This window comes from Macrosteles quadrilineatus, unplaced genomic scaffold (assembly GCF_028750875.1).
Source record: "Macrosteles quadrilineatus isolate MER2022 unplaced genomic scaffold, UCM_ALF_1.0 Scaffold_4__1_contigs__length_99947679, whole genome shotgun sequence".
Classification (NCBI taxonomy): Eukaryota; Metazoa; Arthropoda; class Insecta; order Hemiptera; family Cicadellidae; genus Macrosteles; species Macrosteles quadrilineatus.
In genome coordinates, this window is record NW_026542597.1 from 82,811,098 (window position 1) to 83,065,042 (window position 253,945).

The 253,945-nt window shown below is 35.0% G+C and overlaps 7 protein-coding genes and 1 non-coding gene across 15 annotated transcripts; 6 read left to right on the plus strand and 2 right to left on the minus strand.

Annotated features, from left to right (window-relative positions):
* Window positions 1-9,858: 9,858 nt before the first annotated feature.
* LOC128991453 (uncharacterized) lies at window positions 9,859-144,038 on the plus strand. Of its 8 annotated transcripts, XM_054414350.1 has the most exons (15): window positions 9,859-10,149; window positions 52,468-53,978; window positions 119,319-119,419; window positions 121,123-121,252; window positions 122,936-123,039; window positions 123,566-123,746; window positions 124,133-124,376; window positions 125,178-125,234; window positions 127,269-127,440; window positions 133,004-133,130; window positions 133,956-134,120; window positions 134,867-134,884; window positions 136,168-136,250; window positions 137,639-137,667; window positions 140,781-140,896. In XM_054414350.1, the coding sequence occupies exons 2-14, from the start codon at window positions 52,515-52,517 to the stop codon at window positions 137,658-137,660; spliced, it is 2,868 nt and encodes a 955-aa protein (XP_054270325.1). In that variant the 5' UTR covers window positions 9,859-10,149; window positions 52,468-52,514; the 3' UTR covers window positions 137,661-137,667; window positions 140,781-140,896. The 8 variants fall into 8 exon arrangements, with proteins under 8 accessions (XP_054270325.1, XP_054270318.1, XP_054270326.1 ...); XM_054414343.1 differs by lacking the exon at window positions 137,639-137,667 and having other exon boundaries at window positions 140,781-144,038; XM_054414351.1 differs by lacking the exon at window positions 134,867-134,884 and having other exon boundaries at window positions 140,781-140,894.
* Window positions 144,039-147,120: 3,082 nt separating this feature from the next.
* Window positions 147,121-178,125, plus strand: LOC128992354 (40S ribosomal protein S8). Its single transcript, XM_054415893.1, has 6 exons — window positions 147,121-147,177; window positions 150,020-150,126; window positions 150,779-150,878; window positions 151,499-151,674; window positions 175,441-175,570; window positions 177,949-178,125. The coding sequence occupies exons 1-6, from the start codon at window positions 147,174-147,176 to the stop codon at window positions 178,056-178,058; spliced, it is 627 nt and encodes a 208-aa protein (XP_054271868.1). The 5' UTR covers window positions 147,121-147,173; the 3' UTR covers window positions 178,059-178,125.
* Window positions 178,126-188,425: 10,300 nt separating this feature from the next.
* Trnas-aga (transfer RNA serine (anticodon AGA)) lies at window positions 188,426-188,507 on the plus strand. The gene has a single exon. It is a non-coding gene; the product is annotated as a tRNA-Ser (tRNA).
* A 1,699-nt stretch (window positions 188,508-190,206) lies between these two features.
* Window positions 190,207-190,590, plus strand: LOC128993089 (putative uncharacterized protein DDB_G0294196). Its single transcript, XM_054416845.1, has one exon. The coding sequence runs from the start codon at window positions 190,207-190,209 to the stop codon at window positions 190,588-190,590; it is 384 nt and encodes a 127-aa protein (XP_054272820.1).
* Window positions 190,591-196,740: 6,150 nt separating this feature from the next.
* LOC128993090 (hornerin-like) lies at window positions 196,741-215,973 on the minus strand. The gene is made up of 3 exons (XM_054416846.1): window positions 215,876-215,973; window positions 197,418-200,082; window positions 196,741-197,273 (listed from the first exon to the last, which is right to left on the minus strand). The coding sequence occupies exons 1-3, from the start codon at window positions 215,909-215,911 to the stop codon at window positions 196,741-196,743; spliced, it is 3,234 nt and encodes a 1,077-aa protein (XP_054272821.1). The 5' UTR covers window positions 215,912-215,973.
* Window positions 215,974-226,761: 10,788 nt separating this feature from the next.
* Window positions 226,762-228,843, plus strand: LOC128993091 (uncharacterized). Its single transcript, XM_054416847.1, has 2 exons — window positions 226,762-226,806; window positions 227,746-228,843. The coding sequence occupies exons 1-2, from the start codon at window positions 226,762-226,764 to the stop codon at window positions 228,841-228,843; spliced, it is 1,143 nt and encodes a 380-aa protein (XP_054272822.1).
* Window positions 228,844-243,912: 15,069 nt separating this feature from the next.
* On the minus strand, window positions 243,913-245,833 carry LOC128993092 (cuticle protein 16.5-like). The gene is made up of 2 exons (XM_054416849.1): window positions 245,745-245,833; window positions 243,913-244,884 (listed from the first exon to the last, which is right to left on the minus strand). The coding sequence occupies exons 1-2, from the start codon at window positions 245,784-245,786 to the stop codon at window positions 243,913-243,915; spliced, it is 1,014 nt and encodes a 337-aa protein (XP_054272824.1). The 5' UTR covers window positions 245,787-245,833.
* A 4,102-nt stretch (window positions 245,834-249,935) lies between these two features.
* On the plus strand, window positions 249,936-252,167 carry LOC128993411 (uncharacterized). Its single transcript, XM_054417301.1, has 2 exons — window positions 249,936-250,018; window positions 251,265-252,167. The coding sequence occupies exons 1-2, from the start codon at window positions 249,971-249,973 to the stop codon at window positions 252,087-252,089; spliced, it is 873 nt and encodes a 290-aa protein (XP_054273276.1). The 5' UTR covers window positions 249,936-249,970; the 3' UTR covers window positions 252,090-252,167.
* Window positions 252,168-253,945: the final 1,778 nt, after the last annotated feature.

Sequence of the window (253,945 nt, forward strand, 5' to 3'; positions counted from 1 at the left end):
CCATGGATATGGGGTCCAGAGCAGGCGAAGGCATTTGATGAAATAAAACTCATTTTGACTAACTCTCCTTGCCTAGCCATTTACGATGTAAATCGGGAAACAATTATCTCCTGTGATGCCTCGCTTCAAGGACTAGGATCAACTCTTTCTCAAGTTCAAGATGATGGTTCTATACGACCAGTATCATTTGCATCCCAAAGCCTTCTTCCTTCTGAAAAAAACTATGCAAACATCGAAAGGGAGGCTACAGCTGTTGCTTGGGCATGTGAAAAGTTTCAAGAATTTATTATTGGCAAGGGAATAACAATACAAACAGATCACAAACCACTACTTCAAATTTTGAAATCCAAACATCTTGATGAATTGTCTCCAAGAATTCAAAGAATTCGATTGCGTCTCATGAGATATGATTTTTCAATTACTTATATTCCTGGAAAGCAGCTTCTAGTTCCTGATGCTCTTTCAAGAGCACCTCTCCCATTTTCAGGTACTGATGACCGTGAGTTAGAAGAAGAAACTCAAGCGTTTGTTCAAATGGTTTTGTCGTCCATCGATATAAACGACTGCATAGTTGCTAAAGTATTGGAGGAACAAAATAAAGATCCGACTTTACGTGAACTGAAAAAAATAATCATCCAAAGTTGGCCTTCTAAGACATCATTACGAGATGACCTAAAACCGTATAATTCAGTTAAGGATGAGCTAAGTATTGATAATGAGATGATACTACGAGGTTCAAGACTTGTAATTCCGCCAGCTCTGCAGTCTTGGGCACTTCAAAGAGTACATGAAGGTCATTTTGGAATCACCAAGTGTCGTTTATGTGCAAAAGAGTCAGTCTGGTGGCCAGGAATTTCTTCAGCCATTGAAAGTATGGTGAAATCATGCCCTACTTGTATTAAACATTCAAGGAACAGTCATGAACCATTGCTTCCCACACAATTCCCTGACAGGCCATGGAAAACACTTGCGATGGATTTGTTCAAACTTGAAGGTGTTTGGTTCTTGACTGTGACAGATTATTACTCCAGATATTTTGAGATAGCTGAATTAGAGTCATTAACATCCTGAGAAGTATTAATGAGATGCAAAGCCTTTTTCTGTCGACACGGCATTCCAGAAGAAATTAGGTCTGACTGTGGGTCTCAATTTCAAGTCCTTGAACATTCAGATTTCAAGACATTTTCCAAAGTTTATGGCTTCAAGCATATAACAAGTAGCCCAAAATTTTCCCAAAGCAATGGAGAGGCTGAAGCGGCAGTGAAAATCGCCAAAATGATTCTAAAGAAAAATGTGGAAAACCCTTATTTAGCGCTTCTAGCCTATCGAACGACACCCCTCTGGAATGGGTTCAGTCCCTCTCAGCTTCTTATGAACAGGCGATTACGGAGCACATTGCCTCAGACAGGACATTTGCTTTGTGGAAAACCAGATCTAAAGGATCTTAAAGGGAGAGAAGAAACATATCGTGAGAAGTACAAACACAACTATGATAGAAGGCACAAAGTGCAAACTCTCAATCCTCTTCATATAGGAGACCCAGTTTGGATTGTGGACCTTAGAAGACATGGCAAAATTGTGAAAATCCTGGACAGCCCTCGTTCATATATTGTTGAAACTGATAAGAGGAATGTGAGAAGAAATCGATTCCACCTCAAACTTGCCCCTTATTTAAGAGAGGAAAACAGTGAACAAAATTTGTCAGAATACACATCAAACAGAACCATACAACCGTCCAAAGAGAAATATACACAAACCAAGCTGGTTGAAGAACTTTCAAACTTAAAAGGGAGGATGTTGTGAGAACAGTTTATTTCATAACACCTGTTAATTTCTATTAATTATTATCATATGTTTATTTGTTATTCTATGTTTGCAAAAAAAAGGTAAATAAAGTGAGTTGAGTTTGAGTTATGACATAAAACAGTGCATTCGCTTAATTCTTAGTAAAATAGTACAGTTACAATTAACCAACCCTTAAGCACAATAAAACAAATGTGGGATCAGGGGTTTTTAAAGAGGGTTTTTAAAGGTGTTTTTTAATGCAGCTCCTTGAGATAACCGGAATCCAGGGTTTATGAAAGCACAAAGATAATAACAAAACACTATTATTCAGGCTTGTAAATTTATCTTACTTATATAAATACTAGACATACTGAACTCAATTTCTCTATAAGAAACTATTTCTTGATCAGCCACATGGCTTGGTATTTTATTTTAAAGTTGGTTGTGTAATACTGCTGTACGTGTAATGTTTTTGTAGTATTTCAAATTAATTTATTTTTATTAATAAAATGTTGTATATTTAAATTTGTTGAGTCTGAATTGATGCAGCAATTTCAGTTAGTGCGCTGAAGGTACACACAAGAATACTAAAATTCTAGTCTGATGCATCAAATCTACAGGGTGATTACTGGGAAACGCATGTTTTTGACATTCGTAGTACATAAGAAATATCGTTCGGCGACGGCCAGAAGTTGTTGCGCTGTGTAGGGGGAAGTGTGCAGTTTCAATTTTTGCCAAGATGTGGGACCTTGAGCATCGTATGTTTGTCATGCGACGATGTAACGCAAATGGTGAATCAGTCACTCAGACTCAGCGAGACTTTCATACACATTTTAACATTGCACGGCATGGTGCTACCCCTGATCGTAACACGATTTTGCGTTGGATACATAACTTAAAACTCAATTAGATCTCTGCTTAAGAGAAAACCTCCTGGACTGGCAAGGACAGTTAGTACCCCTGAGACAGTTGAAAGAGTGCGCCTTGCAACAGCTGAGTCCTAGCCGCGACGGCAGAGCAGTGACAGTGAATCCACAACGGTACCTAGACATGTTGGAAGAACATTTCTTGCCGGAACTGCGCCATCAACGTGTCGAGATACGTAATGACGTATGGTTCCAACAAGATGGGGCAACAGTCCATACAGTTCGCATTAGAATGGAATTCCTTCGGCGAACATTACCTAAAAAAGTTATCCCACGTTTTGGGGGTGTCACTTGGCCGAGCGCTCACCAGGTCTTAAAATTCCAGATTTCTTTCTATGGGGATTTTTAAAATCTAGAGTTTACATAAACAAACCAAAAACAATACAGGAACTTAAAGAAGCTATTCGCCAGGAAATCAACGCCATTCCTAGAGATATGTTAGCAAATTCCGTAGAAAGTTTTAAGGAACGCCTTCAACGCTGTATCAAAGCAGAAGGCGACCCGTAAAATTATCAATGTTCTCTAACCACCACGTTAGAAATATTGCAAGTAGTTTTATTCTGAAATTGCATATTGTGTGCACTGTTTTTCCACTCATAAATGCATTTTTTGCTATGAATTACCTGAGTACTCGTTATTTGAAAAACATGCGTTTCTCGGTAATCACCCTGTATATCTATAAAAGAGGAACTACGTATGTATGTATGTATGTGTGTATATATGTATATACGTTATGGACTCCAAAACCGCTCGACAGATTATAATGAAACTTTCAGGCATTATTACGCATCTTTCAAGGATGGTTTGTGTGAAGTTTGGTGCAGATCCATCAAAAGGGCTCCGCCCCAGAGGGTTTTAAGTTGGCCAATGTCAGACTTTTTGAACTACAATGTTTACAAATAAATATATGACAGCTGTTACCAGGCAACTGCTTTGTAGGTTTGAATAATCACAACATGCTGTATTAGTTATGATTTGAAATAGTGCCACAATGATTCCACAGAATGCAGCACAGAAAACTATTTTGCTTTTGGATAAGTAAAATATATTTAACCCCAATCGCAGCACACCTGTGCACTCAACCACATTTAAATTCTCCAATGTAAAACATTGTATAAATTAAAAACATATGTAAACATAAAAACCATTATCAAAGTATTATAAACAATAAAAGGGATGGCAAAGACTTGTCAGATGTTCTTGCGGTAATGCAATTAGACAAACGTGGGATTAATTTGGAGATCAGGATTTGCCCAACCTTCCAAACCGCTGATACAATAAGGAAAAATATTTTCCGGAGCCCAAAAAAATACTGGAAAAAGGGATACAATTCTAATTTGTGAGAAGAAAGTCTGCATTATTTGGATGTGGCTGGAGTTTTTAATAGGAAAAATAAATGTAAAAATTGTTGCCTTTTTCAGTCTGCAGCCATCACTGTGGGGAAAACCATACTGTCAAAAACAAATGGAAAACAGATGAAACAGTGAAGGGAAAGAATGGGAAGGTTCAAAGATATAAATTTCACTATTATAACCTGCATCACATTTGCAAGAAACGGTAAGGAACATGATTCTTGGGAATTAAGAAACCTAGCTTCAATTTAAAATATGTGTGTAGTTTGAAATTGTTAAAATAATCATAGTGATTGAGAAGACATATATATCAGGTGCTCGATTTGCTGCGGAACAGCGTTCCGTTACCTCTCTTTCGGAAAGATAAAAATATTGGCATATATAGGTACTAATCCACATTGAATAGGTTACAGTTCCGGAACCTCATTTTTTACAAATCAAGCACTGAATATATTGTGTATGTATTTTGTAGCATATTTTGGAATAGTGTTCTAGTTTTTAGCATGAGTGTAGTATGTGACTCTCTTTTTCCAAGAATACTTTTTTTATCCTATACAGTATGTTAGTCAGATATTGGATAATGTTGAGCGCTTACACACTGCAAAATTTATGGCAACACCAATGGTTTTTTAGACAGCTACAAAATATGTTTTAAAGCTAACATTCTTTACTAGAAAGATTTTTTTCTTATGGCCCCAGTACACTCACGCCAAGACAAGGCGAGCGGGTGCGAGTGCAAGAGTGTACTCGGTGCGCTTGGCTTCTCCCGCCCTGACTCGGGTCGCCTCGCTTCGCCTAGTTTCAGGCTTGCCTGCGCTCCGTCTGGAGTAGTGTTTACACGAGTTGAAGGACTCGAGACTGCACGAGTGCCGTGCCCATAATGGGCTTCCATTTTGACTGTGAGACAAAGCGAGATTGTACATGGTTACCTCGCATGTGATCTATGCCGAGCTCTTGCCCGAATTACTCGGCGAGCACCTAGGCAAGAGTGTACTGGTAGCATCAGACTTCTAGAAAAAAATAAAGGTTTTCCCCATATAAATTCAAGACTGAGCCCTTAAGAACAGAGATTATTTTTAAACAAACAAAGAAAAATAGGGGATCTATACTTAACTACATTTTGACACTGTTTAGTTAAATTTTTTCCTATCACATTTAAAATGTGGTATATAAATTTGTAAAACTTACCTTTAATTTGTGATGAAGTTTACACTAAAATTTTAGGGTTTAAAAAACAATGAATGGGGCAACACTTAACTTTTATTTCACAAGCATCTTTACTATAACCTTACAAACAAAAAAGAGTCAATTTGATATAAACATTTAGTCAATCTAATAGAAAACTACTTTGCTATTAACAATCAAACCGAACAAAAGATTCAACAACAAATGAAACAACTTGAAATTATTTACTAGGCCAAATAAGCGCCGTCTGACCCAAAGGTCAATTGTAATCTGTTTGGTTTTTTTAATTTTAATTGTTTTTCTATGAAATCGCTGACAACGTCAACATTTCTACTAAACTTTTTCATGATTGTGAGACATAAAAATTTTAATTAATGGGTTTCCATAGAATTCTAAACATTCTAACTTGGCTGAGTAAGAATTGTTTGTCAGATATACTTACTTAAATATGGTGAAGTCTATAAGTGAGCCGGACAGTACTTTATGCAATAACTAGATTAGCCGAGTAGTTAAGATATATTTTCGCTTAACGAAGATTTTATCACAATCCTGGGAAGTATAAAAATTTTGAAGTTTTGGTTTTGACGCAGATGCTATTATTTTTTGTTGAGTCAACAAATCTTTTCTATAAGAATTAAATTTGTTGAGTCTGAATTGATGCAGCAATTTCAGTCAGTGCGCTGAAGGTACACACAAGAATACTAAAATTCTAGTCTGATGCATCAAATCTATATCTATAAAAGAGGAACTACGTATGTATGTATGTATGTGTGTATATATGTATAAACGTTATGGACTCCAAAACCGCTCGACAGATTGTAATGAAACTTTCAGGCATTATTACGCATCTTTCAAGGATGGTTTGTGTGAAGTTTGGTGCAGATCCATCATAAGGGCTCCGCCCCAGAGGGTTTTAAGTTGGCCAATATCAGACTTTTTGAACTACAATGTTTACAAATAAATATATGACAGCTGTTACCAGGCAACTGCTTTGTAGGTTTGAATAATCACAACATGCTGTATTAGTTATGATTTGAAATAGTGCCACAATGATTCCACAGAATGCAGCACAGAAAACTATTTTGCTTTTGGATAAGTAAAATATATTAAACCCCAATCGCAGCACACCTGTGCACTCAACAAGGTTTAAATTCTCCAATGTAAAACATTGTATAAATTAAAAACATATGTAAACATAAAAACCATTATCAAAGTATTATAAACAATAAAAGGGATGGCAAAGACTTGTCAGATGTTCTTGCGGTAATGCAATTAGACAAACGTGGGATTAATTTGGAGATCAGGATTTGCCCAACCTTCCAAACCACTGATACAATAAGGAAAAATATTTTCCGGAGCCCAAAAAAATACTGGAAAAAGGGATACAATTCTAATTTGTGAGAAGAAAGTCTGCATTATTTGGATGTGACTGGAGTTTTTAATAGGAAAAATAAATGTAAAAATTGTTGCCTTTTTCAGTCTGCAGCCATCACTGTGGGGAAAACCATACTGTCAAAAACAAGAATTGAATTAAAGCCGTTTCACCTGAAATTTATAGAAGAAAACGGATTTAAAAATAGTCAAACGAATGAACAGTGAAGGGGGAAACAGAAAACAGAGTGAAGAGGTAGAATGGAAACCAGATGAACAGTGAAGGGATAGAATAGGAAACAAATGAATAGTGAAGAGGTAGAATGGGAAGCAGACGAACAGTGGAGGGGTGGAATGGGAAACAGATGAAACAGTGAAGGGGTATATTGGGAGACAAAAGAACAATGAAGGGGTAGAATGGGAAACAGATGAACATTGAAGGGGTAGAACGGGAAACAGAGGAAACGGTGAAGGGGTAGAATGGGAAACAAATGAAACAGTGAAGGGGTGGAATGGGAAACAGATAAAACAGTGAAGGGGTATATTGGGAGACGGATGAACAGTGAAGGGGTAGAATGGGAAACAGATGAACAGTGAAGGAGAAGAATGGGAAACTGATGAACAGTGAAGGGGTAAAATGGAAAACAGATGAAACTGTGAAGGGGTAGAATGGGAGACAGATGAACAGTGAAAGGGTAGAATGGGAAACAGATGAAACAGCGTAGGGGTAGAATGGGAAACAGATGAAACAGTGAAGGGGTAGAATGGGAAACAGATGAAACAGTGAAGGGGTGGAATGGGAAACAAATGAAACAGTGAAGGGGTGGAATGGGAAACAGATAAAACAGTGAAGGGGTATATTGGGAGACGGATGAACAGTGAAGGGGTAGAATGGGAAACAGATGAACAGTGAAGGAGAAGAATGGGAAACTGATGAACAGTGAAGGGGTAGAATGGGAAACAGATGAAACAGCGTAGGGGTAGAATGGGAAACAGATGAAACAGTGAAGGGGTAGAACGGGAAACAGAGGAAACGGTGAAGGGGTAGAATGGGAAACAAATGAAACAGTGAAGGGGTGGAATGGGAAACAGATAAAACAGTGAAGGGGTATATTGGGAGACGGATGAACAGTGAAGGGGTAGAATGGGAAACAGATGAACAGTGAAGGAGAAGAATGGGAAACTGATGAACAGTGAAGGGGTAGAATGGGAAACAGATGAAACAGCGTAGGGGTAGAATGGGAAACAGATGAACAGTGAAAGGGTAGAATGGGAAACAGATGAAACAGCGTAGGGGTAGAATGGGAAACAGATGAAACAGTGAAGGGGTAGAATGGAAAACAGATGAACAGTGAATAAGGGGTAGAATGGGAAACTGATGAAACATCAAGGGGTAGAATGGGAAACTGATGAAACATCAAGGGGTAGAATGGGAGACAGATGAACAGTGAAAGGGTAGAATGGGAAACAGGATGAAAAGTGAAGGGGTAGAATGAGAAACAGATGAACGGTGAAGGGGTAGAATGAGAAACAGATGAACAGTGAAGAGTGAAGGGGTAGAATGGGAAACAGATGAACAGTGAAGAGTGAAGGGGTAGAATGGGAAACAGATGAAACATCAAGGGGTAGAATGGGAAGCAGATGAACAGTGAAGGGGTATAATGGGAAACAAATGAATAAAGGAGGGGTAGAATGGGAAGCAGATGAACATTAAAGGGATAGAATGAGAGACTGATGAACAGTGAAGGGGTAGAATGGGAAACAAATGAACAGTGGAGTGGTAGAATGGGAAGCAAATGAACAGTGAAGGGGTGGAGACCAGGAAGCAGATGAATTACAGTGCATGTGTAGAATGGGAAGCAAATGAACAGTGAAGGGGTGGAGACCAGGAAGCAGATGAATTACAGTGCATGTGTAGAATGGGAAACAAATGAACAGTGGAGTGGTAGAATGGGAAGCAAATGAACAGTGAAGGGGTAGAACGGGAAGCAGAAGAACAGTGCATGTGTAGAATGGGAAACAGATTAACAGTGAATTAAGGGGTAGAAGGGATAAGTAGTGATAAAACTGATAACTTGCTCCAGATGATTCTCTGGGCCTGCTTAGTTTCCATTACCAATATAGTTGTATCACCAAAAGATTCACTACCGGTAACAAGAGAAGTTTTTTTAGATTAATTTAAGATAATTATCTAAAGTTAAAGAATAAGGGGTTTTTTGCTAGCTTCTCTGATTTCAGAATCAGGGAGGGACAGGCACCGGTCCCTAACCTTTTTATATGGTGTCTTGGGGGGGGGGGGGGGGGGTTATGGAATTTAAAAAATGTCACTTAGATCATGATTTTACTTTGTACAGAAAAGTTATTTGCCCGTAAGTCAATTAAGCTATTATGTGTCAAACTTTCTGCCTGGTACAAAAGCCCTTGCTTACCATGGTGGAAGGAAAAACACTTGCTTACCTGATCATTTACCTTGTTGTGAGAGACTTCTGCCTCCCAGAGATGCCCCTATTTGCAGCACAAGCTGTACCGCTGCACAAGGTAGGGCGAGTTAAATGCTTATTAATTTATAACATTTTATTTGTTCCTACATTTTTTTAAATTATTTATTAAGAATTGTTTTTTTTTTACTTCGTTCACAACGATTGTTTGGTATGACAAAGAGATATTTGAAAAGCATTATTTAATTGCTTAGGTAGGTACGGTATAATACGTTTAAAGACCTTTATTCTTTTTTAACACCGAGATTATTGGTACCAACCAGTACCAACTAAGGTTTGACATAAAAAAAATGTATATTTCAGTTTACTTCAATTAGATACCATAACTTTGTTTGGTTATAGGTTATTACTTAAGTTACTGTATTAGGAAACAATTTACAAAGCAATATTTCCCCCCAACAACAGGTATCCCAAACTTTGAAAGATTTAAAAATGTTGCCAAATCCTAAAGGAGTAACGCTAAGCCAAAATAAAATCGTTTTTAATTAATCTGATATTTGATCATCTTTGCCTGGTTTTTTTTAGTGATACCATCGATGTATAAATACATTGATGAGGGATACAAACTCAAATTGCTATTTAGAGTGAATACTGACTGACTTCAACAATGCTAAATGGAGTAAAAGGAAGACAGGCATCATGACATACTGTCAAGCATGCGCGTGTGCGTAGGCCCGCGCCAAAGGTTGAGTTTGCAACAGCCAATAACATCCAAGCTTTTCCCCTACTCCAGCTGATACTTCTACCGAACCGAGATCACTTGTGTGGTGTTTGTGTACGGATTCTTTGCTTATTTTATCATGGAAAATTAGTGGTTTAGTCTGTGTCGAAGTGAAATTCATATTCATTTACTCTCTTTTTTAGTGTAAATAAAGTTTATGGTTTAGTTTAAACAAGTGCTCGCGCCCTACCAATATTTAAAATCTAAGAAATAGTGCTTAACCTATACTACATTATATCGATTTGTGTTGTGATCAAGTTCACCTTCTGCTTGTCTTCTTGGCGAAATTTTAAGGAATTACAACTAGCTAGGTAAGTGTTAGATGTGAAATGGGCGATTTTTATGCTCATTCAATCTAGAATTTTACGTTCAGTAGTAAGCTATTTAGCCTTAGGCCTATATTGCTGCTGAATATACTCAAGTCATTTAATCTCGAAAGGGTAGGATTAGCCTGTGGTAGGCCTACGTAGACGTAACTTATTATCCTAAAAACAATATTTTTGTGATTGAAAAATTTGTTTTAAAGCCATATAGCTTAATATGTTTGTTCAAGAATTATGACTATTTAACTTCTTAAGACCTATAAATATTTTAGGTCTTTGAGACAAGTTTGGTTAGGATTGCATTCAAAGGCCTAACATCAAAATTTATCATGTAACCGTCACGTAACTAATTTAAACCCCTACATTTATGATAAAACAAATGTTTAAAAGTTCTTACTTGTAATAGGCTACATCCCATAAAGTTTGGGCTTAGTATAAGTTACTGGTAGGCTATAAGATAGCCTAAAGAGAGGATTAGGCTAACCTCTCTTTAGGCTATAGGATAGCCTAAAGTAAGATTAGGCTAACCTACCGATCCGACAGGGACACCTATACCTGCTACAGTTAAGTTAATAGAAGAAAAACAACAAGGCTAGCCAGCATAAAATACACTGTCTAATACTCGGCATTAGTCTTAACTTAACTTACATCACATAAAAATTGGTGAAGAAGAATTAAGCCTGATACATTTTGAATCACACTCAAAATAAGTTATGTGTACGATCGTTTTTAATCAGGTGTGGGATTAGTAGATAAATACTTGATCTTACCACCAGCCTCGCAGGCACTTGCCCCTTTCAATATTACCCTAAAGCTTTATTAAAACCGAACAGGTTTTGGTACTATCGATGATTGTTACTTAATCCAGTTTGTTTAAACTTAACTTAAAAGTAAGTAGCAAGTTGAACTGGAAGTTAGTAGTTAAACTAACTATTGTGGTGCTGAATGTTACCTATTGAACTAGTCTATAACCTTAAATTTGTGGAAGATTGTATTTTATTTACTTTTAAAAGATTTATTTTTGAAACAGTCTTGTAGATAAAATACAATTTTCTAGGCTAACTTAGTTGACCTTCACATTTCGGGCTAGAACATGTTCTGTTAATCAAACACTTCAAAGAATGCCTGGGCTACATAACTTACTTGCAAAAGGTTAAAGTCATCAGCCAGGTTGAATTATTAAAAAAATAATTAAATTCTTAACAATCAACTCTATTACCTGACAGTGTTTGTAACGGTGGGGAAAAGTAAGAATATGCTGATGAACTCAATTTCAAATGTTTTTTGTTGAATTTCCCATTGAGAATAAGCTGTTACCGTAAACGTACTTAAGTACCATGGTAAGACCTGGGCCCGGGAGAATTGGTCCCGATTATAGGCCTAAATGATATACATTTAAATACTTTTTTACTTTTACTTTTTATCTGATAATTTTACAACAAAACAGCGATTATGTCAATTTGAAAAAAGCCTTGGAGTGAGATTGGCGGCCGATTCACACACACACTCTAACCACAAACCCACTGATTTTGAGTACTGTAAGTTAGCTACACAACTTACCACCTTGCATTGCACATCACTTACCGTATCTTATCTTACTTCCGTGGCCAATGAAACCAAAAGGACTGGCCTCCCATTCTCTTCTTTCCCCTGCCTCTTCTAATGTAGGCCTAGTGTAATGTAGATCCCCAGTCTGGAGATTATCTTCATTAGTTTTGAATGACGCAAAGCACTGGTTTAATGTAAATGGGTTTAACATGAACTCAGACAAAACACAGTCAATTGTTTTTAGGCTAGGTGCAATTCCCGACAATGAGAAACCAATGTCTGTAAGTGTCAACCTTTTAGGAATAGATCTAGATTGTGGTTTAACTTGGGAGGATCACATAAAAAGTGTCAGTCGTAAGTTGTCCAGAGTATTGTTTCTGATTAGGAGGCTAAGAGATTTTGTACCTACCACCGCAGTATGTAAGATGTGCCTATTTTGCATTTTTTCATAGCCATTTGCTGTATGGAATATTGCTGTGGGGAAATTCAACTCATATTAATAGTGTATTAAAGATTCAGAAGAAGGCAATTAGGCTTTTAACTAACTCTAGGCGGCACGCACATTGTAAACCTCTTTTTAGGTCAAAACAAATCCTTACAGTTGTAAATCTGTACATAGCCTACTTGAATGTGTAATGTTTGTAACGAGCAACCCAAATCTGTTTGCACAAAGAGGTGTTTTTCATACTCATCAGACAAGAGGCAGGATGGCACTTGATAGGCCCTATACTAGATTAGCAACTGTTTCTGCAGTGTATCTATTAAAATTGTAAACGCCCTTCCTAACACCTGGCTAGGCCTATCAAGCAAACAAATCAAACACAAGTTGTTAGAATAGCTTATGGACCATCCCTGTTATGACTTGAATGAGTTTTTTGTAGAAAGTGCCAACATGATATTCTAGTCATTATATTTATTCTGACTGTCATTATATTTATTTAGTATTAATCTTATAACTCTATGCATGTTTTTCTCTATCTATTTAACTGTACAGCTATTTATTTATTGTAGCGTCTGTGATATGATAGCCTTTCTATTTTGTATGCTAAAATGTGACTGTGATAATGTATCGCTATTGTTTTATATATGTGTCTCTGACGAGGTCTATTGTAATCAATGATTATTTAATGACCAATAAATTACTTGATTACTTGATTGTCGCTGCCAAGATGAATTAAAACATTAAAACATTGTTATTTTGCTATTCTTTCCTCAAAAATCAAACAGTAAAATAATTTGCATAAGAAGCTTTCCTTTGAAGACTCGGGAAAAGAGCCTCGATTTGTATACAGCAATGGTTATAGTATCATACTTATTCCCTAGGCTATAATCAATGACAAAATCACAGTACCGTAAATAAACTAACCCGATAGTTCCATAGAATATTTTCATATTCAACCAGCTGTTAGTTAAAACAAATTAATGGCCTAATTACACTTTTAAAACAAACTTAAAATTTTAAAGACTGCTCTTAAAATAGATTAGAACATCTGGTATTTTACTATTATATTATACTAGCTGAACCCGGCAGACGTTGTCTTGCCTTTGACTATTTATAATTAAAGTACCGTAACGTTTAATTGTCTTATTGTTACCTATATATGAAGTGCTTATAACTAAATTAAAATACGTACGACAACTAATGAAACATATATAGTACAAAGGATAACCGATTCTTTATTATTGCTCTTATATTAATGCTAGGTTATGCTAGCTTAATTATTAATGGTTATTTTCATTCATGGTTATTAATGACAGTATTTTCAAGATGATTTCTCGTTCGCATGGCTCAATCACGTTCTGGTTGAAGTTCGTTCGCTACGCTCACTCACCTTTAGGTTGGAGCTCGTTCGCTACGCTCACTCACCTTTAGGTTGGAGCTCGTTCGCTGCGCTCACTTGCCTTCAGGTTAGCTCGTTCGCTACGCTCACTTGCCTTCAGGTTAGCTCGTTCACTACGCTAACTCGCCTCCAGGTTGAAGTTCGTTCGCTATGCTCACTCACCTTTTGGTTGCAAATTAGCTGTTGTCATAAATGTAAAAGAAATAATAGTGCTGCACCCTGTTGGTAATCCTTGTAACTTTAATGCTATTGAACATCATAGAACAGAACCAACTTGTTTAATTGAAACAGCTGTTAAGATTCATTAATTCCATTTCTCATAAGGTTAACATGGGAAACTCCAGAGCCACTGGGGCGGAGCCGATTGGACGGATCACGAAATTGATGGTGTATAAACCTATTCCATGAAATTCTACACGTATGTACCAAGTTTCGTGGCAATCGGTTCAGCGGTGTCTGAGTTTATCACTGCCAAATATATGTATATATACAAACATCCTCTTTTATACTTATAGATTTAAATAATCTGTCATCGCCATACCGAATAAATCAAATCAATGATTATATCATCAGGCCTACACATTGTAGGCCTATAAATAAGTCATTCCCTACATAACTTATGTCATTTCATTTTTATCCAAATGCTGAATTTGTGTCATAAACGCTGAATGTTTACAGCTGTTACGTTAAGCATGAAATTATTCCAATGCTAGTCTAGAATGTTAGCGTCGGCTGCTAGACTTTGTAAAAATTAAAACTTAATTTTTAGAAAACTGAAACCCTAAACTCACATTCCCTCACCTAAGTGCTTATTTTAACCCTAATATTGAGCAAAGGATAAGTGTAGAATAGAGTGTTAATGCCTAGAGGAGTAGGTAGTTGGACTGCTGGCACAGTGTATAATATTGGCAAAGCAGAGCTACTGACATTATAGTAACCTTTTGGCAAGAATCAATACAAATACCTCCTCATGAATACCACCCAAGTACCGTAGAGAAACTTTATGAAGAACTGCAAGAAAGGTTGAACAATAACTTACTCAAACTCAATATTATGGTTTAAGTTTCAGTTTAATTATTTGTAATACACATTGCAGCCAATATGTTCAGGTACCTAGTAGTACCGGTATTCAAATTTGTTACTGTAATTTTAGTGGTTAACCATTGTTATCAAAGTTGAGTCACCAACTTTTTAACTTGAACAAGAGGACCCATGCTGCTCTGCAGCGTTAAAAAAATAATTATTTGAGTAATCCTAGTATCTTGGGCTTAACAGAATTCAAATGATCAATAGCCTAGCTCAAAAAAGCCTAGGCCTATAATTTACAGATGACTTTGAGTCTAAAACATATAAAAAATATGAACAATACTGGAGCTATTATTTTTAATCATAGAAAAACCTTATGAAAATTAATTTTTATGTTGGTTATTCACCTTGCGTTTGCTTGAAACTCGTCCGATTTGAATAACTAATAGCTTAAATGAAAGCCGGTATTTCACTGAAGGTTCTTAGACCAAAATTAATAGGATTATATAATTATAACTGGCAAAATACATCTGAAATTGAAGTAAGAATTTGAAAATGAATAAAATTATGTTTTAAAGTGGAGTAATACAGTACCGGTAGGTAAATATATGCTGATGCTTGATGGCAAATCTGTGTGTGCATACCTTCAATTTGAGACCTCAATCATGAAAATAGGTTGGGTAGAAGTGCCAAACAAACTCGGAAAAGAGAAACCTAGTATAACTCCCATAAGAAATACATGGGGAGCAAATTTTGTTTACGTACAAGCCGAGTGGGATTATAGATAAATATATGCCGATGCTTGATGGCAAATCTGTGCACGAATACCTTCAATTTGAGACCTCAATCATGAAAATCAGATGATGAAAATGATTGTCGGAAGCAGAGCTAAACAAACTTGGAAATTAAAACCAAATTTTCTTAATATATAAGATAGGTACCGGTCCGGTAGTGTGTTTAAAACAATCTCTTTTTAAAATTTAGTTAAAAAAACAAGCTCTATCAAAAGTTGATTTCTAACTATGCCTACCCCATGTTTGAGAACATAGCACAATAAATTGGGACTATTTATATTTTTATGGTAATCACTACCACCTCTAGGTATTTTAGGTTGAAATGTTGTAGGCCAGTAGTTATCTGCAAATCTTTTTTGGAGTTAGGTTATTTTAGGTTGTATTAGATTAGGTAGGTAAGAACAGAGCCACTTAACGTTTAATAAAAATGTTAATTATTACTATTTAGCATATTGGAGACAAAATTAAAAAAAAATATCATTATTTGTAAAGTTTTTTTTCTCTAGTGGGACAATCTGTTTTCTGTACCCCAGGCGTCATGTTACATTTTTGTTGGGAATAAGGTTTATTGCGGACTAGGCTGGGCTGGTGTAGGCCTGGGTATTTATTTTGGCTTGGTGTGGCGGCAGAAGAGGCTATTTTAGCCCAAGTGAACCAGGAAATGAATCAAACAGCAAATCTCTAACTTTCTAACTTGGTTAGCAAGGGTAGTTTTACGTGTTAAGATAAAATGTGAAGTTATTAATTTAGGACCCAATATTCTCAGTCGCCTATTTTGTTACTAGTTCTTGAATTAGACATATTCCCACCATTAAACTTGAACTAGCATATGCCTTACTAAATTTATGCTTTTGAGGATGCGCTCAGCTAAAAAAATTAATTTTAGATACAGTAAGTAACTTTTTTTAGGTACTAACTTTTTTACACTCCACCTTCACATCCTAGGACGCAACGCTCTAACACAAAATCATTTTACAAATCTATTCAGGTTAGGCCTAGAGTTTGGCTTTCACTCGGATGAAATCAATTTTTGATAGGTGTGATTTTAACCCGTGACCTCGCTAACCGAATCCCCGCTCTATCACTAGAATAGTTCAATCCCTATATAAATTAACATTAGAAGTGTAAAAGTTTGTATGGACAGGTGTATGATTACATCTGAATGGTTTCCAAGAACAAAATTTGATTAAATAAATGGAACAAGAGGTGTTTGTTTTTAAGTGATAATTAAAACTAAATCTTAAATGTTAATATAATATCATAACCTATGTAAAATTGTTCTCTGAAATGTTACAATCTCAATTACCCTATTACAGACATAGCTAATTTAATTTAATCTAAAATAAAAATTATCTCAGGCACTGCAAATTTAAATATTTTTACAAAGGAAACTATCTCGGATACTGGTAATTTATTGCTACAGAGGCAATGATCTCATACACTGCTAGGTAATTTGGAAACCATCGCAGACCCTGTTAATTCAATGGAATCTTTAAAGAAAATGATCTCAGACGATAATTTATTTCTAACTTACAGAATAAATTATCACAGCCGCTGCTAATTTAATGTAACTTTAAAAGGAAATGCATAGACAATACTAATTTAATGTAAATAATCATAGACGCTGCTAATTTAATGTAACCTTTAAAGGAAATTATTGCACAGACTGCTAATTTAATGGAAATAACCACAGACACTGTTAATTTAATGGCATCTCAAGAGAAAAATACCCTATCTAATGTAATTTTCAAAGGAAAGTATTGCAGACAGGATTTAATGGGAACTATTGCAGAAACTGCTAATGCAATGGAATTTACAAAGAAAATTATCACAGACACATTTTAATGGAATCTACAGATAAAGTTACTGTACCGCAAACACTACTAATTTAATGGTACTGTATCTACAGAGGATATTATCACAGACACTACTAATTTAATTGTATCTACAGAGGATATTACCGCAGACACTACTAATTTAATGGTATCCACAGAGGATACTATCACAGACACTGCTAATTTAATGGTATCTACAGAGGATATTATCATAGACTATACTAATTTAATGGTATCTACAGAGGATATTATCACAGACTATACTAATTTAATGGTATCTACAGAGGATATTATCATAGACACTACTAATTTAACGGTATTTGCAGAGGATATTATCACAGACACTACTAATTTTATGGTATCTACAGAGTATATCATCACAGACGCTACTAATTTATTGGTATCTACAGAGTATATCATCACAGACGCTACTAATTTATTGGTATCTACAGAGTATATCATCACAGACGCTACTAATTTAATGGTATCTACAGAGTATATCATCACAGACACTACTAATTTAATGGTATCTACAGAGGATGTTATCACAGACAATACTAATTTAATGGTATCTACAGAGGATATTATCACAGACGCTACTAATTTAATGGTATCTACAGAGGATATTATCACAGACGCTACTAATTTAATGGTATCTACAGAGGATATTATCACAGATGCTACTAATTTAACGGTATCTACAGAGAATATTATCACAGACTCTACTAATTTAATGGTATCTACAGAGGATATTATCACAGACACTACTAATTTAACGTATCCACAGAGGTAATTATCACCGACTCTGCTATAATTTGATGAAATCTCCTAAAGGAAGTTTGCTTTAGCTCAGGTTTACTGTTGAAGGTGGCGTGAACGTGAGGGTTTCAGCAGCTAAATGCCCCTGGACACGCCATAAGAGGGGGGGGATTTAATTTATAACTGTCTAAATGATGATTGATCGTCATGTCTGTTACTACATCATGTCATGCCATCGTGCAAGGTGTGATTCAGTAGTGACTATTGTGGATTTAACATTTAAATGTATCCCTTCAAAGTAGCTTTGGATTTGAAAGTTTCGAGAAATAATTGTGAACGAGGATATCTTAATTACTACATTTCATTTACCTCTGTGCTATTTTGTCTTTAAAATATCAGACAGCATAGTTCGTTAAAACCATAGATGAAACATACTCCATTTAATACTTAGGTTCCAATAATGGAAGCATTTTAAAGACATAAGCAAGGCCTTCCCTGAAAAACTGTTTCCAACTCAAACACAGTTACGGGCTTTAAAAGAGAACACGAAAAGTAATTATTACCGTAGTTCCATATATTATGAAGTCAATGACGCAACAAAACAAATTGATGATGCCGTTGTATGCTAAAATGCAGTAGGTAATTAAATGTACACAAGTTAAACTAAATATTTTCAAAGTGTTATAAAATTAGTCCTGAACTATTCTGTTAAGCTACATAAATTGATCCAACCGCCGATGAAAAAGTACAACATGAAAAATAACGTGAATTATTGAGGTGTTTTTCACTGAGTAAATAATCTTATCCTATACAGGTCAGCAAGGAGGCTATTGCGTTTGTGAATTCTTAATCTTTATTCCTCCACAAGTTCTACATCAATTAGACCAAGAGCTATAGACGTGGGTTTCGTATTTGTTCGCCTCTGCTGTCTACGTGGTGGATGCCTGAATTTTAAATGATTCACAATCTTTGCCAAATCAACCTGCGAGATTTAGACCTATTTTCTAATGCTAATACTTCAAAATTGACATTGGGATGAGAAGTCTTTGCCTTCTTGTGTTGATTAGTTTATGCTTTAGCCATGCACCCGAAAATCTTTAACTGTTGTGCTTTTTACTGTTTGAAAATAATTGCAACTTTTGTAAAAGATTGGGACTACCAGTAAGGTGTTTTGATCCGTAGTAGTCAAGACTTAACAAGAGGAGTTGACTCTAGAAAAGGAAGAATTCAACTTCACGCCCTGGTTAATTGGTCATTCAGCAACATAGTTGAACTGGTTAACCGTCCGTGAAACTCCTTGGTTGTAAAATGTGTCCAATCTGGACATAGAATACTAGGCTGCTAACGTAGTTTCCCACGATGCTTCATCTTTCATTTACTTTTCGGCTCTTCCATCATGATGAATGGATGAAAGGTGATAAACGTTGTTCTCTTACGAATGCGTGTCAAATACAGTTCAGTGTATATAAGGTATTTTCTTGTGTTTTATGAAGAAGTTGAGGCACAGTTCAAGGTTGTCAAATTCCCTCTAAAAATTAAGTTTTAATGTTGAAAATCTCCACCAGAGTAATGCTGGTTGAAGTCGTACCTCGTGTAGGATTCACGAGTATCAAAGTGACTAAAGAATCTATTAGTACTATTTATACCGACTTAATTTTGTAGTTTATGAAAGCAAGTGTTCTTAAAACCGATTATGCCACAAATTGTCGTCCCTTGTATGGATTTTTCTCTCTGACGAAGCTCGGAAGTTATGGAGTCCTTTAGCCTACAAGTTTACATGTTGTTCACGCTTAGTATCCTCCTTTGTGTCGAAGTTTAAGTTCGTGTTGAGTTTCCTTTGAAGTAGTTAGTGTGAAGTAGTCCAAGTAGTGTCTCTACAGCGATGATGAAGTTTGTTGTTCATGTCCAGTTATCTCTGTAGCTAAGTGTCACGTTATCGTTCATGCAGCTTCTTTAAGTTGATGATTGCAGGAACATGAATATTGCCATGGTCGACGAAGTTTAATGTTCATGTTCAGTTTCCTATGTAGTCATGAAGTGTGAAGTTGTCATCCATGTTGAGACCCCAAGTTGATGCCGAAGTTTTTTGTTATTGTTCAGTCTTCTCTGTAGTCATGAAGTGTCAGGTTGTCGTCCATGTTGAGTCATTAAATTGATGACGAAGTTTTTTGTTAATGTTCAGTCTTCTCTGTAGTCATGAAGTGTCAAGTTATCGTTGCTGTAGATTGTAAAGTCTCCAAGTTGATTATGAAGTTTGTTGTTCATGTTCAGTCTTCTCTGTAGACATGAAGTGTCAAGTAATCGCCCATGTAGATGGTAAAGTCTCCAAGTAGATTATGAAGTTAGTTGTTCATGTTCGGTCTTCTCTGTAGTCATGAAGTGTGAAGTTATCGTCCATGTAGATGGTAAAGTCCCCAAGTTGATTACGAAGTTTTTTGTAAATGTTCAGTCTTCTCTGTAGTCATGAAGTGTCAAGTTATCGTTGTTGTAGATTGTAAAGTCCCCAAGTTGATTATGAAGTTTGTTGTTCATGTTCAGTCTTCTCTGTAGCCATGAAGTGTGAAGTTATCGTCCATGTAGATGGTAAATTCCCCAAGTTGATTACGAAGTTTTTTGTTAATGTTCAGTCTTCTCTGTAGTCATGAAGTGTCAAGTTATCGTTGCTGTAGATTGTAAAGTCTCCAAGTTGATTATGAAGTTTGTTGTTCATGTTCAGTCTTCTCTGTAGACATGAAGTGTCAAGTAATCGCCCATGTAGATGGTAAAGTCTCCAAGTAGATTATGAAGTTAGTTGTTCATGTTCGGTCTTCTCTGTAGTCATGAAGTGTGAAGTTATCGTCCATGTAGATGGTTAAGTCCCCAAGTTGATTATGAAGTTTTTTGTTCATGTTCAGTCTTCTAGTCATGAAGTGTGAAATTATCGTCTATGTAGATGGTAAAGTCCCCAAGTTGATTACGAAGTTTGTTGGTCATGTTCAGTTTTCTCTGTAGGGATGAATTGTCAAGATATCGTGTAATATCGTCTTTGTAGTAATTCAACGTCAATATATTATACAGAAAGGTATAAAGAAGAAGTGTTTATATTTTAAGGGCTTCCTTGAAGTGTGAAGTTTTCGTCCATGTAGAGTCTCGCAGAGTTCGCCTTCATAAAGAGTTGTATGAGTTCATGAAGTTTCTATAACTTGAGCGTGTTCAGAGTAGAATGCTCGGTGACAACCACTAACTCCGTGAACATTCCTGAAGGTTGACGTTTTGCCCTTCCCTGTATGAGAACATCAACGGTTGTGTATTTTAGTTTAGCTTCGGTTTACGCGTTCAACTTTCTTGACAAGGGAAATCTAACTAGAAAATGTGTTCTAACATGTACGATATTGGATAGAAATATTTTTCTTTTGTAAGGATTAAGTATTTCAGAACGAGAATTTAAATGTATAGCAAAAATGATCTGAACAAACATTTAAATTGCCGGTAGTTCTTCATAGCTGCGTTCTACAAAAATTGAAAAAGTAGTTGAATAGGTACAAAATATGAAATAGTTTTTTTTTTAGCTTTAACATAACTTGGATTAGACTGTTATTTAGGTCAAAGCTTTAATTTCGTGTAATCAAACGTTGAGATTTTGTGTTTTTAAAACGGCATGATCAAATTGAAAGTCAAGCCTTGCATTCAACGTAAAACAAATTTGATGATAAACGGGATATAAAACGTGATAAAACAAGATAAAGAAAATCGTTGGGTAAGTTTCAAACGATCTTACACATTTACTTACTCATTCTAAACTAAAACTAATGATTCTATTTTTTTTCGACGCCTTAAGAAACCTCGGGGTGACTTTGAACGTAATTATTACACTATCATTTTCAATATTAATTGAGATGGGAACGACACGTAGGTAGGCCCTTAACTCAAATACTTGTGAATGACAAGGTGTAGAATGGAATTGTAATGATCGTTGTAGCTTTTAAACTTAAATAACAGCTGTTTCTAGCCAGAATCATTCAAAAGCCCAACGATGATAAAGGATAGCTTGGTCCAGTTTCGAACCATTCAAAAGCTACTTATGGATTTATGGAAGACTTACAAGTTTTAACATCACGTAAAAATTCCTAGAAAATATACGGTCTTATGCAATGCTAGGGTCCGTACTGGTAGAGTTTGTACTTGCAAATCGACCGAAACCTTACCCGCGCGAAGTCGCTTTCCCCGGCGCCAATCAGATGTTTTTGTTCCCGCGTTTTCTCCGGCTTCATGCCTCATCAAAACCTGCTTTTGGCCGATGCTGTCGTTTCGACAAGACGGGTGGAAAAATAATCTTGGTCGTGTGATTGCGCCAAATAGTTCCTTAGTTGCGCCAAGCCCAAGCCAGCTAGGTAGGGGTGATTTGCCGGGAGAAGGAATATCCTTGTTTTCGTGTCATAAACTAACCTAACTTACCTAACCTAACCTACTCAATTATACAGTCAAAGAGGGCCGCTACTTGGCGCAGTAACGTATCGGGTGGCTCCCTTGGAGTAGTTGGCGCAATTCAGGAATACCCGACTACCTGACTCAGGTCAGCGCAATTGATGTCCGCCCAAAATTTTGGTTCTGTAAATTCTTACCGAAATGAACTGGTTCTACTCAACTTGGGAATACAGATTTGCCGAATAATGTATATCGGAGTGTTGGGGATACGGTAGTCAGTAAAGCCATGCTAGTAAACATAGTATGTAATAATTCTATGACCGCAAGGCAAGGTGTTGTGTCGGGTTATGCAAGACGTCCGTAATAGGATTATCGCATTAGCAAAGTGCAGTACTGTAACAGTAGACCTGCTACGCCATTCACTACGTCACTCGCTACGCCACCTGTGTAGTGGCGTAATGGCCTTGACCGGTACGTTGTAGTATACGCCACACTGCTGCATTGATTCTGAATGATGACGTAGGGTTTAAATTCTGGTATGTTTCCTCGTAGAAATACTGTAAAATTTACCTTCAATATCGTCCAGGTGCAAAAATTTGTTGACCGAAATTGAACCTTACAGACATTCCAACCCATTACTAATGTTGTCGCCATTTTAAATATCAAAATGGATGTAGTTTACGTGAGCCACCGACAGATAGCGCTGATGTAAATTACTGATTTATGCGGGGGTTTCAAGCAAGTCAGACTGACAGAACTATTGCAATATCATACCCCATAAACTATCGATAACAAAGAACAAGGACGAAAATATAATTGTATACACTAGTTCTGACTTTAAAAATTGGTGACAGCTAGTCCATAGATGGGATGTCTACTTTAGTTTCCCATAGTCAATTCTATTCCTACTGATGCTTGTTTATTTAACTGTATTAATGCGGTTAAGATTGTTAATTGCTTATTTGGTTTAATGTTTTTTGACCCTTTTTAATACAAACAAGTTTCTCTTGGTATTCTTGATTTATGATGCTAGCAATAAGTTACCGATTCAATCTTTAAAACTCCAAAAAATGTAAACATATGTTTTATTACAATTGTTGTTGAATTGGTTTGATTACTGTGAAGATTTATCTGTGTTTTGGGTGATTTTAACACTTTCCATACCAGCTGTCACACTCTAGTGAGGAGGCTTTGTGAGTCCTGGTAGTGAATGTGTTAATTAATTAACCGCTATTGCATAATACAGTGCTATGAATGTGGTTTTTACATAATGTAGCCTAATGTATAGTTATGCTTAGTTTTAGTTTCATAATGTTTGTGTATATTTGATTTGTAGGCTATGTAATACGTAATCTGGATGGTAGAAATATGTGGAATTAAAAACTTAGGGTAATTTGGTAAATTTGTTAATCACTTGAAAACTGGAGGAGTAACCTTACCTCCCGAAACTTAGTGAAGTCAAGACACTTAGCGTAGGTTAATTCCATTAAAAAATGGTAACAAGCTACATTATCTCAGGGAATTCTGTTAAATCGTAAATACCCCCGCCGCAGCAAACCTGCAGACTAAGCGAATTTCCATTTGACTGATTGGATTTATACTGAAATGTCTACTTAAAAATATAACATTTATTCTTGATTTAAATAGAATTAGTTTAACAAGTACTTAGGTTTGCTGCATCAGGGAGGGTAAAACTGTTTTTTTTTTTTTGTAAATGTGAATAGTTAGTAAGAAATGAAAACATTTTCCAAATTTGATCAAAATATTTCACAAACAAGCAAACTACAACAGTTTACTTATTCTCCATAAGAATAACATGGGAATTTTAAATTTACAATTTTTTTGAATTTTCTCCGTAACCATTAGTCGCATAATATCGCTTCAATATACTAAATTATTTGTTTTTTTAAGCTCTACAAAATGGTTTGGAAAGAAATTGCTAAATTTTATGTTTTTTGGGTCAAAAATGGGAAAAACCTATTTTTACCCCATAAAACCCCCCGTAAACCCCCGTTCCCATGGTCCGATCATGCTGGATCGCGAACTCGTTCGAATAAACGTACGTTTACACGTTTGTACCAAATTTCATCAAAATCGGACCATTTTTGCTCGAGTTATCGTGCAGACGGACACACACATATATATATATATATAAATATATATATATATATATGAATTTGAACGGATGGTGTTTTTGGCCTCTAGGGACCTCAAAACGAAAAAAAAAATCGGTCCCGCGTCCAGGTCTTACCATGAGTACTACGGTAATAGCTTATTCCCTATATGGGAAATTCGCTAAAAACACCTTAGTATGTTACTGACTGAAATTCGATTACATTAAACTCGTTAATATACTTTATTGTTGTTTAAAATAATGTACGAAGCTAGACAATATTATACACATTTTGTTTCGTGCAGAGCACGCAGAATGTCTTGAACCCATTGCGACATTTTACTCATTATTTTAATGCGTGTCATTATAATAAATCAACATGAGATTGTCCAACAACAAGAGTTTGTTGCGTAATCATTATGTTTTACATCTAGTAAGAGTTAAAAAGGTAGGTTTTGTTCCATTGGGTAGGATAAACATTACAATAAATATTCTAAAAGGTTAGTTTAGTTAGGTAAATAGTCAATTGACAATTTATCGATAATTTCTTCGCCTGTTTGAAAGATCGTCGACTATAAATGGATTTCGACCTACATGTGCAATTCATGCAGTGTATTCAGTAATGATTGTATAACCTTATTTAACTTTCATTCATACCCATCCCTATACAAATCCTTTAAGTTAAAAATTTTATGACATTCTGTCTATTATTGAAATTTTTTTGAAAGGTTATAATTTCTCACAATGAGACACTTGCTTTAAACATATACTAACTAAGACTTGGTACAAAGTCGAAACTTATTACGTAGTATCAAATTATATTTATGAAGAAAAAAACATAAGTGGGTCGAGCGTCAGGCCTTGTGGGACACCGCAATAGATGAGTTTTCTTTTCTGTCATCTCCGGGTCTGTGTAGAAAATCCTATTAGTGGAGTTCTGCCTAACCCTAACTAAATAATGACATGTTTAACTCGTACGGACCACGGTGTAAGAGATGCATCTTCAATCCCCGAAATATCCACAAAGATGTATACCACTTTCCCTTAAAATAGTTAATGTCCTCAATTGCAAAATATTGCAGTTGAAACAAAAAAATAGATTCACCTGTCGTACATGTAGAATATGTTTAAGAAATGCAGATAATTCCCTTTGAAACTCCCCCTTCAGTTACTTGGAATAATCATTTCTTTCGGAATCGCCAAAATAACTAGTTTGAGGTTAGTTTTAAACTGTTTGGTTTCAACCACCCACGAATGTCAATGACCAGGGATCATCTGACAGGTGGTGTTATCTGTTTTGACCATCCGTGGTTTAAAACTGGTCTAAACATGACACCTTCCACTAGATTAACTGTTTGTCTCTTCCTCGACCGCAGCTTCTGCTCGCCAAAATATATCGAAACAAGGTCATCCTGCAAGGAGAGCGTGGTCTTTTTGCAAACAGTTTTTCATAAAACCCCAAGCTACAATTTACTATGTCAAAACTGTTTTTTTATTGTCTGTGTCAGTGGTAATTTTTATAAGGTAACTCAGAAACGCTCTTGGTGAAAGCGACCCAAACCCCTTATGTTGGGGATTGGACGCGTCCCTTCGCATTGAAATATTTTATCAAACTAATCTACATATTTTTATGTAGGCTTTGCTTAGGAACATACGATGGTGTGTACTTATAAATCTGCTTTTTTTACTCGTCTGACCAAAATTTTGTTTGTTGAGCCAGATCGTGATGCCACAATTACTTGATTTTTATCGATTAATTTTTTTGATTAGTCAGTTCGTCCTGTGTTTATGTTAATTTCTTTTCTCCCCTAGGTTAATACATTTATTGGTATTTTATTGAAACGCAAGGACATTTTTCGAAAAACAAATAATGTATAGGTGGTCTGAATTGGTCGATTATTTTGTTTAGGATATGACTAGAAACATTATGTCGCTCATTGGACGATAAGTTCAAACAACTTAAAACCTCGTCCTGTTGTATCCAAAGACATTTTATACAACACAAAGTACTGTCATATTTTTTCTCTATTTCGAATATTTTCTTACTGTTTCAAATATACACATAGTTTACAAACTTTATTAAGGATAATAATTTATAGTCCTATTAAATTTTACACTCTGACGTCAAAGATACCTAAAGTTGATTTAGCTTTGTTTCAATTTCCAGATGTGTTTAATCAGTCTGTTATTTCAACACGTAGACAATGTAGAAGACGATACTCTTTGTAGACACTTACTAGACAGTCTTTGTAGTTGTATAACAGGTGTATAAGGGTGGTGGGGGGAGGTGAGCTTAAAAGCAGACGACACACGGCAGCACACGTGTCCGTGAAGTCTACAAAGTTTACATAAACACTTATACTTCAAATTTTTTACCAGATTCCAGTTCATCATATGATTTTATGTCTATATGATACATAAAATCTTGAAACTGTTTGTATTGATTTAAGATTGAGATAATTCGCCAAAAAAATGTGATCGTTGGTGATAATTGAAATTGTTTTGCTTTTAGTTCTAGTCAACTCAAGTTTACATTGGGAATATTAAATCATTGTGAAACATGAATTATTTTCTGGTATATCTATATTTCATCTGAACCTTTTGAATGATTTCCAAGCTAATTGTGAAAGTTGTTGTCCATTTCCTGAAGGTACTCCTTGGAATTCATTTATTAAAAGTCATTTGTACAGTCCGATTGTGTGTTAATAAATTACGATTGCAAAAAGATTAGTTCCCGCCTACATCATTGGGAGACCCACGCACTCTACGTTGTTGGAGGCGAGTATTAATGACGATTTTGAATGCGGAAAGTTTAAGATCTTTTGCGAGTGATATTTATTTTCGCATATTAATGCTCACGATAAATAATTATCGACTATATGGGATTCCATCTTATTTAAGTACACTTCGCACCGCTTATCATACTATAGTCCCATTCAGTGAACATTTCGTTTAGGTTATCTCACTGTTAGCCCCATGTGATGTACATTTCACACAGGTTATCTCTCTTTACCCCATGCGAATTACATTTCGCACAGCTTATCATTCTCTAGCCCTTTGTCATGTACATTTCGCGCAGGTTATCACTCTCTAGCCCTATGTGATGTACATTTCGCTCAGGTTATCACTATCTAGCCTCATGTGATGTACATTTCGCACAGGTTATCACTCTCTAGCCCCATGTGATGAACATTTCGCACAGGTTATCATTCTCTAGCCCCATGTGATGTACATTTCGCACAGGTTATCACTCTCTAGCCCCATGTGATGTACATTTCGCACAGGTTATCACTCTCTAGCCCCATGTGATGTACATTTCGCACAGGTTATCACTCTTTAGCCCCATGTGATGTACATTTCGCACAGGTTATCACTCTCTAGCCCCATGTGATGTACGTTTCGCACAGGTTATCACTCTGTAGCCTCATGTGATGTACATTTCACACAGGTTATCCCTCTCTAGCTCCAAGTGATGTACATTTCGCACAGGTTATCACTCTCTAGCCCCATGTGATGTACGTTTCGCACAGGTTATCACTCTGTAGCCTCATGTAATGTACATTTCGCACAGGTTATCACTCTCTAGCCCCATGTGATGTACATTTCGCACAGGTTATCACTCTCTAGCCTCATGTGATGTACATTTCGCACAGGTTATCACTCTCTAGCCCTTTGTCATGTACATTTCGCGCAGGTTATCACTCTCTAGCCCCATGTGATGTACATTTCGCACAGGTTATCACTCTCTAGCTCCAAGTGATGTACATTTCGCACAGGTTATCACTCCCAAGGTACTCCCGACGCTGCACGCCGTCGCGGCGAGTCTCGGCGCTTCCCAGATATATTTAGCACTCGGTTGCTAGCATAGCCCTCTTTGGACTTGCCCGTCGCCATTTCTGCTCAACTTCTGTTTGTTATTGCGTGTTTCTCGTGACCCGCGTGTTATTTTTTTCCATTTGGACAGCTGTTTTTTCTCCCCACTGCTGTTGGAAAAAAGGTACGTCTTCGTGTTTTGTTTGCTGTTGGTTGCATTCCTTTTGCCTGGGCCGTTTATCTTAATAGTTGCAAAGGTCACACACCTTTTTTTAGATGTAGAGAGAACATTTTTGTTTTTAATTCTTTATAGCTGTACACGTGGTCGTAGACTTTTAGTTTTGTTTTACTTGACTGCCCTACTCTTCTCTAATGTTTTGGGTTTTTATTATTATTTGACGACGTGTTCAGCTGTTAAACAATTCGTAAAATTAGGCTTCAAAGACATTTATGTCAGTTTTGACAAGAATTAATAGATTGGCCTCTCAAAACATCTTGTATAAGCAATTTGAAGTTTTTTGTTACATTTCAACTGTTCATAACGCTTTTTCTGTTTTTTTTTTTCAGATAAAATTTAAGAAAATCAAGCATTGTTGTGCTTTAATGTAAGCACTTGGTTTCAGACTCCCTTGTACCTTTTATTATAATATGTTTTAGTTTTGGCGATGTTCCAAAGCTGTACTTGTCCCCTGTTCACCTTTTACAACTGTTGTTGGAAATAGCTTGTTCACCTCTTCAGCGAATTTGAAACTGAAATAAATAAATAAAGAGAGTGAATGTTAAATAAGTGTACACAATAAGAAACTCTGTGTTATCTAAGGTCGAATTTAACACATTAGATGTCTAGATAGGATACTTAAGGAAAGGTATAAATGCATCTTGCTGAGAGAAGTGATTGTTTAATTATTTCAAAGTTTTTCTGGGCGTAATATTTCCTCAAACTTTAATCTTTCGTTCGTGAATGCGTTGTGGACAATATTTATCCTAAAGAGAGTCTTGATAAAAACATTTACAAACTTAAATATTAATTTTGGAATGTGTTTGACTAACATTATATTTAGAATTTGATAACCGTAATATTATGTTTGACTTGATGAAGTTAACTTAGAAAGCTTTTATAAACACTGTCTTGATGTTTCGATAATTAATTGTTACCGTTAAACTTTTTTTGATAAACGTAAATATTTGAATGTTTTAACTAAAATAACTTTATGAAGGCTTTCACAAACGAAACGTTTGATTAATAATTTTAAAGAGTTTCAAACCAAACAGATATTATGGTTTTAAGTGCATTTTCCAGAATAAATTTACAGAAAACAAACAATAAACATAGATGCCGAGAATTAAACAGAGTAAATACCGTTTAGAAAATAATTAAGCGTACACTACAGTTTTAATACATCAAAATATCATGTGTTGCTAGGTAGTTTAATATTCGCCAGTATTCACACTCATCCAACTTAGTAGAAACATTGCAGAAACTTCAGTAGCGTCGATCAAAGTTCATGAATGCATAATTAGACCTGATAACTTTAAACTTTAAATCGCTATCGGTTGACCTTTAAATGCATGCAACGATTTCCCTGAATTATATTGGTTTATGAAGTTGGAAATGATGGATTTAATTGTTATATTTAACATTGTGTAGAGTGTTGATCACTAAACTACATAATTTTAGTTTTTTATATACAAATTACTGAAAAGTAGTTTTTCTTAATGTGATTGTAGCCCACTGCTTAAAACTCCTGATTTATTCTGTGTCTGAAAAATTGTATTTGAAATACAATAATTATCATTCATTGTTTGAAATTCGCATCCACAAGAAGAAAATGTGACATGCCTAAAAATATTAGAATTCGAAGAATTACAACTTCGTTCAAAGATTTTGAGCATTTTAGCCTAATCACCTACCGACTCTATTTAGTAAATAATATGGTATATTTAATCATAATTATAATTCGATACAGAACTAAACAAAACCTGATCGTCTATTTTTCTATAAACTAGTGTAAATATTTTGTACGTATTAGAAATCGATCCTATTAAAAAATCAAGCATCAACATTAAAATTCTAAAGGTATTTTTCGAGCTCTTGCAATAAGTAACCCGTGGCTTCAAACCGTTTAATTAAACCGCTAAGTTAACTGTCTCTTTAAGTCAACAGCGTTGCCAAACTGTGAAAAGAAATTGCACAAGTGTTAATCAGACCTTTTAAACAGTAATGCAGTGTTTTATATCTAGCCCTAGTTTGGATTTTTTGTCTTATCGCTTTGAAGGTGTCGAGCTCCTACTAATATCATTAACCACTTAGGCTGTCAGCGTAAGGTGTTAATTTTCAAAATTGTAATCCAACCTAGTGATTAAATGGTTGAAACTTTCCTCGAGGATTGCCCCAGGCCGCCAGGTGGTTGAGGATATTGATTATAATAATTTGTACAAGTTTCACTTTTTACGGTTTCAGTAGTTGTTGAGATTGGTGTTATGCGTATTCTCTCTTTTGAATTTAGTTTGGAGAGTTGAACATTGCAATACTTTTTGGGATTGAAAAAAATATAAATATTCAGTTCAATTATCGTCATTTTATCAGTTGTTATACAACAAGATTTCTCTGGTTAAAATTAGTTAAATTTTAACCGTGTGAACTTTTTCATGAAAGTATTATAAAATTAAATCTAACAGTAATAAATTGTATTGTTATGGATTTCGATGTGAAATTTATCTCAAAGAAACCTTAAAAGGGGTACATTTGCCTTTAAAATAAAATAATTTATTTTACACACTGATCTAAATGAAGATTTAATTTAGCTATCGTTCAAAAAAATTACTTCGAAATTTTATTGAATAGTAACACTAAAATAATATACTTACTGCCAAAATGAATACCATTTTTATATTATGATTATGATTGTGTATTCATTTTGTATTTTATTTTATTTTGTATGTTTTCCTTCCACAATTTTTTAATGTACGACCGATTGCTTACACGACTCACAATAAATTGAGCGTATCGTTGCATTTGTTGACGATTGTCAAACAAAACACAATAGTATAGCTTACTCGGCCAATATGCAGTAGTTGCGTACATTACTAGTGAATCACCGGCTTTTGGCACATTTCCACCCCTTCCACCGCCAGCCAGTGGCTAGAGACCGGCTAATATTGGCTAGCCTCTGGGATATTATTCATTTAGCCAATAACCTCGTTACGGTCTGTTCTATATTTATTTCTAGGAATAGTCAACATGTGAAGTAATTTTTCCTACTACTTGACAAAGTAGGCGTCCTTACTTGATTGATTTTTTTTTTACTGCTTGATTTTTTGCTCGCAAATAAGCCAGCTGAATTTTCTTACTTTTGCCGCACTAATTTTACATTGCCGCACTCCAGTATTCCAACCAAACAAGACAAAACAGTGTGCTTTTATTGAACACTAAATCAGCTGTTTACATTGTTGAAAAGTTCTTCATATGTTCAAATTTATGTTTTTTTTTGTGCTGGTTGTGATCAAAATATTGTAATTTTTTAATTTGTTTAAAATAAGTTTTCCTACAGTTACCTAACAATGTACATGTTCTCTCACTGATTTGAGAAAGCAAAGTGTCCAATTCGCTCATCAGTGAGACAATGTTAACATTGTCTCACTCTAATTACTTTGTCTCACTCCATATTTGCAACGTGAAAGGCACGAAATAGTGAGCGAGTAACATGCAGGCAACGTCGTATGCGCGCAAAATACGTTGGCAGCACTGGCTGTAAATCAGCTGGTCAGCTGTTGTACTGTTGTATTTGTCACTTCACATTAAATGTTATATTAAAAGTTCACTTCTGTGTAAAAATAGGTTATGTTTCTTCACCAATTTATTTGTTTTATGGCAACTGTAGGAAAAGTATAATGTGCAACTCGAGTTCAAAGTACAATTGCCTCACTCGAGAAACCATTTCTCACTCGCCTACGGCTCGTGAGTAAGGATTTCTCTCGAGTGAGTCAATTGCTCACTTTTCTCACTAGTTGCACAAATAACTATTACATGCACTACTTTTATTCACTGGTTTAGCTAATTATTTTTATTAATTGAGTTAGCCTGTAATGATTGCCGCGAAAATACAATTTTCACTATTACCGACGTATACATTTATTTTTTGTATGCTATCTTCGTTAAAAACATGTTAATCTAACATGTTAAATGCTTAATTATGCTTGTTAAATGAAAATCATCTCTTTATACAGAGCACAGTGTTCATCAATTCTCTAATTTCTTATATTGCTTACTTTTCATCTATGATTAAAATTATCGTATGACCTATCGTGAAGGGGAATCTTTGATATGGAGACAGTTCTCATACCTATCATATTGAAACTGTGGCGTAGTGGGCTCTGAACCACTGGGACACTTCTTTTGCATACAGTAGTTAAGTACTCTTAAGTACAGTAGTTGTTTACTGATCAAGCGATTGTGGGATAAGTAATCAGATACTGTGATAAGTTAGATGTAATGGCACACCAAGTAAACAAACTAACTATTTGACTTCAAGTAAAAATTTTAAGAATTGTACACGTGTAACTCCATTTTTGAAAACACACTCGATACCTGACCAAACTTTCTTGCTATTATCGAGATGCATTGGGACACTTTATCACATACAGTAGCTGAGAACAAGCGATTGGTGGGATAAGTAATCAGATACTGTGAATAAGTTAGATGCAATGGCACACCAAGTAAACTAACTTTTTGACTCCAAGTAAAAATTGTAAGAATTGTACACGTGTAACTCCATTTTTGAAAACACGCTCGTCGAGCAAAACAATTACCGAACTTTCGTGCAATTACCCAGATGTATTCTTCTAAATCATTTCTCTGTGATGGGTTTTCCAACATGCTGTGACGTCAGGAGCGACAGCCCGTGCAAATTGTCTTGTTTGTCTTTGAATGAAACAAATTACTGTGCACAGGTGTTGCAATGTCAGCTGTCGATGTTTACCTAGAACTTACTAGAACCAGCTGGATTTTGGAGAGTTAAAATGTTATTTTTTGTTTTTTTTTGTCTGTTGGAAGATTGGTGGAAGATTTGTTTAAATTAGTGTAAGTTCAAAGTTTTTTTGTTGCGTATTTATTGTGTTTTTCATATACGAAAATGTGTTCATTATGAAAGTTTGAACTTATTTTCTTTTTTAAGTAGCCTAACTTATTTTAGTGTATTTGCCGTTTAATGTTATGTTGGATTTGCGTTGTATTCAAATTGGTTACGTAATGCTTTTGTCTTCACTTACTAAAATCGTGATACAGAAAGTCTCAGAATCTACACACAGATTTTAAACGAATTAATGAATCAAAAGACACCTGTTTAGTTTTATACATTTTGCAAACACATTTTGGCGCTTTTAGTGCTCCTGTATTACGAAATAGTTAAATTTAATCAAGTATCTTGTCTATTTAACAAAAAACCAGGCAAAACTCCGATTAAGTGGTTACTCTTCGAATATCCTGAAGAGTTCGTTTCAATTTTAAACTAAGAGGCAATGCACTAATGTAGGATTTTGCATTAAGTTGTAAGCTGTAGATTAAGTACAACTATCTACGAAACGAAAACAAATAATATTGGGGAATAAAGTCATACTAATCAAACCCGTCTAAAAATCCAGGGATTCCTAAAATACTTCGACTCGACAAACTTTTCCATTTGATATAATGATAATAATCCGATTCGAAATCTTGTTTTCCTGTTCCATATCTTGTACCGGAAATCCTAAATTCAGTGCAATCTTAAAAATAAGAATTTCAATTTTAACGCGCGCCTTTGTGAATATTTTAACATCGTTAAAGACAATTTCTCTGGATTGACAAACTGTAAGAACGTAGTTCATAACTTTGTTGTCGTCCGCAGTCGCTTTAGTAGATCACCATACTAGTGTCAGTCTTGTCAGGTGTGTACTTTCTTCAGAGGTTAAAGGTGAAGGCAGTGCTGGGCAGCGATTTGGAAAGCGTTTTCGGACGGAAAGTTGATTTCAGTTCATAGCTACACATTTTTTATCTTAAGTTTAGAAGTTTTGGAATTTAATTGAATACCCACGTTTTTGTTCCATTTTCTACATCGAGCTAGATCTACCTACAGTTATCTTGGGTTCCATAAATTTTAGGAAATAAGTTGATAACAGGGTTTTAGAATGGAAGTTTATCACTAGTATAGATTGTAAATACACCATCTTTACCGGTGCATAATAACTTGGATTTACTACAGATGAAGCAATAATCCATAATTATACTTACTCAGTAACTAGTAAATGATGGAAAATTCAATTGGTGGTTTCGGGATTGACATTTGCATAGGTACCTAATTCTAAATTAATATTTTTTTAAGTATCACCTTCACATCCTAGGACGCTAGGTTTTAGTCCGGAACTGTTTTACACATTACTGCAGGCTAGTCCTAGAGGGTTGTGGCATTATCACATAGATAATATCCAACACAAAATCCATTGATGATTGGCGGGATTTGAACCCGGAACCTTGGACTCGCTCCCCAAATCTTAAATCAGTAAGTTCTAGTATGAAATCGGTTGTTTGGAGTCATAAATTGCCTGTAACTGCGTGGAAATCATTCAACCAGTGTGAAGAGAACCGGGAATGGCCAGCTTGATTCGACAATAAAGGCGAACAATAATAGGAGTGGCGTAGGAATGAATAATGTAACAAAGATGATCGCAACATCCTAGCATCCTAGACCTACATTGAGGATTGGGACGGTGACCATTCGACTATTGACCCTGCAACAAATTACCTGGCGTTTCGGAATAGGATTACAAATTACCTTACGTTGAGAGAGTGAGTGGACGAGATTGTGGTTTGGTCTATGATCCATTAGGGCGATGGGACTTGGTTTTCTGCTCTATTCCACACAATCGTTTTGCCGGGTTTGATTGCGTAATGGCTAGTGTTCAATAGATTTAGATTTTGCCGAAGCAAATTTCCTAATATGATTTACATTATGGTGCGATGAAATGTCAATGATGTTAGCGAATTTCATAGGAATATTTTCTAATTATGATTCGAAATGTATAAAGTAGTTATAACTAGCTAAAGGTTTATTGAGTTAGCACGATAACTCGAGCAAAAATGATCCGATTTTGATTAAATTTGGTATAAACGTGTAAACTTACATGTATTCGAACGAGTTCGCAAACCAGCATGATCGGACTATAGGAACTAAGGGTTTATGGGGTAAAAACGGGGTTTTCTCATGTTTAACCCAACAAACATAAATTTAGATATTTCTTTCCGAACCATTTTGTAGAGGTTTGAAAACAAATAATTTAGTATATTGAAGCGTTATTGTGTGCATGATGGTTACGGAGAAAATTCAAAAGAAATTGTAAATTTAAAGTTCCAATGTTATTCTAATGGAGGATAAATAAACTGTTGTAGTTAGCTTGTTTATGAACATATTTTGATCAAATTTGGAAAATTAACATAAAATTAACACTTTTACCCTATCTGTTTCAGCAAACCTAAGTACTAGTTAAACTAATTCTTTTTAAATAGGGAATAAATGTGATATTTTTAAAGGAGACATTTTAGTGTAAATCCAATCAGGCGAATGGAAATTCGCTCTGCCTCCAGGTTTGCTGCGGCGGGGGTATTTATATTTAATGTCTTGTAAATTTTTGCAGTATATCGATAAGTGTAGAAATGTGTTTTATAAGATAAGCTTTATATGAGAAAGAAAATCCGGTATCACAATATTTTGTGATATGATTAAAAAACAAATCTAAATACTTATAACTGTTCAAGAAACTGTTTTTCGATATACCCTGTATACCACGAACACTTGAACAGACACGGCATGGATAATAAACATAAATTATGTTACTGGCCCAGTAAACATTTTTTCACATGGAACTGTGTTAAGGTTCGGGCCACTTACGTCATTTGTTCATGTTTATGATCCATACGTTCTGTTCTAATATTCGTCATGTATACTATTATTCTTGTAATACTACAATTTCATCACATTTAAATCAACTTGGTCAACATTTTCTTTTATTTCTGAACCCAAAATACACACAACATTTTCCAGCCCTAGGCCTACAAAATGTGAAAACACGATCTACTTCGGGTATAAATTGTTACAAAAAGGCGAGTTGTCCAAACAAAAGTAATTGCGGAGCCAAGATAAAGGTAATGTCTGCCCAGCACGCGATCCACATTACTTCGCATTACTGAATATTACTTTTATCTTCTGGTTTCTACTTTATGTTAAGCATGTAATATACAATTGTTATACTGTTGTTTGTGTGATGAGTTATTTGAATAATTTTGTTTGTTCGAGTTGCAATTTAGGCTAATCGTTTATGGTTGCTACCTTTGACTTGTCATTAAAGTAGACATGTCTATACAATTCTGTCTAGACACTATACAGACTCAGATTTGGCAAGTTTTCAAGTATTGATTATCAAATCAAATCAAATCAAATCAGTTTTATTTCCACAATATATAAAACATATACAATTTTTCTAAAAATAAAATACAAATATATGTAGTCTTGAAGCGTTATAGAGTAAAATGATTACGTAATTAATTCTAGTAAAATTAAATTTATAAAGTTATAATAATAAAAACTTAAATACTAGTTATATAGTCCATGGTTTTAGTAATTTATCTAAAAAGGCTATACCATTGTCTTTGGATAGTTAAGTAAACCTTCAAATAAATCATATCACTTGTTGCTATATTTTTACTCAGGCATTGTATGTCTACTATAATTGACTATGGACTAAGGGACCAATTTAGCGAAGATTTTACCGGAAGATAATATAATTCAATGCCCTTCTCATTGAGTGTTCTACTTTTTTAATTGAAATTGAAATTTAATTTTCTATTTTAGTTTTTTACACTTCGATTATAGATATTATATCTATTTACTCTGTGCTGCGATGATTTAAAGAGCCATTAAACATGGTTAAAGATGTAGATGAAAGTCTACACAGCGTTTCGCTTTCCAGTGTGGTACGATTCAGAAGTAGTGTGTAAGAAACTGCGACACACTCTGTGAGTGAGCTGGTTTTTTTGGTAAACCTCGGGGCTTCGGAGCCCGAAGTCCCGGGTTCAAATCCCGCCAAAAGCTTTTATAGCGCCCTAGGATGTGAAACTGAGAAACACTGGCTGCATGACCACCCAAAAGATAACTCTGTAATATTTACTTAGGAACAAATTACAGGGGAGGGAAATTACTTATCATGCCCAAGAAAATTAATTTAACAGTAACGTCATTAAACTTTTGATGGGCTACTATTTTGGATAGAGAAGAGATAGCGAACTCTGGTTTCACCATTCTTTAAGTTTTTGTAAACACTTCAAACTACTTCAAAACTTTTTGGGGGACACTAAACAATTTCAAAATCATAAAATTAAACTTCCTGCAAGAATTGCACGACCACCAAAAGGATATCTATGTATATGTTCTTAGAAAAACATTAGGGGGGAGGGTCTTGACTTTTTATTCACCCTGTATAGGTTTTGACCCTAGTGTTATGATTCCTTTAGCCTTTCTCCTAAATTCTGCTTGTATCACCTACACTGAATGTTAAATGTCTCCCTACTGTAACCTATACAACTATTGTGTGTGAATATAAAGGAGGCACGGAAATGGCTTCATTCAACCAAATCACTTTGTCACTTCATTGTTATTTTATGCTATTTTGTTGCTTGGTAAAAATTGCTATTCTCCAATTTATATTTAATTTTTTAATTGTGCAGTGAGCTTCCATTAGCTTCCGTTGGATTCACGTTTTATTTATACTAAAATGGAATGTTGCATTGTTGTGTGAATACAAACTTAAAGTACTACTTTTAGAATATGTATATCCGAAAGTTCAGAAAACTACACTATTTTTGCACGAAAACCGCGAATTAAAGGATTTATCTGTATATAGTGGTTGCACTAATAATAGTAAATTTACACTTTTTCCAGGAAGCTTCAACTCCTGTTCATTAAATTAAAACATAATGCATGTTTTGGATTTACTCAGAATATTGACCACAATATATTCTAGGACTACTTTTAGAGATACAAGTTCAACATCTTAATTGTTTCACCTTTTCCATAAAATTGAAAAAATTCGTAGTTTTTCTCACATTAACGATCAAAAGAGCTGCCCCACAATTCGCTGAAATAAGCAGTACTTCATAGCTGCATACCAAACCCTGCCCTACATAATGCTAAATACATTCGGTTGTATTGCCTAAACAAACAACCATCGTGCTTATCCGTCATCCACAAAGCACGTATATAATCGTCATCGACCCGACCTAACCATAACCTTGCCATGGCCTAATATCACTATGACACGGACGTATAAACTAGGACCAAGTTGAAGGACGAGCTTTGTTCCGTCTGCGACCATCGATACAAATATCGATTGTCAGATAGAAGATGAGATACGGCAGGTCTTGCACGTATAAACTAGGGTAAAGTTGAAGGACAAGTTTTGTTCCGTCTGCGACCATCGATACCAATATCGATTGTCATATTGATAATGAGATACGATAGGTCTTGCACGTATAAACTAGGGTAAAGTTGAAGGACAAGTTTTGTTCCGTCTGCGACCATCGATACAAATATCGATTGTCAGATCGAAGATGGGATACGATAGGTCTTGCTCGTATAAACTAGGGTAAAGTTGAAGGAAAAGTTTTGTTTCGTCTGCGACCATCGTTACAAATATCGATTGTCAGATCGAAGATAAGATACGAATGGTCTTGCACGTATAAACTCAGGTAAAGTTGAAGGACAAGTTTTGTTTCGTCTGTGACAATTTCTCGATACAAATATCGTTTGTCAGATCGAAGATGAGATACAATAGGTCTTGCACGTATAAACTCGAGTAAAGTTGAAGGACAAGTTTTGTTCCGTCTGCGACCATCGATACAAATATCGATTGTCAGATCGAAGGAGGTGAGATACGATGTCTTGCACGTGACATGCTTACTGTCACATAAATATTGGAGTTTGGTTTTCCTCTTCCGCGTTCCAAGATACTAAAATGGATATTTTATGCAGCGCAGTTTTATATTTTTGGCTCCAAATAAGGGTTGGATAGTTAAAATGAGGAATATTTTTTTACCTCTGAAGAGGTATACAATTTTGTGTTTATTAAGTGCCATTGAGTAACACCTTATACATCTAGGCTATAACGCTTATCAAGGAAGCACGCTGGTCTAGTGGTAAAGCACGGGACTTTGTTCTTTGATTTTCTAGGTTCGAATCCCTCCAGTCACCAATGGATTGTATCTAAGTGATAATGTCGACTCTCTAGATCTAGCCTGAAGTGATGTGAAAAATAAGTTCCCAGCTAGATTATAGCTTTTAAAAATGTGAAGATGGGAGTAAAAGAAATAGAAAAGTAACACCTTATAGATGTGTTGTCCTTATGAATCAGCTAAAGACAATTTCAGATTAATTCCGTCTGGTCAACAGTATGTAAGAACGATTTGTTGTTTACCCTTTGCTTTTTGTCACTTAATCATTTAATATAAACAATAACTCGTTCTCTGGATCCAAAGTACTCCAAATAAAAGAGAAATAAGTCGACACCATTAAAGTTACTAACATGAAACACATGTAAAACATGTTAGATATTTCACAATACGATGAGCACGTTTGCACTTTTCGATGTCAATTTTAGTAGGCATGATCTGTGGATGCGATACTCCCTGTTGTGGATTTACGGGATTTACGTCCGCACTAGCGAGTACTACGACTATCCGCAGTACTATCCCGATAATTAGACCAATTCGTAAATTACAAGGCAAAAGAGGTTCAGATTCCACTATAAACTGTTGGTCCCTTAGTTGCCATTGGCTGTATGGGCTAATCAACAATCCTTTCTAAGTGAAATGTCGTCCTTAGTAACAAGACTACAAGATCGCACCACTCATCATACACTCTCCATTTATACTTGACTTTAAATACCTACCTATGTTCGCCAATTCAGTTAAAAAGTTTTAAGTATCCAAAAGTCAATAAGTAATTAAACTTAACATCAAACATTCCTAAGTAGACTATATGTTACTTATGTGAGTGTGATTCACGTTTTCTCTATCGCAACTCTCCCTATGTCTCCGAGTATCTTCCCCCTCCGCCCTAGAGGGGTGCACAATGAAGATTGAAGGGCTGCTCGGACCCCAACCCCTAAACTTCTCAGCTGCTCTACTTTTCATCCCCGTCACCATTGTTTTCACATTCTACAGCTTTGTTTACCAGTTCTTGACATGCCGACAACTCGAGACTTTGAACATTTTTACGGTGAATTTGTAGCAATAGATGTAATTTTTTACGGTAGTTTGATGTCATATACAAGAATCGGGTTGAAAAAATGTTGTGCTTAGTTTTTTGTGCTTATTTTGACTCTATTTTAATTTATAAAGGGATTCTGCACATCTACAGAAAAAACTTTCATTTTGTATCAACAGCGTGTAATTTGGTCCAGTAGTATGGTCAGCCTAGCTGTCATAAGGTTTGCAAAAGTTTTTCAGTACATAAGACGAGACCTCGTCCCGTGGTCGAAAAGTCGACCAAAAGTATGTATTGTGCAAAGTTCTCTATTTTCACCACACGCTGTAAATAAAACATGTGATTAGAATTTCTTACATTTGTTTTGATTTTCCGTTTATATTTTGGTTGTTATTTCGTCACCAACATGGCAACCCATAAGGTCCATGTTAATTTTGTAAATTTTAAAATTCATTTTTTGCTCTTATCTTTGAGCCTATTTTAATTTATAAAGGGATTCTGCACATCTACAGAAAAAAACTTTCATTTGTTATCAACAGCGTGTAATTTGGTCCAGTAGTATGGTCAGGCTAGCTGTCATAAGTTTTGCAAAAGTTTTTTTTAGTATAAGATTTATTTTTGAATTTGCCTTGAAAGTGTAATTTCAAATTTTCATTTTACATCGCATGATATTTTTTTAACGTTGTGATAGCTTTTGTTGACGGACATAGCATCAATATAACACTAGAATGGTGTAGCAAACTTATGAAAATGGCCTAAGACAACGTTCCTTATTTGTCAATCATCTGAAATTACATGGATTGCGTGTGTTGTGATAATGGTTTTTGGTTTTGAGATTGAGTTTGTATATGCATTTGAGTGAATTCTGCTGTTTTCCTGGCTCCAAAGGCTACAAATACAGATCTTACCAAAGCACACATTTGTATTAGAAAACGAATGGGTAGTATTCTTCTGATGTTGCAGAGTTCAATCCTTGAGCGGTTTCCTTTCCACTATTTATCTTCCATAACGTAGCTGTAGTTACATACACCACACCTGACAAATGTTTGTGTTGTTTAACACCTTGATACCATTAAAGTATTATATTGTCTGTGTTGATACTGTCTCTTTATTACTTTCATACAATTATTTTGAAAACACAGTTGGTTAAAACGTAATCATTACTTTTTCGTCGACTGCCTCAAAAACAGCCGTTTTTAATACATGCGTTCCGGGTCTTAAGTAGCCCTTAAAAAGCCTTTTTAGTAACTAGGGAGTACATTTCAGCTGTTATTAACTTCGATTGTAAGCAGTTGCATTTATCGAAAATTGTGTATCGCTCAATTTAATCGGATAGAGGTATTGTTGCATTCTTGTCAATAGTACGACATATCAATCAATAGTATAACGTACACTGACTCGGTTATAATAGATGAAATGATTGAAAACTGCTATTTATTTATTAAATATTTTTAAATGAGTCTGAAGGGGTTTTGAGAGGTTATCTTAGCTTGAAAATTATTGTTGTTTTCTAACTTGTTATCCTGCAATAGGACAAAAAATATAGTCTAACACTCGAGAAAAAAGTGTATTTTCAACACTTGTTCATTATCCTGAAAGTTGAGCTCGGCTCGAAAAAGCCATTTTACATCCTAATGATGAAATATACTATTTGAACACTGATAAATCTAAAACATGTTATAACTGAGCACATTTCCACAAGGAGCAATTTTCACTGTGGGCGACATAGTATGTGCAAGTTTATGAACGGAGCAACACTTTATATGAACATGTATATTACGTAGAACAAAAGCAGCAGCTGTTCCTTTGCCAGCTAGGTAGCGATTGTCTTGAGGAAGGCAAGGTGTAGTCGTGGGTGTACCCGACCTTGGCTGGTAGGAAGGGCGTGTTGTCAGCAATTTTCTGCTCTTCTGCTGCAGGAGGGGGCAAGTCTACCACACCCTCTGCCATTCATAATCTTACCAGGCCTGGGGCCATGTAATAAGGTGGTAGCGATAGAGTATTGTTTTTGCGACTAGGAGGACAGGCTAAAAGTGGGAATTCGTTTGGAACTTCGTGAAATAAGAATTGGTGATGCTATGTTTTGTAGATTAGTTTGTACATAGATGAAGTAATATAATATTATATAATAATATAATATAATATTATATTATAATAATATAATATTATAATATAATATTATAATATAATATAATTATATTACTTCATCTATGGTTTGTATGTGGATAATGGTTTTGTTAATTTTAAAGGTTGGAAACTACAACAAGTAAATAAAAATACATATAATAACACTTGAAACATTTATGTACACTTATATCGATAAGACGGCATGCATATACCAACGATTTGTATAGGACACTCCAATCATCATCAGACCCTTGACGAAATATATTGGAATCCAGTTGGAAACTAAAACACTTGCCCTTGATCATTGATAATTTATTGGCTAGATGATTTCGGTTTAGGAATATTGAGTAAAATAGATACACAGATCACATTACTACTTGTTACACTCGTATTATACATCGATGGTTACACTTAATTTCCAATCATATTTAGCTCAGCTTAAAATACCCTAGAAAAATTAAAATACAATGCTAGACATAGTAGAAACGCGAAATAGTCAACTTTGAGCTGTGTTGTATATCTAAAAGTTTATCAAACCTCATTTTTATTAAATGGGACCAAAATTGATGATACAAAACAGGTGTAGGTTTACATGTAGTCTTGTCGAAAACTAATCACATTCTCATATAAAATTAACCAAATACTTAAAGAAAACTTAATTATCAGTATCATTGATTTTAGCGAATTTCCCTATAGGGAAGTAGCTATTACCGTAGGTCTCATGGTAAGACCTAAGCCCGGGACCGATTTACTTTTTCATTTTGATGTCCCCAGAGGCCAAAAACACCATTCGTTCAAATTTTTATATATCTATATATATCTATATATATATATATATATATGTCCATCCGCACGATAACTTGAGTAATTTTTGTCCGATTTTGATAAAATTTGGTTTGAAGGTGTAAGGCGGGATAAACTTGAATGAGTTCGCGAACCAGCATGATCGGACTATAGGAACGGGGGTTTATGGGGGGTTTTATGGGGTAAAAATAGGTTTTTCCCATTTTCGACCCTAAAAACACAAAATTTCACAATTTATTTTTAAACCATTTTATAGAGCTTAAAAAAACAAATAATTTAGTATATTGAAGCGTTATTATGCGCCTAATCGTTACGGAGAAAATTCAAAAAAATTGTAATTTTAAAATTCCCATGTTATTCTTATGGAGAATAAGTCTACTGTTGTAGTTTGCTTGTTTATGAACATATTTTGATCGATTTTGGAAAATACTTTTATTTCTTACTAAACTATTATCATTTTATAAAAAAATCTTTTTTACCATCTCTGTTGCAGCAAACCTAAGTACTCGTTAAACTAATTCTATTTAAATAGGAAATAAATGTGCTATTTTTATGGAGGCATTTTAGTGTAAATCCAATCAGGTTAATGGAAATTCGCTTAGTCTGCAGGTTTGCTGCGGCGGGGGTATTTATAACGAGCGTCGATCCCTACTACTTCACCTCATGCTGTATCCATCTGGACCCTGTACAACATGGTTAGTGTTTCGGCTTGTAATAAATTGCTAAACATAATTCCGCAAGTAACATTTTCACTTTAACATTTCCAACCACTAATCCGTCTTATAATTTACAGCCAGCTACTGGTTCTACCGCACCTTACCGTGGTACTTTTCCCGCCAAAGATTAACTTTTGACCACACCGAGGTCGTAGTAGGACAGTTCTGAGGTGACAGGAGAAAATCGCTTGTTGTTATTTATGTTTTGCTCACTTTCCTTGCTCTTTCGGTTCATCAGCTGTAAACGCGTTAACTATGCTTTCCCCTTCTGTTTTGGTCCACTTTTTAGGCCTAATTGACAAATTTCCTCGTTGAAGCTGTCTTGCCAACAGCACCATGTAGAAATTGTTTGAATGTGCACATTGTGCAATGTTTTAGATACTGAAGAAAACACGCAATCTTTATGTGACTCTTTAGGTTATGTCTTACATTTCAATAATTAAAGCCATTTTTATAACTTTGAGTCTACACAACCGCCGCAATGCCCTGATAGTGCTATCAAGTTTCGTATCGTTTCGTGTTCTGTTTAATGTTAAACTTCGATGTTTTGACGTGTTGCAAACTCTGATGATGTTGCATTGTAACGAAACATATCATCTTTAATTTATTGAAGTACATAATTTGTACTACTGACCTGTAAGCCATAGCCTAAAAGTCATATGTACGTAGTTCAGGGTATCAGTATGAATATTATTGATCTTTATGGACCAAGGACCAATTTAATCACCACAAAGTAGTTGATGCAATTGTATAAGACTTTTTGAATCTTAGTCTTTTCTACTATTGTAATCATCGCATGAACCAGTTATTCAATTTTCATGCTTTATTTTACAAGCTTAAAATACTCAGTTTGGTTTTGTTGAATAATTGTCATACTCGATAAAAATTAGTGATTGATACCAGCACAATTTGTAGTTGGGTCAATTAAACCAAAATAAAATTTTATTCTAAGACAATATTGATGTGTTAGTAGACTAGAATATGTGGGGTATGTATTAATAGTCGAAACTAACCTACTTTTTCAACAAAGCTTAGTCCATTGTAAACCCTAGGCCCAGAAACACTGTATTTTTCTATTAAAAAATTGTACGAATAATTATTTGATTAAATGTGTCAGTTTTAGTGAATGATAACTATTCGAATTACTGTGATATTTAGTTCGTATAATGGCCTTACAACAGTAATTAGACAAATATTAACGTAACATCTACTTCTGCAGCATCAATATTTATTATATTGTTTAAAACTTCCGCTTGAACAGCAGGATTATATTTACCTGTTTAACATTGGAACATCAACTGTAGGGGAACGCAGATTTTATTTCATGAGCATTATTTCCCCTTCCAGAATCCCCTAACAACTTCCCTTATCAATTTCCTACTGATTTTCACCAGTTCGAAGATTAAGGTTAAGGTTTCCTTGAAACCGTCCAGTGTTGAAAGTTGAAATGTAACGAAATTATTTAAAAATAAAATAGAAAATATAATCCAACAAGATATATCTGGATTATGGCTTCAATTCATAACAATTTATATTTCACGGTTTGTTTTTAATATTTATGAACTTATTGAAAGAAGAGGGTCTTAAAGTTCTAAAGAGGACTTATGAGTTGAGATAGGGTTCTAAGCCCTCGGAGACATAATCTGTTTGAACGTTTATGTCGTTTTAATTAAAGTGTCTCTAACTTAAACTATTCTATTATGTTCCTTCGTGATTATGTCAATACTCTCATCAAATCGGAGGATATTTTATAAATGTTGTAATTTTAAGCTTTTTACCAAGGTTCTTAGAGATACTCGCTTATTGTTATTGTGAAACGGGTTTATAAAAATAAAATAAGTAGACAACAAGTATTTTTTGTTTTCCTGGGGATTGGGATAATCGGCAATGCACAAAATAGCCAGGGTTTCAATGAGTTACTTCCAATGTGGCTTTGTTAAGGTATATATTTAACACATACATTTATGTTCATATTGTACACTTGCAACTTACACTGCTAGTGTTGTGCAGTGACGTAGTAAAACAGCTGATTCCCCGGAGAATGTTTATGTAAACTCAACACATGTCGAGTGGTCATCAGAATTACACCACTGACGTTGTTTAGAACAGCTGTTCGAACTACGACACAGCTTACTCTTCATTATACAGTGTTGGTGTAGTTTTGTTTTATTGCTAAAAATGTATTAAAACATCTTTTTAAATTTGTATGAATAGTTTTGAAAACATCGTGTGACATACGCTTAATATTTTTGCAAAAGTTTAATCGTGTTTTATATTGTATTCAAAGATTTGTGCTATGACGTGATAATGTTAAAAAAAACTCATGATGGTAATATCTGTACCCTGCATACATTTAACTAACAGATCGTCTTGAATAAATAGCCTATATAGGCAAAACTGTGAGCCCCTATAAAAAAATTGCAAACTATCAGTTTTTTTCTAAATAAGTATTTTTGGCGAAAATGTCATGAAAGTTTTCTTCATGAGTCACTCTCTACATTGAAAACTTTTAAACTGGTTGGTACGTCCCCTAATTAGTAACTAAATCTTGTAATACTTTTAAAATTTAATGTAGCCTAAATTTGTAAAATTTGAGCAAACCGTTAAACTGGGGTCAGTTCTTTGACATATTGGTATTTAAATAATTATTGCGTACATTTTATTTTTCTTAATGATTGAATCACATATTTCACTAGTTAAAAGGGTCATAAATTCAACTCAATCCCAACCGCCCAGTTAAAATTACTTGAGGAAAAGTAAGCTTTAGTTATGTTAAAAATTACATTATTCATTTACAGCTCAGAGTGAAATGATATCAAGTTTTACTCGTTTCTCGTTACTGGTCCTAACGAAGCCCTAACGTTTCCCCCTTTCCCCACCTTTCCCCACTTTTCCTCCCCGTTCTCATCACTGAAGATTAGAGCTGAGCTAAATAAATACTGACAACTCAAGGTACTAGGACGTTTTCTTTCAATACTTTTTACCTAAGAGTGATGGGAATCTGATGGTGCTCTGTCGACTCAGTAGAGTTAATATACTATAGTGTTTCCGTCTATGGGGCTTTCTTTCCGTATCATTATTTAAATGGAACTGTCAAAAACGTCCGAACCAGATTGTGCGGTTATGAGTTCGTAATATTCGGGACAGTGATGTCATTTGTTTATGATCCATACAGTTGTGTTTCTTAATGTACGAGATAATTGCATGGTGTATGTAACTACTTTCCACGCCGGTTGTCTGTTCAGTTTGTATATGCATTACTTTTTCCATAACTTTTCTCTCCCAATGACGTCTTCAGATCAGCTGACCGACACCTCAGTCACTGGACAATGCCAATTGTTCGTGTTCTACCGTACCTCTGTCCCAGTGACGTCATCAAATCAGCTGACCGACACCTCTGTCATCTGACTATACCACTTATTCGTGTATCACAGTACCTCTGTCCCAATGACGTCATCAGATCAGCTGACCGACACCTCAGTCACCTGACAATGCCACATGTTCGTGGATCACAGTACCTCAGTCCCAGTGACGTCATCAGATCAGCTGACCGACACCTCATTCACCTGACAAAGCCACTTGTTCGCGGATCGCAATATCTCAGTCTTAATGACGTCATTATATCAGCTGGCCGACACCTCAGTCACCTGACAATGCCACACGTTCGCGGATCGCAATATCTCAGTTGTCACCTCACGTAGTTGGACCTCGGCCAGTCCCTGACCTTTACAATCACTGATCGACTGATCGATATTTTTAATCACCCCCCCTAATCCCCTACTTTGTCCCCCTTCATCAAGAACGGTAGATTGGCTAGCGGCGTTATTGGAGAAATGACTCATTACATTTCTGTCGCCCTGTTGCTGTGTAGTGTGTTAACTAAAAATTGTTTCGGATTTTAAACGTATTTTTTTATTTTTAGCCATGATTAATGATGGTTACGGTTTGCTAGAAATAGAAAATGCAATTCATTTTCCAATACGATATTTGAGGTAGAATATTTTCAGTGTATGGCTTTTTTTCTGTTTATTTTATTATATTTTTTTGGAGATACTTCTAGTAAATTCAAACCTCTACAGCGGAAAATAGTACATTAAGGTTGAGCTGGTCTAGTGGTAGAGCGCGGGACTTCGGTCCCCGAGGTGCCGGGTCCAAATCCCGCCAATCTCCAATAGATTTTAAATCAGTGATAATGCCAGAACCGCAACATCTAGCCTGAAGTAATGTGAAAAACAATAGTAAGGGGATTTATCTGAAGTTAAAACACGTCTTGATGATTTTGTTGCAAATCTTAGGATTTTAAGCACATTATAAAGTCATGACTCTTTTGCATGGATATTTGTATCCTATTAGATTGTGTTAATTCATCTAAGTTCCAACTAAGAACAACGCGGTACATTTCACTTGCATGGCCATAATAGAAGCTGTAGAAGACCAAACCATCGAAACCTGTTTAGCATGATGTTAATTTTCAAGACGAATTAAATAATGGAGGCTAGCAGAGTTGTAAACCTCTACTAAGTTAAGAAACTGTAGGTTAGGTGGCCTCCATTTAATACTCAAGTACCTTATTTTTACTGCTGTAAAATTCTAGTTTGTAATAATGGGTCCGGAATTCTGGGAATTTTAAAGAAAAATCCATCGTCATTGCCGATGTCAGCGCAATTGCAGATGATTATATCTTGACTACACAGTAATTAGTTATGTTCAGTTGTCACGTACAGTACCAGTAGCGACTGACGTATGTAGATTTGCGTATGGCTCAAGAGTCGTAACATATAGTCCAGGAGCTGAGGGGGTTTGAGCATGCATGAAAGTAGTACGCATTGTTATTGCTGATTATTGTAATATGGACTGTGGTGATCAAAATTACGTATGTCGCCTATTTCAAAAGTGGTCGATAAGGTGGGGGGAGGGGGCAAACATGGCGGTTTGCGCTATGCGTTAACACGCTGATAGTTCGAAAACGGTAAAAGATAGAACATCGGTTAAAACGTCGTTGGAATTCTTAAAATGTGAACAACAATAATGGTTATTGGGTCCGAGGTCGTATCTCTATAAATAAACAAGTTATTGTATAAAATATGTAAAAATGGACTTTTCGTGTAGTTTTTTAACCGAAAGTAGAATTAATTTGTGAGTGTCGCAAAGAAGTAATATCAAATATCTTTGCTGATACTTGTAATATGGCAGGGGTGCCCACAAGGGGGGGCTGTGACGCAGACTGCGTCATTGAAATTCTTGGGGGGGGGCTCAAAAAATTCAAATGGGGGGGGGGCTAATTGCAACAGTGTTCAACGTGACGACAATCCAAAATATATTACGAAGTCGCCAGATAGAAAGTGGATTAATTAATGACAATAGTTATATTATTGAATTCAATCAGTTAAAATAGGATTTCAGGATTCGTGTAGGAAGTTATTATTTAAGATTAGCAAGACGTGAGATCTAAGAGGGAGGGCACGGAATGGCTCAACTGCTGTGATAGATAAAAGATAACGCGTGGTACAGACATGTCCAACTACACGCGACTTGCACAGAAAGCTTTGTTGACATAAAGCTCATTAAAATGCAATCAAGTAGCATAGGCTACAATACTTTACACTATTGTGTAGATACTCGATTACCTGAGTTAATAGGGAGAGGGGGGGTAATGAAAAATACGGTTAATCCAATATATTATAAAAACATATGACAAACTCATTAAAACGCTGTAAACAGCCATTAACGTCACGATTATCATTTTTATAAACAAAATTCAATATTGCACAACCATTATTATTGTGCAATAACATTATTATTGTAAATTTCAAATCATTTATCTTGGTTCAGTTGTACAAACGGCAACGTTTAAAATTATAGCCAACTCAAACTCAACTAATCACTAGCCAAACATTGCATTGCTATAAATAACGTAAATATTAAAGGAACCTTTAGAAAGTGTTATAAGGTACTGCTCATGATAGACAGATAGGCTACCGATAGGTGCTGTATCACAGCATAGGAATTGATAGATAAGTAATAAAAAAGTGTAAAATTATATTTAGAGATAATTAAAACACTCTTAAAAAAGAATGTAACGAGAACAATCTTGTTATTCTTTTTCTTTGTTCTTTAATAGGTTTCTCTTCAATTCATACACAAATTCAACAAGTCGCCATATTTAGGCCTACTCATTGGCCAATCACAGCCTTACTAAAGTTACCATGGTTACTAATCACTCAATCACAGTTTACTAAGCATTATATCGTCATCATTCCCCAGCTGTTGTATCTGACATCTGTTGTAACATAGCGCACAGCAGACAGAAGTGTAAAAGGGAGCAGACGATTGTTGGCGCAAGCGTTGTTTCCATTTCATTTTCATCAAAGGACCTGTGATGTTTCTAAAGGGAGGGAGAGGGGATCGTTATAACGAGAAAAGACGCTGACAATTCGTTAAGCAGAGGTTACGAACGCTATATGGATACCTATTCTGGCAATAAAAAATTCCTTAAATTGTGGTGACTTATAAAACTCTAATTTTATTTATATAGAAAGATAAGTTTTCCAGTCCTGTACAACACTGATTCACGGTCTTTTCCCTGTAATCAAAATTCAAGTACAACCTGATACACACCGAATCTCCGGTTCCCGACCTGGATGATGGCTCTAGTTATTTAATTTAATTTACAGTTACATATTAGTACCCGTGATAAATCAAACCCGTTACGTAAGCCAAATCACACACGGTTATTAATCTCACTTGGTTTTGGATTTGCTTACAAACGTGATCGTAAATGGTTACAAACGTGATCGGAAATGGTTAGGGCCTACACAGTATTTGTCAACAACATTTATGTAAACATATCAGTGACAGCTAGGAAAAGAAATCTTTATCAAAACAGATTATTAGTATTTCAAAAATTAATGACGTATGTGGTAAACATGGAGAAAATAAACTAGAAAAATCACACAAAATTGTGTACTTGATCGTCCGTTATTTTATTTCCAAAATAGTGTGGCCATATTTTAATGGCTATAAGGACTCTCTCGCCAATCCTGTGGATACAATTAAACAATTATAATCATAATCGGTACTCTAGTTTTCTTTAGAGTAGGCTGCATAAAATGCCTTCTGGGCCATGACAGACGGACATAAATTGAGATAAGACATGTTTCAACTTCTTCAATGTATAAAACATAAATAACCCAAAATATGTATAATTCTGAGCAATGTACAGACAAACCTATAACTTTATTCATATCTTCATATAGATTCACTGGGTTTGAATTTTAAATATCTAAAGAAATTATAAAACTTCTTTTATAGTTTTAAAAATAGTACTGGGCGGGGAATAATGTTTCTCATTTGTTGTGTACATCATTTATGGTGGGGGGGGGGGGCTGTTGCTCAATGGGGGGGGGGGTGCGTCATGAGTCTAGGGGGGGATGGGCACCCCTGAATATGGACTGTGGTGATAAAAAATACGCATTTCGCCTACTTTTCAGGTGGTCGAGAACTTGGGGGGAGGGGGGCAAAGATGGCGGAACGCGCTATGCATCGAGACGACTGTAGCTCGAGAACGGTACGAGATAGGACATCGGTTAAAACGTAGTTTTAATCCAAAAAATATTACCAATAGAAAAGGTCATTGGGTAAAAAGTTGTATCTTAACTAATAAAAAAGTTATAACAATAATAAGTTTAACAAAATCTACATCGTACAGCTATTTTTTTCGAAAATCTTATGGACTAATAATTCATAAAATAGATAATGTATCAAATAAACCGTTGGTCAGGCGACGCTAGGATTGGCGCAAATTTAACCTGCGAGTAACTAGCGAAGTGTAATTAAATATGAAGAGATGGTAAGTTTGCAATGCTTGTAAATACGCGGCCGCTATTGAATTTGAACATGTTTACACTTTTTTGCTCTAATCATGGTGAAATTGTCACATATTGAAGCCCCATTAGCTTGTGTAAACCCGAGAAAATCGTACACGTTGCGAGTTTATAGCATAATATAATAGTATACATAAAAAGACCGCTACTAAATTGTCTTTAGCTGAATGTTAGGATGATAAATCTGTAAAGAGTGTAATCGATGATGATGTTAATAGTGACATCTTAATCCAGGCTTATATTTAGTCGTAATTACATTTACCAATGACAACTTGTATTGTTCGCTCTAATCTATACTGTTTCTTATCATAATCCAGTTAAGTAGTGTGTGCTAATGTGTGTCTGTGGTGTTGCAGATAGTGCCCGGAGTGAGGTGCCTCATCAGTGTGTCCCATCATGTAATATGCGCTCCGTGGCACGTGGTGGCGAGCCGTCGTATCTGCAGGTCGGAGCGTCCGTCACCCGTTACCAGTCTTGCACCGTCGACCCCAGACCCTCCAGAGTCGTCCACTGTCCAGACCTGAACGCCTGTCTTGTCAACGAGGGGCGAGACAGCGAGCCGGTCCACTGCAATGCCGTCCACTACGGCTACGCGATCCCGGTGAACGTGGTGCCGTCGCAGCAACACCCGGACCTCGCCGAGCTAGTGCTGGACGCCGACAGAGGATTGGCGCCGGAGACCGTGTCGTACCTGCTGCAGCACCACCCGCAGCTGCGGGAGTCCGCGATGACTACGACGGCCAACAACCGCCGGGGGACCGCCCTGGCGGAGCCTGAAGAAGACATCGCGGCGATCGCGAAACAAATCAGTGACCACGCTGAAGCTATCTACCAAACGTGGAAGGCTAGAGGGTTAGCGCCCACGGAGATTCTCAATTGTCACACAAATTCGACAGCGGCTGACAAGTTCGGGTCGGCGCTGACGCCCAAGAAGGAGAAAAGTCCTACTTCTCCGGTCGTAGATTTGTTGTCCACTCCGTCGTCTTTGAATACGAATAATTTAGAGCAGTTGGTGAACAATTTCGTGGTAGAAGACAAAGCTAGGATTGCGCGTCAAAAGACGAACACTTCGAAAGCTATTCCGTCCTCTATTCAGTTCGCTCTGCAGAAGTTTGAAAAGAAAGCTGCTGAACCGAGTGTAAAGGTTGGTGTGAAACAGACAAATCAGAGGCAAAGCGATCCTTTGAGGAATTACAGTAACACAACTCCGAGGCCTTTTCAACCCAAGCCTTCCAACATATCGCCGTACATCATGGATACGATAGAGACTACCTTTCCGGACGAGACGGACAAGAGCAAGACCGAAGAAGGCGGGTCCGGCATGACCACGTGGCCTTTGAAAAACAAAACTGTCGGTGACACCATCAAGAAACTGGGTGGCAATTTGGAAAAGACTGAATCGGGAACAGAGTATTTAGACGAAGTCGCGAAAGAGGAAGAGAGGCTGATAAACGCGTTGAAAACTGGAATCATCATCGCCGAAGATCCTAACAGCAAGAGGGCGAAGAAAGGATTGAAGTATGGCAGAGCTGAAGAAAAGGCGGAAATCAAAGAGATCTTGAACAAAGTGAATGTGCAGAGCAAGGTGGAGGCGTTTAGCAAAGCAGAGCAGCAAAATGTTGTGGTTCGTAGATCTCCCGCGGTACGAACTCCTGGAGGGTCCGTTCCTCATCCGGAGTTGAGGACTCGGTCCGCGCCCAACACCGTGGCTAACCCGGTAAGACCGTTCCTCACCCGCGGCTCCGTGGCTGAGAGAGTACTCATCTTCGAGAAATGTCCAACGGAACTCATCATGGAGAAGAGAGGCAAGAACAACTCGGTCAACTCATGGAGGAACACATCTGTAGACGTCCAGGCTAAAGCACAGGTCAGTCGAGTGATTATTTTGTATCTTTGTTTGATAGTTTTTGTGTTTAAATAGTTGTTGAGTGTATGCAGGACTTTTTAGTGTCTTTAAACACAAGATTTTCCCCAGGCTGATGAATTAAAAAGGTTAAATAACTTGTCGCCTTTTGCGCTTTTGATCCAAGTTTCGTCCTGACTGAATACGCATTTCGGTTCTTCGTCCACCATTATCTTGCTCTTTCCTGAAGAGGTGTGTCAAAAGCTAAAAAATAGTATACACGTAAAACACTAACCGACGTTTTAGCATTTCTACCATTGAGATTTTATGTGACTTCCTACTTGTTTATTTGTTTTGTTCTCCTTAACATACAATTCTTTGGTAAATTTTTGCGCACAATCGTTGATATACCTCTTCTATCCAAGACGACTCGTGCCACTTGATTATGTATGACCCCAACAGCGCACAACCTAGAACGGAACATGAACTCCTAAGGTCACAATAGGCAATTTAAACGTATATTCGTCAAATAACTGGTCCTAAACACCATAAAAATAAAAGATGCATCCTCATTAAGTCACATTTTCTTCTATTTGGATTTCTAACGTGTCCAATGCCTATTGCACGACAATATTGAAAATCACAACTCTCATCAGCTAAAGCTTTTTATCACTGGGCGGGGACATGCTAATTTTCAACACCCATATCTTTCAAAGTGATCTTTGAAGTTCTGAACCGTGTAGCAATCCAATGACAATGTCTTCTCAAAATGTTTGTATTGTCGAGGTGTCGTTATCAGCTGAATAAAAATCTATTTGCCAATCGGAAGTCGTAGGCGAAAATTTGAATAACCCATTCCTGAATGGCCAAGAGGATATTTTGTTTACATTACGTTCAAGGGCGCGCTGCCGATGACTTGCCTCTGTTGCTCTATTGTGAGGCTTTATGGCACATTCTATGCTGATTCAAGTGCAATTCTGATAGCATAATCGGCAACGGTTGTTACATTATGTTGAAATACGATATGACACCTTTAGAAACGCGTTGTAGACCTACGCCACATGGTATTTGAAATGCAAACTTGAGACTTGGAACATACTTTGCGCATGAATATTATTGTTGGGTTCACTGTATTTTTTGTTGAATTTCTACAGCACGATCTTTTAAATTCACGCCTATTTTAGAACATTTTGTACAAAACAGAACAGTGTTGTACCTACTAAAACGATAACAATAGGCCTACCAATAAGCTATAAAAATTTATGAAAGATTGGTTTTGTGGTTTGTCTATAGTAAAATTTTCAAGTTCAGTGTTTTTCCTAAAAATCTGCACTTTTTATGATTTTTCAATTATAAAATGTTTTCTGGACTACAGAATTTGTCTGTCATCACGTAAAATGTATTTAAACTAGCTTATATTTAATTTTTGTTTAAAAAAAATCACATTATTCACCTCAGAGATATTTAAGCTCAAACTGGAATATAAAAATGTATTTCCTCGACAGTAGGGTTTTATTTAGTTTATTAGACGTTTAATTAGGATCCATTGCTGTTTTACCCAGAAAAAACTTTTATTTGCAGTAAGCAATCATGCATATTGTTCAATCACACACACAATTAATAAAAATATTTCCCAACGAAACGTATATCACTATAGGCTATCAACAAGGTATGGGAATACCAAAGATGCAAGGTCGAAACGATTTTGTTTTATTTATTGCATAGTGTTTGGAACACAAATCTCGTTTAGAGCATGCATTCAGTGGATTGCCAATCCATGTATTCCAATCTTGTTAATAATGTACGCTTTGATATTTCAAGACTTGGTTGCTTGCCGACGTTTTAACTGGGTCACACTTCACATCGTAGATTGTAAATAGCTCAAATCGGGGTTCAATCAAATTTATCAAATCAAAATAGCAACATTTCGAAAAAATAATACAAACACAGACATATACAGACAGAAAAATACTAAATACAATCAAACAAATATTCTTTTTTAGTTATGAACCAAATTGAAAGTCACCTAGGAAATACTACTCCTGCGCTTGGCAATAATTTACCACCTATTCAATTCCTTTACACGTACAAAAAGTTTCTAAAATCCACAATTTTCCTGCATTACAATAAAATGTGTGAGATGAAAAATTAAAAACAAGTTGGGAGACGTTTTGATGGATTACCTTTACATGAGAAGTATTTTTGTTTACCTTTGTTTGTTTAATTAGTGATGCAATATGACGAAAATATAGTTCACCACACGAGCAAAAAGTGTCTTTTACTCGCTTATTTTTGACCTAGGCACCGTCTCGAGCGTAAAACTTGAAACCGAGTCGAAAAGAGTCACTTTACGCCCAAGTGTTGAAATATACTATTTGTTACCGTCGTCCAGAGAATTAATATATTCAAAAGCAAACTGTAATGTTTTATTGTGGCTGATAAATACAAGGTTGTTGCATTTCACCATTAAGTGCCTGTTAAATTAATTAAAATTCTTAACTACAGTACATGTTTCGAAGAATAGTTAAGTCCACAATCAATTTGCATATTTCTTTTACAAGTGAATTTCACAAAAAAATTTCTACAGTAAAAATGTATACAGTAGCTTATTAACGGACAGGGTTTATAGATGGTTTTATTTATAGAGTAATGTTTGTTGTGATAATCTATACTGTATCACTGACCAATGGTCAGCCTTGTCTGTAATGGGACAGTTAGTTACTAGTGCTGGTGCTGGTACCCTCATGGTTAACCGCTACACCACCGCTAAGCCTCTCAATAATTAGACTGACGAAGCATTAAAAGTATAGTATATGCAGGGATACTTTAACAGAACCGGTGTGGATCATAAACAATAGTATATATCATCACTAGGGCCTAAAGTGACTCTTTTTGGCCCGATGTCAAGTTTTACGATCGAGGCGAAGCCGAGGTTTGCCCGTGTGGTGAACTATATTTTTCGTCATATTGTATAATTCATTAACAAACAAAGTTAGAAAACGAAATATTTTTTTTGTAAAGATAGGCTAACCTCTCAAAATGACTTCAAGCTTGTTTTCAATTATGCTAATACAAATAAGCAGCTGTTTGGTAAGTGATTCAATCATTTCGTCTATTACGAATGTGTTACAGTACATTATATACCATCGATATTTCGTGCAATCGACAACAATAGGCTAACAATGGCCATTACCTACTAAATTGATCGATACGACTGCTACATTCGAAATTTACAACTGTTTACAACAGCTGATTTTTACTCCCTATAAAAAGTATAAGTCGAGAATAATCGTTTAAATTTTTGGAAAAGTACTTTTAACTGGTTTTACCCATATTCGTCGAATGCCAGTTTTATATCCCACAAACATGTTTAAAAGAATTAAAATAACAGATGTAGCAAAAAAGCATCAACAATATCTCTAAAATTATTTAGAAAATCTCCACCACACGAGCATACAGTCTGTTGACCCAGAAAGACAGGTAAAACGTCCAGGTAAACTATTCATGCAGTAGCGACGGTGCAAAGGCCGCGGAATGAGATATAAATCTGCGTCAAGTCAAAGGCTTTCAAAATAATCAGCTCATTAGACCTGAGCTCGTTACTGGTCACTCCAAAGAGGCGGAGTCAGCCACCTCGCCATCTCACTATGTTGATTAATAGTTGCAATCATCGTTGGTTCCGCATAGATCCTTAGACAAGAACGAATACTATAAAATATGCCCTCCCACCATTTTGAAATATCTGCACTTATACCATGTTATTTTAAAAGATGTTGAAATGGCGTTCGTTTTTCGACCATACACAGGCCATTTTCAGGTTTAACGTGTACCTAGGTTTGCTGTTACAGTGTAGGTAGTTAAATGTGTTTTTAGTCAAATATTAAAAAATTCTGCCGGCAGCGTGTTCCTTGACTGAAGTGAGGTTATCCCACTGTTTTACAAAACCATGGTTTTTATCCCTAAACTCAGAAGATTATTTCTGTCAATTGTAATGTGTGTCGTGTTCGTGTTAAATGTCAACATTTCTACGAAACCCATCGGGTGGATTTTAGAATAAACATTTGGTCTACCTAAACTTCCGACTGAATATGAACCTACGGGTTCGAAATTAATATCGGACAACCATAATAAGGATTGCTAAGGTAAGAATTTACTATTTATTTGATTATATAAGCAATCCAGAGGCTGAAATGATAGAAATATTAAACGATGAAAGATTACCAAATTTGATCAAAGTACATCCACAAACAAGCAAACTACAACATTTTACCCACTATCCATATAAATAACATAGTAATTTATATGGTAAACATTTAATTTTACGGGTTTTTGTTTTCTCCGGAACTATCCGACGTTTAATTATGCTTTAAATGTGGTAAATTATTTAATTGTAGGTTCTACGAGATGGATTTCAAAGAATTCGCAAAATCCTATGTTTTGGTTAAATAGGTTTTACCTCATTAAAAATCTCTCCCATCTCATACTGGTTCGCAAACTCGTTGGAATAAAAAAAGGTTTATACGGTTGTACAAATATGTCATCAAGGTCTTTATGAATTCGAACATATATTCTGTATAACCTCTCAACACCAAAATGGTGAGTAAATCGGTCCCGGGTAGGTCTGCATGAGACCTACGGTTATAGCTTATTTAAATGGGAAATCCGTTTGACAATCCTATACCGATTTCAACGATAACGATTGCCAACCTATCTACATTATGACCTCGGTTGTTTACCTGTGCTATAGTCCAGTGATAGCAGGCAATCATGTATAATTTTCTCCTGGAATGTTTCTCGACCTTCCCTGTGTCTCCCTGCTTTTGAACTCCTTGACACAGAAACAGATCTGCGACTGTGACAGATACCACGATGTACGACGTGTCAATGGTCGTTTGAACCGATGTTTTATCGCATTGCTTTCATCTCGCAAGTGTGTTGGGCAGTATTTTATTCTTTAGAACTATTCGACTTAAAATTCCTTGTAGCAACATGTATAGTTTTCACACCAACAAACCAAACCTAACTAAAAAATTCCAAATAAACTGAGACAGGCTGTCTAAATATTTTAATTATTACAATGTTAGTTACTAAGAAATTATGTTTATTATTTTAAATCTATAATATCGGGAAGAAAATTGTGTTTCCGTACTCTGCGAGAGAAAGTGGAATTTGCTAACTCTGAAAATTAGCTAACCCGGTCGGGTAGCGGAACTGGCTAACCGTCCTGCTTTGGAAATTGTTTGGATAATGCACTGGATATAAGCTTAATCTATTAGCTGACTTCAATTTATTATCAGTTTTCAATTTATTGAGATAAGGTGCGAGTTAATTGTTGAGATAATTGCCACCTACGTGCGTTTTTTAACCCAAACATGAGTGAAGGATGAGTGTAGAATGTTGTGAGATGATCTGTGTGGCTTTGTTCCTGACCAAGATCAGCTTACTGATGTCAGAGAAAATTTGGAAACGAACAACCGATTGTATAAAAATCGGCCCCTGAACTCTAATTAAGAGTGATGGAAAGTTATTAGGTAATTTTCCTTTATCTTTCCTCTTTTTCCTTTATTTACAACCAGTATCTCTGTGTGATAATTTGACCAGTATTTTAATGTGTAAAACGGTTACGACCTAAAGCATAGTGTCTTAGAATGTGAAGTTGGAGAATTGAATGATAGTTTAAGGAATTTAATAGTATTTTCAGAGCAAAAATAACTGTAACTTCGGTTATGTTCAAACCTAATAGTTCTTAAACAATATATATATTTTTTACCAGCTTTGACTATGGACTACCCTTGAAAAATACATTACAACCCTTATGTTAAATTTGCGGTCAGCAACAAAAAAAAAACTTAGGGGGAAAAATCGCCGATAGAGTGTGCGTTTTTGTACATGCATTTTTATACAAATATTTAAAGGAAAATTTATCAACGTAACTACTGCCTAATCTAAGAGAGGATCATTTAACTATATATACGAGTAAAAAATGAATGTAAACTATGTCTACTTTTGGGGAAGCGAGCTGGTCTAGTGGTTAGAGCGCGGGACTCCGGTTTCTGGGGTCCTATATTCAAACCCCGCCAAATCACCTATGGATTTTATCTAAGTGATATAGCCGTAACCCTTAAGTCTGGCCTATAGTAATGTGAAAAACAATCCCGGGCTCGTGCCTAGCGTCCTAGGACAAAAAAATATGTCTACTTTTGTATCCAAGTCTATGCTACCAGTAGATCGCAAGCAAGTCTATAACCACTATACACAACTTATGTTCAATTATGTGTAATTAGTCTTTTAACTGCATTCCTTGAAATGTCAGCCACGGACATTTCAGAGGGAATTTTTACTCGAGATTTCTCTCAGTGTTTACCCATCTGTACAAACATACGCGTAACTTTACTCGACCAGTGCAACATTCTTTACTGTCTACTGTGGAACGTTCTCAAAGTAAAATGTCACGTTTTGAGTTTCTTTGCTGTCGAGTATGTTTTTTCTATATTTATAATTAAAATTTCCCAAGAGTAAAACTAACGTAAGAGATGAATAATGGAACCAGGAATATAATGTTCGTGATAAAATAAAATTAAATGTTTACTTGATTGAACATAAAACATACCCACCTTCTGTGAATGGAGAAAATTAGTTGTTTCTCAAGTCTTTTTAAAAATTTACGAGTGAAAATACATGAATGGTTATCAGCGTTGTAATTGTGTGAGTTTTGTGTTTTTATTGAAAAAGCAACAAATTATTAAATGAGCAACGTATTTTTACTTTAATTTATTTACGAGAACATGTTAAATGATGTTCCACTTAAATATTAGTTGGCACTAAATGTGTGCTAATGTGTTGTTTGTGTTAAAATTTTGTGTTCTGTGGTAACAAAAGTTTGATGAATTGGGAGTTTTTAACGCTTAAAATCGGTTCCCAACATTTTGACCGATGGCGTTTTCGTCTATCAGGTAGCATTCGTGATTTAATGTTATTCCCACCATCTGCAGATTAACTGTAGGGCTGCACTTTAGTTTACGTCCTACACTCATTCGAATGAATATGTCGATCGATATATCGATTATTTCATTCGATACATCAAATTTATTGAATAATATATACATCGATATTTTTCTGTCGAATGAGTGTAGGACGTAAACTTAAGTGCCGCCAACTGTAGACCATGTGAGCCAAGAATAAAAATAAAGATAATGTTTTAGATCGAAGATTATCTCTTTAAATGTTATTTCCTCTGTTGGTTTATGATAGTGGTTAACGCAAGAATTGTGTTCTGGTTGACAATAAGTTGTGTTCCCATTTGGGCTGTGTTCAAAAGTTGTAATAGAGATAAAACATTTTGTTACGTCAGCCAAGACAATTCAATCACAGTTCTCGTTAAAATTATTTATACTCGTAGTCGAGCCTGCCTGGGTAAAGGTTACTACAGTGGAACCTTGATAAGAAGACCCTCGATAACAAGTAGCCCTTGATAACAAATGTTATTTTAAAATCCTCTTAAAATTATTCCACCCCTAATCACATGTTATTACAAACATCGATAAGAAGTCAATCTTGATAGCAAGTCTTATTTTACAATCCCCATGAGAGTCTTGTTATCAAGGTTCTGCTAATGTTCCCAACAAAAAGATAACTGCTTCTCAATGGAATCAATTTTTAAGATTGTAATCTTTATTTGAATTACAGATGCAGTACTTGTAATGTATGTAGCTGTTTCTAATATTGTACAATTACATTCTGCAAAGTTCTCGTTTTACTCCTCCCGACAAAAAATAGTTAAATGATTTTTTCGAATACCCAACTCATAACTAAGTGAAGTTTATTATCAACCACTAAATAACAACCAAATGAGATAATAACTAGTAAAGATAGTAACTAATAGATTTGTTATCAGTGTGCCATTGTTCATTCCTTTCCTTGCAGCTAGCAGGTTGTGTCAGCAATTATGAATATTTGACGATAACATTAGGAGAAATTCCCGTTTTACTTCCTGTGTAAGAAGTTGCATAGTTTTTCGGGTAATAAAATGTAGTTACCTTTCAGTGTAATTTACGTACCAATAAATTTAATTATCAATTTTCGTTCCTCACTTATCCAATTGAATGTCATGTTAGCAGTTTTCAATGTTTTATGATAACGGTAATAAAAATTCGCACTTTAAGCCTTGTGTGTAAAAACACATAATTTACATAGCCTATATACAATTATTTCTCAAAAAGACTATCTATCTATATATTAATAGGCAAGCATGTTTCTTTAAAACCTTTTTTCTCAGCTCGTGTGCATCGCAGGGAAAATCTACACATACTGATGGAAAGATATTTTCCTGTAGATGTGCAGAATGCTTTTAAAAATTAAAATAGGCTAACAAATAAGAACAAAAAATGAATTTGAAAACTTCAAAAAATTAAAATGGACCATATGGGTTGCCATGATGGTGACGAAATAACAACAAAATGTAAACAGAAAATCAAAACAAATGGAAGAAATTCCAATCACATGTTTTTTACTTTCTCCCCCTATACCATAGTATATGGAGAAAGTATTGTTTTCGTCAAAATTTTCGAGTTTGAGTTTTGAGTGGATATATTCGTTTTGGGTCCCCCTGGACCCAAAAAAGTGGTTTTCGAAGTGATGTCTGTGTGTGTGTGTGTGTGTGTGTGTGTCTGTGTGTCTGTGTGTCTGGATGTGTACAGAGCTAGAGACTACACCTGTGGTCCGATTTCAATGAAATTTGGTATGTAGGTTCTAATCCATGGTATCTCCAGGCGTTTTTTTCATTTTTTTGAAATTTTGATTTTTAATGGGGATTTTCCCATAAAAACCCATAAAATACCGGAAAAATCGGATTTTCTCAAAAATGGCCCGAACGATTTTGATAAAAATTTAGTATGTTGTAGCCCTTTAAATTCTGAACAAAATGGTACAAATCCCATTTCTGTAAAAATTATGGTTCAAAAGTTATGGTAAATTATGTTATTTTCCCATAAAAATCCCATAAAATAACGAAAAATAGGATTTTAGACAAAAAAAAAACCGTTTTTATTTAACATAGTATGTTATGATCCTTACAATTTTGATAGTTTTTCTCATTTCTTAGAAATTTTTATTTTTAATGGGTATTTTCCCATAAAGCCCCATAAAATGACGGAAAAAAATGATTTTCCCAAAAATGGCCTGAACGATTTCGATAAAAATTTAGTATGTTATAGTCCTTTATATTCTGAACAAAATGGTACAAATCCCATCTCTGTAAAAATTACGGTTCAAAAGTTATTATAAATTATGTTATTTCCCCATAAAAACCCCATAAAATAACGGAAAATCATATTTTCCCAATATTGGCTCGAACGATTTTGATAAAAATTTAGTATGTTATAGTCCTTTAAATTCTGAAGAAAATCTTACAAATCCCATTTCCGTATATTTACTCTCATCGCTTACACATGATAAAGGTTGTTGACAAACTTATGGGAGAAAGTATGTGTCAGAATGCTGATACCGTTTATTTTACAGTGTGGGGAGAAAGTAGAGAAGTCTGTACATTAATTATCTTTGGTCGATTTTCGACCACAGGACGACCACTAGTATTTATCAATGTGTGATTCAAATCATATGTTTTGTTTGTTTATACATATTTTAAAAACAAACTTATAATTATTACAGTCCACTGCTACTTTCAATAAACATGTACTAGATATTTTCTATCTTTTATTTTACAATTCAAATCAATTTCACTTTACATTTTGGTCAAAACGAGCCGGATTTTAATCCAGTATGATTCATTACAGTTTTTATTATATTCAGTAAAGTATTTTTTTTCATTTTTCAATCAACAAACTGACAAAATTACAGAGCTTGCAACTAGCACTTTTCCAAGACAAAATGGACGCATTAATAAAGAAAAGAAGCACAATCAAGGCACAATTAACAAGATTTGAACATTTCTTGGAAAATTCCATTGATTCTCCCGGATTTTTTAACGAACTATGCGTCAGGCTTCCCAAGGCAGATACACTTCTTGACAAATTCGACCTCATCCAACAGGAGATCGAACTGGAGGATGACGAGGATGCCCAACAGGTAGAAAGGGAAACCTTTGAATCGGCATACTACAAAATAATAGGTAAGGCCAAATCATTCACTACGAACAATCAGAATACTTCAATTCAAATGAAAACTTCAGACAAGGTTTCAGGGCCTAAACTAAACCTACCGGTATTAAATCTACCATCATTTGATGGATCTTTTGACGATTGGTTTCCGTTTTCTGATATGTTTTCGGTGATGATCCATAACAATGAATCTCTAACAGACGTTGAAAAATTGCACTACCTTAAATCTTGTTTGAAAAAGGAAGCTTTTGACGTAATTTCATCTTTGGAGTTAACTTCCACTAACTATGCAGTAGCTTGGAACCTCATTCAAGAGAGGTATAACAACAAAACATTAATAGTTCAAAAACATGTTCATTCTCTGTTCAATCTACCAAAGTTAGAAAAAGAATCTGTCCAATCTTTAAAAGAGCTGATCAACAGTTCCAACAAGCACATTCGTGCATTGAATGCACTTGGAGAACCCACTGACAAATGGGATACTCTACTTATTCATTTGATTTCTTCCAAATTTGATCCTGTCACATTCAGGAATTGGCAAGATAATCTTAAGCCTAATAGCTTTCCAACAATGCAAGACCTAAATGATTTCTTAAATCATAGGTTTCATATACTTGACTCAATTCATTACAATAACAGTAAGCCTTTAGTTGCTCCACTGCCTAAACATAATGATGTTAACTTTGTCAAACACAAACCTACTTCTGCTTCTGGGTTTCAAAACAAGTCATGGTCATCACGACAGCCATGCTTGTCATCTTCAGAACCTAAATGTGAACTGTGCCAGTCCTCACATTTTTTATTTCAATGTGAACAATTTCACAACCTAGCAATACCTGATAGAATAAACAAGGTAAGAAGCTTAAATTTGTGTAACAACTGTCTGAAATTTCACAAAACTAATCAGTGTAAAAGTAAGAGTGTTTGCAAATCTTGTGGAAAAAGACACAACACTTTACTTTGCCTTAAGTCAGTATCAATTCCTAAAGACAGTTGTGGTAAGAACAGTCAACCACACTCAGATAACAAACAGTTATTCACTGGGGATAATAAACAGGTTATTTCTGTAGGTGCATCAGCCAATGATCAATCCTCTAGCAGACCAACTCAGACTATCCTTTCTACAGCTATTGTTGATGTCATCAGTCCTAGAGGTAAGATTGTTTCATGTAAGGCATTACTTGATTGTGGATCACAATCAAACTTCATTTCAGAATCACTCTGTAAGCGATTACAAGTAAACAAAAGACAGGCTTCAGTATCAATAACAGGCATAAATTGTAATACAACTTCTGTCAACCATGTCGTAAATGTTACAGTCAATTCTAGAAATTCAGAATTCACTACACAAATGGACTTTCTAATTCTTCCCAAACTTACAGAAAAGTTACCAGGGAGTGTTTTATTCAATCATTCAACTCAGATTCCCCCTGATGTCGCTCTTGCAGATCCTTATTATTATAACCCATCAAAAATAGACATGATCCTAGGGGCTCAAGCGTTTTGGGACGTTCTTGGTGACAAAACAATACAGTTATCAGTCAATGGTCCATCTCTTAGGGAAACTAAATTAGGATTGTTAGTCACAGGGAATGTAGAAGTAAGAAAACACGTTTCTGACGACAATCATACATACTTTGTATCATCTCTAGACTTGTTAAACAGTAATATTCAACGTTTCTGGGAATTAGAAGATTATCAATCTCAATCCACTTTAACTGGGGAGGATCTTCTTTGTGAAGAACATTATGAATCTACAACCATGCGCGACACAAGCGGTAGATACGTCGTAAAGATTCCTTTAAAGGATACTGTTTCCGATCTAGGTGATAACAAACAAATCGCTTTCAAACGGTTTGCTACTCTTGAAAACAGACTTGCCAAAAAACTTTAAATTGTACAATGACTACAGGGATTTTATGAGTGAATATGAAAGACTAGGTCACATGCAATGTATTGGGGAACTCGTTTCAGCTAGCATGCCTCATAAAAGTTCATCACAATCTCATTTTATTCCACACCATGCTGTTATTAAGGAATCATCTACCACAACAAAATTACGTGTTGTTTTTTACGCTTCTGCTAAATCTTCAACTGGTCTTTCACTTAATGATGTTTCAATGAATGGCCCCAGAGTACAAGATGAACTATTTTCTATTATTTCCCGATTCAGAATGCATACGTCTTCACAGCTGACATTGAGAAAATGTATCGTCAGATACAAATCGATCCCTCTCAACACAGCCTTCAATCCATTTTGTGGAGATCACACACTTCTGAACCAATTAAGGTCTTTCAACTAAAGACAGTCACTTATGGAACCAAAAGCGCTCCATATCTAGCAACCCGAACACTCCAACAACTTGCACTAGATGAAGTTTCAAATTTTCCAATCGCGTGCAAAACATTGCACAATGATTTCTATGTCGATGATGTTCTAAGTGGAGCACATACAATCGAATCAGCACTACGTCTTCAAAGTGATCTTATAGAACTGCTATCCAAGGGTGGTTTTAATTTAAGAAAGTGGTCATCAAATCATGTTGACTTACTAAAGAACGTTCCTGAATCAGATATTGAAGCTCATCCTGAACACAATTTAGACATAAACAACTCAATAGTCAAAACACTGGGTCTAATGTGGGATACCGCTCATGATGTATTCAAATATTCACTATCACAAGATACTCAAACACAAAACATTACAAAACGTCAAGTTCTGTCGGAAATAGCCAAGATATTTGATCCTTTGGGATTAATTGGACCTGTCATTCTCTTAGCTAAACTTATAATGCAACAACTGTGGAAGGAAAACTTAGATTGGAATGACAAACTTCCCTCGCATTTGAATAATCGATGGCTTGAGTTTCATGCATCATTAACTAATTTGAACAAACTATCAATAAACAGATATGTATTGTCATCCAATGAACCTGCAACTGTAGAACTTCATGGATTTTGTGATGGATCCATGGCTGCTTATGGAGCTTGTGTTTATCTTAGGTGTCAAGATGTAAAAGGAGAAACAAATGTGACGTTAATTTCATCAAAGTCTCGTGTTGCTCCATTGAAGGTGACTTCAATTCCAAGATTGGAGCTTTGTGGCGCTTTGCTATTAAGTCAATTAGCCCAAGTTCTCATCAAAGCATTGAACATTGATACTAATAATGTTTATTATTATTCTGACTCTACTGTTGTTCTTTCTTGGATCAATTCTCCATCATCTCATTACAGTATATTTGTTGCAAACAGAATCTCAACAATTCAATCCCTAACAAACATAAGAAATTGGAATCATGTTGTTGGCACTGAAAATCCTGCAGACCTAATATCTCGTGGCTATTTGGTTCAACCCCTCTTATCGTCATCTCTCTGGTGGAATGGACCACAATGGTTATCTGGAGAACATCAATTTTGGAAGGAAGGCTCAAACTTTCGACTTGATACAAGTGTCAACTCACTTTTAGAATTGCGTAAGGCAAATACTGTAACAGCCGTCTCTTTAAATGTTCATGGTCGTGATATATTTAGCAAGTATTCATCATTGCAGAAACTTGTACGAGTTGTAGCATATTGTCTAAGGTTTTATAAAAATACAAAATCCAAAGATTGTCTCACAGGTTCCCTTACATGTTCAGAAATAAATGATTCGAGACTTTCTCTTATAAAACTAGCTCAATCTCAATCATTCTCCCATGAACTGAAAACATTGAAGGAAAACAATTCTGTTGATAAATCAAGCAAACTCTTACAGCTAAATCCTTTTCTTGATGACCAAGGGCTGATCAGAGTAGGTGGTCGACTGAAACATTCAACTTTAAGTGTTGATAATAAACATCCAATTATTCTTGATCACAAACATAGGCTAACACGGTTAATTGCAGAAGATCTACATGTTCAAATACTACATGCAGGACCACAACTTTTATTGAGTTCCCTTCGAGAAACTTATTGGCCATTAAATGGCAGAAGTTTAGTCAGAAGTGTGGTTCACAAATGCCTGAAATGCTTCAAGACTAAACCTAAGGCTACCAATCAACTAATGGGACAACTACCTCAAAACAGAGTTCAACCTTCAAGACCATTCTCCCATTGTGGATTAGATTATTTTGGACCTGTATATATACATGCAAGCAACAACAAAAGGACTAAGGTTACAAAAGCATACGTTTCTCTGTTTGTGTGTTTCACTACAAAGGCCATTCACCTTGAACTAGTTGAGGATTTAACGACAAATTCGTTCCTTGCTGCCTTAAGGCGGTTTGTATCTCGCAGAGGGAAACCATACAAAATTTACTCGGATAATGCTAAAACATTTGTTGGTGCGGACAAGGAACTACAAGAGTTGAAACATTTGTGGTGTTCAGATGATCACAACAGCCAAGTCCTGTCAACTTTACCTACACAAGGGATCACTTGGAGTTTCATCCCCCCTCATTCACCAAATTTCGGAGGGCTATGGGAAGCTGGAGTGCGGTTAGTGAAATACCACCTTAAGCGAGTAGTTCAAAATACAAAATTAACTTTCAATGAAATGTACACTTTATTAGTACAAATAGAAGCTTGTGTCAATTCACGCCCTTTAACACCTTTATCTAGCGATCCAAATGATCTTACTCCCTTAACACCTGCTCATTTCCTAATTGGAACTTCTTTCACCAGTGTTCCGGAACCTAATCTTAAAGATCTGAAATTAAATAGACTTTCTCGATGGCAACATGTTCAACAACTCTCGCAGCATTTTTGGAACCGCTGGTGCAAGGAATATCTGAACCAACTGCAGAAAATGTCAAGGTGGAATACATCAAGACCTAATATAAAAATTGATGATATAATGCTTATTCAAGACGACAATTTACCACCTTGTACTTGGAAAATTGGGCGAGTGATCGCAGTGCATCCAGGAAAAGACAATTTTGTGCGAGTTGCTACATTACAAACAAAGGATGGACTGATAAAAAGATCTATTTCAAAACTGTGCCCTTTACCAGGTAAAGAAATGGATTGAAATAACAAAATTTCATATTTCAAGGGGCCAGAATGTGTAAAAACACATAATTTACATAGCCTATATACAATTATTTCTCAAAAAGACTATATTTATCAATGTGTGATTCAAATCATATGTTTTGTTTGTTTATACATATTTTAAAAACAAACTTATAATTATTACAGTCCACTGCTACTTTCAATAAACATGTACTAGATATTTTCTATCTTTTATTTTACAATTCAAATCAATTTCACTTTACACCTTGAATAAAAAGTTGCCCTCTACACGATTTTCCGAAGACCAACATATGGATAACTGCAAGTATAGTTTATATACAATAGATTTATTATCAGTGTACACGCTTTATTACAAGGTTACCTGTAGATTATATGTTTACCCTACGGCACGCAAAGAAATTTCCCGGATCTATAGATATGTTTACATCGCGTTTTCCTTGGTCGTTCATCTTTTACAATGTTTGGGAGTGAAGTTCACCGTCTCACGCCCACACATACGCCTGTTCTACGTGTGTGTGTGTTTTTACACGCTGCCCACTATCACACGCACACACTATCGTAATGACCTTGGACCACATACTACGTACTACTATTTATAGTATTCACAAATCCCGGCGTGTTAAATGCCGGATTTAGTTACTCAGCTGTTTCCGTTGTGGAAATTAGGGGACTCAAAGCATATTCTTATTACGATAGGTTCTTGATAGGAGTTTAATATGTAAACCTGACTAAATAAACAGCTGATATAACACCGCAGTAGAAGTTCGGCTTGTTATCTTCTATGCACAACTGAAAATAGACATATTTTGTTAAATTGGAAGTTTGTTTGATTTGTGTTTCGTCCTGGGGATATGTTTGGGTGCGTAGTCGACTAAATGCTATCCCTTTCGATAAAATTTACTGATCGCGATCTTCGGTCATCACCCAAGAAGACAAAATATTGGTAGTTTTATTTTTAAGTAATAATCAACAAAAAATAGTTAAATAAAGAAAATCTGCTGATTTATCTCCCTTATGTAAAAGAGACTGTGCTTAATCGATGGTTATAAGGAGTTCATTTTCCTTCATAAATGTATCATTTCTGTTTAAATACCAGTGCAAGACAATTTAAAAATACCTTTAAAAGTTGAGTTTCAACCCATCTTCTTGAATCTTTAATCCATGGCTTTTGTCATCATATATCAGCAAAACTCTCCAGAAATGAATGCTATATAAAATCATGTAGTTTTCAAAGACAGATTTTAGACAATACAGTCATTGTTAAATAGAGCATTCGATTTATTTCAACAGGTTTACTAATTATATCGAATTAATAAGTCACTCAATCGACTTCGCCGTTCCCTCCGATGATTTGGAAGCAGTATTAATGGTGTTCAAAAGTAATAATTCCTAGTTTAAGTTCCTGAAGGTTAATTTCACACTAATTATGACTTGTCGCTAGTTTCACCCAATGGTAATTTCTCTATAATGCTTCGGTAGCTTTGATACACTTATTGAGTCATTAGATTACTGTCCAAGATAAGACTAGACCTTAATTAACTGGAATGTTTCCAGGAACGCGGTGCAGAATGTTATCATCTGGTGACAGCTTTATCTGTTATCATTGATAAGAAACACCGCAGTGTGTGTCCGGTGAATGCACTTCCGGTATTCGTAGAAATCTATTTGGATCGTTGCGTTATTTGATTCTCCGAAATTGTGTCAAAGACTAGGTCCTAGTTGGGACACTTTTGACAGCCGATATTCTGTTGAATCCGAATACTCTTATACGAGCTATATCTGTTTGTAAAATGCATCTCTAAATCCAGTACCCTAGCCTAAAAGCTAAACTTTTAGAAAAAAATATTTAAAACGTGTACAAATTTATCATTAAATTTAAAACCACATGTCACACTTACCCCGGAAATTTTCAATGGCTGGGGAAAGTGTGACACCGACACCCGGGGCAAGTGTGATCTGATGTGATCTGATGTAATCTGTGTGATCTGATGCAAGTTTTTACAAATTTCCGCAGATTTGTACGTCTTTATTTCATTTATAATTATCTAAAAAAGTAAGAATGATAGGGACTTAAATCAAAATGTTCATGAAAGAGCACTAACTGGGTATTTATCACAATTGCCCCGGGCATTTACCATTAAAAGAGATACAGGATTTTATAGAGGCCGCTATCACACTTGCCCCGACCCCATGGGGCAAGTGTGACAGCTGGCAGGCATTTTTTGTAAGTAAAAAAAAAAATAGTGAAAGCATAAGTTTATGACATTGGTTTTTTTTACCAATAAAGATATTTCCAAAGTTTAAGTGTTAAAAAGTTCAAGTTTCTAGCTTTAGAAATAACCGAGAAAAAAAAATTAAAGATGAACTTTATGATTTTTAGGTCACACTTACCCACTTCACCCTACGTAATTGTCTTTGCAACTACTACAAATTTATGAAACACTTTTGTTTGACAATGGATCTGTCCGTAGTGTATGGAATTTTTGTTACAATCAACCAAAGTACGAGTATAGTTTAGAGATTCACGGTTTCGTTCATAGGCAATGTTCACGTGCCGCTATGATAAAATGTGCTAGGCAAATATTTACGAGAACTAGGTAAACGACCTATTTCAACCATATTCTGTAGTGTAAATTTGTATTGTGAAAGTTGTTTCTCAAATCACCATGTGATTTATTACGTTACCCATTCTATTTTCTTTTTTTTAGTTATTAAAATATTTATTAAATTATTTTTTTTATCATGTTATTTAGAAATTGTTTGCTGATTTCCATAACGATTGGTAAGAAGAAACGTTTTGACTGTTTCTTTTACTGACCGTGATGAAAAATTTGCCTTAATAAATTATTGAATAGCATAAACTCACGCTCCCCAAAAATGTACTTACAAATAATACAAAACAAAGAATCGGGTTAGGGTGTTATATTTGATAAACACACGATACAACTATTACTAGACTTAATATTTTTCATAGTAAAAAATGTCATCAAAATGTAACAATTATGGTAAAAACTCATTGTTGTTCATCAACAATATTATTTTGTAAGTGAGTACAATATGAGATTTTAGTTTGTTGTTGAAAACTACACTTTTTCATCCGCCCAATTAGTAAACCTTTTATTGAGGAAAATGCTTCATATCTAAATTATTTAACTTTTTGGCACTATTAATTATTAGCATCAAACAATTTTGACTTTAAGAAGTTGTTTCCTCCTTGATTAAATAATTTTTCTCGAATTTCTCTCAGATTCCATGATTGTAGAGGCAACCCTTCCATTTTCAAGGAATGAATTGCTTCGACCCTATATTACATTCGAATGAATCTCATTTTGTATTTTTGATGCTTTTGGAAGAATTCGCATAATTTAAAATCCCGTGTGTTTAGTAGAGCTGTGTTAACCACTTAACTGATGGGTTGGCGTATCTAGTAAAGAAAAACTGAGTTGAAACAAAACATATTAATGGCAGTTGGTAAAAGCTTGTTGATATTGAACTTTTTATCCTTGTACTACGTTCGGTAAGTTACAAAATCATAAAATTGTTAAAATGTAAAATTAAATGTAATATATTCAATTTAATCATTTACAGTATAACATTTTGCTTGGTTTAAGTAGGCAGTAATATGGTGAAGTATTCAACCAACAGTAGTAAGTAGTAAGAGGGCCCTTCTACGTGCTTCTACCCACAGAATAGCATAGCATCGAACTTCTCCGCTTCACTCGCGCCCACTCATTGCCACATTGGCAGCGGCCGAAGTCTTACAAGAAGTGCTCTATTAAATTCCTGGCTCCCGTACAAATATGTTTTTCATTCATTCCATATAATTTAGACAGATATCTAAGAAGTGCCTGGTGCTATAAGGTGTGCAGTGCTAATCGTGTATGAATTTAGTATAGCTTTATACTTTATTTGGATTAGGATATCCAGGATACAGAAGTAAGATTTTAGGCACGGTTCAAATCCCGCCAAACAAAAGTTGCGTTTATGTTATAAGTCTCTAAGTAGACCTATCTATAAATACCCCCGCTTCAGCAAACCTGCCGACTAAGCGAATTTCCATTTGTCTGAATTGATTTTCAATGTATATTTAATTAACATTAGATTTTATGAGTACCTAGGCTTGCTGCTACAGAAAGGGTAAAAAAGTGTGTTTTTTGTAAAATATTAATAACTTAGTTTGAAATAAATAAATTTACCAAGTTTTATCAAAATATTTTTATAAACAAGCAAACTACAACATTTTACAATATTCTCCATAAGAATATCATGTTACTCAAAATAACTTTAAATAACATAATATGAACTTTAAATTTACATTTTTTTCTTATCTCCTTTACTAATAACCATACAAAATACTTTGACATACTAAATTATTCGGTTTTTTCAGTTCTTTAAGGTCTGAAGAGAAATAGGGAAATTTTGTGTTTGGAGGGTCAAAAATTAGAAAAACTATTTTTACCCCATAAACCCCCCCCCCTCCGTAAAACCTTGTTCCCATGGTCCGATCGTTCTGTTCCTGGACTCATTCAAGTTTATCCCACCTTACGCCTTCAAACCAAATTTCATCTAAATCGGAGGAAAATTACTCAAGTTGCGATAACGGATACTAATCTGATACTAACCTAAACATTTGAACGAATGGTGTTTTTGGCCTCTGGGGACATCAAAATGAAAAAGTAAAGCGGTCCCGGGCCTAGGTCTTACCGTGCCACCTACGGTAATAGCTATTCCGTACAGGGAAAGTTGCTAAAAGGAACCTAAGTTTACCGTGAGATGCAAATAGAATGTAATATGCTCACAATGATTGGAGGAGGTTAAAGTGTTTATAATGTAGTACTGTACTGAGTTTTGGAATTACTGATCACTTCGTGTCTGTAAATTAAATAAAACTTCATGGAAGACAGTAAACATATTAAAACTTCTGTCCTCATTAGCATAAATTTTTAATTTTTATGTGTATGCTATTTTGAGGTAAAAACCTAGTAAAGCATTGATAAACATCAATCCAAAGCAATGTCACAAATACAAATAAACTGAACCGCAACGTAATTATTTTCAAATTCCTCCAGACAAAATTTGGATTTATTGTCCTGTCAAGGTTTGGCGAAGTTTAATTTGACGTTCGAAAATAATGCGGTAACAAAACTGATTGTGAATTGTATTCAATGGTTTTAATTGAATTGGTTAATAGTTGAATTTTACTTATCGTGGATTCATATATTAGTTTGAAGTGTGTAATCGTCATTTCTCTTTTAAATTGTGATATCATTGATAAGACTGTAGTTTCAAAATCTATCGGAATAAACTTGTTTTTTACTCGTGATATTTCTAAACATGGTGGATATTTTTGGAATATTCGTGCAAGTGTTTAAGAATTTGACGATTTTTTTGTTAGACGGTCACGTTTCTGATGCAGCTTGGTTATAAGTATCTTCACAACGTCTTATCCACATAGGGCTTCCTTCACTTCAGAGAATGTGAGGTGAATACTCTCTATAACCTTTGTCCATTTTAATAACTGCTACCCAAAAAATACCTCCGTTTTAAACAGTGTTTCTACTATTCAACTGTCTTTTTTTATGGGGTTTGTTTGGGTTTATAACAACAGACTATGAAAAGAGGTTGCCCCGTCTCAACTTTTGTTATTTGCGTCACTGTCTTACGATTTTACGGAGAGCCTTACACACTTCGTTGTTTTTAAAATCATTAAAAAATCTAACGTAATGTAACCTTTTTGAACATGCTGAGTTACTGGACAATAACTGACTGTATCATATTTTAATGATTGTGAAAAAAAGTAACAATAATCAGAAGACTGTTTAAGCGAATGACGAATATAGACGGGCCGATTTTCTTTTTCATTTTGATGTCCCTAGATGCCAAAATCACTATTTGGTCAAAAAATATTTATAGAGAGAGAGGGAGTTATATATGTGTCCGTGAACGCGATAGCTTAAATAATTTTTGTCTGATTTTGATGAAATTTGGTTTGAAGGTGTAAGGCGGGATAAACTTAAATGAGACCGCGAACCAGCATGATCGAACCATGGTAACAGGATTGTATGGGGTAAAAATTGGGTTTTCCCATTTTTAACCCTAAAACATAACATTTCTCAATTTCTTTCGAAACCGTTTTGTAAATCTTATAAAACAAATAATTTAGTATATTGCAGTGTTTTTGTACAATTATTGTTTACGTAGAAAATTTTAAAAAATTTAAATTTAAGAATCCCATTTTATTTTTATTGAGAATAATTAAAATGTTGTAGTTTGCTCTTTTATGGATATATTTTGATCAAACTTGGCAAATTTATTTATTTTACACTAAGCTATTATATTTTACTAAAAAAACACGTCTTTTACCCTCCCTGTAGCAGCAAACTTAGGTACTCATTTGGCAATTGGAAATTCGCTTAGTCTACAGGTTTGCTGCGGCGGGGGTATTTTATATTAAAGTCTCTCTGTTGACCATTCGACCACGGCGGCATCGGCACCGCTAGGTTTTACATATAGATTCTGCAGCCTCTATTTATACAGCGGCCCCGTGTGCGTATTTTGGACTCGGACCTTAGCAACACGTGTCACCCCGCACGTGAGTGTTACCAACGTGACAAAACAATAATACCCTGCAAATATACCTTAAATAATAATAACCCTTAAACCAAAAATACCCTAAATAAACTCGGACCTTAAAAACACGTGTCAACCCGCACGTGAGTGTGGCTACCAAAATTGAATTGGTGGCTACCAATTTGACAAAACAATAATACCCTTAAAATATTTACCATTTATTACTAATCGGGGAGAGAGTTAGTATATGGTAGAGTGCGGGATATCGGTCCACGAAGTCCGGGTTTGAATTCCGCCAATCGCCAACGGGTTTTTTAAGTGATAATGTCCGATCCTTAATGGCTAACCTGGAAAATGTGTTAAACGGTTCTGGGCTAGAACTTAGTGTGGTAGAATTCGATGAAGATAGGTAAGAAAATTCTATAAATAAAATATACTAATCGGATACTATACGATGACGTGCAAAAAAGGTTAGAAAACCTAACCTTAACCTAAGATCTAAAATTCTGCAAACTACAGACTTCTCTGAAGCTTGTTTGAATTAGTTAGTCATCGTGGTTTCCCCCCGCTTTTCTTTGACTTTTTATAAAATTTCAAAATATTTTTAATCATGTTGTTGTTGAAAATAAAGAATATTTACCATAATTTAATCCACCCTAACGTAAATCTGCATGTAAAGGAGAAAATAAACCTGAATAGCCTAATTGAGGTATAACAATTTTTTCTACCCTTTAGATCGAATGGCTTTTGACTGTAGATTCGTAAAATATGAATACCGTATAAAGGAATAACATTGCCTAAGCTATAGCTCCTTCAGGAAGATGGTCGCTCCAAGGCTCCAACCGCAGATTTCACTATCCTATAGTGGTGCTTGAGGTTAGATGAAAGTATTTTTCTCAGTAGATTACGAACTCTAAGTAATGTAAATTCATTATGGCCGCCAGAAATAAAATTAAAAACTTTGTATTTTGTTAGTTTGCAAATACTATTCTGCACTTGTACTGTACTAAGTATCCGTTTTGACCCGACTTAATTTGGCCTCCTCCGGGAGATTCTTCAAGTCTTATACATTTTTCAGTACTAAAAAATCATCATGTGTTTTATGGTTTTTCATACACTTGTTAGTTAAACACCCTAGTTAAGGTATTAATTTTGAACCGAGTCAATTTGTAACGGAGTTTGTTCGATAAAATTATTTTGATTTATGTATTCTTTACGAAAAAATTCTAGTTTTTCAGCTCTGTATGCTTTGGTTATATACTCTGAACTAATTATATTTTTATTCACATAAACTAAAGTACCCTGCCCTACATGAGTGTACTCGTAAACCTAACCGACCTACACAGATGAAAGACACCGCGCGTAATCGTTTACAGTGTTTACATTTACGCGTCTACGCGGTCGTACACTGCAGATCAGCTGTTACACAAGTGTACCAACCTCGTCTGTCAAGCAAAAGTCATAGTATCACGGATGGGCCTTGAATACCTGTTCTGATATAACCAGACTAATTTGACAAATACCTTCGCATTATGAAAAATTTCTTCCAACACTAGACGATATCATTCACATAGACTAAGCAACACTAGTAGACTTCTCATCCCATTGTAAATTTTGAAGCTCGCTTTTCGTGTTTAGTTTATGTACGTCCACAATGATCGCTAGTGTAGACGAAATTTTGTTTATATCATGTTAGGGTTATTTCATGATTTCTGCTTTGCAGTGTGGTTATATGTATAACTAGGAGACCATCCTACACTTATACGGTACGGTAAATGTAGACAAACAATGTTAAAAATAGTTGTTTAGCCTCCGGATTACTGTATTATACTTAAGATGTTTTACAATACCTGCATATAGTAATCCTTTGTTGCTGATTTAGGCAACTAGTTTCGGTTGTTTTGAACCATCTTCAGGCCTCAAGGTGCCAAGTGATCACTTCATTCGAACTTCATTAGTCTAGACTTTACCTCAGCCCGGTCACGATCGATTGTCAATGTCCCTTAGTGTTTTTCGTGTTTTTTATAATGTGTGTCCGTTCCGTGTATCGTGTTTTGTATAGGTTTTATTTATTGAACTCTGTTAACGACCTTCGAATGAAGTGATCACTTGACACCTTGAGGCCTGAAGATGGTTCAAAACAAGAACCGAAACTAGTTGCCTAAATCAGCAACAAAGGATTACTATATGCAGGTATTGTAAACCATTTTAAAAACAATGTTACAATTAATATACATTTTGAGCAGAAGACTGTGTCCAATTTAGCCTGATGTGAACGGTAGTGTATGTGTTTGAAATTAATAGGCTAACATTGTTTATGTGTTTAGCTCCTTGTTAACGATTACACTTACAGTATACGCGTAAATATATTGGATATAGTTGGAAGATGTATTTCGTCTTTTGTGTATAACAACGCTTATAAGTGTATAATGTTAATCAAGAAATGGTCTTTATATCTATTAGTGTTAAATTAGTCTTGTATTTTTAGTTTTATGAGTACATATGGACGTTATTAACAAATTGTTTGAAAAGTGTGTTTACTTAAATTGTTTTTCAAACTCAAATCAGGTTATCGCACGTTTTTCTTAAGTCTTGCAGGATAACGCATTAATAGAAATGTCTTCACATAATATTTGGCCTACTTTTTTTCTAATAAAACTACTTGTTAACCATATCTCATCGTAAGATGTTAGAAAAGTGGAGATCGCATTTTGGAATTGTCCTAAAATAAAAGATGAATTAATCACCGTATGCCTACTTGGCTTACCAGACATAATCTACGACGGCATACTTCAAATACTGTATCAAGTACACTGAACTTAAATGCCTCCGAAGTCACTGTAATTTATGAATCTATTCTCTACTAAGGTTATTCTAGATCACTCACATGTAGACCAATCGAGTTGTAAGCAATGAATCAGTGTACAAATCAATAACACTTTCATACATCAATCTCCTTCACTGCATATTGATCGACTATTGAATACGGTACACACTGTTTAGCGCACACTGACAGATGACTCCTTGTACTGTATTGTGTGTTTAAATGAGATCGTATCTAAAGAATTTTGTAAAAAAAATCATATAATTTTCAATTTTGAATAATATTTTGTTTCTATACAACTTTTTAACACTGATGGATAACATCGTAAAAATAAAATAATGGATTTTTAAATATTTAAATTATATAAAGTTTTATTTTATTTGTTGGTACGAAGTTAAAATTAAAAAAAAAGCCTGAACAGTGAAAATACTACTCAAAATGATATTGAATTGATATGATATTGTCAATTGTTCTAAATGAGCTTTACTGAAAACAGTTTTTTTATTTGTTAGAATTCTTTGTTTGATGAACGCAGTTTTTCCATAGTTAGTAGATGGATGGAACGCGTGAGGTTAATACTTGGGACTACACTAAACTAATTTGTAAAACAATTTTGTATGTTGAATGATTTTAGCTTTTTTGGACTGGTCGAGTGCGTTAATTTCTTGGTAATTTCCAAAATACTATAAAATAAATCTAATCAAAATATCATCAATTTGGCAAAAAAATATTTAAGGTAAATAATACTAGTTTTAACTTGTAATAAACTAACCCCATTCTAATATTTTATTTTAATATTGGAAAAATTTTATCTTTTACGAAAAAATCCGTATGTACTTTGTTGAGTGTGTGAATGTTTTTTTTAATTCCCACTATAAATACAGGGTTTTCACAAAATAATGGTGGCGTTTAGTTTTGAAATAAAAACAAAACCAGAGAAGTTACAAACAACTATTTACCTGGTTGAATTTCTGACATGAAAAAGATTTTATACATGGCTGATAAGGTTCAACATGACAACTATTTCTTCCTGTGCGGACGTCCAGACGATTATCTATTTCAGCCCACACGTGCAACATGTCTCTTGTTACAATGGAGACTGCATCTCTGGTTCATTCTAGTAGATGGGCTAATTCGAGATCTTTTAGAATAAACTATGTTTTTGTCATCCTAAATGCCCGTTAAACTAAAGTCACTGGCTTTAGTTTACTTAATTACACACTTAGCCTTTTCTTGGCGGAAAACTTGCTTATAAAAAAATTACAACTTGAAAAGAAATTTGAAAAAATTTCAATTTTTACGAAATAAATTCGAGAACGTACGAGGGATACAGGCCAATCGAATGGTGTACTGTTTTGCTTAAAACCTGCAACAAAGCTATGAAGTAATAAATGATTATTTCCACGAGAAGAGCATTCGACCTAATTCCGTCAGCGATGGCGACTGAAGCGCCCTTGTGAGGTGCTTGTCACCACTTCATGGTCCCACTTTATATTTTGTATGTCAAACAGTTTTCAAACTATTGTATCCTTCATTAGTGGGTCTTGAATCATAACTATGCAACAAGTATTGAGTGGAAAAAGTAAACTGTTACGTTTTGAAACTATCACGGTTAATAATTGAAAAACAGGAGCATGACCTAAGTAACAAACGTTACAATAGCTGTTAACTCTGACAAATTGGCACAGGATGGAGTTATAAATTTACAACCAAAACAAATAAGTTTTCATTTCGTAAAATGTATTTTGCACTGCTAAACCAACTCCATAGGGCTTCGCCCGATTATTGTACGTGTAAGTCCAAAGTTCCAAAGTAGTGTTTTTGGAAAATATTTATTGGGCTTTGTTGAAAAAACGTCTAAACGTTTTTACTAGCACTCTATTAGCGTTACTATGTGTACATTACGAAACAGCTATCAAATTTATTCAGACATCATTGAGATTGTGGTAAAAGTAAAATAAATAATTTTTGATTCTATAATTACTTTCGAGGCAATTTTTTCATACATCGGATTGAAGAACTCAATCACCATTTTTCTTCGTTATCGCATCCTTTTGTAGTTCAGGTAAAATACAATGCAGTGAGAAATAACTAATTTTATCCGTAAATTGGCTCGTTAACATAAAAAAATACATAACAACTCACGTTTATTAAACATTTTTCCTATGAAGCGATTAAAATATTATTTCTAAGTCAAATATTATTAATTCGTGACATTTCGTCTTAGAGTCATTGGTTTGTGTCAAGGTATGCAGTTGTAGATGTTCATCTAGATTGACACACTGTTGGCATTATGCCACTGCCATGGTACACTCTGGCATTGTGGCAATGTAAACTTTAAATGTTCCGTACAGAGTGCACCCATACTCATACAACGTTCAGCTTACGATTGAGTATGGATGGAAATAGATTATATGGTATCTATTTCTTAAATTTTGCTATTTTATTTTTGAATATTTTGAAACCTGAAACGATTTTAAGGTGTTTTGCAGGTCTAACTGTAGAAGTGGGGTTTGTTTTTTCGCACCGATGTGAATTTTTAGATTTGTACCCATTGACATTTTATTACTTCAACTGTGATTGTTAATTTTTACAATAATTTTTTTTTACAATAATTGTTGTATCTTTAGTAGTGACAATGAAAGTACACCTTAATTGTATGTGTATGTCAAAAAAGTAATTAGCTAGCCTTTTATTTTTTTGTACTTCCGTGAATATGTATCCGTTTAATTGTGATTCCATCTCCTAATGAAGGAATCCTAATTTTAATAAATAATAAGGTTACTGGTAGTTTATGAAGTTTGAAGTAAAAATGTAATTTTGAGGTTATTCAATTATCATTTTGTCATTTTATCAGTGGGCATCTCTGTTAAAGTTAGATTGAGTACAACAATCAACACTAATTAAATTTACTAAGAGAGGATTTTTCTTATTCTCTAATAAAATACACAATTTATATTGCTACATTTCTTAATTTACTTTAAATACTACTTGGCATAGTTTAATGTAATAAGTTGTGTTAACTTACAAGCAGAAAGTATTGGTGTTTGTTGGCATCGGTAGAATTGCAATCTTGACCTGATACAAGTCGAACAAATATGTTCCATTGATCTATTGTTCTTTGTTTGTTTTGTTTCCGTGAAATGTGCTCTAACATGATTGGATTTCAAAATTCATATCGTCCAAGGGTTGTATTTAGATTGTATATTTCGTCGATGGAAATTAAGATTTGGCAATACTTAAAATCGTAAATTTATTCTTTTTTTATTTAACCAAATTGTACAATTTATACGTTTGCGCCTGAACGCTGAAATAAGTTTATATTTTATTTAATTATTTTTAAATGACTTATGAACTATTTTATCTATATTCAAACTCCTGTTTCTCCATAAGTATTGTAACAAATGCGGTAAAGCACACTGAATTAAAACTTACCCTAGCATAACAGTACCACAGTAGCAGTAGGTAACCATTTTGGAAGCTTTATTAAGGTGAAAAATGTTGGATATTACGTTTTAAAAATCATTTGAGGAAAAATATAATTGATCAGACGAGCAAAATTTGTTTTACAGACCTTCATTTACAAACTTTGGCTTCACCTGTCGTTAAACTCGGACTTTATTGACGGCTTTATTGACTTTAAATTTTAATTGTCGAAATTTCGATGAACGAGGATTTGTTTTAGCGAAACATACAAATAACACACACTATCATAAACACAAACAACCACGATTACTAGAAAAATACCGGTATGGATCATAAACATAAACAAATGACGTTGTTGGCCCGAATCCTTTACTAAAAGCATTGAGCATATGTTTTGGCAGTTCCATTTAAGCAATGTTAAATAATGTTATTTTCGGGCCAAAAACGTCACTTGTTTATGTTTATGATCCATACCGGTATTTTTCTAGTAATCGTGCAAACAACTCAATGACGATGTACTGTACTATTTTAAGCGGATATTTTATTTTCAAAATCAGCTATTTGGAATCCCGGAAAATGCACAGCTAATAGGTAAAGCTGATTCTTTTTTGTCCAGAAATTAAAAGAACTAATTTTAGCTTCAAAATTTTCTTGTGAAAACAACTGTTCTTGCTGTGGTATCCTTTGTATTAATAGGCAAGCATGTTTCTTGAACCCCTTTTTTTCAGCCCGTGTGCATCGCAGGTAATTCGCATGTAGATGTTCAGAATCCCTTTATAAATTAAAATAGGCTAAAACATAATCAAAAATTAAAGTTATAAATTACAAAAGAAATAACATGGGCCTTATGGGTTGCCATGCTGGTTTATACATCGATGGCTGGTAACGAAATAATAACGAAATATAAACAGAAAATTCAAACAAATGGAAGAAATTACAATCAAATGTTTTATTTACAGCGTAGGGGGAAATGAAGAAGTCTATCTATTAAATATTTTTGGTCGAGTTTTCGACCACTGGACGACCTCTAGTTTAATTTTAAAAGCCTAACCTGAGAACTTAGAAATCCAATTGGGACAGAGTTCTTGGTCAATATCGAAGCGGGAATAGTTCTAAGACATGCATTGGTAGTTTTATTATTGTAAAATAAGCCTAGTCGGTTCAGTTTGTTTTACGTGGTTGAGTGACACACACACACAATCATCATCAGTTTTTTTTTTTTAATTAATATAGTATAGGTATAGATTACTTCAGTTTCCACTGATGGGACGAAGCTATCTAGGGTCAGTGTCCCGTGTGACCGTAGAGCGTAGTTGTCGCCTAACTTTTTACACCTCTACAACAACATCTAAATCAACATTCTTGGTGTTTTGTAGGCTATCCTCGGTGGTGCTACAGCATGATCTAGCATAATAAACTTTGTCTACCATCCATCCATTCATACTGGTCACAGTTGATAACCATTTTACTACATGCATCATTGACATAAAACTTGAATTAAGAAAGTAAATAAATTTATTGTCTATGCGTGAACTACACATGAATTACGTTCATGGAATAGTAGTTACTTACAATTTATTATTTATATGTTTTGTTATATATGTTTGTGTTTATTCGGTGTTCTTTGTTATTTTTGTTTCTGTGATTGCGTTTTTGTACACAATTGGCTGATCACATGTGAAACATATTGGGTTTTTGCTTTGGAGGAATGCAATTGTGGTTTGATAGAAGTCGAGCAAATATGGTCCAATTGCAATATTGTCCGTTGTTTCGGAAATTGTGATTGTGCATGATGTTGTGGTCCATAATTTTCTTTCATTGTATAAAAAATTAGTTATATTATCGATTGAGCTTAGACTACTTTTTTTACACTTTGAGAATTGCTTGGAGCAAAATTGAAATTATATTTAATTAAATATTATTTACTACTACTGTATAATAACATAATTGGGTATAATTGCAAAATTATTTTTTTTTGCCTTGTGTTTTTAGGCATTGTTTAGGCTTTATCGGAAACTTTTAATATTTAACTGTGTTTTAATTATTTTAACCAATGTTAAATAAGAAAATCGTATCTATTAACTTACAAAATGTATCAAAAAATCACAGAGTACAACAAATTAAAAACGTAGATTTGATGAATTTACTTATCGAAGTTAAAATATTGTCGACAGTTAAGTAATTGAACAAAAGATTTAAAATATGAGAATTATTAAATAATATAGTTTTACTTACACTGTGTAAATATAAATGTTAACTATCGACAAAAAATTAGACTCAATAATAACTTCTTGTGAAAATATAAAAAATTGGTTTTAATTAAAGTAAAGTGTTTACGCAGCCATTTATGTACAAGTAAAGCATCGAAACAGTAACAATACATCTACTATTGTGAATTTCAGTACGTTTTCCCTCCTAAATTACACAGTTGCTATGAATTCTTGAACCTTTCGTTTACTGTAACGCATCTGAAGGTTTACGGTCGCTGCGGTGGCTATAAAACTGCATCAAGGTGTAATGGCCCCCTCGAGCCCCCTAGCGTCCCCCTAGCGCCCCCTGCTGTCTAGTGCATTTAGGGGGCCCCAACCTCCAATGACTACTGCATCAAACTGTGTGGTAATCGTACAGTAATTGCTTACTAATCACTCTAGATTGGTCTGGTCGTTGTCTTCTAGCTCGTTAAGATAATGAGTTGTAACGACTTTATTTTTTATGTTTCTTTTTAAATCGGGCGTTGTTTTCATTTCTAAGCAATTCTTGTGTTTTTAGGTGGTGTGATCGGAACGGATCAAAATATTTTTCCATTTTGTATGATAGAGTTGTGTATCTCAAGAACCAAATGTTTGGTTTAAATAACAGAGGTTAAGGTCACAAATTGCAGTTAAACAATGCATAATTTTAGTGTTCGTATCCTCTTCAAAACGATAAACCAACTGAAATTTTAAATATAAATACCCCCGTCGCAGCAAACCTGCATACTAAGCGAATTTCCATTTACCCAGCTTGATTTCTACTAAAATATTCCCTATAAATTTTCAGATTTATTTCCTATTTAAATAACATTAATTTTAGTGAGTAGTTAGGTTTGCTGCTACGGGGAAGATGTTGAGGTGTGTTTTTTCAATTGAAATATTGATAGCTTAGTATGAAATAAACCAAATTGCCAAATTTGATTAAAATATATCCATAAACAAGCAAACTAGAACAGTTTATTTATTCTCCATAAGAATAACATGGGAATTTTAAATTTACAATTTTTTTAATTTTCTCCGTAGTCAATGAACAATCTAAAACACTTCAATATACTAAATTATTTGTTTTTTTAAGCTCTTCAAAATGGTCTAGAGAGAAATTTATAAATTTAAAGTTTTTAGGGTCAAAAATGAGAAAACCCCATTTTTACCCCATAAAACCCCCCATAAACCCCTGATCCCATGGTCCGATTATGCTGGTTCGCGAACTTGTTCGAATAAATGTAGGTTTACACGTTTGTACCAAATTTCATCAAAATCAGATCAATTTTGCTCGAGTTATCGCGCTAACGGACACATATATAAATATATATATATATATATAAATAAATATATATATAAATAAATATATATATATATATATATGAATTTGAACGGATGGTGTTTTTGGCCTCTGGGGACCTCAAAACGAAAAAGTAAATCGGTCCCGGGTCTAGGTCTTACCATGAGACCTACGGTAATAGTTTATTCCCTATATGGGAAATTCGCTAAAATTATTTATTGCTCAATATACATAGTTGTTGTAAACAATCTTAATAGCAGTTGAAACACAATTCTGAATACTTTATAGTATTTCTACAAATATGCCTACTTACCTAAACACAATTTTTTTTTACCTTAAACTGTTTACAAAACATGAAAATAGCATATGACGAAACATAGAACAATTAAGCCTTTAAGGTTATAAACCTGTGCGGGATCTATGTTTAGACTTGTTTAACTTGGTTAAGGGGGCATATTACTACTGTAATTAATTTATTACATGTATTTTTACCGTATTTACGGGCTAGTCTTGTCTCAAAGGCCTGTTAGAAACGTCTTGGTAATTTTTGGTGTTAAATAATTAAATATGAAAACTGTATGTGATTTCAATAATTTGCTACTTTTCTATTATGACGGCCTTACCAAATTGCTATTGCATTCGTTCGGTCAGTTGAGGTAAATTTAGCATAGTCATATAAAATGCACACTTATCAATTTCCTCTATCCATACATTTCGTATGATTTAAAAATCTTATTATATCTAGCCTTACTAAACGCATGCAATAAAGTTATTCGGGATGATATAGTTAAAATTGCCAATAATTTGGTCCTATTATGACAAATTCGTCCCGCCAAAAATACTCGCCATAAAAGGCGGGTATCGTAGTGACGTAGACTGCAGTGCCATCTGCCCACGCGGTCTAGAACTGCTGAACTGCTGTTATTAGTTAACATAATCGCCGCCAGGTACCGTTACCTCCGTCCTCCCACCTACGTCACTGCCTCACTTCTTTACAGGTGGAGGGATCTTTAAACTTTAAATGGACTTTCTTGGCATTTACATTATTTATTGAGTGATTAGTTTTAAACCCTATTATATTTCATTTGAATATTGAGAAACTACATGTAAGTCATGTTATTTGTCTGATTTACTTATAATTAGGTTGTATCAATTAAAATTAAGATTATTGCCAAATGAAACTTTTATTCCTATCATATAAAAACAAAAACCATATTCTAATTTTGTATTTATTTTGCAGGTGAGCGCTAGTTCATCGATTGGATACAGTTTTCACACATTGTTTTGGCAAGTATACGTAGGAAAAGGAGTCGATATTTATGCCACCAGTGTGATGCATTTTTTGCGTGTTTAGTGCCACCAGTGTGGTGTTTAGATTTGTTTATTTAAAAACTGTAGAAAAAACTCAAGGGATAGATACATCATTGATCGAAGAATATAAAATTTGCACAAAAATTCTATTAATTTCAAGACCATTGGAATTAGAATAATCTGTACAGTTCATGTGTCCTTATTGCGACTTTACATTCACCTTTAAATACGGATCCAGGTCGGTAATGATGTTGCGCTAAATTCAATCAAGCGGACTTATCTTAATATAAATTGTTAAACATATTAATCGTTTAGTAATTAAATTTGTCTTACAATTATAGTACTTTATACTCATGAAATTATGAATTTACAGGGTGCATGGGTGATACTGTTATATACATTTATCGCTCTAACTTGATGTAAGCATTTCTTTTACCGTAGTACGGAAATACTTTATTCTATTATATTTAGGGGCATTTTCGACATTACTATATTAAAGTCCCCGGTTCAAAAAAGACGGGTGTATTAACCAACATTTTAGGGAAGAATGGAAGTGTGATTTCTAGTAGCGTACTCATGCGGTTAATAAGACTTTTCATTAAGAGCCAGCGATTGAGATTAGCTGGGTACAAATTTGGAACATCAAAAGACTAACGGAATCCAAACGGATTAATCATTGTTATCAATTTTTTTCCAACATCACTATTGCGTGTAGTTTATATAAGTCGCATGTTTCATCTCCGTTGTCCGCATATGCACTTGTGTCTCACGCGACAACTTCCGCGTGTCTCTGTGACAAAGAGTCGACTCCTCGACTGTGACAGACGCAACTCGCGACGTCCTTGACGGAAATACACGGTCCACAGCGGCCGCTGATCTCTCTACCAACATGTACATCATATGTGAGGAGCATCGTGTACAGTGACACCTCGATAACGAGTTACCCTCGGCAACAAGGGTCATTTTCAAATCCCCTTGAATTTGACCCCTAATCATATGCTATGCCCCGATAAGAAGCCAGGCTTGATAACAATGGGACGGGTGGCGTCGTCCTGTAATCGAGCAACTAGGAGATTACGAATTGTGGATATTTATAGGCATGCACTGTGGATGCGATACTCCCTGGTGTGGATTAACGTCCGCACGAGTGAGTACTACGACAATCCGCAGTACTATCCTGAAAATTAGACCAATTCGTATATACCAAGGCAAAAATGTGGTTCGGATTCCACTTTAAACTGTAGGTCCCTTAGTTGCCATTAGCTGTATGGGCTATTAATTAACAGCTGTGTCTAAGGAATAAGTTAGTCACTAACAAGACTACAAGATCGCGCCACTCCTCCTACACTCATCTCCATTCATACTTGGCTTAAAATACTTTCATACTTGACCTACTTTGTATGGTCGCCATTTCATTGAAAAGTATTTTTTTAAATGCTCAGACTGGACGAGTGAAGGAAATGAGCAAAGATTTTGGCTAACAACGAATCTTGTTTGCATAGAAGGAGAGAATGTTAACTAAATCATTGACATTATAGTTTTGGAACGAATTGAAATGTTTAGGACACAGTGGAGGGCAAAATCCAGGAATTTGGGAGTTGATGTTTAAACTTGAAAATGGAGGTAACATAACTGTTTAAAGTTTTTTTTTTTTTGGGGGGGGGGGGGTTCACATATTCAAAAAATTCCATCAATGACAGATTTAAAGGATTTTGTTATAGCCCTACTTAAATACGGAGATAATTTAAACCTGTTGTCAAGCACTTACCTGCCAAGAAAAAAGTCTGTAGAAATTGATCTAACAAAGTGAGGATTCTTTCTGGTGTTCTTATTTTATCAATTTATTGACTACTTTACTAAGTTGCGTGATGTTAGTTTAGTATACCCATGACCACACAAATTAGCCCAGAATCTTAAACTCTTTATTAGTTTATCAGTTAGTTTTAGCACAGCTCTAGCTCTTGCCAATCCAATGTCATGAAAAAACATCTTGAAAACAAGCGAAATGTGTGTGAATGTACCTTTAAGCTTTTAAGCAAAAATCTAATGGGTCCTAAATTTCGATCAATATTTTTATGGCGTTAAATACCATGCGTAGTTGTCTTAACATTTACATTTTGAAGTAATTTCAATATTTAATATGTTTTAATACTATAATTTTGTAAAATAAAATCTATATAAAAACCGTTAGATTATCTACTATAGATACTGCGGGAAAAGCATATAGTTTGTATAATTATTACATTCAAAATGGTCTGTGAATCAATTTGATTTTATTTTTGTAGAATGACGCAAATTAATGTACCATGATACATATCGCCATTACATTGACCTTTGAAGTAACTCTACTCATAATATATGAGATTTTATGATCCAACCACTTTGGAATTCCTGGACAGCTGCGTCTTTTGGCAGTCACCACTTCGACCCGACCTTGAGTAATTTTGATTCTGCGTAAATTGTGTGTTATTTCAAATTCCTTGGTTTTTAGAAATGGTTATTTTTGTGCTAAATAATGTTATTTGCCATAGGTAGTAAGTTGTTTTTTTATTTATACATGTTTGTAAAGGGAAACTTACGGGAATCAGACTTCCAATTTGAGTGCGCTATTGTAAAATGCTGTTTTTTACGTACCAGCTTTTTAATGATGCAAAATTGAAAGTGAAACTTTTGTAAATGACTGGATGGAATCCACTTCAATGTAAAGAAAGGAGAATAACAGCTCACTTGAGAGTTTCATTGAACTATTCTCATTGAGTAAAAATATCACAACTTTGACATATAATGGGATGTATTCTTCAATACCCATATTCAATAGTCAATGGTAAGCTAAAGACTAATACCCTCGCCGCAGCAAACCTGTAGACTAAGTGAATTTCCATTTACCTGGCTGGATTTCTACTAAATATTCCCTAAAAAATTGTCAGATTCATTTGCTATTCAATTAACATTAATTTTAGTGAGTACTTAGGTTTGCTGCTACAGGGAAGATATTGAGATGTGTTCTTTTATTGCAATGTCGATAGCTTAGTTTTAAACAAACAAATTTCCAAATTTGGTTTAAATATATCCATAAACAAGCAAACTACAAGAGTTTATTGATTCTCCATAAGAATAACATGGGAATTTTAAATTCAATTTATTTTTATTATCTCCGTAACCGTTGGGCACACAACAGTGCTTGAATATGGAAAATAATTTTTTTTAAGCTCTACAAAATGGTTTGGAGAGAAATGAAAAAATTTGGTGTTTTTTTAGGGTCAAAATAAACCCCCCCCCCCCCCGTTCCCATAGTTCGATTATGCTGGTTCGCGAACTCGTTCGAATAAATGTAGGTTTGAACGGATGTTGTTTTTGGCCTCTGGTGATCTTAAAACGAGAAAGTAAATCGGTCCCGGGTCTAGGTCTTACAATGAGACCTGCGGTAATAGCTTAGTATATGGAAAATTCGCTAAAAATCAGCTAGGGGTTTTTTTTGTTGCCACTATTACACCCGGGACAGTAGTTTGTGCATCAGGAAGTAAATAGACTATGTAACTTCCAAGTAGAGTTTCACCAAATACTCTAGTCGGAGTGGAACCGCCGCTAACATACTAAAATTGTGCTCGAAATCGAACGTCGTGCGTTCAGTTATATTTCAAGTTGGCATTTCTCGTGTAGGAATGGAGGAGTTTCGTGACTCGCCCCAATGTTTGTGATTATGGAAGCTTTGGTGTTTATTTACAGCACGTTTATTGGCGAGCCTAATTGCCTTTGAAGATCTTGGGCACGCCCTCAATTTGAACCGACGTTCGGAGATGAAATAAAAAGCAAATTTTATGTCAACTTTTCGTATATGTTCTTTTTATTTAGTTTTATAAATAAAGAACGTAGTTTTCTCGTAAGTTAGTTTAATGAAGAGCCTAAGACTTATAGTTAATATTGAAGATTCCGCTTAGATTTGACGATATTTTAGGGATGCAGTGTTTCCCAGACGGTTACTGAGTCGATTAAAATTGTCTGTTATAATATTATGTGTGCGTCAGTTTCTAAGATGAACACCATTAGTACTTTGGTACCTATGGTACCTTGGTACATTGGTATACCTTTGTCGTTATACAGGACGCTTCATGAATGTTTTGCATATAACCATCATTTGGGTTCTGAAGTAGACAGGGCTATCTATAACAAACTGAATTTTTTTATTAATTAGAACATCGTTAAACGGGTTTTCCTACTAATATTATATTTCCTCTTATATTTTCCAATACTTTGATATTGACACTTACATACAATCTGCTAAATCCTCGTTTGGACTTAAAAGTGGGGTTTTCCCTAAAAGAATCAGACTGGGTAGCTGAGTGGTTACAGTACTCGCCTCGCCTATCAATCAAAAAGGTTGTCAGATCGATTCTTTATAAAAGTCAGTAGCCTTTTGGTGGTTCAAAACTGGACTCAGCTATCCCTGATCGCTAGGCTTAAAATAAAAGATCCTGACTGATGAAACCGCTAAACTTAGTCAGTAACAAAGCTACACAGATCATCTCACTCTTTTCTACACTCATGCTTCACTTATATTTGGGTTAAAATACGCACCTAGGTGGCGTCCCCATCTCAATTGATAATCTATATATTAATTTGAAACTGTTTTTCTTTGTCATAGTTAAATTGAGAGAACGGCTGGGCGTAGAAACTCGGTAGAGGTGTCTAAAGAAAGGTCTTGGTCTGTAGATGAGCCATCAAAAGAGAAACGTGGTAAATTCCCTTGGGGCTCTGCCCCAGTGGCCTTTGAATTCCCATCCCATGTTATTCTTATGGAGGAAAAACTGGGTTTTTGTCCCAGCTAATTTGAGAGAACGGCTGGGCGTAGAAACTTGGTAGGGGTCTCTAAAGAAAGGTCTTGGTCTATAGATGAGCCATCAAAAGAGGAACGAGGTAAATTCCCTTGGGGCTCTGTCCCAGAAGCCTTTAAAGTTGCCTCTTCAAATTTGTTTACCATATGCATAATTCTACACTACTTTTTAATGAAACAGCTGTTAATATTTAAATTGTGATTTATTGAATTTTTCAAAATGAAGTACAGTATTTGCAATGGGTTTTTCTGATTTTAAAATCGATTTTCTTCTGCATCGTGTCATGTTTTGCAATATAATGTTCTATTACCAAATCAGTGGAAAATCCTAATATCACAGTAACTCTTAAAATGATTTCTTATGGAGTTAACTTATATCTATTGTATGGCTTGGTTTCTGCCTTTTTTTACCACTTCTTGGAGATTGTACGTAGGTGATATTCTTTGGCGTATTGCATCTGTAGACGAAACTTGGGTTGGTGAAATTATTACAATGGAAAAAAGCGAGAAATCCTGGACAATTTAATATAGGCTAAAAATAAAACTGGATTAACAATATGCTACATTTCTTGAGCAATCATTGAAATAACCGATTTGCAAACAATGGAAACATAGAAAAAGTCATAGAAAACAAACAAGTAGAAGAAAAGAAATAATGTTTTTTTTTTCATTTATAATTGTTATTATGGACAACCTAATGCGGCTATGAGAGGGAAAAATGTGTAGAAACACTAAAAAACAAGATCAGCTTTTTGAGAAAAGATAAGATATTTACAAAAGATTTTGATTATATCTAACTGTTGTGTAGATCGTGAGTATTTCCATAATCTTCGTGAGTCGCCTGTAATGCTTCGCAATTGCTCGAATTCGAGCAACAGGTACACTAGTCTATATATTAATAGGCAAGCATGTTTCTTTAAAACATTTTTATCAGCTCGTGTGCATCGCAGGGGAAATCTACCCATACTGTTGGAAAGATATTTGCCTGTAGATGTGCAGAATCCCTTCATAAATAAAAATAGGTTCAAAAATAAGCACAACAATGAATTGCCATGATGCTGACGAAATAACAACGCCATATAAACAGAAAATAAATAAAAAAATAGAAGAAATTTCAATCACATGTTTTATTTACAGCATAGGGTGAAAGTAGAGAAGTCTGTACATTGCATATTTCTGGTCGATTTTTCGACCACTGGACGAACTCTAATGATTATAATTTCCAAAAAACATTCGTTGACTCAACTCTACAACTGAGCATCCATTGTATCCAAAACCACTACTTTTACATGGGAATGGAATGTGTTATTACTTCATCGCAAATAACGTACTCTATGGCCTTCCTTATGAGACAAAGCAGATGTAGATTGACAGACATTGCCTTACAGTTCAGTTACAGTATTTCTATACACACAGTAGTCTTGCAGTTGTAGTGGTAGCCCTTGGAAGTCCATCTATGGCCCGCTATGCACCGGGCATTCTTGTGTTTTGTTTTTTCACACTATTTATTACAGTCGCCACTTGAGACTGGGTAATTTGATTAGTTGATAGCTGAAAAGGGGTCGAGACGATTAATTGTATTTTTTGTGTGTTGTTTAAATGCTAAGGTTATGTACTTGAGTGTACAAAAAGTGACAGAGTATTTGTTATTGTTTTTTTAGATTTTTCTAGGTGTTCACAGTTTTTCACTTAAGATTATTTTGTTATTTGTATTATTTTTCTATTGTTGTTTTATTTTGTCACACGCCGGTGTCAACATCGTTGAACAAGTTTGATTTTGTTAGATTGTCGAACGAAAAATTGAGAGTGATTTTGTTTTGAACAATCTTCGCCTAATAGTAGCTTACTTATGAATTTGTCGGTTTTCCATTAATCAGTGTGTATGATTAACTATTCATAGAGAATTCAAACACTCTTTAAACAAGTCTAAAACTAATCAAATAAAGAATATACCAGGTTTAAGTTTATCAACCATCCTTTGAAAATTATTTGTATAGCGAGCCGCAGGCGAGTGTGAAAAGTTTCTGGAGTGCAGCAATGGCACTTTACACTCGCGTTACACATTACATTTTTCTATAGTTACTATAAATCATTCTTATAGCACGCAAAGAAGCTAATTGCTGCATTTACTTACTTTTGCCGCACTCATTTTCTTTTTCCGCACTAATTTTTTTGCCGCACTCCAGTATTTACACCAAACAACACAAAACACTTTGCTTTTATTAGGCACGTAATACGTGTACGCTATATATTTTCATGTTTTTAGTTATCTGCATTATTTACTTGAAATAAAGAAAATCACGCCCAACATAACATTAGTAACTTTTGTTTGTTACTGTACACATTATGACACCAGTTACAGTAACGTATTTGGTCGCTAAGTAGCTCACATATATCTGTACATCACGTCATATTTGGAAATTTTTATGTTTATCACATGATAAAGTGAGAGACAATAAATTCAGTGTTTATTCTGTTATAATTTGTAGAAGCGCCGTGACAACTGGAGCGGCAAAACAGAGGCAGATGTGTGTTGAAGGTGCTCAGTCATTTGTACAGGCGCCGATGTACTGGACTGTACAACACCATCTATAATAATAGAGTAGATATTATAAAGACATAGGGTTGTGTATTTTAGTGTATGGTAAACAATGGACGGAATCCGGGGCCGTTCAAGGATGTCCAAATTAAATAGTAAGGGGACATTTGCATTCCCAACACTAATGGAGTTTTGGTCAAGTTGATTTGTCAAGTTTTTAAAGCCTTAACGCCACAAAAGTGTCATAATGTAAAAAATTAAATCAAGGAGTATCATAAAGTCTGTGTCTCCTGGATTAAAATCTGTTCTAAAAAAACCTATATTGAGTAATTCAAATTAATAATCTTATGATAAAAAATAAAAAAAAATATATATATATAGAAAAGTGTAGTCCTTGACGCAGAAAAAGATTCAAGGTCATTCCAGGAATTGTGTATGTTTTAAGAAAATGTTTAGCATGTTTGTTCTTGACCTATTAAAACTGTCCGATTCTTTTGCACGTCATTAAAATTATACAGTCTGTAGTACTGAACTTTATGCAACTGATACATTGTTGTGATGTACTTTGCGATCATCGGTGTTTATTTCCGGGGAGTATTACATCAATGATAACGAAACTTTTTAAGTTGCCTACTATTTTTTGGCATGCTTGCAAAACTTCTTGACGGTCTTGGACAAAATCCAAGGGGGAAAAAATTTAATGGACCCCTGAAAATGTTCACAAAAATATTTTTATAAATTCTATTTTTGTAATTAAGTGATTCTTCCGCGTTTAGTAGCGACCGTAGCTACCACCGTCGATAGTGCAAGTTTCTCTTGACTCGAAAGTGAAGTTCCGAATGTTCTGATTCGCCTCATGAAATTTAAATTGTCCAGCAATGGAATCAGCAAACCAAAACACTCAGGTTTTCTATCATTGGGAGCTACTGTCTGTGAAATGTCAGCGATTTACAGTTCTGTCATTTACATAAATATTTTCTCTGCAGTAATTTTGTCACGGGTACTTCTTCCTTCGTTCGATTCTTTTATTGTTAATCAAGCCGTTATTCTATAGTACATGCCTTAGCAGTGTGTATTTAGCACTCTAGCCTATCATTGTGTAAGTTATTTAGTAAATTGTCAATTTTGGAATACTTAAATCTGTACATTCTTGAACTAGTTTTGAAATTATGATTCGTTGAAAATTCTATTGCACTCAGTTGAGTAAAAAAAAAAAAAAAAACATGTCATACATTTAGCAGAATATGTAAGGTTTCAGTAATTTTTACGATTACAACTAAAATGTTAATAGTATTTTAAGTACTCTGTGGTTCACTGCAAATCCATAGAGTGTAATGATATTAAGGTCCTTACTTCTATGTGGATATCATAGATGGATTAGGTTACTGACCGGAAATTTTGAGAATACATAGTTGAGGCATATCGATTGATATTATTTCATAGCGTTTTTCTGTTGCATCAGATTTTAATATTTGGAGTAATGATGAGAAAAAAATACTGCAGTATACTTGTAATTATGTCCATTATAAAGTAATATGGAACAAAATTGATTGCAAATTCATTTGAAGTAGTTGAAAGGAAGTGTAGAACAAATTTGTTGAGTCGAACGCTTATTTCGTAGGATGAATAGTGAAAAATATGTATCTTAAGTTGAATAGTCTGCCAAACTATAGGCCTACACAGGAAACTATATGTGCATTTACGTTAAATCTATATGACTTATGAAATAAATCAAAATCAGATCCTTTCAGGTCAAGTTACGATTCCAACAATCTACGGAATGAACTGAGGTTTAATTTAGTGTGGGGATCTTTTACACAAAACTGAGGTGTGTTAGGTTGAGGTAGCGATGAGTGTAGGAGAGGTTTAGACTTGAGCCGTGGGTAGATCATCGCTGGCCTTGGATACTTGTATGCATCGACATATAAAACTAACTACTAACTACTAACTAAGTTTTATATGTCGATGCTTGTATGCTGCACCGCCAATAGGCGCCGGCTATCACACGCATCGGTTACTGTATTCCTCCCACACCTACCATTTGCGTACGAATAGCACTCGTAAGGTTGGTGAAATGTTACTTCATAAGTTGTACTCTTGTTAACGAGTTAACAAGTTGTATTTGGTTAAAATGTGGTCCAGGAACTTAATTTTGTTTACAATTTGTATAACGTGTGTTCGTGAAAGATTTTTTATTCCATTAGCCTTGCTTATAAACATACTGGAATTAACTAAAAAATTACTGGAAATTTACAGGAGGTTTACCCATTGTTGGTTTACCTATGTAGAGGTTTTTAGAACCATATCGTATGGTTTTTCATGCTTTTTACAGGTTTTATAGGTTATGGAAGGGGATGGTATAAATATAGGTATTTTATTATTCCATCTTATGGCATCGTCTTTGTTAGGTATTATTGATATCACAATGACTCCAATGATAGCACCTAGATCCAAAATTTGATCTGAGATCGAAGCAGAATCCTTCAGTTTTGAAAATATATAACGTGAAATCTTTACCTAAACTACTGCAACAGATTCTTTATGTTTTAATATCCGTTAAAGCGTAATGCATATGTTATTTTTGTTCTCTGAAGACTTAAAAATATTTCAGGAAGATTAAATGTAACCTATTGTGAAACTGAAGTGGACAAAGTTTAGCTATTTTCAACACTATCCAATAGGCAATCTTGATCACAATCTAAACACAGTCCATATGATTGATACTTGTCAAACCGTTCTTTTGTCCTCGTCATACGAGTTGAACAGCTGATAAATGACGTCACTGTCATCTGTTTTCAGCTGTGCCACTGTCTTTAGCCAGAACTGGTTTGTTTGTAAACACTGAAGCGTGGGTTGTCTTGCATTTGTGACGTGTCGCTGATTTGGTTGCCACCGTGGTTGGACCAACCGGTTATGGTTGTGGTTGTGGTTGTGGTTGATTGTGTCCGTGGGAGGTAAAAGGTTCGAGTTGGAGTTTTGCTTTGGAGAATTCAGAGTCTAGTAGCAAATTAATAAACATTTTCATAATATTATTGCTAGGAGTCATCTGATCCACCATGTGCCTTCTTATTCTTATTTGTAATTTCCAATGAGTTATAAATCATTCCAGTAGAAATTGCACACTCTATGGACTTTGCAAATACAATTTATACACTTATGAGTAGGTCAAGTATTTTTTTATGTCGTAGTCTCCACTGTCGTAATCATAGAATGACGGCTACATTTTGATGGAAGACTTCCATGGTCAAAAGCTAATCTTGGTCTTCGGGGAGATGACGAAGTCGAACTGGTGAAGATAGTGGAAAAACAATTTACTTGGATTTTTGTTTTCCCCGAAGGTGGATCGCTGCAACGCATCCGTAACGTTTGAAATCTTCACCAATTATACGACGCAGTCATCTCCCCGAAGACCATAGAAACATTATACATTCGTTTTGTTTTCATTGAAAAGTCCATGATTTATTTCCAAGTCACCCCCAATCCTCATCGTAGCCCCTGGGTATATTACCCAGGTATGGTCTATTATTATCCTCTATATCCACAAGTTTACCGATCAGCGTAAATATTTTGAAGTCTTACTCATACCCTTGTGTATTTGATTTGATACCAAATCAGGTTGCTGTGGCCTATGAATAGTTTGTATAGCTGGAACCCATTCTTCAATCTGTAGATGAACTGCTTTCCTACATCCTTGTACAATATAAATTGCTCTCAGAGGAAGTATTTTTAGGGTATTGTCAGGGTAAGACTTGTTATCAAAGTAAACTTCTTATCGAGGGCTGCAGTAACATGTGATAAGTAGTCAAATAAATTCAAGAGAATTTGAAAATGACACTTGTCGAGGGTGACTTATTATCGAGGTTCCACTGTATAATTAATTGTTGTTTAGTTGATAGATACGTGTTGTACAGTGTTTGAAGGTTCACAGGTACCGTAGACACCTCAACAGTGACAGTGTTTGTTGCTTCATTCACTTCTCGCCCACCATCAGCCTTGCGTCGCCCTCCACGCAACGGTTATGATGTTGTTGAGTAACAAACACCGACTAAACATCAGCAACGTTGCCACTTCGCCACCAGAATGTTTAAACCAACCTTTTGTAGAGCTGTGTAGCCTAGTGTTGTGAGAGAAAATTGGTCAAATTCAGAAATTACACTATTTCTATATTCTCTCTCCTTCGCCCATGCTAACTGTCCTAGAGCAAAGCTTGGACTTCAGATGTAGTTTCGTTGATACACGACGCACAGTGCTGTCTGTAGTTATACACGGGATGAATGGCACTCGAAACCCATTTCCAGAATTTCCAATGAACAAGGTTCTAAAGTGTCGATATTTAATTTTCGTGATTTAGATCTTTCATCTAAAATTACTTGCAAGTCCTCTTTATCAATAATATTTCTAATAAACCACAAACTGATTGTTCGATGAGGTTTTCAATAGTAGATATTTTTTTGTGTTAATGAAAAACTAGTGTCCAATATTCCAAGTGTAGCCCAAGAATAGTCCTAAGTATCGGATTTCCTAATAGTTTTCACGGTGGATTAACACGAAACAGGAGAATCGGTTGGGCCTTGAACGGTGATTAGCATCCGAAACAGTGACTTCCTGTTGGTTGTACGGGCTGTAGTTTGTACTCTGTAGTTTTAACCAGTGTACTGTATACAGATATTCTCCGATATTTGAGGCGTAGCCATACATCGTGGTTTCTCGTGTTAATTTATTTAATTTTACATGCCATTCAACGGGATTGTCGAGCAAATCATTGGTTGACAAAGTATTTTATCTATTTAATTTAACAGTTATCACTGATCTGCTCTGTTGTATGAGTTAAGGTTCAATTTGTGCGACAAGTCACTTGGTCGTCGCGCCAGTTGACCGTTGGGTTGTCGACCAAGTGACTTGTCGCCCAAAGTATACCCTTCGACTCATGCAATAGAGCAGGTCGGTGTGAAACCATTAATTTCAAAGATCAGTTTCCAATTGGATTGACAACCAAGTAGCTTGTTGTACAAATTGGACCCTTCCACTCATTCAACAGACCAGTTTAGTGTTGAACGGTTCATTTTATAGATCAGTTCGTCAAATACCTTGACGAACCAGTAACTTGTGAAAAAAATGTTCTTTCGACTCATAACAACAAAGCAGTTAAGCGTTAAACCGTTCGTTATAAAGATTAGCTATTAAATTAACTTAAACAAGTAACTTGTCGTAACATTGCCACTCGACTCTTACAACTGAGCAGTTCAGCATTGAGCCGCTCAATTAGGACTCCTATCCCTATGTCAAGTTGTGTTCATCCATATGCACTATTTGTAAGTGACCTGTTGAGCTTTCAGTTCATCATTGAACCGTTCATTTTATTGTTTGTAGGTAACTTGTTGGCTTGTAGCTCTCAGTTCAGTATCGAACAGTTCATTTTACAGATCAGTTCAGTTTATGATCGGCTTAATCCGATCAGGAAGCACTCCTATCTCAAGTAAAGTTTACCATTGGCACTGTGCGGTGTTTGTAAGTGACTTGTTGATTTATAGCTCTCAGTTCATCGTTGAACGGTTCATTTTACAGATCAGTTCAGTTTATGATCTGCTTAATCCGATCAGGAAGCACTCCTATCTCAAGTAAAGTTCACCATTGGCACTGTGCGGTGTTTGTAAGTGACTTGTTGACTTGTAGCTCTCAGTTCATCGTTGAATCGTTCATTTTTCTGATCAGTTCAGTCTTCAAATCGGCTTACCTCGATTAGGAGGCACAATATCAAGTTGAATTCAGCTCTAGGCAATATTTGTACGTGACTTGTTGACTTATCCATACAAGGTGGGTGGTAATTTAACAAGACCAATCATAGGTAATCACCTACTTACTTGCGAGAACCAACGAAGGTGGGGCTGCTGGAATGCCCATTGGGATAAGCCCGTCGATTTGCATAAAAATCGCCTTGCCGCATTGCTAGCGTTCTATAGCTGGAGCTGTAAATTATTCGTATATTTATAGATTCTTTCAACACAGTAGAGTGCATGGTGTAAATGCAAGTAAAAGCTTTTCCGATTGATAAATTGGTGCCAGTTATCGTTAGAATTTCAAGGATATTTCTGGTGAGAAATAATCGCTAATTGAACTATGCAAAGTGATTATTTTATCTGTGTTATGCGTATACTTAACGCTATAAATTCGATTAGAAGCTTAATTAAATAACTCATACATTTTCCTGCCATCAAAGATTGTTTCTTCAAATTCTAATTTTGAATATGCAAACTCCAATTAATGCACTTTTAAATTGTAAACACAGTTGTGCATTTCTCTAACTCGTTGACATTGTCACTGAATTTTAACCTATAAAATTATAAATGTCTCGACAACAAAACAACTAGAAAATATACATGCTATGTTTTTAAAATTACTTGTATATCAAAAATGTAGATTTATACAACGCTGACCAACCAGAATGAGTATTTTAAGACATGAGTGTCGAATGGATAAGATGTCAGCTTTGTTACTGATTAAGATTTGCTAGTTCTTAGTCATGCATGACCATATAAAAGCCCAATGGTCTAGGAGAGCTGTGTCCAGTTTCGAATCGTCAAAATAAAGTTAGTCTTTTTTTTATCGAACGGGCAATCCTGAATACTTAAGGCGCACTAGACTATACCATAGGTGGGTAGCGGAAAGATGTGCTCCTATCGATGTAGGTATAGTCTATGCTTACATCGATAGGAGCACATCTTTCAGCTACCCACCTATTTCTTCGATCTCTAACAAGCAATGCTACGCTTATCCTCTTATCTCATACCAATATACACCATTGATTGTCTTACAACTTGAAGATTTCCTACGTGGGCTCATCTATGTTACCCGTTCTAACCCAAATGTTTTATCGGCATTGACCAATCTATAATTTTAGTGTTATCTCCAGCATCAATATGTTTAATCGTTTACGTGACAAATAACTAATAGAACTTGCCAAATACACGTTTCGCGTTCAATAATTTCTCTTCGCCAAAACCCAGAGAGCGCAGCAAAACCGCACAAATCCTTCTTTCTACGGCTATTCAGCCGCAATTAACCACATGTACATTGTACAGCTAAGCAAGCCACCTGTTTGACCTGTAGTTGCGCCATAGACACAGCACATGTGACCTTCATTGTCCATTACCGATTACCAGCTGACTACCACTATCAGCTGTTCTGTGACGTCATGAGGTGTGCCAGTGCCTCCGCGATCACCGTTGCTAGTCGCTCAGTCAGTCGCCGGAGCTTGTGGTCGCCCAGTTGTGTCGGTTCTTGTTTGAAGTGGTTCGGTTTTGTGTTTGTGTGTTTGTGATCTCGCTGAACGCCACGGGTTTGCCTTGTTGGATTAAAGAGTTGGTTTAGATTTATGTTTAAGTTTGGTTATTATTATTATTTTTTGGGGAGTGTAGAATTTAAAACACGTTTTGATAACGTGGTCTATACATTGTTTCTGGGATATTTTGGAAATCAGGTTTGGGCAAAGATTTAATTTTAGTTATTTTCAGCTTTGTTACTGTTTTTCTACGGTAATTACAGCTTTTACCTTTTTTGTTGGGGAATGGTACAAACCCTGGTCTTATTACTATCTTAAGGTGATCTTTTGTTGAAATGCATCATTTGGTGATAAATTACATTGATACGATACAAATTATGAAAAACTTTTAATCATTTTATGCGTCATAGTATAGATTCTGAAAACAATATTTTGATCATGCGCTTCTATGGTGCATCATGCAAGCGTAGGCATACATGACTTAAATGTTTGTTGCCAGTCACATTAACAGACTTACGTCTTGTTTTTGTCCTAGATTATTAGTTGGCAAGGGTAAGTAGGCTATTTCAAATACTTTTTTGAGTGTCAATGATAACAAACCATGTATAAGACGGCTCTCCCAAAAATGAACCAATAATTTCAACATAGCACGTATAAGTAAGTATTCAATTAACTGTTGTTATCACAGTATTTTCAAAGCCCTATCTAAAAAAAATGTCTTGAAAATTATGAGTTACTAATGGCTAAAACAGTCCATTCAATACTTATCGCCCAATTAGTTAGTGTATACTTGTTCTTATCAGGAGATAGTTTCAAACCTCTTCTACCTGTCTGTATACGTTTCTTTTATATTTTCCAAATGCACTTTCGAATCTATCCTTCCTGTATATGCTTCTTTTTGGTTTTGGAAATGCCCAATCGAGATATCAATAAAATAATGTTTGAACCATTGTTGAACCAATTATTTAACCACGAAGTCATAACAACAACCCCCAAGCAGTATGAAAAAATAACTTAATAATGAAGAACTATCATTATTCGTGATGAAGTCTTTGAACATGAAAATGCAACCAATTAAGACCCTTTGTTTGGAACTTCATCACATCGAAATTGTATCGTAAAATGACAAGGATCAACAATCAACAAAGAAAGAGTAACGAGCAATAAACAAAACAGTCGTGCGATCGCTACAAGACTTTCAGAACGATTTTGAAAATTGGCACAATTGGCGCTTCGTGGTCAAAAGTGAAACTGATTTTAGTTTTCGATCACTTTCCATCGCCGTGATTGTGTTGTCGTGATGGAGTGGTAGTGATGGCTATGGAGGAGCGTGGTGGTCCATCCATATGTCCATCATACATCTCAGCCATCGTCCATCATGAGGACATCTGCATAAGTGATCTCATACATTCCATTCCGTCTGGCCGTCAGACTGTGAAGATAGCAATTATAAGGAATTGTAGTCCAAGGATGTACAAGATTACAAGGGAATGTTGATATGGTAGAGGTTTGGATTGGTTCTTTGGTGGAATTTGGTGTGAATTGTGTTTACTTTTTTGCTCGGTTTTCAGTTGGTTTTGGGGAATGGACGTTTTGAAAATCAATATTTTTTAAGCTTCTTTGAGCTGTCAAGTTGACTCTATTCAACAATTTTGATATAAAATTTGATTATAACATAGATTGATTTAGTAGTAGGCTATCTTCATTGCTGAAGTTTTTCTTCGTGCAGTCTAAGTTGTTTCATATTTCGAAAGTCCATGGGTTTACACATGGTTACGTTACTAAAGCTAATCTATCTTTTGGTTTTGTAAGGAATTCGCGATATTTCATTTTTGACACCAATTTACACACTAGGTTTTTTAGCTAAATTGGATTCGCCTGAGTAAAAATACCATGGAGTCATACAAACGTGAGCACCAAAATATTTAACACGAAACTATTTTACTTAATATTACAACTCATCTTTGAAAGAATGTTTTACCGAATGTCAATGCTAATATCTTGTACCTTATGGTCAAAGATATTGTCATAGGCTACAGTATATCTTGTAGCTCACTAGGTATTCTTTGCTTATGTCAAGGTTGAAATCTTATCGGTTTCGTTTTCATAATTAATAGTTCCACGTGATTATAACAGATGTAATTAATTACATACCGATATGCAACTGAGAGCAATTCAATCACGACTTCCGGTCTCAATTACAGCACCACTCTCGGATTATAAAACATTTCATAACCTCACATAACAGTGGTATTCAGTTTCATTCCTGTCTTTAACTAGAGTATAACAATTATAGCCTACTTTCAGTAGTGCTAATTAGAGATCCGCTAGCCAGTGTTGAGTTTCCAAGTTTAACGAAATGTGCAGACAAGTCTATAAAACTGGTGGAATCCAGTTCAGTTCAACCTTGGAGGTTGTGGACCTGTCCCTTGCTTCATCTGGAGTTCTTGCTTCTAGCGTGTCCTTAAATCCTTATAAAATAAGTTTCCCAGTTTGTTCTTTGAGGGTCTTTTTAATTCGTGTGGAAATGAGGCAATTTTGGCTTTGACATGATGGAAATTATTTTAATCTTTTGTCTTAGTAATTTTGCTTTCTATCCCCCATGCATGTATGGAGAAAGTGTAGTTTTCGTCGATAGGCCTATGTTCGACCAAATTTAGGTATTCATTCAGTACTAATCTATGGCATCTCTTGGAGCATTTTTCTTTTTTTGCAGTTTTGTATTTTAATGGGAATTTCCTATAAAACCACGAAAATAACAACATTTTTTTTTTTTTAATTGGAAAAATTACGAACGATTTTGATTAAAATTTAGTATTTTATGCCTTTAAACTTTAAACTGTACAATCCCCAATACCATAAAAATTACGGTTCAGCGGTTAATTTTTTTGTGATTTTACCCATGAAATGCCATGGCTACTCCCACAGCATCCCATGGGTTCTGAGAAACTATGAGTCAGTTTGCTGATGCTGTTAATTTTTAATACGAAATCGTATTTATTTGTTTGTATTAAAACACAATGCTATATTGCTGCACTTGGCATATACACATGAAATGCAAAGGTAATGCAATAGGAAAATCCTTTATTATAAAAGAAGTATGGGTTGCACATGCACACTCTTGAGCGAGTACTGAAGTTGGTTGTTCCACAAATTACTGTATTACTAAAATTGTATTTTGTATGTTAAACGTATTGAATCACAGAAAACGTACTACTATCGTGATTGAATGCAAATGTTCACACGGTATGACATCCATCTTAAATTGAACAGTGCTAGTCTTCTATACAGTACTCGTATTGCAAGTGTTTATTCATCTAAATTTATTTTTACCAAGGGATCATAGCAGTCAGTTTTTACAAATACCAATAATTTTCTCCTCCAAATAAATTTTCAGATTTCAACATTTTCCCCAAATAAATGTATAGTGTTTACTCACTTTCATATCTCTGGAACTTATGTCCAAGCCCAATAGTAAAATACATATTTGTCCACACACTAGAAAGAAAACTTGGATTGAATGCAATTCGAAACATTTACCGATAAAGGAATTCCCACAGATAATTTTCCACATCAGACAACCAATAAGATAAGCAATACTTATTGTAGGTAGGTAATCAAATGCTTATGAAATATTAAGTTCATGAAACTTAGGATTATAGAAGAGCAACATTTCCATAAGTTGATTCTTGTTTACCAAGTGTTCAGTCTTGACCTAGTCCTTGAGCGGTTATAATCGATGCCCTAATAGAAGGGATTGTTTTAGACAATGTTTGCTTAATCAATGCTCGTCATGGCCTGAAATAACACCGATATCATATCACGAAAGATAATCCCTATTGCTGCCAACACTTCAGATTTGGTGTTAGATTTGAACAAAGGTGTTTTTCCAGCAAAGACTATACTGTCGAAATAACGTGACGTTTTATTTTAATGTTCTCGTAGAAAAACTTTGATTGCAATAATATACTAACGAAAAAAGTATTGTGAACAACATTATGGTAAAAAAACATACGAGTCTACTGTAGAGTCTAAAGTATAGAATTATTTATACTCCCGCAGTGCCCTTTATTACCCTTCAAAGTTTGATTCAATTTGACATTTTTATCGTATGGTTTTAATTTTTATCTTCTCAATGACTGAAAGTTTCATTACAATCTGTCGAGCGGTTTTTGAGTCCATAGGGTATATACATACATGCTTCCTCTTTTATAGATATAGATTTCGTAGACATTTATACAGGCTATAAATTTAAGCAAACATGAATTACTCTAGTAGGTTTCAAATTTGTTGTTTTACCATAGCTTACACCATAGTTGGATGAACTAGCTATAATTACTTAGTTCTCATTTAAAATCTATAGTCCACTTCTAACATAAAATAACTACACTTAAAACTCAATCAATCGTTTATCATTGACGTTGTATTGTAAAGACTTAAAGTCTGTGTCCCGAGTTTGGTTTTTTGGGTGTGACGGTATCAACGAAATGTTTCTTCAAACTTCAAATTTCTGATCTTATCTGCTCTTTTTTCGACAAATCTTTTCGTTTTATCCTTGGTAAAATCTCTGTTATTGAATCAAGTTTTGTAAATATTTTTTGCCTTAAACCCTTTTATTTGTCACGTGACTTAATTATGTGTGTTTTTCTTGTCCCACGATTCAGCCGATTATGCGAATGCGTGACAGTGTGCCGGTGTACTCTGACCTTGAGTCCCATGATAATACATGTTAACAAGTCCCAGGACTACCAACTAGGCTTGTCTGCTCCGTCTATCCGTCTATTTCGGAATATCCGGACCACAAAACGCGTTATTCGTTTTGTGGACCAGATTGGATCTGGCTGAGTTTAGACACGTTGACAGTTTGAGTAAAAATATATCTGTAGGATTTCTCCCCTTTGCTCCTGTTGGGTTTACGTATCCGGTACTAAAAAGACGTAATATTATCGTCCGAAAACGTTAATAACTTTTGAAATAAACATAATGCATTTTTAATTTTAGTCTGTTACGAATCAAGTAAACTATTGGGTGAGGAAACACGAGTTGATGCTGTCTTTTACGGTTTTCTTTTTGATTTCCCCAATAAATGTTTAAAAATTAATCCATAAAAAAAATAGATGGAGTCTGAAGGGTTGTACACCGAAGTTTACAAGCGGTGTAGTTTACCTATTTGTTAGATTCGACTGGATTTATTTGATCACAATGGGAGATATATTCTCCCACACGGGACAGCGGCAGAGTCTGGAGTCGCCCCCACAGGCCTAATTGATGATTGGCCTTTGACGCGACAATTGGCCAACAGACCCAGCCCGGTCCTGTGTTGGTGGATGCTGCGTTTCGCACATCTATAAATAACAACACACTCATACGTTAGCACACATGGTGCGTGAGAAATTGTGGAGATGAGATCATTATTGGACGCAAAGATAGCAGAGTGGATGGATGGATAATTTCTGGAAGTTCTTGCTGTTTTTTGTTGGAGAGATTTCCTATATTGGTTCTTCAATCAAATTTGTTGAACGTTTTAGTTTTTGTATCTGCTTCAAGATATATTTCTATCATAAAATTCGTTCTTGTGTTCATTTGCAGTTTGGGCCAGACTAGGTCCTTATACAGGGTGATTACTGGGAAACGCATGTTTTTGACTTGCGTAGTATACAAGGAATATCGTTCGGCGACAGCCAAAAGTTGTTGCGCTGTGGGGGGGGGGGGGGGGGAGAGTGCAGTTTCAATTATTGCCGAGATGTGGAACCTTGAGCATTGTACGTTTGTCATGCGACAATATTACGCAAATGGTGAATCTCTCACTCAGACTCAGCGAGATTTTCGTGCACATTTTAACATTGCACGGCATGGTGCTATCCCTGATCGTCACGATATTGGGTTGGATACATAATGTTAACACAACTGGATCTTTGATTAAGAAGAAACCTCCTGGACCGGTAAGGACAGTCACCCCTGAGACAGTTGAAAGAGTGCGCCTTGCAACAGTTCAGAGTCCGAGCCGGTCAATTCAAAAGCGGGCATCTGCTCTTGGACTTCGCCCATCCATTGTGAGAAAGATTTTGGTCAAAGATCTTAAATTTCATTCTTTCAAGCTGGCAGTATGTCATCAATTGAGTCAAGCAGATAAGAGGCAACGTGTAAATTTTTGTAACAATGAGTGAAGTTTTAGATGAAAACGACAAAGCAGCTATCCTTATGAGTGATGAAGCGCATTTTCACTTGGAAAGAGCAGTCAACAATCAGATTTTACGATTTTGGTGTGCAAAAAATCCTCAAAAACGTAACTGAGAGACCTCTTCATAGATTAGGTGTGACTGTGGTATGCGGTTAGTGAAAAGGGATCATTGGTCCTTATTTTTTTTAAGACAACGATGGCGGAGCAGTGAGAGTAAATGCACAACAGGACCTAGAAATGTTGGAAGAATATTTCTTGCCAGAACTGCGCTGACAATGTGTAGAGATGTGTAATGTATGGTTCCAACGAGATGGGGCAACAACCCATGCGGCTCGCATTAGTATGGAATTCCTTCGGCGAACATTCCCTACAAGAGTTATCTTGCATTTTGGTGATGTCACTTGGCCTTCTCGCTCACCGGATCTTACAATTCCAGATTTCTTTCTATGGGGATTTTTGAAATCTAGAGTTTACATAAACAAACCACAAACAATTCAGGAACTTAAAGAAACTATTTGCCAGGAAATTAGCGCTATTCCTAGACATATGTTAGCAAAACCCGTAGCAAGTTTTTAGGAACGCCTTCAACACTATAAACAAGCAGAAGGCGACCTTAGAGTTGTAATGTTTAAATGCTAAATTTTAAGTAATTTTATTCTGAAATTGCCTATTGTGTACACTGTTTTTCCACTCATAAATATATTTTTTGCTCTGAATCTCCCGAGTACTCGTTATTTGAAAAACATTTGTTTCTCGGTAATCACCCTGTATTTGTCATCCATTCTCCTACAATTGCAAGCAATACAACGAATTCTATGGTCCTCGTTGTTTGGCCATAAAACTGAAATTGTCTAATCTTACCCACGTCTCTTTGTTTGGATGTTCTTTGCTGACACAGGTTTTTCAATCTGTTTTAGTTTTTGGTCAAAACTTGTTTTTATGTTTCTTACTTTCATATTTACCTCATCAGTTGTCTTCTCTTGGATCTTGTCGTAATGTCTTGGATCTTGATGAGACTTGCAGCTCATCAAATCATCATATCATCATGTATCATCTTTGGGACATGATGATGTCTCATACACTATGAGACAGAGCAGTCACAACCACTTGAATCAAAAATAGTTTTAGGTCGATACACACTGAATATATTATTTTAACTTTGAAACCCCTGATCAAAGTTTTGAAGACTGATGTTGCAGAGTTGAACAATAGCAAGTGTGCATCACTTTGGCTGGCTATGTTCCAACTTCGAGGGTCAAATGTTGCAACAGCTGCTCAGGTTGAAGGAACTGCAGCTTCTAGGCTATAAATTTCGGTGAAGGCTATCAGGGGAGACCGAACATGGTTACAAAATTAGTTCTGGATATAGGTTTCGATTTATTGCCTACAGTCGTGGACTTTCTTTATTTTTGTGGAGGATTCACGGGGATTTGGGCGTTGGCTAATCGTGAAGAGGCTGAAAAAAGTTGATTGGACTATATTAATTAATGTTTTGGATGTTGTTTTAATTTTGTGGAGTTGCGAAATTGGAAAACTTGTTCTCGCTTCGCCTAAAAAAAAAAAAAACAACAAACGCTAATGTGTTTAAGACCAATTCAACTTTTCTTTATATTTTAGCGTGGGCCAATCTCTGCTTCCCTCTTCCTTGAAAAGATCAAAATAGTTCTACGGAAATTACCTCCTAATCCCTACGGTCTTGCTATGACGTATTCTCCATGGACAATTAGCTTCTCTCTGTGTTTTAGACAAATACAACATTTATTTATATTTTAGCGAGGGCCAATCTCTCCTTCCCTCTTCCTAGAAAAGATCAAAATAGTTCTACGGAAATTACCTCCTAATCACTACGGTCTTGCTATGACGTATTCTCCATGGACAATTAGCTTCTCTCTGTGTTTTAGACAAATACAACATTTATTTATATTTTAGCAAGGTCCAATCTCTCCTTCCCCTTCCTTGAAAAGATCAAAATAGTTCTACGGAAATTCCCTCCTAAACACTACGGTCTTGCAATACGGTTTGCAATACGGTATGACGTATTCTCCATGGACAATTAGCTTCTCTTTAGATAGATGAAGGAGTAGACTACTCTTTAATCTGTGCAAGATGGTATGAAAAGAATTAAATTAGGTATAATAATGTTAACGTGAAATCCCATCGTTTCACGCTGTTGAAATTCAAGACTGGAACATTTCTTCGAAAAATCTAGACGTTTCTTTTCCTCTTCAGTTCATCTTATCTTCTACACCAAAATACTATCCTTCCTGTAAGTTCTCAAGGAGGGATATGTCCGATGGTGATAAATAGTCAACGAGAAGTGTTTCTAAAGTTTATAGAAATTGAAAGGGCCTGAAGACGTTCTGTATCATTTTCCCAAATTACACAGTTCCACTTCCACCCCTGCTTGTTTTGTTGAGGAATCCAAACACCCCTGCGTGTACTTTTGTAGATACCAACACAACCGTTGCACACCACAGACTGTTGTCCTCTGCCATCACAGTTTCCCTGTGGCCCACACATTGTCAAAGCTCGCGGTGAGTTGGCGGCGCCATAGCCCACATCCTTCCTCACACATGTTTTGATAGTTCAAGGCTCTTTGTGAAAATTGGCCTGAGTATTTGCCTAAGTGGTTGTCAGTGTTGCAGTCGTTTTGTGGATAAACCGTACTTGTGGAAGTTTTGAAGTGCTACACGATTTGGCTATTGGATTTTTTCTAGAGAGAACTCCTCTGGTTTATTCATCATGTTGAGAAGTAGTCTATTGATTATTGATTATTGATTGATTGATTATAAAAACGAAAAAATCTTTAAGGAGTCCACGGAGTACAAAATAAATGATTCAAATATACTTGGATTCGAAGAGCGTTTAGGATAGAATATAGTTCATCACGAAGATTTGGATTTTCCCCAATAACTTTCAGTATGGCGACAATAGTGTTGTTTTGTTACATATATTGTTTTTGCCCTGTCCCAAAAATCTTTCTATTGAAATCGTGCTTTTTGTCATATCTATCCTCAGCGTATTTCGATATGCAAATTTTCAATCCTGTAAAACATAATTGCAAACTTCTGTAGACATTAATTTTACTCATCACTTTCGATGCGTAGGTAAGTAATCCATCAAAACGAAGTAAATCGTAAATGTTTGTAGAATTCAACAGAATGAAGGTTTGAATGCATCAAATACACTTGAATTTGAAATCAGAAGATGCATGCTACCCAAGATAGGCTCGAGGTTAAAATAAATCGTCCATATTTTAATCACTCGTCAGGCTACTAGAGGATGTAGTAGGTGAACGCTCCCAGCGATGAGTCCATGATAGGCTGATGATGTACATTAATATGCACAGAGACTGCATCCATCTACGAGCACGAGCCCGCGGTTAATAACCTCCATAGCCCAGACATTAGCCAGCGTGCAGCGAACTTCCGCATCTGTTGTGGAACTTCCAGACCACACTTGTGTTTGATTAACACTGATGATGGATGGCTTTTGGAAGTGCATTCGATCAAAAGTGCTGTGGATTTATCGCACTGGCTGACTCTTGATGAAGAGATGGGTGGATGTTTCTGTGGAGATGGTGTTTTGAAATTCGTTGATGGTTCCAAGTTATTTTTTGATGTGATGAAGTCTGCAGTGTGTGTTTAGTTAAAATCGTGGACAATAATCATTTTTTGAGAGAAATTTGTAGTTTAGGAATTGGACAAAATTGTCGATTTTCGAAGAGTATCTTGCCTTACATTTCGTTGCTAATGGGGTATGCGTAACTTAATTGAAGCATAGTACCAATTATTTCTGAGACTTCAGACCCCAATTGTTTTGCAAGCCTACGTCAACTTTGGCGGAAACAACTATAGTATACCAAATTATTCATCCGTACTACATAAACCTTTACTATTATCTCAAAGAAGTGTTCTAAGACTCTGAATTGAACTCTTGGTAACCATCAAACGCCATAGATGTGATTCAGTTTCAGTGTTTAAGATCCAATCAATTTATTCACAACAAAAATGTTTTCAAAGCAATCTTGAGCAACAAGTTCAAAGCAAACCTCGAAACCAAATTGCCCGCAGACAAAACAAGTTGATTCCATCTGTCAGAGTTGAACAACTACAAAACAACGCTGGAAACACTTCGTCGTAAAGATCGGCCGCAACAACGTCCGCGATCATAACTCACGCGGGTGTAAAGAATTGGCCGAGTGCCAAAATACTTTGTAAACACTGTTTGGACAAGCCTGAGTGATGTAGACACGCGTGTTCGTGCTGGAGAAGAGTTCTCCAGTCTGGAGCCTCCAGAAATAGACGCAACTGGAGCTGGAACTCTTTCCACTGCGTTTGATTTATCTTCTTCCTATATCTATCAGAGCCTCTTGCGTTCTTGGGAATGTTATATTTCAGTGACAAAGAATGGATGTATAGTTGTTTAAACTTCTTGTAACGATCCTATTTTGAAGTCTGCATGTTTGTTTTGATAACGCACGAGTTTGGTGATCTATTCAGGTGTGTGTCAATTAATAGAGTATGATGTTTAAAGTAAGGTAATTTGAAAGTTCAAGTGAATTTAAAATGTACGGTCTGGCATATTACTACATATTTCGTTTACGGGAAGTTCCGATATTGATTTACGTACTGAAAATGGGTATTCTTACGATTCAACAGCATAAAAGAAATTGTACTGTCTACATTTTATGTGGTAGAGCGCTGGACTTAGGTCCCCTAGATCCTGGGTTCAAATCCCGCCCTACACTAAAGGATTTTATCTAAGCGGTAATGACACAACCTTCTATGCTTAGCTCGAAGTTTGGTGTGAAACAGTTGGTGTGAAACCAGAGGAACGAAAATCCCCTCAAAATCAATAAGATTAATGCAGCTAAGTTTCCACAAATTCACACAGACAAACGTTTTCCACCAGTCTTAGCTAACCCTATTACTTCCTTCACCCAACTTTCCATCAAAATTGTCCAACGTAAAACGTTAAATAACAATTAAGTTGTCAAGTTGCTGATTGAATTAGCTTTGTCCGTTGGTCACGCCTTGTAAAAGCTACCGACTCCAGCGGTTGAGACTGGTTCTGGCGAGAATGTGTGCCAGGGAGTGGTTGTCGACATTCGGTAGTCTGTGTCCAGTAGCCCCGCCTACACTGTGGTTCGTCGTCCTCGGTCACCCCAAGGGTCAAGGGTCATATCTAGTGACCTCCCGGGGGCTTCTGGACATCCACACCTGATTTTCACCCATCCTGCTATGCGCTTTAAAAAGCAATCGCAGAATCCATAAGGAAGACGATTGACTTTTGGATTCCGAAGTTAATTCCATTTTTTCAAGTCCTTTTTTTACTAAAAAAGAAAATTGTTGAATAAGCCACTCACAGAATGCACTAGTGTCTAATTTGTTTTTAGCGAATTTCCCATGTAGGGAATAAGCTATTACCGTAGTACTCATGGTAAGACCTGGACCCGGGACCGATTTTTTTTTCGTTTTGAGGTCCCTAGAGGCCAAAAACACCATCCGTTTAAATTCATATATATATATATATATATATATATATCCGTTAGCGCGATAACTCGAGCAAAAATGATCCGATTTTGATGAAATTTGGTAGAAACGTGTAAACCTACGTTTATTCGAACGAGTTCGCGAACCAGCATGATCGGACCATGGGAACGGGGGTTTATGGGGGCTTTTATGGGGTAAAAATGGGTTTTTCCAATTTTTGACCCAAAAAACATAAAATTTTGCAATTTCTTTCCAAACTATTTTGTAGAGCTTAAAAAACAAATAATTTAGTATATTGAAGCGTTATAATGCGCCTAATGGTTACGGAGAAAATTCCAAAAAATTTTTAATTTAAAATTCCCATGTTATTCTTATGGAGAATAAGTAAACTGTTGTGGTTTGCTTGTTTATTAACATTTTTTGTCCAAATTTGGAAAATGTTTTTATTTTTCGTAGTAACTATTAACATTTTACATAAAAAAACACTTTTACCCTCCCTGTTGCAGCAAACCTAAGTATGTGTTAAACTGATTATATTTAAATAGGGAATGAATATGATATTTTTAAGGAGATATTTTAGTGTAAATCCAATCAGGCAAATGGAAATTCGCTTAGTCTGCAGGTTTGCTGCGGCGGGGGTATTATTATGTTACTGAGGTATTTTATGTGAAAAAGATATAATAGTCTGCAATACGTCTTCCTGGTTGATGCTTACATGTTACTATAGGTCTTTTTATCATTTTGATAAGATAAATGTTGCGTATTCCACAGAAACCAGTAGTTAACAGAGCAATCTGTCGATGGCTAACTTCTAATTTGATTTTCAAACTGACGACAACTTTAACATGGGAATGGTATGTCTAGAATCATGATGCTAGAATCTTTCATTTGTGATTCCATGTTAGAATTTTCATGTGTTGGTTAAGAAATTGGTAAACATTGAACGTGTGTGATCTTCCTCGCAATTCTAAACTTCCCTCTTACGCCAACATCCGTTTATGTACAATCTGCATACCTTAGTCAGTCATCAGGTGTTTACAAGTGGTTTCGTCTGCATGCTCGTCACGATCTCTGTGATGGGTTACAGACAGTACTTACTCGTGTAAGTGGTCGTGGTAGTGGTTGACAAGATTGTAGGAAAACTGTCGTGCAAATGGAATATTGCACGTTGAATTCTCTAAATTGCTTCGTTCGTGTTGCCAACTTACCAGTTAAAATTTATAGTAAGTGGATGTGGAAGTAATGATCGAAATTTTACTATTTGTGTTCAAAAGGTTTTTGGGGTTTCTTGAATAAGATGGACAATACCCCTTGTTTATGGGTTGTTGTTCACGTTTGCTGCTACTGATGTACTGATGTGCTTCATCTGATTTTATTCTACTTGTTTGTTTGGCTTCTAGAGACGAATCCTTCTTGTTCGAGAATCTATTGTAGATTATCACATAAGAACTTCTCAGTTTTCCTACAATTCATCATGTCTTTCCAGGGCCTTCTCCGCCATCCTGACCATTTAGCAGTCACCAAAATCCTGCCGAAGAGTAAGGTTGTTGACTTGGTAGTACGTTTTGGTCTTCTCCTTGCTTCACCAACCCAAGAGTGAAATGCTTCACACACTTGTTGTGAACGGGTGACTTTTCTTGGAGTTATGTATAAACGAACAGTACCATAGCCTTGCATTATTTTTCGGAGTAGAGGTCGTGCATTTTGGTGCGTTTTTAAAGAGCTATGTCCTCCTAATTAAACTCAATGTAAACGTCTACATATAATTATTTCGGAGCACTGTCTTTTATAAACTATTTTCGGAGCTGTGGCTTTTGGAGTTATGCCTGTCGAAACCGCTGGTAATTAATTACACCACATGTTTAAGTTAGCGGCCAGTGTTGTGGCATTACCTCCATATACTGAATGTAAATATCTAAATATTTTCGGACCAATGCTTTTCGGAGTTTTTACCGACGGAGTCGCCGGTCACGAAACCAGATGGTTCAGCCAGTCAGGGTCGTGGCCTTGCGTCCCCATATTCGCATAAAAATACTGTATCTAAATATTTTCGGACGAAAGCTTTTCGGAGTTATGCCCGACGGAGTCGCCGGTCACTACACCAGATGGCTCAGTCAGTGGCCGGTGTCGTGGCCTTGCCTCACCATATACGCCTGACACTAGTAGTGTGTCAAGGCGAAGACTGTCACTTCTTAGTGCGTACACAACAATCACACACATGTCCACTGACGAGTGATACCGATATAGGTAAATAGATATGTGGTTGATCTAGTCTTTAGAGCAGGACTTCTGCTCTTGGGGTATGGGTTCTAATGCTGCCAATCATAAATGTTTTTATGTACTGTATGTGCTGATGCCTACGAGGTGGTTCAGTTCCCATACTTGGGTCTGTAGGTTCAATCTTTCAAGAAACAAAAAGAAGCGTTTTATCAAGTGAGAAGAATTTTGTTGGGAAAGACCCTTGAAAGAATAAATGCAAAGAAGATTCAGATTGTTCATTCGGGTCTTGATATTTTGTGTAATATGCTTACCCGGTTATATAGGTTTTCATGTCCAATTTACCTGCTCTTAAGGTTTTTTGTTGCGTTTTTATCGACATCGGAAAACAATTTACAGTGTATTGTGTGTGTGTTGTGTTGCCTTATGCTAAAGTATTAGTGACACATGTCGTAAAAAAAATGCGTCGATGAACTGTTAAGACTAAACATAAATTTGATAAATAGCCAATATTAGTAAATTTTCCCTCTAACGTTTAAACGAAGATTATTTAGGCTAAATATAGACTAGCAATCAACCCAAATCACTGTCTTCCTCATCAATTCTGTTGGGAGCGAGGTGGAGGATACTTAAACATTCTTCGTTTCGTGATAGTGATCAAAAGTGGACGGCGGGCGATGATCAGCTGTGATGTAACAGTGTTACAACAGGCGGCATTCCTGTAAGAGGTCGCCGGACATATCGCGTATGTTAATGCTGATCGCGGAATGTGCGTTTACACAAGTCGGAAACTATGATGCAACCACCGATTACTGATTATTTAACGGCGTGTTGCCGAAATCATTTAAAGGGTTTGGGAGATGTTGGATTTTCCGGTTTTGCTGTATTCATTTGTTTGTGACGGGGTAGATTATTTGGTTTAAAAAAGGGTTGTTGCGGTTCTAATTTGTGAAACATGGCTGTAATCTGAATCATGTCCTTTAATGGGAAGGAATATATAAGCTGGCAAGTATACAAATCGTGTTGTGGTAAGAAAATACACTTTAGGAAAATTACGAATGTGCATTAATAGTAGTTGAAATAAAAACCCCTAAAAAAGAAAAAAAAGTTTAAAAACGCGAAGATAACTTTGTTATTGGTTAAGTTTTCCACATAAACAAACTTCTTGGAGTTTTCCTATTATAACATGTAGACTCGACCGTAAAACTTTTGTATGGTTTTTGTGGAAATATGTGTTAAAATTACAGAAGGCTAATGCAAAAATTAAACATTTTTTTTACCAGCGTTCTTGAGAAATAAAAGTATTTGCCTATACATTTGTTCATTCTTGACACTACGAAATTGTTATTGTAAAGAATTGTTTACAGATACGATCGTAACACTCTTGTACGCTTGCAAATAGTGAAGATTTCTTTGCCAGTGATCTCGGAAATAACAATATTCGTATACATTTTCACCCTCTATTGACACGACAAAATTTTCAATCCTACAAGATTCCTAAGAGAATATTAACTTCTTCACTTATTTACATTGCACAACTTTTCAAAACTCTACCTAGAATGTTTCAACTGCAATGACACTTCGTTATTTCCGTTGATTCTCGTTCTAATTATAGCAGTAAGTGCCATATGCAGTTGGATGACTTGTGGCTCAGTTCTGTCGGCCTTGTGACGGAATGTACGTGAAGCCAAGGCTGTGGCTATAGCCGATATATCCTACATTACATTATACTCACTGTGTACATGTCAAAAGCGTTGTCTGTTTGTACTCTATAAATTTTACTTAGCATAATATAAATATAAAAGTTTTGCCTTAGATATTATTATGAAGTAGGTGTTGCATTCCTAGGGCCTTTTGCAGTAGAGAGCCTAGAGCCGCCACTATTTAAACCGTAGAAAACATACATTTTAGAAGACCTACATTCTACACACAACATTCCATGTTTGTACACTCCACATCTTGTCTACTACATTCTCTGTTTTACATTTCCAGTGACAATTTAAGATTGATTACTCACTGTTTACCTTTCGATAAACCGTCAATCAGTAATCAATGTTCAGATCATTTATGCATGCAGCTATCTGCGTTGGAGATTTAATACCGGTTTACCATATTTTAAACATGAGTGTGTTCAACTGATAGTTTCTCTATGTAGTTATGTTGTTAATTTTAATTAACGGTTTCGCTATAAGTCAAAGTAAGCCTGTCTTGCTCTGTAAGTTCATAGGAGTTATATTTTAGTAGAGAACAATTAGTGGTGTTTGTTTTAGGCACTAGACACCGTTGAAAGGTTAGTTTTTTCCCAAATATTTCTATGGTGAATTATTTTCCAAACTGAACAGTGTTAATATTAAATAATATTTCGGTTTAAAATATGTTAAGCTACAAAGCTTAAAATTTACCAAATTTTAAAATGTGTAGTCTTTAAGGTTAAGCAAGTCTGGGTATGCCTAATTTTTTAACTAAAAATCATTATATTTCAGCCATTTGTTATTAGATCTTTTTTGAGCTTGGTGTCGTGTGATAGGAAATTTTAAATTCTAAATAAAAGTCTTCTTGGCATTTTCATAAAATACAATGTTTACTGAAGGATCATCGAATGTAATGCTTTTGATTAATGAGATTAAGCAATTTTCATTTGGTGGTAAAAGTGTTTTTTTTTAGTTAGCTGGGTGGTTAAAGTACACACCTTAAAATCTAAAGATCACTGGTTCAATTCTGATGCCGTTTGTCATTTTGCTTTCAAATGCTACCCTTTAAAGGGTCGGTGATAAGATCAGGTGTACACAAAATAAAAATAAAACTTAAGTTGATTACTAATAAGAATAAGAATTACATCCCAAAGTTAACACACGGTAAATAGTTTACGTTTAGATAGCTTAAGCGCTTGACTTAGATTAATTGTAAAACAAATTTTAATTAAAAATTCCTTATAACCAGACAAGGCATAATTATAGTGTTAAAGTACTCGCCTTCAAACTGAAGGTCGCTGATCCCATTCCAAGCAAGATCCTTCCAACCCAGATGTCATTCATCGTTGGGATATTAATTAACTAATGATGGTCAATGATATGTAGATAGTAACCAACCAAGGGACTGTACAGTTCCCTAACGTAAAACAAAAAGAAATACCAAAAGCATGAATAGATACAATATATTGAAAAGAAAAGAAAATAGTTACCAATTGTTTAAACCCACACAAGGCTAATCCGTGGACGTTTAGTGATACAGTGATGTCGAGAGTGGTGACTGTTCTATAGTGATGGGAACATGTGAGTTAGATGGGGGAGGGGGCGCGTGTCATGGTGGTTGTGCGCTCGTGGTGCTACGCTTGTCAAGTGCTCTTCATACAGAACGGAGGTGACCCCGAGGATGTGGGACCGAGGTTCCCGTACAAGCCGTGGAAACACCCGAGGCCACGGTCATACAACAAGGTGAAACGTTGGATAGTGTTATGTATCTTCGACTTTATAGTTATAGTTGTAGTGTTATGAATTAGAATTGTCATCTTTCTGGAGAGGATTCGACAGTCAATGGTTGTAAATGTGTGGTCTTCTGGTTTGACTGTGTTCAAAATTATTTGTGCAATTTTTCTTGCTACAACTGTTTGGAAGTCAAGCAACTTGATGGCACTTATGGCAGATGGTAGCACTCTGCATCGAGGCTGAGACGTGGTTTTTGACAGTTGACCCAGAAGACCACATATCAAGAATGCTATTTGGTAGGATGCATCAAACGTTTTTGATGCCAATTTATACTTTTATGTCTAGAACTAGCAAAACACTGGGTGATTTCCCTATCCACTAGGTGAAGAGTTCATAAATTAGCAAGTTTAGAGCTGGTGAGTTTATAAACCAGTGAGTTCAGCTTATACAATCTTCTGCTGATAGCCAATAATTACTTCCTTGTAATCAAACTCCATTTTATTTGGTCGCTTATGTTATTTCCTCACTCTTCTGCTTCAGCCTTCCCTAAAGACCAGTTTAACTGTCAGTAACTGCAGTTTACTTATGTGTTTGTTGTTTGTTACAGAACTATTCTCGGGATTCGTTGTCGAGTACCAAGAGCGGGCCACCTCCACACACGACACTACAGCGACATGCCAAAGCTAACCGCAGTCTGCTCATACCTAGGTGAATATTCATATTCTTTATTCGTATTTATATAAGTGCATTGAGTTTTGCAATACTTTTTCATCTAGGTTCCAGCCCGGAAATATTTCCCTCATAACTTCAGGCTAGTTTTAGAGGGGTTTGCAGCATTTTCACTTTGATAAAATCTATGAGTGATTGTGGGATTTGAAATTAGTACCTCAGGGAACGGATTCCGGGCTCCAATAAAATTATTAGCTCCATATTTTTTTTTCTTCAAATTAAGTAAATTATAACTATTCTCTTTAATGAACCATTAATCTTAAATTCAAATTATTTAAATAATTTCTTTAAATAGTTCAGAGAGGTTGGTTAAAGAAAGTAATTTAGTGCAAAAGTATTTCAGAATGTTTTTTATTCCTGATATAGGCTATCTTTGATTTTGATAGAACACATCGAATTGATTACTTCACCATCTACATTATGTGAATGTTCAGTTGTTTATACAGTTGTCAGGTCTGTAATGGAACACAGCCACCTATAATTTACCATTGACTGTAATTTATATCCAATGCACCTACACATATACACAGACCACACATCTTACACATACTAGTTTGGTTTAATGCTAAAACTGTCCTTGCTTGAGTATTATTACGTAATATTAAATTTTAAGTGCTATGAAGATCTCTCAGTGTGCATTATCTCAAAATGTGTGAGTAGTGGTTTGTAGATCAATTCAATTCAATTCAATTCAAATATCTTTATTCATTTTTATGTACATTGTACAATAAATAGTGTCAAAATAATTACAATAAAAATAGTGTCAAAATAGTTCAACAGGATAAAAAACAGCAAAACATGAGGAATGGTTATAAAAACAACAAATACATTTTACAAATCTAGTAAGATAATTTATCATAGCGACTGAGGGAGGTGAAAAAATTGTCAAATGAATAAATTGCTAAATTTATTAAAAACTCTTTCAATATTTTTTTTAATTTGTTTGGATTTGTTTCTTTTTTTAATATTTTTTGGGAATAAATTTAAAAAATCTATTACCTGCATAGGATGGTTTCTTTTCAAAAAATTTAGTCCTATGTGGTTGTACATTTTCGTTCTTATTTCTTAAATTATAAAAAATTGGGTTTTTCTTTTGGTTCCGAATATTCTTCTTGTTTTTTTGCAATTATTATTGATTCATATATATACTGCCCGTAAACATTAAAGATTTTTAGGTCCTTAAAATTCTCTTTAGCTGACTCATCAGTCATCATGCTGCAGCTTAAGCATGATTCTAACAGCTCTTTTTTGCTCCTTTAAAATGCTATCTAGATTACATATTTTTGTTGAGCCGTAGAGTGCTATGCCAAACGTGATATGTGAATGCACATGTGCAAAATATATATTTTTTAAAGTTTTTAAGTCACAGTAAAAAGACATACTTGATAAAGCATGAATTCCGGAATTAATTTTACTTAAAATTTTATGTGGCAATATATTTGCATGATATTTTATCATGTTTTCCTTAAGTGATTTGATTTTTAAATCCCTGAAAGTATGTTGTCTAATCTGGTTTTTTTTTCATGTGAGGACGGGATCAGATTCTGGATCCCTAGACCTCGTAAAAACTTTGTTTTTTCCTAATCGTGATGGGAAATGTGTGCAACAATCTTAAATGACAATATAGCAATTATCAAACTGTTTATCAGTTGTCAGGCAATGACAGTTTGTCTTGTCCGTAGGTTCCACTTCCCCCTGGGCAAGCCTGGGGAACAAGCACAGGTGGAGATGACAACAGTGAACCTTCGTCAGCTGTTCCTGTCTTTCCCCAACCAGCAAGCCACCAAAGAACACTTCGCAGCTGTTACCAAGGTTAGAAAACTTGTGAATTTCTAATTTGTAATGGCTGAAAAAGCTGAAGGAAATAGATCTTGGTGGGTTACACAGAGGTGTGTCATACACACATTTTTGTATGTCCTACCTTCACATTCTGGGATGCTAGGCTCTAACGCGAAACCTACTTCAACCTGGATAAAATACATTATCACTTAGATTAAATACATTGGTGATTGGTGGGGTTTGGACTTGGGACATCAAACACCGAGGTATTGCACTCCACTAGATGAGTTTGCTCCCCTAGCCCCATACATATAGATATTTATGGTGGATGAGATATTTTTCTCTAAAACCAACCCATGTAGTTAGATTGAATTAGCCTACACTCAGGCTTTTCTATATTAGACAGCCTCAGGCATTGGCACAATGCAACATTTTTACTGTCTAAAATATTCCTAAAACTCTTATTGTTGGTTTAGTTATTGGGAAATTACAAACCAGCTTTATAGCTACGCATTTGGATTTGAGTAAGGGTCAACCCTATTGTAAAACCTTGTGCTGTTGACGTCTTCTGGCAAGGACAAAGAGTAATTACTCGTTTTTGATATTCTGTATTCGACTCACCACAGTATTAGGCCTATACAGTAGAGTCCCGCAAACTCAGCGTAATGTGGACTGGAAGGTTCCGAGATTGTGAAATGTTGGGTTATCGGGAACTAGGGTCAAAAATAAGAACTGTACAATTTGTAAGCTTTTTAAACACCTTTTTTATTTATATTTATATTACAAGTCAGTATTAAGTCATCAGATATATTACAACAAATCCTTGGCACGAGTTATGAATGATTTGACTTGAGCTGCCTTGAGTCCATGTTTAACTCTTACTCAAAAAATCACTAATTTTCTAAGCCGATGGCCGAGTTATCCAGACTGCCGGGTTATCGAGTGCCGAGTTTGTGCGACTCTACTGTATCAGGAAAACCATCAAACAAGCAAAAGACATCAATGTTACTTTCAATTTCAATTCTTCACAACCCAACTTGTAAAACATGTTTTAGACACTGGTGTGTAACCTTGCTAATAGTAGTAAAAAATGTTGCTTAATTATCACATGTTTGAAATAAAAACTCAATTCAGCCATTTATTTATATACCTGCGGGCTTTGCCCCTTTTAACTTCATAAGTGAGCTCGTTCGCATGGCTCAATCACATCCTGGTTGAAGTTCTTGTCCAGGAGAAAATCATTGTTAACTTTCCATAGCCACATTTCCAAATTCCCAGAAGGTATGGAACAAAGTCTTGAGACAAAATATCCAAACAGCAATATGTCTGTAACTCCTCTGTAAATTAGTTATCTTTGTGCAAAATTTCAGCTGGCTAGGGTCTAAGCTTTTCAATGATAGAAAGACATTTTTAAAAACCCTTACAGTTGTAAGGGGTGTGTGTAAGGGGGGTAGGGGGGTGTGTTGGGGCTTTTGTATAAATAAAAAAAATATTTTAAATGGTTAAACAAAAAGTTTTTTGTTTAACCATTTAAAATATTTTTTTATTTATCCTTAAAGGAAGCTTGTTAAATTGCAATCGGATTTGAAAATATTTGAACAATGTGCAACCATAGTGCAGTTTATTTTAATATTTTGAGTGATTTAATTATGTTTATTTATATGTAGTTTATAAGATAATGTCTTATCCTTCATCAACAATGTGTATTGTTTGCAGGCATGTGGATGCCCTCTATATTGGAAAGCACCTTTGTTTATAGCGTGTGGAGGTGAAAAACTTGGCTATGTCGAGCTTAACACAATCATCGAGTACTGGCGCAAGTAAGTACTGTCAACTTTTATGGAAACTAGTTTTACCATTGTTCATAGATAACTAGGACAGTGCAGAAACCAGTTTAATGTGTTAAAGTTTGTTTTATTTATGTGTTGATGCACCTAATTTGAGTAAAGTTTTGGTGTTTCTAATGTGGATAATACAGTAGTACTGCAGACTTCGGACCCAAGGTAGTGAGCACGTGGGTTCAGATCCTAGATCCTAGTAATTGCAACTACTTTTCATCAGTGCAGTTCACCCTTGTACTATACAGGCTCAAGCCTTGCTTTTGCTGGATGTGTTCCACGCACAGGTCTCGGTGGTCCATGTGAACTGGCAAATGCAAATAAAAAGAGGCTGCCAACCTCTTTACATAAAAAAATTCATACAACCCTCGTACAACTTATGGTATAACAATAACAATACTTAATTACCAAGTGGTTGTTCAACATGTTTTTTACTCAAACAACAAAAAATCGGAATTTATAATAAATACTAATGCAACATAGCTAATCGATCATCTGTTTCCCACAGCCTGTGTAGTACGTGTCATGACCCTGCCTCGAGGTTCCTGCGTATCGCCTCCAGGAGCAGCACTCGTCAGTACCTGCTGCCCGAGGACCTCATGGGTCTGGTGCAGGACGTCGTAGACACACATCCTGGCCTCACCTTCCTCAAGGAGGCGCAGGAGTTCCACTCTCGATACGTGCATACGGTGAGTGTCAAGTAATCTAAACACTTCCAAGACACACGCCTTGACGAGTCTTCCTCGTTACGTGTGAAAAGACAACGGAAAAATTTGACAATATAGTCTTGTCATTATGCAACCCTGTGGGGTGAATCTGACAATAAATTAGTGAACTATTTCAAACTAGCTCATAGTTCGTTAGTTGCTTGATATTTACAGCTATTCCTGATTGTAGTGAGTGCAATAGAAATGGATAAAAATAGTTATTTGTTTTAAACGTGCAAATTATGAAAGGTTGGTACTATGGGAGGCTATGAACCTTTTAGTTGTCAATATGGACCTGAAATTCCAGTTGATAGCTATATGTACAAGCTATTGTAATAACCTAAACAATGATTAATATCCAATTTTAGGTGATATCGCGCATCTACTACTGTGTCAACCAATCGTGGAGTGGACAGATCACGCTGCCGGAGCTGCGCCGCTCGGACTTCCTGCGCGTCGTGGAGACACTCGAGCGCGAAGATGATATCAATCAGGTGACGCAGTACTTCAGCTACGAACATTTCTACGTTATCTACTGCAAGTTCTGGGAGCTCGACCGCGACCATGATTTGTTCATCGACAAGAACGATCTGGCGCGGCACAGCGACCACGGTGAGTATCAAGGTGATTTTAAAGTTAGGTTAGTTTAAATTTTAATTTTCAGTCTTACCTAGATATTTTAAAATTTAAAGTATTGCAAAAGATGTTATCACTTAGAGTAATTCCAATAATTCCCTCAGTAGTTGAACTAAGCTATAACTATAGCAGTAATCAAAGTTAAGTAATTGAAAAATAATCTAGGCTACTAAAAAATGTTCAGTTTTAGTTAAAGAGATTCATATAATTTTTTTTCGAATGAATCTAGATCTATTCGAATGAAATTTGAATTGCAAACTTTTCTACCTAAAGATTTATACTAAAATATAAACATTAAAGTAAAAAGACAACTCCACTCATAACTCGTTAAAAAATAAGTAATTATGAAATTTTTGTCACTCTTCCCAGTGATGTGATTACAGTTTCTCTTAAAAAATTCCTGATTAAAAAATTATTGTAATCTATTTAACTCAAATCCGTATTAATTCAATAATTTGAGAAGAACCAGTAATAGAAGTTTTAAAATAAAGGAATCCCTCTTTATTGAAAAGTTTCCCTAAATTCAAGAAAAGTGTTTTTCATTCCATACATCCATGTCCAAAGTATAAGAGTATCCGCTTTTAAGCTTTTGGCTTTAACTCACAGTAAGTTATCTGTATTCACAATATTAAACCTTTAATCGTATCGTAGACTAATAATTTTTAGTTAAATAATGCAAATAATATAATTTGATAATGTTAGACTAATTTCCAATGCTAAGCACCACAGACCACAATAATTCAGAGCTACTTGATAATTTCCATGTGTTTTTGGCAGAATTCAAAGAGTTTATACGAAGGGCGTCAGCTGTTTCGAGTAAACGTGTGTTGACATGTAGGTACAAACTCGGTACTGGAGGGGTGCTTAACTGGTGGAGGGATGGATATGGTGTTGCTAATAATCAATGGATGTTGTAGAGTTAGTGTAAATATGTGTACAGACTTTTGTCTCAAGCTTTAATGTGGTCAGGGCGTAAGGTATTTTTTAAATCAATAATTTATATTTTTCAGATGGGTAAGGTTAAATGGTAAACCCTGAAATAATATTTTTGTTAACTTATAAGCTAATGAAGACGTCTAGTAATGAATTATATTTATGTTACAAAACACTAAAAATTTAATTGTTTTTGAAGTTAAAATGAATTGTTAAAATCTACAAAGGAGATACCATTAGTCCAAACATCTTAATGTTTTCATAAAGTAAAAGTAGGAAATTTGGATACGTAGAACTCCGAAAATATACTCAAAATATCCGAATTGCAGTTTACCCTAATTGCTTACTTAAAGATTTTTAATAACTACAGTATTAAGAATTGTTATTAATTACATAAGGCAAAAGCCGTGATGCCCCAAAATTCTGAACAACTCCCGCTGTCGTGTAGACATCATTGTCGTCTACATCGGTAACAGAAAATGATGAACATCCTCCGCAAAAGCGTAAAGTTTTCAACTGTTAAATCTTTGCAGACATGTTTTGCAATCGCGATAGTAAAAGATCAGCTCAACCAGTACTATTTCCATAAAATTCTCCGTAATTTGCTAAGAATCCAATTACGCTAATTTTTTTTTTTTTTTTATCATAAGAATGTGGTTCGGTCACCATTGATTCGGATAGTTGAAGTTCTACTGTATTTTTTTAGCTCACATAACATTATTTTTGCATATAACAAAAATTGTGTATGGAAATTAATGTTGTGGTAAGTTTAACTTAAATGGTTTCATAAAGAAAGAGTTTTGTTTTAATTTATCGGTTTTGCTTACGCTATTAAGCGTATGAATCTAAGCTCTATTTTTGAGGGTTATATTTGTCTTCAGATTAGCTTAGTTTTTTGGTTTCACTTGATTAGATGCAGTTGCACTGATCGACGCTTATTAGTAAACACCACTGCATCTATTTAAAAGCTTTTTTAAGTAAACGTTCTACACTTTCATATCTTAGTTATGTCATTGATTAGGTTATATTCTCTAAATGTTGTCCATTCAATTAACTCGCACAAGACATTTTCATAATTACTACTATTCAATGCCACAGTGTTTTAGTATATTTGATACATTTTGCTATCAGCAGTTACAGTCAAGGAAATGTATTGTTTTAGACTACACTAATAACTTTCACTTTTCAGATGAATTCTCCAAATTGAACTCAGTTTAAATTATTTTAAACTTATCAAAAAGTAAAGAAACAACAGTCAGTAGCTCTGTTAAATAATGAGAGCGTTCTATACAAAACACATTTATTTATTACATTTATAATGTTTTTAATAGATATAATATACTCATTATAAATCGGATAATAATTAAAAATTGTTTCGAAGTAAGATTTAATTCAAGTGCCTTCAAACAAATCTGATTGTTTTAAAACTCTGCTACTTTACAAGTTTGTATGTTAAACTTACATTAGTATTTTTTTTTCAACAACAAAACTGACAATAGAAATATGTTGCATAGTTTGATGGTAGATTTTTACTAATAACGTCACTTGTAATAACTTTCTTATAAGTATTGTCTTATGATTGCAACACAAGGTTGAATACAGTTAGACATCCCATCCCTATGTGAAAGCTGCAGCCCTGTTAGTTGAGATGAACCTTTGACAAAGCACTATTGCCGAGTATTGATTTCTCTTGAATACTTTTTTAACAATCCACAAACTAAGAACTTGAACTAAATCATTTTTACCATCATAGTAACGCAAACTAATGGGGAAACTAGAATTTTTACAGTAGTGCATTTTGCAAATTCTCATTCAATAATTATGGTCTATTTGAATTACAAAATGGCTTCAGCTGGTCCATATGGGATATATACTTCAGTATTTAGTAACGGGTTAACATACTAAATGGTTTGTAAGACTTACATGTGATTGCAGCCTTGTCGTCAAGACTAATAGACAGGATATTTTCGGGGACGGTGACGAGAGGCAAGATGGCCTCTCAACTGAACGGGTCTCCGGACGCAAAGATGAGTTACACGGAGTTTGTGTGGTTCTTGCTAGCCGAGGAGGACAAGCAACACCCCCGCGCCATAGAGTATTGGTTCAGGTAAGAGCAAGAGTTAGTCACGGCATTGCTTATAAAGTGTTGATGTAAGGCTACTTTAATCTGTGGGGAGTCGGTCTATTGGAGTGCTGGACTTAGATCCCTGAACTCTTGAGTTAAAATTCCACCTACCAACCGATTTTATCTACATGTTTCTTCTAATCCTCGAGGCCTAGCCTAAAGTAATGTGTAAAACAGTTCCATAACCTTGCTCTGTAAAAACAAAAAGGTAAGATGCAATTCCAGTGGAGTGGCATGAGGCGAGTTGAAATGAGTACCAGCTGGTTCCTTTCCTTAAATTCATGGCTTTAACGACTTTTTCTTGGCACTTTGAAAATATTGATCTGATTCAAGTGTTTTAACGTTTTGATTCTTGCCAATTCAGTTAATGCAGCTTTCCCCAGCCCCAGGTATGACAGGGGCTTAGCCCTGTATCACCATAATAGCAGATCATTAATATCTCTATCATAATCCACTCCCAACACATCACACCACCTGTCATCGTCTAAGTATTCGCTAATTTCATTATCTGAATCTGCCGCGACTACTCGGGACAGTTACTCATTGTTTTCAAACAATCTACGTGATTGAACAAATCACTACAAAACATCAGCTAAGTTGTAAACATCACTGCAGTGATGTATGTCAAGCTAGTGCAAAACAAAATATACCACAAGAATCGCCATTTTTCTTCAAATAGAATGGTACTAAATACGGCATATTATTATTCTTTATGCAGTCGTAGTTGGCACGTCTGTTCAAACTCCACACAGCCGCATGTAAACACTCGTGTGTTAGCGATGAGGCTAATGCACCCGTGAGATTCAAAAAGGTTAAACGTTAAAAAGATAGTTCTAAAATGTAATTTTTACATAAATTGTTACATATTAAATAAAAGATGTGTAAAATAAAATAGGTGTATTCTGAAATGAATCCTAAATAACAATGATTGTAAACAAAAACAGAGTTAACTTATTAAACATAACATATGGTATTTTACTAAACATACATAACATATGGTATTTTACTAAACATACAGTATGTTAGAAAAGACACATCAATTTTCCCCCTTTAAAGTCTTGACCGCAGCATTTGATCTACATGTCGTCTGCATGTTACTCCGTTCTCCAGTTCAACGTTGTAATGTAGATTTCCATCTCTTGATGTAACTTTTCCAAAACTCCATTTTCTCTGACCCTTGTAGTAGTTTCTCACTTGAACACGGTCTCCGACCTTAAATATGCGTGTTATACCTTTAGGTTTGTCTTTTGAGTCCTCGATTCTAGAAGGTATCATAACACTGAGGTAAGTTCTTACTCGTCTGTTGAACATGAGATAGTATGCCGAGTTTCCTGTTGAGTTTGGTACTTGACGGAGTTGAATTAACGCCTTGTGAATTTTACTGTCAAGTGTTCCAGGTTCATCTAATATCGACTTCAACATCTTCTTCACTGTTTGTACAAAGCGTTCAGCTTGTCCATTAGATGATGGGTGGAACGGAGCAGTCGTTTTGTGTTGAGTTCCACATGACTTAAGAAACTCTTGAAAAGTAAGAGAAGTGAAACTTCGTCCATTGTCTGAAATTAGGAGGCTTGGAAGACCAAAAGTACTAAAAAGTTTCTTCAACTCCTTAATAGTCCAATCGGTAGTTGCTGTTTTTGTAGGTATTACCTCTACCCATTTGGAGAAGGCATCAACAACAATTAAAAATTGTTGTCCATTTGTTGGGCCCATGAAATCTATATGTATTCTCTCCCATGGCTGAGTTGCTGGTTCCCAAGGATGATTGATCTCTTTCGTTGGAGAATTTTGTTTCTCCCGACAAGGCTTGCAAACAGCAATCATGTTTTCAATGTCTTTATCCATTCCTCTCCAAAAGCAGTAACTTCTGGCCAAAGCTTTGGTTTTTACTATACCAATGTGCCCGTAGTGTAGTTCATTGAGAATTCTTTTCTTGAGGGAATTTGGGATGATTACTTTCCACCCTTTGAAGAGGCATCCTTCATGTAATGTAACTTCATTATCGTGAAATCCCAATGGCTCTAGTGATTGACCCTCCTCAAGAGCCTCCACAATTTGTTTTAGATATGTGTCCTTCATAGTTTCTTCGGCCAGTTCTTTGGGATTGTTGGTTATGGTGTTCAATTGGTTTGTTTGAAAATGTCCAAACTGGTCAATACTTGTAAATTTTGAATCTTCCACAGAAAATCTTGAGAGGAAATCTGCATTGCCATGATCACCAGTTCTCTTGAATTCAATTGTGTAGTTAAATCCTGATAAAAAATGGGAGTAGTTGAATAGTCGCGTAGCTGACATTGATGGTAGGCTCTTGTTGGGATTGAAGATTGACACTAATGGTTTATGGTCCGTGATGAGTGTAAAATGACGCCCGTAGCAATAAGAAAAAAATTTCTTCAACCCCCAGTATATACCTGTGGCTTCTTTATCGATTTGGCTGTAATGTTTTTCAGCATTGGTCAATGATCTTGAAGCAAAAGCTATAGGCTTTTCACTTCCATCTGGGAAACGATGTGATATCACTGCTCCAAGTCCCACAGGTGAAGCGTCAGTTGCAAGGATCAATGGCAGGTCTGGGTTAAAGTGACAAAGGACTGTGTCACTTGTTAGCCTATTCTTTTCTTGATGTTTTGGAAACCTTCTTCACACTTACTGTCCCATATGAATGACTGCCCTTTTTTTAGAAGTCTATGTAAAGGATTTAAAACAGTGGACAAATTCTTTACAAACCGGTTGTAGTAATTAACAAGCCCTAGGAAAGATTGGAGTTCTTGTATGTTTTGAGGCCTTCTTGCATTTGTAATTGCTGTGATTTTATCCTTACTTTTGTGGATTCCAGTGGCGTCAATAATATGTCCTAGGTATTCAATTTTCTTTTGAAAAAATTTGCACTTGTCACGGTTCAACTTCAAATTTTGACTCCTTAAACGCTCAAACACTTGCTTTAGTCTTTCTAGTAGTTCTTTTGATGACGTTCCTTGAATTATTATATCGTCGAAGAAGCACTGAACACCTTGAAGGTCTTGAAGGATTCCGTCCATCACCTTTTGCCAAACCCCTGGAGCAACTTTTACACCAAACATCAGTCTGTTAACTGTGTATTGTCCTTTATGAGTGCTCAAAGTTTGAATTTCTGCACTCTCAGCATCCATTTCCAAGTGGAGATAAGCGTTACTTAAATCCAAAGTACAGAACAACTGTCCTCCATTCATTTGAGCAAAAATATCTTCGATCCGAGGTATTGGATGATGTTCTTCTTTGATTTGTTTATTTACTGTAACCTTGTAATCAGCGCATATACGTATGTTACCATTAGGCTTCACTACAGGTACAATTGGAGTACCTCAATCGGACTTGTCCGTTTTGGAAATGATTCCAGCTTCTTCCAGACGATTCAACTCGAGTTCTACTTTTTCAGTTAGTGCATATGGGACTGGACGAGCTTTCACAAAAATAGGTCTTGCCCCTTCAACAAGCTGTAAGTGTGCTTTTTTGTGAGGTATGAGTCCTACTCCTGGTTCAAATAATTCTTTGAATTCATCCAAAAGATCTTCAAGTGCAGTAGATGTAGTATTGCTTCTAACTGTTTTAAGCTCTGCCCAATCCAGTTTGACCTCTCTAATCCATTCTCTTCCGAAAATTGCATCAAAATTTTGGTTCACTATGTAGAGTTTCCCAACAAACACCTGATCATTGTAAGTGCATTCTACAAAGATGACACTCCGGGGTTTGATTATTTCGCTTGAGTATGTCCTTAATTCTATGTTTGTGTGGAAAATCTTTTTATTTATGTTGAGACTTTTGAAGGTAGAGTATGGTAGAATACTTATTGCTGCTCCAGTATCTAACTCCATCCGCACAGGTTTACCTTCAATAAGTATCTCGACCATAAACTTGTCATTACCGGCATTCTGGTTGTGTATCTTAAAAACTTCTTGTTTCTCTTCCTTATAATTGTCTGTAGTATTGTCAGTTTCAGTACAATGAATTTCTGTTTGTTTTGTGCCCAAACATACGCTAGCAATATGTCCTTGTTTGTTGCATTTCTTACATATTTCTCCGATAAATTTACACTGATGTGCCCTGTGTCTAGGTGATCCACAACGATAGCATTTACCTTTGAGGCGTTCAAATGGAGACATTAACTTTTTGTTCCAAGTAGTAGAAAAATGGGGTGGTTTTGTTTCTGTAGGCCTACCTGCTATCTTGTTGATTTTCTCATTTGAATGAATGTTTTCTTCTACTATATGGCTTTCGTTCTTTGCCATTTCCATGATGGAGGCAAGTTTCACTACATCTTGAAACGATGAAGCAGATCTTTCTTGTAGTAATTTTGTTCTTATGTCTGAATTGCTAATACCTCTTATAAACTGCATGCGTAGTAATGTGTTTGCAATTGATTTCCCACAATTATTACAGTTGAAGTCACAGTCTGAAGATAACTTTTGAAGCTCAACGGAATATATTTTTACGGTTTCTTCAGATTCTTGTGTTCTTGTCATAAATTTGTGTTGTAAGGCCCAAGTACTAGGTTTAGGGTCAACATAATCCGCCAAAAGACTTACTAATTCAGCATATGTTTTATCCAAAGGACTTTCAGGAGCGCACAAATCATACAGCTTCTGATGTAAATGTGGCGTTAAGGCATGTAGCATTGTATACACTTGATCCTTTGGTTCCAATTCTTGGCTATGTAGATATAGAAATATCTCAAATCGACGCATGAAGTTCTTGAATGATTCATTTTCCTGATATGGTGTGAAAATCATTGAGGAAGTAGTGGATCGACGTTGTGGAGAAGACAAATTTGATGTACTAGGCACAATATTTTGAATGTTCACTTGTAGTTCTGCAAGCTGTCCCATACGTTTTTGTAACTCATCCATTACCTTGTAATATTTGTCCTCCATTTCTACTCTGTAATCTATTTCTTTCTCAATTTCAACTTCTTCAGTTTTCTCTTCTATTAATTGTTGTACAGAATTAAATCTTTCCCAATACTCTTCAATTGTTGTTATCCTGATTTTGATTACTTCTTTTGACATGTTTTGTAGGTTTGCTAGCCATCTTTCAGCCTTAGACAACTGACCCTTCACTACTACTCTAATCTTCTTTAAATCAGTCAAACTTTCAGTGTTACTTAGGTCACTCATATTAGAAAATAAATTGTAATAAATATAATGTAAAAAAAATTAAAAACTGGTTTTCCTCGTCGCCAAACTGTTACATATTAAATAAAAGATGTGTAAAATAAAATAGGTGTATTCTGAAATGAATCCTAAATAACAATGATTGTAAACAAAAACAGAGTTAACTTATTAAACATAACATATGGTATTTTACTAAACATACAGTATGTTAGAAAAGACACATCATAAATGTTTTATGTACATGTGTGTTTTATGTTTTATGACCTATTGTCATTTGTAGACAATTTTTATTTAATGGTTTTGATCAGGGTGTAAACCGATCGATTCCTTCTCAAAATTGATATGAAATCTTTCATGAATTCTTTGGAAAGTTACTAATTTATGTATTTGTTTAACAGATGCATGGATCTGGATGGGGATGGATATCTGTCCATGTATGAGTTAGAGTATTTCTACGATGAACAGCTCCAAAGAATGGAGGCCATCGGAATTGAGTGTTTGCCTTTTGAAGACTGCCTTTGTCAGGTAAGTCTGTAGGCTGACTGAAGATCTTCTTCAAGTTTCTTTATAGAACAACTTTTCAAAATACAAATTAGAACCCATAATATAGACGTTGATTCTAAAAAAAAAACAATTTCTTGGTCAAACTAAGTTTTCATCCTAAGTTAAATATGACTTTCATTTTTAGAAAGTACATATTCTCAAGTTTTTGAGAATGTACCAAAAATGTTTAATACAAGGGCTGTTTTCGCATATAAATCCGGAGTTTGCGTGTACGCCACAACAAGGCTCCTTGTCACTTACTGGCATCATTTGTGAATTACGCCATTTACAGCTCTGTAGCTGACGTGTATGCTTCGTTGTGTGATTTTAAAATGTTTGAAACTCTTAACGCGTGTAAGATAAGGTCAGTGATACGCTTTTTGATTACAAGAAACATATCTGATGCCAAAATTCATCCCTAGATGACTGAAAGTAGCCCTGTCGCAATGATAAAGGGGAAAATTTAGAGCTTGACTAGAAAGTTTTAAAATGGCCATAAAAATGTTAATTTGGAAAGAAATTATGTTTTAGGGGGTTACTCTGACCTCTCACAGAAGAACACAAAGAAAAAAGGTTTGCACGGCTATTTTTATGCTCCATATCAAATTTCCACACTCTTTTTCACTTTTTCAATGTCACTTAAAAATGCTGTTAGTGACACTGAAATATTTTGATGTTTTGTGTATGGTGTAAAGTTTTGTGCCATATTGGACCCTTTCTCATTCAGGTCAGCTTAATATCCAAACAAACAAAAACCTAAAAAAAAAACTGGTAATAATAAGTATTGACGTGTTTGTTTTCCCACAGATGCTGGACATGATCAGACCCAGCATCCCTGATAAGATCTCGCTGAGTGATCTAAAGAGATGCAAGATGACTCCGATATTCTTCGACACCTTCTTCAACCTAGAGAAGTATCTGGACCATGAGCAGAGAGATCCGTTCGCTTCTCAGCGAGATCACGACACGGAGGTGAGTTAGAGGTTAACAGTTTGACGAGCCTTCCTCGTCACATGTAAAAAGAAGACATCGCTACGGTTTGACAAGGTTTGGTCGGAGGTCGCACCTGGTGGACAAATCATTCAACTATTTCGAACTAGCAAGATACAGCACATTGTCCATGAGTTTTTGGTCTTTAACTGCTATTCCCAATCGTAGTAAGTGCTACAGACGGATGTATTGTTTTCAAACTTGAAAACTGTGAAAGTTGGGTACTATGGTTGATTAAGAACCCTTAAGACTGCTGTCTGAGCTATATTCTATGCCAAATCAATCAAGATAAAATACTGAGTCATTAGTAACAACCAAATCAAATGTTTCAGTGAAAAAAATGTTACTATTAGGCTAAAAATTACTGTCAAAGTTTTCTGTTTGGGAATACTAAATCATTACTTCTAAATAGTGAGAAAAGAGGATGAATATTAGCTGTTTACTTTTACAAGCACCATCTTGACCTGTTTTAATGTAGGCAAAACAGCCAATGCATAGTTAGGCTTCCAAGATTAAGGTATACTGCCAAATCTTGGTCTTAATCTACCGCGTCTTTGGATTGGCAAAGGTTGGCAAATACATCTGAAACTTTAGCCACTGTCAATCCAACGACGCAATAATCTTCTGATGACCAAAAATTTGGCATTACAAAGCATTCATTTAAATTCCATTTTGCCCTATTTAATGATTTCATAAACTAAATGAATCTCTTGTTCCCTTGCTTCCAGGATAATGAAAATGAACAGGTAAATTATGTTAGATAATGTATACAGTACAGTTCCACAACTCGGCGTAATGTGAATGAAAAAGATACCGAGTTTGAGAAATGCCAGGTTATTGGCGAAATGGGTCAACGTAAATCTAGACATAATTTAGTACATGTATTTTATTTGATACACAGATACTACATTTTCAATATAGCTTTTAAATACATACACTGATTTAATGTATCTCAGGCTATTTTACATTTGGAAGTGAATTTGTCAACATATTGAAGAAAATGCAGTAGAACTCCTGTTAATTGTATTCCCCATACAAATTGCCTACTATCAGAATAGTTTACAGCATGAATTTAAATACATAAAATCACAGTCATAAGAATCATTATTAAAGATGGCAGAAGCTGTGATTGAGGCAAATCCAAAACCTCTCTCTTGGTCGTGGACATCATCATCCCCGACGGTCATGGAAACATCATAATTGTCGTCCGAGATCACGGCAAAACGTTAAATACATCACGCAGTCGTGTAGACATTATCATCGTCTCCCATGGTCATAGAAATGAAATGATTGTCATCATTTTTTCATTGCTCTGCTGTCTTGTAGACATCATCATCATCATCTTCCGCGGTCATGAAAAATCATATTTAGATTGCGAAATCTTTGCAGATGCGTTCTGAGATCACAAGAGATAAATGTCTGCTTGACTCTGCTTATTTACCGTAAAATACCCCAAATGTCTGTGGGAATCCAACTATCCGAATGTGGTATTATGGTCCCTATTGATCCAGATGATTGTAGTTCTTCTGTACTCGACTTTATTACTCGTACTAAAAATTCATGGTTATTGTTCTGATTTACAAACTAGGCTCTGACTACCACTTCGGTTTGAGGTTGGGTTCTACGAACCTATCGTTTAATATTCTTTACGGGTTTGCCGAAAAATCTGTACTTCCAGAGTGTTGTATGCCGAGTTTTTGGAAACTGTTCTGTATATTGTTTATGTTATGCTGCTTTTATTTCTTGACAATGATCAGCATTAAATTCCTATCTGATGATGGCTTTATGCTTAAAGTACGTATGCATGGCAGGAAATATGTTATTTTCTCACTTTAATCGCGTTTTCTTTCTTTTTCACCTTAAGCTCAACTGATACTTAGTTATATTCATCTATACTTTTTTATATCACGCACACTACACATACTAGGGATCTAGCATACCTTATTAAAACCAAGGTTATTGATTAAAGATTTTGTTAGATGAAACCTTGAACTTAAAAGTGATTTTGTGACCATGGCTTTATTTACAGATGTCTGATTGGGATCGTTACGCTGCTGAAGAATACGAGCTTCTAGTGGCAGAAGAAGGGGGAAACGATAATCATGACGATTTGTAAGTATAACTTAGAATACCCAAAGTATTTGACAGCTAAAGTCTAATTGGGTTTCAATTCATCAGTTCGTTGGAAGAATAAAATCGACTCCAAATTCTATATCTAGAAAAAATTAAAAAACCTTGATTATATTTATTTTGTATTGTTTCCGAGAGGGTGAAAATTTTCAATAAAACATTATTTGTTTTTTTGAAAGTTAAAGGCAATCATTTTTGTTTACTCTAATTTTATTTTACCCTTAAAATGCTTGAATCTTCCACTTCTGTTTCTTCACTTCAGTTAGCTAACTATTGGTTTTGGAATGTTGAACACATGCATGGTGATTGAAACTGATTCCAATGCTTTCAACCGAGTTCCAACCTATATTAAGGTCCATCTATTTTATCACTTAAAATAGTGAAGTTTGTTATTTATTTACAGTTTTACTCTTAAACTCTGTTATATTTTTTTTCTTGGTTGACATCTTTTTTACACGTTTTCTTTCCATATTTCCCCTTAAATATGCTAAACATTTAACACACATAACATTCGAAACATTGTGTAAAATGACAGATATTTAAATATTTACGAATTAGTAATAGTACAACAGTATTTATTATTGATACTTGAAGTGTCAAGCATCGAAAGTAGAAATAATAGAGGCTACTTATAATAGAAAAGTGAAATTTAGCACTCCTTAACTAAATATCTTCCTACAAGAAAAAAAACCAAATAATATTAACCTATAAAGGAGTATGATTCATTGATACTTTATTTGACTGCATCGGTTTTTTCAGTACTCAGTTTTGGTACTCAGTGCTAAATTTCACTCGTGTTTGTGTGTGTGTTCTCTTGTTTGCCTGTCTGGATGTACGTTGTGAAGTGATTTGTAGCTATGCATGAGGTGATGGGACAGAGAATAGGTTTACGATCTAAAACCGAGGTTTAGAACAATGTTTACAACAATGTGGCTGTTTTGAATAACGGAAAATATAATATTCTCACTCTATACGAAGTGTACCTCAGGATATTCCTTTGTTTGGATTACAGTTTTGTAAAAATTATTACTTAAATCTTTAAAAACATTTTTTAAATGAAATTTAATTTTAAAAACCACATACTTAAGACAAATTTGTCTGGTATGAGAACAGTATTTTAATCAGCTGTTAGGTTCCACCTTTGACTACCTATGCAATCCTTGTAATTTTGGAAATTTTAAGATTGCAATTGGTATGTTTAGCACATAGAATTTAAATATCACAAAAACAATACTCATTAATAAATTTGAAGATTTTGTTAGTGTTCAGTGTATTGAGTGTGAAACGTCAGTTTGTCACGAGTGCTGGTTTGGTTGGTTTGCTGCACCTGGGGTACGGGTGTGGGTTACTGATGGGTTTTTGCTTTACAGAGGGTTGGAGGATGAAATATAGCCTGACAGTAAGTACGGCTGGCAGCATCGTGGCTTTGTTGTTTGTGGCTTTTGCACGCAAGCTGCGGCATAGTTGTTCTTGTTTCATCGTCAAATCACACACTCAAAGATAGGGATCACAGTGAACCATTGGATATTGATGTAAAATGAAAGGTTTTGTTTTATTCATACTATTTCGTCGATTCAAAATGCATACACAATAGGTTATGTTACCTTTTTAGTCTCAATACATACTGTTTTCCGATGAGTAAATTTGTTTCAAGGTTTAGGTTGCTATTTTCAAATCATCCTTCAGTCGTCACTGGTGACCATTTTGTCATTGTCATCAAATATCCACCTGTATAGACACACGATACCTTGAATCCCAAGAAAAGTTTAAAACATGTTTTGCCAGGGAAATACTCACAAACTCACAGATAACAATACTATGGGCTGATACGTGTTAAGAGTAATCGCTTATCCGTCGACCAAGTGTTTAATAGTGGACACTGAAGACGAAAGCGATGGTGCAACATATACTTCGAAACTATAGTCATTGAAAAGTTATAAGGATTGATTACAGTAAAAGTTAACATAACCTAATTAATTGTATAGGAAGGGTTAGTCACCGAATTGTAGTCTTGCAGAATTCTACAAAAAAAGATCGAGTACCGTAGCTTAAATGTGCAGGCGTGAAATTTACACTTTAGAAATCTAGGTAATGGGTTGATTATTAGAGTGTAAATAATATATCACTAAACAGCTTAGGTGTCTAATGGCTTAGTGCTCTAGGTTAGAGTTATGTTTCAAGTTCCTTAGGCACGAATTCCACAAATGACTTGGAGAAATGATAACGTCATGAACCTAGGTTTGGAGCTTAGCTCAAACTTTTGGACCACCTTCCTGGATATAAATTAAGTATCGGTCTTCGACAAGAAAAACCATCTGTTTATTGAAGGTTTTTTCCTGTTAAAAACCATACGTTACTTTTACATACTTACTGTAGACAAAAACTAGGATGGGAAATCTCTCAATAGCCAAAGAATCCTTTAATCCAAGCAATTTCTTGTCATTCATTCAGCACTTAATATTCATCATTTCTTTATATTTATTCTAAATTCTATCGTGTATTGATGTTTTAGAACAGTAATTCAGTAAAAATATTTTGCATCAATTTTTAATGTCCATCCAAAATGTTAGAAGCACTAGGAAATAGGAATACAAGGTGATACACTAGAAAAGGAATGACATTAGAAGAGCAAATGAGCAAATAGGACTTTTGATGTTGCACTTTTCTTGGAAATTACTCATTTCTCTTGTTTATTTGTTAATTGTATAAAGTGTCAGCTTCTGTTCAGAATTCTTTTTGTTTTTATTCAATCCAAACCATCCCAGTTTTGTTGTTATCCAGTTTGTCATTAATGTTACTACTACCGGTGTCACTTCAAAATTATTTATCTTTTATCTTTTGTTTTGTCTTCCAACTAATATAAGCTAGGTAGCTGAGTTCATAGTGCTCGCCTAGTAATCATACGGTAACCAGATTAACCTAGAAAAAGTCATAAGCTTTTTGATCATTTGAAACTGGACCCAGCTGTTCTTGATCATTAGGCTTTTAATAACAATGGTCCTGGCTAAGAAACAGCTGATCTTAGTCAGTAACAAGTCATCACACACATCCTCTACTTAAATTTTGTTCAAATTTGGATTTTAAGATAGATCTAATTGTGTCTTCCATCTTAAATGAAAGTGGTAATAAAATTGATCTTTTGGGTTGGGCTATAATTTTCTTTACAAAGATTATTGTTTATTATATAATTATTTAAAAAAAAATGTGTGTATGTATTGTTCAAATTCGTAGACATATTCATGTATGGAAACTACAAAATTATTTATTCTGTCCCTTATAAAAAAAGGTATTTGGTATCTCCTCTATGATATTTATTCATAATTGCTGCCAAGAACAACCTCACATTCATCATATTGTTTTGCAAACAACAATACAACAATCATCAACTTTAGGTCATCCATCATCAATTTTTTGCATCATTTTATTCGTTGTGTCACAATTTCATGTGTTAAGTGTTTTAATCTGTTTTTAGTGTAAATTATAACATTTTCAACTTGCTGTTAATCATTTTTATGAAGTGCTTTGTTTTTTTGTTATCTGTACTAACACTATATAGGTAACCGATGTTTTTGGCTGATTGCAACTTTTTTAATCAGTTGGTACGCCTACAACAGTCTTAAATTTGACTGAAGATTGTTGAATGAACTTTATGCACCGCTAAAAGGTTCAGTTCACTGTTAACAATGTAAAAATAATCTTGTTCAAGCTACTATTATAGTTTTATTTTGAACCAATCAATGCCAATTTTCCATAGGATTAATGCTTTCAAGTCCGCTATTTTCAGGCATGGCTTGTTAATTTGCAATTGCTTTCTTTCAGTATTTTTTCTAGATGACTAAGAATTTGTAATTATGGAACAAGTTTTCCTTCGATACAAGTGTAGAAGTCTTTTTCTACTCTACTGATGACTTATGCTGAGCACATACTAAATCAAACACGTTACAATGCAAAGAAAAATTCCAAAGTTGTTTGACTAAATTTGTGTGGAACAAAATACTACCTAACCTTGATCAGGCATGGGAGAAACTTTTTTATGTTGTCTTTATTGTTTTCCCATGATGAATCTCTAACGCTCTTAGGAGAAAGCAATACAAACCCCTCCAATTTTTGTGGATATGCCAGAGATGAACGGTCAAACGAGGGTATAATTTCATTTTTTCATGTTTAATTCATCGCTGCTGTTGATTTTGTCAGCAATTTATATGTAGTATGCAGCTCCAGTTACATATTTTTTTAATATGGTGCTAGTTGCTTTACGTTAACAACCTGTATTCAATTCAGAGTGTGGCAGGCCTAAATAATTCACTTGAAAGATTAAAATTACAGAAATTTGATTTCACTGATTTAAAATTTATTAATCTCAATTGTTTCCTTTGTCCAACTATTTCAACATACCTTAATCTTACATGTTCAACGTTGATTAAATTTAACTATTTTAAACCTGTAAATATTCTTTGTTTTTTATTTTATTTATTTAATTTCCGTAACTAATCTATTTCTTCCCTGTTGTAGCTCCTACGAAGACATCCTCAGTCCCAACCTGGACAACATTTTAAGCGAGGCGGGGGTAGGCGTGGTGGAGCTGGGAGGAAGGGTGGGGGAAGGCAGTGACGACAGTTCGTCCGACTACGCAGGAGACAGCGACGACTGCTCTTTGTAGTCCCGGCGACCCTGGTGGCGACCTCGGGCGTTGTGGAAACTCTTTCTGCGACGCAAGAAGAGTCAGCAGGCCCACAGCTGAGCCACGGACAGTGTCGCCAACCGTGAAACTTATAGTAAAGCAAACAGTATCACAAACAAGGAAACTTACTGTGCGAGTGATTGTAGTTCCCAGTGTGTAGTGGAAAGTCACAGCACAGGTACTTCTAGAGTGATTTCAAGGAACCAAATTACCTGAAATATGCACACGCGAGAAAATTTATCTTTGATTGTTTGTTGGTTGTTTCTGAAACAAACCAACTGGATTCAGCTGTGATCATCAGGGTGATGATGGTCATGGCTAATGGAACTGCTTATCTTAGTAAAAAAGCCACACAGGGTATCTCACACCGTTTACACACATCCTTAATTCATTTTTGGGTTGAAATATAATATACTCTAGTAGCGTCTCAATCTTAATTCATAATGACAATGAAATCTAGTAGCCGTTGAATTGCTACAAAAACTGTAAATGTGAACTAATCCAACTAGCAATTGCAATTGTTGTCCTAGTGGCACTTGTTGAAAATGGTTGATTTCATCAGACTTTCATTTTACATGTTAGTTGCCTTGTTGAGTAAATCATTTTAACATAATTTTTTTAAATGAGGTTTATCCGTTTTTCATCGCAACAGGTCCAGTTGGTTTGATTATTTCAGAAATAGATTAAGAATTTGAGTGGTTGTTACTCAAGGACATGAAATAAAAAATGCCACCGTTTATTTTTTCTTGATAAAAATTTGTGCAATCTAACGTGATCACTTGACCCCACGGGTGTTTAACGAACATGAGTGTTATAGTAGTTTCGCTTACGTTTTGCATGGAAATGTAAAAACTGGATGAATCCAGTAACTGATACCACAAAATTAATTGTTCTTGAAGTTACTATCGATGTTTTGCAATGCCAGAAGAATCTACTCATCATCTACTACAATGAAAACTAGAATGTTTTCCAGCATTTATCAGTGATGGTATGATTGGTATTTGTAACGACTATATTTTACTACAAGACACAGCGATGTGCCTGAAGACAATTGTGTTTAAGTGCTGCTTGAAGACTAAAGTGCCGCTGACTTTGGCACTTTGACCCACTGATTGTATAGCACGTGTTAACATATGAGGACTAAAGAATCAAAGTTTTGTGAAATCGATGTGAACACAAACTCTTTGTAATATCTAACCCAAAGATGTAAATTAGAAACTAAGGTCGGTTGTACTACATAACTATTGACAGTATTTTTAGGTATATGTGTAATAATTTATTTGTTAATACATTTGGTTTCGAAGCTTTAAGTCTTTTTTTATCATGCATATTTTTATGCAGACCTTATCGAATTTAAGAATTTGATTTTTTTGTACGTTTTGTATAGCGTAATGATTCTCCAGGATACGAGTCCTTGGATATTTTTGAGTGACTGTTGTATTTTTGAGTTTATTTTCGGAGTAATATATTTTACTAGAGCATGGTTTATTGTTTTGTGAAAGAGATATTGTTTATTGTTTGCGGTTTTTTAGCTGTTTACCTGTAAATCTGTTAGGATATTTTGTGGATTTATAATGTATAATTTATTCCTAAACTAATCATATCATGTTGTCAAGTGGCATTTTCCTGATATTGTAATCACTTTTCATGTATGTGCACCGGTTTATAAACATCACAGAAATAAAAGCTTTTTAATTTAGTTTTCACAGTTATCTACGACTGTTCACAATGTTACCGTTGCACTTGTTTTGCTACAAAAGGTTACGTATATTAAACATATTTTCTCGTTAGAACATCACTTTTGTTATTTACATTGTGATATCATTTTAAAATGTAATCAACGTTTATGAAAGTGTGTATTAGTGATTCGTTATAACTGTTAAAACAGTCTTCCTGAACTAATTCACATTTGATTTTGTATAACTTCCATATTTTGTTTTTGAGTACATTTACAGTAAAATGTATGAATGTTAAAAATAAATTAAGAATCACAATTGGAAAGCATATACGTTGTAGAATGATCTAATGATAAAAGTTCCACTTCACTTTCCATCCCGGTGTAAATGCTTAGCGTTGTGTACTGAAGTTTGCTAATTTGCTATCCACGCCCAAATGTAATGGAATACACAATACAGGCAGACTTAGTTGATCCGAATGTTTGCTCAAGGAATTTAGATTATCATAAACTTCAAATCGTCGAGGAATTACAAAATTGCATCGTCTAGAGATGTAGATTTCCAAGGACGAGTCGTAGGAGAAAAGTAAAGAATATAAAAACTTAGCTTTTCTAGCAGTTGAAGATGGTTTTCAATCAGCATGTTCGGAATTAACTAGGTTCGCCTGCAAAAACAACTTCCTTCCCTGAAACACCAACTTGATAGGTTAGAAAAAAATAGTTTTTAGGAAATTTGGGTTATGAAGACATTTTGTTACCTTAAATAAAGTTCACCGATTTAGTGATATATTTAAAATGGAATACAGATTTACATATAATCTGAAGTAAAGTCTTTTACAAATATGAATAATAATTCCCTGCACGATAAATTGACAAACTTTTCAAATGTAAGCAAAGTTTGGAACTTATCTCGGCCATTATTTTATATTTTCTACCAAATAACTGATTATATTAGTTACGACTTAGATGACTTAAATTGTTTGATAATGGTGTGCAGTAAAAAAATTAAACTGAACTTGCTTTAGCCAAAAGAGAATATTGGCAAAACACTTCCTTAGTCATTAAATGGAGTTTAATATTTTTTAATTTACTATAGCTGTTATGTATGTTTTTTTACTTGTTTTAACTGTAATTGTTGTACTAGGTACAATAAAAATGTTCCCAAGAACTTAAAAGAAGTTTAATTGTTTATTTTAGAGGGTAAAACCTTTAAGTCACCACCCAAACTTTGTTTTGACAAAATATTTGTATAAATCACCGATACCAATACAATAAAACGTAGTCTACCTAGCTGAACATTGATTGTTAGGAAAGTAATATTGATATTTTTAGCCTATAACTTAATTTCTATGTCAGTATGTAAATATTTGTGAAGTTTTTTTAGAAATAAAATTTGTATAATGAAAATTTATAATGGTGTTTTATTTTTAACCTGGTACCTTTGCAGAAATACTCATCCAAAAATAACAATACATAGGTTAAAAGGCAAGCACAGTATAATACGTTAGGGGAAAGTAGATTCTAGATCAGACATTTTCTAAATAACAACCTCAGTAACCCCTTAATGCTCAAGAAATTCATAAGAAATTCATATTCTCATCACATCATAATTTGTATAAATTATTTTTTGAATTGTCCCAAATAATTTTTTTCGTCCTTATGCAGAAGTTGAGTTAGGTTATCACTATTATCCATTGAGATAAGGACTCCACCTGGGTGTATTTTAACCCAAATATGAGTGGAGGATGAGAGTAGAATGTTGTGGGATGATCTGTTTTAGCTTTGTTACCAGATGTTTTATCATTCAGGATCATTCATTTAAAGCCCAATGATCAGGAACAGCTAAGTCCAGTATGTATCAGAAATGAACGCCAGCTTATATGAGTTTTCCATCATTCAGGAGCTCCGATAACAAAACTTGCACTACCCTAAAACCCATCATCTCACTCTTTCCTCATCAGATCACTATTATTGAGTGAAACTAAGAGATCCACCTTGCTAAAATTATTGACTGGAGGCTTCTGAAGGAAATGACCCACCTTAGGACCAGTCCAGTCCAATTTCATTTCAAGGGACCGCACAGACAATAGTTCATCCTTTTAAAGATTTAGCCAGGCCCCACTTGTATGTTAGCTGAGTAATCACCACAATATTAGATTGGTAAAACATATAAAACATACAAATTGTAATCACTATACCTCAACCTCCTAATTGACCCCCCCCCCCCCAACTGAATCCCCATTTCCAACTGCTTATATAAAAAAGGCCAAGCTGTAAACGGGGGTGTCAAAGCTGTTCCAAAGCATAGAGAGTGCTATTCAGTATTTAGCTTACACTGGGCCTGAATTCCTATATCCTAAACCTACCATTGAGATTGACATTATAGAATAGTGTAGCCTATATGGTACCATAGGAATGGTGTGGCATGGTAAATGTCAACTCAATCCTCAATTAATTATTGTGTTCATAATTTATTGACTATATGTGTCCACTGCAACTAAATTATTATCAATTATCAATCATTGAGATGGGGACGCCACTTAGGTGCGTATTTTAAACCAAATATGAGTGAAGGATGAGTGTAGAATGGTGTGAGATGATCTGAGCTACTGACTTTTCTCAGGATCAAACCGGCGACCTTAGTAGGCGAGCACGATAACCACTCAGCTACCCAGCCAGTTACTTATCTAAATCTAAATATTTTTAATATTTTTGTGTTTATAGTGGTAATTTATATACAGGATTTTTATGAGCCTCTCTCAGAATGTTCCATATACTTTATAGACAGCACACTTTCTCCTCAGGACATCCCACAGATATTGCGACAGGATATGCAAGATATCCCATAGTAGTCCTATGGTCAACCTATGGGATATCCCCGGATATCCGCAGGAATGCGTAATGTCCCCGCCTGGGGATGTCCCACGGATAAACTCACGGCATATCCTGATAGGTCATTCCAGGGTAGTCCTCAGGACATTCTCAGGACATATATGGGATGTCCCTGGGATAATGTGTGCTGTCTGGGACGTTCACTGAGCTAGAAATAACTGGACATAGCATAGCCACGGAGCCATCCACAGCTATATAACACGATGTAACATTTTGTTATTAACTCATGTCTTTATTACAATCCCCTATTCAGCCCCTATATAGTTCCAAATACTTAAGTATGATACATGTCTAAGCAATATACTATGCATATGGCGGCCAGGATTTTTAAATCTCTAGCTCAGCTTTCAGTGATTATACAGTATTTTGGTATTCTCAACTTCAAGAATTCAAAACTTTTATAGCTCGATTGCAGGTCACCAATCAATGGTATAGCTTTGTTCAAAAGGACGATCTAATCTATTAATCGTTGGACAGCTCAGGTGGTTGGGGCGAGTGGATTAGGTGAGCTATTTTATTGGGGATGCGGAATACTATCCCCCGGAAAACTACCCCCCCAGGTGAAACGTGACGTCACAAAATCTGCTAACTAACCAATATGGAAACCGTGTCCGCGACTGGAATACTACCCCCCCTCCTAGACAAATCATGCTATGTAATTTTAATTTTAATTCGAGTAATTCCGTTGGATAATAGAAAAGGCATGGTGAATATAAAACCGATTTTAGAAATGTTACAGCAAGTTTGGTTGGTTAGGTTATGTTAGATTAGAACTGTTGTGACAAGTAAATTTGAGTGTCCGTGACTGGAAAACTGCCCCCCCCCGGTCTCTGACGTCAATATGACGTAGGGACCTGCTTGGGGGGGTAGTTTTCCGGGGGACAGTCTTCCGGCGACCCGTTATAAATAAAATGGGTGAGCTAGAAACACGTAGATGGCATACAATATATATGATAATGAATAACATACCACAACGAGCTTTCTTACAAAAATTGCCTAAATACAAAGCTGAATTATTCAGGGATGTTGAATTGCACCATTGCACCAAGTTTGTGGGTATTGTAGTTAACTGGTTGGTAATAATTACCCTTTTACGTTTCCTTGCTAATTAATGTAAACTTGCCACCTTAGTTGGATTTTCATTGCTGACCGGATTTTGTGGTTGGCTACATTGGCTGTAATCAATAACGGACGATGGCTATGATCAATCTCTGACAGTAACTTATTTATTTGCTACTTATTTATTAGTTTAAATTCATAGTCTGAATAAACTGCTTATTATTATAAGCATGAATTACAAATTTACAACAATCAGCCTCTGCCATCTTGTAAATCTAGTTTTAGACAAAATTATATCTAATGGAGAAACCGTTGGAAGAAATAAATATATAACTATTTATTACAGTGCTTGTGTACACGGATTTGCCAATTTAAATAAATAATATTACGTCCGTATTACATTTGTATCTATTTTATTTCATTTACTAGCACCATTGACTACCAAACATTATTGTAACAATTAAAAACAATGTTATTACTTTTCGCGGCAATATTTTGTTTTAGGTGTTGGCGTTACTTGTTTCCTCCTTGTTTTTTCCCATGCTACCAACCTTCCCGTCAATTTGTAATTTCCTTTTTCTTTCCGGTCGGAGTCAAGATGGGTGAGTTGTCTTGTGATGTGAAATTGTTATTTTTATCCATTTGTATCTATGAAATCTTGCAATAAATATCAAAACGTATTTATGTAGGCATAAATAATGTTATCTATTTGTTCAGTCTCAAAGAATTACTTTTGTTTCACTATATAAGGTATTCTACATACTGTCATAACCATAACCTAACATTCTTCATAAGGCACTTCTTGTGGACCATGTTACTTTTTACAGCACCATTCTTGCTTCTCTCTAATTTAAATTACATAATTTTAAGCTCAGTGTTAATTGGACAATCGGCATTTAAATTACTGGGAAGGCTAAGCCTATACAGTTATCAGATTTTACTCTTCAAAATGTTTTTGATTTAGGAACTTTGTGAGCTTAGGTTAGCCCCCAGTAGAATAGCTTAAATCTAGTCAAACTAATTTTGTTTCCTCTGGTTATCCTGCCTACGAATCAATTTCAGTATGTTATCTCCAAGACTTAAGTCCCATGTTAACTTAGGCTAGTCAGAATGCCACTGTAGCACACAAAGGTGCTTAACTTCTGAAATTTGTAACAATTCAGTAGGCTAAATGGCTTTTAAAGATTTAGGCATGATATGATTATTAAGTATTTGCTATGTTACACCAGCATTCTTTTGAGTAAAATGTGTAGTCAGCACTAGGCCTAAGATAACAATTTGAAAAATTATTCTGAAGATAAATTTTTGAGTGCTTAGACTCATTTCCGTAGGCTAGTCACCCTCCAAGTTTTTATTGTATGGATAGACTTCCGTATCTGTTGTCAAAAACAACCGAATGAAAATATCAACCAATATGAACTTGTCGATTACCACCTTATTCAATTGTTTCATTCGCTTAACTTATCGTTTGTTAGCTAGGTTAATCTTAAGTAGAACCTAACTAACCAAGCGATAAGTAGTACCTATAGCCTATTGTAGTATGAAATAATCGATAAATTGAATACTTAGTCGATAGGTCAATATATTGATCAATGTTTTCATTTGGTTGTTTTTGACAGCAGATACAGATTTGTAGCCTACCCTAAGTTAGCCTATTTGTATAACTTGGTGGCCTGAGATACAAGTTTACTTTTTTTTTGGACTAAATGTAGGCCTGGCCTAGGCCTAACTTAAGTAACTTCACTTACTTAGGCATAACTTATTAAAAAGTTGACAGTTTGTTCAGCTATGCTTAGGCCTAAGTTACTTTAGGCTTTATTGATTAATCTTGTTCTTAAGTTAAGTTAAAATTAGGTCCTTAATCCTCCGAGCGTCAATCGTCTGAATTCCGAAGATGTTGCAGACGCTTCACAAACTCGTTCCGAATGAACTCCAGTTGTACTGAACTGGATTGCATTTGTAGTCTACGGAAAGAGCAGAAAAAGCTTGAATGCAATGTCTAGTTTGATATGTTTTTACTCTTTGTTAACTTGTGAAGCAAACTTATGTTCAAAGTTTGATGTCATCACCTTTGCTGTCTGTCCTTAACTTAGGTTTCTGATGTTTTGGTTTTAGTAGGCCTAAGTTAACCGACGATTTTAATGTTAGAATCATTCCAAATTGCTCTTATTACTAATAGGAGGGATTTTTAAAAGTTAAATAGTAGGTAGGTATATTTCATAGAGTTTTTTTAATGCCAAATATGAGCGATAAAAGTGGTGATATGTCCGTCAGTCAATTTTACAAGTAAGTTATCCTTATGGGGTTAAGGTAAGAATCCATGATGTCATGTTTTGGTTTTCTCGTCATAAATATTAATTTTTTCATATCAGGGGCCTGTTTCATAATAAACTAAGTTAAAAACTAATTATTTGTAAATAAGCTGATCGCCTAATGGAAATTATAAGTTAAAGCTTGCAACTTGTAGTTTATTATGAAACGGGCCTGTATCTTAAATATTAAGTTACCTATACATTTTCTTGTTCCTTATTAAATTCTTAATAAATTTAATAGCCTATATTGAATTTTTTTTTTATTGCCTAAATACACAACGGGTTTGTAACCTTAAAAACAAGTTAACCCTTAGAGTGCCAGGCGAGAAATAAAAGTAACGCTAAAAAAATGCCGATGATTTTTCCCGAAGGTCGCGCTAAAAATACCGAGCGCGATCTGGCGATTTTTAGGTTAAAATTTCGTAAAAATTGAATTTTCGATATTTCGACCAACGAAAATCTATGTAGGCCTATCGCATCTAGTAACTTTCGACTCAATGTTAATATATGGGTTAAAAGAATCCGAGTATCCATTCGGTTGTTATGACAACTGTTCGGTCATTACGAAACGTCCGGTCAGCCGGACGTTGGCACTTTTGGCTCGTTCTAAAAACGTCCGGTCGGCCGGACGTCGGCACTTTTGGCATGTTTTAAAAACGTCCGGGGAACCGGACGTTGGCACTCAAAGGGTTAAGTTTTATTTGATATTGTTTGTATTTGAACATATAGCCTACACCTAATGAACCTAACGGACAGGTACTTAGCAATTTTTATGTTTTATGATACATTTCAGCAATTTTTATGTTTTATGATACATTTGATCCACTTTCATTCTTAAATAGGCTACAGTAGGCTATCTAAGTAGTTTTATAGGTGTAACATAGGTCATTTTATAAATTTTTTAGAGCGTTTGTTGTAAATGCAAACAAAACTGCCAAAAATGGCGCGACATTTAAGATTTTTTGATGGGCACCCAGAGGGCTAAGGTAATCTTTTCCTCTTGACGGAGGTAAAGTTTGTAAACTCTATTATAAGTTAAGGTATCAATTGCTCAGGCCGAATGTTTACTTACCACTTCAGACTCTTTATCTTTAAGTTGGATGAAATGTTTTATGATTCAAATTGCTCTCAGGTATATCTCGCGACCACTGGCATAAGCGGCGGGCGACTGGTGGCAAGAGGAAGCCAATCAGGAAGAAGAGGAAGTTTGAGTTAGGAAGACCAGCTGCCAACACCAAGGTTAGTCAACTTAGCTTATCATTAGAGTTACAAAGGCCTTGTCTAAGGTAAGCAAGTTGTAGGCTACCCGACACACATTTGTGATTTGTTTGACTGTTTTATTTTTTATGCTGAATCTGTAAATTTCAACTTAATAGAAGTTTTGATTGTTTTTAATTTAACAATTTAACTTAAGCCCTCTCGATTGATAAATTGGGTGTTTGAATACATGCCTTACTTACTTAAGTTAGTTAAGTTAAGCCATGTGATTAGGACTTGCTTATAAATTGTTACCATTTAAACGAGACAAGTAGCCTAATTTTCTTTTCAGCACCCCGTAAGTTAGTTATGATTTGATGACATCGGATCTCAAAGAAAATAATTGTGTCCCAAGTTCTAATTTAGAGGAGGAAAAATCAAATAACTTAGACTACTGTATCAATCTATAAATGTTCAAATCGAAATATGGATTTTTTAAGTTACAACAGGTGGAATGTAACTCATTAATTTGAACCGAAAGTGATTTCTCCGCACTTGTTCAAATTATTCCCGTCCTTGGATATTAAGGTTGACCATATGCCTAAACTTAGACCTATTAAACTTACACAGTTTATTTTTTAACTTTGTCCTAAAGTTAAATATATGTCTTTAATTTATGTGTTGTAATTTTCAGCTTGGTGCTCGTAGAATCCACACTGTAAGAACTAGGGGTGGAAACAAGAAGTACAGGGCTCTGCGTCTAGACCATGGAAACTTCTCTTGGGGCTCGGAATGTGAGTTGACATCAAGAACTTTTACTTTGGCAAAAATAAAATGGCTAGGTCCTAGCACAGCCTATTCAATATTTTTTATGGGCCTAGTCTGTAAATTTGATATAGCCCTGGGAAAATAAGTTTTGGTCTACCTACCAAATACAGTAATGGTTTCTGAGTTCCTACAGTTAACTTGATGCAAACCTTGACATAGGCCTACAAAAAAATTAGTATTTTGCAAAACAAAAATGGCCACCGTTAAAGTAACAAAAAATGTAAAATCACTTGATTTCAGAATTTATTTAAGTTAGGAATTTGGCAAACATGAACAGGTTATTTACAAAACTGACAAGAAACCCGTGTTGGATCACTTGTAATGGATCAGTAGTGTCTCCGTTTTTAAATGAGTGAATAAGTTTATTTATGTAAATCTTGACACATATAAATTGTAGAACTACAATGAACTTTCAGTAAGTTATGTAATTGCATATCAAATCGCTTTCAAATTACAGTAACTTCACAGGCCATGTGCCTATTTAATAAAAACAAAATGTGTGTTATCAAATATGCATGTTTGCTATTGGGCAAAAAAAAGCCATTTCAAACTGTATTAATTGAGTATTTCCTGTTTTAATTTTTAGGCTGCACTCGCAAAACACGTGTTATTGATGTTGTGTACAACGCCTCCAATAACGAGCTGGTCCGTACCAAGACATTGGTAAAGAATGCAATCGTTGTTATTGATGCCACACCTTTCAGACAGTGGTACGAGTCTCACTACGCTCTTCCTATTGGTAGGAAGAAGGGGGCCAAGCTGGTAAGTACACAACTTGGTACTTTTAGTAGCATAACCTCGTAGTTTACGAATTTAAAAAAAGTGTCCCTTTTAGAACTGAAAAACCATGCCTACTTACAACAGATTATTCCTCACATCATGAGCGCTACCAACTTTTGAACGTTTCGTATTTTACAAACGATTGATAGGCTAGTTGACTTTTTGGTCGGAGTATTCTTTTAGGGTTCAAGTTATCTCAGTTTTCATTCATGAAATGTTCAGACCGCCAATTATTGAGATAATTCTGTGTATGTTGGATGTTATATTGTCATGTAAATAGCCTACATGACAAAAATCGCACAATGGAAAAGCCGGGTTTACCTGATGCCAGTTGGCGAGACAATTGTCAAGAGACAACTGTCACGAGACAACTAACTGGCTCGGAATTACTGGCTTCGTGTAAACACTTCAGGCCAATTGTCCCGAAATTCAGTTGTCTCCAGGAGTAGACTGAGGACAAAGAGCTGGGCCAAGTGAGGCCCCCACCCCTCGAAAACCCAGTTGTCGTGACAATTGGCACCGTGTAAACGGTGTAGAGGACAATAGCACTGTCTTATCTTTTGGCAGTAGTACCCTGGTTCATTGTAAAATGCCTGAGCAAGTGTTGGCCACGTGTGAACAGGTTCTCGTTCAACTTGCCTGGCCTACGACAATTCCAAAACCACGTGATGCCAATTGGCAAAGACAATTGTCTCGCCAACTGGCATTGTGTAAACCCGGCTAAAAAGAAGAGTGATTAAGGCAGTTAATGATGATTTTAATAAAATAGATGGAATCGCTAGGGAACTCAGAATTCCACCCTATTTCAAAGATTTTGAAAACGCCGGGAAATGACATGATGGTAGATTAAGAAAAGAGGTAAGAACGGTGAGTTTAATGACTTGGACAAATGTGTTTTAGCATGGCTACTAAGTGTAGATAAAAACATTCAGGACCGATTTTGCAAGAGAAGGCCATTCACTATGCATAATAAGTTGTTTTTGGCCTATTTTTTTCCCGCAGTGACCCTTTAAATAAATATCCTGAGCCCAATTAATGGTTTATCTTGTAAAAAGTTATAAAGGTCGTCATGTAACATAGTTCTTTGAATCCTTAACCTTAATTTTTTAGTACAGAACCTCGTGTATTTTAATTGTTTTCATCTTTTGCGATTGACTTCCATGAACATCAGGGCTGTGCGAATAGTTCGAAAAACGAATCGAATCCGAATCTTTTTAGAGATTCGATTCGGATTCGAGAACGAATCTACTGTTTCTAACTGGATTTGGATTCGGAATCGATATTCGAATTTACTGTTAAGAGATCCGGGTTCGGATTCGATATTCGAATTTCTTGGAAATAGATCCGAGTTGGGATTTGATATTCAAATTTACTAGATTCTGATTGAATATAATTTTCAATATAATTTTTTAGACACTAAAAAACTACTTGTGCACTCCGATTTGCTGTTGACTGGTTCATGTTAGGAACCTGACCAACTTGGTGTTAGGCTTTAGGCACATTAGTGTAGGTCGCATTTGAACCCTATCTTGGCTATCAGTAAACTTAACCTCACAGTGTTAGTTGTTACTTGTAATAGTAATGCAGACATAGGCTTGTGTGGAGGTTTAACATCGAGGTGTATAATAGGCTGGGCCTATGTTTTAGACTACACAAATTGGTAGTCCATCACTTTTAGCGAGAAACTTAGGCCTAGGTGGTATGCCTAACTTATGCCCAATTTTTTAGTTTCAAAACTTCAAATAGGTAGGCCTAAATTTCATAACTTTTTTATTTGGCCCATTTCAAGAATTTTTTTAAGCAATTCCCTAAGTTATTTCAGCCCCAGAAAATGTGGTCTAAAAATGTGAAAATTGGTACTGCTGACTTTCCTCGGATTTGGATTCGACTCTGAACAGGTTTAAATATTCGGATTCGATAACAGCTTTAAATTTCAGATTCGGATTCGATCCAGGTTCGATAATGGCTGTAAATTTGAGATTCGGATTCGACCCAGATTCGACTCGGGATTAATTAAAATATTCGGATTCGATCCGGATTCGATAAAATCTGTACAGCTATGATTCGGATTCGGATTCGAACCAAAATTTTTGGATTCGCACAGCTCTGATGAACATTTATTATTATTACCACTGTAATTATTTTACTTTTAACTAATTTTAGGCCTATCGTATGAAATGACTATTTCTTATCGTAACAACATTTTAATTCTCTTTTGGTATTGGTGTCCATGATGTTTTGAAGTATTTGCTACTCTTGAAAAGCATGATGAAAAAAAAATCTGAGATAACCAGTACAAAGTACCAATTCAATCAAGAAAAATGTTTTTTTTGTAGGTATTCATAAAGAGATTGGGGTTTTGTTATTTTTCAAACCAAGTTAGAAAGTAAGGATGTTCTCCCTTAAATAGGCCTATCACTTTACAGTTATTTCTGTAGGCTATATATCCTTTAACTGGCTTCCACAATGTTTCAAAGTATTTGCTCCTGAAAAGCATTATGAAAAGGTTTACTGCGCTACAAGCCTGTTGTTACTTTTGGTAGCCTACAGATTTGAAAACAAAAACTTTTCTTCTTTTATTGTATAATGAATACTGTATGGCTTGGTGAGGTTAGAATCCAATTTTCTTTTAAATGCTGTGTTGCTGTTAATTACTCAATAGAAATATATCTGTTGATTATTAGTCAAGGGTTGTGGTCAGATCGAAGATGAAAGTTTTGTTCAGTCAAAACCCAGCCTACAGAAAAATTCAACCAAAAGTCACTTGAAAACTTGTGTGTAACAAATATTGTCCCATGGTGGATACAGTTTGAGGGCAAGGCCTACAAATAGTCGATACTCCATAATTGTGCCTTTTAAAGAACCAAATATCTTGTGTATCTTACCAACTATGAATATTGTTCACTAATATCTGTAATAATGGGATTTAAACAAAATTAGGAAAATACTAATTTCTAAGGAAAATGATAAAGGGAAATGAAAACAAAATAAATGTATAGAATTGAAACCAAACCCCAATGAATGATAAGTCTTTCACTTGAATTATGAACAATGACATCTAAATATGATATGGTAATCAATTAAGTGAGTATAGTACTATCTGCGGGATAATGTTAAAGATGAAATGAAAACCTACAAAAATGTGTAGAGTTAAAACCCTATAAATTATGTTTAATTTTCTACTTCTTCAATTACTAGGCTTGTGACCCACAGATACAAGTACATTATATGTTCCGTTCAAGAGTCTTGTGTATCTGTGGGACAGCAACTGTGTGTCGAGTGTTCTTCACTCATACACACGATGGCTCTGAGAGTTGGTCTATATTGTAGACCTGGCATATATCAGCCAGGAGTAGGCTGCTGTTATTAAGAGCCGTACATTCTTATAACTTTATGAACACATGTGACTGATTTAATTTGGGTTGATTTGGTATTGAAAATGCTAGGATTTTGTTATTGCACTGTGATTTACATTATTTAGTAGGCTATTATTACAGTTACCAGTTGCAAATGTTAAAACCATAAGATTCTCAATTAAAATAATAGCACTAGGCTCTGTTAGTTTAGGTCAAATCCAAGTTAAAATTTAAAAAATTTGTATCATCCATGAACATTTATTATTATTACCACCGTAATTATTTTACTTTTATCCAATTATATCCTATGAAATGACTATTTCTTACTAATATCGTAACAACATTTTAATTCTGTTTTGGTATTGGTGTCCATGATGTTTTGAAGTATTTGCTACTCTTGAAAAGCATGATGAAAAGAATTTCTGAGATAACCAGTACAAAGTACCAATTCAATCAAGAAAAAAGCAATTTTTTTTGTATTCATAAAGAGATTGGGGTTTCTGTTATTTTTTAATTAATCTTCAAAACATTTAAGTTGAAATAAAGTAAGGATATTCCTTTAAAATATCACCATACAGTTATTTCTTTAATTGGTTTCTACGATGTTTTGAAGTATTTGCTCCTGAAAAGCATGATGAAAGGTTTACTGCGTTACAAGCCTGTTACTTTTGGGTACAGATTTAAAACCAAAACTATTCTTTTTTTCTTGTAGAAAGAATACTGTATGGCTTGGTGAGGTTAGAATCAAAATTTTTTCAATGCTGAGTTGCTGTTAAATGATGAATAAAATTATTTAAAAATGTATTAATTACTCAATAGGAATATTTCAGTTCATTATTAGTCAAGGGTTGTGATCAGATCGATGCTGAAACATAGTTTTGTTTTCAGTAGGCCATTTAAAGTACCAAATAAATATCTTATGTCTTACCAACAATGACTATTGTAATAATTAATGTCTTAAAATCTCTCAATAATATCTGTAGTAATGACATTTCCTTTGAAGATTCATACTTGGCTTAAAATACCTACTTTGTATGGTCACCATTTCAAAGAAAAGTATACCGTATAAAGAAGACTCGTGAGCTATGATTCGTATACAGCAATGGTTATATAATCAAATTACTTATTTTCTATAATCAATGACAAATCACAGAGAAAAGAAACTAAATCTCATAATTCGATAGAATATTTTTATATTCAACCAGCTGTTAGTTATAACAAATTATATTGCACTAAAACAAACTTAAGATTTTAAAGACTGCTCAAAAAAATTAATTAGAACATCTAGGATTTTAATATATATATTTAAATAATCTCTTGTCCTTTTGCCGAAAAAATGAACTTATCAATGATTATAGCATTACACATGGTATAAATAAGTCTACCCTACGTATTTAATTTCATTTTCATCCAAATGCTGAATTTGTGTCGCATACAATGAATTTTAACAGCTGTTAAGTTCAGCGAATTGTATTAAACCAAAAGCTAGAGTAGAATGTTAGCGTCGGCTGCTAGACTTTTTAAATTTTTAAACTTATTTTCTAAAAAAATAAAACCCTATACTAAATTTATGGCTTCGACATTCCCTAGTTCTCAAAATTATCATTCTTTCAACACAAAAATCATGAAAATCCGTCAAGTGGTTGATTCCGAATCGTGAAATAAAAAACCCTGTTACGTTTTAATATATAAGATTAGGAAAACACTCATTTCTGAGGAAAATGATAAAAGTGAAATTAAAACAACAAAAAAATGTCTAGAATTAAAACCTAAACCCAATAAATAATTTTCAACTCCTTTAATTACTAGGCTAGTAACCCACAGATACAAGTTCTAAATTGAAAGGGTACAATCAATGTTGCGTTTGTGTATCTGTGGGACAGCAACTGTGTGTCGAGTGTTCTTCACTCATACACACGATGGCTCTGAGAGTTGGTCTATAAAAAAAAGTTGTATCATCCATGAACATTTATTATTATTACCACCGTAATTATTTTACTTTTAACTAATTATATCATATGAAATGACTATTTCTCTTACTAATATTGTAACAAAATATTAATTCTCTTTTGGTATTTGTGTCCATGATGTTATGAAGTATTTGCTACTCTTGAAAAGCATAATGAAAAAAATTTCTGAGATAACCAGTACAAAGTACCAATCCAATCAAGAAAAAAGGCAATTTTTTGTATTCATAAAGAGATTGGGGTGTTATTTTTTTATTAATCTTTAAAACATACAAGTTGAAACAAAGTAAGGATATTCCTTTAAATATCACCATACAGTTATTTCAGTATGTCCTTTAACTGGTTCATACGATGTTTTGAAGTATTTGCTCCTGAAAAGCATAATGAAAAGGTTTACTGTGTTGAAAACCAACAAAAATGTCTAGAATTAAATAAATTATGTTTATTGTCCCTATAAATTATGTTTAGTTTTCTACTTCTTCAATTTATAGGCTAGTGACCCACAGATACAATTACATTATAAAAACCAGACGTAGTCACTCATTGTATCTGTGGGACAACAACTGTGTGTCGAGTGTTCTTCACTCATGCACACGATGGCTCTGAGAGTTGGTCTATATTATAGACCTGGCATATATCAGCCAGGAGTAGGCTGCTGTTATTAAGAGCCGTACATTCTTATAAATTTATTAAAGCATGTGAGTGATTTAATTTGGGTTGATTTGGTATTGATGATAGGTGATGCCAGGATTCTGTTATTGCACTGTCATTTACATTATTTAGTATTATTACAGGTAGTTGCAAATGTTAAAACCATAAGATTCACTCAATTAAGTTAATAGCACTAGGCTCTGTTAGTTTCGGTCAAATCCAAGTTCAAATTTAAAAAAGCTGTATCATCCATGAACATTTATTATTATTACCACCGTAATTATTTTATATTTATTATTTAACCAATTTTATCCTATGAAAGAAAAGACTATTTCTTACTAATATCGTAACATTTTAATTCTGTTTTGGTATTGGCGTCCATATTTTGAATTTTTTGCTATTCTTAAATAGCACGATGAAAATAAAAAATTCCGTGATAACCAGTACAAAGTATTGATTCAATTAAGAAAAAAGCAATTTTTTGTATTCATAAATAGATTGAGGTTTCTGTTATTTTTCAATTAATAAATGTCACCTCCATACAATTTTTTACCATGTCGTTTTGAAGGTCATTTAACAATTTTATAAATGTAAGAACAACAGCTTAAATGAAAGAGAAACTTCTAAAACACAATTATTGAGTAGTTTTATCATTTTTTAAGTCAACCCATACTAGTTACAGAGTAAGGATATTCCTTTAAATATCACCATACAGTTATTTCATGCATTCAGCATGTCCTTAAACTGGTTTCCACAATGTTTTGAAGTATTTGCTCCTAAAAAGCATAATGAAAAGGTTTACTGTGCTACAAGCCTGTTACTTTTCAAAACGGCACACGAAAGATTTCTCAGGTATGTACCGTTTGACGTCACTAACTGCTGACGTCACTTTGAGGGAACACCATTACCGCAACGATACGGTTTCGAGGCATCGGCCTCGGTGGTATAGTGACGGGCTGATAATCCGAATGTACCGGGTTCGAATCTCGCTGGTAGCACTAACTTTTTGTCAACAATTATTTTCATATCAGCAAGTTTGGTTGGTTTGGTTAGGTTATGACAGTTTAATTTTATAATTAAGAAATTATCAAATTTAATTTTAGGCATTTATAATTTTATTTTATGAACAAAACTATTTTTTAGATTAGTTGGGGAAACCTTCATTTGATTTTTTCATTATTAGCACGTTTGGTTAGGTTATGACAGTTTAATTTAATAATAGAAAAATTACAAAATTGTCTTGTTTCTTTAGACGCAGCAGTTAGTGACATCAAACGGCACCTGAGAAATCGTCCGTGTGCCCCACCAGTTACTTTTGGTACTGAAAACAAAAACAGATTTTTTCTTGTAAAAAGAATACTGTATGGCTTGGTGAGGTTAGAATCAATTTTTTCAATGCTCAGTTGCTGTTAAATGATAAATATAATTTTTTTTTTTAAATTTATTAATTAGCCTACTCAATAGGAATATTTCAGTCGAGTATTAGTCAAGGGTTTTAGTCAGATCGAAGCTGAAATATAGTTTGTTTCAACAGTCAAAACTCAGCTTACAGAAAAATTTAACCTAAGGTCACACTGCAGACTTTTGTAAAACAAATATTGCCTCAAGGTGGTTACAGTTTGAAGGGGTTCAAATAGTTGATTCTCCTTAATTAGGCAGATTAAGGATTAAGGCAGATTAAGGCGGATTAAGATTAAGGCAGATTGTTCGAGCTACAACTTCCACCCGGTCGCGTCACCTGTCTCGTGTTCCCGAGTACTCAGTATTTTTAATGTTAAATGTTCGTGTCAATGTGCGTTTTTGTGTGTTCGTGTTCTATGTACTTATTTATTAAATGACGACCTTCATATATGAAAGTGAATAACGACGCCTTGTACGGCCTGAAGATGGTTCCCTGTGAACCGAAACTATAGTTGCCACAAGCAGCATATCGGATTACTGAATGCAGGTATTTAAACTATTATAAATATTCAAACGTAATCCGGAGGCTAACAACTCTTAAAAACTTAATTAGGCCTTTTAAAGAACCAAATATCTTATGTATCTTGCCTACTATGACTATTATTGTTATAATTATTGCCTTAAAATCTCTCAATAATATCTGTAGTAATGGCGTTTAAACATAATTAGGAAAACACTCATTTCTGAGGAAAATGATAAAGGTGAAATGAAAACAAAATATAAATGTCTAGAATTAAAACCAAAACCCAATGAATAATTTTCTTCTTCAATTACTAGGCTAGTTACCCACAGATACAAGTTCTCAATTGAAAGGGTACAATCAATGTTGCATTTGTGTTTTGGAGGTTTTGCTTGTGTATTTGTGGGACAGCAACTGTGTGTCGAGTGTTCTTCACTCATACACGATGGCTCTGAGAGTTGGTCTGTATTATAGACATGTCATATATCAGCCAGGAGTAGGCTGCTGTTATTAAGAGCCGTAGATTCTTATAACTTTATTAAAACATGTGAGTGATTTAATTTGGGTTGATTTGATATTGATGATAGGTGATGCTAGGATTCTGTTATTGCACTGTCATTTACATTATTTAGTATTATTACAGTTAGTTGCAAATGTTAAAACCATAAGATTCTCAATTAAGTTAATAGCACTAGGCTCAAATTGTTTCAATGATGTGTTGCTGTTAAATGATAAATATAAATTATTTAAACATTTATTAATTACTCAATAGGAATATTTCAGTTTATTATTAGTCGAGAGTTGTGGCCAGATCGAAGCTGAAATATAGTTTTGTTCAGTCAAAACTCAATCTACAGAAAAATTTTACCTAAAGTCCCATTAAAGACTTGCGTGAAACAAATATTGCCTCAAGATGGAAACAGTTTAAAGGGTTTCAAATTTTTGATTCTCCATAATTAGGCCTTAAAAAAAACAAATATCTTGTATATCCTGCCAACTATGGCTAATGTAACAATTAATGTCTTAAGGGTGGGCTCTACCTCAGCTCGGAAATCTCAGAACGATGTTCGAAGTGTCCGCCAGACTGCGCCGTGTCGGTTCAACCCAGTTGGAGGGGAAGGGGTGGGAGGAGCTAGGAGGTTCGCGAGTTGACTGCCGCTCCCCGCTAGGCAGTGCAGTGCCCTGCGGAGCTCCCGACGCACACACGCGCAAGCGCAACCAGGTTGTTATTTGCGCGTCCGCATATCTTTTGCTTCTGCTCAAACCTCCATCATGCCCTGCCACCGACACTCACTGGCAGCAACGTGACGTTCGCTATCGCTCCCATAAGCGTATACAGTAAATACCCCCGCCACAGCAAACCTGCAGACTAAGCGAATTTCCATTTCCCTAAATGGATTTACACTAAAATGTCTCCTTAAAAATATCACATTTATTCCCTATTTAAAAAGAATCAGTTTAAAACATACTTAGGTTTGCTGCAACAGGGAGGGTAAAAGTGTTTTTTATGTAAAATGTTCATAGTTGGTAAGAAATAAAAACATTTTCCAAATTTGGGCAAAATATGTTAATAAACAAGCAAACTACAACAGTTTACTTATTCTCCATAAGAATAACATGGAAATTTTAAATTTACAATTTTTTGGAAATTTCTCCGTAACTATTAGGCGCATTATAACGCTTCAATATACTAAATTATTTGTTTTTTAAGCTCTACAAAATAGTTTAGAAAGAAATTGCAAAATTTTATGTTTTTTGGGTCAAAAATGGGAAAAACCCATTTTCACCCCATAAACCCCCGTTCCCATGGTCCGATCATGCTGGTTCGCGAACTCGTTCGAATAAACGTAGGTTTACACGTTTGTACCGAATTTCGTCAAAATCGGATCATTTTTGCTCGAGTTATCGCACTAACGGACACATATATATATATATAAAATAATATATATAAATATATATATATATATATATATGAATTTGAACGGATGGTGTTTTTGGCCTCTAGGGACATCAAAACGAAAAAAAAATCGGTCCCGGGTCCAGGTCTTACTATGAGTACTACGGTAATAGCTTATTCCCTATATGGGAAATTCGCTAAAAGTAAAACATTCCAAAATATTGTGTCTTGTTTGTCATTATTGAATAAAAATAAAATACTTTAGTTATACTTTGTACAGTATCACTACATAAAATTATAGTAATCTTAAGTTTTTTTTTTAATCAACCGTTATAATTATTTATTATCTTTTGTTGATGTTTAAGATTTTCATTATTATTTAACTCTATTCCAACTGTAGCTACACCGTAATGGGCACAGAATCAGTCGGTATCTCACAAAAAAATTGAAAAAAAGTGTTGTTAAAAATTACCATGTTATTCTTATGGAGAAAATTAAAACCGTTTTAATTTACTTGTTTATGGATACACTGTATGTTGATAAAATTTGGCAAATTCATTAATTTCAGTATACTGACGTATGGTCAAGAAACACTTTTTACCTTCCCCGTAGCAGCACACCTAAGCACTCGTTAAATCTAATGTTATTTAAATAGGAATAAGTTTGTCTTATTTCTGGAAGTATCTATCTTCTATAATAATAAAACGAAACAGTGTTTTTTTATTTCACGATTCTGAATCAACCACTCGACGGATTTTCATGTTTTTTGTGTTGAAAGAAAGATAATTTTGAGAACTAGGGAATGTTGAAGCCATCATTTTAGTTTAGGGTCCCAGTTTTTTAGAAATTAAGTTTTAATTTTTAAAAAGTCTAGCAGCCGACGCTAAGATTCTAAACTAGCTTTTGGCATAAAATAATTTGCTTAACATAACAGCTGTAAACATTCACCTTTTGTGTCACAAATTCAGCATTTGGATAAAAACATGGATAAAAATGTAAAGACATACTGAGGGTTGACTTATTTATACTATGTGTAATGCTAATCATTGATACGTTCAATTCTTTTGTAAGAGGATGACAGATTAATTTAATATACATAGTAAAATACTAGGATGTTCAAATTATTTTTTAAAGCAATCTTTGTAATATTTGATTTGTTTTAGAGCAATATAATTTGTTTTAACTAACAGCTGGTTAAATACAAATGCCCTATTAGAACTATGAGGTTATTTACTCTGATTTTGTCATTGATTATTAGAAATAGGTAAGATTAGTAGACCACCGAGAAAAGTAACACCATCGATGTGTACAAGTCGAGGATCTGTACACGAGTTAAATGAAAAAGATTTGCAAATTATTTTACTGCTCATCTTTTTTGGAAAGGGTAGGAAAATCACAATTTTTACATGTTTTAATTCGTCTTGGCAGCTTTTTGTTTACAATAAATGTTTTTGAATGCTTGAACTTTGTTTGGATTAGGCCCGGAAATATTGATGTCATAAAGATGTAGATCAAGAATCCTCAGGAATACGATTTTAAATTACCACCACAACCTCAGACGGGTCTTATCCAAAGAAATACAGATGAATGCCATAAATTGAACACAACATTATCATTGACCTAGGATACTGCAATTAGACTAAACATCCTTTTATGAAATCTAAAAAAGTTGTTTGGCGTGTGTTTAGTTGTGGTTACATTTGGAGGCGCTGAATTTTTTATAGTTTAAACAAATGAATATGGGGAATTACGATGTACATTGATTCAATGAGGGTGGTATAATTATCAAGGATATTGGAACTGATAACGGGATAGATTATAAACATAGACAATTAATTACGTCACTAGCTTTACTAGCGTTTTTACTTTTTAAATTCCTTCAACATTTGACCAGTTCTTTTGTTCAAATGAATATTCTTTTTTTTTACTCAGCTGTTTACAAAACAAACTAATATGTTGTTGTGTTTACTTTTCGTTGTTTAAACTTATTTATTTAGCAATTGGTGCAGTGAAATTGACATAAGGATGTGTGTGGACGATTCGTTTAATGATGTCAGGACACCAACGTTATAATTATGTGTACTGTGAATTTTATTGGATGTTTTCGTTTTATTTTAGGGAGTTTCAATTTAGACCTACTGGAAATTGTGTATAGTATGAGTAATTGTATTGTGGTAATATTGATTATGGAAGAGGTAGGTATGCGATGGAAGGTGATATCATTAACTAGGCCTATACACTTCTCAATTGATAATTACTCATTCTACTGTAGGCTGCAATAAAAATTTTCTTTATACGTGTAAACTAGCTGTTCTGAATTATAGGCCTAAACCGTTTTAACTGACTACTCCCGTACGTAGGACGGGCTTACACCTCGTTTTAGTAAAAATACTTTAATCATACAAGTTGAAATTTGCTTTGTGAATAGTTTTGCTGCGACAGGGTATTTTATTTGTAGACCCGAGTTATGACTTGTAGTGGTTTTTAACTTGAAGTTGAATGGCTGAGTGGTCAATAGTCTAGCTAGAACATTTGAGGTATCAGATTCAAGTCCCCAACTTGGAGGGGTTAATTACAACAATTTAAAAATGCTGTTTTAATAAAACAGTACTATTGAGTACTGGTTTTCTAAAAAAAACTCTTTATTATGGTTGTTATTAGAACAATCTCATACCCGACGTTAATAAACAAACTTATATTTTGGTAAAGTTTTAAAGCTGAATCTGTGCAAGCAAGTTGCGTTGGCTGAGTATAACTGTTTACAAAGAGGACAGTATACTCATCTATTTACTTATTTAATACGCAAGCAGGTTTTTTGTGACAATTACTCCTCCGAAACTACTGAACCGATTTACATGTTTCTGGTGTCATTGGAAAGAGCATAACGTGAAGTTGTGCAGGAAACTTCCTTTTTAGGGAAATAATTGGAGAGTGAGGCCCTGGTACCCTTTAAAGTTTTGTATTTCTCCATAAGATTAGCATGGGAAACAAAAATTTTTATAAAACTCCAGCTGTTGTCAGAAATTAAAAATGAAAAGAAAAACCTATGTAAATTGTAAACCGTCAATAATTTTGCTAATTTAATAGTATGAAATGAAATATTCACTATTTGAATTTGGGTTTGCATAAATATTACAATGGAAAAAAGCGAGAGAGCTGATTTACATTACTCCTGATATACTGAAAAAGAAAAATGAGATAACAACACTGTGCTGCATTTCTTAGTAATCATTGAACGAGCCGATTTTCAACTATGGAAACATAGGAAAGTTATATAACACCACCAAGGTGAAGAAATAGAAATAATGTTAAGAAGAAACAAGATCAGCTTTTGAAAAGTGATAAGATATTTATAAGAAATGTTGATTCTATCGATCTCTTATGTACATCTTAAAAATGTTATAATCTTTGAGTAGAATCTTTTAAACTAATCAGAAATTATGACTGTTATTTGTTTTAAAATAACGCCTGTATATATAGCAATTGGTCGAAACCGAGCAGCAGGGACACTATGCGTAAAAACGGCGACGACGCAAAGATAGAATAGAATCAACCGAGAGGAGGGGAAATATCGATCGATGGCTGTGGTGGGAGAGCCGACGACAGGTTGAGCCGTTGGCCGCATGGCCGCGCCACTGCACGGCGCCTTGAAGAGCGCTTGCAAGCCTTTCGAGTCTGCGTGATTACATAGTTATCATTCAACTTTTTAGTAAACTTATTCCAGGTTCTTGTTTTTAAGAATCTATTGCACGTCTCCCGTTTTTTATTTTTTCTCTAAAAATTATTTTTATGTATTAAAACTCATGATAAAGAACGCCTCTTTTTACATTTTTCACCAACCTTTGAGCCCAAAATTTTTTAAATTATCAAAATTTTAAAAAACGGGAAACCTACAATAACATTTGACGGAAAATATGACACCAAGATCTTTTAAATCGGTTCACAATTGGGGCTACAATCAGGAAGAACTAAAACCCTTACATTAGCGCGCGCCAGACGGGTAGAGCGCACCCTTAAAATATTTTACTAATAAAGGGTGTCCCAGTAAGAACGCCGGATTTGAGGAGCGTCTTATCCTTATCTGTATTTCAATAGGAATTCCCAAATTATCAGCGATGTTATCAGTATTAGGTCCCATTTGTAGTCATGAATCACTACACGACGGAACAACGCGTGGTCATAGTTAAAGTGCACTACAAGTACGGAAGCTGCGCACTATTTACAGCCGGAACAATGCACCAAATGATCCATCTGTCCGAAGATTGATTTATAAGTTCGAATAAATTGGTTCAGTTTTATTTTGGGGATATTTAAAGTCGATTGTTTTCGCCAATAGCCCTCAAACAATCCAAGACTTGAAGGAGGAAATGATTCGTGCCATTAATGGAATTCAACATTAAGTGTGTGAAAAAGTGATGGAAAACTTTGTCAAGAGATGTCGAGCTTGTCAGTATTCAGCAGATTGGCACTTACAAGACATAATACTCAATTACTAATCGGAGATGCTATGCTTTAAGATTCATGTTTCATATTGTAAATTTAGCGAGAAAATATATGGTTTGTTAACATTTCAAATCCGGAGTTCTTATTGGGACACCCTTTATCTGTAACAATGAAATTCGTAAAATGAATTGAAAAACACTTATTTCTGAGGGAAATGTTAGTCTAAAGGTGAAATGAAAACAAAATAAATATGACTATTAAAACCAAACCTCAATGATAAGTCTTTCACTTGTTTTATGATACTTTAAACAATGACATCTAAATATGATATGGTAATCAATTAAGTGGGTAAGTGTACTCCACTCCATCTGTGGGATAATGATGAAATGAGAACCAACAATATTGTCTTGAGTATGAATCTTTAATTAATATTCTACTTCTTTAATTACTAGGCTAGTGACCCACAGATATTACATTATAAAAACTAGAAGTTGTGTCTGAGTGTATCTGTGGGACAGCAACTGTGTGTCGAGTGTTCTTCACTTATACACACGATGGCTCTGAGAGTTGCTCTATATTATAGACCTGGCATATATCAGCCAGGAGTAGGCTGCTGTTATTAAGAGCCGTACATTCTTATAAATTTATTAAAACATGTGACTGATTTAATTTGGGTTGATTTGATATTGATGATAGGTGATGCTAGGATTCTGTTGTTGCACTGTCATTTACAATATTTAGTATTATTACAGGTAGTTGCAAATGTTAAAACCATAAGATTCTCAATTAAGTTAATAGCACTAGGCTCTGTTAGTTTCGGTCGAATCCAAGTTCAAATTTAAAAAAGCTGTATCATCCATGAACATTTATTATTATTATTACCGTAATTATTTTATTTTTAACCAATTTTATCCTATGAAAGAAAAGACTATTTCTTACTAATATCGTAACATTTTAATTCTGTTTAGGTATTGGTGTCCATGATGTTTTAAAGTATTTGCTACTCTTGAAAAGCATAATGAAAAAAAATTTCTGAGATAACCAGTACAAAGTACCAATTCAATCAAGAAAAAAGGCAATTTTTGTACTCATAAAGAGATTGGGGTGTTATTTTTTTATTAATCTTCAAAACATACAAGTTGAAACAAAGTAAGGATATTCCTTTAAATATCACCATACAGTTATTTCAGTATGTCATTTAACTGGTTTGCACGATGTTTTGAAGTACTTGCTCCTGAAAAGCATAATGAAAAGGTTTACTGTGTTGAAAACCAACAAAAATGTCTAGAATTAAATAAATTACGTTTATTGTCCCTATAAATTATGTTTAATTTTCTACTTCTTCAAATACTAGGCTAGTAACCCACAGATACAATTACATTTTAAAAACCAGACGTAGTCACTCATTGTATCTGTGGGACAGCAACTGTGTGTCGAGTGTTCTTCACTCATACACACAATGGCTCTGAGAGTTGGTCAATATTATAGACCTGGCATATATCAGCCAGGAGTAGGCTGCTGTTATTAAGAGCCGTACATTCTTATAAATTTATTAAAACATGTGACTGATTTAATTTGGGTTGATTTGGTATCGATGATCGGTGATGCTAGGATTCTGTTATTTCACTGTCATTTACAATATTTAGTATTATTACAGGTACCGTAGTTGCAAATGTTAAAACCATAAGATTCACTCAATTAAGTTAATAGCACTAGGCTCTGTTAGTTTCGGTCAAACCCAAGTTCAAATTTAAAAAAAGTTGTATCATCCATGAACATTTATTATTATTACCACCGTAGTTATTTTACTTTAACCAATTATATCATATGAAATGGCTACCTATTTCTTACTAATATCGTAACAACATTTTAATTCTCTTTTGGTATTGGTGTCCATATTTTGAATTTTTTGCTAATCTTAAATAGCACGATGAAAAAGATTCTGAGATAACCAGTACAAAGTACTAATTCAATCAAGAAAAAAGCAATTTTTTGTATTCATTAAGAGATTGAGGTTTCTGTTATTTTTCAATTAATAAATGTCACATCTCCATACAATTTTTTACCATGTCGTTTTGAAGGTTATTTATCAATTTTATAAATGTAAGAACAACAGCTTAAATGAAAGAGAAACTTCTAAAACACAATTATTGAGTAGTTTTATCATTTTTTAAGTCAAACCATACTAGTTACAGAGTAAGGATATTCCTTTAAATATCACCATACAGTTATTTCATGCATTCAGCATGTCCTTAAACTGGTTTCCACAATGTTTTGAAGTATTTGCTCCTAAAAAGCATAATGAAAAGGTTTACTGTGCTACAAGCCTGTTACTTTTCAAAACGGCACACGGAAGATTTCTCAGGTGCCGTTTGACGTCACTAACTGCTGACGTCACTTTGAGGGAACACCATTACCACAACGATACGGTTTCGAGGCATCGGCCTCGGTGGTATAGTGACGGGCTGATAATCCGAATGTACCGGGTTTGAATCCCGCTGGTAGCACTAACTTTTTGTCAACAATTATTTTCATATCAGCAAGTTTGGTTGGTTTGGTTAGGTTATGACAGTTTTATTTTATAATTAAGAAATTATAAAATTGAATTTTAGGCATTTATAATTTTATTTTATGAACAAAACTATTTTTTAGATTTAGTAGACCTTCATTCGATTTTTTCATTATTAGTACGTTTGGTTAGGTTATGACAGTTTAATTTAATAATAGAAAAATTATAAAATTGTCTTGTTTCTTCAGACGCAGCAGTTAGTGACATCAAACGGCACCTGAGAAATCTTCCGTGTGCCCCACCAGTTACTTTTGGTACATATTTGAAAACAAAAACAGATTTTTTCTTGTAAAAAGAATACTGTATGGCTTGGTGAGGTTAGAATCAATTTTTTCAATGCTCAGTTGCTGTTAAATGATAATTATAATTTTTTTTAAAATTTATTAATTAGCCTTCTCAATAGGAATATTTCTGTTGAGTACTAGTCAAGGGTTTTGGTCAGATCGAAGCTGAAATATAGTTTTGTTCAACAGTCAAAACTCAGCTTACGGAAAAATTTAACCTCAGGTCACACTGCAGACTTTTGTAAAACAAATATTGCCTCAAGGTGGATACAGTTTGAAGGGGTTCAAATAGTTGATTCTCCTTAATAAGGCCTTTTAAAGAACCAAATATCTTATATCTTGCCAACTATGACTATTATTGTAATAATTATTGCCTTAAAATCTCTCAATAATAACTGTAGTAATGGCATTTAAACATAACTAGTGAACCTGTGCGGCTCAATGCCCCGCAAAATTACATATGAATGTAGAAAACAAATTCATCGTGTTATATATTGGCTCAACGTCAAAAATTAAATACAGTAATAATAAATCTTTAGAAGAGAAGCAGTCCAGCCATTTTCTAGCTGTATGTGTATTTTATTTAATAAGTGCTCAAGTATGTTATAGGGTACCGGTAGTTATTTTTAAAAATGTTTTAAAACACATTTAACAAAACTTCTTATCATATCAAAATCAAACCAATATAAAATATGCCCTATGTAGCATATTTTGAGGGTCATATAACTTAATGCTGCTTGAAGAAAACACCTTTAAAAATAAACACTAAAAAAACAATATTTTAACCACAAAATCACTTCCATGAATACTAAGATTTTAGTCTTGACGTTACCTTCAGGAAGATTACCCTCGTCAAAATTTCCTATAATGAATATGTGTAACCTATTAAAAGATGTAGCCTTACATAAAACAACATATAATATAGTTGCTCATGACTGAAATTGGTCTGGGTAAGAACAGTGCTGATCTTTAAGTGCTTAAGTTACTTGGCTTGGTGCTTTCATAACTGCAAACTCAAAATACACCCACAAGTAAAAAAAAATCAAGTTATTGGTTGTGTAACCTATTTTTGTGTAACAACGTTATTCACATGAAGTTTTAAGGATAATTCTAAAATGTCCCTGGTATATTCGAACCCGTCAAATACATTTAGAACTGGGGATAAAACCTATAGAAGACTTTATCAAGAAAGTTACATCAAAATTGTTTACAAAACTTCCATTAACCAGCAGCATTGGATTTTATAACCCAGGCCAACCTTCTGAAATCCAGAGACTCCGACTAAAACCCAGATTGCCTCAAGATGTTTTATTATAACCATTTTTTTTTTCATTGATTTGTGTTTCATTGGTGGACAGTGCCTTTACAGTCCGACCCGCTAAAACAGTGACAATAAGTGCCTGAGGGGCTAAGCTGACCTCTATCCATGTTAATGTAATTAATAATGTTATGTTTGTCTTTTTTATATTATACCTAACCTGTATAGCAATGAAATGCTGATCGGTTAATAAAATCTTAAAAAAAAAAAAACATGAAGTAGATGAATTGTTTGATTTGCCGATCAGCTGTTTTGTTTCAAATGAATTAATAAAATGTCAAAGATTTGTGATTTTAAATACATACATTATTATAGTAAAGTTTTCTAAATCGTGGTAACTTAATCTCAACTAAATTTTACTATTCCCGGAATTAAAATAAAGTAGTAAGATCCATTATGAGTAAACTTCATCATAATACACAGCAATTATTATTTAGTAGACTTTGACTATGTTCAAGTAACAAACATATGTTTCTGTAAATAAAAATTATCTCCTATGTTATCCTTATGGAGAAATACAAAACTTTAAAGGGCGCCAGGACCTCACTCTCTAATTATTTCCCTAAACAGAAAGTTTCTTGCACAACTTCACGTTACGCTCTTTCCAATGACACCAAAAACATGTCAATCGGTTCAGTAGTTTCGGAGGAGTAATTGTCACAAAAAACCTGCTTGCGTATTAAATAAGTACGAGAGGTCGTCCAGTGGTCGAAACTCGACCAAAAATATGTAATACTTCTCTATTTTCACCCCACACTGTAAATAAAACATGTGATTGGAGTTTCTTCCATTTGTTTTGATTTTCTGTTTATATTTCGTTGTTATTTCGTCACCAGCATGGCAACGCATAAAATCCATGTTAATTTTTTCAAATTTTCAATCTCATTTTTTGTGCTTATCTTTGAGCCTATTTAAATTTATAAAGGGATTCTGCACACCTACAGGAAAATTGCTTTCTAACGGTATGCGCAGATTTACCCCACGATGCACACAAGCTGAGAAAAAAGGTTTTAAAGAAACATGCTTGCCTATTAATATATAGATAGATAATATAGATTAGGAAAAACTCATTTCTGATGAAAATGATAAAGGTGAAATGAAAACAAAATATAAATGTCTAGAATTAAAACCAAAACCCAATGAATAATTTTCTACTCCTTCAATTACTAGGCTAGTTACCCACAGATACAAGTTCTCAATTGAAAGCCGTACAATCTATGTTGCGTTTGTGTATCTGTGGGACAGCAACTGTGTGTCGAGTGTTCTTCACTCATACACAATGGCTCTGAGAGTTGGTCTATATTATAGACCTGTCATATATCAGCCAGGAGTAGGCTGCTGTTATTAAGAGCCGTACATTCTTATAACTTTATGAAAACATGTTACTGATTTAATTTGGGACGAACAATACGGTCCGTAATATAACACTTATGTCTTAAAATGTTTTACTTTTATCTGTATTAATGACATTCGAACATAATTTGTGATTTCACTAGCCACCCTGCTGAGGTCACATTGAAGACTTGTGTGAAACAAATATTTCCCAAGGGGTTCAAATAGTTGATTCTCCATAATTAGGCCTTTTAAAGAACCAAATATCTTATGTATCTTACCAACTATGACTATTGTAATAATTTATGTCTTAAAATCTCTTAATAATATCTTTAATAATAACATTCAAACATGATTTGAAAAACACTCCTTTCCGAGGGAAATGTTAGCCTAAAGGTGAAATGAAAAAAAATAAAGGTCTAGAATTAAAACCAAAACCCAATGAATAATAATTCTTTCACTTGAATAAATGATACATGATACCTTAAACAATTACATCTTATGATATGGTAATCAATTAAGTGGGTAAGTGTACTCCATCTGTGGGATAATGATGAAATGAGAACCAACAATAGTGTCTTGAGTATGAATCGTTAATTAATATTCTACTTCTTTAATTACTAGGCTAGTGACCCACAGATACAATTACATTATAAAAACTAGAAGTTGTGTCTGAGTGTATCTGTGGGACAGCAACTGTGTGTCGAGTGTTCTTCACTCACACACACGATGGCTCTGAGAGTTGGTCTATATTATAGACCTGGCATATATCAGCCAGGAGTAGGCTGCTGTTATTAAGAGCCGTACATTCTTAACTTTATGAAAACACTACCAGTGTACCCGTTCTACAAACGAGGATCTTGTGAGCAGTTGAAACTTTATTATGTCCAGAACAGCAGTTTGTTAGCATTTATCCAGATATGCAGGCAAAACTATTATACAGAAAACCATCAATCCTATTATCTAACAGTTTTAAGGCTACTCGAATACCTTGCCAAAAAATGTCACGTGGGTATCTATTTTTTATATATTTGATATCTGGTGATAAAACTAAAACAGTAACTTTTAGATTTTTAGGCTAAGTACGAAGCTAAAAGGCTACTCTCCACACTGGTTAAAAACGAATCCGATAAAAGATTGAAGTACTGTGTATGAGGACAAACTAATTATGTACACAATATAAAGCATAAACAATTCACAATGGGTTACTCGAAGAATGTTTGACTGAAATGTCTTTCAATTTTCATTGCATAAACTAACATTTAGAACCCAGACAACTGTTCTAAATGTATAGTTATTATTGGGATTAAATTAAATTTTAATCCTCAATTCTTTTCACACTTCTACTTTCACTTGTTCTGTTGTCAGACCAAACATTATTACCTATGTTAAACATATAAGAACATACAATTTCAAGTATAGGCCTATTTATATTTACATAGTATGCACTTAAGTTCTAGATGATAACACTTAAGTACATCCAAGAGCCTGTTTTTACATTTTTAAATATTTAACTGGCATAATGATGATACTGTATTTATATTCTGAAAACGCTGATGACATCCCTATCCCACAGCGATCTGAGTGCCCAATAAATTCAATTCTCTCAAGATCCATGTATTTTCAGTTTTTTTAAATTTTTGTTTTGACTGCATGTTGAGTCAGAACAGTTTATTCCTTTAAGTCCCACCATGTAGATAAGTAACATCAGCTTTCCTTCTCTAAAGACTTGATAATATGATTTTTTGTAATCTCGCTAGTCGCTAAGCTATTTACATGTGTAGTAGTATAGCACTCTAATAGAAGGACTTGGCAAATTCATTATTTTACTTACGAAAAACAGCTTTTTCAATAATTTATATCTCCCACAAGGATGAGAATGGTTGTTACATACTACTATCCTCACTTCCTACATAAGGTGAAGATAACTACAGTTGTCGCAGCTAGTCTGGGCACGCGGCCGCGCTAGGGCGGGGGGTGTAGAGGGGAGTGTTTATCGCTCATTTCCAAAAACATCTGGCCCACACGGCTCTCTGGGGTTGTTCAGCGCCTCAGCACTGTCTTCATGGCTTTGACGTGGGGGACGGTTAGGACACAAGGGTCCGCGCGCCCAGACTAGCTGCGACTACTGTACTTGGTGACTTTTGTTGAGACTGAAAATTTCACAGATTTTTCCTGTTTTAAATTAAATCTATCTATAAAGCCACGCGATTGTTCATCCACCTTTGCCATGGCAAATGATGAGTTATAGTGATCATAATTGTTTTGATGAATCAACAGTTTTCACCTCTAACGTCCTGATGCCATTGTAAGGCTGGTTGCTATTTGGTCGCTTATAAATTTCAGCCAAACTTAAAATGTCCTTATCCAAACTCAAATAAACATTACTAACCTATTTATTACTGCTCTCCAATATTTAAAAATACAATAGTTATTAAATTAATTAAGTGTAATTTGCCTATTTGTAAATTACCTAACTCTGGAAAAAGTAGCCTAAGTAAAAATCTAGTCTTAGCATAAGTACTTGATGATTTAATTTGACCTGTTTCTGATTGATATTTGTAAGATAAGATGCATTTCCTAGTTAAATTGCCATCCTCAATAACACTTCTAGCTGGTTTTCATTTTTATGATGTCAAAGACAAGATAAGGCTACCTCACTTTGGATGTCATTCACCAAAGTGTATTACAACACTAACATCCAAGAGATTGTTTTTAGATTTCTATATATATATTTAACTGGCATTATGATGATAGACTTTATATTCTGAAAACGCTGATGACATCCCTATCCCACAGCGATCTGAGTGCCTAATGAATTTGATTCTCTTATAAATAGAATTAAGTTAGATTGAACAAATTTTAAGCTGTAAAACTTTTTTGTAAATTGCGAAAACACTTGAGTACTCACACACATAATTTTGACAATGAAGCATTATAGGTAGGCTATCACATTTCTGAATTATTTAAAAATTAAATACATGGTAAATTGAGGATGATGCCGATGTAACTGTACAGATGTATGTTAGTTTGACCCTGGATACACATTTTGTTTGAATTATTATTTGGTACTTTTTACAAGTATTAGCACAATGATGATAACATTTTAATGTTCTGAATGAACTGATGACAACCCTATCCCACAGCGATCTGAGTGCTTTAAAGAATCTGAACTGATTTTTCTCACTAGAATTCGTTATTTTACAGTAGGATGACAAAATTATTGTTTACCTTTGAACCTTCACATTTTATTTCATTGACTGAAATTAAAAACAAACCAATATTAGGTAGCTTACATGAAAATCTAAATGCATTCATCAACTTAGTGAATAAGATTGACAATTTAATTATTTTAACAAGCACTGTGATGAAGTTATTGAACTCTCTCTTTCTGACAGGGCATTGATGTAAGCCTTTCAATACTGAGTGCTTTTAAATTGATAATTATTTCATACTTATACTCTTGAATTGTTTTTAAACTTCCTGTGTTTGTTTTGGTTTTGTAAGTTTCCAGTTTAAATTTGCCAAAGTTATTGATTAGATTCAACCTTCTGATGCCATCAAAATTTATTTAGTTCTATCACATCACTCATGTTACTAATATTTTTCTGAAGTTTATATTTTTCCCAGCATAATGATTTTGCACTATGATGGTTCTTTTGAACTCTCTCTTACTGATACTGTTGATGTCAACAAAATAATTCTGAGTGCTCCAAATCTTTATGTATGATGAGAACAAGCTGGTTCAATGGTAGTGCTCGAGACTTTAGTCCCAGAGGTCCTGGGTTCAAATCCTGCCAATCACCAATGAATTTTTGTGACCCTCTAGGGCTAGCCTTTGGTCATGTTAAAATGGTTCTGGGCGCCCTAGAATATGAAAGTGGGACAAGAACCCCCTCAAATCTCGGTAGATTCGTCGCAGCATCTGTCTTTCTTCCATTTCAATCTGCTTTCTGCTAGCCAGATTTCAGTCAGATAGGATCTACTAATTTTTACTCGTCTTGTTTCAGACTGAGCAGGAGGAAGCGATGCTGAACAAGAAGAGGTCGAAGAAGGTTGACAGGAAATACAAGACAAGGCAGCGACTGGCAAAGGTGGAGCAGGCACTTGAGGAACAGTTCCAAACTGCTAGAGTGTTAGGTGAGCTTAAAATGTGAAGCAGTAAGCATAAGCACAGTGGAGTCTATAGTGCAAGTGGTATGGTCAGTTAACATGGACGACAATATAAATTTAAAGTAAATACTTCATAAAGTGCTACTTGATGACAGAACAAGGTTGTAAGAATGAATGGGTTGGTTTTTAAGTCGGTTGTTGTTTTTACTGGATTTAAGCAAAAAACCAAAAAACGAGAATCTATAAAATGTCGATGATCGTATGACATGAATTAGACATCTTTCTGGGAAATGTACCAAATGTTACTGCTATTGCAGGTGACGATAGTGATGTCGAAGACCGGGAATCTTTTTAAGGATTTTTTGGATGATGACATCCACATGACGGAGTAGGGCACACAATTTATTTATTTTGCGATAATATGGCACATGATGACATATGATTCTCATAATTTTATTGATGAATTACTTTTTTCACCTCTAACGTCCTGATGCCATAAATAAATAACATTTTTGTTGTATAGTTTGATAAAATATGTTATAAGCAATCAATCAACAGTTTCCTTACTTCACTACATTAGTATGATGTTTAAACTGATATTGTCCTAGTTTGAACTAATGAAACAAACTTATTATTTTGTATTGTTACAATTATAGAACAATTCATTTCTTCATTCAATTCTGATTCTGGAGTCTAGAATTATTGGCAAATGATGACCAGTATTAGACAGACCTCTGTGAAGATTTCATATTCACCTCTAACGTCCTGATGCCAATGTTGGAAGTTTCAAATGTGAAGATTTTAACATAATATGCCCTACAATATTTTTTACAATATCTACAACAGTTGCAGTATTATTTAAGCCTGGCATACCACTTGCAGTAGCCTATTAGCCATTAAAGTTCTCACAAGGTAACAAACAACTAAAACTGAATACTTCCAGGAGCCATATGATGCTAGGCTATTTTTCAAAGGCAAAATTGATGGCATAATTTTAATGATTGAAGCTTACCTGAATTTGTTATTTAGGTTTTTATCATTTTTTTCATTCCTTTTTAAAAATTATTTTCTTTACCTTTACATTCATAGTGTAATACTAATGGATGACCTTAAGATTATCTATATTGTCCATAAAATCCTCATAAGAGTTGTAATCTTAGAAAAAAAATTTAATTGGCAAATGATGATCTTTCATAACAGATTTCTGTGAAGAATCTCTTTCACCTCTAACGTCCTGATGCCAATGTAAACTTAATACATATAAAAATAAAAAGCCATAATAATGTTGGAAATTACCTATGAAACGAGCTCCTCTTTCTTAAAGATAAAATATGCACAATGATGATCAGCTTGCATGAGGTTGAACTAAGCTTCCATCGTTTTGATGTTTGCTCCAACCAGTGATGCGCTTTTGTCATAGTTACACTGAGTGCATTTTTGAAGATTGCTATTGACAATTTTATTTTACTCACAGGAGTACAGAGAACAGTAGTAGCAGATTGCTAACACAAAGCATTCCAAAAACCTATAAATACGGTAATAAGAATTGCTTAAAGAAGGTCAAAGCCGTGATCGCGTTAAATCTTAAAAATCTCCCGTGGCTGCATAGCCATCACCATCATCCTCTGTGATCGCAGCATAATCCCCATGGTTGTGTATCTCCCCATCTTCTCTTCTGTGATAGTGGCAAAATCTTGAATATCCCCCATGGTTTTGTAGACACCATCATTGTCTCCTGTCAATTAATTCAATTATGTTTGAGTTCAACTATTTTGCTTAAAGCAACGTAAATATAACAAAATTTTTAAAAAAGTTATTGCTATAACTTTTATCAGAGGATAAAATATTATGAGATTACATAACTGCACAATGATGATTGAAACAGCTTGAGGTTGAATCACGTTTACTTCGTTTTGATGTAGACATCAATCGGTGATGTGCTTTGTCATAGTTACACTGAGTGCAGTCTCGAAAGTATTTTACTGATAATTTTTTTTTAATAATTGTACGGTGTAAAAAATGTATATGCACTGGGATCGTGGTGTCGTCCTGTAATTCAGGAGGACCAAATTGTGAAGGTATGATCGGTGGATGCGTCACTACCTGTTGTGAAACAAGTTAGTATACTTCGACTATCCTGATAATTAGACCAATTTTTAAAATTACAAGGCAAAAATATGGTTCAGATTTCACTATAAACTGTAGGTCCCTTAGCTGCCATTGGCTGTATAGGTAATCAATAGTCCTGTCTAAGGAACAAATCGGCCGTAGTCAGTAACAAGACTAAAAGATCACGCCACTCATCCTACACTAACACTCATTCATTTATTCCATTCATGCTTGGCTTAAATACCTAGTTTAAAGTATTTATTTCGCCCAATCTAATTGTAACTTTGAATTTTCAGCCTGTATCTCGAGCAGACCAGGACAATGCGGTCGAGCCGACGGATATATCCTCGAAGGCAAAGAACTGGAATTCTACATGAGGAAGATAAAGGCCAAGAAGGGCAAATAGGCTTAATTTTTTACTCTGTCATGACCTGCTATTGAATAAATACAAGTTGTGGCATTGTTTTATTATACTTTTGACTTCCTTGTTTGCTCCTTTTAGTTTAAAGCTGAAGTTATCTGTATTTTGATGTTAAGTTAATAATAGCTTAGTTATGTACTGAGCCTGTTATGTATGATTCAAACAATATTATTTAATAATAGGTATCGACTTGACATTTTGTCCTCGTTGCAGATTGCTGTCGCCAGATCAATAAAGATCCAGTAATAGTTCCCTGTTATTTTAATTTTAAATAGTATTTTTTAAGGGAACTGTCCAAATCCTGGTCTTGTTAACTATCTAATGTCAACCTTAATGAGAGACCAATGATAAGTGGCCTCTGGGCCTAATAATAATCATGCTTGGAATTGAACCAGTCATCTTCAGATTTTAAGGCAAGCTAAATACCAAACCACTTGACTCTACAATTATTATTAACTAGCAGAGTACCCGTCCTTCGTACGGGGTTGGCATTTAAGTTTAAAATGCTTATTGCAGTTATGCGTTTGTAATGGGGGAGGAGAAAGTTTGATAAAATTTGCTTCTTTAAATTGACGGTATACTATGATATTACACATCTACTATAGCCATAATGTTCTACCACTTCGCCTAAAAAGTAAAAAAAAATAAATTATTAAAAATTCTCAAAAAATCACAAATTATTCATGACATTAAAAACATAAACATAACTGTAAACAATCCTACTTTGACAGTTCTCATTACATAAATGCAAAAAAATTAGTGCTGCACCCTATTGGTAAATCTTATAACTTTAATGCTTTTGAATAATCATAGAACCAACTTTTTTAGTTGAAACAGCTGACTAAATTCTTTAATTCCCTTTAAATATGAATACTCATAAGGTTAACATGGGGAACTACAGAGCCACTGGGGCGGAGCCCGAAAGGATTTTTGAGATAAGAATATGCCTATATGTTAATCGGGAATGTGAGCTATCATGATGCCAAATTTCAGCCCAATCCGTCCAGTGGTTTATGCGTGATTGAACTTCAAACAAACAAACAAACACACAAACTTTCACATTTATAATATTAGTAAGATTACTAGCTGTGTACCCGTTCTACGCACGGGGATCTTATAATATTCAGTTGAAACCTTCTTATATAACGAACAGCAGTTGGTTTGCATATTTTAAGATATGCTGGCCAAACTATTATACATAGCTTCATTTTATGTTGTTTTTTGTTGTTCCGGATCGGTATGACAATCAATAAAAGGTTAAATTACCTCTGTGTCTGCCGGTCGATCCTATAACGGTAGGCTTACTTTTATTTTTACTATCTGATCTCGTTTGCATGGCTCAATCACGTCCTGGTTGAAGTTCGTTCGCTACGCTCACTCACCTGTATGTTGGAGCTCGTTCGCTGCGCTCACTTTCCTTCAGGTTAGCTCGTTCGCTACGCTCACTTGCCTTCAGGTTAGCTCGTTCGCTACGCTCACTCGCCTCCAGGTTGCAAATTAGCTGTTGTCATAAATGTAAAAGAAATAATAGTGCTAGTGCTGCACCCTGTTGGTAATCCTTGTAACTTTAATGCTATTGAACATCACAGAACAGAACCAACTTGTTTAATTGAAACAGCTGTTAAGATTCAATAATTTCATTTCTCATAAGGTTAACATGGGCTTCCAGAAATTCCACGTCAAAAATCGACAAAAACTTGATTTTCAAGGGTTTACTGTTAAATATCTAACTGTCTCATATTCGATGAAATACGTCTAAAACCATCTCATATATGTATAGTATTTGGAAAATAAGTTTCAGGCGGGACAGTGCTATAGTTATTGAGGAGTAGTTGTAATAAAGTGTGTATTTTAGCGTTACCAAGAGAATGACAGATAGACAGACAGACAGACAGACAGAAATTGAGATAAGGTTTGATTCGGTTTCTCTGACCTATGAAATGTAAAAATAACCAAAAAGTTCATTATTCTAAGCAATGTACAGACAAAACTCTAATTTTATTTATATAGATTACTGCTCTGAAGTTGGTCCCTAATGATTTGGAAATCAAATATCTTTATAGTTACTTTTAATTTGTCACGGTTTTACCCCAAAACAATAAGAACTACAAATGATTGTTTGGTACACGTCTACATTAGTCTTACCACAAATTACAGTATACAATTTTACAATTCTCAACTTTTATCTCTGAGAATTTTGTTTGGATTTGTCTAATTTTTTACTTTGGAAACTGTAGATGCGTTTCGGGTTCAAAATGTTACTCAAGTGTAACAGGGTGTCTACCGTCACAGAAGCCACTAAAAAGTAATATATTTTTTATTTTAAGGTCCCAAAAGTCACGGATTAAGGTCTAATTACTAGGTGTACAATGAACTGCAAAGTCTGCTTGCAATATTGAGTGGAGCTAGCATATTAATCCAATACTCTTCCAAAGTCAATGCACTGCTTCTGGTTAACGTAAGTGGGGTGTGTACTTGCAGTATAATGGTATTTGGTTTACATAAATTAATTGTCTATTTACAGTATACAAAGTCAGTTATCTATTTGGTTCACATTAAATAAGATTAAGATGCCTGATTAAAATAAAATATAAATGGTTGTTCATATGGTATGCCTATTTGCAGTAATGGTAAATTTGGTTGACATAAATTTGATGTCCACTTGCAGTCTAAAGCCTAGCCATAAATGGAGTGTCTATACTTGCCAATGGTGTATTTGGATCACATAAATATAATTACCTTTTGCAGTATCCCAAGTCCAAAAAAATAAAATATAAATGGTTGTTCATATGGTTCCCATAAATGGTATGCCTATTTGCAGTATCTAAAGCCTGGTTTTTGGTTACATTTGTCTGATTCACGTCAATGCGATGTCTACTTGTAGACTCTTAAGTCAATGTCATATTGGTTCGCATAAATGAAATGACTATTTGCGGTATCCAACGTTAATGGTGAGTCTGATTCACAAATGGAATGTTTACTTGCAGTATCCAAAGCCAATTGAATTGCTATTTAGAGAATCTAAAGTCAATCAATGGTCCATTAGCCTAATTCTGGTTACCGGTGACCCTAATTAATTTAGTTAACAATTTTGTAGTAAATTATGCTCAACGATATTAATCTGATTGTTCTTCCCTTTTGATCTGTAATTGACCACATATATTACGACTCTTTTGTTTACCTTTTTATTGCTATCTTGCAAATGGAATAATAGTGTAATGGCGACCAATAAACCTATAAGGCCCATGTTAAATTTCTAAGGATTTAAATTAACGTAGAGAAAACCCCTGTAGTCCGATTTTTACCATTTCAGATTTATGCCTTCCCATAATTAGTAACCCTATGAGCTAAATTTCATGCTAATCGCTTCAGCCGATAAGGAGGGTAAGAGTATTTTTAAAACTAAATAATGCAGGAGTGAGTAGTATAAAGGCTTATTTTGCTTGGAGCGACTGTAGCGATAGTCGCACAGCGATTATTGTTATTGTATACTCAATACTCCTTTTATATATGGTAGCATGTAAGAGGTACATGCTCTTCATCTCTTGCCATTTTTAAAGACACCGACTAGACAACTTACAATGTTTCATTCAACGCGTTTGATAAAAAAAAACCAATTAAGAGTCAAATGAGTAATGAGTTTACACCCGCAGAATTCCAATGTTTACCTGCCTTGAGAAATGTTGTTTGAAAGCTGAAACATCTCTGAAGTATATCTTCAATTATTTGTAAAATCCGTAAATGAGCAATCTTTTTTGTTTCTATTATTTTAAGTTTAATTTCATGATTTGTGCGTTTACTGTTTGGTTTATAAGGGACAAGTTATTGTTTATGATTAGATCGTTTTAGTGAATTTCTATATAGGGAATAAGCTATTACCGTAGGTCTCTCAGTAAGACCTGGACCCGGGACCAATTTATTATTTTTTTTTATGTCCCCAGAGGCCAAAACACCAACCGTTTAAATCCATAACTCGAGCAAAAATAATCCGATTTCGATTAAATTTGGTACACACGTGTAAACCTACATTTTGTCTGTTAAAACTGACAACTAGCTAATTTCCCGAGAGAAATAACGGCGAAGTCCGCTTTCTTGCAATCCACCCTCACGCCGAGCTTGATCGGACATCCGCCGGATAAAAATTAGCGCCAACGGACATCACGCCGGACAGATCACGCTGGCGTGATCTTGGAAACCCTAGCTTAACAGTAACAAATTCGCGAACCAGCATTATCAGACCATAGGAACGGGGCTTTATGGGGGTAAGAATTGGTTTTTCTAATTTTTCTCAAAGCATAATAGTTTCCAATATCCCTCCAAACCGTTTTAAAAAGCTTAAAAAACAAATAATTTAGTATGTTGAAGGTTAAAGTGTTTGTGTACGGTTAGTTATTTGTCACAGATGAATATAGAAAAATACCCCCTCTGCAGCAATCCTGCCGACTAAGCAAATTTACATTTGCGTGGATTTATTTTTAATTAATCTATTAAATTAACATTTATGTTTAACGAGTACCTAGGTAAGCTGCTACAGGGAAACTAATAAAGTGTGTTTTTTATTTAAATATCAATAGCTTAGTATGAAATAAATAAATCTGCCAAGGTTGATCAAAATATATCCGTAAACAAGCCAACTACAACATTTTACAATAATCTCCATAAGAATAACATGGTAATTTTAAATTAAATTTTTTTTCATTTTCACCGTAACCATTCGTCGTACGAAAACACTTTGATATACTAAATTATTTTTTTAAGCTCTTTAAAAGGGTCTGGAGAAAAATTGATAAATTTTGTGTTTTATGGGTAAACAATTAGAAACCCCCATTTTTACCCCATAAAACACCCCGTTCCCATGGTACGATCATGCTGGTTTGCAAACTCATTCAAGTTTATCCTGCCTTACACCTTCAAACCAAATTTGATCAAAATCGGACAAAAATTACTTAAGTTATTGTACGGACGGACAAATATGTACCTATATAAATTTGAACGAATGGTGTTTTTGGCCTCTGGGGACATCAAAATTAAAAAGTAAATCGGTCCCGGGCCTAAGTATTACCATGAGACCTACGGTAATAGCTACTTTATCCCTATAGGGAAAATTTGGCTAAACTGTAAATTTAAAATTCCCATGTTATTCTTATGGTTAATAATATTTAACTGTTTTAGTTTGCTTGTTTAAGGATATATATATTTTGATTAATCACTTACTCTCCCTGTAGCAGCAAACCTAGGTAATCGTTAAACGTAATGTTATTGAAATGGGCTTAATTGAAAATTAAATCAGGCAGACGGTAAACTTGCTTAGTCTGCAGGTTTGGTGCGACGGGGGCATTTGGTTAAACGAGGTTTTAAATGACTAAAATAACATGAAATTAATTGTTAACAAAACACGACCTACCACCAGGCAGAACTAACAATAAAATTGTCTTACTGTGATCCAAAAGGATGGGAAATTCCCTTGGTGTTTTATCTATAAGTTTATCCATGCAACAATCTAACAAGTCACCAACCCCAATGTTTTCTATAAATAATCATGTTTTAGTTGTGCAACAAAAACAATGATATGCCTACACACTGCCATGAAAAGTTCCTAGCGGAGAGTTGACAAAATATTTACGTTTGAGATGACGTTTTGCGTGTAATTGATCTTTACACGTCACAAAACGTGAGATTAGCACGGTCGTGGCGGCGAGACCTTAGATGTAAAACAAACAAGGAGCACATGAAGGACGAACGTCACATCATTCAGCAGTAGAACCGTCAACCATCAACTTCAACGCCGTCAACCCACCACAATCATGCAACTTTATCTTCTGCTCTTTCTGTTAATAAAGGTAAAACAATTCATCACTTAGTTTAAGATTACGCATTCCATGTTAAATATGTCTCCAAAATGGACGTAGTTGACGTGAGCCACCGACAGGTTGCGCTGATGTAAACCACTGATTTTTAATAGGATTTTTCAACCAAGTCAAACAGTGTCTGTTATGCCCATGCAATATCTCGGTAATCCTACTAATATTATAAATGAGAAAGTTTGTGTGTTTGTTGTTTGGTTGAAGTTCAATCACGCATTAATTACTGGTCGGATTGTGTTGAAATTTGGTATGATGATAGCTCACATTCCCGATTATTATATAGACATATTCTTACCTCAAAAATCCTTTCGGGCTCCGCCCCTGCGGCTCTAGAGTTTCCCGTGTTAACCTCATGAGTATTCATATTTAAAGGGAATTAAAGAATTTAGTCAGCTGTTTCAACTAAAAAGTTGGTTCTATGATATACAAAAGCATTAAAAAATTATAAGATTTACCAACAGGGTGCAGCACCATATTTTTTTGCATCTATGTAAACAGCTAATTTGAACTAAGCAGCAACAAACAACTGTTATACGCAATGAGAACTGTCGAAGTAGTTTTGTTTACAGTTATGTTTATGTTTTTAATTTCATGAATAATTTATGATATTTTGCAAATTTTTAATAATCTATCTTTCTCTATTGTGTAGGTGAAGTAGTAGAACATTATGGCTATGGTTGATGTGTAATACTATCGCATACCGGTAATTTGAGGAAGCAAATTTTCTCAAACCGTGTTTTCTCACATCGCAAACGCAAAGATCGGGTATAACTGCAATAAGCGTTTTATACTTATTCGCCAAACCCGTACGAAGGACGGGTACTCTGCTAGTAAAGTATAAGGACGAAAATAGAATTTTATACTAGCGCAATCTATGACTGGCTCACAGAGTCACAGAACTATGTTATTTATGAATTAAAAATTTCGACAGCTGGTCACGGTATGACCGACATTGCTTATGTGTATCCAAAGTCATGATTTTACGTAGTGAAATATTACCAAAGTTATTACTGAAACAGATGGTAGGCCTATGAGGGTTTTTATTCTGGATAGCTTTGATTAAGACGAATGAATAGGCAGTACCTGGTTAAAATCTCCTCTAAACAATTATTGTTTTTCCGCCTATTGGAAAGCATAGTACATACTTACATAATGAACAAATATATTGCAAGTACCTGTACTAACATATTTCATCTTTATTCCCAGGTTTTTTCTAAGAGTGGCCGTTGAGGTTGTTCCACTCCATAGAAAATATTGATTACAATAAATCTCAAATTAAAAATGTTAGTAAATATACAAAAAGTGTAGAATAAATCTTTAAAAATATACGGTTTAGAATCAAAACAAAGCAGAAGTTTTACATTTAATCTTGAATCTTAATTTTTTTATTATTTAGTCAATGTGGTTATTTCACGTTGAACATTCCTTCAACTTCATTTTTCAGGCATTCTAAGTTCAATTCCTATGATTTGAGCCGTCTCCTATGATTCTGATTCTACTTATCATACGCTTCACTACTTTACTTAAAAATACACGTTTGAAAATTGTACAGTAAACTAATTGATTTCAACATTCTAAGATGTTACTAAAAAGTTTTATTTACTATAGGTAACGTTATCCCTGGTTTTATATAGTACGATATACACAGCGAAACGATATTCGTACAGTATATTACAGAATTGACTGGAAAATAAGTAATTATAATGTAATGTAATATTGCTTACTGGCTTGATGATAAATCACGATCAGCTGTATTGAAGTAAACAAAAATCAGCAGTAAATGGCTTCTAATGCTATTCATATGGAGAACATTTCACGTTATATCTAACTAGCTGTTACCCACGGGCTCCACTCCGTTTTACTACATTAGTATTAATAAAACCTAAAACTATTGATTGGTTAAGTTAAGATGAAATAAACAAAACAGAATACAGTAATGGTAATACAAACAAATAATAACAGCTGAGGTATTTTTTAACATTAGGCAAATGGAAAGTTCCCTTTGGAAAGCAATTACGACCTTATAGGGCAATTTATGAAATAATGGATAATTTTGCGCAAGGTTTCTCGTCATGACGAACATTTTAAGTATATGGTTTATGGGGGGTGTGACTTGTAGTTTTCTCAAAAGTTCATGGGTACTTTTGGCTTTATATATAGATTTTGTGTTAACATTTTGGAAATTTCACTATTTTTCCCGCCGTCACGGGATCGAGACATTTAATTTGAGCCCTCTCCCGTCATTCTACGACTTCCCAGTCGCCCACAATTTTGACGCAAAGAATCGGCTTACGTAATTAACATATAGATGTCTTTTATGAGAATATAAAGTCAAGAAACCCTTTATTAGACTATTAATTGGCCCCGATTATTCCATTCATTCAAAATTTAATTAATTAATTAACTTACGAGTACGATGCCGAGTAATAATATGATCGAGAAGATTATTTTGGTTCGTTTATAAGCCAATCATCGGTCCTAGGTTAAGAACACGACTTTCGGCTTTTAAAATATTGTGTAAAGTGATAAATGTTTGTTAGTTATTAACTCTAGTCGGGCCAAACGGGGTAGTCATTTTCTAGCTACGCAAAAATCGCTGCGAGAATGTATGACAGGACACACAGCTTTCTTTGAAAACTAGCGCGGCTTCAAATCGTAGAACTGTCCTTTTGTTTGGGTTTTAACTGGTGTTTTTTTGTCTAAGTTAAATTTGTTTATTGTGGCTTACTTATTTTATAATATAAATAAATATAGAAACTACGATGGATTTAGTAGATGTTGAGGCTAGTGACACCTAGCGGATATTAGACGAACTGTTGCGGATCTTCTAGCGGAGAATAGACGAACTGTTGCAGTGTCCAATGTCATGATTGGTTCGCATAATTGATAATCGCCAATGCCTATTTGCAGTAGGTATCCAAAGTCAATGGTACATTTGGTTCATACAAAAAGATGCCTATTTGCAGTAAAAAGTCAATGGTAGGGGTAGGCTTAATTCTGGTTCATGGATTGTCTATTTGCAGTGTTCTAAGTCAACGAGTTTCAAGTCTCTAGCTCATCGGGAAGTTAGTATAAAATTGATTGCAAAATTTCTACCTGACAAGAAAGCGAGCTAATAAAAACGTTTTAAAATAACCCTTTGAGAACTATTCATTGCCATTCGTTCAAAGGAAAAGGCTCACTTAGCCTTTGGAATGAAGATTCTTTCTGATTAATGTAGCGTCCATTGAAAAGAAAAGGGGGTAGGCGATGTTGTAATTTCTTCAAAGGCTTGTCAGTAACTAGGTAACTATTAACCCCTTTTAGATTCACAGGCCACTAAAATCACCATTCGCCTTTTAAAAACACAATATAGCATCATACAGTTTATATACAATTCTTCATTAGCAAGATTATAAAATGAACCAGTCTTGTTTGAAATTTTTCTTTGATTATATTTGCAAATAACATGTTTATAAAATTAATCATACAAAAAGAACTGCCAATTTTTCAAATTTTGCCACTCATCCCCAAACTCAACGCTAAAATTGTGTTAATTTTTTAGCATACAAAGCGAGGACTATTGAACAGTTGGGAGTCAAAAGTTAGGCTTCACTTTGGCTGTTGAGGTTGCACCATGCCACTGTACTTTATTGGTACAGTAGAAGCAATTCGTTACCATAGAAACAATTGGTTACATTAGCAACCACGAATACAAGAAAAATACCGGTATGGATCATAAACATAAACAAATGACGTTTTTGGCCCGAAATTAAACAAAGCCATATGTTAATTAATGCTATTAGTATAGGGATTTTGTTTATTTTCGGGCCAAAAACGTAATTTGTTTATGTTTATGCTCCATACCGGGTCTTTCCTAGTATTCGTGATAGCAACAAAAACTAAGTAAATCACGAAAACTACCAACGTATCAAAAATGTAAAACACACAAATGAAAACACACACGCACACACAGATGGCTAGCTACCTGTTGTATGAATTGGCAAGTCGCAAATAGTTTATAGAATTGCAATATAAAGTTGGCCACATACGTCATCTAGGTAAAAATAAGCTCATCAAAATAAAACAAACTGTTAGTAATAAAGGTAATATCATACAGGGATTCGTTTTTGGGAAACGTATAGCTTTCATACACGATAAAGGCTAAACTAATATTTGTTTTTCATATTTCATTCGTAAATATTCCTGTAATATTTTATTTTGGAGAAATATAATATTAATTAAAAGTTCAGTCAAGTAGTATTATAGTTGTATAGTGACAAATTTGAGATTACTTAAGTAGTAGTTTGTTAAAGGTTAGTAATTACATTTGTTTGACTACAAAATTTGCTGGGTTATCCGAGACTTCTATTTATGTTGTGTTGTCTAGCAGAGTAGGTATTTCCATAAAGCAAATTTAAAAAATGCTGAAATCGTCCAAAGCAATTGATGTTGGACATAGCAAGCGATAACGTCGAACTTCGTGTTCTTACACTGTTATCATCAGCAGCAGTCGTGGCCGAGTGGTTAAGGCGTCTGACTAGAAATCAGATTCCCTCTGGGAGCGTAGGTTCGAGTCCTACCGACTGCGAAAACATTTTGCTAAATAATCTGTTAATAAAATAGGTTACCATGAAGTTATGTTATCGAAGCCACAAAAATGAACGAATATATGAACGTAAATTACATTGTGAGATTGTTAAAAATATTAGAATTTGAATGTTGTTTTATTTAGTACCTGTGCAACCTCCGTGCATCCGTTAGATTAAAAGTCCTAACTTTGGTGTTCTTTATTTTCGTAATTTTGCCGATAATCTATATCAGACAAAAACGTTGTAAGAGAAATAAGTCAATAATTGAAGTAAAACGTGTTTAAAGTACCTTTATCATATAAGAGGGTGTATAGAGTACATTTTAGTGAAGATTAAATATATTTTATTTTAATTATTTCAGTGAAGATTAATTATTAAGTGTCTTACACATTAGGACACTATACAGGCACAATTGATTGACTCCTAAATTGAGTCCTAAATCTTCATTTTTAAACATTGTCAATAACCATTGGTACTGCGCCCAAACATTGATAGAGGAATGCTTCAGTGATTGAAGCAAACGTTTTTCAAACTACCTAACCGAGTATTCAATTTGAAATATTTACAGGGAAAAAAATAATAATCTTAAACGCGGGGACACTGACACAACTTATGGTTGACATTTCGTTACAGAATTCCCTGGAATTTCGATTTCTACACATAAGAAACTTACTATAGTTATTTTCATTCTTGATCATGATTTTGAAATTGGATAAGCACCAACCAGAATGTTCTTAGAAAATATGCCCTTCTATATCCCTTGAAAGCTATTTTGATTATTTGTGTCAACTAGTCATTTTATTGTCCCAATAAAGACGGACATACTCCATCTATAATAAATGTTATACCAGTGAGCTAATTGAAGTGACATATTTTTGCCATAACCACCTTCATCATTCTGAATACAATTAAGTATAAAATAAAAGTGAAGCCATACTATAAGATTAAACCAAGCTACTCCTTACTACGATTTTTCTTTTTCAGGCTTCATTCAGTATAACACACGCACAACCCGGAGGAATGGAATTAAGCCCAAATATAATCAACGCACTTATAAAGGCTTATGGAATGAAGAGCCAAAATGGCGGGGAAAACGTACAGGGCGATGAACAGCCCCAAGAGATTTACCAACACGAACTCCCTCCACAGTATAACAGACCAGAACACCGACCAAGTCCACCAAACCAACATGGTTACGATATAGAAGAAAGTGAACAAGATTATGGTTTACCTCAGAGGCAACATGTGCATCCACAACAGCATCCACAATTGCCTCATCAACGTCCTCAACAACCACCTCAAGGTCCTCCACAAATACATCCTAATCAACCACAAGGTCCTCCACAGATGCGTCATCAACCACCACAAGTTCCTCCTCGTCATCCTCCACAAATGCATCCACAAGGTCCCCCACCAATGCACCCCAATCAACCACAAGGTCCTCCACCAATGCATCCACAAGGTCCCCCACCAATGCACCCCAATCAACCACAAGGTCCCCCACCAATGCACCCCAATCAACCACAAGGTCCCCCACCAATGCACCCCAATCAACCACAAGGTCCTCCTCGTCATCCTCCACCAATGCACCCCAATCAACCACAAGGTCCTCCAAAAGTGCATCCACAAGGTCCTCCACAAATGCATCCACAAGGTCCCCCACCAATGCACCCCAATCAACCACAAGGTCCTCCAAAAATGCATCCACAAGGTCCTCCACAAATGCATCCACAAGGCCCCCCACCAATGCACCCCAATCAACCACAAGGTCCTCCAAAAATGCATCCACAAGGTCCTCCACAAATGCATCCACAACGCCCACATTTAGCCCCACAATCGCCTCAACGACCTACCCCTCCCCAAGGACATGGACACCCAAACGAAGAACATCTGGCACAGTATCGTCAGCAAATGCATCAGCAAACCCAGCAGATTCAGCGTCATCAGCAAATACGTCAGGAAGATGAAGAAGTTTCATTCCGTCATAGGTTTCATCCTCAACCTCAGCAGGAAGACTCAGAAGAACCACAGAAAGTCTCCAGGACTTTTAAGACAGGAGAAATGAGAATAGTCCGTCAATAAGTCTGACAACTTTGTAATGATATGTATACAGATTCAGAAAAATTCTACATACTAACAGTTAGATTAGTTTTGATTTGTAGTTGAATATAGTTAACGTAAAAAACTTACTTCGCAACTGTAATTTATATCAGGATATTTTTAAACTGACATAGTCAAGAATACTGAGAATTCTAGATTCAAGAAAAACGCATAACGTTTAGGCTGGATCAAATTATGTAATTAGCTAATGCAATGTATAAAACAAAATACATCACCAAAACATACAATTGACTGTACCAAAAAGTACGGTTTTAGTAGAAAGACAATTAATTTAATTTTGAATCATAATCACTTGTATGCATAGTTTACCGTACATAACTGAACAAATTCAACCTAACCCGAAGAAGCTGGTATATTTTCCTAAATCATTAAATTTAACTTTAAGATTCCATTAGATATCATAGGCAAGATTGTAATGTTAAAATATTTGGTTTAAAAAAAGGTTAAAACAAAAGCTTTACACGGACATTAGATTTAAAAGTACACATTCTAAACTAGTGATGACCTAAAACACAAATATCATAAATTGTAAAATGGCAAGCACGTAAAATAGCACAGTTAAGACCATTCCGCATCAGTTGGCGTTTACTATGGTACTATTCTGATGCGAAAATCATATCAAATGGTAATTAAATAATGGAGGAATTATCGTATAATTAAAACTTACAATGTTATCATAAAACGAGAAACACGGATTAACACAGTTAAAATACTACCCATTAGTTAAAATGGCTACAGAATAATTTTTTCTAAACAACATTTTTAATAAAAACAATAGTTTCAAATATTGATCAGTGGGAAACTACTAATTATATAATAAGGTAATCATGTACTATGTATCATGTAAATTATGTATCATTACTTGAATCATAATCAATTAATTAACTCAATTATTAAGACTCAATCATAAGCCCTTTATTGATTTATTACGGTACTCTGTTTATATTCAAACACACAACCTTATTTTTAACTCAAATTATGATAAATTTAAGAAACACTAAAGGTAAAATTCGTACATGCCAAAAGATTATACTGACTCAAAAATTAAAATAAAAGTTAAAGTTGCTTTTGTATTGAAAAAGTGTGCTGAATAATTAAGCTTATACACATGACTCTAAAAGCCAGTAATAAGTAACAAAATACGTTAACAAAATTTGGTGTTTTGAATCATACATTATTTTGAACTAAACATTTGAATATTATTTTTTTTAAAGGACACAATTTTTAAAACCAGGCTCCTAAATATTAATACCACGTTGAACGTAAAAAAATTGAAAATTGAACGGTTAAAAAACGTATATGATAAAATGAGAAAAAATACAAAAAACAATTCATGTTTTTAAAACCTGTAAAATGTTCAATCTCATCGTTAATAATTATAAATGAATAAAAAAAAATACATAATGATGGTCATAAAAAATACTACATAAAAAATTACGACATTAAAAACTGCTGTGTCACCTCTGGAGCAGGAATAACAATAAAAACTAAACAAAATAACATAAAAAATGAAATTTACTCTGATTTAAATTAAAACAAAATTTGTAATACTTAAGGATAGTACTTGTGATGTATAGATGAATATACATATATCATTACTTGAATCATAATCAATTAATTAACATCAAAGTTTACATTCAATACAATATTTGTATGAATCAAGAGCATTTTCGATAGTTGTAATTAATAATATTGACCAAATGGTCCAAAACAGATATTAATATGATCAAAATCAATTAATTTAGAAGTACCTACCAAAGCCAACCAAACTCAAACTTTGATCAGAATATTTTTGAATGTTTTATGTAAAATTAAAAAATAGCTTAAGAGAATAATAAAATAACTTTTACACTACATTTAAATTCTTTTTAAGTGTTATTATTTTTATAATTATTACTATTGGCTATTTGCTGTACAACTAATCCTTCGTTACACACACATTTAAAAAATCGGCTTGGTTTTAGTTTTAGACGACTCTCTCTAGTAAATTTAAAATTTACAAACATATAACGTATAAATTATTGTAACGATAAATTATTGTATTACATTTTAAGCAACTTGTAATGTGAGTGGAAAATTATCGTTGTTAAATAATTTATACATTTGTTACGTTTTAAATAAATATAACTGTTCTAATTTAATGTTGATTTTAAATTAAGTCTTGGACGTACTCAAATTTTTAAAGTATACGTGATTGATCAGTTTAAAATATTTTAATAAGTAAGCTAAACACTAAGCTACAAAATATTCTAATTTCAACAGTAATTATACAGAATTTCATTCCAATTTAATTGTTAAAATTGTAAGCAATAGCATACACAAATCACAGTTTCTCATTCTCTTTTGTACTTTATTTTTAAGAATGTTTGTTAAAACTAAAACCTTTGCCAAATATAAATTTGTCTTCCGAAATATGTTTTTTTAAATTGTACCCCTTACACCATCTTCCAGCCTTCAGGACCATAATTTTGGCCGCAAAGATGCTATGTATTAGTTTTACTAAAAATTTTACTATGTAAATTTTTTAGTCATCCATTTAGAAGTTTAAAACACAAAAATCATGATATTTATATCCTTCATCATAACTCTAGTATACTTTTTACTATTGATACTTTAATACTTAATGCTTTTTACTAAAATGGTGACCATACGAAGGTAGGTATTTAAAGCGAAGTAAAAAGAAATAATTTACTGTTAAATGAAAATTCATGACTCATTTTACATTTTTCAGATTTTATTTAGTGATTAATAAAATTAAAGAAAAACATTTACAGAGTAATTTAAGACCAGAAAGAACTTGGTGCCGTATTAACAACCCGAGTTATAAGTCTTTTAATAAAACTATATTTCTAAAAAGTTAAAATTGATATTGTTCTAAGGTTCGTAGCTGGTCTTTAACTCGTCTGATTTTAATGCTCAAGGGGTCAAATGGAAGCTCTTACAATACTGAATATTTTAAGGCTCGAACGAACTGCAACCGTTAATAAGAACTGGAGATAGTGGAGGTATAAGAAAAATAATTTTAAAAAATTATCAAACTACGAAACGTCTATAAGAAATGTATGGGGGAGAGTTTTCGTTTGAACATATCTTTTAAACGAAAATAGTTATTTGTGCAACTAAGGGAGCAATTGCAATTTGCACTCGAGTAGCATATTATATTTTTCCTAGAGTTACGATAAAACAAATAAATTGGTAAAGAAACGTGACATATTTTTAAACAGAAGTGAACTTTTAATATTAATATTAACTTACATTTAATGATACAACAGTACAACAGCTGATTTACAACCAGTGCTACCAAACGTATTTCGCGCGCATACGACCTTGTCTGCATGTTACGCGCTCACTATTTCGTGCCTTCACGTTGCAAATCTGAAGTGAGTGAGACAAAGTAATTTAGAGTGAGACAATGTTAAGATTGTCTCACTGATGAGAGAATTGGCCACTTTGCTTTCTCTTATCAGTGAGAGAACATGCACATTGTTAGGTAACTGTAGGAAAAAGATATTTAAAAACGGATTTCGGCATTGAAATCAGTGTAAAAATGTAGTTTAAAATGATGTGTCAGAACCATATCATCAATTAAAAAAAATATATCTATGTCCAATATGGCGGATCCAAGATGGCGCCCAAAAACGCGTTTCCTATGAAAATGAAGTGCTAACGACCCAATAAATATCGGTGGTGGTCCCAAGTCAGTTTCTCAAAAAATGTTCATACAAAATGCATGTAGTAGCCTATCTTTTTTCAAAAATCTTCCAATGTTGGGGAAAGCTGCCATTTTAAATTGTGATTTTAGTGGTTTTCTCGTGCACCGATTTTTGGCAAATTTTAGTATGTCGTTCTGCAAACCCAACACTACAAAATAAAACCATAAAACGTTTTCTTGAAATTTTTTTAAGGTCATATCCTATATTTCTCTGACTAAGAGGTTTTATCGAAAAACTGATAACTGGCTTACGGTTTACTAAAAAGTTCGTGATACTTGTAAGCTTTATATAGAAATGACAGTTTTCACACCTGTTTCCAGAACCTGCACTGTTTTAACAACGCTGTTGTCAACTGAGTCAACAGAATGCGAAGTTGCAGTAAACACAAGACTTCAACAATGGGTTTTACAGCTGATTCAAACAGCTGATGGTGCTGCATTGATAGCATGCTGACTACAGCAGACGACATTGCAAATGTTTGATTTGCACATTGTTGGCCTGTATACACAAATATATGTGTTTTCTTTTATTTTACTCAGGAAATTAACACAAGTTTTAGTTTTGTCGAAACTAGTTGGTCTGCCAGTGCTTCAAAACAGAAGAGAGCACAGAAAATAATAATTGAATATACACAGAATAGACTTCCCATGTAATGTAAAAATTTGCACCAAAAAAACGTGGTGCAAACTTTTGAGATGGTTTACCAACTAATGTCAATTGCTAAATCTATCAGCTGTTTGCTATGAGACTGCATTGATTTTAATTAATATTTAACCCAATGGCCCTGAACTTCATATATTTTCTTGGCTTCAAATGTTGACCGTATTGGGGAAGATCTCTTTCTTTGTCAGCTGACTTCTGTCCAATATTTTAAATGTGTGATAAAAATAACCCTTGGGGTATGTGCCTTTAGGAGAGGGTTTATAAAAAAAACTTGCATAGTCCAGTACAATTAGGTTATGACCCGGACAAAATTGATAACAGGCTGAATATTGGTGGAAATGTTTAAAACAATGTCCTGATTGGCCCACACATAGTCCCAAGAAATCCCAGTTGGGGAACGGCCGCCATCTTGAAAAAACTTCCGCCCCCCTGGAAATTTAGATTTCCTGTTGTATCTTTTAAAGTAATCACCAACACTAAACACTCATCAACACTTACTCTATTTCCCCCTGTACCGAGCAATCTTCTGTGTAATCTTTGCTCAATAGGACAAATGATATTTTTACCTTTGTACTTTACTGTATTATGTAGTTTGCTAGTATACTGTGGATGGCTTGATATAAACACATTTTTAACAAGTTTTTGGTTACTTTTTTCTTGTTATTTTGTCCAACCAACATTAGTTACTTAGCAACCCATAAGGCCAATATAAAATCTTTAAATGAGTTGTGTAGTAAAAAACGAAATTTCCTGAAGTAGTGGCTGTCGCCAATCACCTAAAAACGGCTTGAAGTCTCTAATTCCAAAATTAAGTCGAAATCCTTCCGCTGGATTTCGAGATATATATTACAGACAGACAGACAAACAGACATAGCTCGTGTTATAATATAGGATAGAAGATGTACTATAGCAGGTTTACTAATTTTGAAAATGAGAATTGAAACAAAAGTGATATATATCTTAAAAAAAATATGAGAAATGCATCTATGTGAAATAAATCGTTTTGGTTCAAAAGGAAAATAAATAGACAACAATTTAGGCAAAATTTTTTATTTATATAGTAAGGAAAGTTAGGAACATTTCTTACACGTAACCTGTAACATTGAATATCAAATACAAAGCAGTTTTGATCAAAACCAATATAAGATAATAACATTGTTTTGCGTGCCAAATTTACCAAACCAAATTGGGCTATACTTCTTTGATTAAATGGTTAAATGTACATTAAACCCACATGAAATATTCTACTTTGAAGTAACCAGTACCAGATCATAGTAATAAGATAACTTTGTACCAACGATCATTTTGAAAATTACAAGGCATGCGTGAACTAATTATCAGTGTCTGAATAATTTAAAATCTTAGACATTTTTTTATTAGATAAGTATTGCTGGTTAATGGTTAGAAAAGATAAAATTCAAGATAAAACAAATCGTCAAAATTAAATATCCAACAGCTCACAAAAAATGTTTTATCAAAATTTGCACGATGATTGTTTTTAGCAACTATGCAGTACAACTACGCCTATTCCATTGATGCATTAACTACGGTTATTTAATTAACTTGATTATGTAAATTTTCAATTCATTAAACGACATTAAAATAGTCCCAGAGAAAACAGGCCTGACATACTACTAAATCACAACACAGTTTGTCTTGATCTTTCTGGAGTAGGGTGTGGGGTGTTCAATATACACCCCAAATGTGTATAGTCAACGTGGTTTTATTTTATTTCTCAAACAATTTTTTTATCGTTCTCTTTTGAGTTTACATGATGGACGACTTCATCTGTAGCTTTAACATGGTCATGGCTATGACTATCAGTATTGTGAACAGTGTCCACATGGGGTTCGTCGTGGTGTCCAGGCTTGACATGGTGATTGTCGTGGTGTCCAGGCTTGACATGATGATTGTCGTGGTGTCCAGGCTTGACATGATGATTGTCGTGGTGTCCAGGCTTGACATGGTGATTGTCGTGGTGTCCAGGCTTGACATGATGATTGTCGTGGTGTCCAGGCTTGACATGATGATTGTCGTGGTGTCCAGGCTTATGTCCGTCGGGGTGTCCAGGCTGGTGGCCGTCATGGTGTTCTGGCTGGTGTCCGCCGTGGTGTCCAGGCTTGCCATGGTGTTCAGGCTTGCCATGGTGTTCAGGCTTGCCTTGGTGTCCGTGTCCGCCATGGTGTTCAGGCTTGTGTCCATCGGGGTGTCCAGGCTTGCCATGGTGTCCGTGTCCACCATGGTGTTCAGGCTTGCCATGGTGTTCAGGCTTGCCTTGGTGTCCGCCGTGGTGTCCAGGATTGCCATGATGCCCGTATCCGTCGTGGTGTCCAGGATGGTGTTCAGGCTTGCCATGGTGTTCAGGCTTGCCTTGGTGTCCGCCGTGGTGTCCAGGATTGCCATGGTGTCCAGGCTTGTGTCCGTCGGGGTGTCCAGGCTGGTGGCCGTCATGGTGTCCAGAATTGCCATGGTGTCCGTATCCGCCATGGTGTTCAGGCTTGCCATGGTTTCCGTGTCCACCGTGGTGTTCAGGCTTGCCATGGTGTTCAGGCTTGCCATGGTGTTCAGGCTTGCCATGGTGTTCAGGCTTGCCATGGTGTTCAGGCTTGCCATGGTGTTCAGGCTTGCCATGGTGTTCAGGCTTGTCATGGTGTTCAGTCTTGCCATGGTGTCCAGGCTTGCCATTATGTTCTTTGTGGTGTCTAGGCTTGCCATAGTGTCCGTAGTGGTGTCTAGGCTTGCCATGGTGTCCGTAGTGGTGTCCAGGCTTGCCATGGTGCTCGTCGTCGTTGTGTCCAGGCTTGCCATTATGTTTTTTGTGGTGTCCAGGCTTGTCATGGGGTTCGTTGTTGTGTCTAGGCTTGCCATGGTGTCCGTTGTGGTGCTCTCCGTAACCTCGTGATTTAGATTGGTGTTTATTGCAACGATGCAGTTGTTTTCTGTAGTACTTGTCCGTAAAATCAATGTCAAATTCTTTGGTCGGATGTATAGAATCTGACACATCTGATGTGTCGTCACAATCCAAATTTACATACCTCGGATAATTTGATCTGTGATTAGACTTTTTCAACTGGTGATGGCCATATTCATAATCGGTATCAATAGAAGTAGGTTGACAGGACTCATCGTTGTGTTCACAGCTATATTCGTGATCGTGGTGTCCTTGTTGTCCATGCGCTTGACTGTGGTGTTCATGCTCATGGCCGTGGCGTTCATGTTGACCATAGTGTCCATGTTGACTGTGGTGTCTATGTTGATCGTAGTGTTCATCTTGGCCGTGAGTTCCTTGTTGATCGTGGTGTTTATGCTCATGACCATGGTGTCCTTGTTGACCGTGGTGTCTGTGTTGACCGAGGTGTCCATGTTGACCGTGGTGTCCATGTTGACTGTGGTGTCCATGTTGACCATGTTGTCCATGCGCATGACTGTGGTGTTCATGCTCATGGCCGTGGTGTTCATGTTGACCGTGATTTCCATGTTGACCGTGATTTTCATGTTGACCGTAGTGTCCATGTTGACCGTGGTGTCCATGTTGACTGTCGTGTCCATGTTGACCGTGGTGTCTATGTTGACCGTGGTGTCCATGTTGACCGTGGTGTCCATGTTGACCATGTTGTCCATACTCATGGCCGTGGTGTTCATGTTGTCCGTGATTTCCATTTTGACCGTGATTTCCATGTTGACCGTAGTGTCCATGTTGACCGTGGTGTCCATGTTGAACTTGGTGTCCAGGTTGACCGTGGTGTCCATTTTGACCGTGACGTCCATGTTGACCATGGTATCCATGTTGACCATGGTATCCATGTTGACCGTGGTGTTTATGCTCATGACCATGGTGTCCTTGTTGTCCGGGGTGTTTATGTTCGTGGCCGTGGTGACCATGTTGACCGTGGTGTCTATTTGGACCGTGGTGATCATGTTGACCGTGGTGCCTTTTTGGACCGTGGTGCTTATGCTCATGGCCGTGGTGTCCATGTTGACCGTGGTGTTTATACTCATGGTTGTTGTCTTCATGCTCATGACTGTGATTTCCATGTTGACCGTGGTGTCCATGTTGTTCGTGGTGGCCAGGCTTTTGACCGTGGTGTTTATGCTCATGGCCGTGGTGTCCATGCTGACCATAATGTCCATGGTGACCGTGGTGTCCATGTTGACTGTGGTGTTTATACTCATGGTCGTTGTGTTCATAGTCATGACTGTGATTTCCCTGTTGACCGTGGTGTCTATTTGGACCGTGGTGTCTATTTGGGCCGTGGTGTCTATTTGGACCGTGGTGTCTATTTGGACCGTGGTGTTTATGCTCATGGCCGTGGTGTCCATGTGGACCGTGATGTTTATACTCATGGACGTTGTGTTCATGCTCATGACTGTAATTTTCATTTTGACCATGGTGTCCATGTTGATGTCCTTTTTGTCTTTGCCAATGATCGTGGTGTCTATGCTGATGGTCGTGCTGTCCATGCTGCATGTTGTCGTGGTCGTATTGACGATGGCGGTGGTCTATCCCAGAATCATAGGGATATCCTGAATTATAATCATAACACCAATTGGAACAATTCCCATGAGTAGAGTAAAAGTAGTCGCCATGATCACAACAGTAGCCTTCTTCTTTATGAGGAATTCGGTACGAATCATGACCACTCCGAGAATGTTCATGGGTTTTCTTTACCTGATCGTTTCCCGAAACGACATTTTGATTTAGTTTCGTTTTCTCTCCAATTTGCTTCTCACTCCGAGAAATCTCTTTCGTCTTGTCATGTTGAACATGTGTTATTCCTTCTTTCGAATTCTCTTTCGAGATATGTTTCGAATGCTCTGAGTGATGGTGACTTTCGGAAGAGGGACGGCAACATTCTACTCTGCATGGTACTCCTGCGCCATATATTTCATGAAGAGGAAAAGAGCGTTCTTGACCCAGTAGGTTGGTGAAGTGTGGACGTGTAAGGTACTCGTAGTATGGCGTCACTGAGACTTTGGTGACGTCAGGAGCACATAAGATGTGAGGCACGTTGAACACCACACACTGGCGAGCCTCCTCCTTGGGGTGATCTGGCCTGATGACGGCCGCAAGGCATCCCTGAAAACGAAAAACTTTATTAACATTTCTTTGCATTAGTCCGGTACAATCGTGCCAAGCAATTCATTTGTCAATTAGATCACTATGTTAATCTTTTTTACTAAATTATATGTCACACATAACACACACGACTTGGAAATGGTGAAGGAAGTAGTAAGGGTAGCAGTGCAGAGTGTGCGAACTGTCTGTGGCATTTATGTATCTGCAAATCTAAAATGGTATATTGCAAGTTGTGAAGGAAGTAGTCAAGGACCCTGTCTGTCCGGAGTGAGGGAACTGTTTATAAAAATTAGAGTAAGGTATCTGCAAACCTAAAATGCTATGGGAAGGGAGGGAAACAGGTCCACAACGTAGGAAGTGGTGAAGGAAGTAGTAAAGGCAAGCAGTACGGAGTGTGGGAACTGTTAATGACGATTAGATTAGGGTATCTGCAATCCTAATATGCTATGGGAAGGGAGGGAAACAGGTCCGCGTTGTAGGAAGTGGCGAAGAAAGTAGTAAAGGTGAGCAGTCTGGAGTTTGGGAACTGTTAATGGGGAGTAGATTAAGGTATCTACAATCATAAAATGCTATGAGAAGGGAGGAAAATATGTCCATGATGTAGCATATGGTGAAGGAAGTAGTAAGGGTAGCAGTGCAGAGTGTGGGAACTGTCTGTGGCATTTATGTATCTGCAATTCTAAAATGGGATAGGGGAGGAGGGCAAACAGGTCCACGACGTAGGGAGTAGTTAAGGAAGTAGTAAAGGTGAGCATTACGGAGTTTGAAAGTGGATTAATGTATCTGCAATACTAAATTTCTTTCAGAGTAAATTAATGATTTTGCACGGTAATAGTATATTTAATAACAAGAGTTATAAGTCATCTTAGTGAGTCATTACATATTTGAGACCTTGTTTGAAGAGTTGATTGTTTTTGAACAGTTGACAAAACAAATCAAATCTTTTTTTCCTACAGTCACCCGACAAAGTTTGCTTCCTTGTACTGTTTATAGTACAGAATGCTGCCAATTGCTGCATATTTATACTTTGCCGTACGGTTTATACTTTGTCGTACGGTTTATACTTTGCCGCACATCAGGATCCCAACGAAACAACACAAAACAGCGTGGTTCATATTATGCACGTAATCCGTGTACGCTTGGAAATAGGTTGGCAACACTTAAAGATAATAATACTATGAGCAGCTGATTGACTATTTTAACTACGATTTAACCTGTCATTTCGTGTTTATAGTTTCGGTATTTCTGAACTTTCTGGACTTTTCTTTTAAACGTTTTTAAAACATTCCTACGATGTTAATAAACAAGAAAATACGGTTAAAGTATTTTTTAGGCGCGGAAACAACTTCAAATTACAAAAAACATACGGAACTATATTATATTCTTAAAACGCGGAGCACATTTCTTGCCGAGGAAAAATTGCGGAGTGATACGGACCGCGCGTACTACTTTCTCTAGGGCACCTATTTGTGTTGCCAGCTGAAGTTTAGGGTCCAGTTCTTAGAATTGAAAAGTTTCACTTTACAGCTGTTTACTTTCATATCCGCATAGTTTCATTTCATATCCGCATAGTTTTCTCATATCCACACAGGTAACGGACCAATGAGGTTTGAGAGAAAAGAATTAAAATTGTAATGCTTCGAACGTCAACTAATCAGCTGATCAGCTGATCAGTTGACCAATTTAATTGTTGATCCGACTTGTTCATGTTGATACTCGCGTATTCTTAATTAGGTTGGTGGAAGTCCAAAAATAAATGAAATATTTGCCGAATTGTACCTGATACAATATTATTTATGGTAAGAATGCTGCTAGCAATGTAATATTTAACGAAGTTTAACAAACACGTAATTACAGGAAATCAGCTGATTATACAACAAGTCGTTGCATCACTTTCAGTGGCAATGACAATACACGAAAACATAACCTCTCTAAAAAGTTATCATTAGTGATTGTTAGTAATTAAATCCAGATTGATAGTAATTAAAAAACGGTCGTAGGTAAAGTAGTGTACGCAACTCGCGTTAATAGTCTTTACGACACTCGTAGAAGTTTTTAAGGCACTCGCCAAGGCTCGTGCCTTAAATTTTCTACTCGTGTCGTAAAGACTCACTTAACGCAATCGTTGCGTAAACTACTATTTACCGTGCACTTAGTCAGCTGATGAAATAAATAGCTAATCGTAACGGCCTATTTTATTTTCTGAAACATTAAAATATTTTAATTTATGCTATGTCCTAAATAAATTGTATTATGAGTTTAATATGTACTATTTTTTCTGTGTAGTATGATGTAAAGTATCGTACGTCTCTCGCACGGTAAAACACCACTTACCGGGCTAGTAACGTATTATACTATTTCCTATTAGGTAATTTTTATTTTATTTTACCTAGTGATTGTGGATTTCATGTAGATTTTTTTGCGGTAGTTTGTACAGGCTATTCGTTCACATCGCGAACCGGGTAACAGTTTCGGACAATGTCAGAATTCGGAGTTTGAGCGTGAGCCCCCCATACACTATCGAACATGCCACCCGACCTGACAACCTGACCTGACGACGGACCCATCAGCCAACCTGACTTGTCGGGTGTTTCCCACACACTATCGAGCATGTTACCCAACAAGTCAGGTGGAATATTAGTTCTGAGGTGGATTTCGAGACGACTGTAGCTGTTTGTGGGGGATTTTTAGCGATGATTTTTAGAGATTTTTAGAGCCTACGGAACGAGCTCTTAAATTTTCAATTTTATTTTTAACGAACTTTAAATCACACTCTGGATACAGTTCCTTGCAATTTTCCATCAGAATATCGTGCTCCTCTTTACGCACATGTTTATTGCAATAGAGTTTACTTTTGACATCACACAACGCTTTCTTGTCCTCTGTAGAGTTAAATAAATTCTGACCAGAACTGTTTATTACCATTAAATTACATTAGGGAAAATGGGACGGTTATCACACACAACTCGCTAAATACAAGTCAACTGGAAACTGTGGCTAGTCGGGCGAGCAGTTTGACGGTTTCCCACACACGGTCCAACCATCGATGTATAATAACTCCCATGCATAATAAATCTATGTATAATCGATGTATGTAGTAGAGTATTATACATCGATGGGTCCAACATGTCAGGCGGACGGCTCGAGTCGGGTGGTGCTATCGGACCGAGCATCCGACCTGACATATCCGTCAAGCATGTCGGGTCGGAACCCACACACTGTCCAATATGTTTCGGGGTGGCGGAATTGTACCCCCCTGGAATTGTACCCCCTGCAGGTTAGTGACGTCACGATGACGTCTCATTTTCTCGACCAAAACGGCGTGTACGGGCTGGAATTGTACCCCCCTCATAAAACTTTGATATTGTTATGCACGAGTGGTTTGATTAAATCCACTGGCATCTAAAAAACTGTACGGACCGGAATTGTATCCCCCTGGAATTGTACCCCCTCAGTTATAACTCACTTTTATTTGGCTAGTGTACGGGGTGGAATTGTACCCCCCTGGAATTGTACCCCCCGTCAGTCTAGCCCTTCTTACAGGACCGGAATTGTACCCCCCTGGAATTGTACCCCCTGGTCACCGCTTAAGATGTACGGCCCGGAATTGTACCCCCTGGAATTGTACCCCCCATTTCACCCAGGAGCTTGTCTATTATGATTACCAACTAAAATCAAAACAATAGTTATGTTGGATATTAGAGGGGAATCACACGAAAGTGAACTGAACCAAGTTAGCCGACACACCTAATGAATTGCTTGTTGAGAAAGGATATTCTAAGAAACTGCAAATTAAGGCCATTCCGAGTAACGTGCGAGAGGCCTAACAGACTTCTTTGTACGTTATTCATTAATATTTTCTTAACCTTCCCAAGTACTAACTGTTCATGGGTTAGCTTAAATTCACAAAGGTTAAATCTTTGACAAACTGTGAAATACTTTGTACCAGATACCTACAACTAAATTTTACAACAGGTATTTGACGTGAACAAATAACCATTCCATTCTTATAGCGTAGTTATTGTATACAAACTAGTATAGCTTAGTTATTAGGCCTAAGTGCAGTAATCAAAAGGTAAGTATTTCAAATTTATAGAACTAAGCCGAAATTTGCTGCTTGCGACTCCTCTTGAAAACAAAGTTTGTTAGGATCTGCACTGCTTGTATCGTTAAAAAAATCAATCAGCTTGGGTAATCAGGTTGTTCATGGTTAAAAGAAAATTAATAAAATATGCATATAGCCCGAGGCGAAGTAAAGTGGCGAAGCCAGATTTTTGGATAATCTCTTCAAGATTATAGTTCCTTAGTACAATCACTATATTCTGTACAGGTTTGAAAATCCAACATATGTCACTGTAGAAGGCTTTCTCTACTACTTCATTTTCATAATACCAATCAAGTTTATCGAGTGGGTGGGGGGTACAATTCCAGCCCGTACTCAAGCCAAGCTAGCTGTCCAAGAGGGGGGTACAATTCCAGGGGGGTACAATTCCACCCCGTACGTAAATATTTTGATGTTGGCAGGGGGTACAATTCCGGGGGGTACAATTCCAGGGGGATACAATTCCGGGCCGTACATCTCCTGCTCTTTTTAATATCTAATATAACTATCCGGTTCACTGATCACTTGCCCACATTAAATAGATTAGATTTCGTTCAAATCAAAGTGTACGGGGTGGAATTGTACCCCCCCCTAGGCGTGACGTCAAAATGACGTCAACGATCGCCGGGGGGTACAATTCCGGCGATCCTATGTTTCGACAAGACGTTGGATCCCGACATGTCCGTCCAACATGTTGGATAGTGTATGGGGGGCTCAAGGGTGTCCCAGACCACCCGGCCAGCTTCTATAGCTCCTATACGAAAACAAATATAAACCTAATTGCAACTCCGACCCCTTATTTTGACCCCAAGGAATTCAGCTAAATTATTTTTAAATCAAAAAAAGCACACTAAATGGCAGATTTTGGGGGGTGGGTGTAGTTATTGGGAAATTTTCAAATGTCAAGGGGGGTCGTGTTATACCTCATTTTGAAGGTATTTTGAGTCCTGAGTATTTTAATGGAAAAAGTTTTAAATTATTTCCATCCCTATTTACAGGGTGTTCAAAAACGTACAAAAAATATACATTTTAACTACTTTTCACTGCAAAGAGGTGGAATTTTGTGGAGGGTTCAAATTTTGATATCACTTTAATTGCTAAATGGGCTTTTAAAAGACTGCGGTTACAACACTTTTCCCAACATTTTACTTATGTTACGCATTTTCAAACTTTTTGAAGTTTCAAAAGCTGTTATCTCAAAAATTTAAAATTACAACATGGGTTTCATTACAAACCACATTGTAGCCCTTTAAATTAGCTACAATTTTACATTTAATGTTTTTTGGTACCTTTATTGATTAAAGAGATGTAGCGAAATCAGTGAATTTTAATGTTTTATTAAATGGTATTCAAAGGGTTTGGTGCTGTAAATGTACACTTCTAGGTCTCGATTAAAACTAATTTTGTCAAAAAAAATAAAATACACCCAGATTGTTAAACTTGGAAGATTAATAAAGGAAAGAACACAACTGCAAATATTCTTAGTTATTTTACAATTCCATAGCTCTAATAGTGCTTTGAATGAATAATTTGTTTGAATCAGCATTAAAAGCCTACCTATTTCTAGGATCTTTGACTTCTACAAATCTCTACAAATGCTTAAAGTGCCTTCCATTTTGTACCATGAAAAACCCAAATCTGTTCGTAGGCACGTAGTACTTCTCCACTTTAGATGCTGTTGCAATTTACTACCGTAGGTACATTATTATTCTCTCGTACATGTCCAGTAAGTTCCTTATAATTTATTTTAACTGATCAAACGTGACCAGTTTCACGCACACGCTCATTGATTTCACGATGAAAATCTTTTTATTTATAAGTACCGGTAGCATTTAAACAAATTATTCATTAGGGCTATGGAATTGTAAAATAACTAAGAATATTTGCAGTTGTGTTCTTTCCATTATTAATCTTACAAGTTTATCAGTCTGGGTAGTATTTTTTGACATAATTAGTTTAAATCGAGACCTAGACGTGTAGAACAGCAAATACTTTAAATACCATGTAATAAACGTGCTTTATCAACGTGTTATTGCTTCACGATTCACGAATGAATACAAATGGATGGTCTGAAATTATTGTGTTTTTCATCAGATATTATTTATCAAGTATTGTGTTGTAAAAAAGGTTACGACAATCATTATCACATACAACAATCACATAATTTACATAATATTACATGTTGGTAAACCACAGAGAAGTTTCCGCCAAACAGCACTAGGTGCCAACTACCGCAGCTTCCAGATTTGTAAACGTTCGCCTAGTCACCGCTAGGTGTCACTGAAATCGAACTATTTAATCCTACGTTGTTTATTAATTTTTTAAAAGTTTAGACTTATTAAAAGATTATAAACGAAATTCTCTTTAAGTAGAAAGATAGACAATAAGGCTATAAATTTAAATAAAAACACACATTTTGATTTAAAGTTGTGGTAACTATAAAATAAACCTTTCTATCCGTTGATTCTCGCAGTGACTTTTGTGTGGCGCCTAGTATAAGACCACCCCACATGGCCGTAGCTGTTCACGTTAAATATATACGTTAAAAATCACGTATTCTTTACAAAGCCGAGAGTCGTGTCTCTTACCTGAGACCGATGATTGGCTTATATTATAGTCCAGGCAAAATACGGCAAATTACCCTTAAACCTGGGCAAAATTGCTTCACAAGCGATTGAAGTGGTATTCAACACAGAAAATAATGTTTTATAACATATCCAAAATCCAACAAAATCCGACCATGGGAAATTACTAAAAAATCCAATTCAAAATGGCGGCAAAATTTCAAATTTTTGTGATATTTGTTTTAAGACTTTTGGTGGTATGGGATAACGAAAAGCACATATACATTAATTAAATATCAGATTGGATGTTGAAATATCAAATGAATACAAGAATAGACTTTATTAAAACAACAAGGGCATATTTGTATATACATTTTAGTTTCCATAGTTACGAAAAACAACTAAATTTAATACGTTTTTTTGGACAAACTATTCATTTGAATAACTGGTATCATTTTGTTTCAATGTTCTTACATTCATTGATCTGGCACTTCCCTCAAGAAGCAGAACAAGACAGTCCGTTCTGTTTACACCCACAGTTGCGCAATGGGTCATAAAAGAAGAATGGACCATTTTCAATAATCACTCTAGGGTTGGCGGTATTTCAGATACTGTACGGTAGTACGAGTTTTTCACTAAGAAGGACATTATTCTCAGACGTTTGAACAAATATGTGAAAAAATAACTATTACACGAAACAATAAACATGAATAATATAGTATAAAACAGTAAACATATCAAAACAGGCAATGCAAAAAGACTACAAAACAAAAAGTCGTACCCCCATACATTTCTTATGGACGTTTCGTAATTTGAACATTTTTTAAGATAATTTTTCTTATATCTCCAGTTTTTATTAACGCTTGCAGTTTGTTCTAGCATTAAAATATTCTCTGATAAAAGTGTTCACATTTGAGCTATTTATCATTAAAATCGGATGATTTGGAAACGAGCTACGAACCCTATCACAATATTAAATTTAACTTTTTAGATATAAGTTTTTATTAAAATGTGTATATCTCGGGTTGTTAATATGTCACCAAGTTCATTCTGGTCTCAAATTACTCAGTGAATCTTTGGATTTAATTTTATTAACCATTTAATAAAATCTGATGAATTTTTATTGAGTCATGAATCTTTATTTAACAGTAGATTATTTATTTTTCAAAATTTGTCTTTAGTTTTAGACATATATGCCCAATTCTAAATAACTCCCAAAAATCTTTACAGTCTTAAATAAATAGTAACATTATTGACTTTTGTTTTAGCTATGGATTACTTATTGGGAGTTTTTAGAATTGGGGATAAATGCCCTAAACTAAAGACAAATTTCGTAAAAGAAATAATTTACTGTTAAATTAAGATTCATTACTCATCTTAAATTTGTCGGATTTTATTAAGTGATACATAAAATTAAAGCCAAACATCCACTGAGTAATTTGAGACAAGAAAGAACTTGGTTACATATTAGAAACCCGAGATATACATCTATTAATAAAAACTTATTTTTAAAAAGTTAAATTTAATATTGTGTTAGGGTTTGTAGCTCGACTATAACACGTCCGATTTTAATGATCAATAGCTCAAATGAAAACACTTTTACCATAGAATATTTTAAGGCTAGAACAAACTGCAAGCGTTAGTAAAAACTAGAGATATAAGAAAAAATATCTTAAAACATGTTTAAACGTCCATAAGAAATGGACGAGGGAGAATTTTCGTTTGAACATATCTTAAAAATGAAAAAATATATTTAAAAATGGATATTAGCATTGAAATCAGCTTGAAAATCTAATTTTATAATGATGTGTCTTAACACTATCATTACGTTTAAAAAATATATTTATATATCCAATATGGCAGATCCAATATGGCGGATCCAATATGGCAGATCCAAGATGGCGGCCAAAATGCGTTCCCTATAAAAATTAAGGACTAACCACCCAATAAATATCGGTTGTAATCTCAAGTAAAAATATGCATAAAAATGCATGTGATGTATTTTTTAATGTGTCCAATGTTGGGGATAACCGCCATTTTTAATCGTCATTTGAGGGGGTTTCCTGTAGACCGATTTTTGGCAACTTTTAGTAGGCTACGTCACTCTGCACACCCAACACTATAACAAATAAAACCATACAATGTTTTTTTGCATTGTTTTAAGGCCATATCCCATATTTATCTGACTATTGTGGTTTAAAAATAAATGGCTTTTAAGAAAAATAGCCGCCATTTTAAAATTTATTTTTAGACACTTTCCCATGGTTGGATTTTGTCGGATTTTGGATATGTTGTAAAGTAACATTTGTTGAGTCGAATACCACTTCAATGGCTTATGAAGCAATTTTGCCCAGGCCAAATCATAATTTTACTAGACTATTAAAAAAATTGATGAGTTTGAATTTGTTAGACACACATCTTGGCCCATGCCCTTAATAGGGAAGAATACCCAAGGGAATAAAGTGGGGGTTTTAAATCCACATCCACTGTAAACCAGGGTCAGTGGATCCCTGGGCAAACCCAAGACCAGCACCCATTTTTCCTAGCGCGGGTGGTTTTTTTTTTGGTTAGGGGGCGTCCCGGTCTGCCCGTTTATAAAAGCGGGCCTGCTCTAAACAACAGTTACACCATAGACATATAGAATAAATACAGACCGTCAGCAGTGCTGCGGTTAGCATAATGTTTCGGCGCCCACCACTCAGGGGTGCCGTGTAGTTACGGCGCAGCATATGCTGGTAGTATACGGTTCCTGCGCTCCTCACTTGTAGGTGTACGCCGTAACTACACGGCACTCCTAGCGGTGGGCGCCGGAACCTTCCTTTGGCAATCTATATTGTATATGGCTACACTTACTAACGGTGTAAATTATACAGGCAAATCTCAGTCTTACTGCTTAGGGAATGTTAATGAAAATCTCTTGTGTACTTTGCATTAAACTGTGTGCCATAATCAAACTAATAACTTCATCGTAATGTAATTATCTACTGTATAGTGAGAATCAACTTGTATATTTCGAAACAATAAAGAACAAAGTCATTACTTCGATACCATATTTTTCACTTTAACTATGATCGAGAATATGACTGACCCACTTTTACTCGATATTTTACGATTTGGGCTTAATATTTGGTTGATTCTCTTGACTTTCACTTTTTTATTTTACTAGTACTTCTATTCCGTATTAGAGAATATTGTGAAAGTCAACTTCTATATTACTTTACGTTTACAAACATTGCCACAGTTGCTGCCTATTTATTGGCCTTGCTTGGTATTGTTGGATATAAATGGCAATACCGGATATCTCTTTATTCCCACCTCAGACCCAGGAGATTACAGAAATATCCTCTATGAAGCATTAAATTTATTATATTTCACTCAGAACAATAAGACACCTTTTAGTATTCCTCAGGTCACGATGCACATTTAAGTAGGCAAACTATGAGATAACCAGGGAATAACCTTTTGCCATAATACTAAGTAGCCTGTATAATAAATACCCTCTCCGCAGCAAACCTGCAGACTAAGCGAATTTCCATTTTCATTATTGGATTTTCAATCAAATCTATTTAAATAACATTAGGTTAAACAAGTACTTAGGTTTGCTGCTACAGGGAGGCTAATAAAGTGTGTTTTTAGTAAAATATTAATAGCTTAGTATTGAAAAAATAAATTTGCCAAGTTTGATCAAAATATATCCATAAACAAGCAAACTACAACACCTTACAATATTCTACGTAAGAATAACATGGGAATTTTAAATTTACAATTTTTTGAATTTTCTCCGCAACCAATAACAACACAAAACACTTCAACATACTAATTTATTTGTCTTTTAAGCTCTTTAACATTTTCTAGAGAAATTAGGAAATTTTGTTTTTTGACGGTCAAAAATTAGAAAACTCATTCAAGTTTATCCCGCCTTACACCTTTAAACACAATTTAAAATTTAAATTACAGTATTGGTTTCCTAGTCAAGTTTATATTTCCTGTTACCAATGTTGCTCTGCTCCTGCCATAGATTTAAGTTAGTTGTTAAGTTTTCTGTTAAAATGCATGCTGTTACCACATAGGCTTCTTGAATCCACATTGTAAATTGATGATCTTGCCGTTAGAATAAATAAATAAATAAATAAATAAATAAATAAATGAAGAAATGAATATAATCAAAATCCTGGGGACATTAAAACGAAAAAGTAAATAGGTCCCGGGCTCAAGGCTAACCATGAGACCTACGGTAATAGCTACTTTCCTATAGGGAAATTTGCTTCAATAAAAAAATAAACAAAACATGGAGCAAACTTTTAAAAGTAAAAAAATGACGAAATATTGATGCCCGATATATTGTATGTATACCGATACACAGGGTGTCCCGTAACTCTCTGGACACATGTATACAGGGTTATTGCTTAGGTCAAGGCAAACACATTTCACCATAGGAACATGGGTCTGTGGTGTCTAGTTTACCGACTGTCGGCATTTATGTGTTTTTTTACAAAAAACATTAATAACTCCTAAACGGTTTGAGATACAGCGTTGAGACTTTGCAGAAATGTTAATCTTATTAAAGCTTATCTTTGGTTAAAATTGTACTAAAAAATCATTAACCGTTTCAAAATGGCAGCCGGTTTAAATATTTGATGCCAAATTTCACGAAACCACTAACTTAAGGAAAAAATCGCAAGAGACAAAAAAGTTAGTAAATTTTACGTAGATTTCAATGATACCTTATATGTTAAGAATGGATAAATAATAACAGAGAAATGTCTTCTTTTCCAAATGCATGACCACTTTTCTCCCTTTAAACAATGCTAATACTCCTTTTACGTTGTTTAGCGTTGTTCCATTCTTAACAAATAAGGTATCATTGACATCTACATAAAATTTACTAACTTTTTTGTCTCCTGCAATTTTTCTTTAAGTTAACGGTTTTCGTGAAATTTGGCATCAAATATTTTAAATGGCTGCCATTTTGATAAGGTTAATGCTTTTTTGGTATAATTTTAACCAAAGATAAGCCTTAAAAAGATTAACATTTCTGCAAAGTCTCAACGCTGTATCTTAAACAGTTCAAGAGTTATTAATGTTTTCCGACAGTCGGTAAACTAGACACCACAGACCCATGTTCCTATGGTGAAATGTGTTTGTCTTGACTTAAGCAATAACCCTATATACATGTGTCCAGAGAGTTACGGGACACCCTGTATATACGGAGGTTGCCGGTATACTCGGGCTTAGGGTTCAATATGTTCACATTAAACATGATAAGGTACAAGTCTGTACTAATTTTAAGACAAAGTCCTGATCAACATTTGCTGAACAGTTTCAGTCGGTCATTCACTGGATCACAAATTTGAGCATAACCAGTGAATGATTGTTTCCTAGATATTAATCATATTTGTTTTGGAAACGTTGTTTTCTCATGGATTAAGTGCTTGTTAGGAAACACTATTTAACCTAATCAGAAATCTTGTGGAGACACTAAAGCCTAAATTTGGCTGCGGAAAGATTGTGGTAATTTACTAGATGATAAGTCGTCACTCAATCGTCGTTCGAATACATGTCAATAATACTGTAAACGTTGCTTTATGTACATGGTGTCCCAGCTTCAACTTGAGAATCTTGAGCTTATTTGTTGAAAAACAGGTTGGTTGATACAATTTTAATGTTATATAATTGGGGTTATTCACTGGTGATATTTGTGTGATAAACAGTATTTTCCATCACTCTGTTTGAACATAATACAATTACGTTAAGTTTTATCTAAGAAGTACAAGACGTTTAAACTATTCTTTACACTGTAGTTCAATACTGTTAGATAGTTAAATGTATAAGTAGCTATTATGTTTGGACTCAGGAAATTTCATCAATATGTATATGGTCGGAAGTTTACTTTAGTAACCGACCACAAACCTCTACAACGGATATTTGGAAATATGCGAGATCTACCAAAAGTTGTAAATAGCCGTTTAGTGAGGTGGGCTCTCCAGTTGAATCAATACAACTATGACATAGAGTACAGAAAAGGAGAAGATAATGTGTGTGCTGATGTTCTATCAAGACTTCCGATTGAAGAAGATCAACCTGAGGAGGCTCACATTGGGTTTTTGAATGTTGATAAGGTTAACTCTATCATGTCTTATGACCTCTTGAAACAAAATTCATTTACAGATAAAGCAATTAAAATGACAAAAAACTTTGTATTGAGAAATACATGGCACCCCGTTGTTCCTGAAATGTTGAAGTCATACAAACAGAGGAAAGATGAATTGAGTGTTGAAGATGACATATTATTGTGGTTTGGAAGAATTGTAGTTCCAGAATGCATGAGAACTGATGTTCTGAAGATATTGCACACCGGACATCCTGGTATTGTATCAATGAGGTCTGTAGCACGACACTATGTATGGTGGCCCAACATGGATAAAGATATCGAAGTTTATATCAAGAGGTGCACATCTTGTCAAGAGAATTGAGATAATGTGGAAGAAGTGCCATTATATCCTTGGAATGTACCTGATAGAGTTTGGGAAAGGGTACACATTGATCTGGCAGGGCCAGTCAACGGATCTATGTGGTTGGTAGGTATTGATGCTTTGTCAAAGTGGGCAGAAGTGGACTGTCTCAAGACAACAAACTCTTCAACAATCATTCAACGATTGAGATCTTGGTTTAGTCGATATGGAATACCAAGTGAAATTGTGACAGACAATGGACCTCAATTTGTATCAAAGGAAATGGAAACATTTTTTGAGAAAAATTCTATCAACCACATAAAAACAACTCCTTACCATCCTAAAAGTAATGGACTTGTGGAAAGACTAATTCTTACTTTGAAAAGACGGTTCTACACAACAAAGCAGGATGTTGGAGATGGAATGCTAGCTCTTCAAAATGTTCTTTTTAGCTACAGAAACTCGCCTCAGAAAACAACTGGTAGGGCTCCGGCAGAATTGTTTCTCGGTCGTAGACTACCAACAATTTTTGACAATATGAAACCTAATCTTAGGAAAAAGATGGAGATGAAGCTTTGGAAAGAACAAGGGAGGGACAACAAAAAAGTTCGAACTTTTGAAGAAGGAGAAGATGTGTGGATTAAGAATGAACATGGGAATGGTTGGTCAGCTGGAGTGGTGAAAAATAAAAATGGACTGTACTCATATGATGTACTTTGTGGAGGTGTTATAAAAAGGAAACATGCGGACCAGATGAGACATAGAATGGGAGCTGTTGAATCCGTGTAAAAAGAAAGAGGGGGAAAGTGTTAGATAGTTAAATGTATAAGTAATTAATACATCAGCTGATTTATTATTATTAAGTTTGTTAGTAAATATTCTGCTTAGTTTGATGTGTTTAAGAATTCAATAAAATGGTTCTTTTATATTTTGAATATCATTTAGTGTAATTCTACAAATATCATATCCTCTAATTACTGATAGAAGTGGAAACTCAAGCTTAAACTTTCAATCACTGGTGTCCCCACCCAAATTTCTTGAAGACTTCTTCATATACGTTTGGAAAAATATATTTACCTACGACCGTTTTTTAAAGTAGCCATTTCAGTCCAGTTCTTAGAATTGAAAAGTTTCACTTTACAGCTGTTTACTTTCATATCCGCATAGTTTCATTTCATATCCGCATAGTTTTCTCATATCCACACAGGTAACGGACCAATGAGGTTCAAGTATTGAGAGAAAAGAATTAAAATTGTAATGCTTCGAACGTCAACTAATCAGCTGATCAGCTGATCAGTTGACCAATTTAATTGTTGATCCGACTTGTTCATGTTGATACTCGCGTATTCTTAATTAAGTTGGTGGAAGTCCAAAAATAAATGAAATATTTGCCGAATTGTACCTGATACAATATTATTTATGGTAAGAATGCTGCTAGCAATGTAATATTTAACGAAGTTTAACAAACACGCAATTACAGGAAATCAGCTGATTATACAAGTCGTTGCATCACTTTCAGTGGCAATGACAATACACGAAAACATAACCTCTCTAAAAAGTTATCAGTAGTGATTGTTAGTAATTAAATCCAGATTGATAGTAATTAAAAAACGGTCGTAGGTAAAGTAGTGTACGCAACTCGCGTTAATAGTCTTTACGCCACTCGTAGAAGTTTTTAAGGCACTCACCAAGGCTCGTGCCTTAAATTTTCTACTCGTGTCGTAATGACTCACTTAACGCAATCGTTGCGTAAACTACTATTATCAATATTTTAATTACAAGCCAAATCGTTAATCTTATTAGTTCATCATTTATCAAATAATAATAACTAGTGCACCTGTAGCTCGAATTCGAGCAATTGTAAAGTATTACCGGCGTTATTTCAAAACGAATAACAGTCATCATAACTTCCGATGACTTAAAAGAGTCAACTCAAAGATCAATATAATCAATCACTCCACTCCAGTTATCGAAACTGGAAACGAACCCTCTATGTGTATCATTTTGTGTTTACTATGAACAGCTGTAATTAATACAAATTATTCGTCCGGTTAAGTAAACAAAATCTTTTATCCATAGGAAACACTTTGGGATTTTGATGGCCTGTGGGGCAAATTAATGAAAGGGGGCATCTACACAAACAATACTTCATTTTGACACATCGTTTGTAAAAATTCGTCCATTATTAATGGGGGAGTAGTGTTTCGTAGAAATATCCTTCACGTATTTATATATATATAAGGATCCTTATAGCACACGTCTCAAATTTTAGTACTGTATATCCAGCTATTTCAAATATTAGTGTCAATTTCAAAGTATTCATCTGTTCAAACTCCAAAACAATTATGACAAAAATATGCCTAGCGTATTAAAAATATAGATAAAATACAGCAAATACATTAAGCGTGAACCCAAATACATCAATCAAATTATAAATCAATTAACTAGGGAGCCACGTTTAAAGCGCCTTAGCGTATCACGTATCACTTTAACAAGGCCTTAATAGCGCTGCTTTCCAAACAACCTCTCAGATATCCAAACAAACCTGCTGTTGTTTCATTGTTGTCCACGTTGTTTGCAAAACAAACAATTACTGTTGTAAACCCTTTAATAAAGCGATAAACATCCACTATATCTCTGTATATGTTAGGTTTCACAAATGTTTTTCTACTTACGTTGAAAATGAGTAAAAATATCCATATCGGCTCCATATCCGGGCAGTTGCTCCGATATTCGGCAGCAAACTGAGGAAATGTTTGGCTGACGATCACGGACCGCCCTTGGCAAAATCTGTGAAAAAGACGAGAATGCTGCAATCTCGTCGCATCTTATAAACAATCGAACACAATGGTAATCCCGGGCAGGTTGTCCAGTTATCTCGCTCAAGGACAATTGATAGCGACAAATAGTAGGTAAATATGCAAGTTTGTTTTCCGCAATCATAATGTTCTTATCGTCGCTTTGTTCTTGCACGCGTTTGATTAGAATTTTTATGTAAAAATTGTGAAAATTTGATACGGTGATTGTTAGCGTAAAAAAGTCGAGTCTTATCTGAAGTGAGTCATGACCACCTCAACGTTTTGATTAGTGTGAGTTCTTATCTGAGTTTTCACTCTCGTCAAAAGAAAAAAGATTATTTTAATCTGAAGTGGGACGTGTTGGTAGACCGGTTATCTGAGGAACTTTGATTGTACGGATGTCACATCGGAAGTAGGTTCTTTGGTATACTGACCAGATATAATAATTCTAACCTAAGGCCCCGTTTATGCACCAAGAGCGGGAGCGATTTCTAACACCATTGAGTTAAATGGGACTGTTTATGCACGAAGAGCGATAGCGGGAGCGGTTGACCTCCCATTGCGGTTTCTAACTCGCCCGCTGTGTAGTTAGAAATCGCAGCGGTTGCTTGGGATAGAGCGGTTTTCAACTACATTGAGTCAAATGAGACGGTTTATGCACGGCGGGTGCGGGAGCCGCTGCAGCCAGGGTTGCCAACTTGACCCACGCGCACGTGCACTTAGGACAAATATTTGTGTTAATTATTTGGCAGAGTTTGAGTTGGCAAGACTGTGTCCCTCTTCCATTCTCCGATGACCAACCGCTACCGCTATCGCTTGCACAATTTTGACTAAATTTTCACAGCGGGAGCGGGCCCGCTATCACCCCGCTCCCGCTCTCGGTGCATTAACGGGGCCTAACCTAACCTAACTTAACCTAAGGGTGGTTAGGTTAAGAAGATTATGTTATTTAAACTAATTAAAATCTAATTTGGAAGTCGATTTATCGGTGTGGTTGGTGTAATACCAAAGTGTGGAAGTAGAATATAATTTAAAATTAGGTTACCAAATCATCGTAAAAAGACTTATATAACTCGAAAATATTCGAAGTAGAATAGAGCTAAACGAGGGGACCCGTGCACATATTGGGCATTTTTACAGGGTTTAAAAACTTCAAGGAAAATCAAGCTCAATGCAATGTCCTTTTATATTTTCAATATTATGTTTATTATGCAGTTTTTAGTGAACAAAGCAAAACAATAACCTAGATACAGTTTCATAAAATCTGTGGTTTATTGTTTAAAATCTGACTGAGTTAAACATTCAAGAAGGATCAGCTGTTAAAGTACGAGTCACATTCGAACCGAAAAAAACAGCATCACTAAATATTTGAAAGAGAACTGTATTAAAACCCAAGGGGGCGAAGCCCTAAAAGAAATTACCGATTACTATTCGTCACTCCGAAGGATCATAAGCTTTAAAATGACACCTAAATTTCAAAAATTGGTTAAGTAGGACTGCTAAAAAAGCGATATAACAGAGACCCTTTGTAATTAAGAATATCATATTTTCCATCAATAAAGAAAATAGCATACAATAAACTATAGACACTAAAGAATAGACAAAATATTTCATTAATAACTTCTTCAAGAAACACTAAAGTGTATAAAATAAAAATGGTTCTTTCTTTACACATCTGTTCTATATTTATTTAGTCTTATTTTTATATTTTTCTTCTGTATTTTAGATCATAAAATTCCTTGATGAATGGATGAATGACATCACGAGCTAGATTTAGAGTAAGGCTTGTCATCAGTTCATAATTTTGCTGAAACTATAAGTGTTCTCTAGTAAACTGTTCTAGAGTCCTAAGCAGTATAGTGTCGTGAAGTTTCAGTGGGCTGGAGACCTACTTAGGCCTATGTCTTCTTAAGCCTTGGTAAAAGCCTGAATCGAAGCGATTCCTATGTCGATTCCATCAAATTCAGGAAGCTACTGTAAATAGCTTCATGCATGTAGGTTGGACCTATCACATCTTCAAATTCAACCCAGAGTAAAATAGAGCGGATTGTAAACGCAAGAAATATTAATTACTCGAATTTATAATCTGAAACAGAATAAATACGATTTTAATCGTCAACCGCATGAAATACTTAGAATATTCGATTTTATAAACTGAAGTAGAGCTTAAGATTACATTGCCAATCAACTTTCATAACTTTGATTATTCGATTATTCATACAGAAATTAGTTGTGTTCGGTTTACCATATGACCACACAAAAATTAAATTATTCGAAGATAATTTGAATTGACAAGAAGTACATCACATCAAGTAACATCAGCTTCAGAAAAATGTATTGGTGATCGGAATAAGAAATTCCAATATCTTTCAATGTCAACAACATTGGTCTTATTGCTAAAGCAGCACCATCATAAGCCAAAGCTTGGTGTAAGAATTGTTAGGCATTGATTTAAAGTTTATTTTAAAGTTATTTAGTGAACGTAAATCCTGCGAAAAAAATTGAATTTCATATCACGGGGCAGAGAAAAATTATGTTTTGACGTGTTTATGTTCTTTACGCAGCGAGTGGAAGTCGATCTAGAAAGTTACTTAGTAATTTGACAATAAGAAACCTTGGCAACTATGTTTAACTTTTAATTGATTTAACTTGTTCGAATGTTAAGTTGGCGTCGGATTACAGTTTTTTGACTATTGTTATTTGTAGTTTTGTCAAATTTATGTAAACATATTTATTTGTAATGTTTCGAATAATTTCAAAGTAGTCACTACCTAACAAATGGGAACATGAATGAAAAGAACGTTAAATTTCCCACAAAATCATTGCAACACCTTTAACATACTACCCTATTTACCCCGCTTTAAAACTCACATAACATAAACAAAGAACAAATAACCTCTTTACAACTTCAAAGTAGCGTTTCACCTCTTAACACTAATGTAGTGTTTTGTCAAATTACTTTAAAAACTTTCGCATTTTATAACCTTTAAAATGATGTCACCAATAAAGTTATTACTGCATTCAAATTTAGAAATATTATGTCAATACTGCGTTAAGGCCGGAACTTTGGGAATCTAAACAGGGATCCTAATTTAATAGCTATTATTTTCTTTTTACCTGATGTCAATCAACTTACGTGATCAGCTGGGTTTTTAAATTTTGTTTACAAAACCAGCTGGTTTTGATTGTTGCATTGTAAACATTCAAATTATTCACTATGGAAATACTTGGAAAATATTATAATTAAGTGCTATGTCAGTGTTCACCAACGAAGAAAATCTTGATATTATTTTAGTTTATGTATTCTGTTCTCAAAAGGCGGCTGAAAGCCGGCGTGAATAGAGCCGCCGGTTTCCTAATAGGCGAATTCCAATTAAACGAACATTCATCAGTGTTCATATGAGTTTGCGTGAAAATGGTAAATTTCTCACTAAACATCGTTCAGTCTGAAACGTGATACAAGATGTGGGTGTTGAGGAAGCTGTGTTGGGGCGGTTTGGGGACGATCCACGGACAAGCACAAGGACAGTTTCTCGTGAGGATTTTCTCAAACTTACGTCTCCAAGATACTAAGAAAGGAAAAATTGCATCCCCACCATTTCACACGAGGATAGACTCTTGAACTAAGAGACAGTCTATAGACACTTGAGTTTGGTCATTCTGTTAGTTGACTTGATCAATAACTATCTTCTTGATTAGCATCGTACATGTTATTAAATTACCTGAAAAAGCAAAAATATATACGTCTAATAACTCTTGTAAAAATATATTTACACTTATACTGTTGACTTACAAGACGGTAAATACATATAAAAGTTGGTAAGCGGTGATCGATTTTGACTAGACACTCCAATTATCATCAGACCCAATAGGCGAGGTGCCAATCGAAATCGATCACCACTTACCAAATTTTATATGTATTTACCGTCTTGTAAGTCAACAGTATAAGTGTAAATAAATTTTTACAAGTGTTATTAGACGTATATACTTTTGTTTTTTTCAGGTTGACTTGATCGTCGTGACTTTCTGAAAACGATTTTGTGGACAGACGAATCTACCTTTACTCGGGATAGTATTTACATTATCCATAATGAACATCACTATGCTACAGAAAACCCACTCGTGATTCACCAGTGTTGAAACCAAACAAGGTTTAAAGTGCATTAAACTTATTAAGGGCTGGATAATTGGAAACCAGTCCTGGAAACCACATGTCTTTATGTAATCTTTGTTATTTGTTTTTCTCTATTATTGTTTCAAGTAACTTTGGCAGATGAATGACCTAAAATTATTGACTTTAATAGGAAATTAGAGGTAGAAAACATGTTTTTTTATGTTTTAGACAAAAGGTATATATTTTTTAACATAGAGTCCAATTCTGTGATCAAAATTGGGAGTTTACATTTAAAACAGTCAACATCCGGTCTGAAAAAGCCACTTCCGGTGTGATTTTGGATTTGAAATTATCACCATTTGGTAGACTGTGCCCAATTTAGCTAGTTCTGTATTATTAGTTTGTAAGAATAGGTTTCCCTCGTTTTTAAAGGAATGTACTGGTGGTTTTGGACACCCATATTGATGAAACACCGAGAAATTTAACTAACGTACTCGATGAAAATATTCTTACAAAGAGTAACTTTTGGAAGTTACCGCAGTTCACATCCAGTCTAGCATAAGTATTTCTTGTGGAACTTTTACTTTAGATTTTAGACACAATTAATTACAAGAAGTTATCATTACAATCTACCATGGACCATTATAACTTATATGTTTCTCTCTTATGTCTTATTGATTTTTTATCCTTAAGGATGAGCTGAATATATTATTGATATTTTTGTCCGGCAATCCTTAAGTGTGTTTTTGGCCTATTTATCTATTTGTGGTTGACAAAATACAAAACCATAAAATGATTAATTTGCAAACTGTTTTCCCTCTAGGGTAAATCCCTCTAGGGGAATCTCTGCTATTAATTCAAGAGATTAATGCAGAATTTACCCCCGAAACAGGAAAACAATTTTTAAATTTCAATTCTGTCAGGTATCTGAACATCAGCTGGTACAAACATTCATTTCAGATTTTACAGAATGAGAAGTCATAACCCCAATCGATTGTTGTAAAACAATTTGAGTAGGTCAATGTGATAGTTTACCGTTTCACCTCAGAACCATAACTGTTTGACCCTGTTTGACCCAGTATGACCCAGATATGACCCAGGTGACCCAGTTGTTGACCCAGTTATGGGGTGCAAGACCCGGTATCGGCTCGGTGACACAGTTCGCTCAACCACTGTCAACATAGAGTACACAACTATGCTGAACTGTACATTGTTTAGGAATGCACTTAGCGACCTACTTCCTACTCTGTGTACATCTATCTAGAATAAGTTGGTTGTTTGTTAATTATTTATCTGTTATATTGTGCCCAATATAAACAAACGAGGGGACTTGTGAGACATTCGCGCATTTTAGGGTTTAAACCCGGTTTTCGAGTAAAAGCGAATCAAGCAACACTCGTTTACCTTCCAAATATTTTGTTTGTTTTATACAGTTATTAGGTGAAAAATGATTGCAATAAATTAAATGGTATTTACTATATACTAGCTGTTACCCACGGGTTTCACCCCGTTTGGCTTCATAAGTATTATTAAAACAAAACTATTGATTGATTAAGGTAAGCTGAAATAAACAAAACAGAATACAGTACTACAAACAAATAAACACACCTGATTTTAAGGTAACAAATTGAAAGAATAACTTACAAATAAGTACAGCTGAGTTATTTTTAACATCAGCTTTATGGAAAGTTCCCTTTAAAAAGGAATTACGACCTTAAAGGGCAATTTATGAAATAATGGATAGTTTTTCGCAAGGTTTCTTGTCATGACGAACATTTTAAGTAGCCTATATGGTTTATTGGATGTGACTTGTAGTTTTCTCAAAAGCCCATGGATACTCTGGGATTTAAATATGGATACTGCCTCTAAATGAGCTTTTAAATTTTGAAATCTATAGTTTTCTATCTCCTGAATCCAAGTATACCATTTTTTCACCACAAAAGAATATTACTGAAGATATTACTGTACTGTTAAAATATACTACTTTTGAAGGTCTGTAATCGGTTCTAAATGACATCATTTCACTTCAATACAACTAGTAGAACACCAATGCTGTGTTGTTACGCTAAGTTGCTGTGAAGTGAAGATAGTTACATAGACAAGAAGATACCTATTGTAGATTAAAATGATCATTGAATAAAGGAACACTTCAAATGATTCTGTAGCCGATAATGTTTACTTGTATATTGGATTTGGTGGAATTATTACATTTAGTTCTTATTTAGGCATGTCAGGGTGGTCGTTATTTGAGGTTAGGTTGGATTAGGAAGGTAAAGTTTAGGCTATGATGAACCAAGTTAATTGTGTTACAGACTGTTTTGTACACTGATAAAAACAGAAAATATGTAGAAATAGTTTATTTTTAATTTGCTAAGATAGTGTGTAAGTCTGGATATTAAAGTGCTAAAGTCGATTGAAATGTAATTACTCTTGTTCATTATAAGACATTCAACGGAAAATCTAAAATTAAAACTAGTATACAGGTAGATGAAGTAAATGCAGTAAAATACTTGTATAGTATGGCAAAACATAAGACGTTTTATTTATTTTTTCTTAAGAAAGGATATCAGCAATAACAATTTTGTTCAAAGGATTATTGTGAACATCTAGTAAATCGAATATTATACGACGTTTCGGGTTATGAAATGTAATCTTGTCTTCAGGTAGGTAGGGATTAGCCCAGGAACCTAGAACATTAAACAAGACTATTAAACAGCTGATGAATATAGGAAGTTTAGAGAAGACTTGTAACAATATGAAAGTGAAAAATATTTTAGAACGAAAAACATTGAATCAAAGCTTCCTTTAAAATACTTTCTCAACTGTTTAAAATGAGGACTTGAACTAATTTATTTAAAAGCATTAGCTAACTTATAAAGAATTACTAAAGTAAAAAAAACCTTGTAAAAGTTAACTCAACTTTAAACACAAAGAAATCAATGGTAAAAACACTAATACGGAATCAATGGTAAATAACTTTCATTCGGAAATGAAATTGCACTGTCCTTGCACATAGCTTGGCAATCCAAATTGTTCTTCTTCTCCTATCAGCTGACTACCATTATTGAATTGTTTGCCCTCTTGATGAATATAAAATCAAATCAAATCAATCAAAATACTCGTTATTTGTTATTTCATTAAGAAATTACGATGGTATCATACTGACTAAAATAGGGGATCTGGTGGTGATTGGAGTGTCCAGACGAAATTGATCACCACTTTTATATGCAGTGGTAATTTATTTCCATTGTACCTCTATATCGAGTAATATTCAGTGTAATCTTTTCTCGATAGTAGCAACCGTTTTGTCCCCTTGTACTGTATTTTGTAATTTGCTGGTATACTGTGGATGGCTTGTTATAAACACAATGTTACAAGTCTTTTGTTTACTTTACCTTGTTATTTAACCAACATGGTTACTTGGCAACCCTTAAGGCCAATGTAAACAGATTTTGACTCTCAATTTCTTTTTTTTACATAAATAGATTTTTGATTGGAGTTTTAACTGAATACGTGTTTAGGCTAGAAATAAATTATTTACAACATTTGAAGGAAATAGCCGAAGCTGTATTCGAGATCTTAGTGCAAGCAAGCAAGCATACAAACATACATACATACAAGCAAACATTGCTCATATAAGAGAACAGTATAAGATTAAGTATATTTTTCAATAGTGTTATTAAACATTTTATGTACTTTTCATAAACAAATTTTTGTCTCCAAATATTTTAATCTGTGAAGTATTTCACTGTAAAGACAAATGTACATTTAGGCATTAATAACGTTATTGGCTTAAATGTTAAAAACATGTAATGTTATGATCATTGACATTTTGGTTGAATTTTGTATATTTTCCCTGTACTACGTTATTAATAAATTTATTTTGTTAAACTGATGAAAAATTTATTAAAGTATACTTTTCGAATAACTTTAATCAAATTATTGCGATTCTACTTTTTACATTCACAATGAAAGTATTTCCCCCCAACTGCATTACTGCTATAAACTACACGACTGATCCACATTTCCTCAAAAGCACCAAAAGTTAAATCTACGAACTTGTTAGAGGGGTTTTCGTCATAAACAGCTGATTTAAATTAATGCATTGTGAGTGTTAAATATCTCTTTCCCCCTTATATTAAGAAACAAATGGAGTCAAGTTTATCAGCTGTACATTTTTACAGCCGTAATCAATTGTCAACTGATTTAGTTGAAGAAAATAGTCTTGAATGATATATTATTGTACTAAATACTATTTTGTTAAAAATATTATAAGCTACATAGTTATATGTTTATTGTCATGTTACGTTGTGATGTACGCTACAATAACATAGGCGATTATTTTTATTGACATAAATACAAATTCGACGTACAGTATTTCAATATACAGGAAGGTCATAAAGTATTGGACACACTTTAAGATTAAATAAATAGATAACCAAACAGCTTAGAAACATAGTAATTATTTATTGTAAGTTATATTTGATCTGATATGAGGACCTTTAGACTATAGAATTTTTATAGAACATTTTATAGAATTGGTACTTGGAGGATTACGTCCATACTCGAAACAAACCCTGATTTGAACCATACAGATCTGCTTTCATGAAACCAAAGAACACACTTAACTTTTTCTTGCACACTAGTCATTTTGATACTGAGGTCAGATTATTGTTTGATTCATCAAATATCATACACAGCTGGTGGTGTCCATTGTTGGCCAGCTGACAATGTCACAACACAAGTCATTGAGAAGAAAACACAAATTACACTCTATGGGATTTTTACAGACTTTTTATAACAAATGTTTTTAATTACTGACATTTTTCTAATTAGTTTTTGCAGTTAGTGTATAAAACTGCTATAAATTTGCTAAATGAAACAATTCCCATGTTTCTAAGCTGCTTGGTTATTTATGTATTTAATCTTAAAATATGTACAATAATTTATGACCCCCTGTATTATTGGGTTGGCGAAAATATACATAAAGAGTCTAAATAACGGTAGGCCTAACAGCTGTTCATACACAAAAGTATAATAAGAGGGAAACAATTTTTAAGATCTTATAGAAGATGACACTGAATATTACTCAAGGGGTACAATGGAAATGGAAATTACCGAGCCATGGCTTGGTCCCCAGGTACTGCATACAAAAGTGGTGATCAATTTCGTCTGGACACTCCATCACCACCAGATCCCCTATTTTAGTCAGTATGACGCTATTGTAATTTCTTAATGAAATAACAAATTAAGAATTTTTTGATTGATTTGATTTGATATTCATCAAGAGGGCAAACAATACAATAATGCTGGTCAGCTGATAGGAGAAGAAGAACAATTTGGATTGCAAGCTATGTACAAGGACAGTACAGTTCCATTTCCGCATGAAAGTTAATTGAGAGAAAATAAGTAAAATTATAATACTTTGAACGTCAACTTATCAGCTGTTACTAATTCAATTGATTTAACAATAAGTGAGTGGTTGGGACAACAGTCGTTGCATCACAATCAGTGGCAATGAGAGGTTATAATCGAAATCATAACCTCTCTTGGAAGCTATGAGTAGTGATTTTTAGTAATTAAGAAACAGTCGTAGGTAAACGGTGTAGGGCAACTTTATTAGCATTTACCACACTCTTAAAGGTTTTAAGGGCACTCGCCAAGGCTCGTGCCTTAAATTGTCTACTTGTGTCATAAAGACTTAGTAAGAAGTTCATTGTTGGTGATGGTGAGTTAATGTTGTTCAAAGGTTTATTGCGGACATTTTCCATCACGAATGTAAAAAAAAAAAACAATACACAACGTTTCGGGATCTGGAATCTGATCCCGTCTTCAGGTGAAAAAACTTAACTACACATAGTTAAGTTAAGTTAATTAAGTTAATTAACTAATTAATTAAGTTAATTAATTAAGTTAATTAAGTGTAATTAAGTTTTTAATTAGTTAAGTTTTTTCACCTGAAGACGGGATCAGATTCCAGATCCCGAAACGTTGTGTATTGTTTTTTTTTTTTTTTTTACATTCGTGATGGAAAATGTCCGCAATAAACCTTTGAACAACAGACTTAGTAAGGCTAAATAGACTAAGTAGAATAAGTAAGACTAAGTAAGTGTGTGTGGTTTTAGTAGAAAAAAAACCACGGGATAACTGATTCATAGGTGTCTAAGTAGGGAATCTGCAGTAGTAGGTTTCCTTCTATGAAAACCATTCCACAGATATAAATTATAATTAAACTAGGTGATGCACTCTAGACTATTAATCAAAGTGTATTTTCTCGAGAATAATAGTATTTTTTCACATTTTCACAGGGATTGAGCTGGTAAAGTACACGGCTTCGTCCCAGAGGTCCCAAGTTCAAATCCCAACAACCAATCTGACGGTTTTGAGCATAGCATCAGGTGTAACAGTATAACAAAGAGATTTTTACCACTTAACACATCACATCACTATGGCACGTGCTACGCGTGCTAACATGACGTCCGTTCAATGCCAGGTACGCTGTGTTTAGACTATAAACGGTATGTTTTGACAGTAGCTCGTGCTCGAACCCGTCACCCGCCCAATGTAGGGTTTGATAAAGGTCGGGCGTGCTGCAGGGTGTATAAGACCTCCTGGTACGAGGGGAGACCAGAACACAACTGGATCGAGAATGAGAATAGTTCTGGCCGTCTTCGCGACGGTTGTCGCGGCAAGGGTAAGCTTTAGATATAAGTAGAGAAAAGTGCAATTTTCATGGTTATGATGGGAGATACTATATAAAATTACATATTATTTGCGAGTCACTAACCTAAAAGCTAACTTCAAAATACGAGTCGACAAATGTTCTAACTGATTTAGTGTTAGTTGAAACAAATTTACCTTCAATGTTTGATTTTCCAAAGTTTTCGTTCTCCTGTAAAACCTCATTTTTGGATTTGAAAATTATTGTTACAGTATGTATTCCTGTGCATGATGTTCTTTTATGATTGTGCTGACTTATTCTAATAAATATGCTGAAATAAAATAAAGTACCAGCTCCATATCGCTGTTTAACGATTTCCTCAAAATGCATTGTTAGTTTTATGTTTTTGCTGTAAAAAATGTCTAAGTTAGATTTAAGTAAGATTTGTTTAATGATCGTACAACGTTTAGAGCCAGTGAACAGTTATATACTATGAACCAGCCATATTTTGGTTCTCTAGTTCCTCGTTATCAATGCAAAGATGTATTGAATTCTGCTTCTAGACGTTTAGTGTAGAGATATCTCCAGTGTAGAGTCAGTTCTCAACTAACTTTTCTCGTCCATATTCATGTCTCGTCATCACCATATAGTTAGAAGGTATTTGTGATTGGGGGGGGACTAGAGCTCGAGTCCTTTGAATAGAAATCGTGGTGCTCTAACCATTAACCTCAAAATAATCCAGTATACGCAGTGAACTAACAATCTAGCAGAGTTTTAGTCGAAGCAAAGATAAATTAATCAGCAAAACTGGCGATAATACATAATTAATCACTTTAACATTTAAAAATATTCGTGGTGAGAGCTTAAGCCAGTCGGGAAGGGGTTCCTACTCCTTTAACATCCTATATTCAATTGAGTTGTTTTTTTAGTGTCTTATATTATACAGCTAAATAAACATTATTTCTCTTTCAGGCTGAAATCTCATACCAAGGTGGGCTTGTGGTGAAGGAAGGGCCTTTGTCGTACAGTGAGAAATACAACCCAGGGCCGCAATACAACCAAGTGGGACCCCCGTGCCCTGGGAAATACCGCCAAGATGTCCAAACATTCAACAGCTTTTTGAACAGTCCCGATGCTGGCCAAACATTCGTCAGCTCGTTGAACAGTGAAGATCCTGGCCAAATATTTGTCAGCTCGTTGAACAGTGAAGATCCTGGCCAAACATTTGTCAGCTCGTTGAACAGTCCCGATGTTGGACAGGTCTTCCTCAATCATCCACCATCGTGCTCATGTGGATGCCAAAACCCCGTAGGTTTCCAGAGGGTGGGACCTCCTCAATATTCTGGACCTCCTCAACTTAGTGGACCTCCTCAATATTCTGGACCTCCTCAACTTTCTGGACCTCCTAAGTATTCTGGACCTCCTCAATATTCTGGACCTCCTAAGTATTCTGGACCTCCTCAACTTTATGGACCTCCTCAACCTGGACCACAGCCACTGTACGCTCCAAATTACGGACCATCATTTCCTGCCAGTCCTCCAGCTCGACCATCTCCAGATTGCATCGACAAGCCGTCTCCCATCATGAAGATACCCAGAAGATCAGATTCTTCAATCACTATAACTGTCAACCCTCCAGAGTCAAATTCAGTCTATCCTCGTCCTCCGACTGCTCTACAACCTCGTCCTGTCTTCTACGCTCGTCCTCCACCTCTGCTCACTTCTTGTCCTGCGGTGTTCTATCCTGCTCCGGCCTTCCCTGTGTATCCACCTTTCACGTGTCCTGCCCGTCCTTATCCTCCTAATGTCAATCCACCTCCACCTCAGAAACTTCCACCCACAACAGGTCCTAAAGGTGGAGAAAAGACTTTTGCCGGTTTCTCTTCCTCTATCCCAGGCGGTACGTGCTACAACGTGACATCAACCCCGGAGAAACGGGATCCTCTTCTTCCCTTCAAGCTGTTGAGCGCCGCAGCCTCCAAGAATCGCCCGACAACTCCAAGTCCAAGTCTTCAAGCGGATGCGCCTAGCAGCGATTGCTCGATGCCCATTCCTCCCAACATACTGTAAATCCATCACTTAGGTTAAGCATTTTGTAACTTTTATACAAATAATAAATTTAAAACATAATGGTGATCTTTATTTGTAGGTTTAACATACTATCAACATATCAATTTGAATTGGTCCACATTACTTTAAAACTCGTATGGATGGTACTCTATTTGGTTAAATTACCTACATCAAACTTCAACATATGATGGTTCTTCGTCCTTGGACAGAGATACAGTACAAATTTGATACAAAATTTTAAATAAAAAATATCACCTTATGTCAGTTTTGCCTCAAATGTGACTGTGCATATATAAAACAACATATACCATGTTTGACGATCTTAAAAGAGGTGAATTTGGAGACTAAGATTTGTCAATGGCTGTCAACTGGATTTGTCAACACGAAGATCGTGCCAGTTGTTCAGTAGACACATTTTCTGATTTTCATAGAAGAAACATGTGTAAAACAATCGACTGAAAAAATTGAAACTAATAAAATTTCTTACATCATCTACAAGCCAACGAATAGGCCTACTTAAATCAATACAAACACACTGGAAAATGTAGTAAACATAAATGTGTTACATGTTATACAGAAATAGGAGTATTGGTGATAATTCCTGTGAAATAATTGACAAAAAGGAATCAATAAACCTCTTAAAACTTTTTTATATCGCAAGTGGAGTGACAATCAAGGGTCGTTGAGATCTATAGTAGAATAAAGATTTGACATATAATATTCCATGAAATATTAAATTAATGTTAAAGATCTCATATGAAATAACACAACATCTGATCTCTTATAACATTATTTAGCCCACTTAGTCTAGATCGCGGTCTTGTAGTGTATTCTGCGTATTCTGCTAGTCTGAGATAAATTAACCATGAGATCTCAAGTATAATAAAGATTTTATACTTAAGATCCCATGAAACTTAAGATTTAACATCTCATCTGACATAACACAACATCTGGTCTCCTATAACATTATTTAGCCCACTTAGTCTAGATCACGGTCTTGTAGTGTCAATAGCCTGTATATTTTGCTGAAGTGTAGATAAACTGTTTACACATTCAGCGATGTTGCCTAACAACATTTTGACAACAATATTCATCCTGGACAGATAATCCGTTAGTTACAAGTCTGGTGACGTCAGAGATGATGTCGACTATAAATCTTTTTTTTTACTATACAAAATATTGTACAGTTTGTGTTTTACCTGTTTTACGATGGGTATTCCATTAATATCACTCAGCCAAAGATAACTTTAAGAATAGTCCTGAATAGTTTACTCAGTTAGTTTTTGCTGTTGAAATTCCATTTATTTTTATGTAACCTGCCTCAAATGTATTTTGACTGAATCTATATACTGTACTTAATACAATATATCAATATACAATACAATCATATACTCTGTTTTTTTCCTTTCATTTTATTAGAGCAGTATTTTATGTTTCAGCATTCATGATACTTTTTATCTCAAAGATTTATTATTTAACTGTTTACTGTATAAGGAAATTCTTGGTTTAACTCTAAAAACTGTATGTTAGAATATATCTGTATGTTTGTAGGTGTGTATGTATGTATTTACAGTATAGCCTAGTATGATGTGTAGGTATGTGTATTAGTATGTGTAGGCAATAGATTAGAATCCTTGGTGCAGTTCAAAAAATTGGAATGAATGTAAATTAGTTTAAATTTTATTTTAGCTTTTAAGTGAGTGCTTTTATGTTTATTATTTTTTATATCAGTGCAGTGTTGATTTTATTTAGATAGTGGAAGTGGACTTTGCCAACCAGACAGACGGTCAAATGACTATTGTCTTTTGTGCATAAAAATAATACAATCTGTAAATTTGTAAACGATTCAGAAAAATAAAGCACTGTTATCTATCTACTTAATACAATAAGGGATTCCCTGTTACATCATTTTCCTGGTCGTTCTACATGATAGATTTTCACGATCGAGATCCCATTAGGACAAGGATTATGGTCAAGCAGAGTGACGAATGGCAACGAAAAAGGTTATTCCCTTTAGGGCTTCGCCCGTATTGCGTTTAATGGTTTAATTTATTTCTAGTGATCATTTAAAAAAATCCAGTGCTGCTGATCAACTCTTAATGTGAACAATTCTAATGCAACAGCTGTTCCTCAAGTTGAAAGAGTCAGATAGTCAAATAATCAAATATGTAGTCAGATTGTAAATCAGAGACGGAACAGGATGTGAAAATATATATTTTAAATAGTCTCATTTTTTACAATGAATTGTAAACTAATTTAGGTAGATAAAGTACTCTTTATAGTAAATATATACAATTAAAAAATGGGTAAATTAAAATGGGTATTCCATTGAATTCATTTTGCCTTGAATAAAAGTTTTGAACCCTAAACTGTGCAATTTGCGCACGGGTTCGTATATTTATCTGTGATACAAAGTGTAAAATACAGTAGAATAATACACGTGAAATTCACCCTGAAATAAGAAAAACGTTTACAACAGTAACAAAGCTACATAGGGCATTTAACTCCATTTACACTCATCCTTCATTCATATGGTTAATGTATTCCCAGTTGCAGCACTATCATAATACAGGGTGATTCAAAGAGAAGTAAAATAAAACTATATACATCTATAAACTAGTAGTTTTATTTGTGAACTCTTATGTTGTTGAGTTAGAAAAAAACTCGATCATCTGATGTTGTTCATTGTTGATTTAGGGCCATCATGGTAAATATCGTTCTAATAAGAAGTACATATGGAAACTAGACATTCCATCCCCATGTTAAAGTTGTCGTCAGGGTTTTGATCACATTTGTCTTAGTTGATGTGAGCCCCCTACAGATTGCACTTATATAAATTATTGATTTCTGCCGATTACATGGTTTTTACCAAGTCAAACTGATGGAATGACTTATTATGAGCTATAGCAACTGTTGTGACCCAGTAACTATGTCAGTAACAAAAAATAAGGTACAAAATAGAGTTTCAGACACTAGAGCAATCTGTGACTGGCTCACACAACTACGTTAGTTTTTAGTAAAAAAATTGCGACAGCTGATCCATATAGATGGGATGTCCAATGATATAGATCGTTCAAAGAGGCCTACAAAATATTTGAACCTGAAATTGAATTGAAGGTAAGAACACTGGGAGATCTTCAAGTGAATTTAGCTTGTACAACTATATTTAATTTGAATAGGTCGACATGGAAAGTAAATTCAGATCTTCAAACTCCACAACCGTTTAGAGAGTTTGACTTAAAATACTCAGCCTGGTGAGGTGGCGTCGTACAACCATAATTCAGTATTATATCAGTTTCATCGTATTAAAAACTCATAAAGTAACGTTTACAGTATTATAAAATAGTACCTGGGGATTGAGTGTATAATATTGGGGAGGGGGGCTCCCCCCCTAGGGACCAAGACATGGCTTGTTGTAGTTTATTTCTCATTTAAAAGCAATATAAAGGAAACTCACGTCTTATTTACAACTAATTTTGGCTTTTATTATTTAAGTTTCAGTGGAATTTAAATTTATTATGATGGGTATTTTAACTTAGCAATTTACAACACAATAAGTTTAGTTTACAGTCGATGGTAAAAATCACCTGTTTATAATAGCATTAATAGCCTATACTTGCATAAACATTGTTTTGACTGTTTGTTTGTATTAAAACAGCTAAAGGGAAAATTGTTGTTTAAATTTAAATCTACATAAAATAAATATATTATTATTATATATTTATTTCACTGTTAAAACCAAAGTTTGGTAAACATTTCGTCAGTACTTCGGGTACTAAATTTTAGTAGGAGAGAGCGAAAAAAATCAATATTTGATCGGAGCTATATCGAATAATCTTCAGTGTAATCTTTGCTCAATAGTAACAACTGGCGTTTTTCCCCTTTGTACTGTATTTCGTAATTTGTTAGTATACTGTGGATGGCTTGTTGTAAACACAATGTTACAAGTCTTTTGTTTACTTTTTCCTTGTTATTTTGTTCAACCAAGATTTGTTCAACTAAGCAACCTATAAGGCCAATAAAAAATGTATACCTTCGATTTCATTTTCTTACGTAATTAGATTTTTGCCGGCAGTTCTAACTGTAGTAAACACGTTTTTAGGTCAGATATAAATTATTACATTTGAAGGAAATCGTCGAAGCCGTTTTCAGGATCTTTGTGCAAGCATACATAAAAGCAAACGTTGATCATAAGGGTATAGGAAAGTGTCTTAGAAATTTACGGTATAGTTTTTTTATATTTAGAATATTATTGTAAATCAAATTGTGATATTGTCAGCCATGTAACATTTTACTTCCATGAACTTTGTACAAACATATACTATAATAGCTTTTGTATCTGAACATGTCTACCCTTCCGACTATCGTAGACACACACTTTTCCATTTTTAAATCCTTTAAATAAGAATATGGCCGCCAATTCAATGAAAAGTATTAAGTATAAAACACCACCGCCACAAACCTGTTGACTACTCTAATTCCCATTTGCCGGATTCCCTAAAGTATTCCCTTTAAAATATCAGATTTTCCTTACATAAAATCGGTATTTTGTTCTATGAGTGCTTAGATTTACTTCTACAGGAAAGTAATACAGTCTGTTTTAGTGAAATGTTAATAGCTTGTCAAATTTCATGGAAATATATCCATAAACAAGCAAATCGCAAAAGTTTACTTATTCTCCATAAGAAAACATGATAATTTTAAATCGACCGCCTTATGGAATTTTCCCCGTGAAGATCCTATACAAGAACACATCAAATGCAATTTTTTAAGCTCTACAAAATTGTTTGGAAATAAATTGGGATGATCTTTGTTTTGAGGTTCAACATAGGAAAACCCCATGTTTACCTCCATAAAAATAATTTATGGGGATACAACCTCGTTTCCATAGTCCGATCTTGCTGATTCGCAAGCTTTTTTCACATTTAAACACATTAAAAAATACACACATATTTGAACGTAGGTTTAAAAGTTTGTAAAACATTTCATCAGCATTAAGATGATTTTTACTTAAGCTTAACTGACCTATATACTGTAATTATAAATGTGAATTTTAATGGATGGTATGTTTGGCCTCTAGAAAAAAGGTCTTACCATGAGACCTACATTCTTCGGTATCTACTGTAAGACCCTCTTCACAAACTTCAACTTCACAAAAATGGGGGAGAATAAGTTTAATTTTTATACATTTCATCAAAAAAATTAATAAAATATTTCATAAATTTTTATCTCAATGTACACACAACTAATATCAATTTATAAATTTACCTCAACTCCATCAATACTTCGGTGCTTCGTATTAACACCTGTATGTTCGCTACTTTTAAACGATTAACAGCTGTGTGTTGAGGTTGGCTTGAGTCATACAGTAGGAGCTTACGATCTCTGTATTCTAAAGACAATTGTCTAATTATTAGGAAATGTTTACTGAACTTTGCAAGCTGGAGTGCCAAAACCATATCTTTAGTGGTTTTGGTATTTATTTATTTATTTTAAATTGCTACGGCGTTTTTGTATAGTTTTATGTTAAAGTTATTTATAATGCGAAACACTTTTGCCTGTGTCATGAACTAAAACTTTCGTCATAGACCTAATGCAAAATTATTTTATTACTTTGAAAACGAAAAGAAAACATGTAAACATAATCTATCAAAAGGACGGCCAATTTTCAGTTTTGCAAATTCTAGCAAGCAGCTGTTTATTAAGTGGTTCAATCATTTCGTCTATTAAGATTGTGTTTAGTGTACATTATACCATCATACCATCGATATGTTGAACCATTGAGAAGGATGCAACAATAAGCATTCAGAAGAAATCAATCGATTCATATGATTGCTTGAAATCTATGTTTACAACTGAGTTTACAGCAGCTTACTTTTTCTCTCTAAGGCCTAAAGACTTTTTACACCCTAGGGAATAAAATAGCTACTTTAGAATCACAAAGCATTAAAAACGGCTGTTTTTGCTTTAGTGAAAAAAAAAAAAATAGTTATACATGGTACCCACAAAATATTGGTACAATTTCATGCATAAGCCATATTGTTACTTTTTAACGTACTTATATGCTCCCAATGTTGTTGGAATCACCCACATTCTTGACCAGTAACATAAAACAATGTGTTGGCAACAAAATGGCTTCCTTGGTTTTTTGACATTGTCCCTTATGATTTCTTACTATATGGTAAATGAAAGGCATTGTCTAACAGAAAAAAACACCTCAGTTGATGAAGTAAAACAATTAGGGAAGCCTTTCTCTAGGATTTCAACGAAACAGCAAATATAATTTAAATGGAAGTAGTAAATGATCAATAAGTACTTACATAATCTTTATTCTTGGTTTATCAAATGGAAACTGATATGTTTTTGTTTGGTGGATGATGTCTTTTATTTACTTTATAATAAAAAAATCAAGGGTGTGATGTTCGGAAAACGAGGGAGTCAGAATATTGGCAAACAACTAGTTCACTGTATTTTATAGTAAAAAATAGGTCACAATATCAATTACCGGTAGCAGTTTAGCACGAACAAATTCGACAATACTTATGGATGAAAGTAAACTTAATAATGTGGCTTATAGGCTGGTACGGGCTGGTACAACCAACGTAGAAAATATACATTGTAGAGTAACAGTAGAGATATTGTTTGATATTGTACTAATCTTTTGTGGGCACCCTGTGTATTTAGTAACGATAAGTACTTTCACCATAGTAGCATTGTCAACATGTGGATGAAAAGTAGCTTTTAACCACCCGGCTATGACTACGAAAGTCATACTCGGTTGGTAAAAAAGTCATAGCCGGGTGGTAAAAAGTCACACTCCATGAACTAGTTGTTACCCACGGGCAACTCCAGAGCCACTGGGGCGGAGCCCAGAGGTCGGAGGGTAAAATCCTTTCTTAGTGAGCGTCTACTACCCAAAAGGAAGATGCCTGCCAAGTTAGGTTCCTAGGTCTTATGGTTTCTGAGATTTCGTGATGAGTGAGTGAATGGTATTTGAGCTTTATACAGGGTGTCCATAAAAAACGTTTCAGGACTTTGGGAAATGAATCCCCATACTAAAAGGAAGAAAAAAGTTTATGGGAAGGTATGTCCGAAAATGCATATTAACCCAGATATCCGCCATTTTGTTTTTTATACACACATATTTTTATCTGCGAAGTTTTTTATCCGATGATTATGAAATTTGGTAAACATGTTAACATACACAAGACCTATAATAGAAAAAATTATAACATTGTTCCAATTGTAAATTTTAAAATGGCGGCCGTTTGAATTTTTATAACTTAAATCACTCAAAAACGGCTAATTCTACGAAAAAATGTCAAGAATACTTTTTTTTGAATTTTTAATTTTCTATCAAACGATACCAAGATCAAAAATATCGGACAAAAGATAACTGAAATATAAGGATTTTTGTGTAAAAATAAGGCAAAGTTAGTCGGGGAACCCTTATTTTTTGCCTTATTTTTACACAAAAAACCTTATATTTCAGTTATCTTTTGTCTGATCTTTTTGATCTTGGTATCGTTTGATAGGAAATTAAAAATGCTAAAAAAAGTATTCTTGACATTTTTTCATAGAATTAGCCGGTTTTGAGTTATTTAAGTTATAAAAATTCAAACGGCCGCCATTTTGAAATTTACAATCGGAACAACTTTAAAATTTTTTCTGTTATAGGTCTTGTGTATGTTAACATGTTTACTAAATTTCATAATCATCGGATAAAAAACTTCACAGTTAAAAATATTTTTGTATAAAAAACAAAATGGCGGATATCTGGGTTAATATGCATTTTCGGACATACCTTCCCATAAACTTTTTTCTTCCTTTTAGTATGGGGATTCATTTCCCAAAGTCCTGAAACGTTTTTTATGGACACCCTGTATACCGGGTGTCCAAAACCACCCGTACACCCCTTTCAAAACGATGGAAACCATTTCTTACAAACAAAAAATAATACAGAACTAGCTAAATTGGGCACGGTCTACCAAATGGTGATAATTTCAAATCCAAAATCAAACCGGAAGTGGCTTTTTCAGACCGGAAGTTGACTTTTTTAAATGTAAACTACCAATTTTGATTACAGAATCGGATTCTACGTTGAAAAATACATAACTTTTGTCTAAAACATTTTTTGAAAAAAACTTGTTTTCTGCCTCTAATGTCCCATTAAAGTCAATAATTTTTGGTCATTCATCCGTCAAAGTTACTCGAAACAATAATAGAGAAAAACAAATAACAAAGATTACATAAAGACATGTGATAAATAGTATCAGCTGTTCATTGTAAACACCTTAACAATTGAGTTAAAGCTGGTCTACCCATTGCTTAGTTTAATTTTATTTTTAAAATAAATCATTTGTTTTTACATTTAAGGAGTCATATGTAACAATAAATTATAAAAAAATTCAACTTAGCAATGTGTAGACCAGCTGTTACTCAATTGCTAAGGTGTTTAAAATAAACAGCTGATTCTATTATTCATATGTCTTTATGTAATCTTTGTTAATTGTTTTTCTCTATTATTGTTTCGAGTAACTTTGACGGATGAATGACAAAAAATTATTGACTTTAATGGGGCATTAGAGGTAGAAAACAAGTTTTTTCAAAAAATGTTTTAGACAAAAGTTATGTATTTTTCAACGTAGAATCCGATTCTGTAATCAAAATTGGTAGTTTACATTTAAAAAAGTCAACTTCCGGTCTGAAAAAGCCACTTCCGGTGTGATTTTGGATTTGAAATTATCACCATTTGGTAGACCGTGCCGAATTTAGCTAGTTCTGTATTATTTTTTGTTTGTAAGAAAAGGTTTCCATCGTTTTAAAAGGGGTGTACGGGTGGTTTTGGACACCCGGTATAGATGAATGACTAAAAAATGTTTTTTAACGAGCAAGTGCTCTCGGTATTGGCATAGTATCGACCATTAGTATATACAATAGTGGCTATACAATAGTGCTAGCCTAGTAATCAAAAGGTCGCCGGTTCGATCCTGAGAAAAATTAGTTACTTTTTTGGTGGTTCGAAACTGGACCCAGCCATCCCTGAAAATTGGCTTTAAATAAATTGTCCTAAATAATGGATCAGCTGATAGTAGTCAGTAACAAAGCTACAAAAATCATCTCACAACATTCTACACTCATCCTTCACTCGTTACGCACTCATCTCAATTGATTGATGATAGTTCATTAAAGTACAACTCTGGTCTTCATTACTTCTCTTGTCGAACAAAAGGGAATTGCTTGGTAAGTCTAAAATTTGATCTTTGGTTGCTTTGTTAATGTAAGCACTAATAATGGATTATTTATTATTTGCACAATTAACACTCAAGTCGTCACTCATTTAGTTGCTGGTTCAGTAATTACTGCATAGCACTAATTAAGGCATAATTAAGGCACTAATTAAGTCATGGGAACACCCCACAAGGAGTCAGAAGGAAACCTTAAGTAGGGGCATAGCATGATATGGACATCATTAAAGGCAGTATAAAATAGGTTTACGTACCTTACGTCGTCAATCCTTGAATAGTCTTACAAGCGACTAGTTTCGAAACTGGCGTTTCATTTTCAAGCTTTGTCGTCTAACATAAAATTATTGTCGTAAAAATGTTCCACACGATGTCGTCAAAATCATGTTCCAATAATTCTATTTTAGACGACAAAGCTTGAAAATGAAACGCCAGTTTCGAAACTAGTCGCTTGTAAGACTATTCAAGGATTGACTACATAAGGTACGTAAACCTATTTTATACTGTCTTAAATCAATCATGGAGGCAATGCTGAATAAATTAAAGGCATTTACTAACAGAATACAACGCCGCAAATTTGGACTCAACCGGACAACCAAGTCAAAAAATTACAGTAGATCAAAGATGAATTGAATTTGCAATGCTATTATACGCTACCTCCTCAGGGGGCAGCCGCTAGGAATCGGAAGAAAATCGTAAACGTAATCATAGGTCATCATGCACACCAAATTGAAGGTCTTTATTTGTAGATTACAATGCTACGAATTCGTGCTCAAAAGAAAAACTGTGTAAAAAATTAAAGACGTTCAAAGATTCGAAATAGCAGATTCAAGAAATCTTTGAACGGCTGCCATTTTTGACTCGGTTGTCCATTTGAGTTCAAATTTGAGGCATTGTATTCTGCTAGTAAAATACCTTTAATTTGATATACCTTCTAAAATACCTTCTGACTCCTTGCGGAACGTCTCAGTATTACAGAAAACTGATAGTTCCTTCAAAGGAGATTTTTAGGTTTTATGTTAATGAACCAAATCTTATTGATTTATCTGTTATCGTTCAGAAAGTAACCTGTGCGGGAATTTATTTACACCCTGTGCAACACCAGAAGACAAGCACTATTTCTTAAAACAAAATTGTTATATCAAATATATTATATTAAGTTGAAATACATTTTAGGCAGCTTAAAAATCAGGAAAAACGTTTAACAAAACATCCATGCACAGTAAGAACTATTCTCAATTTTGACTGAGTGATGTATATATTTCAATTTTTAGTAATCAATTTTTTATATAATCAATTTTTCTTTTTGTATATATACGACACAGATGGAAAATTTATTGTAAAACACACACTGTAGAATATGTTGTATGGTAAAATAAATTGTTATAGTCGACATCATCTCTGACGTCACCAAACTTGCAACTAACGGATTATTAGTCCAGGATGAATATTGTTGTCAAAATGTTGTTAGGCAACAACGCTGAATGTGTAAACAGTTTATCCTACGCTTCAGCAAAATATACAGGCTATTGACACTACAAGACCGCGATCTAGACTAAGTGGGCTAAATAACTTTATATAAGATCAGATGTTTTGTTATGTCAGTTTAGATGTTAAACCTTAGGTTTCATGGGATCTTAAGTATCAAATCTTAATTCTACGTGAGACTCATGGCTAATTTATCTCAGACTAGCAGGGTACCCGTTCTTCGTATGGGGTTGGTGTATAAGTATAAAACGCTTATTGCAGTTATATTACGTTTGCAATGGGGGAGGATAAGGCTTGAAAGAATTTGGTTCTTTATGGTATGCTATAGTATTACAGATATAGTATAGTATATACAGTACTTATAGTACTACACGTCTACCATAGCCAGAACAGAATCATTACGGTAAAAAATCCTACTTTGACAGTTCTCATTGTGTATCACAGCTTATTGATGCTGCTTACTTCAAATTAGCTGTTATCATAATTTCAAAAAATATAATAGTGCTGCACCCAGTTGGTAAACCTTATAATTTTTTAATGCTATTGAATATCATAGAACTTGTTTGGTCGAATCAGCTGACAAAATTATTTAATTCCTTTTAAAAGTGAATACGCATAAAGTTGACATGGATAACTCCAGAGCCACTGAGGCGGAGCCTGCAAGGAGTTTTGAGGCAACAATGTGCCTATACAGTTAATCGGGAATGTGAGCAATCATCATGCCAAATTACAGCCCAATCCGTCCAGTATTTTTCGCGTTTACTTGTCACAAACATCCATACATACATACATCCAAACTTTCTCATTTATAATATGAGTAGGATTTTCATTCCACTTGGATTTTTAAAATGTTTAAATAGTATATTACGTTACTAGTCCTGAAAATAAGTGTTTACCGGACGAGTGTGGTCATTCCCGTGCGAGACGAAGTCGAGTACGGGATTACCATACGAGTCCGGTACACACATTTTAGACGAGTTACGTACGATAGTTTACGCCATACTACCTACTTAATTCGTACGATCAACCAACTAAAGGACTAAACATCACCAGTCATAACCTCTAAGAGAGGTTATGTTTTTGTTTATAACCAATGATTGCCACGCAAATACAGTATAATCAGCTGATTGGTGTCCGGTAAAACTCATTGCAGAACAGTATTACGCAATGAAACCCCATTTGAATAAGCTGGCGGCAAACAGCTGTTTTCTGGACTAAATCCTTGCGTGGGAAGTTCGTCAAAATAATGTAGTGTGGCGTAATAGTATATTACGTTACTAGTCCTGAAAATAAGTGTTTACCGGACGAGTGTGGTCGTTCCCGTGCGAGACGAAGTCGAGTACGGGATTACCATACGAGTCCGGTACACACATTTTGGACGAGTTACGTACGATAGTTTACGCCATACTACTATAAATCCGTACAAATCCTTATTTCCACCAACTAACTAAAAATCACTAGTCATAACCTCTCTAGAGGCTATGTTTTTGTTTATAACTACTCACTGCCACCTAAATACAGTATAATCAGCTGATTGGTGTCCGGCAAAACTCATTGCAGCACAGTAGTACGCAATGAAACCCCATTTGAATAAGCTGGCGGCAAACAGCTGTTTTCTGGACTAATTCCTTGCGTGGGAAGTTCGTCAAAATAATGTAGTGTGGCGTAAACTTCGTTTTCGTCATACTGCAACAAAAACAGCCGTTTTAATACATGATTTCTGGATCCCTTTAGGGAGTTAAAGTGAGCTGTTGTAAACTTCGATTTTAAGCAATCGCATACATTGATTTAATCAATTGTATCACTATCATAGCAAACAGCTGATTGATTTACAGTATCACTTGACACAGAATATTGCCATTAGTTGGTAGACCATCTCAACAGATTGCACCACGTTTTTTGGATTCAAATTTTTACATTGCACGGGAAGTCTCAAGTAGTTGTAGAACTGAGAGGTTATCTTTACTTGAACCGTTATCTGTGTCCGTTGTCTAACTTAGATTTTTAAACAATACAGTATTGCAATATGACGAAAGATATAGTTCATCACACGGGCAAAAAGTGTCTTTTCACCACTCTGTATTCGAATAGCTCATTTCCATACAGCTGAGATATTCGGAAATAGTCAATTTCCATACACCAAAAACAATAATGATCAGCTGACTATTCCTTACATAAACATTACTTTCCTATACAAACAATACTTTGCCTGACATCAACAAACTTACAACCTAAGTTCCCGGTTAGCTCTAAAAAAGGAGCGAGCACCATCGTGTTTTAATTAAAAATACATACCAGAAAATTGATTTATTTAAATACAATTTTTATTAACAAAGTTTACAACTTGCATTAATGACAAGTTTAAAACAGTTAAGGATCACGATTGAATCTGACAGAACAAAGAGTATAGAACACTAAAATGTAGGTTCTCTGAAACATCTATGCTTTTTGGAGAATCCTATCTGGCAGGTTAGACATTTTTTACATGTAAACAAACTATTGTGATTTATATTTGTTTGTTTTGGCAGTTGTTGATATTCAATCAGCTGAATTTTACACTAAAATTATATTGTACAGCCGTATTGTGTTTAGATTAGAAAAATGAATGGATTACGAAATATCAGATAATGTTTTGAAGTTTGATGAAGTAGTTTTTTCGTCGTGATAATAAGTATCGTTCAATATTCCAGTCCCATTTCGGAGCGAGATAGTGTTTTACATGCGAGAAGAAAACGAGCCGAAATGGGTCACTTTCGTGACTAGTAGTGAAATATACTTTCCAACCCTCGCTCATTTTCTGACCTTGGCTTTCCCCGGTTGTGAAAAAAGGGTCGAAAAGAGTCACTTTACGCCCTAGTGACGAAATATTGTTGCTTCCTTTTGGTCAATTATTTCACTATTGCCATCCGCACCCCGATACCTGAAGTGTAACTCATTTACCAATAGAAAACTCTTATAAATAATTAAATATTTCCACCACTGCTAACCATCAGTAAGCAAATTTCCATTTGTCTGCTTTGATTTTCCTATAGATCTATTTAAATAACATTAAGTTTAAAGAGCACCTAGGTTTGCTGCTACAGGGAACATAATCACACTAGAGTTCATTGTCAACGATAATCCACTTCTAGTTATATAAAAAAAATTCTATACAGATAGAAGATACTCATCCAAAGCTATGCCTTTAATTTCAATGAAATAAATGTTAATCATTAACTAGAGTTCGCCAATACTGATTTAGCTTGCGAAATATACTATTGACCGATTTCAGACAAGAAAACATACTGACATTGTGATACGTAAAAGTTGAATAAAGTAACTTTTTATAAATTGATTTACGGATACTAAACCGAACAGTTAAACTTCAGTCAATAGTCAAAAGTTGTGTATTTTCACCAAGGGTGCATTCGCGATGGTTAGCCTACAGATAGAATGGTCCCTTATTCATATGCTAAGAGAAATTTTAACTTATAAATACATATAAGAATTTTAAACGAAATAATCCAAGACACCCCACAAAATCTATAGTTAAAAATGATAAGTCACATTTTGTCAATACTTTGCAATAAATTTAGGTTAATAAATTTAGATTTGTTCTGTTGAGTAGATTAAAAATACCTCTACAGTACTACTACTGTTGTATCGTCTATAACACATTGCAAATGCGATAATGTTTTCTTGTTGTATACAATTGTATGTACAGTACCATTTATTAAAATGACTGTTACTAAAAAAACGAGGTATGTTTATTGAACACCTTTCTAACAGGTTCTGAGATATCAGATATAATATTGAATCTCTTGTTTACTTATTTTGGCTCTTTTTTAAGTGTGCGTTATAGATTTTAACTCTTTTATAAAATTTAAATCATTCACATTTTTGTAATTTTTCTATTAATGTTACCATGTGATTAATTGTTGAATTTTCTCTTAGACTTTTATTTGTGTAAATAGTTGTTAGTTTGATTCTAAAATTCTTTAGAAAATTGAATTTTAAATATTTTTGCACATTAAGTGTTACTATATTCATCAATCATAGGTAATCACACTTTTCCTTGAAAAATTGATGTTCTCAAATTCTGTTTAACTTCCAGAGACAGCACTGGTTATGAAACAACTTATGTGGTTATACTTATGTGTTAGAACATTATTTTCATTTTGACAACTGAAATGAAAATTATGTTTGGAGTTGTAGGGTTGGTTATAATTAATAAATCATATATCTGGCAGTAAAATTTGGCATTTTATTTCTGAAATCTTTGACTTCTTTCAAGATGACTCTTGGAGTTGTACAAAATTGTGATTTTTTTGGACATTGCACTTTGATTCTTCAGCACTTAGCAAGCGCAACCGCAGGCACCACCGATGACGGGGGTAGCGGGGTAGGCGGGGTAGACGGAAGCGTCAGCGACGTAACCACCGTAGGCACCGCAGCCAGGAGCGTAGTCAGCGCCGTAGACACCGTCGTAGGCACCGTAGTAGCCGGCAGCGGGGGCAGCGCCGTAGATAGCGGAAGGACCGTAGGCGGGGGCGGCGGCGTAGGACAGAGCGGGGGCAGCGGCGTAGGACAGAGCGGGGGCAGCGGCGTAGGACAGAGCGGGGGCAGCGGCGTAGGACACAGCGGGGGCGGCGGCGTAGGAAGCGGGAGCGGGGACGGTCTGGGAGCTGACGATGGGCTGACCAGCCTTGGTGTCACGGAGGGTGATGGTCTTACCGGCAATAGTGACAACAGACTTGGTGCTGGATCCCTTGTTGATGATCTTGGGGGTCTTGAAGGAGACGTTCTTGGTGGTACCACCGCACTTGGCGCGGGTAGCGGCGCAGGCAGTGCTACAGTAGCCCTCGACAATGGAGGTAGACTGAGAGACGGGGCCGGAGACGGCGCTGGTGGAGGACTTGACGGGGGTGGCGAAGGTGGAGGTCTGGCAGACGGGGCCGGTGGTGTAGGCGGTGGAGGGACCAGCAGAGGTACCGACAACGGTGGGGGCGTTCACGGGGACGGCGGGGGCAGCGACGGCGGGGGCGACGTAGTCAGCACCGTAGGCACCGGCGAGGGCGGGGGCGGGGTAGGCACCGGCGTAACCAGCGTAGGTGGGGTAGGTGGCTCCAGAGTAGAGGGAAGCGTCGGAGAGACCAGCGTAGCCAGCACCGTAGTAGCCAGCACCAGCGCATCCGCAGTCGAGTCCAGCGGGGTAAGCTCCAACCAGAGCGGGGGCGTCGTAGACGGCGGGGGCGTCGTAGACGGCGGGGGCGGCGGCGTAGGCAGCGGGGTAGGGTCCGCAACCGCAGCTGGGGGCGGCAACAGCGGCCTGCAATTCAACACATACGTTAGTCATCTCAACAAACCCTTACAGGAGCTGGTCTACTTACGTGCTTACGTGAAACATTTGGCACAAGTAATACAGTAGAGGAAATAGTACGAATTATTCAACTATACGTTGAAGAAAACTATTGCTACGAAGACAATTTGTAGAGCACGATGGTGGAGTTAGCAAGTACAATAACGTTTAATAAGCAAGAGGATCAGATTCGAAGTTATGTCATAGTTTACTTTACTAATGAATCCATAGATTAATTTGATAAAGTCTATTAGAAAAAATATGCACTAATAAATTAGAAATTGCGTATTCAAAACCAATCAATGACCAACCTCGATTATACGTTGGATGAAAACAATCACCTAAATAATATTTAGCTATACTTTTCCTCATTTTCTATAAATACAGAAAAAATTAATGTATTATTATCGTATGAAAAATGATATAACAAGACCAAACAAGATTTTACCAAACACCAATATATCTGAACACTATAGACTATTGGTGTTCACTAACGACTTTACATGATGGAACTATAATTGGTATATTATTTTATGTTTCCCCTATTGAATTAACTTCAGTAATAGGAATTAACTAAATCTGAATCGGAATTACAAGTGTAATTTAGCGAAAATAACAAAAACGCACGAATGACACAATATTACTTCTTACTGTACAATGAACAACAAAAGCCTCCCAATTTACAAACAACCCCCAAATTTACACAACCCCCCCAATTCTTACACAAATCATGACCTAATCAAACAAACGTCCCTACCAATTGATTTTCTTAGCTTAAAGGTTAAGTAGAAATCATGTATTGAACATTTTAATAGATATTTTCAATTTACCTGGACGAGGAGAGCCAAAGCGAGAGCAGCGACAAAAGCCATCTTGTGTTGGACTAGGGATCAATGTGTCCCTCAACCCTTCGCCGGACACTATATACCGGCTCTTATCTCCTTTATCGCTCGAATTCGAGCACATCTCACGTCTAGGTCGATCCAGCTGATAGCATAGCATTGTATGCCGTGTTGTCCAAACACACCTGATACTGGGATAAACATGACTCCGTGCCGTGTCCGTGTACGAGATGGTGAAAAAAATATCACTTGAATCCATTTAGTAAAACGTTAAGATACATGTGTTCAATATATCTTGCGAAAAAATTATTGATTTTGGTCCCGATTTGTTTTTGGGACACGAATAAATCGTGAAAGAATTTAGTAAATAATTTTCGGCGGTGTAAAAATCCCTAGATAGGAAAGGTTTACGGGATTTTATATTTATGAGTTTTCTTGTGCACAATCACAACAAAAATAATAATGTCCTTTGAGAGGGGAAAAAAACTATTTGAATAATTATGAGAAAAAATATTCTGAAACATACACTTAACCATATATAGTGTTGCCGTATTTTCCCTTTATACCTTTTATGGATAGCGTATTTTTAAGACATAACATGTAAAAATACTTTTAATTGCTGTGCAGAGTGACACTGAAAGATATCATTTTGATCTGTACATAATTGAAACTGTAAGCATATAGATATTTTTTGTAGCTGGAAAGATCCCAGGAAATCTTTCTCCAATGTGTTTATAAATTATGTTAACTGCAAAGATCACAGGAAATCTTTTTCCAATGTATCTTATTAAAGTATGTTCACTGCACATACCTATTATATTGAGTTAAAGCAATGTCCCAAAGAAAGGTAGCTTGAAATATGACAGTTCACAAAAACCCTAATGGTAGTGGCCAAACTGAGGTATCTTAGTTTTTTGTTGAAATCACAAATATTACGAATATTGTAAAGGGATGATTTCCATTTATATGTGAAAAGTTTTATGAGATTACCGTTAACATCAATAAGGTTCATTTTCCAAATATTTCAATCTTTGCAAAATAATATTCTTGGGCGAATAAAACTGTACATTATCAAGGCCCTAGTCAATATTAATTAATCTGTTACGATTTTTGCATTGAATTGTTTTTACCATTTAAATATCAATACCAACTTCAAGAGAAATTTTCATCCTGTCGGAAAATCTAAACCCTATTTTTACGTATTTTCGTGTCCTGGTACTTTCGAGTTGAAGTGTGCCTTTGTTGATTAAATGTTTTTCTCTTATATGTGAATAACACAATGTGCCACTATTGAACAAGTAATACAGTAGAGGAAATAGTACGAACTATTGAACTATACGTTGAAGAAAACTATTGCTACGAAAACAATTTGTAGACCAGCGTAGTCAGCTCTTTCGTGCTCTTTATAGTATAAAAGAGCAAGCAAACATACGTTAAAATTGTTCTCAGCAAGTTTAATGGGGTAGCACACGTTAAAGGGAGTATGTAGAATAATATGCTAAAAGCATACAACTATAGTCACGACTTAACATATGTTCATATTAACATACTCCTATTAACATATGTTCCTAATACTCAATAATATTATTAGTGTGATAAAGTCAAAATTTGCAGCAATTATTTAAGGCCACTAACCAAATAAAAATACAGGATTATGGCACATCAAAATGAAGTTCAGAGTGAGAGGATTTGCAGAAAAGTATTGGTATGAACGAATTTCTTAAAGGCTCTGCCCCAAAGGCCGATTTCCAAAGGGCTGCGCCTTACATGCTTTCGAAGTTTATACAATCTATATACTAATAGGAAAGCATTTTTGTTTAAAACCTTTTTTCTCAGCTCATGTACATCGTAGGGAAAATCTACGCATATTGTTAGAAAGCTATTTTCCTGTAGATGTGCAGAATCCATTTATAAATTAAAATAAGCACACAAAATCATTTAAATTTAAAAAAATAACATGGGCCTTATGGGTTGCTATTCTGGTGACGAAATAACAACGAAATATAAACAGAAAATCAAATCAAATGGAAGAAATCCCAATCACGTGTTTTATTTATTTACAGTGTGTGGTGTAAATGAAGAAGTCTGTACATTACATATTTTGGTCGAGTTTTCGACCACTGGACGACCTCTAGTTTAAATAATTGTATGAAGCAGCTGGTCCATGCAATTAATAGCATTCTTGAAGGGGAATTGATTTTTTTGTATTTACATTGTGTACGTTTTGTGAGTTATTTAGTTAGAAGATTATGTTTAGTTTAAGATAAGTAGTAAAATTCTTGGTAGATCTTTGCTCATGATCTACTTTGGAATTTAAATAGGTGACAGGTAAAGATGCTTGGCTGAAATTGAAGAATTAGGATAAATCAGCTTTATATTACGAAATATCACTATCACATGATTCATTTTATTGCTACACCACAGTATGTTAATAGATTATTTTGGATATATTGGCTTCAACTTTATGCAGGGTTTTGAAAGTAAGTTGGTCTTCTATTTTAAAGTTCTTTATAGATTAAATCACACTATTACAGTATAAGGGATAAAATAGATCACTTTCTGTTTCTAAAATGAATATACAACCCGTTATAAAGAAAGTTGATCAATGTCACTGAATATTTGAAAGCGAACACAAGCAATAAATCAAACGCTAGGGAAGCGAAAAACTAAATTAGTATACCTCTTTAGTTATCGTCCCTCCGATAGATGATTTGCTTTGAAATAACCTTTTAATCGTAAAAATCGGTTAAGTATGACGGTTGGAAAAGGATGTTACAGAGAAAATCCTTATTGTATTAATTATATAGATTTGCTATAATACACTTAAGACCCATAGGTTAGGTGGAAGTCTATGTACAGTATAAGAATAAAGACTTCCAAGCTACCCTCCTCGAAGAATTCCTCAAACACTTTTCTTCTAGACTATATTAAGACGATTTTAAAAAGCAAGTGATTTTAGTAAGTAATAATTTAGTTGTATGCTAATTCAGAACCAAATACAGTAAAACTCAAAAGTTAAATTACTCTTCAATATTTTATTCTCTATTCTCTAAATGAGAGTATTTCGTAGACTAGTTTATTTTTTTCACTCAGGTGAGTTATAGATTACAGTTAATTGATTTCTCAAATGCATTCCAAATAATATTAATATTTTAAATTATTAAATATGAATTTTCATGCCTACTTTACTTCACTTTTCTATCTCACTTCACGACTCGTTTTGCCATTTAATCTGACGTTGTGAATTGGTAAAACAATGTATTTTAATAAATTCTACTTCTTTATCATAGGTATTGTCGTTTGAACGTACGATGCTCTTGTGTTCATTTCGTCATCATATGCGTTTAATCTCCATCCATACATTATTAGAACTATGAACATTTCAGATCACAAGGTGGCTAGTTCAATCCTGAAATGATTAAAGTCGAAGTGATTTCGGCAATTCATACTACTTTTAGTCAAGGTCGATTTTATTGAATTAGTGTTTGGATTTATCTCTACAAAAATGTAAAGATTCCATTTTCGAATCAATATTAATCGTAGCTCCTTTAAATAAAAGAATCCTTACAAATCTATATAGATTCACCCATAAATTTATCGATAACTAAAAAAATTATTAAGAACGAAATAATTTTGGTTAAAAATCCAAAACTCCATTGGCTTAACCACAAATTAACCCTTCGTACTATTCTCGTCCGTTTACACGTCCATCGTCCAATTACATAATCGTACGTTTGCAATCAAAATCGCACATCAATGTCACCCACCTGTTCACCTTCAGATAGGGAAGATCAGCTATCGGTCACGCTCAACCTCAGCTTCGATACCGACATTCTAGGGTTCATACACTCTGTACCAACCATTGGGGCAGGTCAACGCCCAAAAATTGATAAAAAATAAAATAAATTGCAAAAAAAATAAAATTCAAAAAAGCATAAATTACAACGAAGGTGGGATGACATGGAAATATTCCCGGGGAAAAAACTATCCCCGATAAAATCCTTTTGGGGAAATTTCTATACGGAAAATAAGGAGGAGGGAATTTATTTTAAAAAAGTCACGAAGACAATTGTAGCAAAGATGAATGCCCGCAAGGCGGATTCCGACCTTGGGTCTGCTCTATCACTGGCATCAGGGAGGCCGCGGGTTCATTCATACTCTTATAAATACTCACTTTTTGCCGGGAAAATCACATTCACTCTCAACAGTCCAAAATGGTCTCCAACGGATTCGTCGCCCTCTTCGTCGCCGTCGCCATCCAGGTAAGCGACATTTTGAGTTCGGGAAAGTTTGAAATATTACAGATGTTTAAAGTTTTCACACTAATTTGACGTTTCAACATTTTATTTCGCTATCCATATCGTAACTTAAAACATTTCAAATTTCAAAATTCCAAATCGTCCATCCTTTAGGGAACATAACTGTATTCAAATTTTTGACGTGTACTTTTTGGTTACCTGAAAATATCAACATTAAAGTAAAAGTAATGTTTAGTCGAGACGATTTTGATCTTCGTTCATATATAGGTTTCCTGCTAGGCAAGCATATTGGTGACCCTATAACCTTGAATTGAGCAGAAACAGCAAATATTGCCACTACGCCGAACTGTTGCCTCATCCGGGTTAGACACACAATTATGCTTGGACTACTGAGACGAAAATTCGTGACATTATTGTTAAAATATACCAACGTAAAAAGTCATTTTCATTAAAATATTTAAATAAGTAGTGCATCTCTATTTTAATCTTTGAATACATATTTCTTCAATTTAAAAGCCCCTTAAACCCAACGGCTTTGGTTTGAATTATGTAGGATATTGTAATTTTTTTATTCATTGATTTTTAAAAATTTCAAACAGTGAAGCTGATTTTTTATACACAAATATAACTCTTAGATACCCAAAATGAGACCAAGACTTGTATTATGATGTATAAAAACGCCCCAAAATTAGTATTGTTGAGTAAAATATATTTTTGAACTCCAATGGATAAAAAGGGCTGCAACAAACCATGTGTTAAATTAACACGTCTTAAAATAATTAAACTATTTAAACATCTTTGAATTACGACTTGGGAAGTGTTTCGGAGTTTTATGAGTTACCCTTAGGTGATTAGCCTTCTATCTTGGATACTATTAGGTATGTTGGAAATAAAGCGACTTATTAGAGTTAGGCATGTATAACTGAACAAATTGATTAAAATATTAAATAAGCGTCAATTTGCTACTATGTTTCCTTCAGTTATTACTCGCCGATGAGATGGAGAAGCGAAAATATCACTACATTCAGCATAAAGTTGATTTACTTTGTAACATAAAATTACTTGGTTACTGGTACAATATTGGTAACTCAGTAACAATAAGAAAATGTGATTTTAAATGGAGATGTAAGTTGAGGCCGAAGCAGCACAGTTCTAGTATTTGTTCGTATCGTGAAAAACAGAAAATCCGTGATGTGGTTGGATTCTTTGTTTCAATGATCTTTGTTTTGACGAAGTACTGTTTTTACAGGCTGCCGCCGCTCACTACTACGACGGCTGTGGCTGCGACCCCGTCCCCAGCTGCGAACCCGCCTACACCGTGGGCTGCTGCCCCGGCCCCGTCGTCGAGAAGAACACCGTCGTCAACAAGGCCGTCAACGTCCCCTACACCTACCAGGTCCCCACCTACTCCAAGAAGTGCTACCAACAGCCCGCCGGTGTCGACAAGAAAGTCATCCCTTCCACCTACGAGACTTGCCCCGTCTGCGAAACCTCCCAGACCATCGTCAAGGTCCCCACTACTGACATCGAGGTCCAGCAGACCCCCCTGTGCAAGAAGACCTGCACCACCAGCGAGTACATCATCCAGATCCCCATTGTCGAGACCACCTGCACCAGCACTCCTCTGTGCAAGAAGACCGTCAAGACCCAGGACAACCTTTTGACCACTTGCGCCAGAAAGACCTCCTGCGCCAAGCAGGTTTGCACCCAGAACAAGGTCATCGAGACCCCCTTGACCAGCACTGTCTGCCAGGACTACCAGGGATCTATCTGCAAGACCGGTTGCAAGACCGTTATCCAGCCTGAGATCAAGAAGTCCTGCGTTCAGCTTCCTCCCTACAAGTGCCTGAAGCCCACTGGCTACTCTGCCCCCGCCTACGGTGCCTACGCTGCTGCCCCTGCCTACTCTGGTATGTACGCTGACGCCGCCTACCCCACCGACTCTTACTACCCCGGTGCTTCTTACGCCGCCGACTCTTACTACCCCGGCGCTTCCTACTACTCCGGTGCCTACGACGGTGCCTACGCCGACGCTGTCTACCCCGCTGGCGCTCCCTGCGGTTGTGGCTGCTAAGCAACCATCATTTCACAAGACTGAACCAAATTTTTTGGGAATTATTTTTGAAAAATAAAAATTAATTGTTGATGTAAACACCTCTTTTACTTTACAGTTCCCTTGTGTCTCCTAATTTAGTCATATGGCTTTAAATCCTGTCTAATGAAACAGCTGATCGCCATTATCAGCTGTACTAACAATTGTCAGCTGATTACAGCTGATTATTGTTAAAAAGTAACAAAGCCACACAAAGTGTCTTACCCCATTATACACCATCCAATCATATTATGGTCTTAGTGACTTATCCATCTTGAAATTGATCATGTATAACAGAAACAAGACTATTTAGAATTGTTTTAAGCTCCATAACTATTACATTGATTTCACGTGGTAAGCAATAACACTCTGGCAATGTTAAGTAGGCTTATTTAACCATCGACGATCGAATACCTGGAACTTTCTGAATTGTAAGTAAAAGAAACATTAGGGAATGACTCAATCAATGTATAGTAGAAACTAAGATAAAAAAACTTAAAGTAAAATAACAATGAGAGAGTTAAAAAATTGAATTTCTCTTCGTCCTGTATCCATATTTTTTACGCTAAACTAAAGATAAAATGAAATTCGGCTTTTTTTGTACGAACTATAAAATGAAAACTCTTGCTTTGTCAACGCTCATGCTCTTACAAACACTTTTACAAACTCTTAAACAAAAACCGTGTCCCTCTCACCATAAGGAAAACCGACATTTTAATCAACTTAACAATTTTAATCTCTCGCTACGCTCGCTCACAAAGCGACTTGGTCTAAACTATTTTTAAATTCCAGACAGTCTAACAGAGATAGCTTGAGTTAGACTAGATTGTTATGATAAAACCGAGAACATCATCTAGTTATCTGATAATTTCAAACAAAAGACTAACTCAGTCATATTGCTTGTGGAATAGTTTTTGTTCAAAGAACATAGAGTCTAAAGAATTTTAAAGTACACTACATTAAGTAACAAAGATCGCCATAACTATTTATTTTAACCGTGTGAGTTAAAGAGTTGAAATTTAGATAAAATTTGCTTAGTGCGATACATTAACCGATTTTATTTTTACCAATTGAAGTGCTCACTACAAAAATGAATAACATAGATAAATAGTGTATGTTATACAACATTTTATATCGACCTCAACGCAACTAACGTACATTCATGTTGAATATTAATGATATATTTATCGATTTCATGTTTTGGCATTGCATCTGCTCAGGTAGGTTGAGTAAAAATTACTCATACTTAAATAGCAATGTACTTTAATTGATTCACGTTAGTAAAAATATTCTGGATAAGTTGTTTAAAATCAATTACATTTCCACAATATGGGTTTACATTTTGAACCAATATTTAGTAAATTAACCCATCGTATTGGAACGACAGCATGAAATATTTATAAATCAAACAAATCTAAGTCTTCTATGTCAGTCAAACGGAAATATCCAATACTCATATTTACTTAGAGTTTAATTCTTGAACACTGTTCATGAATGAACTTATTATACGTGTTTCTACTATATATAGTTAAAAATATAACCTCTGTGTTAACTAATAGATCATTTTGTTACTCGTTATAAAGATGCTACGAATATCCTAATATATTTTTCTCATAATTCACTCGTAAATTGTTGATGGGGATCGATATAGAATAATTTTGCCTTTCCCAATATTCGAGGTTTCCCCATTAATGAGACCTAGTAGACAAAACTATAGATTGCTAATTGCAATATATTTACTGTCCTTAAGTTTATAAAAAGGTACTGTAATCTTCTCTAAGTAGTATTAACAGTCATATATTTGTAATCCTTGACTGAAAATCGAAAAGACATGTTAT

Bases quoted from the DNA above. Each gene is read 5' to 3' on its own strand.
- LOC128991453 (XM_054414343.1), top strand. From the start codon at position 52,515: ATGCGCTCCGTGGCACGTGGTGGCGAGCCGTCGTATCTGCAGGTCGGA. The intron at 121,253-122,935 runs GTTAGAAAACTT...TATTGTTTGCAG, and splicing joins ACTTCGCAGCTGTTACCAAG to GCATGTGGATGCCCTCTATA. The intron at 136,251-140,780 runs GTAAGTATAACT...TCCCTGTTGTAG, and splicing joins AACGATAATCATGACGATTT to CTCCTACGAAGACATCCTCA.
- LOC128992354 (XM_054415893.1), top strand. The intron at 150,127-150,778 runs GTTAGTCAACTT...TGTAATTTTCAG, and splicing joins GACCAGCTGCCAACACCAAG to CTTGGTGCTCGTAGAATCCA. The intron at 150,879-151,498 runs GTGAGTTGACAT...TTTAATTTTTAG, and splicing joins CTTCTCTTGGGGCTCGGAAT to GCTGCACTCGCAAAACACGT.
- LOC128993089 (XM_054416845.1), top strand. From the start codon at position 190,207: ATGCATCCACAAGGTCCTCCACAAATGCATCCACAAGGCCCCCCACCA.
- LOC128993090 (XM_054416846.1), bottom strand. From the start codon at position 215,911: ATGGAGCCGATATGGATATTTTTACTCATTTTCAAC. The intron at 200,083-215,875 runs GTAAGTAGAAAA...TTTCGTTTTCAG, and splicing joins TATTTTTACTCATTTTCAAC to GGATGCCTTGCGGCCGTCAT. The intron at 197,274-197,417 runs CTGGACACCATG...ACCAAGGCAAGC, and splicing joins ACACCCCGACGGACACAAGC to CTGAACACCATGGCAAGCCT.
- LOC128993091 (XM_054416847.1), top strand. From the start codon at position 226,762: ATGAGAATAGTTCTGGCCGTCTTCGCGACGGTTGTCGCGGCAAGG. The intron at 226,807-227,745 runs GTAAGCTTTAGA...TTTCTCTTTCAG, and splicing joins CGACGGTTGTCGCGGCAAGG to GCTGAAATCTCATACCAAGG.
- LOC128993092 (XM_054416849.1), bottom strand. From the start codon at position 245,786: ATGGCTTTTGTCGCTGCTCTCGCTTTGGCTCTCCTCGTCCAG. The intron at 244,885-245,744 runs GTAAATTGAAAA...GTTGAATTGCAG, and splicing joins CTTTGGCTCTCCTCGTCCAG to GCCGCTGTTGCCGCCCCCAG.
- LOC128993411 (XM_054417301.1), top strand. From the start codon at position 249,971: ATGGTCTCCAACGGATTCGTCGCCCTCTTCGTCGCCGTCGCCATCCAG. The intron at 250,019-251,264 runs GTAAGCGACATT...CTGTTTTTACAG, and splicing joins TCGTCGCCGTCGCCATCCAG to GCTGCCGCCGCTCACTACTA.